The 288,358-nt window shown below is 38.6% G+C and overlaps 2 protein-coding genes across 5 annotated transcripts; both read left to right on the forward strand.

Annotated features, from left to right (window-relative positions):
• The first annotated feature begins 6,022 nt into the window (after positions 1–6,022).
• si:dkey-30e9.6 (uncharacterized protein LOC564083 homolog) lies at positions 6,023–24,790 on the forward strand. Of its 4 annotated transcripts, none has more exons than XM_028817160.2 (7): positions 6,030–6,273; positions 12,126–12,261; positions 12,374–12,835; positions 15,207–15,291; positions 15,490–15,629; positions 19,202–19,279; positions 24,442–24,790. In XM_028817160.2, the coding sequence occupies exons 3-7, from the start codon at positions 12,386–12,388 to the stop codon at positions 24,463–24,465; spliced, it is 777 nt and encodes a 258-aa protein (XP_028672993.1). In that variant the 5' UTR covers positions 6,030–6,273; positions 12,126–12,261; positions 12,374–12,385; the 3' UTR covers positions 24,466–24,790. The 4 variants fall into 4 exon arrangements, with proteins under 4 accessions (XP_028672992.1, XP_028672993.1, XP_051791681.1 ...); XM_051935721.1 differs by having other exon boundaries at positions 6,030–6,179; XM_028817159.2 differs by lacking the exon at positions 12,126–12,261 and having other exon boundaries at positions 6,023–6,179.
• A 52,598-nt stretch (positions 24,791–77,388) lies between these two features.
• Positions 77,389–208,586, forward strand: scin (scinderin). Its single transcript, XM_051935708.1, has 16 exons — positions 77,389–77,691; positions 99,251–99,405; positions 125,117–125,278; positions 137,468–137,617; positions 149,917–150,009; positions 150,711–150,843; positions 153,316–153,404; positions 156,325–156,540; positions 160,931–161,052; positions 170,719–170,809; positions 182,241–182,411; positions 187,763–187,940; positions 191,546–191,667; positions 192,803–192,880; positions 200,983–201,043; positions 203,774–208,586. Exons 1-16 carry the CDS (start codon positions 77,502–77,504, stop codon positions 203,944–203,946), a joined length of 2,184 nt encoding a protein of 727 aa, XP_051791668.1. The 5' UTR covers positions 77,389–77,501; the 3' UTR covers positions 203,947–208,586.
• Positions 208,587–288,358: the final 79,772 nt, after the last annotated feature.

Consider the following 288,358-nt stretch of genomic DNA (forward strand, 5'->3'; position numbering starts at 1 on the left):
TTGGTCGTGAACCGAAGCAATTTCCCCCCATAGGATTTTATGTAAATACAATTAATCCGTTCCAGACCATACAAACTGTATGTAAATATATATTTTTTTAAGTTTTTAAGTACAAATATAGTTAATTATACCATAGAATGCACAGCGTAATAGTAAACTAAAATGTACATTGAATAACACTGAGAAAACCTTGAACAACAGAGAAAACTAACACTGCAAGAGTTTGCGCTATAGCACTACGAACCGCTCGCTAAAAACACTTTTTCAATGAGTTTTAAGCACAGGGGAAAAAATGAACATTTGAAAAATCCGTAATTTAATAAACAACCATGAAAAGTAACATTGCAACAATGCACGCTACGAACCGATCGCTGTAAACAGAAGTGAAAACAAAAACAAGCCCAGTGCATTCTTTAACTGCCTTCTCTGCCTTATGCGTCCAGCCCCCTCTCTCTCGTTCGCTCTTTCTCTCGCGCGTGTGTGTGTCTGTGTGTCTCTCTCGCACGCCTGTGTGTGTGTGTCTCTCTCGCACGCCTGTGTGTGTGTATCTCTGTCGCGTGCCTGTGTGTGTATGTCTCTCTCGCTTGCCTCTGTGTGTGTGTGTCGCGCTCTCTCTCGCTCACGCTCTCTCTCTCTCGCTTGCTGCACAGGGAATGCACATGGAGAGACTGAACACGTGCGGAAATCATCGGTGCGCACAAACCGAAAGGGAAACTGGCTTGTTCGTATACCGAGTGTGTGGTCGTGAACAGATGCAAAAGTTTGGCGAACTTTTTGGTTGTAAACCAATTTGTACGTGTACTGAGACGTTCGTGAACCGAGGTTCCACTGTACATTGAAATTCTTATTAGCAAACATCTTCACTATTAAAATATGCAACCTCATATTATTTAATGGAGAGCACACTTCACTTTACCTGTTGTACTCGTCATTCCTGCTTCCATACCACTTTGCTGAAACGTTTTGTGAAACCACAGAGGAAAAACTCCATATATACTGTACAATAAATTTGGATTAGGTTAATTTAACTGTAAGTTTAGCAACAGTACTTAAAATAATGTTTAAAAAGTAAAAATACATTACAAATAACAATTATTTTGAGGTTCTTTGTTCTGAAATAGTAGTTGTATCTGAGTTTGAGGTCACCAAAGTTGTACTTCTATTAAGATGAAAAAGGTTCAGGCATTAAGTATGGTATGTAATGCATTAGTTCCACAGTCTAGGTATCTTCATTTTTAGACTTTCTAATGAAATTCAAAATGATAACTGTTCACACAAAAGAAGAAAACAAATTCCACAGTATACACACAAAAAAGAAAGATTTGTATTGATAATGTTTCAGTTTCAGGCCTCTAAATTTTTGTTATGTTTCTTAAAGTTACTGTATGACTGCATGATGTTACTATGCACTTTACTATAAATATTACTATATAGAGCCAAGTAAAGAACAAGAGAAACCGGCACTACACTATAAAGAGTGAAATCGTTCAGAATAGTTCAATGTAAGCTTGGATATATGCATGGCTGCTCCCTGGATTGGCCCATTGGTCATCTGTGGTTGTCTCCTCCCCAGTACTTATTGCAGCTTAAATAGGTCCATGTAAATAAAATAATTATTAGCTTTTGGGTTTGCAAAGATGTGTTCAGAACTACATGAAATTTTACAGGGACTGGTGGAGATGGTGGAACAGAATATGAAACACAATCTACCCATTTTTGAACTTCTTTAATTCGGGATGGACTATAGAGCAAGGTTTGTTACTGTAAGCTATGGGTTGGGTCGTGGGTTGCAGCCATTGGGTTGAAAGTTACTATTGTATTTGGTAGTAATGGGTTGCAGGTAATTTTCAAAGTGGGTTGCATTGAGTTGATTAATCAATTGACATTGCTTCGACAATCTTCCACAATAACCCCCCTCCTCTCTGACAATCATCCAATATTCTCCAAGGGGGAAAGAACCTCAAAGACACTAAATAGTGCAAGATTGGGTCAAGGCAAAAAAATTTATTAAACCCTGCTATAGAGGAATGTCATAACATGCAAGAACCAGGGAGCCCAACTATGACTATAATAATTAAAGCACAAAAAGACTCTCTATTTTATTCAATACCTTAAACAGGCTATTACCATAATCCAATTTCCAATCCTATACGGTATGATTTCTCCTTCTCCTCTCCAAGTGATATTTGCCCAGCAGAGGGGCAGAGTCCTCATTTAAAGCAGGGCTAAAAGTTTAAAATAAGAATAAAAGTAATGATCAAGGTATGCAGCCACCCAGAGTACATTTTGTCCCAGCAGACTATCTTCTGTTGCTCATCATTATACTGGCTTCCTGTCTGGGACAGGTACAGCTAACCACCCTGACCAGCCTATCATTCCATTCATACTCTCCTTTACACCAGACAAGGTGGTAGGTGGTCAAAGCCTAATCCAGCATCTTCACATGCAGGGCAGGGAATCCATCACAGGACACACACACAAATACTCACATACAGTTAGTTTACAGTCTCTCATTAGACCAAACTGTTTATCTCCTGCTTATAGGAGGAAAACCAAAGTATGCTGAAACAAATGAATGTAGACTGAGAGAATGAGAGCTAGCAAGGGCACTGAGATCTGAACTTAGATTTTGAGGAAATGTGATGTGCCAGTATTAAACATGCCACAAGAAACAGCTACTGCAGGAAAATTCACTCATGCTATTGAACCTGCTTTAGGCCATTATAAATTGTTCAGTTAGAAGAGCACCAGTTCTTATAGTCATGGCAGCAAATAGTATTTTGTTTAAAAGACTCCTAATACTGTTGTAGGACAGACTGGCATTGTCCATTTTGCCAGGCTGGAACCGAAATTCTGGCTTAGTGAACTGTTGCCAGATACTCTTATTGCCGGCTAAAAGTCTCAGTTCACCTGAATGGGCCTCCCTTTGGAATACAGTATCTGCAGTCTTATTTGATTGGATGATCGATACCAGACCATGTAACAGTCAGGGACATCTCTTTCTAAGGCACAAAACACTCAAGTTCTGAACAAAGGACCGTAAATCCATAATAGTGAAATTGATGGACAGAACTTTGCTCCAGTGTTCAACCAAGAGGATTGTCTAATGTGCATCCAAGAATCCAATGACAAGACCTCTGTTCCTCCTTATAAAAACCCTTGTAATAACACCCTAACTAACTGCTCTTCTCTCACTATGCTACAGCGTGACCTGACCATAATTAACAGTGCCCATAGCCAGAACCCATAGTTGATGACAGGTTGTGGCCTCAACAGAGATTGAAGCAATCCCTTTACTCCAGAGGGCAACTGTGATGGACTGAGAGGTTGGAATACTCGTCTGTGCTGGATTTAGAACAAGGTTCTCATTAGCCCAACCTTGCTTAGTTACAGCAAGGATATGAACAAGAGAGAGGGATGGACATATACCTCGTATTTGCCTTGCTAATGACAATCACTGACTGATTTCCAGCTGACCTAGCAGATGTAACTTTGTTAGCTTCTGAGGAGACTTTGTATAAAACCCTTGAAGAAAAAACTGCAGTACTGTCTGCAACTAGAGAGTGCAATCAAAGGTGAAGAAGGAGACATCCTGACCATCCTTTAAAAATACAAAAAAAAGAAAATGCTCTGAAAATCCTTTCACGTTTCTGCAGAAAGCCAAGAAGAAAAGGAACAAAGCAATTCAAACCATAAGTATACCTAAATTCCAAGAACTGTTAACTGCAATTTAATAGACAGGACAAAGCTCACTAATGTACTATGGTACTGATGTTACTGTGACTAAAGATAATAATCCTAGCTATTATGAATTTCTCATCCTAAATCCAGTAAGAAAGGGCAGAGTAGCACCCCACACATGCATGCATTCACACACACACACACCGAGAGAGAGACTTTGGTGTGATGGAGGTTAGTCCTAAGCCAGAGCAAAGGCTAGCTGCTGTGAGAAAACGAACACCACTAGCAGGCAATAAAAACTTCATAGTCACCCAGAGAACTTATAGATTTTAACTTCACAAACTGAAAAGGTAGGATGCATAAGTTGCGTTCCTATTCCTTTAAGAGAGAAAAGTTCTATCCAAGCCAAGAGATAGAATTGATAAATTATGTGCCTTTAACTATAGGAGAAAATAAGTTAAACTACGCTTTTGTATTTTTATGTTTTGTGTTGTTTATGTCTTTTGTCTATATATATCTAGATATTTGTGTCTGGATTATTTGTGAAAATAAGTCTTCGGCTGTGTTTCAAAACACAACAGTGAAGGTGTTAATGTAGCCGTTCCCCGATTTATGAAACTTGTACCTCTTCATATTCTGGTGTCCCTGCCGAAACATGAAACAGAACTCCTACAGTCCATTACCTTCATTAATTTGCCATCCTTGGGGTGGATGAGATGAAATTCATTTTCACTTTTCCTCCACTGTATATGAGTTATTTTGGGACTGGAAGGATACTATTGCCAGCTCAAGCCTTATTTTCTCTGCGAAGTGCAGCACAGATATATAGTATAGGTGACATTCTACTGGTGTAATGGTGTGTCACACAGCAGGGAACGTTTTATGGATGTAAGATCTTTTAAAAGTATGCAACCAATGTTGTAAATCATAGATATTTCAGTCACAAGCCTGACCAGATGAGCCATTGACCTTTTGTCTCTTCCTTAGGTGATCAAGTTATCAGCAAGACAGGAAACAGGGTTAAAACAGAATTTCACTGCAGTAAAGACCTGAATTAAACAGTGGGCGTATATTACATCTTGAATTTCTTCATGCCTGACTGCACACATTCCTGTAGCCTTGTCACCACAGAGATCAAAGACCACATCTCCAGAAAAAAAGGCAGCGTTGTACACTGTAAATATTTAAGCCTTTTTTCAAAGTCTTCTCCCAGTATCCTGCATTTCCCTGCACTTTCTCAGTAATGCCTGGGTGAGGTTTCATCCTTCACCTTGTAAAGCACTACACTGTTTGCTAGCGCAACTTTATAGCCACATTATATTCTTTAGAAATGCCTCTTCAAATTCTTCCTTTGAATGGCCCTTTGCTGTTATCACAGCTGTAGGGACTGTTGGCCTGCCAGTCAGGCTGCCACATAAGGCGCTCCATCTGTAAGCAACATCCTGAACATTCTTTCTTGGAGAGCCAACTAGATAAGTAGATTAAATGGGGTCAAAAGGCAGAATTACTAATAGGCAGGTAAATTAAGGTGCCAGTTGTTTTCTTTTTATCAAGAAGTAGTTAGAAACTGAGTAATCTTGTTTACCTCCTCAAAAAAGTCAAGTACAAGGTTGTATTTTTAATAGCTCCAGTTTAAAAATAACGGAGAAATTACTTTATTGGCTGTAAATACATGTGTACTGGTGTCTTAGGAAAAATTGCACCTGTTTGGTGGACTGGTGGTAGTGCAGACATATGCCATGGCATGTCTTAGGTGATGACCACTGGTATGGTGCCTAAATGGTATTTTCGAAAAGTTTTTCCACATTGAAAAAATTAAGTTGAATTATTTCATGGTTAATCCATCATTGTGCATTTGCACACACATTCACACAAACACATGTTAGGCAAATGCAGTCATTAGGTCAATGTTGACATGACGAAGAAGCCATAATATTAGGGGAAGTCTCACACATTGTTCGAATTTACAAACTCCTCATGTACATTAACCAGGTGGATAGGCAGTACTTCTAACCATTTTACTACCTTGTCACCTTTGAATGGTTTCCCCATTAAACAAAAATAGCTTAAATGGGTTTTGTAAAAAAAAAAAATCACAAAAATGTCCATATGCAGGTATTTCTAATTTAATTAATACTAGATCTGTACATTTGAATTTGTGAAAATGTTTCCACTCTTAAACTTGTTTTGGAAACCAGTTTTATTTCATTACCTTCCTTAACCTCAAAGCAACACAATGCTATGTGTGACTGGGGAAGTTTTTGTTCTCTGTTGCTAAGAAATCTGTGTTTTTCTGGACTGTCCTCTCTGTCTCATTCTTTCAGTGAATTTACAGGAGGCTTGTTCCTCGGCAACAATTTTTCTTGGCATGCTAGCACTTCATGGCTCTTGTTTACTTTGCAAACAGCTAAAGGCAAAGGGCTGCTCCTAATCTCATGGTGCTACGTATTAAAGAATAAATGTGTCAGCAACAATGTTCACAGCAGTAGCCATGTGAGGTAGGTGCATTTCCTACTTTTATTAAGAATACTTTAGCCATGGATTTGTTTCTTTCAAAGACAATTGGAAGCAAAAGCTGATTCTTACAGTACAGTAAGTGAATTATTACATTTGAGTTGCTTTGAATTATAAACTTTATTTAAGTAAATTTGAGTATTTAACACCTTTTCTTTTAAGATGTTTTACCTAATAGAGATGCTGACATGTCTTTATTTTGATATTTCATACATTTATCTCTAAAAATTATTAATAAAAAAGTTAGTATAAAAACTGTTTAATATATTTCCCTGTAACAAATGTTTAATCAAAGTAAACAGTTCATCAAGCCTGAACTGCATTAAACAGCTTGAAAAATGGATGGATGGTTAGATACGTGGGTAATTTTCATATATACAGGTACATTAAGATATCCATTGTAACTTTAATGAAGATCAGATAAACTTCCACAGAAACTATTATTGTCCCCTGAATGCTCTCGTACTTCATGCTTTAATATCTCAAATTCACTGTACTGTGATATCTTGATTTTAGATCTTTGTCTTCCCACTTTTCACAAAAGCTTAACATTATTGTACTAAGTTGCAGAATATTTAGCAGTTATTCATCCTTCCATTCATTCTCTCTGTATTTGCCTTGCTTGTTTCAAGAACTCCAGTTTTCCCCATGTCCAAAGGCATGCTGTACTTTTAGATTGATTGGTAACTCCAAACTTGACCTACTGTGGGTGAATTTCAGGTTGTGGCCTTTTTGGGCCAATGTTTTCCTAGTGCCCTGATGGAAGCTCCAGCTTTGGTTCCCCTAGTCAGAAAAATAAAGTATAGAGGGAAAGCATGAGTGCATTTAGTCAGAGAAAGAGTCTTATGATTTACCAATGTCAAAGTGATTCAATAAACAGTAAGTACTTACTTTACAATACCTGGACTTTCAAAATGAATTTGCAATTTTGCTGAACATGTTTATAGAGATCTGGGGTGCTGTTTTGAAGATGGTGACCAACTTATCCTAAATGTGGAATTCAGTAGGTGATGGTACATGTTCTTTGTTCTGAGATGCCAAAGGTGTTTCGGTAAAGAGGATGCTGTGCTTATGTATGTTGTGTGGCATAGTGGTTAGTACTGCAGGCTCACACTACCATTGTGCCACATTCAAATCACACTCCTGGTTATGGAGTTCACACATTGAACATTCCTCATTTTCTAAGTGGCTTTTTCTTTATGTTTTCCAGTTTTTCTCTTAGGTTTTAAAGGTTGATTGCCAATTGTTAATGAGTCAAGTATGAGTGTAGGTTATGTAATAGACTGGTGCCCGTTCCAGGGTTGCTTCCTGCCTTATATCTGATTTTGCCAGGATAGGCCGTGCCCCTTAAAACTGCAAATTTCCTGTATGAAGGCAGTAACAGATGGTGAACCTTATAATACTGGATACGTGTTACTTTAAACTACGTAATGGTTAGAAACTGAGCAGATATAAAAACAGAAAAGTTACTTTGGACATAGACTCATCCTAGCCAGTTATTACTGATACATTGAACCAATATTATCAGTTGTTATCAGTCTTATACAAATGAACCTGAAGGTACATACAGAGCCATTGAATCATTATCAGCAGTTTAATGAGTGATAATAATTATCACACACATTAAGAGCATGTTGGCCTTTGTGAACATATAAAAGAGATTAGCCCAGTCCCAGCTGTAACATTAAACACTTTTAAAAACATTGCATATTAAAGGAAAAGTTGCTTTGAAAAAATAGAATACTACGGGATTAATTTCTGTTTTGTACATGTGCGAGTAAGTCACAATGGTTCACTTTTAAGCTCTTCTGTCTGCTGTCAGTGACCTTAGTCTAACTTCAAATCACAGGGCTATTAATTGTTAAACATCTCTTGAAATCTTTCCTCAGACTTGGAGTATGCATGCTCTGCTGGTTTTTTACTTTGTTTTCTCCAGGTACCTCACATATTCCACACATATACTGTAGAGATTAGGTTGATTGGTGACTCCAAAGTGTTCTCCTTTGAGTGGGTGTACATTGATATGGACTGGCATCTAATCTAGCATTGGCTCCTGCCTTGTTTATAATGGTGCTGGGATTGGCTATCTGTTTTGAAATAAGTCGGTAAATAAAATTGTCAGGTGAACAAGTATTCATGCAATTGCACTCATTGTGGAAATCAAAACTCTCAATGCACTTAAAACTCAGTAAGGTCCCTGCATGTTTGCATGTTCTCCTCCTGTCTGTTTTGGTTTCCTCCTGGTACTCCAGTTTTCTCCCACAGTCCAAAGACATGCAGGTTAGGTGGACTGATGATGCCATATTGGCCTGGGTTGTTTGTGAGTTCATCCTGCCAGGGATTGTTCTCACCTTGCACCCTGGTAAGGTGGCCCCAGCAGCCCTGCAACCCGGGCTTGGTACCATAAGGCCCTGCATTGATATGAAATGTGAGTCTAAGTCCTGCTATTCTAGCATCATTAGGGCTGTAACCTACCTGAATCCTAAATGTCACAGATTTGGGGAACTGATCGTGCAAATCTAGAATCTAATGTTATACATCTCACAATAAAAACACCACAATTACTCATAGACATAAACTGTCAATATTCACATCTTTGTGGGAGACATTAATTCCAGCTAATCGACTGAAAAACTCCACCAATATTGAAAACAAATGCGGTTGCTTTAAATTTTGCTGGTCTCTGTCTTATTAATTTGGGTTTGTTAGTAACAACTGGCTTATTTTTCAGGTCAGAGCTACTACACTCTGAATCATGTTTGAGCTGAGAAATCAGACCATATTGTTTAAGCTCTTGTACGTTCCTTCACCAAGGCTGCTGGCAATAATAATAACACACAGAAATGTTAAGTGAGGTTTAGATACAGTAGATGAAAGTGAAAAATAGTATCTTCTATATCTGATGTGACATTATGCAACTTCTAGTAGTGAGGTATGTTAGATTAGCAGGCCACCACTCACTGATCGTGTTGCCAGACAGCCAATAGTATGCTGCCTGACAGAGTTGATGCTGTACAAAAGATTAATAGCTGTAGCAAGTTCAGCAGCAATCTTTGCCTTTTATTGTTTTCCACTCTGATTTAGTACATAAAACACAAGACATCAGATAGAGACACCTGTCTTTCTGCTTGTGATGTCGAAAACCTGTGCAATCGTTATTTCTCATTAATGTATATACATTCTACTTCCAGATGATTATCCATTGGTTGTCAGCTCTCATGCACATGTAGCCAACCACTCCAACTAAAGACAAAATCAAACCGGTTTGATTTTATCATAGTGGGTAACAAGGCTTGTCATATTAAGAGACTGGTTTCACAAGAGAATGCCACCAACGGCCTCAGTCTGCCTCCAACTGGCTACTATGATGTAAATGAAGGCTACAACTTAAAATCACTTGAATGTGACTTATTCATTAGGTTGCCCCATTGTGCGTATTTCAAAGACTGAATTTCATATTGAAATGTTGTATGAATGGTTAGGTTTGCTGAAGGTACAGCGTCTTCTGAATTCCATTAATGACTTGACTCAACTGGTCAAATGGTGGGGCCTAAATAACCTGGTTATAATGACACTAAATAAATAAGCTGCTGGTATATTTTAAATGAGCCAAAATCAGACCTTCATTTTTATAGGGAAGAGGTGGTGTAGACTTTTAATTTCTTAAATGTCACCATTTCCAGTGCTTAAAGATTTTTGGAGTGTCACAAGAATCAGTCACCTTTTTCCACAGCTCTGATACTGAAAGTGCTTTAACTTTCTCCATCACAATCTAGTAAGTCAGTATTTCTGCTAAAATCAAGAAACAAATACAGGGAGTGGATTGCATCACTTATAAAATCAAAGGCTTTTGATTCCCCCCATGGTTTCACTATAATTCTTCCTTAGATTGAAATGAAAACCCATAAAGATCTTATCTAGTCTTTCAAACCTCGCTCACCCTTTATTAACTCTGTCCATCTCTAATTTCTTTCAAGACAAGTCTACTTGGTTTCATAATGAAACCTAACCATAACTTTGTAACAAGTCTTAAATAACCATCTCATGTTTAGAGTCTTTTCCAGTGCACTGCTGAATGTGTTTAGGTAATTTAGAAATAATGATTGCATGTTGGCTTTTGAGCTATGATAATTTCTGTCGACATGAAGCTGTTTGTTTGTGTTGATACTTTTTTCTATGATCTTCTTTCACCAAATCAAATTTCTCAGAACTGGTGTTGTTATGCAATAAAATAATGATCTGTTTACATTCATTATAGCAATTTTAATAGGACTGGTGGATGATGAGGGTTGGCAGACTCAGCATTAACCTTTTCTGGTCAACTGCTCTGCTTTAGAAGCTAAAAATGCTTTTGCTGCTGTTATTAATTGCAGGGTCACAGAACATATTGGTAGTGAGCTTAACCAGCTAGTAATAAGACCTGTTGTGGTCTTTTCCAGCAAACAATGATACTTTTTGTATAACCATTGTGACAGATAGGGGGCGCTGTCATCCCCTTGAACCCTCAGACAACACGTTCTGACACCAGGTAAAATTCCAATATTTGAATTTATTATAATAACAGTGTGCACAAAGCACCTAGACTCCACAATACTCAATAAATCACTAATCAATACAACACAATTCCTAATCCTCCACTCCCAGCAGCTCAGTCACCCTTCCTCACAACTCGGCTCACTGCTGGGATCTCCCACAGTCCTTTTAAACTCCTTGACCCGGAAGTGCTTCTGTCCCTCAGTCCACATGACTTCCTAGCACTTCTGGGTCAGATCAAAACTCTTCTTTTCTTCAGCCCGGAAATACATCATTTCTTCCGCTCCCGTGTCTGGGAAGTACTTCCGGGCTATACGGAAAGTACCACTCCCTGTTCTTCCCTGCACCGTCCCCTGGTGGCTCCCACGGTATCCAGCAGGGCTGTGAATTAAAACTTCAAGGTCCATGATACCCTGCTGGAATTCGGGGCACCTCCATGTTGCAGGGAGGGCTCCATTTGGCGGCTTGGGGGTATTGGCCGGGATAAACTGCCGGCCATATATCACACCATATACTGTATAACTCACACTGTGGAAAACTTAGAGCTGACAGTCAGCCTTAAACGATGTGGGTAAACAACTGGAGTGGCCAGAGAAAAACTCTGTTAACCATGAGGAGAACATAAAAACTGGAATGCTGAATCCATGAGGTAGCAGTGCTAACTCATGTGTTGCAATTCTGCCCCTGAGTAATTTCTGTTCTTCCACTTCTAGTTTTAAATCTATCTAGCTTTTTTACTTTAGACACATGAATAATCTATCTATCTATCTATCTATCTATCTATCTATCTATCTATCTATCTATCTATCTATCTATCTATCTATCTATCTATCTATCTATCTATCTATCTATCTATCTATCTATCTATCTATCTATCTATCTATCTATCTATCTATCTATCTATCTATGGTGAAAGACCAGCCCAGACACAGACAGACACTGAGGCTCACGATGTCCAAAACATGCATCGTTTATTTACACAACTACACATAATACCGTGCACAATCCACAAAGTCAGTCCTTTGCGCTTCTCTTCAGCCGCCTCCACTCCTCTCTCGCAAGCTCCATCTTCTCCCTCCCGACTCCGGCTTCCCAATGGAGTGAGGTGGCTCCTCTTACTCAGGTCCTGGGAGTGTTCCAGGTGGTTCATCACTATTACCTGGAATCACTCCCATGTGCGCTGGAGGTCCTCTACAGGGCTCTGCAGCTCCCCCTGGCGGCCCCCACAGAACCCAACAGGGCTTCACCAAACTCCAGTTCCCAACATGCCCTGCAGGAATCTGTGGTACCACAGCCACCCAGGAGGGCTGCCCTCTAGTGTCCTGGGGAGGTATTGCCTCATCAATGCCTTTTCCCCTGGTCCTTAAACTAATTTGAATTTAACTTAATTTTAAAAGAGAAAATAACAACTGAAGCAGTCAAACAGAAAATCTGTATACAGCAGCTTATGTTACGTATATCTTCTTACCATAAGTCATCAGGACATTTACAAAAGTATGAATCCATAATAGCTAACTGGATTGAGTTCAAAATGTAGATATTAACATTGGTCAAATAATGGACATCTTTGTATGTGAGTTTAAGCAGCAAGAATTTACCTAAATTTATCATGAAAATAATTGGTTAATTTGTAATTTTATTTCAGAATTAAAGAACAATGGACAATATGGATAGCCTAACACATATGGATTCTAATAGACACCAGTCTTTTCGATTTGACAAAAAAGCAACATTTTCAGCACAGCAGACTTTAGCCTCTCTGCGGAGTAAACGCTTTGTCTTTCCTGCAGCCTCTTCCAGTGTTGACATATGGACAAGGAAAGCACCCGATTTTACTCCTAAACTGTACAGATCTTTAAGTTTCCCAATGAACCAAAAAAAAAGTAAAGGCATTTCACAGAGTCCTTTCAACCCAAAAGAAAGGCACAGCACTGTGGATGAGATCAACAGAACTCTACTACCTGACATAGTGGAGAAAAGGGAACTGCCTAAGTTTGTTTCAAGATATAAACCACCAGATCCGCATGAAGCCAGAGTAATATTTGTGAAGACGGGGAAAAATCCTACTGCAGTTTTCAAAGATCCCAAGCCACATGATTTTAGACAGGTTGGTTCTTAAAGGACTCTAAATAACAATTAATTTTGTTTTAGTTTGTTCATTCATTTTTTTTATTAGTGAGGCTGTTAATCAATGTATTTCTTTTTTTTTAACAAAGAAGTACCAATGGTGTTTAAAAGATTCTTATTAATATGTTACTTGCCACTTGTAGTTTGTACTGATGGCCAAATGAATTTTAAATTTAGTGTTTTTATGCAGAATGGAGGTAAAAAAACGTTTATGATATAATACAAGTCAGTGGTGACCTATCAAGTTTTATTTAATAAATTCATTTTGATGTGTTTTACTAATAGTATAGTGGCACAAGAGTTAGTGATGCTGCTTTACAGCACCAAAGTTCTGCATTCAATTCCCAACATTCTTTTTATCTACACGGAATTTACTTACTTGCCAGTGTTTGCCTAATTTTTCTCTCAATATCCTGATCTCTTTCAATATCCAACAGACATGCAAGTTAAGTTAACTGGCATCTTTAAATTAGCCTGACGGCAGACTGTTCTTGATTAACATTTCAAGAATTGCTCCCAGTGGATGAAAATACAAGAACCATATTATTACATAACCGCATTCGCTTTGCAGGCAATTTGTCAATTGTGAAATACAAAACTCAGTTGTTTTTTTGTTTTTTTTATATAAGCTATTTTCTTCGGGTAGAAAACAAAGAATATTGCTCCCTAAAGCATCACTCGTACTTCTGCCTTTATTTGTTTCTGCAGTGCATAATCAATGTAATCCTGTGAAAAAGTTATCCTCATGATATTTGTTCATATTAAAGTGTTTATTTATTTATTTATTTTTATATATTAAATGTGACATGATGCATATTTTCCACACTAAAACACACTAAAATGCACCTCATGCACATTACTGTGTTTTCTCCACAGGAAAACTAACTACACAAAAAGTCGCTGCAGCCAAATCCCCACCTCCCACAATTATTTCCTAATTGAGGATACACATACTTCCCCAGTTTTTTTTTTTTAATTAGAAATCTTTAAAATTTTTAAATACTGAATAACAAGCAGATGCATGTGGAATTAATGAATGAAAACACTTCCAGACAGGAATAAAATGCAGTTCTTCTGCTATCAATAGCACAAACTTCACTGAAAGCAAAACTTTTTGCTGCAAATAAAATTTCACAGAAAATTGTTTACCTCCACCCTAATATTCAACCTAGAGAAGACAAAGGACATAGATTTGAGTAAGTTTAATTGCCAAAGTAAAATTAGATTTTCAAATACATTTAATACAATTAAAGGGTCCAGAGCCTACCCTAGCAACACAGGGCACAAGGCAGAAACACCAAACATAGGATGCCAGCCTATTGCAGGGCACATACACATGGGCACTCACACTGGAGCCAGTTTAAAATCTCCAGTTAACCTGTGGGAGACAAACCAAAGGACTGGATGCTTGATCTGATAGGCACCAAAGCTAATCACAGTACATGCAAACTCTCTAACAGTTTATAATAACAAACTGTATGTAGTATTTGATAATACTATATAATTAATATTGCATATAATTCATATGTAGTATTGCATCTCAGGGGTGGATATGCTATGAAACTAATGAAGCCAAGCCTTGGAGGGTCCCCAGAATCAACTTTAATTTTCATCCCCCCATAAGTTGAAAACTATACAGCATAGGAAATTTTTAATCACAACAGTAATGTTGAAATGTGAAATAATCCAGTACAGCAATTTTAATCAAATCCTGAGATGCAGCAGTCAATATTTTTTATACATTTGTGGCTTTTGTGGAACAACTCCATTGATGAAAAGAGCATAACATTTCAAGCTTCAGGACCCCAGAAAATGTAAGTCCGCCACTATAGCACCTGCAGTATTTTGATAGAATAAAAAATGCCAAATTATTAATGCGGGCGGCACGGTGGCGCAGTGGGTAGCGCTGCTGCCTCGCAGTTGGGAGACCTGGGGACATGGGTTCGCTTCCCGGGTCCTCTCTGTGTGGAGTTTGCATGTTCTCCCCGTGTCTGCGTGGGTTTCCTCCGGGCGCTCCGGTTTCCTCCCACAGTCCAAAGACATGCAGGTTAGGTGGATTGGCGATTCTAAATTGGCCTTGGTGTGTGGATGTGTTTGTGTGTGTCCTGCGGTGGGTTGGCACCCTGCCTGGGATTGGTTCCTGCCTTGTGCCCTGTGTTGGCTGGGATTGGCTCCAGCAGACCCCCGTGACCCTGTGTTCGGATTCAGCGGGTTGGAAAATGGATGGAAATTATTAATGAAAACAACATTATTAAGCACTATACTCTGTATTTTTACTGAAAAAAAATGTTGTGATTTTGTCATTTTAAATTGCAACAAGCAGTATTTTATTATTGTAATTATTTTAACAGTATGAGGAAAACATCACTGAATTTGTAACAAGTTATGATCGAGATCCAAGAAATATAAATTTCAAATCCCGGCATCTTAATACAAGTAAGTTTGCATTTTATGTGATTAATGAAAACGTATTTTACTGACACAAAATGTTATACCGAAAGGTATGTGTGTGTGTCCCAAAAATGACCTGTGTAGTACTGTTTATCTGATTTGAAAAACTATTTTTTTACTCGTTACCAGATTAGTAAATCATTCTAAACAATGCTAGTTTAACAGTTTATATGTTTTTTTTAGTTCACCTGTCTCAGCAAGGTCAAGATATGGAACAAAAAAATACAAGAGGATTTATCACATATAAACCAGCAGAGCCTAAATGGGAGTCAAAACTGATTCTTCCTACGAGACCTTGGCCCCTTAAATCTGCTTCATATACAGTAAGTGTAACAGCTGCTTACCACCTAATGTGTGATTTATTTCCATTTGCACAACATTACCAGAAGTTGTGACATTATGGCACAGTGGCACATGCTGCTGACTCACAGCTCCTGCCCTAGTCACTGTCTGCCTTGTTTTTGTACTTTGTTCGAATGTTCAAGAGGATTTCGCTCCAGGTCCTACAGTTTTGTTCCACATTTCAAAGACATGCAGATTAGACTGATGGGAGATTTTAAATGGGCACTGAATGGGAGAGGTGTATGTCAGTGAGTGTGAGCAGAAACATTTGGCAGAACAGACTGGCATTTGTTCCAGCACTGATTTCTTGATGTACGTTGATAATTTGTATGTCTGTGACCCTGTGTTGGACTAAGTAGGCTCACAAAATGGATGGATTCATAGATGGCTAATTGTTTTCTGTTAAATAACTATCATAGCAGTATTAGCATCTAGCTGATTTCATTCATAACTCAAATAAGAGTTAAAATCTTAATAAATCTGAATAGAATTAGTATAAGATAGGCACTGCAAAAACACATGTCCAGAGCATTCTCTTGGTGGCTCCATCTCAGTTTTGATCTTTGACACCAAATAATACAGTATTTGAGTCAGAATAGTATATACAAATAAAATAAAAATAATTACACTTTAAAATTAATTTAACTGAAGCCTGTTAATGGAAGACAGGATGATGGCACAATGGACAGTGCTGCTGCTGCCTCACAGTTTCAAGAGACTGGGTTTGAATTCCAGCCTGAAGTTTGTACATTCTTTTTTATGTCTGTGTAGGTTCATTACCAAATATATGCATGTTGGGTTAAATTTGTCCAGTTTGAGAAACTGCTCATGTTTGTGTAGGAGTGCCTTTACTTTACACATTAGTGAAGATTTACCCATCCATTATCCAACCCGCTATATCCTAACACAGGGTCGCGAAGATCTGCTGGAGCCAATCCCAGCCAACACAGGATGCAAGGCAGGAACAAATGCCGGGCAGGGCACCAGCCCACCACAGGACACACACACACCCACACACTAAGCACACACCAGGGGCAATTTAGGATCGCCAAGATAGTGGGAGGAAACCGGAGCACCCGGAGGAAACCCACGCAGACACGGGAAGAACATGCAAAGTCCACGGAGGGGGGACCCGGGAAGCGAACGCAGGTCTCCTTACTGCGAGGCAGCAGCGCTACCACTGCACCACCATGCCGCCCTTAGTGAAGATTGCCTGCCTTCATTGTCTGTTACTATCATGTGATCTTTGAACCCAAACACAATCAGAAACACCCCTGTTCTTTCTATCAGCCTAGATGTAAGTGGATGAACTTTGTTAAATACTTGTCAAGCTTTAAAATATCAGAGGTAAAATCTGAAAATAAGTGTCAAATCTTTACTTTAACAAGTCCATTGATAAAATAAATGAGCTGGGAGATAAGTGCAATATCTTGTGAGTTAATTATTAAATTCATACTCTTCAGTTGGGACAGCCTACGCATGCCAGCCAACTTGAAATTAAATCTTTGAACTGTGAGAGTGTGCACCAATGTGGCAGGCCTATCTGTTAGTAAATTAAAATTCCAAAATGTAAAAATTAGAGATGTATTTATCAATAAACAGGCAGAGGTGATCAGTTAGACAAAAAAAAAAAAAAAAAAATTCAATGCTCCCATCTTACTTGTTTAATATCTGTGGTGACATGCTCACATGAATGACTCCCAATGTCCCCAAAAATTAATTTTCCCAAGACACGTTTTTCACTCTTATTAGCTGATTTCTTGACCAGTGTCTTAACCTACTCTAGGCTTAGCATGGTCCTAACTATGATCCAGCTTTAAACCACCCCACCCTTGATCTATATCAGGCCATCCCTGGAATCATACTCAGGTAGACGGAAACTATTCAAACTCCCAAGGCCACCAGGTCAGAGCAGTGCTGGATCCAGAGCAACATTGAGCTCACTTTTATTTAAATGAACAGTTGAATTTATGATTTTTTGGCCCAGCTACCCTCTTATAATAGACAGCTTGGTCACTACTGGCTTATTATTGCTTATTATTGTATATATTTTCATTTTCCAATATGACTTTCAAGATCATAACACACTGCAATCGTTTACTTAATTTTTTTCTTACATTTGGACCACTGGTAAAGAGTCCTGCTCAAGGTCACAGAGTGGGTCAGAAGGGTGAATTGAGTCAGGTACCTTGTGGTTCAAGGGCCAAGACTTTTGCCAGTATACTACACTGCCTAATAATGGCTTTTAAATGACCACCATTTTTATCCTTACCTGGGCACATTGGTGTATTGTCCTCTAGCTCAAGACTATCTATTCACCCTAGAATACTTTATTTGCATGGCCTCTCCATTCACAAATGTTGGCTTCTACCAATCAAATTTACCCAAACTATTACCCATATATTATGTATATAGTATATAATGAAAACTCATAGAGAGTCAGCTCTTTCCCAACTGCAAGATGAATGTCTTCTGAAGCTTCCATCCCCAGTTTTGAGGACCAGACTATGAATCTGAACCTGTTAATGATGTAATGGTGTCATTGGTAACAGACAGACATAAAGAACAGGACTTTCATATGCTTGATATCCTTTTTCCACTTGTGAAAGCAAATGCGTAAATGAATAGCTTTACTAATCAACAGCAACATATATTAATAAAAATGGTAAACCTTGTAGCGGTCAAAAACCACTATGATTCACCACGTTTATAGTAATGTGTTAGATACAGATTTTAATGTCACCCCCAAACTGCCTTCAGACCCCTTCCTATGGTGCTGATTGATTACATAAAATGATACCATTAAAAATAACCCAGAGAAACAGTGCAGAGAATCAAAATGTAATAAATCAACTATATATAAATCACACAAATTCAACAACAATATTCCAATTCCGTAACCGTACACCCCCTTTCCCAACACATACTGTATACAAATAACGTGAAAAGTCATGAACTCAAAATATCCCACATAGTTTTGTCTCTTCATTAAATAAAATATCCCACAATGTTTCCAAGTCTTCAGATGTGCTTGCTCATTCAGTCTTGATCATCTTAACCATCCCATCCACTTCCTTTGGTATACCGGGATGTCTTTGCGGTGGCCACCTTCAAACTATGCAGGGCTTCAGCACTCCACTGAGGCAATTGCTTTTCTGGCTTTGAATAGCTCATACCCATAACCTCCACCATAAAGCTTGGTCTCTATTTTCTCTCTTCTTTTCCTGCCTTTTCGTGCTCTTTTTTTTTAACAGTACATCCGGGTCCATTTCCATGGCACCTTCCCAGAAATCACTGCAACAGTCCCATACTTCACAAAGGTCCTCCCTATTGACGTATACCCAATACTCCCAACTTAGGTCTTACACTATTTTCTATATGTGCTCAGACAGAGACAGGGTTCACATTGGTAATAACACAATTGAGTGATAAAAGAAAAAATAGAAAATACATTTTTGAGGTAGTGCTACAACCTTTCTTTCATTTTAGAGAAGATAAAGACAAATCATTAAAAAATGTGAACTAATAATATATTTTAACGTGTTTTCTGTAGAGACACAGAAGAAGACGTGGTATCCACACAGCACTAATTGATCGTGTAGATGAAAAGCTAACCCGAATTTGGGAGATGGTAAGGTCATTCCATTTTTGCATTTTTTTTCTGATGAATAAGAAGAAAATGTAATGTATTAATTCGACAAACATAACAAAACAAATCCTTCACACTGTTCTCTTATATTAAAGAATTTGAAAATGGAAAATTCCACTAAACATTTGCTTTGATACAGTGATGCACAAGTTAGTGCTGTTCAAGTACCAGTCCAATCACTGTCTGTGCGGATTCCCAGCTCCAGACTCAAGACTGTGCAAATCTAACTTGATATGATATTCGAAGGACAGAATATAATTCAACTGATTTATGGAAACAGTAACAAAAGAGGTGACATGATTGATGAGTTTGAAATTATAAGAATGATTACTGTGAATGTGAGGTATTATTTTTAAAATTGTTCTTCAAAAAGAACATGGAGAAACAGATGGATGTTTGTTGTGAAAAGTATTCACTCAAACATTAGAAAGTTTTTCTTCACACTTGGCTAAGCTACCAAGAAATGCGGTAGATAGTAGTAATTTAGTGACCTTCAAAACTTGACTCTACTATTTTGGAAAATTTGGGGGAATGGGATTGACAAACTTTGTTGGGCTGAATGGCCTGCTCTCTTACAATTCATCTAATGGTCTCAAAGTAATTGTGCAGTGGCAGCTATTGTGGGTGGCAGAGGTACTAAGAATGTGAAAATATAATACATACATAAATATGTATACACATAAATATGGCTCAGACACAGGAAGCAGAGGGTGATGGTGCGAGGAACCCCATCAGATCTGGCCGATGTTAAGAGTGGTGTTCCACAGGGGTCAATGCTAGGGCAGCTGCTATTTTTAACATATATAAATGATTTAGATAGGAATATAAGTAACAAGCTGGTTAAATTTGCAGATGATACCAAGATACAGTAGGTGGATTAGCAGATAATTTGGAATCTGTTATATCATTACAGAAGGATTTGGATAGCATACAGGATTGGGCAGATTTGTGGCAGATGAAATTTAATGTCAGTAAATGTAAAGTATTACACATAGGAAGTAAAAATGTTAGGTTTGAATACACAATGGGCGGTCGGAAAATCGAGAGTACACCTTATGAGAAGGATTTAGGATTCATAGTGGACGCTAAGCTATCGACTTCCCGACAGTGTTCAGAAGCCATTAAGAAGGCTAACAGAATGTTAGGTTATATAGCACAATGTGTGGAGTACAAGTCCAAGGAGGTTATGCTCAACCTTTATAATGCACTGGTGAGGCCTCATCTTGAGTATTGTGTGCAGCTTTGGTCTCCAGGCTACAAAAAGGACATAGCAGCACTAGAAAAGGTCCAGAGAAGAGTGACTAGGCTGATTCCACGGCTACTGGTGTTGAATTATGAGGAAAGATTAAAAGAGCTGAGCCTATACAGTTTAAGCAAACGAAGATTAACAGGTGACATGATTGAAGTGTTTAAAATTATGAAGGGAATTAGTACAGTGGATTGAGACTGTTATTTTAAAATGAGTTCATCAAGAACACGGGGACACAGTTGGAAACTTGTTAAGGGTAAATTTCGCACAAACATTAGTAAGTTTTTCTTTACATAAAGAACGATAGACACTTGGAATAAGCTGCCAAGTAGTGTGGTAGACAGTAAGACGTTGGGGACTTTCAAAACTCAACTTGATGTTTTTTTGGAAGAAATAAGTGGATAGGACTGGCGAGCTTTGTTGGGCTGAATGGCCTGTTCTCGTCTAGAGTGTTCTAATGTTCTAATGTTCTAATAGATATGAGATAGTTCTCAGCACTAGATTAAAATTTTAACCATAAATCTGTTATCTCTGTAGAATACAGTATAGAGAAAAGCAGTAAACATGGTTGCTTGTGTTGCATATTAAGAACAGTTATACTGCATAAAATGTCTGTGATGGACACAATAACAGCAAAGCATCCTAAAGTGCATTTTAAAGGATTGAACAATATCAAAATATGTTGGATATGACATTAATCTACATTCGTTTAAGAATCTAACACAAAACCACTTCAGGTATTTCTCTTTAGCATTGCACATATCAAAAAGGGGTATAAAAGAGCCTTTCAATTACAGATCTTGGTACAGTTTGGAACAAAACCACAGCAGCATTGTTAAGGGTGGTGAAATTAGAAAACATCAAGAAGGAGGTTTTTGTTTTCTGCCTTTTTGAACCATATTTTTTATTATTTATAGTTAATGATATTTTTTCACATATTTACAAATAGCATCCAGTATTTATGCTGGTTTCTGTGGATGCCTCCCCAAGGCATAGCTGCATAAAGATCATGCATTAATTTGGTTACAAGTAAATGCCATGTTACTTAAGTGCAAAGAATGTCAAGAACTTCAGATTGGAACTTTATGTAAGAAATAATGGACTGACTCTCTGGTGAATGAATTCATGGTTTTGTTAGAAAATGAATTTCATGTTTAAGATTAAAGCAATCCTTTATTATGATTCTTTTTTTTTTGCCTGTTAAATTAAACCACACTGGTCTGAAGATTTTAGTTTCTGGTTTGCATATTCAGCCTCTACCACACTAAAAATAAAACAACAATTAGCTCTTTTTTATGACAGTCATTCTCTTTGAACACATCTGGAAAAGCATAAAAAGCAGAATTCTTGTTATTGCCAAATTTGGGAAACAGAGGAAATGTTTAAAAAGCAGGGAAGGATATCATCATGTGAGACTGAAAAGGGAATACTAAAAAAGGAGCAGTGAACTGAAAGCAGGATCTAATGAAGCAAAAGAAACTTGGTGGGACAGGAATTTACAATGGTACAGACAAAGAAGACTGGATAAACTTTACAAAGTAGGGAAACAGACCACAAGAAAATGACAAGTTAATACAAATGGTAACATACAAGAGATAGATAGATAGATAGATAGATAGATAGATAGATAGATAGATAGATAGATAGATAGATAGATAGATAGATAGATAGATAGATAGATAGATAGATAGATAGATAGATAGATAGATAGATAGATAGATAGATAGATAGATAGATAGATAGAAGTTTATTTGTCCCCATGGGGTATTTTTTTATCAAAGTTCTTTTAATAAATAAATACATAAAAGAAAAATAAAATAAGTAAATAGATAAACTTTATGAAAAGGAAGCAAGCCAGGCAGGCTTAAAGAAAGTTTACACAAATAGGACAAGAGTCCTGCTGTTTTTAAAAGGGGCATTGCTTTACCAATTGAAAGTATGAAGATAGCAGATGTAATAAGAAAAATAAAACAGAAATATAAAAACAGAATAGTAAATAATGTTACCATATTTTTCTACAATCTTTGAGAGGAGAGAATGGAGGCAGACGTCATGACATCAGTAACGGCACCAAATCCAAACAAATCATCTGTAGCTGACATTTCAGTTTTTAATATAATCAGCTGAATAACAAATACATTGAAAAATATCCTGAAAATTGTTCAGGGCAGGACTGAACACAAACCAGAGTTCTACATTTCCAAAAATCAGTTTTTAAATCTGAAAAGGAATTTGGAACAACTGAATCGACTGCTGTAAGGAGAATACCCCATGGAAGCAGCTTGAAATGTAATAAAGAAGTGTTGAAGACTGATTGCAGCTTTACAGAGAAGTCAGACAGCAACAGCAGAAATGGCTGATGTTGAAACAGAGGACACTGTGATTGGACGGAGTATAAAGCAGTGATACATTTCATAACCAGAACTTTTCAGTATCTACATAGAGTACTTGATTAAAGTAGACCTGACAGAATGCTTCTGATTTGGAGAAGAAACAGCAAAATAAGGCAGATTTGTAGTTAACAAGGCAGGGACAGGGTCAGAGGTTTTTGCCATTAAGTCAAATAAAGCAGCAAAATATTTTGGGGAGAAAACACACCCAATAAAATATTAATGTGATGAAGAAACTAAAAAGAGATGGCATATGATTAAATATTACTACGGACAGTTGAAAGCTATACAAGGGGGAAGACAGCTTTATTAAATGAGATAGAATTTCTCTACAGAAATCAGAATTAGAATGATCAAAATGCTTTCTGTAAGAAGAACCAGTAATTGGACCCTTATTAAATGTTGTAAAGCAAAGATGAATAATTAAGAGTGGCATATGTACTGTGGCAACATATGCATGCGAGTCATGGACAGAATGAAGCAAAGACTTCAATAACTGGAAGTATCTGAAGAATCGGTCTTGCAAAGAATGGAAATGTGAAAATAATCTGGATGGAAACAAAAGCAATTTAAGAGGAACTATGTCAGTATAAGAATAGTGTGAACTCATCAAGTCAGTCAGTCAGTCATTAAGAGAAAGAAAATCTTTTTTTGGCATATCCATCCATCCATCCATTTTCCAACCCGCTGAATCCGAACACAGGGTCACGGGGGTCTGATGAATAATGGAGAGAAGAGTGAAATGAAGGACAAGGTGACAGTTTTACAGTACTGTAGATGATAATCAAAAACAGTGGATTTACTGGCAGACATTAGCTGACGACACCGTGCAGAAGAGGATTGTGCCTTGGGCTTGTTATTTTGGGCAGAACACTTGTGGATGATTAATATTTTTCTCCCTCCTGATATGCGCTAGTTCAAAAATTGTTTTTTTTTCCTCTTATCTTTATCAACATATTTTGAGAATAACAACTCAATTTGAGCAAAAAATATTGAGCATATGAGTTCAAATTTGGTATATATAAAGTCAACATCTAAATATGCAAAGCTGATTCTGAATATATAAAATTAAATCAGATATAATGTGTATGTAGTAAATTTTTAATGTATACAGTCAATTTCTGAATAAGCAGAATGAAAAGACTCAGGCACGTTTCTAATAAACTCACTGGGCTCTTAAATAGGGAATTAAATATGTCAAAATATTATGCAAAATAATATGAAATGTATTGTTTAAATAATATGTTGTTCCTTTCTGTATACATGTACATATTGTCTTTGGAATTTAAATATAATTGTCTCTTATAAACCTTGGGTTTTACTTTACATATTTAATTATGACTTTAAAAATATAGAATTTGACGTAAGATAAACTGATTTTGACTTTTTATATACATGCTTAGTCTTTATATATTCAGACTCTGACTTTTGGCATGCCATGATTTTTATATATGCAGAATTTACATTTTTTACAGTTTTTAAAAATATAATCTTAATACTTTTAGGAAAAGCAGCAGCAGAACAAGTGAACAGTTCATCAACCAAGAGAGAAGAAAGGAGACCCACCATGTTAAGAAAACGACTTCCATATCTTCTGTTTCTATTGTTTGTGCATATTTTGGTTACTATTTGAATTGGCATCAGAAGTGCAGAGTAGAAGTAAAGAATATTTCACCTTTACATTGATGAAAATGTTGTATACTATTTAATAGTTCCTTCTTCAAAAACCCAATGAACTAATTGATCTTGTAAAGAGTATTAAATATACATTTAACATGTCCTGGAATGTTCCAAATGTTTACTCACAAATCTGATAAATATGTAAAATAATTAAACACCTTATATATAAACGTCTACACATGGAAGTGTGTGTGTCTGTCTGGCCCGGAAGTGAGAGGTGGAGTCGGGATAAGGGCTCCACCTCTGAGGATACACAAGTGAGGCCAGCAAGTCGGCCAAACGAAACCTTTGAAGAAAGAGTCACTCGCTTAGCCACTAATACAGAAGTGAGGCAAGCACATCAGCAAAACAGTATCCCTTTTACTTTTCCTCCTGCCGCTAATACACAAACGATGTGAGCGCGTTGGCAAAACAAAACCTCCTAGGAAAGAGATGCCCAGAATAGTTCCTTTCGATTACCTGATATTTCAATTTTTTTTCTGATGATTTCAGAAGTTTCTAGGACCCCATGCTTTTTACAGCATGGGCTTACACAGCTAGTTTAATATAAATATGTCTCATCTGGTAGCTACTCTTAAATGGATTAAATGACTTGAAAATTAATGTTAGGTGAACTAGTTTTACAGCTCAATGAAAAATGATAAATAACCACTTGAGGTACAGAATTAGCAAAAGACAGTGAAAAGGGGCAAATGGAGGGAACACAAATGGGGAAATAAAGGAAGGAAGGGAAGAGGTGGCTGATGAAGGAATGAAGAAATCAACATAAACTTTAACTAGCGAATGATTCAAGAAAATCCAGGACGGGATAAACGGAGTTGATATTTTTCAAAAACATTGGCCCTGTGCGGGTCTGAACTTGCAGAACTGGTTGTTTTAATGAAAGAGGTGGCTTGATGATGGGAATGCTTAGAAGTTGAGCAATAGGATGAAGATGCAGAATTGATTCAGACGTTCATCACAAGGAGAAATTGACTGCTGAGCACCGTGAATCTGGAGAGAAGACACAGATCACTGCCCATGGTGCATTAACTAAAAAAGAGGAATGTTTAAATTAGCTGGACTTGATGGTAACTGTCTGTCCGAGTCTGTAATCAATCCTCCATAGGTAACATACGTCTAAAAGTATAACTTTAGCACAATAACTTGAAGGACTGAGTGCATGCTTTACTATTGGAGAAATTTTTTAAAGGCTAGCATAAGACATTGAGCCTGCCAATACAGTAGAAAAGGCAGTGAGGAAATCCTCAGAGAATAGGCGCAGATTGTGAGTATGGAAAGGAAATGATGAGCTTACTTGACTAAATGCACTTGAATTAGTGAAGACATTTTTTTTGTAAAAATAGAGTAACATAAATTCAGTTTGGTTTGTCCTCTCAAAATTGAAAAAGATCTTTATTAATCAATGCTATTAAGAGAAGTGATAGGTATATTAAACCTCTTCAGGCAATCATCTCTAAAGCACACAATTTCATCTAATGCGTCTGCTAAATAAGTGTAATTGTTTCTACAGCTGTAATACGTGAATGGGATCATAAAATTTTGGCATTGAGACTGTAGTAGGCTTAGAACAACAGAATATATAAATGACAGCAGATATCCTTAAGAATGTTGAGAGCTATCATCATCAACACCAATAATTTATTAGCAAGGTTGGCTTAAGGCAACAAATACAGATACATCATCTTAGGGAAAATGCACACACATTTCATGCAAATGGAGAAATACATTTCCTGTAAAGTTTACCATTATATTAAATAATTTCCAAATGAGCTTCAAGACAGCTTTTTGAATGTTCTTCTGTCAATAAGACAAAAGAATGGAAAATATTAATCATTATTGCTTAGAACTGCTTAAAAACAACTATAGAAAGAAAGAAAGAAAGAAAGAAAGAAAGAAAGAAAGAAAGAAAGAAAGAAAGAAAGAAAGAAAGAAAGAAAGAAAGAAAGAAAGAAGTCATTAATTTGCAGTAAAGCAGCATTGCAACTGGGATGCTCCCTGCCCTTGACCCCAGCATGCTTTGACCCCAGCATGGGCATTTTGTAGTTCACAGCTGACTTCCCATTGATAGACAGTGAAATGCAGACACTCCAAACACAGTTCCTTACAGTGCAAAAACAAAATAGATCTTTAAGTGTCTTGAAATGTCCAGAGATGACCCATTCATGCACTTAATAGATCACACTCCCAATAGTATAGGCTCACACACAAAGTGAATAGAAAGTATCAAAATGCTTTTAAAAATCCAGACAGACATCCTGCTTTGAATTAACAAAAAAGAAAAAAAAAACAGAAAACCAGTCTTCTCACCCTCTCCACTTGAGCTATCGAATAAGAAGTAAAAATGATTTGGCTCACCCAGTGATTTGTGCCATGCCTCCATTCCCTCAGGGCAGCTGGAGGTCCAATTGCTAAGCACTGTCTGTTCTTTTTACTTCACAAAACTTCTGTATAAGTGATTTGCCTGCAACTGGTTCAACATCTTCATTATTTCTACTTATTCAATGGCCCAGTCGCAAAGCATTTTGTTGTTCTCAGGACCTACAGATAATTTGTCCATTATAATGAGGACTCAGTCTGTGAATCTATCCTCCCTGGCCTTTCTCCAGTTTGTTAAGCAGGTTAGATCCCAATATGTAAAATGCAGGAATATAGACCACCCACAAAAAATACTTCTCAAGCACAAAACTCAACTCTGAAAGACAAGAACATTCAGACTCCTCGGACTAACACTAACTCTACATTGTCGCCCTCAGGCATTAAATATCACCTACTGGAGAATGCATAACTCCTTCCAGTTGATCTCATTTGCCTTCTCCAGTTAACAGCATGCCAGTACACTAGCAGTACCACATGCTCCTCCCCGGTTACACTCACACAATATTATTATTAGTAATGCCGGTTGCCCTCTTCCAAGTACATACACACGTGATCCTGTGGATCAAGAACACAATATGAACATTTCCCATAATTCATTGTCTCCTGTGTGACATCACATTTGATTGCCACCTTTTAACTTGCAGGTGATGAGCCCACGTGGCAGCTCCATGTTTCTTTGGGCTAAGCTCACCTAGTCCATATGGTTTAAGGTATCAACAAGCAATCAGAACCCCACAAGCCTGGGTCCCAGTATTTCCATTCCAGATTTGCATAAAGCAAGAATGTGTTACCACTTTTACCCTCAACAGAAAAGAGAGAGAATTGGCTAATTATCCATTGTGGTGGACAGTCATCAGTTGTGCCCGACCGGGACGCCTGGAAAGAACAGGAGAGGAACTACACCTCCCCTGGACCACGAGAGAGCAGCAGCCCTGGTCTGTATTGGGGCCACAGGAACCGAGCATGGAAGCTCAACCCTATTGGGGCCCATGGCCTCCACAAGGAGGCACCCAGAGGACTGAGGAGCCCTGGATGTCAGCAAGGAATACCAGGGACACCCTGAGTGCTTCCGGGTACTCATGCGGCACTTCCACCACACCACGAAGTGCCGTCGGAAGGCCGTCACAGAGCACCTGGAGCACATCCGGGTGAATATAAAAGAAGCTGCCTCCCTCGAGCAGTCGAGTCTAGTCGGGAGGAAGAAAGCAATGCTCGGGAGGAGAGGTGGAATGGCAGAAGGAGAAGTCCGGAGAAGAGAGAAAAGGACTGCACTAAAGGTGTTTGGTGCAAGAGCACTGTGTTGTGTGCCAGACTGTGACAATTAAACTTGTGTGTTTTGGAACATTCGGTGTCTGTCTGTCTGTGTCCAGGGCTGGTTTACCACACCATCCATCCATTTTTCTTTAATTCAAATTATGTTCAGAAGGAGTTGGATTGAATTCAGACAGCTTCAGTTGAAAAACAGGAATTAACCCTAGACATGGTGCCAGTCCATTGCAGGGGGATACTCTCACCCAAGCTGGGAATTCCCATTTCGGTACAAAATTCCACAGAGATGTGTATTCATTTAATTCTTACCTCAGATTGGTCTGTTATGGATGATAGATAGATAGATAGATAGATAGATAGATAGATAGATAGATAGATAGATAGATAGATAGATAGATAGATAGATAGATAGATAGATAGATAGATAGATAGATAGATAGATAGATAGATAGATAGATAGATAGATAGATAGATAGATAGATAGATACTTTATTAATCCCAGGGGGAAATGGATGACTGTGACTTTGTGTGTGTGTGTATATACGTGTGTCCAGTGATGAACTGGCACTTTGTGTAGGGCTGATCCCCACCTTTTACATGTTTATGTTGAAATAGGATCTGGCTCCCTGTGAACTGGAACTGCATATTCGGGTTTGAACTTGCATGGATGGACCTGGACCGGAGCTTGCTACCACTGTTTTCTGCCTAATGTTTCCCTACCATGTTGGCTGCTATAGAAAGATGCACCTCAATATTGAACAGGTGCCCTACAAAGCAAAACTCTACTCTTTACATGTTTATGCTTTTAAAGACTACTTTGACTCTTTAAGAGTTAATTTTACATTGACAGTTTTGCTGTGTACCATGAAGAAGGTTTTTTCCCTGAAGCAACAGCTTACATAAATCTCCATTCTTTTTACTTTTTAATCTCAGTGGCCCCACCTTTGCAACCTGTAACACCTCTTCTGTCACTGGCACCAGGATCTTGCAGCTTTTTCTGTTGTTTCTTGTTCTTTTAAATATGCTTATGAAGACTGTTACATAAAGGAGCCCTAAGGCCTTGGTGTGTGTGTTTGTGTGTGTGTGTATGCATAAGCTATGAGCATTGGTATTAACCTATATTGTGAGTGCTATTCTGACAACCACAGGTAGTTACCATTGACTCCTCCATATTTTCCAATACAACCGTTAAATCTTTTTCTCTCTCTGGGCAAAGAGCTCATCACTTTGGCAGACCTGTTTGCCATTCTATTCCTGAGCATTCTGAAAGTGAAGTTTATTCAATTACTGCACTCTCGTATATAGAAAGTCTTCTGTCATCGTAAAAAATATTGGAGGCTTCTCCTATAGACCTTTTTGTATAGAATCTACATACCTAAATTATCAAAGGATGAGTCGCTCAGGTTTCCTTTCATGTAAAGCTTTTCACATGAGTGAACAACATGTTCTTTAGTTGGAATGTCAACTGCTTTGAAAGGGAGTCATTACTGTCATTTCATCTTCTCAACTGCTTTTCCTGTTGAGAGCGTTGCAGCAACAGCAGGCCAAGCCAGTCAGCCCAGACTTTCCTGTCCCCAGCTACAGATTCCAGCTGAGGAATTTCCAGGCATTCCCAAGCCAGCCAAGAGATATAGTCCCTCCAGCGTGTCCTGTGTTTGCTGCAGGGTCTCCACCCAGTGGGATGTGCCCAAAGCAGTTCTAGGGGTGAGCCACTCCGGGGGCATCCTTACAAAATGCCAAAACTACCTGAACTGGCTCCTCTTGATCCAAAGAAGCAGGGACTCTACTCTAAGGTCTGAATATTCACCATTAGATTGAATTCATTTACTGTAGGTGTCATATTCCTTCAAGGCTATGTCTTGTCAACACTCCTGTTTGTGCTTTGCATGGACAGGATATCAAGGCACAGCCAAGGATGTGTGTGTGTCCAGTTGGGAAGTCTAGGGGTATTGTCATTGGTTCATGCAGATGATGCTCTCCTCTTTGCCTCATTGGACTGTGACCTTTGCCACATACTTGAGGAACTGGCTGCCGAGTGTGAAGCAGCTGGGATGAGGAATAGCACCTCCAAGTCTGAGGTTATGGTTCTCTGTTGGAAAAGAGTGGATTGCTCTCTCCAGGTGGGGTGAGGGGGGATGTCTGCCCTTCATGAAGGAGACAAGTATTTCGGGATCTTGTACACAAGTGGAATGAAGAGGTGGCAGCTGTCCTGCAGGTGTTGTACCAGTCCACGGTGGTGAAGCGGGAGCACAGTCTAATGATAAAGCACTTGGTTACCTGTCTATCTACTTCCCTGTTCTCACCTATGGTCATGACCTGTGAGTAACGGCCGAAAGAATGCGATCGTGAGTACAAGTGGAAGAAGTGGGGTTTCTTTGCACGGTGGCTGGACTGGCACTCTGTGACAGAGTGAGAAGCTCAACGATTCAGTCATTACTGTCATTCCTTTGGACACTTGGGGGCCACGTGTTGTCTGTGACACCTTATTGCCATCTTGGTCCTGTCTAGGTGAACTACTTATTCAATGAACAGGTATGGTGGCTCAGACTGTGAATCCTACCACATTGTTGTCTTGGTCTAGTCAGTTTAATCTTTGAAGACTATTTCAGCCACTCCAGAAAAGTGTCCCAACCTGCTAAACAAGTTTCTTGAAATGCTTTTGGGGAACATTTTCAGGCTGTTTAAGTGGCCATATGAACTAGTTTGCAAAACCTGAATTCTGCTCAGAGTTACGAGTGTATTTTCTGATCTTCTGTTTCAAAGTTACTTTTTCTTCTCTGCAGATTCAATTGCCAATCCATGACTGTCATCTGTCTTGTTCCCCATTGCTTCTGTGGAGCCACTGCCAGTCAACCTGTCTGTGTCTACATACCAAACCCACTTTGAGGATTGGGAGACCACATTTTGTAAAAAGAAAAAAAAAAGCGGTACACCTTTGTTGGATTATTGGGTAAGTGGTTTCCCATTAAAATGATACAGGATGATTCATGCACTTAAAAGTTAGTTCCAGGGTGTGCTATATAACAAAGAAACACTAAAGGCTTTTTGGTAGTTGGAAAAGGTGCTTGTCCCTTCCTGAGTGCTGACAGTACACTCTTCATCCAAATTCACCGCATTCAAATGATATTAAAAATCTTTTTTTATACATTTTAATCAGTTGGACCACCTCTAAGTGTATTTTACCTTTTTACTTTCAGTTAAACTAAGGTGCTCTGATTAATAAGATAAAGACTGATGAATGAAGTGATCAAAGATGCAGACCATAGGTCTGTTGACTAAATTGTTTAAACATACCCTAAAGAGGCAAAGTCCTGACTATGTGGAGGCATAATAAAGCACTGATGAAGTAAATAAAGCCAAATTCTTTCAAATTGCATGCTTGAGGGTATCAGTGGAAATTAAAAGGAAGTGCATTAAGGACTAAAGCCATGAAGCACTTCTTTACTCAGTGAGTTTTGGGAATCTGAAACAAATTACCAAGTCATGTAGGAGAAGCAGAAACCTTGACAACGTTTAAGAAGTATCTGGAAGAGATACTGGGGCAACTTAGCTGTTACTGTATCTAAACAAGCTTGGTGGACTGAATGGTCTCCTCTTGTTTGTCAGATTTCTTATTTTCTTACGTTCTTATAAGCCAATTGAGAACTCAGAATTTGAGAAAACAAAGATATAATCAATAAATCCTTTCTGCTGATTAGGAGGCTGCATCGAATAAAACTGGCATCCACTGCAGCCCTCTCCGGGCTGATTTGAATAGCTACACTCTACGGTTGACATTTCCTGCTTTACAGGTTATGTTTACATATTCTGTGGGAAGATGTATAATATTATGATCACATTAAAAGTTTTATTCAACTGAGAGGATAAAGTTATGTTTCAAGAGATCACAGCTTTTCAAGTTTGTTTTTAGGACACCATTTTGTCGTTGAGTCTGACAAGGGAACTAAGGCTCAGATTAGTTCCTGCAGCACACCTTCATAAATTCTCTTCACCTCCCAACACTTACTTTGTCAATTTAATTCTTACCTGAGTGAAATTAAAGAGAAATAATATGGAAACTCAAATGGCTAAAAAGACTAATCTATTGTGGCAGACAACCGGAGAAGGTCCCCGACTAGGACACCCCTACGATGGAAGGACCCAGAGAGAGGACATATTGGGGACAACACCTCCCCCAGAACACTAGAGAGCGATCCCACCCCCCCTTGCCAAGCTTGCAGAGCCCTGGGCGACAGAACTTCCGCCACACTCAGAAGTGCTGCCGGAAGAAGATCCAGGGGCACCTGGAGTACTTCCGGGTGTCTATGCAGCACTTCCACCACAAGCAGGAGTGCTGCCGGAACCCAATCCGAGAGCATCTGGAGCACTTCTGGGTGCGATATAAAATAGGCCGCCTCACTCCATTCAGAAAGCCAGAGTCAGGAGGTGGAGGACAGAGCTTGCGAGAGAGGAGTAGAGGTGACAGAAGAAACGAGAGAAAAGGAAAAAGAAAGAGAAAGAAAGACGGGACTGAGTTTATTGTGGTTGATTTGTGTACTGTGTGCTGTGTAAAAGAAAAAGGAAAAAAAAAATAAAAAAGCGTGTGTGCTTCCACTTGTGTGGTCTGCCTGTCTGTGTTGGGGTTAACTTCCACACCATGTAAAGTAATACATTTTTATACAGTCATTTATTGTCTGAACTCGAGTTAAATGAGACCAGAGCCTGTCTCAGCAGTTTTTAACAAAAGGTTGGGACCAACCATGAACAAAGAATATTCACTGAATGGATGGACAGTATGAATGGATGAAGACATACGTGTTAATTACATATGTATACATTGCATACAAGCCAGTGGATGGGTGTGGCTGTCTGTCTGACAAGGGCACCACCATGTGGGCACTGGGCTGACGTATATTCCGCACAGAACCTCCACTGCAGTGGAGAGCCTCACAGACAAGCACGCTGTTAAGCAGCTTATCATGGCTGATGTGGATATCTTAGTAAAGAAACAATGAGCTAAGCAAAAAAAAAAAACTTCAATAGAAACTAAAGCATGACGACAGCTTAGTTAAGCTGTGAGCTTGACCCAACACAGTTTGAAACTGGGAATTTTCCTCTGACTAGGGTTCTTCTAAGCGCCCCTGATCACTGGCCACACCAGTGCCTGTATTTATCAAGCATCTTAGTAGAAGTACTCCTAGGACTCTAACCTAAACACTTCTGACTAGGATTAGAATTATCCTCCCCTGAGGCAGGATATAAAAAAGTAGTTTTGAAGCATCCCTACTCTCACTCCCAGCAAGGAATAAGAGTTCACGTTTGCGAATAAATGACATCACAATTTTACTCATGAAGGCATTTTGTAGTTTCCTTGGAAGTCATGATGATGTTTGTAGTTTTCCAATACTAATACTAAGTCTTTGCCACAAAGATAATGATGATAATAATATTACAAGGGACATGGTTACATTCAAAATAATAGGATTATGCCACTCTCATGAATTTACCCTAGAGTCCAGCATTGAACCTGGGACACTTCGCAACATCAAGAATAATACTGTAATGAGCACCGAGATGGAAAATCCGAAACACACACTGAATTCGAGTTCAGCCTGATAATGGGCATGTTTATTTAACCATAAATGATTCAGAAAAAGTCCATACTTCTGTAATTATCTTTGATATTCCTTATCAAAACAAGACTGGAGAGAAAGGAATTTTTGGAGTGATGTGTGTGGGTTTTCAAAGTGATTGTCCACCCTAATTTACTGAAAATTAAGTTCTGCGTGTTATCAGTTGAGATGACTTCCAGTTTCTTCAACATTGCTCTCTAAACACAAGAATTGCTTTAGTTGCACACTTTGATAATCTGCCGTAGCTTTTTTAAAATTTTAGTTGGTCAGACTACCAAAGCAGGCAATGAGGCTGAAAGTGATGACTGAAGAAAGACAAACATGAAGGTTATTGTCCACTTTAAATAGTCTTTGCTTACAGGGAAGAAATAAGTGCTGATTGCATTTAGATAATATGTTCGCTGTATTTGTATTCTAGTTAAGACTATTATCCTAGGGTATTTCCTAGTATTTATACTCAGTCACTATTTCTACCTCCTCCCTGAGAACAATGATGGGTGAACATACAGATTTCTATCTCTTAAAGTCTGTAACTGCCCCTAAGAGATGGACTGGCACCCTGACTGGGACAATTCATTTGCCCAGACGAGAGGCCGTAATGAAAAGACACTATATATGGAGGCATAACCCAACTGGGATGATTAATAGGAGAACTTGGGGTGATTGTCTATTCCTTGCCCATTGCAATAGATGGCAGTGCTCCTCTGGCATGGCCCCAATATGGACACCTGCAGGGATCCATGATCTTTGTAGTCATGAAGGACAACACTGTTGGCGTCATTGGGTGCGCTAGAGGGCACTGCAGGGAGAAGAACTCCTTGTTTTTGTGGGGCTTCTACGTGACCTGGAAGTACTTCTGCCATTCAGTGCTATGGCATGTACTCCCAGGCTCCAACATAAAAGAAAACCGAATAACTTCATGAAGATGAGATGGAATCCGCTGAAGAGGACACTTGCCTGGAGGAGTGTGCAGGGAGATGATTGAGTTTGTCTAAGAGATCATTATCTCTTTGAAGCAAGAACCTACGAAAGCTAATATTGTATAATAAAAGTCACTTTATTTATATCCATTACTGCATGGGTTCATTTGAGTTTGGAGTCTGTTGCTCTGGGCTGACCCTTTTGGTCACAAGTCAAATATCATTTTTTGGGTCTTTTTGACATTCAGAATAAGATATTTTTTATCTTATCATCTTACAGTTAAATTCAAGTTTTTGAAGGATTTGTTAAAAGATTATTTCTGTATACATACCTCGAAGCTCTGTGCAATCCGTTATATGGAAGTGGAAAAAAATAGAAATATGACAGTCAGTCCTCAAAGATTAGTCGTTGAATAAGAATAGCATCTGCCAGAAAGGCTATTGTAATGCCAACTGTCACCTCGACAGAGTTGCAGTAGTCAGTGACTGCAGTTAAAGGGGATATTCAGGGCAATGCATGAAAAGGCCTTTATGGAAGAGTGGCAAGAAACAGTCCTTGGCTGAAAAACTGTTTTTTCTCTTGTAAAGAATTGGCAAAATGTCACTTTCAATATTTGCAAAGATGTAGCAGAAGGTCTTGTGGTCTTATGTGGCTAAAATGGATCTTTTCGGCTGGACCCATTAGTGGTGCGTGTGGCATAAATGTGACACTGTACACCAGACAGGAAACTCCATTTCTATTGTAAAATGTGATGGTGACAACATTATGCTGTGGGGAGCAGATTGATGAAAAGATGATTGATGCACATTTTAGACAGATCTTGGAGGAAAACCAGCTCCCCTCTACCCAAAAGCTCGAAATGGTGAAGAGTTGCCTTTTTTTTAACTTTAATTGAATTTATTTGAAGCATGTAACATTCCGTACAATCAAATCAAACGTACAAAGCTTAAATTTAATTCAACTCCAATCCATGAGAAAGAGAGGAAGGCCAACAGCCAACTTTAAAAATTTTGGAGTTTGTCTTTTAACAGAACAATCATCCAAAACAGATTGGAAGAACAAAATGATTAGCATAAAATGAAAAAAACTGAGGATTCTTGAGTGATTTGGTGAGAATCCAGACCTTCACACCAGAAACAGAGTGACAGGACAGACAAAGCAAGCAATTGCCTGGGCTCCAAACTGGATGGCATCTGTTTACATAGGTACTCATTGCAGCAACTAGTCTATAGCAATTCACGTGGTAGAATAGTAATGACAAACTACAACAACACCAATGGAAACTCCCCTAATGGCGACCCCAATTTCTGCTGCGAGATTTTCAGTGTTTGTGGGGTTACTTTTACAGTAACGTTAAATGTAAAAATCATTAGCATTTACAGTACATATGTGTGAGCAAAAACGGGGTTAGACAATTTGGCTGTTTCTGATTTGGCTGCAGTCCCTCCAGATGGCACTGTGTATGACAAAAAAATCAGCAGCACCAGTTCAGCCACAGGGTGAGTACGCGAACAATGAGACGGGGGTCAAAATCTCAGCAGTCCTGAATGTTCCTATCACTGTGGCTCTTGTGAGAGAAGTCTCCCATCTTTAAAGGAGTTGCAATATTAATAGAGATCTACCACGTGCCACGAGAGGCTTTCAAGCCAGAGCTTCAACTTCTATAACATGCAGAGTTCAAAGGTACTTAGTGGCTGCATTTGCTACTCTGTGGGTTCAAACAGATCCTTTTGGCGGGGGCTATGCTTATACATTGTTTGGCATTTCAGTTTTTGAAAGTTGCCTTTTTTATTGGTTTAGAATGTACTTTCTGTTGTAGGCAGAACTGTGAAAAAAGAATGCTTAACTTATCATTAAAAATTCTCAATCATTTTATTAGGCTGTGACAATCATTTATGCAAAATGTTTTTCAAAGCACTTCTGTTCCAGATAATGTGAATTTCAGTTGTTTGGGAAGTTAATGGACATTTTGTCTCATAAGGAACCCATGAAGCTCTCACATGAAAAAAATAAGATGTGCAAAACACAACAAAAATCAAGATCTACCTTTCTCATATTTTGTCCTATTGTAGTTTGGCCTACACATTTTCCTTTGCTTTGTGAGAACAGCAGAATCTAATAGGAAGCAACATCTGTCGACTACACAGTCTGTTCCCCCTTACTGTAACATCTATGGCAGCAGGAAGTCTAGTTATGTCAAGTGGCCTTATTGCCATACCTTCCATACACATTATTTGCACCATACAGTGGCAAACAATAATTCCCCCCAGGGCTACAGTGACATATACATAATGTGATAAATTGTAATAATGTGACGGGACAGAGGCAATACACAGCAAAGATTATCACATTATCTTATGCTGCACCATTCAGGTGCAATCATGGACAGGAAACCATCTATTGCAGAACACACTCATAACACTCACAAGCAACCAGACTCTTATAGGGTCAGTTAAGGTTTTCCCAGTAAGCTTAAAATGAGCAAATAGGACCCATTTAATCCAATTATCACCTTGCATAAAATAGGATGTTGAATGAGTAAGCAGGAACATTGAAGAATAAATTCTAATTGAGAAAGCTGAAAGGAAAAGTTCAATAGTTCAAACATCTGGTCATGTTACAAAGAGGAAATGAATAATGAAAATGCAAGTGCATTGCGTGAAATATAGAACTCCAGGATTTTTAGCTGAGGATTTTATTACAGTTAACAGTCATACTGCATAAAAAAAGCATATCATAAGAGGGATGGTACCGTCTAAAATAGGTATGTCCTGTCCAGGGTTTTGAGGGTTGCATTGAAGCGTGACATGTGCTTTACCTTTCCAGTGAAGTTATCATTTGCTTTATTTATTTATTTATTTCAGGAAACTTTATTTTAATTTGAAGCTGGTTTACAATAATCACCTAATGCAGAGGGTTACACAGCCTGCAAGAGTTGTCTAGGGCAGGGGTTCCCAAACATTTTTAAATCAAGGCCCAACAACTTTGTTGTGCCACCTGGTGGACCCCCCCACTAATAAATTATAAACCTGATGTAGCAAAACCAGGGTATGACCTTGGATCTTGTTTTATGCTAACAGTGGTCCCACAGCATGATTTTGGACAATGGCAGAACTAATATGCTTAAGTATAGCAGACTATTAATTAATATGTGATAGCTCTAGGCTGGAGTACTCAACATTTTTCTTGGCAGGCAATCTCCAGGAATTGACATGTTTTTTAAGTTCAACAATATATAATATATATATATATATATATATATATATATATATATATATATATATATATATATATATATATATTTTAATTGCTGAGTACTGAACTACGTACAACTAAAGGTGATATACTTTATAAGCCCTCCCAACTGCCCCCTCAAGAATTTGAGTCTTAGCAAGGGATTATTGATAGTTTTTGTGTGGGTCTGTGTTTTGAAATTTTCCGAGTATATGTCAAATGCTTTTTTTAATTAATTATTTTAAGGTAAAAAGAGTATTGTGATTTGATATGGAATAAAAAAACCTTTCAATTCTTTACATTTACAAAGCTGCTCAGTTCTGTTTTTTCCTTCAGACTGCTCCTGTACATGTTTTTTAAGGAAGAATGAAGTTTTCTGAACATTGGAGACGCTGTCCAAAACAAACTCTTTCTGCTCTTGATTTATATCGATTAACATGAAATTAAATGTTATATATGATTATTTTATTATTAATAATTTTTAACAATCTTCTTTCTTCCTCGTTGTATATTCTTCTGCACTAATCTGCAAATTTCTAAAACTTCTGAAATGATAATACAGCCAAAACTGAAAAATATCGTAAAATGTTGACAGACAGGTCCAAGAGACAGAGGGGACTTTCTATTTATGTCAGGGTGAGGAAGACAGCACACGCCTGAGATGATACACTTGTTCACAAAAATCCATTGGTCTTGGCATGTTGTCTCATCCTTACCTTATCTACCATTCTGCAACATGCTGTACACATTCTCTCTTTTTCTAACTAATGCTTTTTATCTGCTTCTGTCTTATCCAAATAGTCGTTATCATCTCTACATGGTTTTATCTTTCTTATTTTCCTACATTGCCCTGCGGTGGGCTGGAGCCCTGCCCGGGGTATGTTTCCTGCCTTGTGCCCTGTGTTGGCTGGGACTGGCTCCAGCAGACAACCATGACCCTGTATTTAGGATATAGCGAGTTGGATAATGGATGGATGGATTTTCCTACATTTATATAGCAGCCCCAAGAATTCTTGAATCAACATACATCTCAAGCACTACAGCTAAAAGAGACTGGTATTTACACATCCTGGAAGGGCTTGTACAGATCATTCAGTGTTTCCCAGTATTCCAAGTCACCACATAAATCTGACAGAAAACACTGTCTTACCTTATCCAGTGCCACTGGTGAGCGGGAGAAGTTAGATCCTGCTCGCAGCACCATGATGTCAATGGTAAAATCAAGGAGCCATCCAGGATGGGGAAAGATGACTTTATTAACACACATGGAGTCATCTGCAGTACTTTGGTTACAATGTACTACTATTTACAAAATGGTTAAATAGTTGAGAGATGTTAACAGGTATGAGTCCAAACCAGAACTGATTTTGGTACCTAAAGATGGTAGCTTTATATGCCGTGACCAGAAGTGACATCATCAGTGGTGCTGGAACACTGTGGGATTTCCCGTGGATGGTCTGCAAGGGATTGAGAAAGAAAGTCAGTGCACCTCGCCACCCCGTGGTCTGGCGTGGAATTACAGTATTATCATTCAGGCCTTTTAGCTGTCTCCCAGTCGCATGTGTGTGACAGCAATTAAATACAAGAGTAGATTAGTGGGTATTTCTCATGTCCTTGCAAGTTACTAATAAACAGGACCCTGGAGTCAGGATATTTTCTTGTTCTCCTGCTTGTACCAACTCTTATCAGTTCTTAACCTTACACAGCTGAGAGACTAGGTCACCAGTCAAAAGGCTTTAATTAAAATGCTTTCTAAGAATGCTAAGTAAGTAAAAGCTAATAGTAAAATGGTTATAATAGTCAAATAGTAAAAATCATATTTGTTACTGCTTAAAGAAGTAGGAAAGGAGATGGAGCTTTTACCTCGGCTGCCACAGGCATGAACTGGTCCAGGCAGTGGGCACAAGATAGGAGAACAAGGTATTGCAAGAGAGACAGGAGCACTATGAGATGGAGCATTGGAATTGAAACATAGCCTAGAATGGAGAATCGGGTTCATCCATTGTGCAGCTATTGGTCCTTTCCAAAGCTCCCTTCCCTGCCACCCACTTTGTATTTCCTCATGTACCGCATTGGCTGAGAACTGCAGCACTAGTCTATAACTTCATTAATAACTTCATTAATCCCGCCTATTGCAGAAGTTATTTCCAGACCCATCAGTGAATATCTGTGATATAGAAAGACCATATAAATAAACATTTTTTTTATAGTTTAAGCCTTAAAATACACCCTCCACACACTTTAAAAACATGTAAACTTATTAAAACACATATGATATGTGGATGCTAAGGATATGAGTAACAATAATAATAATAATAATAATATAATTAATAATGTAGCGTACCGTCAATTCATTCAAACCGTAATGGTGAGCGACATCTGTGTAATGCTTTCCTTCCCTTCTTAGAAGACTTGGGAGCCATCGTAGGACTTAAAACAAAACAAAAAGTTCACAAAAAGTTTGCTCACAACAATCAGACCACAAGCAAGGTACGCGCTCTGATTTGCTGAGTCTCCTCTTTCAGCCAATAACGGGCCTTGTAAGAAATCATCTGGGTACTGTAACGCAAAACTCTTTGTCTACCATAATAACTGCTGAAAGCCGTATGCTTTGTTATGAATTGGCTGCAAAGTACACTACAGGTAGGATGTACTTATTGAATTTTTCCGCAATATAGCGGGGGCGCGATAGCTGAACCGCGATATAGCGGGGGATCATTGTACTTTCATGTAACAACTGCAGAAAAAAATCAGTAATGTTTATTTAACCCTTTAACCGCCAACTCCCTAAATATTCCCCAAGCCAGGCGAAATCTGAACAATTTTTGTTTTTTTACTTTTTTACATTTTTTTTACATTTTTTACATTTATTCAAGCAGTATTGACCACTAAATGTTGTGCAAGTTGCCAGTGTATACACGAAATCTATAAATGATAACCTGAATTCTCAGCTAAGCAAAACATCTTGATACCAAACCGTGCCCTTTTCAATGGTAGTTGATACTGTCGAAACTGTAAAGCGGCCCTTCCACGACAATAAACCTTTCATCAACTGCAACTGACGGTCCTGGCATGTAGGGCAACTGAAATGCTTCAAATAAATGATCAATCAAAGGGACGTAGCTTGAACAAGTGGTCGCGGTTTGGATCTTTCTTATCTGGCTCGTTTCTGTTGTCATTCAAATGAAAGAATTTCAGCAGCAAAGAGAATCGGTTACGTGTCATGACAGCTGCAAAAATAGGTGTTGCATACATAGGATCTGTAGACCAGTACATCTCAATATCTGGTTTTCTGATTATTCCCATCAACATCAAAATCCCAATGAATTTTTTTCATTTCGTTTTCATCAGTGTCAAACCAAGCACGAACACGGGAATGTGGAGGTAAATTGGGATTTTTCTCAATAAACTGTGCTGCATACAGATTTGTCTGATGAACAAAATGTCTAATCAAATCAGGTGACTCAAACAGCTCATAAACTGCTCAGCAGTGTAATTGTTTACATCAACAATAAAGCCACACGTTCCCTCAAACGAATGCAGAAAAGGTAGTTCACCACGGGCAGCAGCCCAGCTGAGATGCTGGGGATACACCCACTCATCGCCGTCATCAGATGCGTCTTCATTCACAATATCATGCAGCGCACGTTGCTGCTCATCACTGTCACTAAAATCTTCTTCAGAACTGCTACAATCATGATCAGAACTGTCCAAAATCGCCTGCAAAGCCTCACTTGAAGTCAGTTTACGTTTCGCCATATTCACAGCTGTTACATGCGAATCACGTCACATGACCGGCCAAAACAACCACAGACTTGTCGAAATACAACGTAGTAATAATACCCACGCCAAACCGTCAGTTATACTACTTGCCAGGCATTCATATAACCACAGGCAAATGTGCCGGATAATTCCGGCAGTATGGCGTTAGCATTAAAACAGCGGTGCCGGATATATCCGGCAGAGGGCGGTGAAGGGGTTAAAAACCAAGTGAGGCAAAAGGAAAAGAATAAAAAGAATCTTCAAAACTGTAATGGCTTTTTTTAAAGAATGTCAGCATGGTCAGGAGTACTAGAGCTCTATCCCTGGTCTTGCTTATTTATTTTATTTTTCGTCAAGCTCAATCATTTTGTACTTTTTATCATTTTGTCTTTTAATTGTGACAGTTTAGTTTTGTGTTTAGCACTCTTTATGTTGGTCTATAGCAGGCCTCAGGATGATTGCTAAAGCATTTGTTACCAATGGCTTTTGCTGTTTGGTCCTCTTTTGTGCTTTCCTCTCATCCCTGGTTTTGAGGATTTTGTTAGTGTTTAGACCAGTTTTTAAATTGAATATTAGTGTTTTGACTTTTGGCTGTTGTTCTCGGCTTTTCATTAGTTTAATGGACTTGTTTGAGTAATTTTGGATTATATTTTGGTTTGCTGTTTTTTTTTCAATTAATTCAATGAAGTAAAATTTAAGAATTAAAGATTTGTAATTTTGCACGAGTGGTTTGACAATTCCACTCCCTATGGATGTGATATTTAGGACTTAAGCCTTTTCGAAGAATTCAGGCCTTTTTGAGCCTGTTGGACCTCAATCACATCAGGCAGGACCTCGAGAGGTGCTTTCCTTGGGGTGGGGTGTAGGATACCATGTCTTGCAATTGCTAAAAATAGTTAAGAATAGAGCGATTTAGATTCTAGACTAAAAGGAAGACAATTCGACAATGGTATAATGTGTTTGATCTTTTAGAACAGAAATCTGTGTTAAAATAGTGGCAGGTAATCCAATGGAATTCCTTCAGAACACTAAATGTTTGCAGAGATTCTCTGAGATGAACAAGGTTGATGCTGACAGCTAATAAAATAAGCAATACAAAGTGCTACTAAGGCAAGACATGACCATTTTAAGACTGAGCTCAGTTTGATATTACAGAAACACCAGAGGCATTGAAATGTGTAGTTTTTTAAAGCCAAAAACTTAAGTTTCAGTACTTGAGTTGTGATGAATCGATGAGAGGGACTGAGGTCAAAAAAGAGAAAAGAGGTTAGAAAGGAGAGTAATGTGGTTGTACTTAGGGGTCAGGAAGGAGGGAAGCAAATTCACTAGAAAGAATAAAGTATAAAAATGCCCAGTGGGGCAGCAGGTTCTTTATTTTGTCATATTATTGTGAAACTTTGATGAAGCACACAATTATTTAAACTTCTCTTGGTTGCTTCATTGTATTTGCATTTTCTGCTTTTATCCCAGGTTTGCAATCAGTAGGAAGTCACTCTTTTCAGTTATTATGCAGATAACTGTAAGTACGGAGAACTGCTAAGGTAAGATCAGCACAACGTATAAGGACTGCTAGGGACAATACCGGCACAATGTCTCCATCACCCATACCAGGGGTCTGCAACCTTCACTATGAAAAGAGCCATTTTTCCCCCCCTTCCTCCAAAGAAAAATAGTCTGGAGCCGCAAAAACATAACACAGCTTATAAACTTTTAAAAGTTTTAATCTTTTTTTAGATTTTACATGTTACAACCACGGAATACAACAAACAGAAGTGCAGTGTGCATGTGTAGGCCTACTTTGAAATAAATTAAACTGAAACTATGCAGGCCTATTTGGGTCCTTCCTATACCTGTGTAAAATTAAAATAAAAACTAGCCCACTTTAATATAAATAAAACATTTAGCTGTAGCTTAGCAGCTTTAAAAAAGTAAACATTAAATTCCATTTCAGTGTGCTGAATCAACTGAAGCACCTGAACATACAAAAAAACCTACATCAGCTCCGGGTCCGAAATGAATGTGTTTTTTTTCTGAAAAATAATAGCATATTAAATGCTATTGTTCTCACCTGTTTAATGTGACTTCTGTTCCTGAAGTTCGCTGCTGATCATCTCTATGTCGGGGCTGTACGATGTGACTTTGACCTTCACACAGGACTGCAGGCTCTCATGTGTGAGGTGGGAGCGATATTTGGACTTTATGAAGTTCATGCTTGAGAAAACTTGCTCACTTAAGTATGTTGAGCCAAAGATGGACAGGACTCCAAATGCATATTTTTTCATGTTCATATACGTTTCGGGAATGGCACTCCATGTGTCGAAAACAAATTTGTCGGGTTTGGGGAGGTTTTCAATATCACTCCATTTGTGCTCTTTAGCGAGAGTAGCCTTCTGACGGGCGACTTCTTCAAGATCCGCTGTCAGGCATTTGAACTTGGACACCCATTAATCTTTATCTACTATGTCGTCCAGTTCAATTTCTAGATCGGGCTTACTTACTCACTCCTGTGAATGCGGATGTGTTCAGCAGGGATGGGTCGATGTCCAGGGGTGTGACAGGGAAGGAGAGAGTGTGTGTTTTTCCTTTCTGAACTCACTGAATCTTTCTCTAAATGCAGCTTGCATTTTCTGAACAATTTCCCGTTTGTTTTTAAAGTCGGAGAATAGATGCTCTGATATTTTTTATGAACGATTCTTTCATGTATTCTCTGTCTGTGAACGGCTTACCCCTCCTTACGATCTCTTGAGCTGCCACAAAACTAGCAGCTGTAGTTGACTGTGTAGAAGTGATCCACTTTTTGAAAGTATGTTTGCTCTGTTCAGCTTTCCGTTGCAGTTCCGAAATTGCTCTCTTTCGCTTATCTTCACTTGGGTATTTTGAATGCTGAGTGCTTGTTTCGAAAATGTCTTTCAACGTTACATTTTTTGTTGTTCGATAATTTATCGCCACATATTAAGCACACCGGTAAGCCAGCGTCGTTGGCGGTGAAGGCAAATGCTTCTGTCCACGCAGAATTAAACTCTCTAAATTAGATGTTAAAATGTATAACAGTAGTAGTCGTAAATAAACATATATATAAATACAACTTAAATTAAGAAATTGCCATTATTCATTTTCATGTTTTTTTTTTTTTTTGTCAAGGCCAAAGGGAGCCACTACAAGGAGGCTGAAGAGCCGCATGTGGCTCCAGAGCCGCGGGTTGCCGACCCCTGACCCATACTATGGCTATGTCTCACTAGAAAAAAGCCATGAACACTGTGACAGTCCAGTCACAGTGGATTAGTTATATTTTGTAATTTGCGACATTTTTGAAATTGTATATTTGCAAATGTTAACTTTGATGCCATCGTCAACCTAATTTTTATTTTACATCCTGGTTGGTTTGGTTTGGTCTTTTCAGACTCCTGAATCCTGTCCTGCCAAAAACAAATTGAGAGATTTTCTCCACCCTGGTCACAAGATGCATGTCTTTGTCTTGCCAGGTTCTTGTTGAGATTTGAGGTGTTTCTTGAAGATGTCCAAAGAATAAAGAACAACAAGAGTGAGACAACTTGTTTTATACCCCCAACTGAACCATGCAGGAAAATGCATGGTAAGGTGGAATGTTATACTGTATACACCATCCATCCATCCATCCATCCATCAACCTCCTGACACCACTTTTTCATTTCAGGGATGTCAGACAGCTGCAGGGCAAACTTTTGTACACACCCAACATTTGCTTATACAGTACTACTCCAAATTACAGTTGCCATTGAACCTACTCTAAATAGTACATTCTTGAACTGTGGAGGAAAGCCAAAATATCCTAAAAATAAACAATGTGAACAAACTACACACAACCTGTGATCGGTCTGGACATCAAAATCAGGTCTGTAGAGCTGTGCAAGAATGTTGTCCCACTTTATGCAATATATATATTGTGATGCCACCAGGGGGCGTACAGCCACCCTAACCCAGACACAGACAGGAAGGACACAAATTCAACTCAACACCCGTATTTATTTACAGCAAAAGTGCACAAATTACCAACACCGTCCATTCCCTTCCTTGCCACCAGTTCAACCGCCTTCAATCCTCCTCGGGCTTTGTCTTCTTCCCCCCGATTCTGGCCTCTGAATGTTGGGACTGGCCCCTTTTTATAGGGCACCTGGATTGATTCCAGGTGCCTAACAAGCTTCTTCTGGCCACACTTCAGGATGTGGAGGAAGCATGACCAAATAAGGCCCTGGAAAGGTCCATGCACCCCCTGGCAGCAGCCATGGGTTTCAACAGTGCTGAACACCCATGCTCATAGCCCATGGCCCAGGGGAGGAACTGTCCTGATAATACTCTCTCCCCCAATCCTTCCACGCACTGGGTGTCCTAGCCGCGTAAGGATTCCAGCCACCTGCTATATACTGTATATATAATATATATATATATATATATATATATATATATATATATATATATATATATATATATATATATATATATATATATGTGTGTGTGTATGTATATGAAGAGGTCTGACAGTATCCCTGTATCCTGTTATAAATTCATTGTTCTTCCAAACTGACTTTTTCCTTTCTATCCATTCATTTCCTGAACCTGCTTAATCCAATTCAGAGTCACAGGGAGCCAATGCCTTTCTCAGGCAGCGTTAGCCAAATGGTAGAAACTAGCCATGAATATTACTCCAATCTATTGTAGAGTAAATAGGAAAACACCCCTGCACCTTCTCAAACAGTCCCTGTTCAGAAAACGTCAGTCATCTTTAGTTTCATGTGTTTGGTTTTCAGGAGGAATTTGTTGTACAATCAGAAAACCTACATTAACTTGGGGTAAAGGTGTAACATCCACATAGACATTGGCCATGCTGGTAATCAAACTCAAGACTTTGGGGCTTACAAGTGACTCCTGTACTGAGTATTCTACATGCGGTCTTCATTAATGTGGAGGATGTACGTTCTTCCCATGTCAGCATGGGTTTTCCACCGCTCATCCAGGTTAGGGTAATTGGAGATTCCAAATTAGCCCTGTGCGAATGTGGGTGTGTTTCAGAATTGGATTAAGCAAGTTTGAAAATGTTATGTAATAAATTAGAAAAAAAAAAATCACACACACACATATATTTTGTGCCACAGGCTCACCTTCAGGGATTGTCTGAGGTGTGTACTTACCCCTGTAGGATGAGAAGGGGCTCTGTCGTTAATCATGTCCTCTCCTTTTCCTTCCACAGCACCAAGAAGACCCCCAGTGAGGGCAAATGACTCTGACCTTTCAGGACCCCGACCCAAACATTCCAAGCGGGGTGCAAGGAAGCATCATTAGTTGAGTTGAAGCTCCCTAACCAAACCCGGAGAAAGAGAGACAATCTTTATTGCTACCAACCACAGAGAGGCTATTATGTTATGTTTTCATTTCTTTTGGTTACTTTTGCCATTGTGCAACCTTTCTGTTCCTTAAAGTGACATTGAAGTAAATGAGGTTGGCCTAGTTGACACCCCAACATTTATTCTGTGGAGTTGTCATTCCATACACAACCAAAATATATAATGATTTTTCAACATTTGTATTAATTTTCCTGTAATTTTCAACATCATTTTCTTGTTAGTGTCTTTCATAATAACAAGCATTAAGTGTATAATTACAATTGCAAACATTAAGCTCAAATGTAGAAAAAAATAGCAACATTGTCTATGTGTTTTTCTTTTTTTAAATGTCATAGTTTCGGTTTAGTGTTAATGTATGGACATAATGACTTCTTATCTTATTTTTTGCTATATAAACATGTTTCAGGAGCAGCTATCTAGTATGATCTCAAAAATGAGCAACCTGGACTTAATACATTTTAGAAATTGATCATAATTTATTCTATATGTTGTTACAACTTACATTTTGAGGTTTCTAACGTTACAAACAAAACAATTCACATCATTTTAAGAGTCATTTTATTATAATCGTGCTATAAACATTTCAATGACATCAGGTTGCCTTTCGCATAACTTAGTTTAGCTAAGTGCAAATACTGAATGTTGAAGCCAAGAATCTAAATAATTCTTCATTATTTAGGTCAGAATTACAGACACATTTCCAAATTTGAATGAAATTTTATTCATTTTAAGCAATTGAACACATATTATATTCCTGATATTCAAATAAAATCATGTTCACATAAAATGTTTAATTCATAGGACTTACAGCTGCACTACTATCTGAATCTACTCGTGATATTCTTGCTGCTCAAGGCTCGATCACAAAACCCCAGGCTGTGGACTTCCTACTGTAGTTTACTGAATAGCCCCCACATTCGTGGGCACACTAGAGTGAATGTACTTAGTAGAAATCTACACTGACACAGGGAGAGGAACATCTTTGTCAAAGAGGGCAGGAACTAGGGGCAGAACTTTCCGCAGAACCTTCTTAGACTTCCATTCATCCATTTTCTAAACCTTCTTAATCCAAGTTTAGGGTTGGGAGAGGCTGGAGCCTACCTTGTCATCATCAGCTGGAAAGTAGGAATCAATCCTAGATAGGGTGCAAGGCCTAACTAGAGATCTGCCATTCTGCATAATACATCTTGAAAGCACAAAATATAAAGCATATGCATTAGTTTAACTGCTTGGTAATTATTAAATCTAATTGTTTTTTCATAAATTTAAATAATTGTTATTTTGATTATACATAAATTCTCAATACACAGGTGTATAAAACTGTTAAAATGAACCACACCACATATTTAATAAGGTAGATTTAAAGAACATCCATCACCCTATCTGCATAACTCAGTTGAAGATTTCAGGGACTGCACTTACAGAATATCACAATCACTTAAAACCATTGAAAACTTGCTTTACTAACATATATCTTTATGTCAGCTGATTTGTAACTAATTAAATCGGACATTTAACCCTTGTCAGAATTTATATGTATTTAAATGGTAATAAACCTGTCTTATCTTTCTGTTCAATTACAGAAGTAAAGACATTTTTAAAAGAGATGCTGACTATGACAAGTCTTGAAAGTGCAGGCTGAGTTACCAGTAGATGTGCAGATGGTATTCATTGAGAGCAACTCCATGACAAGTTAACAGCATTTCCTAGTCAAAAGAGCAGCTCCCTCCAACACCAGCAACCAAACTCGCAGAGAATAAGCCATCAAAAATGGAAATATCCATAGAAAAGAATCATCTAAAAATGAATCTGTTCTGCTGAAGGTGTCAGCCTCAAAACTAGATCTAAGGTAGGTAAACAAAGTGTGAGAACCCTGTTTTATAAGAGCAGCCTGCGAAACTAAAGTTGTGTTAGCATTCTTGGTTGCTATTAGCATTGGCTTCTAGATGTATTGTTTTACAGTTTTTTTTCAGTTAAATGCTTGGTAAGTACGTTCAAGGAACTTGATCCTCAAGGGGAAAAAAATAGCATTGTTTTCCTTCTGCACAGGATCAACTAGCCATTAATTGCTAACGCTGAAATGGGAAGGCATACATACGTTGTGACAAACTGCTGTGTTTAGAAATCGAATGAAATGAAAAAAGACACCCATTTAACAATTGCATGTGCGGTTTGTGTGATATATGCAAGTTTCATAAAACTGAGAAGACAATATGAACACAATCAACAGCAGTAACTTATAAGGTGATGTCTCTGTGTCAGGGTCGTTTCACTCAGTGAAGTGAAAAACACCACATTAATTTATAAAAATTTCATAGAAGTTCACAAAGTGGCTCCCAAACGACACATATTTGCTCCAAACTCTGGATCAGTGGTAGTTGGCCCCTAAAATTTTAAATGAAAGAGGATCAAAGTAATACACATAGTTGGATAAACTTCTGTATGTGCAAACAACAGAACCTTAATCTATCTGCAGTTACCATTTCAGCAGTGTCATAATTAGGTGCTCTAGCATCAATGGTGTCGCCTCAAACTGGATCAGCTGCCACTTCTGACATCATGACCCCAGGTTCACAAAAAGTCTCTCCATCTGAGGACTTGAGAAGTAAAGGGTGGAACCGAGAGCAATGTCACACTTGTCAGAGGAGAGAGGCTGAGGTGGGACAGCAAGGCTGAGAGAGAGCCTGCCTCTGTGCAATATGATATCCTCCTCATTGTAGTGGAAGTCAAGGGGCCTGCTTCCTCGACTGAGAAGGGGAATATCCTTTTAGCTTAGTTGGATGAGCTGCTGCTTCTGACTTGGAGGATACTGACTTAAGCAATGATGAGGCTGTCTTTTAGGAAATGGATCAGGAGAAGAGACTTAGATGAAAAAATTAAACCTTGAAACCCACAAATCAACCATAATTTACCAAACCCCTAAATAAAACTCAATAGTCTTAATAAGAAGGGAAGATCAAAAAAGGTCAATGGCCAGAGAATCAAAAATCCCACGGAAATGCATATAATCCTTTAGGTGTACAGTATTTGTCAGACTCAGTTACAGTGGAAGTGAAACAGCCAGCATTTATACCCTAACATCACAAATGGTGTACCACCAGATACTTCTGTGATTGCTGGATAAAATGGTGGCACTTGTGATAAACAACATGGAATTGCGGAAAGTTGCAAAAAAATTACAACTACATTTTATTTGCAAAAATGAACCCACAATTTTAAATACTCAAGTATCAAAACCATGATACAAAAAGTTTCCAAAAACATACCTGAAGGTTATAAAAAAAAGGTACAAATAATATGAACTATAAAATGGAGGCCCTGACTTTGTGGCTATCCTGTGTGTGAGGACGTGAACTGGAGAGGGGAAGATTAAAGGATGTGATGAAAAGAGTAAAACTTTCATGTAAAGAAGTCTTATTTAGAAATAAATAGAAGAGAAAAAGAGCACATCAATTGCGTCTCTGTAAGTAATCATGCAGACAATGAAAAAAACATGTTCTCAGTATTTATGTTACACTAAAAACAACCTCATGGCTTCATTATCTGCAGATGGTTCAAAATTCCATTAACACTGTAATTTACAGACAAAGCACCGACCAGCTCTTTGTCATGGACAACACCATTGCAGCTAAACACTCCAATATACATGTTTACTTCTATTGTGTAGTTCTTTCAGAAAATGTATATTTAAGAAATATAAACTACAATTAGCTACATAGACCCTCCACAAATATCAACTACTAATAATACATTAATCAATGAAAGTTTTACATCATTTGAGTTGGAATCTGGTGTCTATGAAAATCATTTCAGCCACCACAAACAGATGTAGGCAAAGTTTTTACCTACATTACCTTTGTAAAATGCTATAAAAAAAACATTTTATGTACTTTATTGATATACATAATTACATTCTGTTCTTGCTATTATTTTTGAATATGACTAATACTTAAAAATATTTCATAAACAAAAAGGTGGTAACTCTGTATTCAAAGAAGTAAATAAATAAAATTTAAAAATGACTACATTTTCAAAACATTTAAGTAATTCCCTGAATGTACTTAAATAGATAGATAGATAGATAGATAGATAGATAGATAGATAGATAGATAGATAGATAGATAGATAGATAGATAGATAGATAGATAGATAGATAGATAGATAGATAGATAGATACTTTATTAATCCCAAGGGGAAATTCACATACAGCAGCAGCATACTGATACAAAAAAAAAAAAACAATATTAAATTACAGAGTAATAAAAATGTAGGTAAAAACAGACAATAACTTTGAATAATGTTAACGTTTACCCCCCCGGGTGGAATTGAAGAGTCGCATAGTTTGGGGGAGGAACAATCTCCTCAGTCTGTCATAAATGTAAATGTTACACCATGTGCTCATGTCCTAACAGCTATAATCAAGATCTTAAAATTCACTCAAGTCAGACCTGTTCTAGCCAGCGGCATCAGGGAACAGGGACTGCATTTCCATATTTATCATCGTAAATTTTTGAAAAATGTTCTATAGAGGTTTCCACTTTGTATATTTCAACAGAAGTCATGCAACATGTTCTACATCAAGACATTGCCGATTAACACATTTGCTTACATTCACAGCTCCCTTTCTAACCTATGCAAATGAAGAAAGATACCAGCAGTCAGCACTACCCTGATAGCCTGCTTGCTTGTTAAATGACTGCTATGTGAGACACTATCTGCAAAATCTGCTTTTTTATCCTTCCTCACACCCCATACCTTACCACAGTTTTGATCTGCTGAAGCATGGGATGTTCTCCTAATACGGGGCTACTCACTTTTTAACATTCTTTATTGTCACTTTATCACCACTGTCAGGCAATTTTTGAAAGCAATAGAAATGGGCAGAAATCACCACCCAAGGCCCAGTTGGTATGGGCTTCACTAGTTGTTGCAAAATGCAACAAAGGTGCATGGGGGACTCTGGGAAAAATGTTCTCTGGCCAGAGGACACCAACATTTAGCTTTTTGCACACTAGACTAAACAACACTGTACATTATTTAAAAACACACCATCCCCACTGTGAAGCATGGTGGTGACAGTATCAAGCTGTCGGGCTGTGTTTCTGCAGCAGGACACGAAAGGCTTAAGAGGGTAAGATGAATGCTGCCAAATCCAGGGAAATCATTGTGGAAAACTTGATGCAGTCATGAAGAGACCTATGACTTGGAAGAAGATTTATTTTCCAAAAAGGCAATGACCTACAGCTACTCAGGATTGGCTTTAAAACAGTGGTAGACTGTAGGACTTTAGAGACTTTCAAAACTAGATTTGATGTTATTTTACAAGAATTAAGTGGATAGGACTGGTAAGCATTGTTAGGCTAAATGGCCTGTTCTCTTGTAGATTGTTCTAATGTTCTAAGAACGACAATGCTAATGGCCTAAAGTGGCAGAGTCAGAGTCCAGATCTCAATCCAATTGAGAATTTGTGGCTGAACTTGAAAAAGGCTGTTCACTCACGATCTTAGTGAAACATGAAAGAGGTTGAGCAGCTTTGTAGAGACGAATGGGGAAATCCACAGTGTGCAGATGTGCAAAGCTGATAGAGACCTGTGAACACATTCTCAAATCTGTCAAGGCTGCCAAAGGTGCGTCTAACTAAATACTGACCTGAAGGGGGTGAATACTTATATGATCAATTATTTTGTGTTTTATATTTGTAATTTATTTAGATCGCTTTACAAATATCTGTTTTCACTTTGACATAAAAATTTCCTTTTCATTTTCAATGTCAAAAAAGCCAAATAAAAACCACTGCGATTCAATGATGTATGCAATAAATAGTTAATTATTTCCAAGTGGCCACGTAAATAAACTGAAGATCTAAGATGAGTGTCACAACCATTATGAGAGTTAATTTAAACTGGAAGTAAATGTCTTGCATTTCTTGCAGACAAAAATGATATTCAAGAGTCATTCCTAATAGAAATGAAATCTGTCTTTAAACAGGAAATACCATATGTGAACAATGAATCATATAGACTGAAATCACTTGCAGTGGACTTTGATTTTTAGTCTCATCAGTGATTAAAGAACAAGGAAGTGAAATGGCCTGCTTAAGGCTACCAGTAAATGCTAGGATGAGGTGAAGTTTGAACTTGGAATTTTCATACTACTGTATGTGACATCAACCCAAATACATCTGGTGTAACAGAGAATTTGTTGATTTTTTTACCAAATCAGATGTGACCAGACTTTACCATTATTAAATTGGATTTATTATAGACACCTAAAGCTAAAGGCTTGTGATTAGTTTTAGCCATATGACAATATTACTTTCATAGGTCACTAAGGGATGGCATTGTACCTTGGGAAATTTAAATTTAAGAACTTTAGCCTAGGAGGCCTTATGCTGTTACTTCTAAACTGGAATTCATTGTAGGTTTTGATCTTTTGTAATAAATAGTCTTGATCATACAGTACTTTGCATATAGATGCATGAATAGGATAAAGAGAAACATGGGCTATTAGGCTACTTGAGGTAATCTAAATCCAAGAAAAGTATTGTAGTGGTGGCATGGGCCAATGTGGTGGCAACAGCAGCACCATTAGAGCAGTAAAAATCATAGTGATGGCCTGGCAGCCATTTGAGCGTTTACACCTGGCTTATGCCCAATGCTACTAGGATAATATTAATTTTCTCAAGATCTTATCTACTATTTAATAAAACACTGCTGTCTTTGTGTAGGTGTGTGTGTGTGACTGGTCCCTCTGAGTAATCTGATTGGTAAGTTTGGCTTTGGTCTAACTGGTCTGTTTCTCGTTAGTTGCTCAGTCAAACACAACCAAGAAAGGAAACATCAGACAAGAATGGTTGAGACAAACAAGGATACAGAGGAAAGGCATAGAAAGAATTCTTAGAGTTACCTTCAAAGACTAGAACTATTTGCAAGAACAGAATCGTGTTTTAACAGTAGGTAATGGGGGCCTGTCTTCCATTGGAGTTAATCAAAAAGTGAACATCGGGCAAGCAAATTGCCATGAAATGACCGAGTCTGAGAAGCAGGCTTAAGGGGAAGACTATCGAGATAGGATGTGCCAAGCAAGAGAGGTTGAGAGGTTGCTGAAATTACATGTAGGGCAAGAGAAATAAAATATTTTTCATTTATTCTATTACTTGTCTTTGACAAGTAATTTTGATTGTATTGATACAGTATATGTGTATTTAGACAGTAAATGGTTGAATGGATAGTATTAAATAGGACACAAACAAAGATAAACAGTTAGGGCGCCTCCATGGCGACCCTTTGTAACTGGATTAGCAAAACAAGAAAAAAGCACGCAGTTAATGCAAAGTAGTCTTTTCGGACTGGAGTTCTTAATAGGAACGGCCACAAGATGGCTGATTTCCATGTTATGAGTTCAAGTGGTAAGAGAGGGTCCTGCCAGATGATCATGGAAGTGAACGAACAAGCCGTGAAATGGCTGTCAATCTTCCATTCTGCAGAGGGAGGAGAAGAGAAGGCATTAGAACACAGCACCAACCCTTGGTCCGGCAGGTAATTACCATCACCAAAGCCGTTAAGCTGTAAAAATTGATGGATAAATAAGACAGAGTCCCATTTTTGCACACTCACACTTGTAGACAACCAAAAGCACTGCTTTGAGGCATTCTAAATGTATTTTATTTAAAGTTTATTCCTAAATAATATTAATTACCAGGAGAGTACTTCAGTCACATGTAATAAAAAGCATTTGTTCTATAAAAAAAAAAGTTTTCAAAAGCATGGATTGATCATCACAGTCCTAAGATAAGTAAGCATTTTTCAAGGGGTGTGTTGAAGTTTATCTTCAGTTCATATGGCATATTTTGTGAAAACTCCAACTACCATTCTACATTTTACATTATAATAGAATTAGTTATATCCTATTTGCTTTTACTAATACGGATAGTGTCTTTTTTTTTTACTGTTTATAGCTTTCCTATTTGTTTTACCCTGATGTTCATTTTCATAGTCAAGTAGTTTTCCTGTACCCTGTAGTGCTGGAGCTGGTGATCACGTAATCCATAGCCATTGCTTCACATGCTTTCACAAGTGCACAGGAGTGACAGTGCTGGCAGTGTTACTTGTGCTTTCTGGTGGAATTTTAATAAGTAGGGAATCTTACTTGAAAATAACTCTTCACAACATCTGCATTTGTAAAAGAAAGGATTCGATTGCTGCTTGTTACTCCGTTATCAAGCATTTGTAATATTACTATTATTTGTTTTGGCTGTGTTTTGTAATGCTGTTTTGTTGGCCAGTGGGTTATTGTTCATTGCTCACAGGAGCTAATTACCACAGGCGAATGCTCATCTCCATCCTTGATAGGACTGGTTAGGTGAACAGATTCTTGTGCTGTCGTTTATTAGGCATGGGCTACGTTCTTTTGTATTGATAGAGTCGAAAAGCGACTTGTTAGGGTATGACAGAATTGCTCATCTCTTGCACTCCCTGTTAAGTGTTTTTATTTGCTTGTTTCAAAACTACAATGTGATCTGAGCAAAGCATCATTAATCTGTCTATATTCTATTTGTACAATAATACTTGTAAATTCCAACTCTACTCTAAGAATCTAGGGAAGTTCTTCAGAATAGAAAATCTATTCATAAAAATAAAAATTTTGACAAGATAGCTGTACTACTGAGATAATTCTGCCCATAGGTAATACATGTGTCAGAATTTTAAAGGACCACATTACTTGTAATCTCTAAATCTGTTTTCCAGATTTCAACTATTGCTTTTACTGCTATATTGAATATATGAATGAATAAAGCATTATGCAAGTAAATAAAGGATAATTTGTTTGTGTTAAATGTAATTAATATATTTTTGACTTTTATCAATAGTGAACAAATTATGCTCTGAAATCCAAATGCTAATCCAACAAATGAGAAGGTATCAACCACGCAGTGTGTAGTCTGGATCCTGAAACAAACAATACATTAAGATTACAAGATTTGCCTATCGTGACAGTTTACATTCATAAGTACAAGTCAGTTGTATCTGACTGTAATGTGAATTCATCTGTTCTCCGAAATGGCACATGTGCACATTGACAAATTTGTGGATGAGTTATTTGCGTTACTAACATTGTCATATTTGTGAGACGACCCAAGGCATTAAAATCGACAAAATGAACATGCTAATAGCTAGAGTATGCATCACATTTTGCTCTGGATGATGGCAAAGAAGGTCGGCAGATGTACATGATTAGGTTGAGAAAGTGAAAAGAAGCCAGATGGCTAGCTTTTGCTGCTTTCACAGCTATTGCTGGCACTGCTGCGCCAAGAGATGAGGTGGGTAAAGAAAAGAGCTAGTAATGGCGGGACTGTGATTGTTGTCTACCTTTATTTTGCTGTGCTGCTTGTGCTGATGATGACAGTGATTAGCCCGTACAGATAGGTAAAAACACACATGAATTCCGATCTGACAATTCTCATTCATGTCTCATGGGCACGAATCAGATATGTATCAGATCTTGGACCATAAATGAAAGTAACTCAAATCTGATTTGAAAAGAGTGGATTTCTGTGACCACTTAGCCCTGAAAACAATAGATTTGTGTCATGTTAAGGAAAAAAATCTGATTTGAGTCACTTCAGCCTGGGAATGTGAACGTAGTTACATAAATAGTTATACAGATATTCTGAAGCCCACTTTCTATTTTGTTCTGGAATTTCCATGACAATTTAATTCTCATCTGTGAATACTCAGACTTGTTAAGAAAGTAATAAGTACAAACACCAACCTGGAAGATAAGACATTTACTTTCTCACTCATTTTTCTACCCTTCTCGAATTTATTTCAGGGCCAAAGCCACACTGGGAGTATTTTAGAAACAAATTTTAAATGGAATGTTAGTTCAACACATTAACACTCACATCTACTTAAATTCATACCGAACCAAGTTAGAGAAGCCAATCAACTCAATCTCCACATCTCCGGAAAATATTAGGTAAGCCATAACATAGGGAGAATGTACAATCTATGCACAGATGCTGTTCAAACAGAAGTTCATACCCAGACTCCTAGAACTGGTGACCTAAAAAATTAGATTATGTGTAGAAGGAGCCAAAATTAGGATCATGTGCAGCCCACTCTGTGACAGCAAAGCCTTCCACACAAGATGCTCTGGACATAATCCTATGGCACAATCAGTAAGTCCTAGAAGGAATATTCTTTTTATTTGGCCTTGGGAATTCCCCAGAAAGTAGCAGGATAATGCTGCTGAGTTAATCAAGTCTAATTTGATAAATTCAGTCAGCAACTACTGTAACTCTCAAAGAAGAAGTAATAGAAAATGAAACCAGTTCTGGCATAAGGGCAGTAAGTTATCACCAAGTCCAAGAAGGCAGTTCACAAGTGATAAGATTTACCTCCAAACCAATACTGTATTGCCAAAGTAATGACATATAAGAGATGCTACACCAGCATTTTATTACGCACTTTAGCAGGCAACACACCCTGTCTGTTCTATGACTGTCTGGCGTACAGTCATTACACAGCAAACACAGTGATCGACACAGGTACAACTGCAATATTTTGAAATTAATTATTCCATAAGAAAAGAAGTGTGAGGAAACAAATTAATTATGGTGGTCTATCATGAGGAGTTTGATAAAGCAGGCAAGACTCCTGGTCTACAAGTGTGGAGAATTGAAAATATGGAATTGGTGCCAGTACCAGAATATTTATATGGGGAGTTCTTTGTAGGAGATGCATATCTTGTGTTGTATACTGCCAAGAATAATATTTACTTCCTGCACTTCTGGCTGGGTATGTATTTGTACTGTATATTTTTAAGCTTATTTTCTTTAAATTAAGTTTATTACATTTTAGAAGCAAATTTAAACTTGAATGGATAAAACAATGATTTTCTTAATGCTGATGTTACCAATCATTGCAAATTTAAACATGACCTGTTTTTTTTTCAAATGATACATTCTGAGATTAATTAAAAGTGCTAATAGCAAAATGCCAACAGCATGTGCAACAGTTGCCTCTTTAAAACCAAAATACGGAAACTCAGAAATCATACTGTATGTGTAAAAAAAACTGTTTTTCTGATATATTGCATACTCTTTATGTAAGTATACAGTAGATATTTTATATGTATATACATAATCAGATAAAGCTGACTATCGAGAATGTTAAGATGGGCAGGACAAGTGTGACACATGGACGACTCAAGGACAGCAAGCAGAGGGGAAAGATGAATTTTGGCAAGCCAAGACAGAGGTGGAAAGATATGGTGACAGAGTAGCAAGAGGAAGAAGCCTGAAGGAAGTGGCACAGGATAGTGAGAAGTGGAGGAAGTTTTATAACAGGCAGGGATACAGTGTCAAACATGACAGAAGTGTGGCTGATTAACTAACTCTCTCTCTCTCTCTCGCTCTCTCTCTCTCTCTATATATATATATATGTATATATATATATATATATATATATATATATATATATATATATATATATATATATATATATATATATATATATATATATATATATATGTATATGCTGTACCTGTTCCGTATATAGAGTGTGAATGTTTTAAAAGCAAAAATATCAACAACATAAAGGTTTTGGGCACCAGGTGGTTGTCCCATTCATTAGTCTTTATGTTTCTCTGTGGCTATGAAGTCTACCAATTTGGGAATGACAGATAATGGGAACTGAAGTGCTTTCAACGCTGTTTAGTCTTCAAGTGACAGCTAAAGTTGGTTCTGCCAGGTTTTTAAGCTGTAATGGCAGGACTGCATGTTTTTGTTTATTTTTAAGCTTTTATTGTGTAAAATATGTTTTTTTAAGAATTAGAAACACAAATTAGAGGCAAGCTTCATGGTTCTTTTGGTGAAATATGTAAATTCTTAGGAAACTACAAACATCTTCCCTGGTGTATCCTTGAAATTCTTCCACTTGGACATATATACAGTATGACCCAATAGTTTATATGTATTCAGTCTGAAAATGTAAGTACACCTCTTTCTGTTCAATGGTTTTGCATAATAGAGCAATCAGGACATAACTCATAGTCATCAGGGGCCTCATGTATAAACGGTGCGTACGCACAGAAATGTTGCGTACGAACCTTTCCACGCTCAAATCGCGATGTATAAAACCTAAACTTGGCGTAAAGCCACGCACATTTCCACGGTAACTCATTCCTTGGCGTACGCAATTTATCCGCCCGGTTTTGCAGACTGGTGGCACCCAGCGTCAAAGCAGTGCTACTGTTTCTGTGTGGTTACCCTTTCTTAGATCCACATCCACGGCGGCGGCTTTATCAAATACACTGAAATTAACCGCATATCGTTCATAAATTTAATGCATCTGATTTTAATTAACCTGCTGCAATATAATGGGCCAGGGAATAGCCATAGTATTCCAAATACCACAACTGCTTTAGCGTTGTTACGCTCACTGCATCTTGTTCTTCTTTTTGCTGTTCCCGTTAAGTGTTGCCACTGCGGATCATCTTTTTCCATATTACTCTCACTGCACCACTCGGAGTATTTATATCACTGTATCTGAGTGTGAATCACAGCAGCAGATGATCGGAAAGAGAATTATCGGTATACAGTTTCAAGTACACACTACCTCAACCACGGCAAAAAGCGTCATACCCTTTCCTGTACGGACCTCGCGTTTCAGAAACAGTTTCATCCCAAGAACTATAAACACACTCAATCACCTCACTGTAAACTTGCACTACAGTTATAATATTGCACAACCTGCGCTACTTTATAAAGCGCGTATGATGACAGTATCATTTTTAAGATGAAATGCAGCAAAATATGTTGCTTATAGTATACAGATAAAACTTTAACTTCATTTAAATAATCTGTATTGCTAATAATTAAACATGTGAGGACACTGTGCCGCAGCGTATAGCTAGTTCAAGGATAGCTCCTGCCTCGCGCTGTATTCTTGCTGGTGCTGACGCGACACTGGAAGGATAGACGAATAGAATAATTAAACATGTACTACGAAGATATTTCAATGTTCCTTAAAAGTTTTGAAGAATCGGCGTTCTAAGCTTACAAATGGCTTAACGTCTATTACAGAGCTGATTGTGTGGCGATTGGAGAAAGAAAAGTATGGACAGGAATTGGAGGTTAGTACGTTTGAAAGAGACAGTACTTCTGTAATAAATTATTTCATCGAAGGTCACACATGGTGCAGCAAGCCTCTTGCGTGAGATATGAACAATCAATGCGCCACCGTGTTCCCATGTTTAATAACATGCTTTCATTCCTATCATCATGAAAATGATATCACGTATACATCTCAGTATTTTAATTATTCAGAGAGCTGTAATATCTCGAATGTAATGCATTCTGTGTCCTGTCGGAGAAAGAGAAAGAATGGAAGCACGTAGTGATTCGCACACATAGAGCACATAGAAGATCAAACACGGAGAAAAGCATTTAACGTGCTACTTGAGAAACTAGTAAAATAAACGATTTTAAGATGAAGTTTATGATGTTCTACTTTAATGGCAAAATAAACTACGTGATTAAAGTGGAAATTTCGAGATTAAAGTTGACATTTCGTGCTTTTTTCCCACTGTGTGCCTATGTTTTTTGTTTGTACCCTAATACGCTTTCATATGACACTCAGACGGTGGGCTACAACTCGCCTTTTCACAGCGACTTTGATATGTGATTTCTTTTTTATTTCGGGCACTGTGCGACTTTGTGAATTTGATCTTTCGAGTTTTTCCGACACTCTGTCACTCGATCAACTTTCTTTTGTTGTTTATATCACTGTTTAAACCAACAAATAGTATGTTTTTCCTTTGCCTCCACTTGGTATTCGCTGCAATTCTTATATTTTCCCCTGTGCTTTTCCCATTGTCTTTTCACAGAAGGCTATTTATATTGATTTGCATATTCAAAGAGGCGTAATTCTGGGAGGAGTTGGGGCGGGACAGAAGGCGCGTGCACGTGCGTTACTTTTCACGCAAATCGGGATATATGTAGTGGAAGAACGTGAAAGTATGCGTGCGCACAGATTCCTGCATCTGGATTTTTCTGTGCGTACGCACAATCCCGCTTTTGTGCTTACGCCATGTTATAGTGTGAGTTCTACGCACGGCGTTATACATGAGGCCCCTGGACTTTTCCTAGTCCTAAACTTAGATAAGTCTAACTTCCAATGACAAACAATGCATAACTTTGAAATTATTTATTCACCAGAAAATAAGCTATAGTATGTGTGAAAATGGTCTTTGCACAGATGAAACCAAAATTCAAACTTCTGTTCATGGAGCCCTATTTACCAACATACAGCATATAACCATAAAGATGGTTTCCCTGTAGGAAAATAGGGTGGGGAACATTTCATTTAGTTGTTTATGTTTTTCTTTTTATTTAAGGAACAAAATAAAATAACAAACCACAATTACAATCATATTAGAATAATACAGCAAGTACAAAAGTTTGTTCTGAAGACACTCCATGAAACTCAGCACTTAAATCCCACCTAAAGAAGAGAGCTGCATGACTACTGTACCTTGACTAAAATGACTCTTAATACAGAATACAACAGGAAATAAAGTTGAGCAGCAGCCTGGTATAGAGGTCTTCCACTAATGGTACATTTTTTGGAATTCTGTTTTAAGATGGCTGTGTGTTCTTTTCACCATGGTGAATATTATTTTGCTCTGACTACCTTTGTTTCAAACAGCACTACAGCATCTAAAGCCTCTTTCAAACATGCGTTACTAGCTGCTCCATATCATATACTATAATCTCTTCACAGCATTCATAAACTTTGATGTTCTCATCTAATCTGTATGTTATTCTATTCTATTCTATTCTATTCTTATTTCAACCTGGGAATTTCTGGGAATGGCAATAGCAGATCAAAATTTAATTAGAATGTCAAGAGTAACCATTAGATATTTGTGCAATTATAATAGTAGGTTGTGCCTTTTACATTTTGAGAAAAACCTCGCCAAGTCAAGGAGGGATAAAAGTGTTTTCTTGGAGTGTCTCTTTTCACATCAATGAGGATATTAAAATCAACTATCATGACATTTATAACTAGAGCCTACTAGTTCATGATTACTAAATTGAGCTGTCAATGAGCAGTATGACAAAAAAAGTATTTAATTTAGCAACCTAGGTTGATTTTTTTTAATATGAGCACCTGTAAGGGTATAAAATGATCTAGTATTTAAAAACTCTTTAATTGAAACTTAATAATTTCCCCATCAGAAAAGATAACCATTCACTGCCACCCTAACTTGGCACTACACTTATTCAAGAACTGGGCTGTATGAGGATTGACTAAATGAGTGTAATGATTCAGTTTAAGAGGGGAATTTAAGGTGGGTATTTGTCATCTGTGAATTTGAAAGAAATTCTTAATTACAAATATGGGCCAATTATAGATGTTAGTTAAAGCTAAAGATTATATGATGTATTTATTCAGATAGAGGTCTTTATAATTAAATTGAAAAGTACATAAGACAACAACCAATCATGAATATGTCATTCATTCGTAGACACAGAAAGTCGTTACACTCTCAAACACACTCAACACAATTCAGGGTCATGGAGGCTGGAGCCCATCCTAAATAGCAGTGTCTGCATGGCCAGAAACAGCCCTGAGCATGGTGCCAGTCCATGACTGAGCCATTAGACCATTTCATTAAAATGAACCCAACTTAAGCTATTAAAATGTCCCAGTGAAAGAAATGATCTTCCATCCAGAAAAAACACAAGCTTAAACTAAATATTACAATAACTGGAAAATTATAAGATAAGCTCAAATTTAAAAATGCCTGCTTAGACATGGGGTAACAGGGAATATAAAGAAATGTATTTACTAAATGTGAACTGAGATTCATTCATTTTTTCAAAACTTGATTTTCACATGTATTGTAGAAAATGGAAAACAGTCTTTAATGAAGGGCTTAAAAAGCAAATTTCGTATAACTGGTGCTGTTTTGAGAGAAAAGTTAAATAATGTAAGTTGTTCATATGAAGTATTGTATCTCCAAGCCATTGTACAGAACAATACTTGTGCCCAAACAAATCAGCACTTCTTGAGACAGCAGCTCTATGGCGTCATGTAGGCTCTGAATCTCTCTAAATTTAAAAATGGGTAGGAGCCCAAAGTCATCATTTTGGGTATTTAATAAATAGTATAGTGACTAAGATATAATAGGTCTTGAAAAAAAAAGTTTTTTTTAATAATTTTATTGATTTTATTAAAATCAAATAACATTCCATACAAAGAAGTTTTACAAAAAAAAAGGTTCACAACAAATCAACCCCCACCCCTGAAAAAGAGAGTTGGGCCAGCAGTGTAAAACTTTAAGCTAGTAAAAATAAGTCAGTCAGTCAGTCATTTTCCAACCCGCTATATCCTGACACCGGGTCACAGGCATCTGCTGGAGCCAATCCCTGCCAACACAGGACGCAAGGCAGGAACAAACCCCGGTCAGGGCGCCAGCCCACCGCAGAGTAAAAATAAGTAAATAGATAAATTAATAAATGAATAAAGATAAATGGAGTAAAAGATGGGAGAGAACCTGCTTCCTCAATTTAAATGCTTATTCTAAAATGGTATTGATTAGTTCCTGCTAGGTTTTGAAAACGTTTTGTACAGATCCTCTAAGTATGAAGTTGATTTTTTCCAGTTTCAAATAGTATAAAACATCAGTTACCCACTGACTTAGAATAGGAGAATTTGGATTCTTCCAGTTGAACAAGATAAGTCTACGTGCCAATAGTGTAGTAAAGGCAATTACAGTTTGTTGTTCCTTCTCCACTTTAAGCCCATCTGGAAGTACCCCAAACACAGATGTTAGTGGATTAGACAGGATTGTGACACCAAGGCTGCCTGAAAGGCATTTAAAGATTTTAGTCCAGAATGATGTTAATATGGTGTAGGCTCAGTGAGACCGGAACTAAATTGCAGTGTTCACAGGTTGGTTCTTGCCTGGAAACATTTTGGACAATTTTAAATGAGACAGATGTGCTTGATATATAATTTTGAGTTGAATAATTCTATGCTTTGCGAATATGGAGCGCAAGTGAATTCTGTGCACTGCTACTATCCACTCCTTTTCTGAGATTTTGAGTGAGAGATCCTTTTCACACTGTACTCTTGGATCTTTGAAAGGGAGGGACTGTTAACAGGTTTTATATATTATGGAGATGCTGTCTTGAGTCCTCAAGACAGATCAATATTTTTTCCGGCATAGAGGTAGGTGGGAGGTGAGGAAAATTGGGCAAGTTCTGTTTAACAAAGTTTCTAATTTGAATTTAGTGAAAGAAGTGTGTAGCTGGAAAGTTAAATTAGAATTTTATTGTTCTTATGATGCAAAGACGTTGTCTATGTACAGATCTCTAAGTGATTTAATCCCAAATGTTTTCCAGATATTAAAAACTGCATATGTTTGAGAGGGTGGAAAAAGGTGGTTCTCGTACTCCTCTAATTTAAAATACTTCCTACATTGGTTCCATATTCTGATTGAGTGAAGCACAATTGGGTTGTTAGTATATTGGCGATAACTTGTATTTATTGGGGTGCAAAGCAAGGAATATAAAGAAGCATTGCAGGATTTTATTTCTATTGTGGACCAAGCCTGTGTATGTTCATCTATTTGTGTCCTTGTTCATGTTTTTATAGCTTGTATATTTGCTGCCCAGTAATAAAATTGAAAGTTAGGTAGAGCCAGGGCGGCACGGTGGTGCAGTGGGTAGCGCTGCTGCCTCGCAGTTGGGAGATCTGGGGACCTGGGTTCGATTCCCGGGTCCTCCCTGCGTGGAGTTTGCATGTTCTCCCCGTGTCTGCGTGGGTTTCCTCCCACATTCCAAAGACATGCAGGTTACGTGGATTGGCGATTCTAAATTGGCCCTAGTGTGTGCTTGGTGTGTGGGTGTGTTTGTGTGTGTCCTGCGGTGGGTTGGCACCCTGCCCAGGATTGTTTCCTGCCTTGTGCCCTGTGTTGGCTGGGATTGGCTCCAGCAGACCCCCGTGACCCTGTGTTCGGATTCAGCGGGTTGGGAAATGGATGGATGGATGGATAGGTAGAGCCATCCTGCCTTCCGCCTTAGGTCTTTTTAGGGTCGCCCTTTGGATACATGGATGTTTTGAATTCCAAATAAATGAAGTTATGGTTGAATCTAATTTCTTACAAAAATCTAGTAATGTACATTGGAATGTTCTGAAATAAAAAAGGAAGCTTACGAAGGATATTCATCTTAACAATGTTAATTCTTCCAGCTAAAGTGAGATGAAGTGTTGACCATCTATGCAAGTATTGCTTAATTTTTTCCATACAAACGGCAAACTTTTGTTGATAAAGAGCTTTACGTTTACTCGTGATGTTTACCCCTTGCTATTTAAACTGATCTGTGATGATAAAAGGGAAGGTGTCCAATCTAATATTGTATGCTTGAGAATTCACTGGGAAGAGCACACTTTTATTCAAATTGATTCTGAGACCAGAAATCTTTTGAAACTCTATTAGTGCTGTTAGGACCAAAGGCACAGTATTTTGTGGATCTGATATATACAGTACCATATCATCTGCATATAGAGAAACTTTCTGTTCTCCTTCTCTGATAATCCCCTTTATTTCATAAGCATTTCGACAGTGAATTGCGAGTGGCTCAATGGCGATTGCAAAAAGCAGTGGCGACAAGGGGCATCCTTGTCTGCTACCACGTTCTAGTTTAAAGTATTCTGAATTAATGATGTTAATACAAACTGAAGCTTCTGGATTTGTATACAGTAGTTTGATTCATGCAGAAACCCAAATTTCTCCAATGTAGTGAAAAGGTAGTTCCAAATGCTTTTTCTGCATCCAACAATAATATCTCTGGGGTGTTTGACTTTGTGGATGAATATATTACATTAAACAGGCGTTGAAGATTGAAAGCTAAGTGTCTGCCTTTAATAAATCCAGTTTGGTCTTGTGATATTACCAAAGGCAGCACTTTCTCCATCCTTCTAGCTAGGACTTTGGAGAGTATCTTATCATTATTCAGACGTGAAATTGGTCTGTATGATGCACATTGTAATAAGTCCTTGTTTTGTTTAGGAAAGACAGTAATTAATGCTTGGCAAAAAGTTTGAGGTAGAATTTTATTTTCTCTAATGTCTGTAAATGTTGCTAATAGAAGGGGAACTAGCTGAGTTGAGAATTTCTTATAAAATTCAGCAGGGTAGCCATTGGGGCCTGCTGCTTTCCCACTCTGAAGTGAGCTAATAAGTAGTAATAGTAATTCTGATAGTGCCAAAGGTTTATCCAATTCCTCTGCACTAAGAGTATCTATTTGTGGTATCTGTAATGCATCCAGAAATGCATTAGATTGTGTCTTATCTTCTTTAAACTCAGTAGAATATAAGGATATATATTAGTCTCTAAAGTGTGCAATATATTTTTATGGTCAATGATTTTGTCACCGTTTGTGTTGGTGATTGCTGGGATTGCATTGCGAACTTCTTGCTTGTGGATTTGTTGAGCTAAGATCTTATTAGCTTTCTCTCCATGTTCATAATAAAGATGTCTTGATTTAAATATGAGCTGTTTAGTTTCTTTAGTCGTTAAGAGGTTGAGTTCTGAATGCAGAGCCTGCCTTTTCCTATGAAGTGCCACACTTGGACACCTGGCATGTTCTTCATCTATTCTAGTAATTTCGCTGATTAGCTCTGCACCTTCTTGGTTTCCAATTTATTTCTGTGGGAAAAATATGAGATAATCTGCCCTCTTTAGAAGGCCTTCAGGGTTTCCCAGATTATTCCTGCAGAAACCTCTGAGGGTGTATTTGTCTCAAAAAAAATATTGATTTGCTTGGATATAAATTCTGTACAGTTTGCATCTTCTAATAAAAGTGGATAAAGATGTCACCTGTGAAATAAGTATGTGCATAATGATTTTAGCTCCAAAATCAAAGGGGCATGGTCGGAAATAACAATAGCGGCATACTTACAAGATTTAATTGTAGGAAAGAAATTGTTATCTACAAAGAAATAATCAATTCTTGAGTAGCAATGATGCACTGGAGAGCAGAAGGAATATGCTCTTGAGTTTGGGTTTAGAAATCTCCAGTGGTCTAATAAGTTGTGGTCAGTTACAACCTCCTCTCCAATTATTTTACAGAAGAGTTCAGCTACGAATTTCACTGGGTTTGAACTTTCACGATTCTCTGGGAGACTTTCAATTCTAATATTATTCCTTCTGCGTCCGTCTTCTAGTGCAGCAAGTCTGTCTCTGAGTTTTTTGCATTTAGAATTTGCAGCCATTGCTTTTCCGTCAGCAGTAGATGCCAGATGTTCAGCAGTTTCAATTCGAGTCGTAAATGTTTGCTTAACATCTTCCAACTGAGCACCAAGTTGTTCTCAGTTTATTCTCAAACTTAGATGGGTTTTCCTGAATTTTTTCCTCAGTTTTTTCCAGCATACCTTTAAAGGCTGCCTCAAAGTGATTATATTCCCGTTTCTCCAGGTCTTTATTATCCTGCCACAGCTTCTGCTGCAGCTTCTCGTTTGTCTTCTCATTTGTCTTGAGCATACCATTTATTTATTTCTTCATACCTTTCTTTATATCTTTCTTGAGCTCCTTTATGTCTTGAGCGGTGCCCGTGGCCATTGCAGTGATCATTACCTTCAGTTCGGAAAGATCGTTTCGGCCTTCGTGCTCCACAGGTGAAGTGGCAAGCCCTGTTACAGCCGATGCTCCCGTCTCGCGAGAAGTAGATGAAAATGTGTAAGACAAGGCCATTTCCAGTTTCAATGGATCTTCTGGAATCGACAAGCTAACATAACCTGCGTGACTTGCACATTCACTCCCAGTTTCACTCTCGACTGGAGACGATGCAGCAGACCAAGGTCACGGGAAATTTGTGCTTTGGCCTGTCTGTTCCAGGTCAGTCCCTGTAAGGATGTACCTTTCAGTTGGGACTTGGACTTGATGCCTGTCTAGGCTTGGGTGTAGCTTTGGGTTTCTTTTCCGTTTCTTTCTGAGCAAAAACTGTAATAGAACCTCCTCGAGTTGGGTAAATAGAGGATACCTCGGGATGATAAAAAAATAAGAGAAAAATGAACACCGCTGCTAACTGAGTTCCGTTTCAGACATCCATCTCCTGTAACGGTCGAGACAAACTCCAAAAAAAATTTTTTTACTTGTGGGTTGGGAAGGCACCATCACAGGCATCTCCTCTATCTTGAGCCCTATAAGTAGTAAGAACATACTGGTGTCCCCTACACTTCCTCTGTATGTGTTACTGGGAGTATCTTTTCAGGACTCTCCATTATTTTGTGTACTTTTTACTTTCTTGATCCAATTTAAAATGTAAAAAAAATTAAAACACACCTTTTTTATTCAGCTATACAGTAATCCCTCACTTATCGCGGGAGATAGGTTCCAAGGCCGACCGCGATAACTGAATTTCCGCGAAGTAGGGGACACCATATTTATTTAATTATTTAACGTGTATTTGGACGTTTTTAAACCCTCCCTGTATTGTATACAACCCACCCTTTACTCTATTAATAACAAGGACAACTGCTAAGCAATATGAAATCGGTAGATAAGTTTACACTTGCTGTATAGCGAAGTACATGTAGCAGCTTGTAGGCGGTCATGACGTCGTCGACCTTGTTGCAAAGATTCCTAAAGCAGATTCCATCCAGACTACTGCCTTATCACGTCCACTTGCAACTCGTTTTGTGCCCTGGTTAAAGGACACTGCGGCCGTAGATCTTATATGCTTTTCCTCCTTTTTAAATAAAAAGAATCGTGGACTCATTGATGCTGTAATGGTGTAACTGTTCCCTTCCTTCAACATATCCAAAACGTTTACCTTTTCTGCAATCATTTGCATCTTCTGTTGGCGCTTGGACACGGCCCCTGAATCAGTAGCACGTTAATGCTGAATGAGTGAGATGAGACTTCCTGGTTAATGAAACACTCCGTCGCTGAGCCAATCAGCAGCACACAGGAACTTAACTGCGTGCTCTGATTGGGTAGCTTCTCAGCCATCTGCCAATAGCATCTCTTGCATGAAATCAACTGGGCAAACCAACTGAGATAGCAAGTACCAGAAGTAAAAAGACGCATTGTCCGCAGAAACCCGCGAAGCAGCGAAAAATCCGCGTTATATATTTAGATATGCTTACATATAAAACCCGCGAAGTCGTGAATCCGCGAAAAGTGAACCGCGAAGTAGCGAGGGATTACTGTAATCAGTTGAAACAAGTTAGTTTCTACAGTTGAAACCTATTGTATGCTTTGGTCACAGTTAACTAGAAATTAAGTTTCCCATCATTTCTAAGGTAGGCTAGAGAGAAAGGTGTCCAATACTGTTAGAAGGCAGTGAATGGTTGATTTTTTTGTAAAAACAGTAGCTTTGCTATGGAAATCAAGCATAATAACTGCATTTAAACATTTGGCCCAACTTGCACATGCTTTTTATTGTTTTGTCTGCTGTTTGGTGACATGGCTCCAGTCCATACTATACACTGGCTGAAATATGCTTAGGCTAAGAATTTGCCTTTGAGAATTTGCATTTCTGAACCAGTTGTTCAACATGCAAAAGACTCTTCTCATGCTGTAAATTTATTAAGGAAAAACAAAACTTTAAATTTTTTTGAAGGTTAAGTAAGTAAAAGTCATAAATGTACACTTGGTCATTTGAAATAGTTGTGAACTTAAGTGAAAATGTAACAGGTTTGCACTTCACATGCTTTGTGTTGGTTCATCTCGGGCCTAACAGGTAATGCTTGACCAGCCTCCACAAAGACAAATAAAAAGAATGTTAGCCTTCTGAGTGAGCCAAAGGAGAAAATATTTTGTCCTGGAAGTTAGGACCACCCTTCTTCATTACAGGATGGTGACATGACAAAACCATTTCTGAAAATCTTTGTTAGTGTTGTTAATTTGCCAGCTCTGATGAATAGCCAACCCACCTCTGGTACAAATGGGTTTTGCAATGTACAGTATATCACAATTAATTATGAGCTAAATAGTTTGTGTAAAATTTAATTCACAGTAAAAGAAAATAACAAAACATACTACATTTTGGTACAAATGTAAAATCACAGTTTTATCACATATATTTTCATCTTATTTGCAACCTTTATGTCTACCTTTTTGTCCATTGGCCTGGGTGGGTGGCAGCTGGCTAGACTCTGTAAAAACCCTGGCTTGAATCAGTTTACAGAGTTGGGGAAGCAAGCAGGTAGTGCATGAGGCAGATGAGAGCATGTGAAGTTCCATGTAATTAGCTTGAAGGAAGGACATAGAGGTTTCAATTATGGAATAACCCTTAGGAAGCAAAATTCCTTGCTTTCTACCCCCCAAAAATGTTTTACTTCCCCCTCAAAAAAATTATTTTAGTGAGTTTTGTGTTTCATACAATAGTAATTTAAGGGGAAATTTCACAAAACTTTAAGCAAAGTCCATCCCCTGACACACTAGCAATATGATATCAAAACAACCAGCCGTTATTGGAGGAAGTTAACAAGAAACCAAATCCGCTCAACAAAAAGTATTTTTTTTATTTTCTGAAGTTGTAATTACACTTCTTCAGTAGGGGTTGGTGATGTCCCTGTACTGCTTTTTTATTAGGTTCTTTTCTTCAATTTTACACTGCTGCTGCTTAATAATTTCATTTATTCTACACTGAGTGTTCACGTGATCACATACAGTACTACAGGTTTATTTCCATCTGAGTGATAGACAGCATTATACATGCATGTTACACATACATATTATTTAAAATGGTAGAGAGGCTCAAGTGAATTATGCGGAAATGTGAGAATGTGCAACTCCATGCAATGAAGTGATTTGAACATGCTACTTTAATGTGTGCAAGGGACACAACAATAGAAGTGTGCCAGGAAAGCAGCTTTGATGGAATTTTCATACATGAGTCCATTCTTCTATATGTAGGCGAGAGAGAGCTCAGCAATGTGCCATTAACAAATGTGACTGTAATTTATATCCATCCATCTATCCATCCATCCATTTTCTGCCATTTATTTGGGTCCAAGTTGCAAGGGCAGCAGTCTTAGCAAAGATGCCCAAGTGTCCCTCTTCCCAGTCACCTTCTCTAACTCCTCTGGGGGATACTGTGGCGTTCCCAGGACAGCTGAGAAATATAATCTCCCTAGAGTGTTGTGTGTCTGCTCCAAGGTCTCCTGTAGGTTGGACATGTCTGAAATACATCCCCAGGGAGGCATCCAGGAGGCATCCTAATCAGACGCTTGAACCACCTCAACTGTCAAGTTGAGGAGGAATGGTTCTTCTCTGAGCATCTCCCAAAAGTCTGTGTTCCTCAATCTACAGTATCTGTAAGGTTGAGCCCAGACAACTTGTAAAGAAAAGGAATTTTTTCCATTTGTATCCACAATCTATTTCTTTTGATCACTACCCACAGCTTGTAACCATAGGTGAGGGAAGGAACATAGATCAGCTGGTAAGTTGAGAGCCTTGCCTTTCAGTTCAGCTGTCTTTTCACCCCAACTGACCCTCTACCTGTTGATCTCCACTTGAGGCAACACCGCATCCCCGACCCAGAGAGAGCACTCTAATCTTTTTCAGCTAAGAACCATAACCTTGGACATAGGGGTGCTGATCCTCATCTGGCTGGAAACCACTCCAGCATGTGTCTAAGATCATAGCCTGATGAAGTCAAGAAAACCACATCATTGAAAAAAAGCAGAGATGTGATTCTGAGGTCACCAAACTAGACACACTCCACCCCTTGGCTGCAGCTAGAAATTCTGTCCATAAAAGAAATTTAACAGAATTGGTAAGAAAAGGCAGCCCAGGTGGAATCCCACACCCTCTGGGAGTGAGTCTGACTTACTGCTGGCAATGCAAACCAAGCTTTTGCTCCAATTATACTGGGATTGAAGAGCCCACAACAGCAGGCCTGATATCCCATACTCCCAAAGCACCCTCCACAGGACACCCCAAGAGATGCAGTCATATGACTTTCCCAAGTCCATTAAACAGATGTAGACTGGTTGGGCATACATCCATGAACCTGTGGGGGTAAAAAGTTGGTCCAGTGTTCTGTGACTGGGACAAAATCCCTATTGTCCCTACTGAATTGAAGGCTCCACCAACACCCAGATCCTCCATTCCAGAACCCTGGCATAGGCCTTCCCAGAGAGGCTGAGGAATATGATATTGCTAAAGTTGGAACACACCTTCTGGTTCCCTTTCGTAAATTGCACTTACTTGCACAAACTTGGTGTTTGTTATGGACAAACTCTGACTAGCACAAAAGTTCAATAATAAAGCACAACACAAACAAAGGTTCAGATCAGGTAGGCCATTCCTCTCAATCACAACTTCAGTGAATAGTCACCTTATCATGGTGGAGGGGTTTGTGTGTCCTAATGATCCCACAAGCTGTGTTGTCTGGGGAAATTTCCCCTTGTAGGGTTACCCAAAGCAAACTGATTCTAGGCAAGGGACCAGACTAAGTGAAATTCATATTGATCTGTATGGGAAGTCTTTTCAAAGACTCAGTAACCTTGCTTGAAAAAGAGAAACCAGGGCCATGTCCTGGAGCCAAGCTTGTAGGAGGAGTGTTTGTTTAAGGATGGTTTGTTTAATGTTAACATCATATTTTCGTCATTCTTGTTCCCTTTCAGGGCACCACCATTTTGTGTAGTGGTTGTCAAGTTGTATTTTCCCATTTGTACTTTGTGAGCATACAGTGCAATTTTCACCGATGTTCTTGAATATGTGACTCAAAATCCTGCTGGATTAGCGTTATTGACTCCTTGGAAGATTTTGAAGATGTATTTTATGACCCTAAGTAGGCATCATAATTCAGAGTTATCTGCATAGAATGTCAGAGTATTTACAATAATTAAATAGATGAGCAACAGAACTAAAGCATATGCAGTAAGTAAAAATAAGTGACTTTCTAAACACATTCTGTGTCATTTCTACCTCTAAGAACCCTACCAAGAGGAGCTACCATCCCAGACTGAAGCCACTAATGTCCTGTTCTCTAGCAGGCCATCACTAGGTAGTGCCTTCATTGATGTAAAGAAATCGGCTGCATTGAAACGTAAATGGCTCTTAACAAAATGTACATGTTTCTGTAATAAAAGCTATGTTATGTATTGCTATGCTAAACACTTTAAAATAACAACTTTAATAAAAAATAACAGTCTTACAACTGACATACCGGTCATTTAATTTGTAATTATTGTTGGAATACTTCTAAAGACATAAACTGTGAAAATTAAAAAAAAAGGCATGAAATATTTGTCTGGTAATAAATAAATTGCCTGGTTAAATTCATATAAATGTGTGTTCTTGTAAACATCTGTCAACATAACTGATGCTATCCAGATGATGGCAGTGCTGCATTAAATAAAGGCTTCTCAAGTTGTTTTATCCTTTACTATCAAGTTCTGTCATGAAATTGTAAGACCACTGTTTACAAATGAATATTAACAAATGTAAATGTTGCTTGAATCAAAGGAAAAACAGCAAAAAATGATCTCTTGATAATTAAAATTAAAATCATCTCTCTCATCTGACACCATTTTTTCATGAATATACATTTAATATATATGAAAATGTACATATCAAAATGGGCACTTTATCTTGTGTTGTAAAAACCAAGGTAAATGATGTCAAATGTATATTTACTGTACTACTATACTGTACTACCCTGTTAGTTGTAAAACAGGAGACAAGACAAGATAAAGAGTTGGGGCATCTTGAAGGCAAACCCCGTATAATTCATGAAAAAAATTAAACAAAAAGAGTTGTCAAATATATAATGGTCTTTTCAGACTGTAGTCAAAATCGAAACTGAGACTAAAATGGCAGCAATACCCCTTAAGAAAAAGCCAGAAAGGAAGGGGCGGGGCCAGGAAAATGTGACCTGGAGGTGGTGTCACTGGGCCTGGCAGTCATCTTATTGGTAGGGGAGAAAGGAGAAAAAGCGTTAGGCAACAGCGCCAAGATGAGATGAGCCATGGCGGGAGCACTTCAGCTCTATAGTGGAGGGACCAGAAGCGACGGAGTCAACTGCCCTGTGTGGGTGGTTTCACAAGATTGTGGGAAAAAAAGGATGGGACACCTCCTCATATCCCAGGATGGTAGTACTTAGCCCAGAAGGTGAATCTCAGATGGGCATATATATACCATATTTACTTGTGTACCACGCACCCTTGTGTAAGACACGCACCCTAATTTTTACAAAGAAAATCACGAAAAAAATTTTCCCCGTGTATGACGCACGTTGTGATTGTATAGGAAGAGTTTAGGGCACGTTTTCCGCGAAATGCCCTTCTGTTTTTGTTGCATGACGAAAGAGCGAGGGAGAAAGCGCGAGCGAACGAGTAAGAGAGACAGAGAGCGCGCACGAGTGAGCGAGAGAGAGAGAGAGCGCGAGCAAGCGCGAGAGACAGTGAGAAAGAGCATGAGCAAACGAGCAAGAGAGAGAGAGAGATCGCGCACGAGCGAAAGAGAGAGCGCACACGAGCAAAAGAGAGAGAGAGAGAGAGACAGTGCGCGCAAATGATCAAGAGAGAGAGAAAGCGTGAGCTAACAAGCAAGAGAGAAAGAGAGAAAGCGCAAGCTAACAAGCAAGAGAGAGAGCACGTGCAAGTGAACGAGAGAGAGAGCGAGTGAGAGAGCCCAAGCAGAAGTAAACATTCCAGAAAAAAATTTCCTTGTGTATGACGTGCACCTGATTTTCTAATGATAATTTTCGGGAAAAAATGTGCGCGTGGTACATGGGTAAATGCGGTATATATATGCGGTATATATATATGTCCTGCGGAGGGCTGGCGCCCTGCCCGAGGTTTGTTTCCTGTTTTGCGCCCTGTGTTGGCAGGGATTGGCTCCAGAGGACCCCCGTGACCCTGTGCTAGGATATTGCGGGTTGGACAATGATTGACTGACTGACTAATCTTCCATAAATTAGTGCACCGATGGGCAGAGACACGAGTTCCAACACAAGACACACTATTTATTTCTATGGGGAAATGCTTTTTTCTCGTCTCCCCAACAGCAACACAGTACAAAGACAGCACTAAAGCATAGTTCTCTTCTTCTTCTTCCTCTTCTCTTTCTCTCTTAATCCTTCCACCTCCACTCCTCCTGACAAGCTTTGCCCTCCTACTCCTGACTCTGGCTCGTCCCTGCTCTTCCACCCACATGGTGCTCAAGCACTTCTGGGTTAGGCAGAAACTCCATGCCATACGGCACCTCCATTTTTAAGGCATCCCCTGGTGGCACCCACGGTACCCAAGAGGACTGAGATAAAGGACTCCAAGTCCCATAGTGCCCTGTGGGAATCCGGGGCACCATTGCAATCCAGGGGAGCTGCCATCTAACATTATGGGGGAAGCAGTGCCCTAAAGAGGCTGCCTTCTCCCATCCTTCCATTTCTTGGGTGTTCCAGCCCTCTCTTACAATATATTTGATGACAGTTCAGTGCAATGGGCAAACATCCAAAGACTGTCCTCATGTACTGCACAAGAAGAAAAATGTAAAGGAGAATCAGCAGGTTGGTCATGATACCAAAAGGAAACTTGTGATACTTTTAGAATTAGCCTTCATCGTCATGGATTCTGTCCACAGGGAAAGTGCAAGATTCCAATTTGATAGGTGTGGCATTCCAACAATATCCCAGGTAGTCTGCCATTTAATAGGAAATGAAATCTGACTAGGTCCTGTGATGTGGGGCCTCTAGACAGCCACACTAATTACCGATATCATGACTAACCCTAGGCCTTCAGTGGAACTACAGAATTGGATATACTGTAAATGGTTAGTAGGAGAAAGTAAGTAGTACAATGGAGGAAAAGAACTGAATTTGTAGGAGGAAAGCAAGCTCCACACACAAGTTATGAAACACAGCCTGTGTGGTTTACACTATAGCCATACTAGGCCATTGGTATTTTGAAACATGCAAATGTATTTTTTCTAATGTTATCCACAAATTAATATAAAGGCCCCTTGATTTTTGGTCTCTGACATTTTAAAGTAAAAGCATCCTACAATAACATTACACCATCCGGTGTTGGTTCTTCTTCTGTGTTTGATGATAAACTGTAACTGCCAGGAAGATGCAGCGAAAGTATGGACTTCCATACGTAATAGTGTACCCAGCACTACCCAGGGCAGAAAAAATTGCAGATGTGGTCACTAAATAAATTCTTCAGGAGGAAAACTTTCACTGACTAAACCCACCGTGAGGAGCAACTTTGCAAACTTTGTGCCAAATCCCAACAACGTCGTCTACAGGGACTTCCTTAATAAAGTGCCACTGTGGTTACTAAATAAAGCTACCCAGGGAGGATTTTTTATACTGTACAAGTGGGTAATCAGGGCAAAATCTGGCAAAGACAGGTTCAACGGTATAGATTTGCATTTCAGACTAACAAACATACCCAAACACATTCAACTTTATATATTAAATACAAGAACAAATAGGAGAGCAAAAGTGTGGGGTAATAAAACTGATTTTCTCCTAATTTAGTGATTCACAAATATCTGCATGCCATAAGGTGAGTAAATCTCTGTTTATTCATGTTCTATCTGATTTACCCAGTTTAGTATCAATGGAGGCCAGTGCCTATCCTGGAAGCATAGACAGGAAACATTTCAGTCTGTGGTAGGGTACATAACATGCAAGACTGGCCATTTTTACAGGAGCTGGTTAACTCAACATGCATGTATTTGAGATGTGGGATGAAAACTGGAATATCTGAAGAAACACCCACTTAAATAAGGCAAGGTGCTGGAACTAACATGCTGGAGCTAACCATTGTACCACTCTGTGTCCTGTGGGTATGCATATTTAATAAAAATAGAAATAAAAATAATTAATTTAAGTACAGCTCAAAATGTAAAACAGAAGAAACACCACAAATGCTGACTGGCCGGTTTTATATACATTGCTAGTTTAAAGCAAACTTATTAATTTTTAATGTGATCCTGTCAGGCCAAAAGCATTACATTTTAAAACTCTTAAAAGCGCAAGTACAGCATTGATAGGCTGATTTAGAAAAGTTTGTGTAAATGTTCAAGACTAACCAGCTGTGCTAGGCTCCCCATGCAGCCTGTGCACTGTCAGAGGTACTGAGAAGCCGGAGAGATTGCAGCAGCAAATGAAAGTGCACTTTGACAGAGACACACCCTCTGAGCGTGAGGTGCAGCACAAGTCAATAAACTGGCCTCACTGTTTGTACCAAACTCAGACGTGTGCTGTGATCTGCACTGAGGCTCACTGGAACGACTTCATAAAGTCACTTCATTTCTTAGGACAAGAAGGAGTTGTATGCAGGAGGCATAATGGTGTATCATAAAGAATTTGACAAGGCAGGCAAGAACCCTGGCCTTCAGATCTGGAGAATTGAAAAAATGGAACTGGCACCTGTACCTGAAAGTTTACATGGAAATTTTTTTGTAGGAGATGCTTATGTTGTGTTACAGACAGTTAAGCAGAAGGACAATTATTTTTACAATCTGCACTTTTGGCTGGGTAAGTGACACTAGAATAAATTTTCACTTATTAAAAAAGATGATGTTAACTGAAGTAGCTTTACCAAGGATTCTGGAAGGTCATAGCTTACTTTTATAGCCTTAACTTAATATACTCATATATTACTTTTTAAATATGTAGAAGCTTCAAAAACTTAATTGATTACACTATACAGAAACATGCATCTGCATTAATATCTGCATATATACAGTATATACATTGTGTGTGTATGTGTATATATATATATGCATTATATACAGTACGCACACATACACACACACATAATTTATGCAGTGTGTGAATATATTTATTTCTATGTACGCACTGCAAGATTTATTTGTTATAGTACAGTTATTCTGTGTCTTGTTTAATATGTATAATGTATTTTTATTTTGTTACATCTTTTATTGACATTCAATATGTAAATTGAAATATACTATATAGGAATTATGTTTTATTTCATTAATTTATTTGATTGGTTTTACCCAAGTAGCTTACAATTCTACAAGACTTACATTACTACACCATAGTCTGAAAAAAATACTAAATAAATTCAAAACATTATGGATGAACATTTTTAAGTACAAATTTTTAAATATATCCGAATTATGAGGATATTAAGGTGCTTATTTGGCCTCCTTTTTCTCCCCAAAAGTTGAATTTATAGATAAACACTTGTATCAACATGAGCTTTTTTTACCATTTCTCTGCTCCTCCAAAGTTAACTGTGCTGTCCAAATGCTCCGTTCGCTTTTCTGAATAAGTCTTTCAGGTGTATTTTTAGCTTAATTTCTGCTACAGTACATGCCTTGCACCACAGGAATGCGTGTCTCCAAAAGAGAACTGGGTCTTACTGTTTCTTATATTTTCATTTATAATGTTTTATTTAAAATCAATCCAAAATTATGCTTAGGAATCTAGTAATTATAAAACATTAATGACTCCTTTTACTAGTACTAGTATGAGTATCATCTGTAGATGCTGAGAATCTCTTATGGTACTTAAGAGCAGAAAGATCTGACAGCTCTAAGAATATGTAATTATTTTATCTTGTAGTAACAGAACATGACATTCTCAGTCCTGCATAGTTTAGTTCAGGGTTCAGGGGAACTGGAGCCCTATGCATTAACAAGGCCAGAACCTGCCTTGGACAAAGCAGCAGTCATAGCAGGGCCCTCTGAGACACAAACACCTACCTACTCACACTCACACAGAAGCAATTTAGAATTCCTGTTAATTAAAGCAAGTGATTGAGGATTTGGGAAGAAAATAGGAGCAGCTGAAGGAAAACTTGGGCGGACATGAAGAGAATGTGCCTACTCTACAAAGACAATGATCAGGATTTGAGCCGAATATGTGGCATCTTCAGGCTGCAGTGTTGCCATGATATCAGTTATACTTCTAACTTTTATAAGCCACTTATCCAAAAGATGTGCAGGTTAGTTCAGGTGGGAATACTCAATGCAAATTGGCTTGGTGTAAACATAACCTGTGATAGACTGGTACAATTCTGGAGTGGCTTTCTGCCTTGAACTTGAAGCTATATGGACAGACTCTGGCTGCAGGTGATCTTGTAATGAACAAAGCAGGTTTAGAAAAGGTGTGAATGGAAAGATATTTCAGTATGACAGTACAGTTAGGGTGGCTGAACGCACGCTAAGGATAATCGGTCGGATCATCTGCTGGCTTTCTTCGCTGCATGTTTTGCTTGTCGTTGTTTTAAGAGCTGAGAGCACATGAAGCGTGTCTGCCAAAAGCAATCCAACAACTGCTAGGTTAGATGTCCGTGGATTTGTTTTAAATGATGTCTCACTGCCTTTTCTCACATGATGTTGTAAAAACAATACTTGTCCTTTATTTCTGGCCATGGGTGTGATTAAATCTCTTTCTCGCAGGATGTATAATGCTGCTCGCATTGTGAAGTGGGGTGCGGCTGAACGGATGCTAAGGAGATGCTATCGGGTCATCTGCTGTCTTTCTGTTGCTGCTGCTGCTGTCGTGCTGCCCGTTGGGGGGGTGGGGTTAGGGTGGCTGAACACATGCAAGGAAAAGCGGTCGGATCATCTGCTGGCTTTCTGCTGCTGGCAAGCTGCCTGTTTTGCTTGTCACTTGTCGTTGTTTTAAGAGCTGGGAGCAAGTTAAAGTGTCTCTCGCGGGACTTCAAATTGTCTTCTGAGAAGATCATGTCTTGTCTCCCTAGTCTCCTTCCCCAAGATTTTTTTTATAATATATATATATATATATGTATGTATATATATATATATATATATATATATATATATATATATATATATATATATATATATATATATATATATATATTTATATATATACAGTATATATACATATATATATAGTATAAATATGAGGAACATCCAAAAAGTTTCCACAATTTTATATTTTTGTTGAAAACAGTGAAGGCGGGAGCAGTAGTAATTGGGTAATAAAAAGTTGGTACAACGCTGGGAAGGTGACTATGTAGAAAAGTGATATAAATTGCTTTTGAAATTCTTAATAAATTGTGTTAAAAAAAGTCTCTCTTATATTGTATATATATATATATATATATATATATATATATATATATATATATATATTGTCACAAACTTGACTCCGAGACATAGAAAGGTTTGGGGCAGCCACCCGTAAAATTTGGTAATTTCTGCTGCTGGCTGCAAAATCTAAAAAATTATATACAGCACTGATGTGCACAAAACCAAGTCCAAAACTGAACTGAGGGAATAGGGAAAAGGTTCAGGCTTTTAAAGGGGAAGACAGAAAGTGAGATCATATGGGTTGGGCTCATGAAGGTCTCCAGTCATTGGTTCGAGCCCAGACATGACATCACAGGGGCCGGAGCCGGCAAGGTCTCCCGGAAGTGACGTCAAGTGAGCCAGGTGGAATCTCCCGTGCTTGGTCTACAGGAAAAGGAGAAAAAGAGTCAGTGCACTCTGCCACATTCCGGTATGACTCGGAACTGCCCTTACCCAAGTCCTTTAGTTGCCTCCCATTCGCACGTGTGTGACAATATATATATATATATATATATATATATATACTGTATATATATATATATATATATATATATATATATATATATATATATATATATATATATATACATGGAAGAAAAGGTCTGTGATACGGTTTGCATATTTGCAGCTGGAGATCCACAAAGGGAGAAAAAATGAATCACGTATCATAAAGTAGTTTTTATTCCTGAGCTTTCAACCCGAAGAGAGCTGGCCAAATCTTGGCTATCAAATGAGAACGCCATCAACAGACACTTGGACATAAATCCAGCATATGCAAACTTAAGAAGAACATGTTCATAATAAATAAACTGTACACCCAATACCCCCCCCATCACACTGACTTAGCCCCCCCCAAACCCCCCCCACCCCCCCCTCCACATAATGTCTTGCTATATATTGCCTTTGATTCTTGTAAGTCTAAGCATTATCCTCTGATGAGGACCCCTGGCAGGGGTTGAAAGCTCAGGAATAAAAACTACTTTATGATACGAGATTCATTTTTTCTCCCTTTGTGGATCTCCAGCTGCAAATATACGTATATATATATATATATATATATATATATATATATATATATATATATATATATAGGTTATATACAGTGCATCCGGAAAGTATTCACAGCGCATCAACTTTTCCACATTTTGTTATGTTACAGCCTTATTCTAAAATAGATTAAATTCATTTTTTTCCTCAGAATTCTGCACACAACACCCCATAATGACAACGTGAAAAAAGTTTACTTCAGGTTTTTGCAAATTTATTAAAAATAAAAAAACTGAGAAATCACATGTACATAAGTATTCACAGCCTTTGCTCAATACTTTGTCGATGCACCTTTGGCAGCAATTACAGCCTCAAGTCTTGTTGAATATCATGCCACCAGCTTGGCACACCTATCCTTGGCCAGTTTCGCCCATTCCTCTTTGCAGCACCTCTCAAGCTCCATCAGGTTGGATGGGAAACGTCGGTGCACAGCCATTTTAAGATCTCTCCAGAGATGTTCAATCAGATTCAAGTCTGGGCTCTGGCTGGGCCACTCAAGGACATTCACAGAGTTGTCCTAAAGCCACTCCTTTGATATCTTGGCTGTGTGCTTAGGGTCGTTGTCCTGCTGAAAGATGAACCGTTGCCCCAGTCTGAGGTCAAAAGCGCTCTGGAGCAGGTTTTCATCCTGGATGTCTCTGTACATTGCTGTAGTCATCTTTCCCTTTATCCTGACTAGTCTCCCAGTTCCTGCTGCTGGAAAACATCCCCACAGCATGATGCTGCCACCACCATGCTTCACTGTAGGGAAGGTGCCAGGTTTCCTCCAAACGTGACACCTGGCATTCACACCAAAGAGTTCAATCTTTGTCATATCGGACCAGAGAATTTTCTTTCTCATGGTCTGAGAGTCCTTCAGGTGCCTTTTGGCAAACTCCAGGCAGGCTGCCATGTGCCTTTTACTAAGGAGTGGCTTCCGTCTGGCCACTCTACCATACAGGCCTGATTGGTGGATTGCTGCAAAGATGGTTGTCCTTCTGGAAGGTTCTCCTCTCTCCACAGAGGACCTCTGGAGCTCTGACAGAGTGACCATCGGGTTCTTGGTCACCTCCCTGACTAAGGCCCTTCTCCCCCAGTCGCTCAGTTTAGATGGCCGGCCAGCTCTAGGAAGAGTCCTGGTGGTTTCGAACTTCTTCCACTTATGGATGATGGAGGCCACTGTGCTCATTGGGACCTTCAAAGCAGCAGAAATTTTTCTGTAACCTTCCCCAGATTTGTGCCTCAAGACAATCCTGTCTCGGAGGTCTACAGACAATTTCTTTGACTTCATGCTTGGTTTGTGCTCTGACATGAACTGTCAACTGTGGGACCTTATATAAACAGGTGTGTGCCTTTCCAAATCATGTCCAACCAACTGAATTTACCACAGGTGGACTCCAATTACGCTGCAGAAACATCTCAAATATGATCAGGGGAAACAGGATGCATCTGAGCTCAATTTCGAGCTTCATGGCAAAGGCTTTGAATACTTATGTACATGTGCTTTCTAGTTTTTTTATTTTAAATAAATTTGCAAAAATCTCAAGAAAACTTTTTTCACGTTGTCATTATGGGGTGTTGTGTGTAGAATTCTGAGGAAAAAAATGAATTTAATCCATTTTGGAATAAGGCTGTAACATAACAAAATGTGGAAAAAGTGATGCGCTGTGAAAACTTTCCGGATGCACTATACTGTATATATATATATATATATATATATATATATATATATATATATATATATATATATATATATATATATATATATATCTATAGGTTCTGACTAAGCTAGTCCCCAACTGCATTTTCTTTTGCCTTTTTAACAAATATAGACAGACAGACAGACAGACAGACAGACAGACAGACAGACAGATTATGATCTGAACACACACCAAAATGACTAAAAAGGAAAAAAATTAAAAAGAAAGAAAACTTATGACTTGGCAGTCACAGTGAGACATTATGCCGGCATATTGCTGTTGGTATGAAGGAGGCCCAGTAGTGTTTCTTGACACACTTCTACTGAAAGAGTCATTGGCTGAGAGTACCCAGTGTTAGTCTGTCTGAGACTAGTCTGAGAGAGGATGTGCAACATTGTTCATAATGGCACTCAGTTTTGTTTTCATTCTCCCTTTCCTACTATCTTCAGGGGGTCCAGAATGAGTCCCATAAGTGAGTCTGCCATTTTAATTATCTTGTTAATTTATTTGAAGTGGAACTGAGCCATTTTGGTTGAAAAATTAATTTACAATTTGTAGATTTATTTACTTCTTTTAACCCAGTTAACTTCAGCTATCTTGGTTAAGAGAGCAGTGGGTATAGACATTTTATGTGACCAAATATTTTTGGGAATTGCAAAAGTATTTGATGGAGAGCAGATAAAGCTGCATTCAGTGTGTTACTTTGCATCAGCCTTTACATACATGCAAGGCATGGGAAGAGTGGTGTGAGGTAATTCTGCCAAGCTCTTCCCTTAAAGTTCAGCATTAGAACATCTCATGAGTGTATAAAGTATAAAAGCTGTCCCTGTTTAATCTAAGTTAATCTAAGTTAATAGAAAGTCAAAACAAGCACACTATGACGCTGAATTGAACTGAAAAAGAACAACATGAAGAGCTGGTTTTAGGCTTTAAGGAGTTCTTTCTCAGTCAGTGTCACAAAATAGGAGCTTCATTCTGCGGTGCTCAGCGAGTGACGCCTTCTTCTGGAGACCCTCTGAAATGGGTGTCTTTTCGAAATGTAGAGGAAGTGGAAGAGGACATGATTAGTACCAGTTCCACCTCTCATCCTGCAGAGGTACTACATACCTTCACTGACGTGCAGGCACGACACCTTTCATTAGCAAATACAACTATTCAACTATTCAAAACCATAAAGTGCACTCGTACCAAACTTTGGGTGGTAGGATTGTATAATCACTGACTGTAATTGTACAATGTCTTTGTTTCAACAATTACTGAACCACACTACTGCAAGCTATTACATTGTTGCCTCTCATGTCTTTTGATTCCATTTTACTTTGTGCTGTTCTGATCGTGAGAAGTCCAGTATGTCAGAGGAGTGAGAGCAGAGTGAAGGGCACACTGTGATGGCTAGCAGTGTGCATATGAAACTATTCAATTCATTCATGGTTGATGTCAATTAGGTTCTGGTGAAAACCCAGCTTTTATGACTTGTTAGCATTTTATAAGCCATTTATCAGCAAGTTAAAAGAGCTGATTGCTGTCAAAATGAATGCTACCATTTAAAAAAAAATTCTAAGAAACATAATGAATGTACAGTATGTGTAGGTATCTGGACAAGTCAAAAAAGACAGGCAAACAGAGGGCTGAAATGAATTGTGGCTATGTGGTCCATTAATCTGAAAACTTAGTGCAGACTTTTCATTAAACACCATGCATAGAGGAAAACTTTCACACATATTTGGTTATTTTTTCTTTACTAATTTACAGTTTTTCATCATTTATGGTAATCTGTATTACAATTATAATCTCCAAAGGATGAATAAACACCTAAAAATCCGAAAACAGGAATGAACGCCATTTATAAAGCCAGCCCGGTACCACTTGGAAGACATGGGAGTGTCACCCCCTCAGATGAACTGGGCCACCCCTTTCAAATTTAGGCAAAAAGATTTTTAGATATGTTTGCTTGCTCAGCTTGCACCCTAACACATAGTTGTACTTTGTCAGTCGTCAGATAACTATGTAAACTACGAATCCATAATCACAATAGCGAAACCTGTACCAGCTTCACAATGACTCCATCTCCCACCCTGTTCTGTATTTAAATCTTACAAGAACTAAAAGAGGAGCTCTTGCAGTATTCAAACGATCTTTTTGCAGTAATTTCTCAATCGTCATGTACTGTTTGTGAGGTAAAGTGAATTGCTGGTGATTTTATTATCATTTTGAATCTGCATTGCTTGTTTGGTAAGTGAATTGACCTTCCTAATTTCAGTGGTTATAGTTAATCCACATATACTATGCCACATTTGTCTTGCAGTAACATCTATAAATACATTGTGTAGTACATCTATGAATCTATTAAGGAAGGTGAATGTTCAAAGAAGTGTCAAAGACACAACCATACCATGGTTTGTTTGAACATAGTTATTAATAAGAAATATCAATTAATTAAATAAAAAAAACTGACTGCCATATTTTAGAAGTGAGGTTTCTTGCTACATCTTGTTTATTGGGACTAACATGAAAGTGAAGTTTCACTTAGGGGGCTGCAGTGCCTGTTTTTCACTGAAATACCTGCACCCACCACCACCAGCACAGATTTCCCCTGGCGGTAGGCATGTTGTGAAGAATACCTTCTGGCTTAACACCACTGGCTTTTCTTTCTTAAACTTCAAATACACCACTAAATCCCTCCACACACTTAAACACTACTATTAGAAGGAAAAAGCAATGTGTCGTAAACCATGTCCATTTTGTTTTCAGAATCTCCTAGGTGACTGGGCCCGGCAATAAACAGAGAAAAAGTAAACCACCATTGGCCTAATTAACACACTTGCTGTCTACATGTGACATGGATATTGTCACCTGTTTGATTCAATTCAGGGTGATAAGGAGAGTCACTTATCCCACGGGCACCTAAAGCAGGACAGGAAGAAACCTTTCACAGATCCATCACTGCACACACTCATACTAACAATTTACAATTGCCAGTATCCCTAAAATGTCCCAAATAATGAGATTAATATTTGCTTTGTATGCCACCTAATGCTGACATGACTTGAGAAAATACGTTTTAATTTGTAAACCCTAGCAAAACAGTGCAGTAATGTTCATTTAAATTTGTGCTTGTTTAAGATACTGAGAAAACCTGTTAGTGATCTTTGTAATTTACATGCTGGTGTAATGTTCTTTTTAAACTTACAACACATATTAAGAGAAAGTGTAACTTTATAAAGTCCCCATTACATCTAACCTGTACAGTTTTTTAGATGAAAAACATACTACCATAAGGGAAGACCCACGCAGACTTAAGAAGAATGTGAAGATTTCACTGCTGTGGGGTAATAGTGCTAACCACAGTACCACCATTCCAACTGCTTATGAATTAGTAATTAAAAATAGCCATATAATGGCTCAGAGAGTTCCAACTCCCCAATTTATCTGATTCCCAAGGTTCACTTCATTTTATGCCCTGTTTTTAAGGATATACAAACAATGAAGACCTTCTTCCACAGATCTGCAGGTGTCACTCTTAAAATAAAAAAGACAGTTGGCAAGAGGTTTGTTAGTGTATTCATTATATTTAGACGGTCAATGCAGACTTGTACTAATTCACAATCACAACACAAATGAAGATGAACTACACACTGCTGGGTCTTATTACTTCCTTGTGTAATTGCAAATTATTTTACTTTTAGGAAGACACCTGAAGCAGGTATGCCATACGTGGTTGTTTCTTTAACGACATCTTTTCCTTGGCAGAAGGGGATACATTCTGGCTCCCCTTTAATTAGTCTACCTTAATAAAAGAATAAGTGTCTGAGTGTCTGTCAGTGTGTCCATCCAGTTGCTATTTCCAAAAGATGGTGCATCACAGACATTAGCACAATTTATATGACTTGCATACAACAGTGCATGGTGCACTGCAAACTTTAATGCTGAGGTCTGCATTGATCGCTTAGATTTGAACCTGTCTTAGATGGGTAGCACAGCTAGTAAGGAAAAATAGTTATTTTAAAAGAGGTGAAAGGAACCAATCTAAAACTGAATCATTTTTGAGTGTATTTTCTAGGGAAGTAACTGACTGTTTGCCATTTCACTGCTCTCTGTTAATAACTGAGTGTGAAAAATATGAATTGGTGTCTCGTCCAGAGCTGATCCTTGCATTGTGTTCTATTTTGCAAAGATAGTCTTCATCTCTCTGCAGCATTATGATGTAAAAGCTGGTTTTGAATAACAGATAGATGGCAATTAAAAAGGGCCTTTTGGTTAAAAGAAGAAAACTTGGAGTAGAACTTGAGTTTCTGCGATATGTAATATTTTAAAGAGATGGCAAAAGATCTATTTAACTTTAAGAAACATATTCTCTGATTCTCTTTTATTTTACACAACACTTATAACCGGTGCATTGGTGATCCTAAGTGCTTGGTGTATGGGTGTGTGCCCTGCGGTGGGCTGGCTCCCTGCCTGGGATTTGTTTCTCCCTTGCGCCCTGTGCTGGCTGGGATTGGCTCCAGCAGACCCCCATGACCCTGTGTTCAGATTCAGCGGGTTAGAAAATGACTGACTGACTGACTGACTTATAACCCTTACTTGCCTTGCCTTTATTTAGAGAAATTAAAAAGAAACAAAAACAACAAAGCAATCATTTAGTTGTAAAGAAATAACTAACTTTAATATCCATACAAACTATGTGGTTTAGAATGACACTGATCAACAGTAAGGAAGTAAGTTTACAGCAGAAATGTAAAGAGTAACATAATTGAGCTGTCTGCGCAGTCCCAGCCAAAGCTGCATCAGTTAACGCTGGGGGTGACTCTGAGAAATCTGAAGAAACAGGCAGAAGAACCCACTGACTTGTGTTCGTGGACTTCTCTCTCTGCCTGTGTTAACAATAGCCTAATATTCTACCATTTGAAGGTGGGTCAGGAGAGGATGCATGGTCCATACAGGGTCTTCTTACTGGAAAAAAGCATGTGAGAGACCACTTTTTTAATAGAAAAAAAAAATAATTCAAGCAGATTATAGCAAACACCAAGAGGGAAGGACCCTAGCACACAATGAATAAAAGTTCATCCTAATAACGGGCTTGTTAAACAAACAACAATAAACGCTCTATAGTCCTAATGAGACTCATTGCTTTCCTTTCCCATTGTTATGGGCCTTGGAAACACCCCGAAAAAACAAATGTGACCTGGAAGCAAGATGTGGCTATCCTCATGGTGTTCCCCTGCAATGTGAACATTGTTTCTATCATGACATCAGCAGTCTCCATCATTTTCTGTTATCCACCATCTCTCATATGTTAGAATAAATACTCTATAAAAGAAGAAGTGTCTTGAGTCACCGCTACACATAAACTTGAAGATGGATGTCCTCTGTTACACCAGACTAGTGGAGCCCCGCATTGTGAACAGCTGAGTTCTCTATGGAAAAACTGATTAATCTTAGCAGAACAGTTAGGCTCATTTATATAACATATTCAAATATATTTTAATTTACACCAGTCAGTGAAGAAATAAAAGGTATGATCTTTTGAATATCCTTATGGTTTAATACTATCTAAAAGTTCCAAAAACAGTTAAAAAGATTAAAAGTTCATAGGGTAAAACTTTTTATATGCAAATTATTATCAGAAAACAAAATAGAACTTTAAAATGTCATATGATTCCATCTATAATTTGATATACTGGTACAATTGAACTTAGGATGACCTAATTAAACAGACAGGCACAGTTTTAACATTTTGAAGCACTCTTACAATTCATATACAAAATATCTCCCTTATTCACTCTTCAGCCTCACCAAGACAAGCATTAACACCTGAGTGGGACTTCTCTTTATTTATTTCCTATGAAAGTTTCCACTCTTTTTCTTGAACTTTCTCAAGGCTTGTCAAGAGAAGTGATTCTCGCCCCCAACACTTGCTGGAGGTACTACTGCCACTCAAGCATCTAATTCGAGCATCAAAGCACAACTGCCTTTCCGCCCTTCCAGTGAAAAGTTCTCTGCTGGCCATTATCATATTTTTTTTCAAACACAGTGATGAGCTCTAAGTAATTTATAAAACCATATCTTTAAAAAGTGTTTTCAGCAGACGCCCCTCACCCTTTTGATCTTCAGACTTCGGGAGGGGTTTGGTCCATAGGATTAATTAGTGGGTCCTACACACAGGAATCAAGGCATTTCTCATGTTGATCTCGGCATCTTCCCTGGTGTCTTTGCATCTGGTGATGGAAATACTCAGGCTAGTCAAGCTAAACAAACATTGGTTAAGAAAGGAGACAGCAAGAAAAAGCATGCTTCAGAATTAGGACAAGCTGCTTTAAAACAGTGTTTAATGGGATTAGCCCCTGATCCAGTTTGTATTCTTTGCTAACTTAAAGGACCCAGTTCCTTTTTTATATTAGAACATTAGAAGCATTAGAGTAATCTTGACCAGAACAGGCCATTCAACCAACAAAGCCCACCAGTCCTAGCCACTTAATTCTTCTAAAATAACATCAAGTCGAGCCCCTAAAGTTCTACTGTGTAGCACACCATGCTTAGAAACTAATTCCATGTGTCTGTGGTTCTCTGGGTGAAGAAAATATTCTGAATTTTTATGTGAAATTTACCCTTAACAAGTTTCCAACTGTGTCCTGGTGTTCTTGATGAAATTATTTTAAAATAACAGTCTTGATCCACTGTACTAATTCCTTTCATAATTTTAAACACTTCATTCATGTCACCTCTTAATCTTCTTTTGCTTAAACGGAAAAGGCTCAGCTCTTTTAATCTTTCTTCATAATTCATCCCACACAGTCCTGGAATCAGCCTAGTCGCTCTTCTCTGGTCTTTTTCTAGAGCTGCTATGTCTCCAGATGTGGCCTCACCAGTGCGATATAAAGCTTTAGAATAACATCATTGGACTTGTACTCTACACATTGTACTATATAACCTCACATTATAAATGGCTTCTGAACACTCTCTGTCAGTTGATAGTGACAAGTCCACTACGACTTCCCATAAAGGTGTACCCTCAACCCTCAGGTCTCCCATTGTGTATTCAAACCTAACATTTAAACTTCCTACATGTAATACTTTACATTTATTTACATTAAATTTCCAATTCCCTTTTGGTCATTTTAGATGTCTTGTTCTCTCCAGCTTCTTTTACTACTTGATTTTACATCACACTCCTTTTCATTCTCTCATAAGAATAGCTTCTAAGAGCCTCCTGGCATCTGGAAAAGGTAAGACCAATGTCTGGAGGAACCTGTCTAAAAACTTATTTGTTTGTGAACTTTCAGTAGCTAATATTAATTTCTCTTCTCCATCCACTATGTATATCATCTTTAGAAAAAACAGTTGCACAAAATCACTTGTTTTGTTGTAATCGGTATGCGTAGGGCATGAGGCTAGCTCGTTTTTTTCCAGCTAAAGTGGTGTTCTGGTGCTGGTGGGATGAGGACAATGGGGATTTTATTCTCTTTTTGATATTCTTATCTTGCTGTCCCACTTTTATCTTAAAAATAATATAAAAAAATAATTTACAGAAAGAATAGAATGAAGACGAGCTACAAAACCTCAAGCAAGATCTAACGTGCTGTATAAGCATAAAAAGAGAAGGGTATTTGGGATTGAACTGAAGTAAGTGGTCAGAATAGCCTGAGTTTTGTCTAAATGGGCACAGATGATGTATCATTGAGTAACAGGAATTCAATAGATCCCACTGATAAAAAACACAAAACACAAAAATGAAAGGGAGCATTCCATGCAAAAGAAAGGTGGAGAATGATATGGGTACCCACACAGAAGGACTGGGCAGAAGAGATCAGAAAGCCACACACACAACATCTCAGAGGAGCCTCCTACATTGCACACACAAATTATATTAAAGAGTGCAATATGGGTTGGGGTTGATGTGTTTCGAACCTAGTTTTGTTAAACTTGACTTGCTTGTATGGACTGTTATTTGATTTTAATAAAATAATAAAAAGCAAAATGGCAGTTCTGCCACCAATGGTGTGCATCTACCAAGTAAAGGAGGGAACAATCCACAGCTTTAGAAAAGTGAACTTGAAATGAAAAGGGCAACAATGCAACACACCATAGCTGACAGATACCCTGAGTGGAGGGAACATGATGGAGACTGCTGATGCACATAAAGAGTAGAACCGACATCTGACAGTAAGCGTAAACATGATCTCATCACAGGAAGAAAGTAGCGTGACAAAGTAACTGTTATAGATGCCAGAAAAAACAAAATGTTACAAGAACCTCTAAAGATCCAGAGGGTCTTAAAAAGCAGGCACTGTTGTCCAAAGCATATGATGGTAAGCCACTGGCAGTATGTAGAATCACTATAACGAGGGAGTCATGGCAGGCCTATCGTACAACAAAGGCACCTCCTAAAAGGCACATGATGACTCACCACAATCTTTGGAGCCAGACCACAGCCTGATACATAATGCCCTCCAGGAGATTTTAACAGCAGAGAAGCTAACTGAACGTCTAGATTGGAAAGAAGGAGGATTCACCATGGATTCTTATAAGTTATAATGTTCGAGTATCTAGGTGACATTAGCTTCCAGATACTGCTTGGTGTGAAGGATGCAATGGAGGGTGTTATGCTGTAATGGAATGCTACAGGCAACCAGAATAAAAATCTCATTCTTTGTTCAAGGGAATAATAAAGTATAACCAACTAAATCAGCCTTCTACATCCTTCAAATGTTCACAATAGGTGCATGCACAATATCCATATATGCATGGTGACCATTTGGTGGAGATTTTTCTCTAATTGATTCATTACAAATTGTTCACCCAGGGCCACCAGTAATTACCATCTGACCCTGGAGTGACTTTATTAATATTCTGTTTAGCAAGAGGGATGATTTTACTAAAGAGCTGCATTTGTAGCCCTATACACCCAAACTGCAACTGAAAGGTCATTGTAAGGTCAATTTCAAACATTTTTATATAGATCAGTATCAAGGATAACAGATGATTCAATCTGTTAGAATTGTGCAGTGGCACAAAAACTCTGCACTTCAGTTCATGTTGTATTGCACTGAAGAACACAGTGTGTATAAAAAGTATTCACCTCCTTGGAAGTTTCACGATTTATTGTTATACAAGTTTGAATCTTTTTTGATTTTGGTCATCAGAGAAAGACTCTTTAATGTCAAAGTAAAAACAGGTTTCTGCAAAGTGATCTAAATTAATTACAAATATAAAACACACAATATGGGGTGATTTTGCTGAAGATGTTATGAGCTTTGACCAAGTGGTCCAACACAAGTTCACTTTGACCAAATGAACTGCTCTAATATTAGAGTTGTTTTACAAGCATATTTGCTGTGTATAAGCTACCAATTTACTATTCTTAGAAATATTACATTGTATAGCATTTGAATTTTAAATGTGTAAACAATCTCTACACTTGTATTATATATAGTAAAAACCACATGAACTTTGAAAAAACTAAGAGCGACTATTTGATAGACTTCACTAGTCAAGGCCTTTCTCTTTTCCTGAGCAGTTTAGGCAAGTCGATTCTACTGTAGCCACTGTCATTATCATTGCCATCTCATCATGCCAGACTCCTAGGTTCAAATCCCAGCTGGGGCACTACCTGTGTGGAATTTGCGCATTCCTCCTCATCTGCATAGATATGTAGTCAGCTAATTATGTTGTCAAAGAAATATGCTTACCAGTGACTTCAAATTGCCCCCACACAAGTCGTGCCCTGCTATGCAATGGAGTGACACTCCTTCTTGGCTTCCTGTACACAATTCTGACAGGGTAGATTTCAGTGTCTGAAGTGGAATAAACAAGTCAGATGGATGGTTCTGTCTGACATATTTCATCAGAAGGGTATGGTAAAGAAAGGGGCAAAGAAAATGCTCAAGTCTATCAGTTGCAGTACTGTCATGTGATGCATAGCACACGTGTCTGTGTGTGTATCCACCGGGAATAACCTTTTAAAACACTATTTTAGATCACTGGTTTTATGCAGCTGTTAGTATTAGTGATAGAACTTATTCCATTATGTTTCTACTGTATTGTTAATATATAAATTGAGAGAACGAGGGCCATATGGCTTTTATAATAAAAACATTAATGAAAGAAAATACTGTATAAAAGAATATAAAACAATAGGATGATTGCATTCTCCATTAGCAATTCAAGGTGATTAAGGCTGATTAGAAAAACAATTTCTTGGTAATTCTTTAGAGCCAGTACAACTAGACAACTAGATCTCACTAGATTTAAAAAGGAAAAGATTAAAAGCTTCAAACAGGATTGTGTCTTTTCTGCTTTTAAAGTAACCAAATGGCAATGGAGTCAGAGTAGACACCAGTGTCGTCTAGATGAGGAGAGTTGAAACCTGTTGCTTTGAGGGTCACAAAGACAAAAATGTTGCTTGCATATATGTTTGTAACAACTGTTCAAAATATAGCATTCTGGGTGACACTTTAGTCTTCATCTTAATGGAAGAGTTTAATACTCATGTGACAAATAATGCATGATCTGGATTTGAGCAGGGAATTCTTCTTGAATTTCTTAAGAAGTCATGCATTGCCCTTATTTGGAAAAACACCATTTTGAAAGCAAGTTTGCTCATAAAGTTACTTGGTACAAGTTTGTTGATTGACTTTGCAGTTGTAAGATCTCATCTGTGGTACGACATTCCATACATGTGCTTAAGCAGAGGTCCAAGTCTTTGGTAAAATACACCTAGGCGGTAACAGAACCTTTAGAACGCTTCGCAGATGTCACTAATGGGTTGAGTTCAACTCTTGACTGCTGGAAGAGCTTCCAATATATCTTAGGCAAAGTTGGGGATATAGAGTTTCAATAGTTTGGATGGAAACCCCCTGTTACAACAGGTGGTGTTTCCAGATGTCACTGTCAGGTGTCAATGGGCCAGGAGGACAGCAACAGTGGGGAAAAGTGAAGGCACTGCTTTGCTGGGCACTTGAAGATGCCATTGATTTTGACTTTTGACTGGCCTTGAAAGTGTTCTCAGAAACATGACAACTGAAGAGACTATGGATCAGGCATTTTTTTTTAAAAAAAAGGCTGTGGAAGTATTTTATGAACTCTTGAACTTAGTGGATAAGTTATCCTTAGTGAAGGCAGATTCCAAATATGTCTAGTTTGGTTATGATCATTTCTGTCACCGTAGTGGGTAAAGGACTCTACAATTTCAAGGCTCCTCTCCTTTCTCAACATGCTTAATCTCCTCCATCATCACATACAGTACTGTGCAAAAGTTTTAGGCAGGTGTGAAAAAATGCTGTAAACAAAGAATGTTTTCAGAAATATAAATAATGATTGTTTATTGTTATCAATTTACAAAATTCAAAGTGAGCGAACAAAAGAAAAATCTAAATCAAATCAGTATTTGGTGTTACTACCTTTTGCCTTCAAACCAGCATCAATTCTTATAGGTACACTTGCACAAAGTCAGGGATTTTGTAGGATTCTAGTCAGGTGTATGATCAACCAATTATACCAAACAGGTGCTAATGACCATCAATGTCACACGTAGGTTGAAACACAGTCATTAACTGAAACAGAAACAGCTGTGTAGGAGGCTTAAAACTGGGTGAGGAACAGCCAAACTCTACTACCAAGGTGAGGTTGTGGAAGACAGTTTCATGTCATGGCAAGATTGAGCACAGCAACAAGACACAAGGTAGCTACACTGCATCAGCAAGGTCTCTCCCAGGCAAAGATGTCAAAGCAGACTGGGGTTTCAAGATGTGCTGTTCATGCTCTTTTGAAGAAGAACAAAGAAACGGGCAACGTTGAAGATCATAGACGCAGTGGTCGGCCAAGGAAACTTTGTGCAGCAGATGACAGACACATCAAGCTTATTACCCTTCGAAATCGGAAGATGTCCAGCAGTGCCACCAGCTAAGAACTGGCAGAAACCAGTGGGACCCAGGTACACCCATCTACTGTCTGGAGAAGTCTGGCTAGAAGTGGTCTTCATGGAAGAGTTGCAGCCAAAAAGCCATACCTCCGACATGGAAACGAGGCCAAGCAACTCAAGTATGCATGAAAACATAGGAACTGGGGTGCAGAAAAATGGCAGCTGGTGGTCTGGACTGATGGGTCAAAATGTGAAATATTTGGCTGTAGCAGAAGGCAGTTTGTTCGTCGAAGGGCTGGAGAGCAGTACAATAATGAGTGTCTGCAGGTAACAGTGAAGCATGGTGGAGGTTCCTTGAATGTTTGGGACTGCATTTCTGCAAATGGAGTTGGAGATTTGGTCAGGATTAATGGTGTTCTGAATGCTGAGAAATACAGGCAGATACTTATCCATCATGCAATACCATCAGGGAGGCGTATGATTGGCCCCATATTTATTCTGTAGCAGGACAACGACCCCAAACATACAGCCAAATTCATTAAGAACTATCTTCAGCGTAAAGAAGAACAGGAAGGCTTAGAAGGCTGGCTTCCTTCAACATCTGCAATAAGATGCTGCAGATGTTCTATCAAACAGTTGTGGCGAGCGCCCTCTTCTACGCAGTGGTGTGCTGGGGAGGCAGCATTAAGAGGAAAGACGCCTCACGCCTGGACAAACTGGTGAGGAAGGCAGGCTCTATTGTTGGCATGGAGCTGGACAGTTTAACATCTGTGGCAGAGCGAAGGGCGCTCAGCAGGCTCCTATCAATTATGGAGAATCCACTGCATCCACTAAATAATGTCATCTCCAGACAGAAGAGCAGCTTCAGCGACAGACTGCTGTCACTGTCCTGCTCCACAGACAGATTGAGGAGATCGTTCCTCCCCCAAACTATGCGACTCTTTAATTCCACCCGGGGGGGTAAACGTTGATATTTAACATTATACATAGTTACTGTCTGTTTTTTCACCTGTATTATTATCATTCTTTAATTTAATATTATTTATTGTATCAGTATGCTGCTGCTGAAGAATGTGAATTTCCCATTGGGATTAATAAAGTATCTATCTATCTATCTATCTATCTATCTATCTATCTATCTATCTATCTATCTATCTATCTATCTATCTATCTATCTATCTATCTATCTATCTATCTATCTATCTATCTATCTATCTATCTATCTAAGAAGTCCTGGAAGTGATGGTATGGCCCCCACAGAGCTCTGATCTCAACATCATCGAGTGTGTATGGGTTTACATGAAGAGACAGAAGGATGTGAGGAAACCTACATCCACAGAAAATCTGTGGTTAGTTCTCTAAGATGTTTGGAACAACCTACCAGCCGAGTTCCTTCAAAAACTGTGTGCAAGTGTACCTAGAAGACTTGATGCTGTTTTGAAGGCAAAGGGTGGTCACACCAAATATTGATTTGATTTAGATTTTTCTTTTGTTCATTCACTGCATTTTGTTGATTGATGAAAATAAATGATTAACACTTCCATTTTTGAAAGCATTCTTTGTTTACACCATTTTTTCACACCTGCCTAAAACTTTTGCACAGTACTGTACAGTATATCCGTTCGAACAATATGCCACAGAGAGCTTTTCGTTTTCCCATGTCCGAATGCATTCCTACATTTAATCTTTTTTTAAATCATTCATACGTAGCATTGAACTTGATGTCATTTTTCCACCACACAAACCTTGATTGTTTGTTAATACAAATACTAAAATAATGTATCTGACTAATGTGAGTGAATAGCTTGGCATGAAGGAGACAAGATTTTCTTCACATCCTGCCCTTGTTTTCAGTATTTATGCTTTGAAGCTTTTGTTGCAGGCATGCCAAAATTAAATTGCTGATGACAAAGAACTAGCAGACTTTTATTCAGTTCAAGGTCCAATAAAAACAACAACACTGTGCAGTCTTGTCCAAGAGCTATAATTACACAGTATTGTGTATCTAGTGAAAAATATTGATATTCAATAAAAGAAGGTTCTGCTTTTTTCTAAACAGCAATTGTTATCTAGAATTAGACAGATCTACTTGATCTTGATTAGCTGAACATCATAAGCATTAAAATTCAGCAGCAGTAAAGCAAAAAAACATAAATATAAAATTTTAAGCAACACATTTTAATTTCTATTTGAGTATCCTACCAAAGAAAAACTGCATTCAATTAAAAAGGTGGCATGAAAAAGGACATATACTCAATACACTTGTAGCAAACCCCACATTTTGGGTGATGAGATTGCAATCTGATTTGTTTAAAGCTTGAATCGCCACTAAAGTGGGAGCAGATGAAGTTAGGCCTGCACCAAAACCCTATGGCATGTTCTCCTCCTCCACTCATTTATAAAGGCAACTATGCCAGAAAATGCCAAAATAGTAATCTATTACAAAAACACTAAAGTACAATGTAATCCAGCTATTTATAGACATCCATCCATCCATTTTCCAAACCGCTGAATCCGAACACAGGGTCACAGGGGTCTGCTGGAGCCAATCCCAGCCAACACAGGGCACAAGGCAGGAAACAATCCTGGGCAGGGTGCCAACCCACCACAGGACACACACAAACACACCCACACACCAAGCACACTGTGGGAGGAAACTGGAGCGCCCGGAGGAAACCCACGCAGACACGGGGAGAACATGCAAACTCCATGCAGGGAGGACCCGGGAATCGAACCCAGGTCCCCAGATCTCCCAACTGCGAGGCAGCAGCGCTACCCACTGCGCCACCGTGCCGCCCCTATTTATAGACATTACAAACAAAAAGATGTATGTACACAGAAACTCCCCTTTGCTCACCACATAATCTATGCACAAACAACAAAGTAATGATTGTAAATGATGCCATGTGAATCCAAATGTGAAATGAACTGTATTTTTCAAGTCTTAGAGTGTGTTACAGGATGGGTGCCAGTGCTACTGAATTATTTTAATGTACTCCCTTTTTTAATTTTATTACTAAAGATTTTATCACGTAAAGGACATTGCAGTCCAATTAGGTACATCACATCATAATTCATTCCAGTGCCTACCAAGAGTTTTATTTACTCAGACATTTTCCAAGTTCACTAAACAGTATATATAACACCATGTAATGGTTACTCAATGGAATCTTAGTTTCAAACTGTAATAGAGAATAGGCCAATTGTCAGTCTACACTTAAATGCTGAAATAAAGGGATCCTCCTCCACAAATACCAAGGTATCTTTGTAAAAGCTTGGCTTGCCACAAAAATAGTTGCTCGACCACTGAGTGTGATAGAATGAAGCTTTAGGAATGGAAACCCCAAGATCAGTATTTGTGGTATTGGGACAAAGGCAGTGAAATGCTTTCTAGGGTGCATAATTGAGTAGAAGGGTCTTAAAGATTGTTTTGAAGGAAAAAGAAAGCCAAAGAAGTTTAGACATTTGAGGAATATACAGAAAGTATGTATTGTAGATGTGTTGTAGTTTTACTAATCTCTCACACACTTCGGTACCTGAAGACCAGAATGATCATTTCTGATAATTTTGTGTAAGAAAGTACATTTGGAAGATAAATTTAACTTCTCTGAGTTTGCACAATCTTCTCATGTCTGCATGAGTATTTTCTGAGGAATTCTGAACTACACACATAATGACTGGTGACTCTCAGTTTGCCCCAAACTGTTGAATGTGTGTGAGTGCATGATGCCCCATGATGGACTAATGCCACATCCCAGGCTAATTCCGGCCTTATGCACTGTGTTACCAAGGTAGGAACTGGCTCCCTGCAATCATGAACTGAAAATGTCAGTTCAAAAATTGGATGGGGTAGCAAGATGTTTATTATGGGACATGCAGCAATTAGTTCTAGAAACATGGCCTTAATGTCTCTTCTCTGAGAAGTATTTTAGATTGACTGGTGTCTTTAAATTACTCAGTGTGAGTGAGTGCAAAAGTGTACCATGTGACTAAATGGAATCCCTCTGAGGATGGTCACAGTATAGGCTCTGACTTTGCCACACAGCACTAGAAAAAGTGCATTCAGGAAATAGTTGAATGAATAATTAAAAATGGTTGACCACTAAAATGACTACAAAATTACAGCAGTGTATTTAATGTCTATTCCTGTGATCCATTAAAGAGATGCTTTCAAGAATTTAGCAGGCTACCTTCATCCTGATCATGAAAAAGGCAAATTAATACATTTTAATAAACAAATTCTATGGGGTAGTTAAAAGAAACCGCCTCACAAATTATGTGTGAGTGCTGCATAAGTTCTTTAAACTTTACCAAAGTGATTGTAAGTTTTACTTGCTAGAGGTTCTAATAATTCCTTTAATGTTTACTGCTTCTTTGTGCTTTAACATGTTCATGATTAACAGTAATTGTTTAATATATCAAACTCTACATTTTGTTTTCAGGTAAGGAATGCACTCAAGATGAGAGTACATCTGCTGCAATATTCACCGTGCAAATGGATGATTACTTAGGAGGAAAACCTGTGCAATACAGAGAGCTTCAGGGATATGAATCAACAACTTTTACTTCTTATTTCAAAGGAGGAATTAAATATAAGGTATATTATTAAATGGCTACATATTTTCCCAGTCTTATATTTTTTCTCAAATCTTCCATTTTAAGAATTGATTTCCAAAAGTACATCTTCGGGGTGAATTTTGTGGCATGGGGACACTTTTCAGCCATGATAAGCAAGTAGGATTACCTAGGAGTGAAAATAGACCCCTTTGAATTCCCCTTCTGATACCGAAGTCAGTGAAATACAGTATAAGAATACATTAAATAGAATTAAAATTAACAATAACCTATAGTGGAACTAAAAGTCATTGAAATACCTTTTAAAATCTAAAATGCAGATTAAAATAATAGTCTATTGTTGCAATCATAATCTATGATTGATCTTCAGTTACTGTGTATATACTAGCACTATTTGATTTTTTTATATTAAATTTCCTTTACATGTATGACATACAGATTTCTGTGCTAGCTATGGATTGATTGTTATGACAACCATGTTTGAAGACAATACTCATAGGTTAACCTGGTAAATGTATCATAGCTCAAAAATTCAGTTCTTACTTTGTAATCATGCAATCAGATCTGAGATCATATGTTCTGGACCTGTAGGTAAGGAGGAGTGCCAACTACCAGCCAGCGGGATTGTCCTGGAAATAATTGACTAATGCTTATCTTTACGATATGTTCAGCTGTCAATTCCAGAAGAGCTTCTTCCATATATTCATAGTGGTCATTGGCATAGTGTCTGAATGGAGGCTGTTGAAGACCTCTTTAGTTAAGGCTGCTGAAATGATCTGTGACTGAAAAGTGGTTGGTGTCTGGCCTGATAGCAACACTAGGTGATGAATTTTGGGGAATTTTAAAAGAAATACAAGTTTCACAGTCAAAAGATGCATTAATTGTATAAAATTCATAGTGATTTATCCACAGCCCCATTGTCCTGCAGGAGCTTGGCCTAACGTAACTGTGATGTACCTTTGTCCAGAAGATGACACTGATGACAATAAAGCAACTTATCACAATCCACGTGAAGACTCATTCTTTTCTGACAGATGTTGTAAACTTGTGAAGTTTACCTTTTTGTAAGGTCATTTTTTGCAAGAACAGGTCACTAGGAAGAGCAAGGCTGCCCACTGAAATTGCTGTTCGAATGACTGGCACTTTTCACTAAGTTAGCTGTTTTGTCCTTTGTCTTATACTGGTTGCAAATTTGTAGTACTCATTGGGTTTTGTCACACCTGGTAGATATTGTTCTAATTGTAGCAATCCTAGTCCACTAGCTTCTGCCAGTCAGGCTAGTCAGGCCCAAATTTCTTCCTGGGCTTCCTCTGCAAAATCTCAAAACATGGACTACATTCCTGCTAATATGCATACTGAAATCTCATCAAACTCTTCTCTGGAAGAGCATTGGCTGGATTGGTGTCTCTAATCATCAAACCTGATGTTTTGAACTACAGTATGTGCCCAAATTGGCTTAGAGCACCTGTAGTGCTGAACGTTTGGGTAGGACATCTTTTTGTCCATGGTCATAGTTGTGACTTGCTGAGAGATCTTTTGGTTTAAAATTTAAAGCCCCTCCACTTAATGCAACGTATAATCTGTCCAATTATGACTTGACGACAATGATAAAGGTTGTCCTCAAATGATGATACTGCTAAGAGCTGACAAGAACATTTTGAAGGATTTCTCAAGAGAGTGGACACAACATATTTAGAGAAGATAATGCATCTGGTGCAAGCAGGTCCTTTATTGCTTGCTTGCTGAGCAAAGTATGTTGAAACTGGCAGAATGGTGTGGTACTCCACATTACAATAGGGAGACACGAAAGTATTTTCCCAATACTGAGAGACAGCACTCCTGGAACTTCCTGGGAAAACCTAATGTGACATACTGAATCCAGCCAATGGTCGATCTGTATATACTCAAGGTGTATTATGCTCTGGTAAATTTTGTCCTCACTTGCTTATATGAGAGTTTGCAGGAGTTTGCTAATACCATCTACAAATGTTTTGTGGACTTGTTGAAGACTTATAACTGGACCTTATTGAAAATTGTAACTTTTTTCAGATTCTGAGACAATTGCTGATTACTATTGGATTTCTCTATTAATAGAATAAGAGTTGTTCACTCCTTGAAAGGCTGGTTTGTTCCTTCTAGAAGATGTCCCAAGTGAGGGACCATGGTAGAAAAAGAGCAATTATCATGAGACTGAGATAAAGTAAAACCTAGATGCAGAGGTGACAATACTGATGGCGTTGTATTGGATGGTGGTAGTAAATTAGGAGTTAACACTTGTCACAGAGCTCTCAATTACTACTTAGGTTATGTCCACTTACTCAAATTTTGTCAGTAAGTGTGGGTAATGATTTAAAGATTGAGGTTTAGGGGACCAGGAATTTGAAATGAGGCTCCTTCCCAAAGCCACTACTCTCTCTCATGGTGAAGAGTTCAAGTATCCCCAAAGATCTTGGGTCCCTCCCTCAACAGGTATACATGCCATGACACATTGGAGGGTGGAGCAGGAACAAGCTCAAGACTCTATGGCATGATTATATCATTTGGTGATTGAGTGTAAAATAAATCTTTGGCACTGCATGGAGCTATTTTAACAGTAAACACTAAAAAGTATTGATTAAATTAAAAACAAATGGACTCTCACTTCTTTTAAGGACTGTGTGATATGACATTCAGTATCTACTCTGCTTGACAAAAAAACAGATGTCATGAAATGGAGTATCATGCCTGGATGAGGCCTCTAAAACAGTCACCAAACGAAGGCCAGGAGCTTCACTGGCCAACCAAGTAGAGGCTCACCCAGTCCAGCTTACTCCCAACTACAATAGTAGTCTGCGGCCTGACTAAGCCTGATAATGCTGAAACAGTTCTGTAAGGAAGAATGGTCCAAAAGTCCTCCTGAAAATTGTGCAGGTATGAATTGTTGCCACTGGAAGCACTTGTTTGATGTTATTGCTGCCAAGGCAGGCTTGACCAGTTATTAAAGAGTTTGCTTACATGTTCCACAGCACACTGTGAATATGTAATGGCTGTGTTTGATAAAGGCATGAAAAATTATACTTGTGTTATTAGTGTAAGCATGTTGTGGTTGTATATATTTGTGATTTAGTAAAGATCAGATCACACTTTATATCAAGTTAATGGTGAAAACATACTTTCTTGCCAGTATAATTTACTACAATTTAGTCTTTTATATATTCCATTAACATATATTTTTCATTGTAATATCATTATATTCTTAGTAAAGTGTCTTATGATATTATTCGTAATGAAAGATTCCAAACAAAATAAAAAAACACGAGTATCTGTTTCTTAAGCCCTAAAAAGATATGAATTATTTTTATTTGATTGTAGGAAAACTATAAAATGTATGTTTTGGAGCCAAATCAACTGTATTGGTCGTATTTTTAATGAACTATAACATAGCTTACTATACAAGCAGTGAAGTACTACAGAGGTTAGAACTGTTGCCTGACATTTCCAGACACCAGGGTTCAAAGTTTGACTTTAGTAACTCCTTGTGTGGAAATTTCAATGTTCCTGTTTCTGTGTAGGGTTTGGGCAGGATGCTGCTATTTAATGGTTTTTACTAGACTATTTGAAATATAACAAAGTAATGCCAATATCTGGTCTGAAGAACAGTCTTGCACCTTATAAATGTTAAATTTAAGGATGAGAGTACACTGCTGACAAAACATCATTATGCTATATCAACAGACTACAGGAAGATATGGAACTTTTGATAAGAATAATTTGTAAAACTGATGTAACATGAGGAAATGTTTGACTTGTCGTTGTTATTATATTTCCATATCTGTTTTGAAAGTATTTGAGATCTCTGTGATTCACAAAAATAATACAGTCTTCCCTAATTTGAATCAGTAGCTTTAACTATCTGATGTCAAATATCAAATATATAAAGTTAAACTCAGAGATAAGATTAATGTTTGGGTTTCCAGATGAGTCAATCGCTGTTTATTGCTGAGACAAAAAGAAGTTGTTGAAGATGGTGTCTGCTGCACTTTGATAAGTAGAACGGAGCCCTGCTTTCATGAATTCGCTAGACAATGAATGGTGGATAAAGGGGCCGTTTTACACTGTGTGTGTAGTAGGAGTGGCAGAATTTGGAGAGGTGAGTGAAGTCTGGATAGGGTCACAATTTTTCATTTGGATTAGCCACTTCTGAACAGCAGACGAAAGAGGCTGGCATATGATATTCCTTGTTTTACCCACAACTCCCTCTTCTGCTCCTTTTACTTTATCCCCTGCACATGAATACTTTGTAATTTGGAGTGTGGACAATCTTCCTCTGTCTCTGTGGGTTTTTCCCCTGGGTACTCTGTTTTTCCTTTTACATGCCAAATGTGTATCTTGGGTTTATGAAAATATATAAACTGCTTTAGTGACTATGAGTGGACTGCCACTCCATCTTGGTTTCATTCCCACCTTGCATCTGATGGTACTGATAGCAACAGTTCACCATAGTCCTGAAGTGGTTTACAGAAATAATAGCAGTAGTAACATAACAAATTACATTGCATACAATAAGTCTGCCCACTAAGCATGTAGTTATTTTCTTTTATAAATACTTTGCAAGAAAGAATGATCAGCAGCTTCAAATGACATTCAGTATATCTAACTAGTAAATAAGAGTTAGGGTTGGTATAGCCCAAAAACATTAGCGTATACTGAAAGCATAGCCTCTTATATATTGATAAGTTATCATTATAACCAATTTCAATTAAACTAATAACGCATATACCGTATATTGGTACTCAGTTTATTGAACATGTATTTAATAACCAATGCCAAGGAACATTAGAACATTAGAAAACTCTAGATGAGAACAGGCCATTCAGATCAACAAAGCTTGCCAAAAGCTCCCTTTTCCTGAAAGAAAGGCTCCAAACCAGTCCACAGTTCTGACTGTCACAATTGCTTTTTTCATTTCCCATACATCTTAATGAATATGCCATTTAACATCCTGCTGGTATGGAAATATATATTGTAGAACAGTGTTTCTCAACTGCAAAAGAGATTTGGGGGGGCTGCCACCGACCAGTTGGTCATGAGTTGTTATTGTTTATAATGGTAGTGTATCACAAAATGGGTCACTGGTGGTTCACAAGTGGGTTGTGAGTTGGTCAATGCTCTGACGATTGCTCTCAGTTCATTAATTGAAACCAGCGCATCCTTAGTGGGTCACAAAAACAAATGAAAAAAGGTGGGTCATGAACCCGAAAGGATGAGAAGCACTACTGTAGAACACAGCTGTCCAAACAGCAAATACAGAATATTCCTTTGTGGCTGGCATCTCACTGATTTATGTGTTTCCAACTTCAGATAACTTCAGTTAATTGCAAAGGTATTCTGAAAGGTCCTTGCAGAGAGGTTGTAATTGTGTTGTGGAAACAGTGCATTCATTATTCCTACTATATATGTAATCATGATTATAGTCTGTAGCCCAAAGTGCAACTATTTCTCTCTTAGTTTTGAATCGTTTACCACAACCGTCAATTGGACTAACTTTGAGAATGGATTGGTATGGTATGATATGATAGACTCCTTGCATTGGTAAGTCAGGATTGATACATAGCAGACTCATAGTATCTCTTAATTCTTCTATGCATGGAAAATAAACTAGAGTCAAACTTTACATGCAATTTGAAGTTTCATAGCTAACTTTTCATTAAATGTCATCAAATAAATATCTGAGTTAAAATTAGTTTATTAAAACTGAATATTTGAATTGATGTTTCATCATGATGTTTTTATGTACACAATTTTAAGGAAGTAGTTGTTACCTCATAAAGTAATCATTTAATTCCATCCAACAGTGAATGCAAACAAAAGTTACCTGATTTTCATGGCAAGCCCTTAAAATAAATTTACTGCCATACATCTTTCACTTCAGTTTATTAGATATACAGGACATTAGTCTTTTTTTTCTGAATTGGCATAAGAAGGCTCTAAATATTCTTTATCCTTAAGGAGTTGATGCTTTATTCCACTGACGCATTAACTACTAGACTGTATGAGTAAATGTTCAGCACAGTTGGCTTAACTTTGGCCTCAAAGCGTTCACACTTCCTCATTATACCATTGTGCTAACCCATCTAATTTTCAGAGTGTCAGTAGATGTGAGCTTCATTCAAAATTCTTTTTCATTATTTGCTGTGTCTGCTCAGCTTCTTTCACATTTTGTGGTTACACATAGACATGACTTCAATGTGCAACTCTAGCTAAATCATCGTGAAAGTTATATTTATCACATTCCCTTAGAAAGGTTCAGAGACAATACACAGTAACTATAAAGGAATGCCTACTCTACCAAGGAAGCCATGCCTCTCATTTTAAATACTTTGTACTGCGGGAGCTCTAAGCTGGTAACATTTCTCAGGGGATCTTGTTAATGAAACAATGGTGTCCAGCATTTTTCAGGTGCTCCATTCTTTCATTAGTTTAATTTTTATTCATTTTCCTTATATAAACACACCTTTAGTTTTTATAACATTTACCTAGCTTATCACTGGGTGTGATTGGAAAACATAGTTACTCAAGCAAACACAGTAGTTGAAAATATCTCATTGTAAAATATTAAATGCTTCTTTTTAACTATACGTATCTTTTAAAGTTTTGACTGAAATGATTTGCTCGGGCAGGACTGTCCCAAAAAGTGTTATGTAATTAATTATTTATTGAGTAGCAATTTGTAGAGATTATGGGCTTGCAATTCTTTGTAAACTACAGTACATTCAGTGGTTGCTAGGCAAGCTACAAGCCATTAAGAGGTAACAAAAGTTTTTATTAGCTTAAGAATCTTGGTGAAAGGTAAGTATTTATTTGCTGGATCATACAAATATATATTGTATCATTTTTATAGTTTTAAATGAAAACACATCTTTTCATTTCTGGTTATTTTAGTGTGAGCTTTAAGAGCTTGACCATAAACAATGTTTGCAATTTTAGAAAAAGTCAAAAACATTAATTGAAAAAATGATGGTATGGCACAGATGGCAAAGATGAAACTGTGTGCTCAACCTAAATTAAACTGACTGCACAGAAGAACAAGCACAAGCAATGAAGCGTGCAACATACAGTTTGAGTTCCTGAATTGGTAGTCCAATACATTATGTGCATTTTTCAAGTGATTCAGTCTAGTATAACTCCACTATCTCTGTAAAGAAAGCAGAGTTTGAATATCAGACTGTACTCGTGAAACACATTTCCAGCATAAAAAAGGTAGTCCTCAGCAGGAAGATGCAGAATAAAGTACTTTCTCACAGTGCCATGTGTGTACGCCCCCCAGATCATTACAGTGATGTCAGAAGTGGGATAGAACCCCCAGAACAGAGAACTCAGTTAGCACTAATGCTGGTGGACCCCTTGACCAAACTTACAACTGCTCACTTCAGACTGGGCAGTTTGGTTGTCTCAAACACCTTGAGTGTCCAAGCAGATAGAGTTCATGTTACCATCATGGATGATAGTTCTGAGAGAAGGGCAGAGTATCGACCTTGGGTCTGGACCTGAGACAGACACGCTCCATGGGATGGAGATGAGATGGAGATGTCTGGCTATATAAATTTGCCCGTGAACTGAGAGAAAGCACTGTATTTGGCGTCCTCCTGCTGCTAAGGACTATTGAACTTTGTGGGTTGTTGCCGGTGAGCTTTTGAGGTGGTCCTGGGCTTGAATCAGGTCATAAATAGTGGGGCAATCAGGTTTCCTCTGACCGCTGGTGAGCTAAGTGGATATGTGTCTGTGTGGGCCAAGGGGACAAAGCTACTGGGAATGCTTGGTAGCCTGATAGAGGCATCGCTAAAGAAGCCAAATGTCCTTCTTAGGGCCAAACTAATGAGCTGGCATAGGGTGCTTGGAATTCATTTTGTCTGTCTCTCACATCCTCTGGGTCATTACAATACATTTATTTACTATATATACAGTATACATATATTGTCTCAAGAATGACAAAAAGTCATTATAAAGGTTTGGGGCAGCCACCCATATAATATATCCTGGCTGCAAAAATTTATTTTTCAAGAGATGTTTACAAGACAGAGCACAGAACAGAACTGATTATATGAAGTCAAGATGGTGGCTTTAAAGGCCAGGGTAGGAAATTACATCATCCGGGCCGAAAGGGGAAGTGACGTCGTCAGAGGTAGGACCAGAACAGGAAGTGGCATCATCAGCGGTGCCGGAACCCTGTGGGATTTCCCGAGAATGGTCTGCAAGGGATCGAGAAAGACAATTAGTGCATCTTGCCACCCCCTGGTCAGATGTGGAATTGCCATTATTCAGGCCCTTTAGTTGACTCCTACTCGCACGTGTGTGACAATATATATATATATGTATATGTATATATAGTAGTGTATAATATAGTATATAGTATATAAATTTATATATTTTATAAATATATACTGTATAATTGATTTAAAAATCTAGTGTCTGATTTTTCATTTTGATTTTATTAATCCTGGGGGGAAATTGTCTTTTCACATGACATTCTGAGGCCAAAAAACTGTTTTATTTAATGACCCTTTTAGGAGACAGGAAATGGGGTCTCACAGGCATGACCACCATATCCACAAGCCAAAACTATCATAATTTGGATCAGTAAATATGAAATCTTTTCGAACAGTAAAACAAGGAAACAACACACACATTTTCATAGCTCAGGGCTTATAAATAACTTTTTTTTAAATTAAAACTAAGTATGTTGTGTGTGCGGACATGACTAGTGGTCATAGATGATAACACTAGGAAGGTGAAAATTATAGATAATATTATGATTACAATACAATACTGTGGTGTTAAGTGACAGCAAGAATATATATACCATCTTTACATATCAATAAGGCATTTTTTAGGATCTAACTGATGCATTGTGTGGCTCTGTTTCCTGCAGATTATACAAAGCCATGATGATGTAATTCATATACCTCTTAGAAAGAATTAGAATAAGGTGAAGAAATGGTGCACTATTATCAATAGTTACAACCTTAAGCAATCCTCAGAAGCGAAACAGGCTGCAGAGGACGTATGCAGTAGCTGCCTATTGCTAACCCCAGTAGACACAATTTTGGGTTATATATCGACTACAATCAAAAGCCTTTGTGCTGTGGAATGTCACACTGCTACATTTTGAATAAACGCACTTGGCTCTCAATATAACCTAAGCACAGTAAAACTCTGGGGATAATATTATAAACAATGTGCATTTTTAAAGTAGGTTGGAGCAGAATTAAATACAAAGGGCATGGGTGTGTGATGGAAAACAATAATGATGCTTTTCTTGTGTGAGTAAAGGGGCACTAAAATAGGTCAAATGTAGAAAACTGCAGAGCCATCCAAGGCAGCAATGAGCAATTTTCCTAAAGGCAAGGGATTTTTATTGAGCACCATAGCATCATTGACTGTTTTATTGACAACTCAGAGATCACACAGATGCACAGGCCGCCAATTTCATTTTTTCAACTATCCTATTTGAAACCTACACTTGGCAAAATGCTTCAATCCATTAAAAATAAATCCTCTGATGTACTACACATGAGCTGGAAAAGGTCTTGTGCTCAAAAATGACATTAAGGCCAGTGTACTTATCATTGTGGGAATATCTTACTGTGTTTGAGTCTCACATCTCTTTGTTCTTTTTTTCAGCATGGAATTAAAAATTAATCTTCTTTTTCTTTTGTAGATAGCTCTGTTCTAATTTTTTATAATGCCCATGTTAACCATATTATCTATGAATGAATGAATGACATTAATCCAGTGCTATGTAGTTATAAAAATTTAGATGATGTTAGCTGTACTTGGTTGTTTCTTCCTTTGTCCCGTGCCTCTGACATTTAGATTAGTTTTTTTTTTTTTTTTTTTGTTCAGATTTATGCTCTGAGACAATGGTGGGCCACATGAAGCAGAAATAGGGAGATAGGCTAAGGCTAAGCTTGTTCACCTGTTACATGCCTCCATTACGACATTAACTACAAATTAAATGGGAAATGGCTTTTATAATATTTCCACTGATTTTGTCCCTCAGCTGAAACATAAAGATATATTTTCAACTGGAACAGAATGTTTCTTGTAAGTCTGTTTGCCAAATCAAAAATGAAATTTTGGGTGCTCTTTAATTGTGATGAGCAAACACTGCAGAGTTTGCTTTGCCATGAGTTTGACAAAATCACAGAAATGTTCAAAAACTTTGCCAAACTCCACTAAATGTATTGAAGTCATTTTGGTGAGAAAAACTGAACTGGTTTTGAAAGGCCTATGATGGTGCAATGGTGTTTTATGTTTTCCTGAGGGCTAGGTATGTGTCAGCCAGTTATGTTGGACTTATTATTGTGGCCAAAAATATGATCTGAGCTGTGAGGCAGCAGTGCTAACCATTGTGCAACAGTGTCTCAATCATCAAAAAATGCAAACAAAACAATAACCACAAACAAGATGATGTACAACAGATGGCCAGAAACTAGTAATAAGTAAAAAATATACAGTATTCTGTATGTATATATACTAATAAAAGGCAAAGCCCTCACTCACTGACTCACTCATTACTAATTCTCCAACTTCCCGTGTAGGTAGAAGGCTGAAATTTGGCAGGCTCATTCCTTACAGCTTACTTACAAAAGTAAGTAAATTCTATGCGTAATGGTCATAACGGTTGTCAAAGTCTGCCATGTTAAACTTTCTTATTTATGGCCCCATCTTCACGAAATTTGGTAGGCGGCTTCCCTGCGCTAACCGAAACCGATGTACGTACTTATTTCGGTGGTGTGACGCCACTGTCGGCTGCCATATTGAACTTTCCAACGGTCTTTGTTACTTGCACGGCCATATCAGGCTCACTCTTGATATCCGGAGGAACATTGTGTCTTATGTATTGAATGACTGGGACAGGTTCAAGGTGTGGACTGATGACGGTACAGGAGATAATTATACTACACAGCAGCACTATAAGAGTGAAATGCTTAAGCCCTTCACCTATGGTTCTGCATGTGAGTTGATGGCTGCCGCTGAATTGTTCGGTTGTCGCTTTCAAGTGTACCGAAATGGCCAAATATTTTACACCTTTGGACAACCGCCAATGCCTCTTAAACATCTTAGATTCACAGGTGATGATTTGAGTAGTGGACACTTTGAAGTTTATGAATATTTAAACTCTCAAAAGCTGGATGCGAAGTTATCGATAACACCCATTTCAATTCAAATGCCTCCAATTTCCAGTAAAGCTCTGCTTTGCAATGACAAAAAATAAGTCTCAGGGACAGACCCTACAAAAGGTTGGCATTGATTTGAGGCAAGATTGCTTTTCACATGGCCAACTATACCTTGCATGCTCAAGAGTGAGCTCAGCGCACAGCTTGGTCATATTACAACCGGAGGGCCAAACTGACAATGTGGTATACAAAGAGATCCTTAACAAATAATTATTGGTATATTTTCCCGCAGTTTCAAAAGGTTTACTTTTCTTCTTAATAAAAATTTTAAAGCAGTACTTCGCTGCTGCGAAGCGCGGGTATTTTGCTAGTATATATATATGGTTGAAAATAGTTTACTGTCAAATAATGCAAAGAGTACACAACACATGTTTCGCCCTAATTCTTGGCTCATCAGGCATACACACTCAGTGCACCCCCCTCTCGGGGAATCGAACCTCAGACGTCAGCGCTAGAGACAAAGCCTCTAAAGATGCGCCACAGTGTGTGGTTCGTTCATTTGACAGCATGTAGATCAGGTACAAAGTAACCACCCATACAAGCAGATTGTGATTCAGGCTACGGATGCCATGAATATATATATATATATATATATATATATATATATATATATATATATATATAAAAACTTGGAAGAAATCTTGGAAGGAGACGTGACTTGATTTTCTCGGAGAGACACTTATACGTCCCGCGAGAAACAGATTTAATCATGCCCGGGGCCAGAAAAAAAGGACAAAGAGTAGATGACAAAATAGAACATCGTAAAGAGTTCAGAAAGTACACATGCAGAGCAGGTTAGACATAATGGAAGTATGAAAATTCGAAAGTCTCAAAAAAAGGATAGGAAAGATCATATTAGTGCAAACAAACGGAAATTATTACTCAGTGAAATAACGGAACAGTGAAAAGAGATTGAATATATTGTTCGGATTTAAACTTTAAGTCAGAGACTTGTAAATCGTCTAATTCGTGTTGCCATCAGGGAAAAAAAAAGTAGTGTTTCTTTCCAATGAAAAGGGGTATCCATGAGAATGAAAAAATTCCAAAAACATTGGCGTGGTACACATGCAGAGCAGGTTAGAGATAATGTAAGTACGAAAATTCGAAAGTCTCAAAAAAAGGATAGTAAAGATTGCATTAGCACAAACAAACAGAAATTATTACTCGGTGAAATAACGGAACAGCGAAAATAGATTGAATATATTGTTCGGATTTAAACTTTAAGTTGGAGACTTGTAAATCGTCTAATTCATGTTGCCAGCAAGAATTAAACGTTTCCAAAAACGTTGGCATGGTATGAAGTTTCGTGAGATGGAGACTTTTAACTTGAGATTCTTTCAAGTCATGCCCTACTTACAACTGTTTTCAAACAAGACCACGGTCATCTAACCACAGTCATGTGAATGCTTTTGGCAGACACACTACATTCTAGATGACACGTCAATGACAAAGCGAAGAAGAAAGAGCATGGACAAACGTTTGAAAAAGTCATTTTACTTATTAGACAGAAAGAAACGATATTCACTCACAGGCAGTTATACATTGCGTTGTCACGATGCAAGTCCAAACACGGAATCAAAATTCAGTGCGATCTTGAAGAAAAGATAATTCCAAATATTGTTTTTACTAAAGTTTTAAAGTAAAAGTGAAAATAATGCATATGTAACAATTCCCATGAAAATAACAATCTCTTTAAATTGTGTATCTGGTAAACCAAACCTGGGGGTGGGCGAGTGAAGCGATCAGGGGGCGGAGCCCCCTAGTATATATATATATCATTTTACTTACAGAGTTACAGTCTTGGGGAACACTAGCCATGCAACGAAGCGGAGGCTTGTTCCATTGTTTGTCCCAACATCAGATGTTGCCCAAATGTTTTTTATGTTACTGATTTCTATGCAGATGGTTTTCACTTTTTTTTCTTCCATGAAGAAGACAGAAATACATTGTAAACAGTAATAAATCTTTCGCTATTATTATTTCTCTCTTTTAATCACATGCAGGGTGGAATAAAGTGGTTATGGAGGAAAAAACAATTAATTGCAACAATGAAGTTGCTAAATTAATGGTATATAATAATCATTACATTATCAAACAGTCCTAATTCCAGCTCCATTGTGTTTGTACTGTGGTAGTTTCTTTGGACACATAACCTGTTGCAATGATGTTGTTATACATTCAAAAAGAATAATTCTCACCAGAGTAATTTATTCCATAGTAGTGAAACATGTGGATCTACAGTCCTAAAACAAAATATAAATGAAAACCAAATTGAAGATAAGGAGTTGTTGATACTTATGTTTTCTAGGTAGTTATTGCTTTCAGTAAGTCAGTCAGTCATTGTCCATTCTGCTATAACCTAACACAGGGTCATGGGGGGTCTGCTGGAGCCAATCTCAGCCAACACAGGGTGCAAGGCAGGAAACAAACCCTGGGCAGGGCGCCAGCCCACCACAGAAAAGTCATAATGTATTTTATTACTTCTGTTGGCTCATTTAGAGCAAGCAGAACTAATACATTCTTGACATAATTACCAGCTTGTCTTCTTATTCTTTCTCGTTCTTAGTCACTTTATCGTCTTCTGTGAATTGCTTGATGTTCAGCAGATGCCACTGCTCTTCTTTTTCTTTCTGCCATTATGGCAATTATTACTGGGTTTCTTAATCATTTTGCTGTAAACACACAACCAAAGGTCACTTTGCCATCATTTATGGCCACTAGACTGCCACTACCTACATTTTTATATTCAGGATCCATTTTTACTTTCTTGTGTGCTTCAGCATCTTGTTTTTTTATTCTTTCTTAATCTTCATCACTAAATCGCCTTTTGCAATGTACTTGATGCTCAGATGATGTCACTACTGTTCTTTTTCTTTTTCTTTTTGCCATCATTGTGGTTATCACTTGGTTCATAACTCACTTTGCTATAAACAATCAACCATAGTTCATGACCATAAGGTAAATGCAACTTAACTTTTTTTGAACTTCCAGAATAGATCAGGTCATAAGATTTCAATTATAACCAATAACAAGGTTCTAGCCCCATTAGTTGGTGAGTAATCACATGACAGTCAGACAGGTATTGTGAAAAAATTAACCTGAGCTGCATTAAGTTCCTTAAAAATAACTAGATCTGTTACAATCTCATTAAAATATTACAAGTTTAACCTCAAATTTGCCTGTTTTAACCAAATGGCCCATTTATCTATTATTTGAAGCCAACTTTTCCATCATAGTGTTACAGGGAGATATAGACTATCTTCATAAAACAGAGTACGAGGACCAGCCCTGGACAGGACACCCAATCATATTTTTAACACCGTGTCATTAACAGAGAACAGTTAAATGATACACAATGAGTGACCTCCCTAGAAAATAAACTCAAGTGCAGTGATTCTGTGTTAGATCGGTTCCATCCACATGTTTTAAAATAACTTTTTTTCTATTACTATCTGTGCTACCCATCTAAGACAGGCTGAAATCTAAGTAATCAATGCAGACCTCAGCATTAATGTTTACAGTGTACCATTCAATGTATATGTCTCTGTTATATTGCATTTGGCTTGGGATTATAAAAGTAGTGCTAATGTTGGTGATGCGCCGTCTTTTGGAATGACCAGGGTATAGCACCCAGACACACAGACATTTATCCTTTTATTAAGGTTGATGTACCATATACATTATTATTATTCAAATATCCATCACTTTTGTTTAATGTGATCAGTGCACTGATCATGAATCCTTTAGACTTCTTTCTTGAAATGGGAAAGACCTGGAACCAGGCTAGTGGCCTTTATCACTTTCTGCTGCTGGTGGAAAACAGGAATTAGTGGAACATTCAAAATTAGAAGATTTGTGCTATGCAGGCTCCTGGTATTGTTATGAGAATAATTTACTTCTAATGAGTTCTTAAATAAAAGCTTTTTTAAAAAAATTCTGCATCCAAAGATTTGTTAGAAACAAACTAATAAGTTTAAAAAAATGGACATCTGATAAACAAATCTTACAAATTAACATTGCCAATGAAACATTGCTTCAACTTGCACAGCCTTAGCCAGATAATTGCTCTATTGAAATGCTGCAAAGTAGCAAAGATAAGCTGCATGTCTGATCAGTTTTAGACAAACATATCAAACCAGGTGTACAGTTCAGTATCTCAACTCTCATCTTTCACTGAGGGATTCTGAAAGTAATCCAGGTGACACAGTAAACCACAGATTGACAAAGTCTTCTTTTGATCAGTTAAAAATGTATTTTTATAAAATAGCGAACCATCAAAAAATATTAAAAAAACAAAAAGAAAACTGTATTAATATAATGCTTATAAGGAAGCTGGGCATCATGGTGGCAGGAGGTACCATTCAGATTATGGTTGGGGAGTTTGCAGATGCCAGAAATATGATGCTACTTATTGATGGACATGCGTGGTACTAGCACAGAAAGAACAGATATGTAGAAAATATTTTTTTCAGTTGCTTGTATGGTCTCAATTTGACCATCAAGACATCACACGGTGGTTAGTGCTGAGTTGCTTTGTCAGATGATGAAGATATCAGAAGGTACTGAATCACAACAATCTAATGTCAGTTGAGATAGACCAGACAGCAGCATCCTGACACGCATGCACATCAGAGGGTCACCCTCCGAGTTCCTTCCAGATATGTGATACACCCTGGGCCAAGAGGGAGTGCAGCCGATAACTGTCTTATCTTCTTCTTCCTCCACAATGCAGAAAAAACACCCAATGAGGGCAACTGACTCCACCCCTCCCAGTCTCTGGGCCATAAAAGTGCAACTGTCTGGAAGGAGGCGCCACTTCTTCCACAAGCAATCAGAACAAAGGAGCTCCACTCTTATCTAACGACAGATGAAGTAGTTGTGACTGAGATAGCCTCTTAGCATATTTTGCACATAGCAGTATTTTGTGTTTCATTCATACGCCATCCAACATTATTGTTTTGTTTTGTTTGGGTAAATGGGAATGGCTGGGTTGGTACCCCAAAATTTATCCATGTATCAGCTTGTCATTTCCTTGGATGACCACAATCCCATTGTTTGATTTTTGTGATGTGAGATGTGCATGAACTTGGTAATGAAATGCTATGATTTAATTATCTGTTAAAATACCTTTCTTTGAGTAGTGTAGTACTTTAGTTCCCATTGTAAAACAGCAAGCAAACTAGGATTCTTTTTCTCAAGTAAAATGAGAAGAGCTAGCAGTGACAAAGGGATAGTGTATTCCATCAAAGGATGACGTCAATTCAGACATTTCTCATTTTGAGGTTCTAATTCAGTTTAAAGAAAAGATGTCTTGTTGTGGCTGCACTAGCATTGTTTTTTGGCTGGGGTGTAATGTTGTGGTTTACTTAATAATATGGTGCAATGCTAGATTTAAAACTGTTTCCATTAAATGTTTTTTTCAACACAATTAAAATATCATTTATTAGTTTTTCCAGCATAAATTAAATTATTTCCTGATTATTTCATCATCAATCATTGTGTTTTTCATAAAATGCCAAATTGTACTTTTTCTCATTTAATATTTCAGCATGAATTATTGGACCTATCCTAGGATTGTGACCCTGGGGGCTTATTATGCATCAGTGTTACATACAGCAATGTTGTCTAGTGATATAGCCTCCTGATAGATGTACCAGGTCAGGTTGGGGAGCATGCAATTGGTACAGTGTGTTGCTGCACCCACCTCATGACAAAACAGCTTGGGATCCTGGTTGGCAATCTCTCAGGCTGATACACAATCCAGTTCCATCCCCAGAAATGACCATCTATCTTCCACAGCCAGGTGTTATGTGGACATCCCCTTGTCCTGGTCTTGGCCTTCAACAATGAGGGTCCTGTGAGCCAGATCACCCTCGAGGATTTGTGCCACACGGTTGTAGTGCTATAACTGACGCTTTCTCACAATGCCTCATTCGGGACTCCATGAGCAATTGCTCTTTCGACACAAAGTTAAACCAGCAGTTTCCAATTATTCTCCAAAGAGACACAGTATCGAAGGAGTCCAGTCTTTGTCTCAGGTCACTGCATAGGGTCCATGTCTCACGGCCATACAGTAAAACAGGAAGCATAAGGACTCTAAAGACTTGAATCTTCGTCCTTTTGCATAGATATCGGGAGCTCTACACTCCTCTTTCTACCGACCTCATGACTCTCCATACTATGCCAATTCGTCTACTGACTTCATAGAAAGAGTCACCAGAGACAAGAATGTCACTGCCTAGTTAAGTAAACCTCTCGACAAGGTCGACACTCTCTCCACAGAGAGACACACACTGCCGATGGCTGTGCCCAAGGGGTCATTAAAAGCCTGAATCTTGGTTTTTATCCAGGACACTCGCAAGCCCAGACACTCAGACCGATCACATGGGTAATTCTGGAAATATGTTAAGGAGTGTGATTGGCAGGAACAGCCTGCCTGAAGTGGGCTGAAGTTGTGAATTGATAATGAATTTCTGTGCTAGACATAACACTTTAAGAAACTTGTAAATCCTTTGGATACACTGTCCACAGAGGAGGCAGTGCCAGAAGTATTGGTTAGGGATTTGGTCCTTATCTGTGGCCACATTACTGATTGAGATCCAAATGGAAATGTTGAAATCACTGGATATGTGAATGGAGACAGCCTAGTGTCTGTCTGACTTGGGTTGTGCTTACCATACTTAAAAAGAGAACAAGAGGGTGTGTTCCAATTTCAGAGGGCTCACCTTCAAACCTAAGGTAATAGGCCTCTCCTGGAAAAGAGTGGCTTGTTCCTTGCAGAAAAGGGGAGAGCAGCTGTCCCAAGTGCAGGATTTCAAGTACTTCTGGGTCTTGTTCACCAGTGAGTATAGAGGTGATAATGACATGGACTAACACATTGGTGCAGGTTTAGCAGACATTGTACTGGGCCATGGTGATGAAATGGGAGTTAAACCCACATATAAAGCTGTTCATTTACCAGAGAGTCCACATCCTCACCTATGGTGACAAGCTCTACATATGATATTGTAGTACAAACGCTCAAAATTAGGTTCTTGAACAAGGTTGCTGGGCCAACACATAATGAAGAAACACAAGGTCCTCGGAGTAGAACTACTACTTTTCCAGATTGAGAGGAGGCAGTTGATGTGTTTTGGGTATGTAGTTAGGATGTCCCCTGGGAGGAGTACAAAGCAGGACTCACTTGGAGAAGACTGAGGGGTAAAATTAATCATTTTAATTTTCCTTGTAGGATCTAGGTATTCCCCAAAAAAGTTCTGGGGGAAGTTGTTGTGGGCAGGGGCTTCTTCTCAGTGGATAGTTACTGCTGCCCACTCTAAGAAAAGAGAAAAGAAAATGATGATGATGGTGATGAATTATTGCAGATAGTATTTTATGTTGAAATATTAAATATTAGCTAAAAAGGTAACGATATTAAAGACATTACTTGGCAGGACAAAAATTTATCTTATGCTGCTGCAAATACAGGGCTAATATCAAGATGTTTTTATCAAGGATGTATGTAAAATAGATGTCTAGATACAAAATACAGTATGTGTGCTCCATTCTTGTGCAGTTTATTTTTAAGTACATTTAATTTTACTAAGAAACATTTGAATTTGAGAACACATTCTGACTCACATCAGATCTTCCTTGCCAGACTGTATTAGAATAATAATTTGCATGTTGTGAATTGTTTATTTAATTCTTAAAGCTGTATTTAATTTGGCTGTTTTAAGTAATAATATTTGTACTTTATTATTTGTATTTCCTTATTTACTAACCAAGCCTAAATGTATTGTATTATATTTCTGTTTAATTTAGTTCTTTGAACAATGTATATTGACAGACCAGGAACACGGACTCTGTCAATCTTCAGAAACAATTTTTAAATGGCTGTGAAATATATATTGTATCCAGTGTTGAAGGAACAATAATTTAATTCCTAGTATGTTTAGCATTGCTATATTTGCACCAATTGGCAGTGAGGTATGGGAAATGATCTGAAAAGGGGACATTCATTAGGGATTTCTAGTCTTTTGACAATTACTTTTGAGTGCTAGTCCTTCCTGAATATTTAATCACGAAACACTTTGCTTAAAATGGCATTATGGTACAGTATATTGATTGATAAATATAATTATTTTAAAAGGTTTAACATTTAATGTGTTCAATTGTTTAAATATGTTTTGGTAATAGCTAACTGTGACAATGTGCAAAATATGAGGCAGTTACAGTGCTCTGTCAGAAATGAGCATGGACTTTTTCGAATAAATTTCAGTTCTACATCTTCAAAAATATTGATAAGGTAATAGAATTTACGTGCTTTGTTTTGTGGAATTTGAATGATATTAAATTCTTGTGTACTCCTTGTTCACCTCTGACTGTGTGACCGGGCACAGCTCCAAAGGCATCATTAAATTTGCTGATGACACCGCCATCATAGATGGCTTACAGAGAAGAGGTCTACCTGCTGACTTAGTAAGCTCGGCTTGTTGGTGACATTTTTTTCTTAATCAGAGTTAATATGTTAGGGATTCTAAACTATACAAAGGATGATAAATGAAATTCCTCTGGGATTTACTTCAACTCTAGGAAGAAGTCAGCCAGACCAAAAATCTGCATGAAAATTCTAAGATAGAAATGGTTAAAGATCTGTTTTATGCTGTATTTTGTAGTACACTCTTAAAAATAATGGTTCTAAATTGGCATTTTATGGTTCTTTGCTGGGTTATGTGATTCCTTGTAGAACTACTGCTTGACAAGCCACTATGTCATTCTGGGAAGGGTTCTTTGCATATAAAGTTGGTTTATTGTGCTTTGAGAAACTTCCTAATAAGTAGAAAAATAAAAAATGAAATTTTTAATGTATGGTACAACTAGCTAGTATGACACTAACAGAATAAGAAAACCAGGATTGGCTGTGTTACATGCATATGCTCCAAGAGTCCTTTTAAAATCATGAGCCATTGTTATTTCACAGATCTGTTATTACTCTACTAATCTATTCATGGTTATTTACTGTATGGAGCCAGTTATGGATCGAAATAAATAAAGGTTCTTTCTAGAACCTTCATGTGGATGGGACTTTTGGAAACCAATAATGGTTCCCCTATGGCATCGTTCAGAAGAACCACTCTAGCACTTTTGTTTTTAAGCATGTAAGTAGTGTAGTCATGACATAGACTGCAGGTAGACGAGGCTGCTACAGGACAAGAGTTGAACCCATAACAGCCCTAAGTTATAAAGTATAATACGTTTGTATTCTCTTTGGGCAGTATGGCTTGGATGAATAAAACTTCAAGTGTACTAAACAAGTTATTTTTTCCAACCTTATCTATTAACAATCTCAGATCCATCCTGACAATTCACTCACCTTTACTCTCCTCACTCGTTTTTTTTTTATTACCAATCAATAACCGCTTGTTATAATTTTTGCCTGTTTTATCTCAGAGTTAACTCTTAAAATAATTGGCAATTTAAGTGACGATAAGTGATTGTATCCCAAGATAGAAGGATGCTTCCTTCCTTGCATCTAAGGCTTTTCTGAAAGACTTCAACCTCTGGTGTATTTGGATAAGTGATTTCAGAAGTGGGAGTTAGGACATCATTTACAACTTTGTAAGTATTTAGACAAATATAAAAATCTGCAAGGTCAGAGAAAGGATTCTCTAAACGAAGCAAAAGACAGTATTAAAACAGGAACTTAGCAGAGCACTGATAAAGATCACCAGATAATATGTTAATAGAAACAACACCCTGAGTGTTTAAAAGAATGTCTTTTGCTTTAGACAAGGGTATGGTAGAGAAAAGACCCAAAATCGAAAGAATATTAAGAAAATCTAGAAACAGATGCAATGCATATTTGACTGTAGATATAAATATGCTCTTTTTGTTTTGTGTTCAGCATTTTGCAATAAAGCAAGTGTTCTATGTCAAGGGTGATCAACGTCAGTTATGGAGGGCCGCAGTGGCTGCAGGTTTTTGTTCCAACCCAGTTGCTTCATTAGAAAACAATCCTTGCCAATAGTAGATGTTAATTAATTTCATGGCTTATTAGTGTTTTACTTCTGCAATGTCAGGTCATTTTTATTTCATAGATATTTTATTCCTTTTAATGATGTCAACCAAATGATTTGAAGCATAAAACAGATGAGTAATTTTCAGTTCTTCACTTTCTCTTCAGTTGAATTATTTTATTAAACCAAATATTGCACAAAGCATACACCTAGGTGTAAATGAAGACAAGTTAGACGGAGAACTGCCGGTTACTTTGACATTTAAATCTGATTCTTAAAAAAGAGCAATTAAAAAAAGTAAATGGAGCTGTTTATGACTAAAATAAGTAATTAAGGCTTCAAAATCTTAACAAGTGAGACAGCTAAAATAAAGGAGAAAAATGTCACTTGAGCAATAAGTGCTTCATCAGCAATAAATGACTTCTCATGAAGCGGTTGGATTGGAACAAAAACCTGCAGCCACTGCGGCCCTCCAGGACTAACACTGCTCAGCCCTGATTTAAAGGGTCTGAGTCTTAAATAGTAAATCAAATAAATGAATTTAACTAGCAGAAAAAACTGGGCACTGATTAAGAAAATGGTTAGAATGAGAATCTGTAGCCACTGTGGCCTTCCAGGATTGGAGCTGGGCGCTCCTGCTTTGTATTGAGACTTGTGCGTCATATGTTAAAAATGTCTCATCCCAGGACAAAGCAGCCTTTCATATCAGTGATCCTGTGATATTGACAGAAGTAGAAAACATAATACTGTATGTTTGAAGGAGCAAAGTTAAAGCATAAGCATACTTGCACTTGTTTTTTCTGTCCTGTAAGATATGACATCACCAAAATGCAAAGAATTTACATAACAGAAAAGTCATATTCTTAAACGTATTCACAGAACTGAGTCTGCTGTGTTTTAGAATACTGATATAGTATCAGAAATGAATGTCTAATTCTGCAGATACAAAAAAAGGAAAGTGCCTTTTTGCTTCAGAAAAACATGAACACACATGTGCTTACATTCACTGATTCTCTTCCACTTTATATGTTATGATAATGTATCAATTGCAAAGAATACTTTGTAAAGTAGGCTACAAACAGAATGTTTTTGTAAATTATGTCATATATCGAACAGCACTGTAGCACAGCTCCAGAGTCTTAAGCCCAAAGCCTGGCTCAGGCAATATTTGTGAGACATTTCTATTTTTTCTCTATGTTCATATGCATGTCTTCTGGGTACTCCAGCTTCATCACTCATCCCAAATACATTCAAGATAAATAGATTCACAAGACTGCCACATGATGGACTTTCTTTACATCCTTCCCATGATAAAAATGGCTACCAACCCCCCCTTAACTTTCAAATGTAAAGTATTTAGCAGATTCAGAGAATGAATGAACGTCACATTAATAGGAGAAGTCACTTGGGCAAAACAGAAACAAATAAAAAAGCAACAGAAATATGAATCCAGCAGATATCCATCAATCCTGTTATAAATTTATTGTAACTGCTTAATCCTGAAGTCATGGGAGGTAACAACCTATTCCTGCAGCAACAGATGCAAGGCATGAAGCAAGTCTGGGTGGCGTGCCATTCATTCAGGGGGCACATTCAAACACAGATGGCCAACTTAGAATAGCCTTTTATCTAAACACTCACATCTTCTTCTTCTTCTTTTTCTTTCGGCTGCTCCCATTAGGGGTTGCCACAGCGAATCATCTTCTTCCATATCTTTCTGTCCTCTGCATCTTGTTCTGTTACACCCATCACCTGCATCTCCTCTCTCACCACATCCATAAATCTTCTCTTAGGCCTTCCTCTTCTCCTCTTCCCTGGCAGCTCTATCCTTAGCATCCTTCTCCCAATATACCCAGCATCTCTCCTCTGCACATGTCCAAACCAACGCAATCTCGCCTCTCTGACTTTGTCTCCCAACCGTCCAACTTCAGCTGACCCTCTAAAGTACTCATTTCTAATCCTATCCATCCTCGTCACACCCAGTGCAAATCTTAGCATCTTTAACTCTACTACCTCCAGCTCTGTCTCCTGCTTTCTGGTCAGTGCCATCGTCTCCTACCCATATAACAAAGCTGGTCTCACTACTGTCCTGTAGACTTTCCCTTTCACACTTGCTGATACCCATCTGTCACACATCACTCCTGACACTCTTCTCCACCCATTCCACCCTGCCTGCACTCTCTTTTTCACCTCTCTTCCACAATCCCCATTACTCTGTACTGTTGATGCCAAGTATTTAAACTCATCCACCTTCACCAATTCTACTCCCTGCATCTTCACCATTCCTCTGACCTCCCTCTCATTCACACACATGTATTCTGTCTTGTTCCTACTGACCTTCATTCCTCTCTTCTCTAGAGCATATCTCCACTTCTTCAGGGTCTCCTCGACCTGCTCCCTACTATCGCTACAGATCACAATGTCATCAGCAAACATCATAGTCCATGGGGACTCCTGTCTAATCTCGTCTGTCAACCTGTCCATCACCATTGCAAATAAGAATGGGCTCAGAGCCGATCCCTGATGTAATCCCACCTCCAACTTGAATGCATCCACCAGTCCGACCGCAGACCTCACCACTGTCATACTTCCTTTGTACATATCCTGTACAACTCTTACATACTTCTCTGCCACTCCCAACTTCCTCATACAATACCACAGCTCCTCTCGAGGCACCCTGTCATATGCTTTCTCCAGGTCCACAAAGACGCAATGCAACTCATTCTGGCCTTCTCTAAACTTTTCCATCAACACCATCAGAGCATCTGTGGTGCTCTTTCTTGGCATGAAATCATACTGCTGCTCACTAATCATCACCTCCCTTCTTAACCTAGCTTCCACTACTCTCTCCCATAACTTCAAGCTGTGGCTCATCAATTTTATTCCCCAATAGTTACTACAGTCCTGCACATCCCCCTTATTCTTAAATATTGGTACCAGTACACGTCTTCTCCACTCCTCAGGAATCCTCTCACTTTCCAAGATTCCATTAAAGAATCTGGTTAAAAACTCCATTGCCATCTCTCCTATACACTTCCATGCTTCCATAGGTATGCCATCTGGACCAACGGCCTTTCCATTTTTCATCCTCTTCATAGCTATCATTTCTTCCTCCTTGCTAATCCGTTGCACTTCCTGATTCACTATCTCTACATCATCCAACCTCTTCTTTCTCTCGTTCTCTTCATTCATCAGCCTCTCAAAGTATTCCTTCCATCTGCTCAACACACTCTTCTCGCTTGTGAGTACATTTCCATCTTTATCCTTTATCACCCTAACCTGCTGCACATCTTTCCCAGCTCGGTTCCTCTGTCTAGTCAGTCGGTACAGGTCCTTTTCTCCCTCCTCAGTGTCCAACCAAGTAAATTAATTTGAGCTTGTGTGTTACTTTGTAGTATCAAGATGAACAGTGTCTTGTTATTGTGAGTGTATAGTTACAGTTATTTATTTTTACATAATGCTTAATGCTGTGCCTTCCAGGTCTTTTTTTGACCCAATTCTGGTACCCCTTTTTAGGTGCCCTAGATGTTAGGGTTTTCACCCCTAACCTACTTTATATTGATAGACCATTTTAACCTGTAGTAGTGACACTCCTTAAGAACAGATGATATTTAGGATATTTTCTGTGGATGTATAGTACAAATGGAAACTGATAGCAACTATTAAATGTAGTGGATTGCTGAATGAATGCACCCATCTGCTCAGTTTAATGGCTTAGGTATTGGAGATCTGTTGGTTAAATTGTAACTAATGCCATCTGTCAGATGCAGGTGACCATACTTATAAAAATAAAAGAAACACTTTTTTTTTGTAATGAAAATGTGTATATACCTTTTTTTTTATAAAAAGATAAGCTTATGATTTTCATTATTTACAGTGTCACTATAAAGTGTATGAAGGAAGTGGGAGGATGCAATCAGTTGAGTCACAAAGTACACATTTTGAAATGAATCAGCTAGACCATGAGAAAATGTTATAGTCATTTAAATACAAATTTCAAAATTCACCTCATGATCTTTGTTCATGTGTTAACAAAAGTCATATGGGCAAATGAGGTAGGAAAGAGGAAGTATTTTCTTCCCATAACAGAAATTAAGAGTCTGGACTAGACTGTCAAGTCAGGATGCTGAGACAAATCCATACCATCTTTTAAGAAACAACAGATCACTGGACAGCTGAGCTCTAACCTAACTCCATATGAGGAAGAAGGAGAAGATGGTTTCCTGGTTACATTTATTTAGTTATTTATCTTAATTTACATTACTTTATTATCTTTTGCCTTACCAACATCACTTGCATGATTCAATTTAGTGCAGTGTGTATAAATAAACGGCAATACAAATATACAGTATAAGGTCAACGCTAATAATTGTTCCCCTACAACCCACAAACAAATAACTAAACATAACTACATTTTGACACATTCACCAAATTATACTAAGCAATTCAGAAAAGAGAACTAATGTTTCCCTATTATAAATTTCCTTATGTTTTTATGTTATTTATTTTATTTTAGGCTGGTGGTGTTGCTTCAGGGTTTCAACATGTTGTTACCAATGATCTATCAGCTGAAAGGCTATTACATATTAAAGGAAGAAGAGTGGTCAGAGCATCAGAAGTTCCTCTCAGTTGGTCAAGTTTCAACAAAGGAGACTGTTTCATCGTTGATCTCGGAGCCGTAAGTATAGGACTGACAATTAATTAATAATACGGTTTATTCAAATGATACAGAGATGATAGGCAGCACCCTGGAGGTTATTGGAAGAAGTGTTACTTGATGATGATGATCATGATGATGTAAAATTAAAGAGTCTCAGCCATCTTTGAATTGTAGAAGTGGGCAAATTGCTGATCTGAAATGGAGAAAGTTCCAAGGAGGTTAGGTTGAAGAAGGATGTCTTCCAGTGAGCAAATGTACAAATACCCCTTGTAGACCAAATAGTAAAAACAATTGTTGTGTCACCTACAGTTTGTTTAATCCTGAGTTGCTAAGGAGTAGGGTGTGGAAATGCCATCTCAGAAGCAACCCCAATAATTTCTCAACATGACATCATGTCAGAAGGACATAGAAAATAAGGGGGCCTCTTTTGGGGGTAAATTTTTGATTCTGTTACTCAGAGATTGGAGTAAACATAGAGGGTGAGAACAGATACAGTTGTGTTCCATTTGTAGCCAGGAAAGGAGATTTGAAGGAGAGATGATCCAGTGCCAAAGTGAACAGAGGGTATAGAGCCAATGATACAATTCAAAATCTGGAAGGGAGACGTCCCCCCAATCCAACTAACAATAAGACAAATTTAATACTGAGCCAACTCTTGCTGTTTTACTAATCTAGCAAAACAAATGCACAAATGATTGCCAAGTTGTAAGCAGCAAAATCTTCATATTTTTAAAGGTTAAATTAAGTAGGAAAGTAGTTCCATATAGAGAGAATAGTAAAAATATACACCCATCAATCTCCAAATCACACAACCTAATCTAGGGCAGTGGGGGCTAGTGCTTACCCCCGTAACATCTAAGAGCCAAGCCTGCACAGGGCAACAGTCCATGTAAAGTCTCCACTTAATCTACATACATGTCTTTGGGATGTGAAAAGAAAAGCAGGAAACCTGAAGAAAATCTGAAATGATGCAGTGTTGGTGCTTTATGCCTCCAGGAGAATGGGTTCATATCCGAGGCACTCACTTTATTTTTCATATATCTGTACACGTGGCAATACTACTACTACTAGTAATACTTTTTGTATTGCACTTTTATGTCCTTTCAGTGCCTGCATGGGGTTTCTATCATATTACCGCAATTTTATGTTTCCTTCACCCCAAACATTTTGGTTTCTAAACTCTACATTGTAATTGTAGGAATATTTGTGATTGTGATTGGCCGGCAGGCCTAGCTCATACCTTGTAGCCAATGCTTCATGTTATACTACACTTGAATTACATCCATCCATCCATCCATTATCCAACCCGCTGAATCCGAACACAGGGTCACGGGGGTCTGCTGGAGCCAATCCCAGCCAACACAGGGCACAAGGCAGGAACCAATCCCGGGCAGGGTGCCAACCCACCGCAGGACACACACAAACACACCCACACACCAAGCACACACTAGGGCCAATTTAGAATCGCCAATCCACCTAACCTGCACGTCTTTGGACTGTGGGAGGAAACCGGAGCGCCCAGAGGAAACCCACGCAGACACGGGGAGAACATGCAAACTCCACGCAGGGAGGACCCGGGAAGCGAACCCAGGTCCCCAGGTCTCCCAACTGCGAGGCAGCAGCACTACCCACTGCGCCACCTTGCCGCCCACTTGAATTACATGGGATTAAAATTTCTGGGACTATAATAATTTGTTATTTCAAACTTAACTCTGAGTATTTTAATCAAACTTAATTGATATTTATCTGAATGTGAATCAAAAAAGTTCACTCATTTTGCCTCAAGGGACATGGACCACCCCACAATCCAGCAAACTCTTTTGAAATTCTTTCTATATTTGTTCGTACTTCACACAGTCCTTTCTCTACTCATAAGCATTTCTTCCATATACATCTTTTCTTAAACCATAAACAAGGCCGTCTACTAAATAACTGAAATGGATGTGTCTGTTAGAGAGCCACAATGGCAAGTCATGTTATAGTAATATACTATGGTGCATGTGGTATTTCACAGGAAACACAAAGCTAAAAATGTAACACCTAAATAGAGAAGTGAAACAGAATGTATTTTACAATTTGGCAAATATGTACTTATTTTATTTTATTATTTTTTTATTTAGTGATAAAATGTTTATTGAAATAAAATGCTGAAGGTAAAGAAAAGCATGCATTTGTAAAACCATTCTGGCAAAAGTTAAGAATAATAAATGAGTCAAAGACCATCCAGGCACCCAACACCCAACATCAAAGAGCCTTTGCTGGAAATAAAAGAGGAAAAAAGTAAATAGGTGTTAGAGGAGAAATGCATGAGACTGGAAGACAAAGTTAAATGGGAGAATAGAGCACAGAAAACTGGCCACTGCAGACTTGAGGGAAAACATAGGCAGGAGGGCATTCCCAGAACATGCTGCATGCAGAAAACTCCCAGGATCCTTCAGTGGGCAGAAATGACTGCAAGGGTTCTCAGCCCAGGCCCATGGCACAAGATATGTGGAGAGTAAGAGATAAGCAATAGACTTATTTGAATTAAACTTGTTGATAATTTGAATTTTTGAAGGACAGAGGGGTCATTTTTAAAACAGGATTTAATGATAAGGGTGAATGTAAGGGTGAAATATGCTGCCAGGCTGAGAGTATTGATAGGGGCTTTTAAATAGCCTTACAGAGAATTTCATGCAGAGTTTCAATAGGCTTTATAGTGGGAGTGAGAACTAAAAAAAACTTTAAGCAAAGGATAAGGATTTTTTTAAATAAAAAAATTATATTAGAGCCATACATACTGTTGGTGTAATCTGTAATTTTGGATTACTATAAAATGCACCACATTCTAAAAGATACTTAGATGAAAGTATCTGAAATCAGCCTCCTGTATTCCATTTTACCACGTGTACATTTGCTTGTTGCTTTTCACTAACAGTAGTTTAAGAGCAATAAAATTATGTACTTGTTTTAAACAACCAGTTAAGTGATCAATTCTACATGGATGTGTTATATTACAGCTCTTTAAAATACATTATCACCTCTTTCAAGTGTGGAAAAAGCTTTCAGAGTGCTTGTAGTTAAAACTACACTTAAACAAGATCATTTACCAACAGCCCCGGGGTCATTTTGAATAATCAGCTTACACTTAAAACACCTATTTTATTTTGTTAAAGCATGGCAAGTTGTGAACCTTAAATTGCCATAGATATTTTAGGTAATGGACATTAAATATAACCTTATGTTTAAAGGTGGCACGGAATCTTTTTCTGATGTATGTGGTATATATGTTGAGTAGAAATATAAAACAGAAATCAATAAATCTCTGAATGAACACTGAGGTAAAATGAATATATGAATGCTCAATAGTAATTCACAAAGCAACATAAAAAACTGTAAAATAAGCAAACTATAACAATTGTCTTTAGAAGAAAGTTTAAGCCTCTTTCAGTTTGAATTTAATTTCTATTTGTAAAACACTCTTATCCACAGGTTTGGTTACGCCAGAGCAAACAAAGTCATTCAGTCATTTCTTAACCCACTTTCTCCTGAACAGGGTCATGGGGGTCTGCTTGAGCCTCTCCCAGCTAGCATAGGGCGCAAGGCAGGGAATAAACCCTGGACAGTGTGCCAAGTCCTTCACAGGGTACACACATTCCCACCCACACACCAAGCACAGACTAATGCCAATTTAGAAGCACCAATTAATCTAACCTGCATGTCTTCAGACTGTGGGAGGAAACTGGAGCAGCCAGAAGAAACCCGTGTTTGGCTACAGTTCAATGATATACTGTGTATGTGTTGTTTTACTTAATGTAAGGCTACACTTATCTATTAAAGATGAAGGAGTTCCTTTGCATCCTCTGTTGTGTTATTTAATGTAGATACTGTAGTTGTAGCATTCTCTTTTTAATATTATGGTACCCATGACATTATTATTATTATTATTATTATTAAAATAACATTACATTGTTTAAAAGTCATTGCTTGCACAACAAACTAAATGTAGTGAAAATGAGTATAGTGTTATTAGCCTAAATTTCTCTTCTATAAAAGTAATAGTGATATAAGGTTGCATGAATTTATTATATCTTTTGTTCACTATTAATAATATTAATGCTTTCATGAAATAAACAATTTAATACTTTTCATAATACATTTATATCCATAAATACATGAGTGATTACACAAAGCTGCAATTAATTAATTCATTTTCTAAATCCACCTACTCCAACTCTGGATCATCCTGTGCCAGCCATCCCAACTGCATCAAGTACACAAAAAAGTATTTTTTTTACAGCAAACTTTATTATCGTGTAATGGAAAATACTGTATATATAACCATTTTGTTTTTGTAATCTTTTTTATCTTCATTATGGTTAACAAATTTAGCTGTGATTGCAAGTAATGTGAAAAGCACCTACTGTGGTTGTCTGTCTATCTGTTTACATTTACATTTAATTTGCTTGTCTGGCTATTTCCATGAAATGACTCTGCTCCCAGTGGAGCAAATTTGTTGAAATTTGGCAAAAGTCTGTTTGGACTATGTTTTTAACTAACACATGCACATTATTACTACTGTAATTTTTGAAAATTAAATATGTAATAAACTAAAATGTGACAACTGACTCTTTGATGAAGTAACTAATAAGTTAAACTCTCCAACTTTCAATTTAGTTAATTAGGTCCCAGAATGCACTGGAATGTTACACCAAGCATACATTTTCTAACTTGTTACTTTTTCAGACGCACACTAACACAGCCCTTTACTTACTTAATCTCTTTTAGGACAACTTTTGCATTTAACTGTTTTACAGATATTTGATCAACTCTAGTGACTCTGCTTGCTGCTTTAATCATGCACTATCATTTGAGAACACACATGTCATTCTAAAGGACATAATGTTCTACAATACAGATACAAAGAACAGTTGTAGAATACAGATGTAAATATTGAAATGATTCTGATTACATGAAAATAGACTAAATTGAATTTCTTAACAAACATTTTATATGAACATCAACCAGAATTCCTAATATTATAGGATGTGACTTGATCAAATAATTCTTTATTTATTTTACTAGGTGGAGCAATTCACTTTTCTTGTAATACCTTTAATCACCTATTTTGTTTTATTTACGTTTCTTCTTCTTCTTTCAGCTGCGCCACAGCGGATCATCTTCTTCCATATCTTTCTATCCTCTGCATCTTGTTCTGCTACACCCATCACCTGCATGTCCTCTCTCACCACATCCATAAACCTTTGTTTAGGCCTTCCTCTGCTCCTCTTCCCTGGCAGCTCTATCCTTAACATCCTTCTCCCAATATACCCAGCCTCTCTCCTCTGCACATGTCCAAACCAACGCAATCTCTCATCTCTGAGTTTGTCTCCCAACCGTCCGACTTGAGCTGACCCTCTAATGTCCTCATTTCTAATCCTGTCCATCCTCATCACACCCAATGCAAATATTAGCATCTTTAAATCTGCCACCTCCAGCTCTGTTTCCTGCTTTCTGGTCAGTGCCACCGCCTGTAACCCATATAACAAATTTACATAAAGAAAATGATCAGAACATTTCATAAAATTTCATAGATAGATAGATGGAACTATATTCATCCTGAGGGGAATATTTAGCTTTTTAATGAAGCTTATTATGTAATCTCAGTTTTGTTTTCATTGTCTTCTTGAGAGTATGTCCCATAACTGAGCCTGCCCTTTTAATTGACTTATTAAATAGGTGGTCTTCTATTAAAGTGATGTTACCAGCCCAGCACACCACAGCTTAAAAAAGTATTCCTTTGATAAATCCCCCAGTTTTTTTTTACGTGCTAAAATTTAAACTAAAACCCCCAGTTGAAAGATACTGTATCATGCCCTATATCTGAAAGATAGGATCTATCAACAAAATAGCAGCACCATATTGCAGCACCATATAGCATGAGAGTGTGTTCCAAGAACATACTGTAACTTAGCTAACTGAAAAAAAAAAATCAGCCAAAAATTACAACACAAGCATTGAGGAGGCATAAAAAGCATGATGCTGAGTTCCTTATTTGCTGAAGCAACCAAAGACTAGCTTGTCAAAAAAGAGGTAATTATGTAGGCGTTATGGGTGCTGGATCAGGTGTTAAGTAAGTAACCAGTTCTTCACATGGTATATTCACACACTAATTCATACTTGGCAAGTGTAAAGTTGTCCATTAATCTTGAAATGTTGGAGGAAAATGAGAGTACTGGCAGAGAAATCCATTCAGTCATTGGAGAATGTAAAAATGCTTAGGCCAGGATTATTAGTCAAGACCCTGGAGCTGTGAAATGTTACCATTGTATCACTGGGTTGCTCATTATTTCTTAGGTCTGTCTTAAAATGGCTAAAAGTTGATAAACATTTAATAATCAATGACGGATCTCATGTTACCTTAATGCAGAATGTAAACATATCAACAGTGTTTATGATTAAGTCAAGTTAATGTATCTAGATTGCTCTCCCTATCCAATGCTCTGGTTTCCTTCCATATATTAAAGATTTTCAGGTTATGATGACTGATCACTCTATATTGACCTTATATGAGTAATGTTCCCTTTAATGGACTAATACTCTATCCTGTGAGCGGCTGTTGTTGAAATGTGCTCAATAAAGTTCTTGAAAGAAACCTTTGAACTTGTTAAAGCTTGTCGAAAAGGTGTCGAAAGTCAACATATTCAAAACTAAGGTCTCTATTGAAATAGTATCAGGAGAGATGCGGGAGAAAAGAAATAGAGTCTCAGGCTAAAATGCATCATAAGACTGAGAAAACAAAAACAGCATTTATTTGTATAGCACATTTTCATATAAATGATGTAGCTCAAAGTGCTTTGCAAGATCAAGAAAGAAAAAATATAAAAGGCAATATTAATTAACAAAGAATAAATTAAAAAAAAAAAAAATCTGCCGGGGTTCCAAGGCTATCAGACCACCCAGCCCACGTTAGGCATTCTACCTAACATGAATGATCTCAATCAGTCCTCATGTTTTTCAGGCTTCATGTGAAAGAATTAGACACTGATGGTCATGAGGACCTCTGGCCTTCAATCCAACAATGTAGGGACATCACGGTGCTTTGATCAGGTGGTGGTGGTGCAGATCGCCACTACAGAAAACCAGAAAAAGAAGAGCATAGATAGTAGGGTTTAGTATGGATTTTGGAGCCATGAAAAATGATAATTAAATGCATATACAGAACACCAGGGTTACACTAAAATGAAGCTATGAGAAAGCCATGTTAAAGTTATGGGTTTTTAGCAGTTTTTTAAAGTGCTCTACTGGATTAGCCTGGCAAATTTCTATCGGTAAACTATTCCAGATTTTAGGTGCATAACAGCAGAAGGCTGCCTCACCACTTCTTTTAAGTTTAGCTCTTGGAATTATAGGCAGGCACTCATTTAAAGGTCTAAGGTTACGATTTGAAGTGTAAGGTGAAAGACATTCTGAAATATAGGATGGAGCGAGATTATTTAAGGCTTTGTCAACCATAAGCAGTATTTTAAAGTCAATTCTAAATGGCACAGGTAACCAATGTAGTGACATTAAAACTGGTGAGATGTGCTCGGATTTTCAGGGCATGTGATGTGTGATCAGCGACAATGACTACCAGAATTCATTGCAGACTTTATGGCAAAATATTACATAACTCAGCAAGGCATCCCGGTAAGAATGGTAAGAAAACAGACCTCAATCAAAAAGGTGAAAGGAACAGTTTGTGAAACTCCTGAGCCCAACAAATATACCCAACAAAAATAACACATTTTGGTTCATATGATTAGTTAATTTCGGTTGAAGTCTTGGTGGTGGTTGTAAAATGCCACAGTAGCACGAGTTCATCACTGAAGGAGAAAAAGCAGAAAACTCTCTAGAAACACTCTAGATCTTCCTCTCCCCCTCCTTTGTCGGTCAATAGCCCTGTGTTCAGTTCAAAAAGAAAATCCCATGAGGCCTTAGTTTCCAGTTTATGATGTGTGGTGATTTTTCCAGAAGCATATATTTAACGTTATTTTTTTTAGAAAAAGCACGTATCCAAAGGGCGACCCTACAAAGACCTCAGGCAGAAGGTGGCATTTCTTTACCTAATCTTCAGTTTTATTACTGGGCAGCAAACATACAAGCCATAAAAACCTGGACACAAATAAATGAACATACACAGGCTTGGTCCGCAATAGAAGTAAAATCCTGTAGTACTTCTTTATACTCCCTGCTCTGCTCTCCAATAAATGCAAGTTATCGCAAATATACTAATAACCCAATTGTGCTTTACTCACTCAGAATATGGAACCAACTTAGAAAGCATTTTAAGATGGAAAATCTTTTATCTGTGGCACCTCTGCAAGAGAACCACCTCTTTCAACCCTCACAAACATATCTAGTTTTTAATACCTGGAAAAGTTTTGGGATTAAAATGCTCGGAGATCTTTATATAGACAACATATTTGCATCTTTTGAACAATTACACTCAAAATTCAACCTCCCAGCTACACAATTCTTTCACTATCTTCAAATTAGAAATTTTGTTAAACAGAAATTGCCCGATTTCCCCCACCTCACACCCTCCACAATGCTGGAAAAAATACTGCTCAATTTCGAGGAATTAAAACACCATTTCCGCATTATATAAAATCCTATTAGAGTCCCTACCTTTCAAAGATCCAAGAGGACATTGGGAAGAAGATCTCTTAATCAATATATCAGAAAAGGAGTGGAAGGTAGCAATGCAGAGAATTCACTCGAGCTCCATATGCGCAAAGCATAGAATTATTCAACTAAAAATTATATATCGAGCCCATCTGTCTCGCTTAAAACTGTCCAAAATGTTTCCAGGGCAAGATCCAACCTGTGAACGCTGCAACCAAGCTCCTGCCTCACTGGGTCACATGTTCTGGGCTGGCACCAAACTAACATCATTTTGGACCAAAATTTTGAAGTGCCTTTCAGACAGCCTTGGTATCACAATCCCTCCTAACCCATTAACAGCTGTGTTTGGTGTTCTTCCAGACGGACTTGAAGTGGGGAAGGACAAGCAAACTGTGATTGCATTCACTACACTTTTGGCACGCAGACTTATTCTGTTAAATTGGAAGAATCCTAACTCTCCTCTGATAAGTCAGTGGGAAACCGATGTTTTATATTATTTGAAATTGGAAAAAATCTAATTCTCAGTTAGAGGATCTGTACAAATTTTTTTCAAAACCTGGCAGGATCTAATCAATATTATTTTAGAATAAGAGAAATAACTATTACCGCATTTAATTCCCTTCTCCATCTCTTATTTACATGTATATTTATTTCTCCCTTTCTTTTATTTATTGTTGCCTTATTAAAAAGACCTAAGCAATTCTCCTATGGCTTAGCTCTCCTTCTCAGGGGTGGGGTTTGATTTGTCTTCAGTTTTGTTTGGTTATAAATTGATCTATTTGTATGGAATGATTACAATAAAAATTAATAAACAGAAAAAAAAGCATGTGTTGTGCACATTGTGAAAAGACAAAAAACAAAGAAGTTTTGGTTGATCCACCCAATATATTATCACAACCCTGATAATCAAAACAAGTAATCAACAAAGACTTAGTCAAAATGTGACTGATTTGGGTGAGTGGAGGTCTTGGCTTTGTACACGCTTGGCAGGAAGAGGCAAGATATGGGCAAAAGTGAGGTTGGCAGAAGGGCATGGTGCCGAAAGTAGGTGAAACTTTACTTGGTGTTCCCTTCTGGAGGTCTGCAGAAGAAGGAGAAAAGGCATTAGTGTGATTCAACAACCCCTGACTCTATAGCTCATGCTCAGTTAAGCCCTTAGACTGCCTCCCATGAGTGCATTGTACAGCATTGGCCACCATATATCATAAACTTTTTTCTTTCTGTTCTACATGAAAACATGACATAAGCAAAATTTTCTTGTCCGCTACAACAAATTAAATAGGATAAATAACCTAAAAAATAGGTGATGTAGAGGAAGAGGTAGTGCACTCCTACAAGTACTTGGTGGTTCACATCAATGACAGATTGGACTGGTCTTGGAACACAGAGAAACTATATTAAAAAGGGAAGAGCAGACTCATTTTTCTTAGGAGATTACACTTCTTTAAATGTGGGTGGTGGCGTCCTTCTCATATTCTACCACTCTGTGATGGCCATCCGATTTTCTACACTGTGGTGTGCTGGGCTGGTAACATCACTTTAGGAGAGGCTCACTGAATGGTGAAGGAGAGAACTAAAACAAAACTGAGTGTCATTATGAACAATGCTGGCCATCCTCTCTGTGACACACTAACACTAAGGACTTTCAGCCAATGAATTATTCAGCGGAAGTATATATGGCGTTCCTTTATACCAATGGCAATATGCCTTCATAAGTCAGAAGTTATTCTATCTATCTATCTATCTATCTATCTATCTATCTATCTATCTATCTATCTATCTATCTATCTATCTATCTATCTATCTATCTATCTATAAATTTGAAAAGAATAAACAAGGACATTTTTCTCCAGCACCTCGTGCTGTTTTACCTATTCAGAAGTTGCATAATGGGCAAAAAGTTGTAGCGGGCCTCATAGGGGTTTTTATTTGTGCGTATGTATGTCCTTTTGAGTGATTGTTAAATGTGAATAACAACAATGGTCGTGCCAATTCTTGTTTGTAAATTAGGGTCTATGCCTTTAAACAGGTTTGCACTGATGAAGAGGGTCTTGTGGGATTTGTAGTTTGTGATTTGCATGCACTGTACCAATAAAACTGGAAGAGAAGGATGTGGTGGAACATTTTGATTGTACCATTTTCCAATTGACTCCATCGTCAGCAGCTCCTAAACCTTTTATTAACTGGGCAGCATTGATAGTGGAGAAGGATGGTGCTTGGCCACCAGATTTAAGGACAGTGGTGGGTTCTTTTTGCTTCCATTCCAGTCCACCGATGATCTTTGAGAAGAATCACACCTCCAAAGTTTATTCTTCTGGACTCTGGTGGTAGGACTATATTCACTATCCAAATTCCAGGAAGCAATTTATTAAAAGGGAGTGTTCCACACATCTTTCCATCCTTTAAACATTGTTTATGTTTCCAGTACCACTTCCATCATCTACAGTAAAGACTTTTTCCAGTACTGTCATTTGGAGGGTATGGGGGTTTGTTTGTGGTATTTGTTTAGTACTTTTGAGATTATTTTTCTTTACCGTGTTTGTAAGTAGTTATTATGGCAAACAAGGAATATTTATATATTTGTCTGTTGGATGTGTTTAATCTATATGAACATTTTCCTGGGGTGTTGTTAATATTCAGATGGGTGGGTGGAAATACAGCAGGACTTAGGTGCTGGCCTGATGCTATCCTCGACTCATTTTAAAAGCATAGCAGTTTCTTTGCTACTTAAATCTGGTGGTAGCCTCCGTGCTTGCTAGACGTTGGGGGTGCTACAAAGTAATTTCAGAATGAAACAGTTTAAGGTAAGTGATTTTATAATATCAGCAACTCTGTTCTCTACATGACAGCCAATAAATATTTAATCAAATTAGGCGATGGCGTGATGCTTCTAGCTGCTGATAAGGTCCATGAAATGAATCAGCTCTTCTTAGCATGCACTCACTGCCAATTACCTTTTTTAAAAAAAGCTTTTCTGTCCCTAAGGACTGGTCTTCTTCCTTGATCAATAATATTCAGTTAGACATACAGTATATTTCAGTTAAATAAATCATGCACTCAAGATTACTTTAAAAATACTGTGAATAATTATTGTGGTTGCAAAATCACCTAAAAATGTTCAAAACAAATCTCTGAATTCATACCTGAGTAATTCTGGCATGACTTTTCATATCTCTTCTCTGTGGTATATTTAGAACAGTAGGGCCGTAGTGTAAAAAACATAAAGAGACTTTAAAGGAAATATTATAAATCTAGAAATATTTAAGGAATCAAATTACAAGCACACTATTCCCAGGAAAATGTGAAAAGAAAACTATGGAATATGATACTTAAAACTAGAAACATAAGAACAAGGACAGCTATATTTCCAGAGCAGTTTTAAAAGCAGCCATTTTATCGTGACCTTTGTTCAACCTTCCTATTGGATATGTGTAAACAGGGAAAAAATTTTGAAAATGACTTATATGTTTTTTCATACATTTTATGTTTTATGTGTTTATTTCCCAGATTTGTATATTTTAATATTTAATACTAAACTCATCCCAACTGTGTTCCTTGCAGACAATTTACCAGTGGTGTGGCTCAAACTGCAACAAGTATGAACGTCTCAAAGCTGCTCAGGTCGGAGTTGGCATTCGTGACAATGAGAGAAATGGAAGAGCTCAGCTAGTCGTCGTAGAAGATGGAAGTGAACCACAACACATGATCAAGGTAAACCAGGGATATGCAGTTTTAGGCTGTTGCCAGGTGCCGCCAGCAGATGCTGCCACTTGCAGTAACAAAATATGCAGTTTGACTGATTAATTTGCTAACATGTAACAAGTCAAAGCTGAATGAGTTTGTGGCCTAGCAGAGCAATCAAATACTTGAAGTATCAGGATAAGTCACAATAAATTGTTAGCTAATTTAATTATTTTTTTGCTCTGCCTGTAGTTGATTTTTTTTTGTTTAGAACTGTGTATAATGGAGTATAATGGACAGTTTAGCAATTGCTTTCACTTATCGAAGAACAATGAATTTTTGATTTTGCCACTAATTTCTTCAGGAGAATATCAGTGAGTAACTCAGTGAGGAGTGAGGGTAAGGTACCAGGACATCTGTGTAATGCCTCACTGGGACTGTAACTGACATGTCAGACATTTTCTTTCTGTTTAGTTTTCTTTCTTTTTAGTCATTCTTGTGTGCATTTGAAAGGGGCTGTTACCATTGTCAGTCATATTATACAGTATAAGTGGTTTGTTGTTTGTCATCATATAATAATATTTATTAATATATGTAATGAGCTCTGTAATAAGACAAATTTCTCTGATCTATCTATCTATCTATTTGGATTTGGCTTCAGATCAGTTGGAACAGATTTTATAAAACTGTTTTGGTGGATAATTTACAACTTATGAAATAAGTTTACATAATTTAAGTAATTATATTACTGTAGTATATTTGTTCTGTATATACAGTGTATATTTATACAGTGTATATCTTGAAAGTTATATTAAAAAGAATAAAAACTGTTATTGGTAAATTTAATTGAACAATTAAGACCAAAAACAAATTACACAAGAACCTTACGGGTAGAAATTAGCAGTTGATTTAGAAATTATTGAAACAAGACCTAGCATTTCTAAAGGTCCCCAGGGTTGAATTTGTTTTTATCTACAAATTCAAAATCTATAACAGTACACCGGAAACCCCAAACACCACAAATGCAGCTCCCATTAGGCCTCTGAATAGCTAGGTAGGATTGGCATTAGCTGCAAACATTAATCAACACACATCCGGCAAGAAACAACCACAAATAGGGAGACCACAAAGTGACTAAAATGCAGATTCCCACAAAAGCATGCATTTTAAACCAAAATAAGTGTTTAAGATGTGTTTGCTTAAACACAAGTATATCACTTATCTATGAGTGTGACCAAGTCTACCAGTATAAGATAGATAGATAGATAGATAGATAGATAGATAGATAGATAGATAGATAGATAGATAGATAGATAGATAGATAGATAGATAGATAGATAGATAGATAGATAGTTGCCCGGACACCATCAGTCAAAGACCACATCTTTATAAAACACGCACGTTTATTTTCCATTAATAAACAATTTTCCACCACAACACACAATGCACTCAGCAATAATCACCACTATTACAGTCCTTTGCCGCCTCTACTCCTCCAGGGAGCTTCGTCCTTCTCCCACTCCCGACTCTGGCTCACTGACTGCAAGGAGGCGGCCCCTTTTATTCCCACCCGGATGTGCTCCAGGTGGCTGATGATGTCCATCCGGCAGAACTTCCTGGTGTGGCGGAAGTGCTGCCCTTTGAACCGGAAGCACTCCGGGCGTCCCTGGCCGATCCCTCCGCCATCTTGCCAAGTGTGGCGGAAGTAATCACATCCAGGTCTCCTGAGGCTTAAAGCGCCCCCTGGCGGTGGCCACGGTTCCCAATGGGTCAAATCCTCTTTGTCCCTTTCCCGTGGTCCTCTTTTTATCCAGGGCGGCAACCCCCTTGTGCCCCGGAAGCTATTAATGTCTCTTTCCGGTCCCTCCTGGCATCCCGGCCAGGTAATGACTGCAGTCGTCTGTGACGATAGATAGATAGATAGATAGATAGATAGATAGATAGATAGATAGATAGATAGATAGATAGATAGATAGATAGATAGATAGATAGATAGATAGATAGATAGATAGATAGATAGATAGATAGATAGATAGAATTGTACTTGTCCCCAGGTATAAATTTTGCTTTTGTGCAGAAGGCCTTTAAAGAAATAAACATATAAATAGGTAGATAAGTAAGTAAGTAAATAAAACATATACACACACACTTTGGTCTGAACACACACCAGAATTACTATAAAGCAAGAAAATGAAAAAGAAAAACTCTGACTTGGCAGTCCCAGTCACAGTGAAGCATTATGCAAGTGCTGTTGATATAAAGGAGCCCCATGGCATTTCATTCAGTTTCAAACCCATTAAAGTGGACCTCCAAGTACTTCTAGGAGTGGACCACCTTTGCATCCACTCCTTGAATAGTGGCATGGTATAGAGGCTCTTTGGTGTTGAATGAATTTAAATATTCAAAAACCAGTTTCTTGGTTTTGCCAATGTTAAGATGCAGACAATTCTCTTTGCACCAAGAAACAATCTTTTCTATCTGACTACCGATACTCTCTCTCATCCCCTTTATCAAAACACACCATAAATGCAGAATCATCTGAGAATTTTGCAAGTGATGCAACCTGGTGTGATATTTATAGTCGGAGGTGTACAGAGTGAAGAGAAAAGGAGACAGGACTGTTCCTTGTTGTACTCCAGTGCTGCTCACATCTGTATCAGAAACATAGTCCTTGAGTCTCACAAACTGCAGTCTGCCTGGCCAGACAGTTCATTATCCAGGGCGCCATAGGCTCATCCACCTGCATAGGTCTGAGTTTATCCCTCAACAGGGATGGCTGGATGGTACTGAAGGCACTGAAGAAATAAAAAATAATAATTCACACAGTGCTGCCAGCTTTGTCCAGGTGACAGTAAACCTTGTGGAGCAGATAGATAATTGTATCCTTCACTTCAGTCTTTGTCTGACAGGTAAACTGCAGTGGGTCCAGGTGGTCTACCACAAGAGGTCTCATATAGTCCAGGACCAGCCTGTCAAAGGTGTTCATGACGTGAGACGGATGTGCCACTGGTCTGTAGTCATTAGGTGAAGAGGCGTCAGCCTTTTTTGGAACAGGAACAATGCAGGATGTTTTCCACAGCAGAAACTCTTTCTGGAGCCTTAGAGATAGACTGAACAGGTGACAGAGGACATCACAAAGTAGATAAGCACAGGCCTTAAGAAGTTGAGGACTGACTCCATCTGGTCCCACAGCTTTTCCTGTGTGTAGCTTCCTTACTTGTCTCCTAACTTGGTCTTCAGTTATTGACAGTCCACACTGATGGACAGAGGTGGATTTGTCACTGGCCATTCCAATTGACATGGTAGAGTTTTACACTATTTTTACTTTCTGTTTTGAATACATTTTGAGAGATATAATATATCTGTTTACATGAATTTTTCAGTTTTGTAAAAGTAAAGTGACTTACTTAGGATCATGCAGTGCGCCAATATTTATGACTGAACTGACAATCATAAGGTTTAAAGCATCATTTAGCCAAAAGACCATACTAATGGACATCCAGATGTGTAACAGCAGGACTTCAAGATAGTACTGCAATAACTGTGGGACTCCTATCAGTGCAGCCTTTTAAAAGTGAAAAAATTGCATTATAGTAACATACAGTATCCTTTACATGGATCCACTGTGCGGATTTAAAAATGTGGCTAAAGCTACATTTGTGCATGTAGATTAAAAAGTGAGAGATAAATAAATTTCCATTGAATTTTAAATTACACTACAGTAGAAATTGAAAGCTTTTAACATACTACAACAAAGCACACAAAATGAGAGAGTGTGTGAGAGTGGAAAATGGAACAAGGTAAATTTCCATTGAATTTCAAATTATACCACAGTGGAAACTGAAAGCTTTTGACATGCTATGTTTTACACAAAATTCCTCCTGACAGGAGTGTTTGAAACCACTTTCTGACTAATACTCTTAACCAGCTACTTTACAGGAAGCTAAAGAGGAAAGACTCAAAGTAACTTTTTAAAGATTTAAAGATTTTAAAAAATATACTTTTATCTGTTCATTACCATATCTACTTAATTCACTATGAGTTTACATAGAACAGAGTCTATAAAAGCAATACTGTATCTTGTAATCCTGCCAGCCTATTACAAGGAAGATTTTTAAAATAGAAGAACAACAATAGCAACAACATTTATTTATATAGCACATTTTCATACAAAAAAGTATTTTTTAGAAGCACTAATGTTGTGGAAATGAGGGCCCTTACATGCAAACAAATTCCCTAATCCTATAGAGAATTTATTAGTAGTACTGAAAGAAAAAAATGAATTGTATCTGAAACTCTTGACATCTGTTTATTTAGTGGTGCAAAGCAGATAACTAGAAAATTGCAAATGTAAATCTTATCCATAAAAGCGGAAGTGGATCCCAGTATACATAACAGGAGAATGGTGAGCCTAAGGTAAGGCTAGCAGTAATTGGTTTTACAATGCAAAGTCACACAATGGTTAGTTATCTGGGTAAACTGCATCTGGTCCTGCAAGCGATCTTCCAACTTGTAGGGAAATCTTAGAGGTTGGTGGCAGGATGGCACTCTAGCCACTGTAAAAAAAAAAAAAAACCACGCAGCTCTGAGATGACAGACAGGACTCCTTTCTGTTCTACTTTCTGAAGAAGCTCTGTTACAGCTACCCATATGAAGGCTGCTCACATTATGAAAGTGATGGAGGGAAAACCAACCAAACAATCTTTGCTTCCATTTGGGAGATGGGCGTCATCCCAACTGACAGGAGAACGGGAGTTATTGTCCCTATCTGGAAAAGGAAGAGTGATCTCCTGGATTGCGGCAGCTACAGGGAGATAACAGTGCTCTCGGTTCTGGGTAAGGTCCTTTCTAGGGTCATCCTCAATAGGATCCGTGATCACTTTCTCACCTACCAGTGACTGGAGCAGTCTGGTTTTATGACTAAGAAGTTTACCAATGACCGCATCCTGGCATTGAGGGTTAACATGGATCATAAACACAAATATCGGCAGAGTTTCTTTGCACCCTTTGTTGATTTTGGTAAAGCATTCGACTCAGCTGATCTAACTGCCCTGTGGAACATCCTGTGACTTTGCGGGATCCCCTCAAAGTTACTGGATATCATGGCTGGCCTTTACACTGGTACTGTGAGTGCTGTGCAGAGTGGAGGCGGAACCTCTGCATTTTTCCCAGTTGATTCTGGGGTTTGTCAGGGGTGTGTTCTTGCTCCTGCTCTGTTCAATGCTTGTATGGACTGGGTGTTGGGTAGGGTCATGTGGTCCAGCGGCTGTGGGGCATCTGTTGGTGAAGAAAGATTCATGGATCTTGACCTTGCTGACGATGCTGTGATCTTTGCTGAGTCAATGAAGGCTCTGATTGGGGTTTTTGAAAGACTGAGCGAGAAGTCTGAGTGTCTGGGGTTGTGAGTGTCCTGGATAAAAACCAACATCCAGGCCTTTAATGACCACTTGGGTGCAGCCATCAGTGGTGTGTTTGTCAGTGGAGAGAGTGTCGACCTTGTCGAGATTTACCTCGGCAGTGACATTCATGTCTCAGGTGACTCTTCCTATGAAGTCAGTAGATGGATTAGGAGAGCATGGGGGGTCATGAGGTCACTGGAAAGTGGTGTGTGGCGCTCCCAGTATCTTTGTAAAAAGGACAAAGGTCCAAGTCTTTAGAGTCCTGGTGCTTCCTGCTTTGCTATATGGTTGCAAGACATGGTCTCTATCCAATACTGAGATGAAGACTGGACTCCTTTAGTAATGTGTCTCTTCGGAGAATCCTTGGGTACCTCTAGTTTGACTTTGTGTCGAATGAGTGGTTGCTTATGTACTCCTGAATGAGGCACATTACCTGCATTTTGAGGAAGTGTTATTTACGGCCATGTGGTTTATTCCCTGAGGGTGATCCAGCTTGCAGGATTCTCATTGCTGAGGACCCGAGCGGCTGGACCAAGCTAAGGGGACACCCAAGTAACACCTGGCTGTGGCAGATAGAGGGTAATTTCCGGAAGGTGGGACTGGACTTTATGTCTGCCTTGGGGGTTTGCCAACCAGGATCCCAAGCTGTTTCATCATGTGGTGGGTGTGGCAACACGCTGTTTCAGTGCATGCTCCCCAACCTTACTTGACCTGACCTGTTAGTACTGCTGATTCATAGATTCAGTGCCTTTGGTTCCTTAGCGCTCAGTTGTTGCCCATGTTGAGTTGTGCATTTGCTTCATGTCTGCATGAGTTTTCCTCCTACAACCACCAAAGACATGCATGTTAGATTTGTTGATGGCTCTAAATTGGCCTCATGTAGGTGTGAGTGCATATGTGTGTGTGTTTGTAAGTGAGTCCTGTAATGGACTAGGCCCCTGTCCATGGCTTTTATTTGCCCTACACCCAGTGCTGCTGGGATAGATCTTACTGAAGAGGTTTGAGAATGTTATGTTTTATAAACAGTGTATGAATTAAACAGTACTGATCACATTCCATTCCATTGTAATCATTTGTCCTGCAATTTCTCACCATTGTTCCTGGTGGGGATCATTGAGGTAGCATACCTTTGTAACTGTACAACAACACACTTACAGTGATTAAATTAATTAATCATGTGAGACTAGTGACTAGCGTGCCTCCAGAAGGATCCTGAATTGGATCGTCTTATGGAGTTATGGAAAATGATCACATATGATGTTACCACTGACCCCATGTGACCAGGGGCCTCATGTATAACGCCGTGCGTAAAACTCACACTATAACATGGCGTAAGCACAAAAGCGGGATTGTGCGTATGCACAGAAAAATCCAGATGCAGGAATCTGTGCGCACGCAAAATTTCACGTTCTTCCACTACATGAATCCCGATCAGCGTGAAAAGTAACGCACGTGCACGCGCATTCTGTCCCGCCCCAACTCCTCCCAGAATTATGCCTCTTTGAATATGCAAATCAATATAAATAGCCTTCTGTGAAAAGACAATGGGAAAAGCACAGGAGAAAATATAATAATTTCAGCGAATACCAAGTGGAGGCAAAGGAAAAACGTACTATTTGTTGGTTTAAACAGTGGTATAAGCAACAAAAGAAAGTTGATCGAGTGACAGAGTGTCGGAAAAACTCGAAAGATCAAATTCACAAAGTCGCACAGTGCCCGAAATAAAAAAGAAATCACAAATCAAAGTCGCCGTGAAAAGGCAAGTCGTAGCGTATTAGGGTACAAACAAAAAACATAGGCACACAGTGGGAAAAAAGCACGAAATGTCAACTTTAATCTCGAAATTTACACTTTAATCACGTAGTTTATTTTGCCATTAAAGTAGAACATCATAAACTTCATCTTAAAATCGTTTATTTTACTAGTTTCTCAAGTAGCATGTTAAATGCTTTGTTCTGTGTTTTATCTTTTATGTGCTCTGTGTGTGAATCACTACGTGCTTCCGTTCTTTCTCTTTCTCCGACAGGACACAGAATGCATTACATTCGAGATATTACAGCTCTCTGAATAATTAAAATATTGAGATGTATACGTGATATCATTTTCATGATGATAGGAATGAAAGCATGTTATTAAACATGGGAACACGGTGGCGCAGTGATTGTTCATATCTCACGCAAGAGGCTTGCTGCGCCATGTGCGACCTTCGATGAAATAATTTATTACAGAAATACTGTCTCTTTCAAACGTACTAACCTCCAGTTCCTGTCCATACTTTTCTTTCTCCAATAGCCACACAATCAGCTCTGAAATAGACGTTAAGCCATTTGTAAGCTTAGAACGCCGATTCTTCAAAACTTTTAAGGAACATTGAAATATCTTCGTAGTACATGTTTAATTATTCTATTCGTCTATCCTTCCAGTGTCGCGTCAGCACCAGCAAGAATACAGCGCAAGGCAGGAGCTATCCTTGAACTAGCTATACGCTGCGGCACCGTGTCCTCACATGTTTATTTATTAACAATACAGATTATTTAAATGAAGTTAAAGTTTTATCTGTATACTATAAGCAACATATTTTGCTGCATTTCATCTTAAAAATGATATTGTCATCATACGCGCTTTATAAAGTAGCGCAGGTTGTGCAATATTATAACTGTAGTGTAAGTTTACAGTGAGGTGATTGTACTTATAAGTACAAACAGTTCTACAAGGAGCAATTGATGGACTGATTGAGTGCGTTTATAGTTATTGGGATGAAACTGTTTCTGAAACGCAAGGTCCGTACAGGAAAGGCTTTGACGCTTTTTGCCATGGTTGAGGTAGTGTGTAGGCTACTTGAAACTATATACCGATAATTCTCTTTCTGATCATCTGCTGCTGTAATTCACACTCAGATACAGTGATATAAATACTCCGAGTGGTGCAGTGAGAGTAATATGGAAAAAGATGATCCGCAGTGGCAACCCTTAACGGGAACAGCAAAAAGAAGAACAAGATGCAGTGAGCGTAACAACGCTAAAGCAGTTATGGTATTTGGAATACTATGGCTATTCCCTGGCCCATTATATTGCTACAGGTTAATTACGATCAGATGCATTACACTAATAAACAATATGCAGTTAATTTCAGTGTACAGTATTTATAAAGCCGCGTCAGGAATGTGGAGCTAAGAAAGAAAGAATGAGCACACAGGAACAGCAGTTTGACAATTCTGTGGACCATTATATTGTTACAGGTTAATTACAATCAGATGCATTAAATTTATGAACGATATGCGGTTAATTTCAGTGTATTTGATAAAGCCGCCGCCGTGGATGTGGATCTAAGAAAGGGTGATCACACAGGAACAGTAGCACTGCTTTGACGCTGGGTGCCGCCAGTCTGCAAAACCGAGTGGAGAAATTGCGTACGCCAAGGTATGAGTTACCGTGGAAATGTGTGTGGCTTTACGCCAAGTTTAGGTTTTATACATCGCGATTTGAGCATGGAAAGGTTCGTACGCAACATTTCTGTGCGTACGCACCGTTTATACATGAGGCCCCAGGTGAGTTGGTGCTGACTATGTGAATCTACAGGCAGGCAGTACATAAGGAAGATGAGAGATTGTAGGGACACATGGAAGGAACCATGGAAAATTGGGGCAGTGAAGGAGACAGTGGCTATGGAATAACCTAGGGAGCAATATTCCTCCCCCCCCTCCTTTTCAAAAACACTGTGTGTTTTACATTTCACAACAGCGAAGCATGTTAGATGAGTTTTACGGGTGATTGTGTGAAACTGTGTATGAAGGAAAACTCTGTTGTTTCTCTTGTCAGTATTTATAACCTTTTTTCTTCGTTTTCACTCTGCTGATGTGAAAAACTTTCCAAAAATGAATGTTGCACTACAGTAACCATTATTCATAAATCTAAGGCGTGAGAACAGTTACAGGAGTTTACAGGGCATCCTTGAGTTTTCAGCAGAGTGCATGTGAAGACTGGATATGGATTAGGTTATATTATAATCTGATTCAATAACATTTCATGTAATAGTATTTACTCCACATCCTTTTACATTAAAAAGTATGTAAGTAAAAGTATATATAAGCTTACCCAATAAAGTGTTTGAAGGATCAATTATAAAACTGCTGGTTTTCATAACCGGTGCAGGTGCAGATTCCATCAAACCCTGTAAAATGTAAAAATGACAAAAATCATAAGATAGAAAACGAGTTAACAAAAATAATTTAGGAGAAATTACTCACTTCACTCTATATGGAAGTCATCCATCCATCCATACATTTTCCAACCCGCTGAATCCGAACACAGGGTCACGGGGGTCTGCTGGAGCCAATCCCAGCCAACACAGGGCACAAGGCAGGAACCAATCCCGGGCAGGGTGCCAACCCACCGCAGGACACACACAAACACACCCACACACCAAGCACACACTAGGGCCAATTTAGAATCGCCAATCCACCTAACCTGCATGTCTTTGGACTGTGGGAGGAAACCGGAGCACCCGGAGGAAACCCACGCAGACACGGGGAGAACATGCAAACTCCACGCAGGGAGGACCCGGGAAGCGAACCCAGGTATGGAAGTCATGTTTGAAACAATTCAAAAAGTAAACAAGTAAACCTGTGAAAAAGGGATGCATGTTCAAAAGGGAAACCAGAAGTCCACTTTTATTTGGATGTAACTTTACAATTGTGTGACTGACATGAATAATCTCCCATCTTTTATTAATTTGCTCTGTAATGTTCTTGTTTGTTTTATAAATCACTTTATGATAGTGCTCACCACAAAGGTAATAAAATATAAAAATAGTAAATGGATTCTATATGCTGAAAAACCTCGGTAGCCTTGCAGGAGGCTTAGTAAAGCGTAAATATATTAGATTTAAATGTTAATTCACTCATTATTGCAGTGAAGTAATTTGAGTACTTGTCTACTGTATTAAAAAAAACCTTTTGTGGAATAATAAACAGTGAAAAGGAATTAATGACATAATGATACTTAATAAAAGAGGCTGCTTAAAGTATATTGGGTAAGTGTTTAGGTTAAGCTTGTATTTTGTTTTTACTGTAAGCACACTATCCTTTTCCTTTAGAACTCTTTGTGTTTGTTATTTAAGCTCTAGGCATATGTTAGTCATAAATAAATAAATAGACTGCTAAAGTATTATTGTCAAAAGTGTTATGGCCTGTTTTTTTAATACAGTGAACATTTGTGCTGCTGGAATTGTGAATGCATATGTAAAAATGTTGGCTAAGCGGAACAATAGTAGAATATGTTAAAATAATTTGCTTTTGTGTTTGTGTGCTTGAGAAGTAGCAATGGGCTGCAGTGTTGGTAGATATTACCTGAGTGTAGTTCTGACAATAAGAACATATGTATTATTTATTCATTTTACAATTTGTTTTGTTTTCAAGCCATTAATTCTCTGCACCCAGTTTTTCTTGATCTGGTTCACACAGGGGGCTTGGCATGGTGGCATATGGTTTATCACTGGTTGCATTTCTTACCCATTTTCAAACTGCCTGGAGCTTGAACCATCTGATTTGCCTACACAGGTTACACAAGTAAAAAAAAAAAAAGACACGTGCAGATTATTTTGAATGACAATTCCTAATGAGTCATTTTTCATTAGTGTATCCAGTGAGGAACTAGTGCCCCGTCCATAGATAGTTACAACTGCTGGGACTGCCACCAGCATGCAGTAGTATAACCATCTGTTAGAATCAGGGGTGTAGCACAGAATTCTGGGTCCTATACATAAGCAGTCTCTGTGGGCCCCTTCCTCTCAGTCGATGTCTTTCATTCCTGGCTTTGAGGGCTCCCACCACCCAGTAAGGCCCTAGATAATGATTACCCTTTTTCCCTCCAACTATGACGCCCACAATTAGAATTAATTAGTTTGGAATAGAAATGGAGAGCGCTACTTCAAAAGTGAAATAAAAGAATGCAAATAAAACAAAGCAAAGCTGTTTTCTGTACTGTTAATAAGTGTGTCAGCATCATTAATAATTCCATCTCATTAGAGTGTTGCTGTTTAACATGCAGTATATTCACTGTCTCCCACAGTCTCATGACAAGATGTAAGTATGGCTATGAAAGCCCCTGGGAAAGAGCAGTGAAAAGGAGATGAAAAACTCACTCTTAAATAAACATTTATACCTAATATTGTAATACAATATCTACTATATTTATTAACACTCAATTGTACACCCTAATTATTTAATCAGATGTACCCCAAACCCATGTTGGTGGTATCAGGTGCCACCTATTAAACATTTGACTTGTACTGGATATCAGGACACTATGGGATATATTCTTAAAAATGCACAGTACACACTCCTTCATACCAGGCTGATGTAAAAATCACCACATAAACTGAAATGTAGTATTTATCTTTGAGAATTAGGAGGACTCTGCATTACTCAGAGAAATCATCTACCCATCCATTTTCCTAGCCTGCTCAAAGCAGAGTTTAAAGGATGTTCTCTGGAACATATTATTATTATATGTGCTATTTTTTATTAGATTGTATTTTGTTCTTTTAAATTAAAAAGAAAAATAAATCATTTTATCAATATTACTGTAATGTAAGGAGAAGTTTATACATTTAGGCATTAGAATTTACATTATATAATGAGTCAGCTGATCAAATTGATGATTGATGATGATTGACACTGAATTTTCTATTTCAAAGAGTTCAATGTTAAAAAAGCCAAGAATGATTGAAGCACATAACCATGAAGAAAGGAGCCTTTTGGGGTAGTTGCTATACATTCCCAGTCCTGAATGTGTCATACAGAGCGCAGCATGTACCACACACAGTTCTGAGGCTATATAATATAACAAGCCATATTTTTAATAATAAGAACATATTGCATTGTTTTAGCTATGAAATGCAATAACTCTTTCATATTGACATCCTTTTTAGGTCTTGGGAAGAAAGCCAGAACTACCCAAAGGAGATGACAACGATGATGAAGTAGCAGACATTTCCAACAGAAAACTGGCAAAGCTGTATATGGTAAGCTTACTTTTTTCCTCTCTTGTGTATTTCACTTGGATTTGTTGGTTCAAGCAGATGTACGTAAGAAGCATTGCCTGCTAAATTTCAGATTGCTCTTAATAAGTTTATGTACCACTCTGTTCACAAAATGAGATGAAAGTACCTTTCTATAAATTTAAAAGACTTTTCTCTCTGTCTACTATTTCAAAATGACATTTCTGCCTTTTCATTAGATCAGCTTATAGTTTTTTAGACTCTCTGTGGTGTAGGTTTTTAATTCTACTTTTATTCTATCATGAATCAACAGCCTCTTTTATGAAGCTCTTTTTGACCACAGCTGCTGTATGTAGTTGTCTTTTATCCACGTGTTTTGCAAAATATATTAAAATGTGTACAGCTTTAAACAAAGTAAACTGCAATATAGAAAAATGTTTTATGCATTTAGCTGAAACTACACAAGAAATTTCTTGAATATTAAAATAAAAAATTCAATAGAATTCTTTATGGGTAACTTAGTAAAGGTAGTGTGCCGTTTATGTTTTTCTTGGCCTTCCTCATTAAAAAAGGAAGTTACAATACTAGAAGGCTTTCACACAGCTTCAGTTGTGGTTCAACTACCTGAACTTTTTTGGGTTTCCTATTTAAAAAAAAAGACAAAAGGTATTTTTAAAGGAGGCTAAAATAATTTCATTTTAAATAATTGCATACTTTTATTGCAGGTGACAGACTCTAGTGGGTCCATGCAGGTGTCTATGGTAGCAGATGAAAATCCGTTCCCACAAAAGCTACTGCTCTCTGAGGAATGCTTTATATTGGACCATGGAACCAACAAAATTATATACGTCTGGAAAGGTGCTGACACTCTATTTCATTCTTAACATGCCTACAAAAAAATTCACTGGAACTGTAGATTAAGATATTGGTTTTTGAAAGTTGTCAAAAACGTCCTATGCACGGAAAGCTGTTTCTGTAGACCTTTATAATTTAATTGTTGTTAAATTAAAATTTGATTTAAAACATATGCAAATACACATTAGTGAAAACCAGTAAAACATCAATACATATAAAAAACACCCAGCCCTCAGGCCCAAGCAGCAGAGCTTCATCACAAAGGAGAGAAGGCACAGCTGCAGACATGATGTGGACATCAAGTCAAGGCGCACATCCAAGCAAGGCTGAACAACATGTACATAGCATTGTCATTTAGAAATATCTGAGCCTGTCACATGATTCATTTAAGGAGCAGATGGTTCAAAAACCATAAGGCAATAGAAAGAGGATTTCAAGAAATAATTAAATAGATAATGAGGAGATGTCTAGCTTAAAGCTATGACTAATTTTGCAGCAATTGTGCCCAAAAAGAACAATCTCTGTTGGAAAGAGAGGGAGCAGAATGATTCAAGAGGATAAAAGGTTGAGGAGGAAAGGGAATAGTATAGGACTGAAGAAACAAACTGCAAAGCAGCTAGTCAAAAGATTGAAATGTTAGAACATATTTTAAAATGTACCAGGGGATTTAGAATTACAATGAAAACAAAGGGGATCATTAGAAAGGCCTATAGCAAATCATTTATGGGTGGTGAAATACATGCAATGCGTGAATTAGATATTTTAGAAGCAAAACTGATGTTCTCAAAAATCAGGTCCCAATCAACAATAAATAGACCTTTTCTGTTCCTGACTGATTAAATGGGTTTGGAGGGAGCCTTGCATTAAAAGGCGTAAGTAACAGAGACAGGTTTTGTAATAAGAAAAAGTTAAAAGAGGGTGAGAGGAGAGTGTAGTAAACAAAGAGACACCACAAGACCTTATAACAGACCAGAGATGAAGAAAGAGAAAAAAGAGGATGCTGAAATAGAAAATGTGGACCTGATTAAATGAAATGTCCTGAACCCTGACCCATAAAAAATGTCTTCCAGTATAACAGTGAAATACTTGTATTTCTGAAGATAATTTACATATAATACATCATTAAGCACCAATTAACAGGAACAAATGGCTCATTTGTAGGGGCAAAATAAAGAAAGACGGCACCTTTAGATTGCTAGGCTAGGGTGAAAATTGCATTTCTTAGGAAGCATTAACAAGATGATCACTTATGATTCCAATCCCCATGGGATCACACTCTTTAAACTCTGTAGGAAATTCTGAATTTGATTGCTAGAACTGAAGTTTCAGCTAACAGTTTACCTTTTATTCAAGAAGATTCAAGCTTATCCGAGATCGGGTCGCAGGGGCAGCAGATTAAGCAGAGATGCACAGACTTCCCTCTCCCCGGCCACTTCTTCTAGCTCTTCCGGGGGAATCCCGAGGCATTCCCAGGCCAGCCGGGAGACATAGTCCCTCCAGCGTGTCCTGGATCGTCCTGGGCCTCCTCCCGATTAGACGTGATCCTGATCAGATGCCCGAGCCACCTCATCATCACTTCAATCATGTCACCTCTTAATCTTCTTTTGCTTAAACTGTATAGGCTCAGCTCATTTAATCTTTCCTCATAATTCAACCCCTGTAGCCCTCAAATCAGCCTAGTCGCTCTTCTCTGGACCTTACCTAGTGCCGCTATGTCCTTTTTGTAACCTGGAGACCAAAACTGCACACAGTACTCAAGATGAGGCCTCACCAGTGCATTATAAAGGTTGAGCATAACCTCCTTGGACATGTACTCCACACATCGCGTTATATAACCTAACATTCTGTTAGCCTTCTTAATGACTTCTGAACACTGTCTGGCAGTCAATAATGTAGAGTCTACTATGACTCCTAAATCATTCTCATAAGGTGTACTCTCAAGTTTCCGACCGGCCATTGTGTATTCAAATTCAGTAAATTGGCTAATAGTACAGGGAATGAAGAATGGATTATAAGAAGCGCCTTACCTATCTTGCGATGCACTATGTGGAAGGAATAATAGGGCAGAAGCACTGCGAGCGATGGGAAGGTTGGGGCAAATGCAACATAGGAGATGCCATAATTTATGTCCTTTTCAAATGTATTTTCCCTGCATGTTACTCTTTTTCTGTAGATTGAATTAATTCATTCTCACCTGGTCCTTTTGTGTCAGCCATTCTTTATGGCATCACTGAGCAAAATACCCGGCACAGTGAATCTTAACAACATCAAGTTAATTATTCCACAATTGAAAGAAGCCTGTTAGCATCAATTCTGTTATATTTGAGTCCAATCAGATACTGTGTTGGTTATAATTAATAAGGTTGAAAAATGGTGGGAAGGATTCATTTTTGCTTGTACATATATTTTCTAGGGAAATGTTTTTTTACATTTTCTCATTTTCTTTTATAAAATGGCATGACTTTTTTCATTTAGGTAAAAATGCTAATCCTAATGAGAGAAAGACAGCAATGGCAACTGCAGAAGGTTTTATTAAGCAGATGGGCTATCCTCCAAACACACAGGTGAGTTATGGTTTGTAAAAGGTGTTTTATTTCATAATCACTCACTAGCTTTGTTAAGAATACTAAAGACTGACTCATGCTGTATTGCACATCATTGCTTTATATAATACTAGCTGATTACCCAGTGGCTTCGCTCACTGAGTGCAAGGAAAAAAAACTAAAATGTAGTATTTATAAAATAAGTTTGTTAATTACCAATGTTATTTTTGAACAAATAAAGAGCATTTACAATAACATAGAAATTATATAAATATTAATGATTAAGTAGTAAATCATTTTGATAAAAGAATCTGAAGAAGATATAAGAAGCGTATAAATTATTAAACAGTCAAACATTAACATTTAAGAAGTAAAGATACATTGAGTACTACTGCAGTGGTTTCGGGCAAACTACCTGCTTGACAACCTTGCACTATGTGCCTGTGATTTAAGAGAAAAATTATTCTGAGAAATGTGGACGCTGCCTTTCCGTGCTTAACGGGCAAAAGGTCCAAACAATTCCCAAGTCCAATACTTAACATGAAGAGGTCGGTACACCTTTTTAGATGTAAACCCTCCGTCTTATTAAAAGACTTCATCACAAAAGCAACCTTGAATGTTGCGGGGTTTTAGTGACCCGAATTCATCTTAAAGGACAGTAAGTAGCCGTGCACCGCAATTTACCAAGAGAGTCCCGCTTCGATAGTCCCGACTACACTTATTCGCAAAGATTTCCACTATCCCAGGAGCCGACAGGGCACTTGAAGTGTGACAAACAGTGCGAGAAGAGAGGACGCTGCCCGAAACTGCAAAGCTGTTGACCCAGAAGAAAAGCCAGACATTCCGTGCTTCCCAGTGTCCACTTTGTTCTTATGACCCCTTGCCGCTGAAGGCGGTCTCATCTTCACATTGTTTACAGCTCGGCGCAGTTAAAAAGTAGAAAGACGCAAAGCTGTTTTGTTCATCTCTTCTACTATAAAGTACTGCGAATTAAAAAAAAGTTACAATGTGGCAGTTTTCTCTGTGAGAACGCGCCTGGTGGCAGACAGCTCAGCACTGGAGTCCAGAGAGGAGGGCTGGGAGAAGGCGCACTTGTATGGGATAGATCGGTGTGTTTGTGTTTACCACTTTTACGTAATTTCCATATTGCGTGGTCATACGTCATTTCCGTTTCAAACGCGAAAAGAATTTTATATATGTATTATCATATATACTGTACATTTATTAATTTATTTAGTTTTTAATTGATTGGCCATATTATTTGTCTGTATCCTTATTTTTTATGTTTCTGCTGCTGTATGCATGTGAATTTCCCCTTGGCATTAATAAAGTTTATCTAATCTAATCTAATAACAACTGTATATCTTCATATACAGAAGTATGTAAAAGATTAACCTGAAGGCATTACTGTTTCACTGTGCTTAGATTGTGTTTTGTTTTCATGCAGAGATGTCTCTGGAGATTTTTTGCCTTTCTTGTGTTCATGTGGGCTGTCTTTGGTGAACAGTTTTTGAAAACACAGCTAGGAATTATGCCATATCATATTCTTGTTTTTTTCACACTGAATTTTATTCAGATTCATCTCTTCCTGGTAACGCCTGAGAGTAAATATTGTGGTTACTGGTGGGTCGCAGAGGTTGCTTTCTCACAGTTGTTAAACATTAATCAATCAGTTCTTTTGACTTTTTTAAAATTTTGTATACAGAAATGGTACTGGACCATAGAGGAATACTAAAATATATTGAAACTACTCAAAAACTTTAATTTGTAATTAAGTACACCATTTGGGCCAGTATTATCCATTCATCCATCCATCCATCCATCCATCCATTATCCAACCCGCTACATCCTAACACAGGGTCACGGTATTATATGAAATGAAAAATCAAGTGTCCTGTATAGCATAGAATAGTGCAAAAAGTACCAGAAAGAACACTGGGCACCCCAGTAATGCCTACATGTGTGCCCAGTGACTGACTGCTGCCTTATTTATAGTTAATTGCTTACAGGGCAGATCTCCACCCACTTGTGGCACTTTACAAATTGAATATAAAATATAAATGGATTTTTTTAGTAACTTACATTTGATGTACAAAAAATTGTTTCTAGTGAATATGCTCTATATATAATGCATCAGAGTTGATCAAAAAGTATTAATTCCAAACTCACCATGGCGTGCCTGAAATGTATGCATATACCCTTAAATGAAAGTCTGCAATGTGCACTTGAATCAGGTCTGAATTGTAATTTTAAACTGTGGAGCTGAGGGATAAATCAAGGAAAAAAATGTTTCTTTATTCCAAATATTATGGAGGACACTGTCAACAAAAAAGAAAGTTTTTTTTAAGAAGTTTTTAAAGATTTTCATAAAGTTTATAAAAAACAGTCTTGTAATGTGCCTTTATTACTTGATAATGAATTTGTGGTGGTTTTCTGATTTTTGCATTTAGACATCACATAATTATATGCATTTCATATTTGAATGACTTTTAACTCTGAAGCTTTCAAGAAACATATTCATTAACACAGCTACTACTACTACTACTTCACATGTTGTTAGGCATGCCATAAGATTTTCATACATTTTCTTTCAAATTCATTACTCATTGATTTTTAATTAGGGAGATAAAACAATAACCATCTACTCTTGTTTGGTCATATTCCATGGATCACCCATTCCTGCGTTGACATCTCCCTATGTGGAGTTTCCTCTTCCCACTGATTTTTCAGTTTTCAGATGCTGCTATTTACTTTGTGATGCTAAATTGTGCTTGAGGGTGTCTTATGAAGGACTGATATCTTGTCCAGAGTTGATTTTCTGCTTTCTATCTGATGAACCTTCACAGCCTTGTAGTGGATAAAGCATGCTTAGAAAATGAACAGATGACTGGATGGATAATAGTTATAGACATGATAAAAAATGAAATGTTTTATACAACAGGTTCAAGTGCTTCCGGAAGGCGGAGAAACCCCAACCTTTAAGCAATTCTTCATGGACTGGAGAGATATTGACCAAAGTGAGGGGTTTGGAAAAGTTTATGTCACTGAGAGGATCGCAAAAATCAAACAGGTCCAGTTTGATGCCTCCAAACTTCACGAATCTCGTTACATGGCTGCACAATACAACATGGTTGACAATGGCACAGGAAAAACAGAGGTACTGTAGCATACTTTAATCTATTTAATCTATTTGGGCAAACATTGTAGGCTAATGATAGGCATATCCTTCATTTTAAATTATGTTCATTTTCCTGTGCAGAATTAGCTTTCAACTGTTTTTTTTGCTTTGCAATCTAATTTTACTGAGTACAACAAAATACAAGTGGTAAAAAGATATATTATTTTAAAATAAGATTTTAATTTTAAAAATACAGCAGAGTTTCTGCTTCAACGTATTTACCTTATTTGGTTGAGACTCACATTTGTTCTTTTTACAGGCTGAATTTTTGCATACATATTTGGTAGATTTCATGGCTTCTAAGACCTGGCCTCCATGACACCATGAACAAAAGTCTTAATACATTTTAATATTTCACTGTCAATATGGTTTTGTAATAATTATGCTGCAGATTTGAAGAAGATACAGAAACATCACAGTGCTGACCTGTGATTTTTGATTCATCAAGTAACAAATTCAATGATCTTAATTATATATGAAAACCTTCAATATATTCTGTCATATTTAATTTTTTATGAAAGCATGCAGTAAAACCAGATTCAGACAAGTGGAAGGATGCTAATTACTGTAATTATTAACTTTCTAGTTATAATAAGTGTTCTCCTGTGGAAAGCTTTTTATCCTTATTGCCAATATGAGACCACTTCCTAAAATATAATATTCTGATAATTACAAGAACTGTAGGAATGTAGAGAAAAGCCAAGCAAAATGACACCTTTTATTGGCTAACTAAAAAGATTACAATATGCAAGCTTTCGAGGCAACTCAGGCCCCTTCTTCAGGCAAGATGTAATGTAGGAAGAAATCTTTGAGTAGAAGTACAATTTTACAATGCTCATTAATAACGAAAAATTAACATAGTATATGTTTCAGCAAAAATATTTTGAATGTAAGAGGAGCTTTAAACGTTTCGGGGTTACAATTGAAGCTATCAAATTCAGCATTATAGCAAGAAAATACCTGAGGCCATATATTGAAAGAATTATGTAAAAACAATGAGTCTGGATGATCTGCACATTAGCACCATATTGAACAGCAGACTTTTCAGGGGTTTTACTCTCTTTAAAAAAGGGGGCAGTTTTATAGTAAATATCAAGCAAGGCGTTGACTCTTAGAAACTTGTCTTCTGATTCTCTTGTGCCAGAGTTTTCTTCAGTTTCCAAATTCCTTTTGATGGTGTAGGAAACTGTACTCACTGAAACATTGGCTAACTTTGCATTTTCTCTAAAGGAAAGACCTACATATTTAAGCATATTTAAGCATTCTAATGGTCTCTGTCAGTCTTCCTTAGTTAATTGCCTTTTTCTCGCTATTATAGCCATATACAGTGCAATATTGTCCAAATAATGCTGAGGGTGTAGCAGCACAGTCTGTTCCATCACTGCTATTATGCACACAAAAGATTTGTTACATTTTCAGAAAATGTTGGAACACCTATAGCAACTGTTTGCATCAACTTTCAAGGCTTAATTCACTTCTATTGCTGCAGAAAACCTGTAAGCTGTTGCTTGTTCTCCGGAAAAGGCCTAAGTTTATAAATTTGAAATATATATATTTTTTTTATTTTTCAATTTTTGGTAAGCTAAACTCTTTTTTTTAAACCTCTGTCCATTTACTGTTTTCATCTGTACCATTTCGGGATATTCACAGGACTTAACTGCTTAAACTTCAATAAAAAATGGAAGATTGTGGGTGTTCTAAAATGTTTGACTGGTAGTGCATATCAAATACAAGAAATGTACCACTGGCGATCAAGGTGGTGAAATAAAATTTTTGTTTCACTTCCTTTTATTGTTTATGAAGTTTGTTATGGCAATAAACATAAATTATATGAATGTTTAGCTTCTAGAAGTTCCTCTTGGTTGGCAGCCCTTTCATTTTTTATTACTTAATGACTAACTAGCTGCGCTACCCGTATGGTTGAAATCTAAGTAATCGATGTAGACCTCACCATTAACATTTGCTGTGCACCATGCAATACATATATCTCCTTTATATGCCATTTTCTTATGGTATCATAAAGGCAGTGTTAAAGTTTGTGATGTGCCATCTTTTGGAATGACAGAGACATAGCAACAGGGCAGACACACAGACACTTATCCTTTTAATAAGGTGGATTAAAATAATGCCATTCATACATAGTGACAAAAGCCAGAGGGACTCCCAACAGTTATCATTCTTTGTCTGATGAGGTTAGTCACAATTTGCATTTAATAAATAAATAAGGTGAACTTTATAAAAACACAGTCTCTATAAAACAGAGCACTTTTCAATTACATACTGTATGAGATTGGCAAATTCTTTTGCCAATGACATAAGCATTATATTTATAAAATCTATAAAGTGGCTGTGAACAAAATCATTTCCACAGCAAAAAGGTATAAAGCTACCATGGAAATAAGTACAGAACGGGGATAACTGTAATCAGTAAACTCAGTGATGTTGCTAACATGTGGCATTCCATGTTTCCTTCTAACACCTCAGTATTAAACAATTTCTTTAATTTGTAACACTAAACAACCTACAATTAACTTCCATCTCATTGCTCATTTTGCTTCTGATGTGGAGTTTCTTTAATCACCCTTGCAACAAGGAAAGAGAAATATGCACCAGTCCATCAATCCAACAACTTCCATATTACTTGAAGGACTGCAGCAATTCTGAATCAAGAGAAGCCAGTCCAGGCAGTTTAGGCATCGGATGAGGGTGACCGCTGAGAGCCTTCTGTGTGAAATTTAGCAGGAAGGCATAGAGCTGATATAGGTCATACAGTAGGGGTTATGGCTCAGAGCTGGCCTGTGAAATTCCTTAGGAAGAGGAAGGAAATGAGGAAAGAGATGTTTTGTGTGCCCAGTTTAGCTAGGGGATGCTGGGTCAAACTTACCACAACTGGAAAGTGGCTTCAGGAAATGGATAGGTGAAGGATCTGAGACATTAAGACAAAGAGAAGACCCTGCCAAAAATGAAATGGGTCAAGATTCCTATGAAATAAAATGAACAAATAACATAATGGTGAATGTTTTATATTTGATATATATAAAAGTAAAGTGCAACATCCCTTTATTTTTTCATGGGGGAACAGCTTCTCCCTACTCCCCACCTTTACAGCACAGTTTTCCAGTACACAAGATACTAAAGCACACTGCTCACAGTCCTTTTTCTCTCTTCTCTCTTTGCCCTTTTCTAGCTGCCTCTCCTCCTCCAGTAAGCTTCGTCCTCTTCCACCCAAGCATGGCTCCCAGAGTAGTGGCTACTGACTCCTTTTATAAGGAAGAGATCCAGGTGCTCGTTGACTTCTGGGTGTGGCGGAAGCGCTGCAACCCAGAGCTCTAACAATGTCCAAGTGCCTCTGGCAGTGGCCAAATGGCCCCAGCAGGGTGGAGCGTCCAAGCTTCAAACCCATGACCCTACAACAAGCCAGGGGGGCAGCCCTCTATTGTTCTGGGGAAGATGATGCACTGAAGACAGTCTCTCTCCTGGTCCTTCCATTAAAGGAGATCCAGCCTTCTGTCACAATATACTGTATATATTGCATTCATTGCATATTGAAGATAATAAAATGTATCTTAGTTTTCAATGTTTGGCCTGAAATACTGTGATGAGGTGTGAGGCTGGTAAAAAGGTGTCAAGGAGAAAAAAAGCACAGTAAGGCAGGGCATGATGCAGTTAGGAGAATTTAAGAGAAGAACCCACACTGGTGAAGGTGGGAAGGTAGGTTAGATACCAGTGTGGACAAATACCAGACAGGGGGCCCTATGCCCTGTAGATGCATGGCATACAGAAAGTGTACGAAGTTCCTGGAGAAGGTGGAAAGAACTGATAAAACTATGAGAGGCTGAGACAGCATTAGTGTGAGTGAAATTCTATTTAAAGAATTTGAAGAAACATAGAAACAGGGTGGGCGGCACGGTGGCACAGTGGTAGCGCTGTTGTCTAGCAGTTAGGGGACCTGGGTTCGCTTCCTGGGTCCTCCCTGTGTGGAGTTTGCATGTTCTCCCCGTGTCTGCGTGCATTTCCTCTGGGTGCTCCAGTTTCCTCCCACAGTCCAAAGACATGCAGGTTAGATGCTTTGGCGATCCTAAATTGTCCCTAGTGTGTGCGCGCCCTGTGTTGGCTGGGATTGGCTCCAGCAGACCCCTGTGACCCTGTAGTTAGGACATAGTGGGCTGGGTAATGGATGGATGAAAGGATAGAAACAGGGCTAACAGGTAAACACTAGGGTATCATGTGGTAAAAAAATAACAGAAATAAGAAAAATAAATACAGTTTCATTAAATTGAATTCATATCTAAACAGAAAATGTTGCACTATAATGTTTCTTATATTGTAATATAATCAAATTGTTGTACTCTGTACTTCCCTATTCCAGATATGGCGTGTTGAAAGCAACGGCAGAGTCCCAGTTGATCCAGCCACCTATGGACAGTTCTACGGTGGAGACTGCTACATAATTCTATACACCTATAACTGCGGTCAGATTATTTACACATGGTCTGTACTTTGAATTTCATTTAATCTCATAAACGTATAAGAAGAACAGAGAATAAATTATACTGTATACAATATATGTATTTACGCATTGTTTTCTAATAGTTTCAGGGGCACTGCCTTCAAACCTAGGCTCATTTGCTCTGTGTCTGGAGTGTGCATGTGCTCTTCTTCCAGTTTTTCTACCAATCAAATAGTGTCGCATAAGTGACCCTAATGTTACTACTAGGAAACAAGGCTACAACTTCCTCTAATAGCTTGTGGTGTTTCAGCACACCCGAGCATTCAGTAGCCTTTAAAATACAGGGCTTATCATGCTACCCGTCATGTTAGCCACACCCTTAAAGGGGCAGCACCTGATACCACAATTGACTATGTACTTTCTAGTAACCAGAAAATCTAGCAACTTCTTATCAACCATCCTTTAGCATTCTGAGGGAACATTGCAACAAAAGGAGATCACTCAGGCTACCAGTTTTACTGTATGACCTGTAAGGCACCTTTGGTGAAAAACATCTATGAGATATGTAATATTAACATCAACTAATTCAAAAAATTGTGTATATTGATTAAAATATCAATTTTCAGAAGTTATATTGCAGGTTTAGCTTCCACATTTGTACACCAGACTTGAAAATAACACGCTATCTACAGCATCCATATTCTGACTATAAATTCCTATTTGCACATAGAGGCACAAAGGCACATTAAAGAAATCTGTAGCCTTAAGGAATAAATTGACAAGGCAACCATGCTCATATTTAATCAATCAAAAACAAACTGGCCTAGAAATCCTTAGTCACTCCTAAACACCCAGTCATGGGTTACATACAGTATGGTCTTTTTTGATAGCTACATGCTAATGGTACTCAATCAAAAGTATTCTCCAGATGTACTTCAATTACCTTTTTATAACACATGTGACTGATGTACTTTGATTTTTCCCACTTTGATACTCAGTGAGATGGTCTTAATTCTACTCTACTTCTACAAGCATCTGTCCTTTTCCCTGCCTCACTAAAAAGATTTGAAGAAAATTTTCCATTCATCCACAGATAATATAAACAAAGAAGGAAGGTTTATTAACAAAAAATATTATATAGTTAGGATCACAAATACCAAAGAACAACAAAACAGAAGAGGACAAAACCCTATGCCCATTCTGGGCCTCTTGGAACATAAAAATGGTTCCTGGACTGCCCACGTACTTGTGAAAATGTACCTTATCTCAGGCCTCCTCCTGCTCATACTTTCTTTTTTTTTTTTTTTAATATTTTTATTTTATTAATTTTCATTGTAATCATTCCATACAAACAGATCAATTTATAACCCAACAAATTTGAAGACAAATCAAACCCCACCCCTGAGAAGGAGAGCTTAGCTAAAGGAAAATTGCTTTAAGCTTTTTAATAAGGCAACATTAGACAAAAGAAGGGGAGAAGTAAATATCTATATAAATAAGAGATGGAGAAGGGAGTTAAATGCAATAATAGTTAATTCTCTTATTCTAAAATAATATTGATTAAATCCTGCCATGTTTTGAAAAAATTTTGTACAGATCCTCTAACTGAAAATTTGATTTTTTCCAATTTCAAGTAATATAAAACATCGGTTTCCCACTGACTTATAAGAGGAGAATTAGGATTCTTCCAATTTAACAAAATAAGTCTGCGTGTCAAGAGTGTAGTGAATGCAATCACCGTTTGCTTGTCCTTCTCCAATTCCAGTCCATCTGGAAGGACACCAAACACAGCTGTTAGTGGGTTAGGAGGGATTGTGATACTAAGGCTGTCTGAGAGGCACTTAAAAATTTTTGTCCAAAATGATGTTAGTTTGGTGCAGGCCCAGAACATGTGACCCAGTGAGGCAGGAGCTTGGTTGCAGAGCTCGCAGGTTGGATCCTGGCCTGGAAACATTTTGGACAGTTTTAAGCGAGACAGATGAGCTCGATATATAATTTTTAGTTGAATAATTCTATGCTTTGCGCATATAGAACTCGAGTGAATTCTCTGCTTTGCTACCTTCCACTCCTTTTCTGATATATTGATTAAGAGATCTTCTTCCTAATGTCCTCTTGGATCTTTGAAAGGTAGGGACTCTAATAAGATTTTATATATTGCGGAAATAGTGTTTGTTTCCTTGGAATTGAGCAGTATTTTTTCCAGCATTGTGGAGGGTGCAAGGTGGGGGAAATCGGGCAATTTCTGTTTAACAAAATTTCTAATTTGAAAATAGTAAAAGAAATGTGTAGCTGGGAGGTTAAATTTTGAACGTAATTGTTCAAAAGATGTAAATATGTTGTCTATATAAAGATCTCTGAGCATTTTAATCCCAAAACTTTTCCAGGTATTAAAAACTGGATATACTTGCGAAGGTTGAAAGAGGTGGTTCTCTTGCAGAGGTGCCACTGATAAAAGATTTTCCATCTTAAAATGCTTCCTAATTTGGTTCCATATTCTGAGTGAGTAAAGCACAATTGTGTTATTAGTATATTTGCGATAACTTTCATTTATTGGAGAGCAGAGCAGGGAATATAAAGAAGTACTACAGGATTTTACTTCTATTGCGGACCAAGCCTGTGTATGTTCATTTATTTGTGTCCAGGTTTTTATGGCTTGTATGTTTGCTGCCCAGTAATAAAACTGAAAATTAGGTAAAGCCATGCCACCTTCTGCCTGAGGTCTGTGTAGGGTCGCTCTTCGGATACGTGGGTGTTTTGAGTTCCAAATGAATGAGGTTATTATTGAATCTAACTGTTTAAAAAACGATTTATTGATATATATTGATATGTTTTGAAATAAAAAGAGAAGTTTAGGAAGGATATTCATCTTAACAATGTTAATTCTTCTGGCTAGAGTGAGATGAAGAGTTGACCATCTATGCAAGTCTTGCTTAATTTTTTCCATACAGACGCCAAAATTTTGTTGATAAAGAGCTTTATGTTTACTTGTGATATTTACCCCTAGGTATTTAAACTGATCTGCTATGGTAAAAGGTAGGGTGTCTAATCTAATATTATATGCTTGTGAATTCACTGGAAAGAGTATACTTTTATTCAGATTAATTCTAAGACCAGATATCTTTTGAAATTCTGTTAGTGCTGTTAAAACAACAGGGACAGTGTTTTCTGGGTCCGATATATATAAGACCATATCATCTGCATATAGAGAAATTTTCTGTTCCAGTCCTTCTCTGACAATCCCCTTTATCTGATAAGAATTTCGGCAGTGAACCGCCAGTGGTTCAATAGCGATTGCAAACAACAGTGGCGACAAGGGACATCCTTGTCTGGTACCACGTTCTAGTTTAAAGTAGTCTGAGCAAATGTTATTAATACAAACTGAAGCTTCTGGACTGGTATACAGTAGTTTGATCCAAGCACAAATATTCGGGCCAAACCCAAATTTCTCCAATGCAGTGAAAAGGTAATTCCATTCGATCATGTCAAATGCCTTTTCTGCGTCTAATGATAGTAATATCTCTGGGGTGTTTGATTTTGCTGGTGAATATATAACATTAAACAAGCGTCGGAGATTTGAAGATAGATGTCGGCCTTTAATAAATCCAGTTTGATCTTGTGATATTACCGAGGGCAGCACTTTCTCCATCCTTCTAGCTAGGATTTTTGAGAGTATCTTAACATCATTATTCAGGAGTGAAATTGGTCTATATGATGCACATTGTAACAAGTCCTTATTTTGTTTAGGAAAGACGGTGATTAATGCTTGTCGAAATGTTTGAGGTAGTATTTGGTGGTCTTTAGCTTCTGTAAATGTTGCCAATAAGAGTGGAGCTAGCTGAGTGGAGAATTTCTTATAAAACTCTACGGGGTAACCATCAGGGCCTGATGATTTCCCGCTTTGTAGTGACTTTATAGCGTCTAGTAATTCTGTTAGCGTTAGAGGTTTATCCAGTTCCTCAGCACTTAAAGCATCTATTTGTGGTATTTGTGAATTATCCAGAAATGCATTAGATTGCGTGTTGTCTTCTTTGGGCTCAGTGGAATATAAAGACTTATAGTAATCTCTAAATGTGTGCATTATTTTATTATGGTCGATGATTTCTTCTCCATTCTTGTTGGTGATTACTGGTTTTGCATTGTGAACTTCTTGTTTATGAATTTGTTGAGCTAAAAGCTTATTAGCTTTTTCTCCGTGTTCATAGTAATGCTGTCTAGACTTATAAATAAGTTGTTCAGTTTCTTTAGTTGTTAAGATGTTAAGTTCTGTATGCAGGGCCTGCCTTTTCCTGTGAAGAGCTTCACTTGGACGCCTGGCTTGTTCTTCATCTATTCTAGTAATTTCATTTCTTAGCTCTGACACTTTCTTGGTTTCTAATTTATTTCTATGGGAAAGATATGAAATAATCTGGCCTCTTAAGAAGGCCTTTAGAGTTTCCCAGAGTGTTCCTGCAGAAACCTCTGTGGAGGTGTTTGTCTCTAGGAAGAAGCTGATTTGTTTGGATATAAATTCTGTGCAGTTCTCGTCTGCCAATAAAAGAGGGTTAAGACGCCATCTGCGAGGTGAGTGTGAGGGGCTTAATGATTTTAGCTCCAAGACTAGAGGGGCATGGTCAGAGATAACAATTGTGTCATATTTGCATGATTTAATTGTAGGCAGGAAATTATTATCTATAAAAAAATAATCAATTCTTGAGTAGCTATAATGCACTGGTGAGTAGAACGAATATGTTCTTGAGTTTGGGTTAAGAAACCTCCAGGGGTCTGATAAGTTGTGATCATTTAAAAACTGTGTAATTATCTTTGCAGTATTAGATGTCGTCCCCCCTGTCACAGGAGTCCTATCTAAGAGTGGATTTAAAACACAATTAAAGTCCCCAGCCATTATAATTTTATGAGTGTTCACATTGGGAATGGATGCAAATAGATTTTGCATGAATTCCTTATCATCAACATTGGGTGCATAAACATTTATCAAAATCATTTTACTGTTATATAAGTTGCCCATGACCATCACATATCTCCCTTCAGGGTCCGACACTACATCTGATGCTACAAATGGAACTGTTCTATGTATGAGAATTCCCACCCCTCTAGTTTTCTTTATAAAGCTAGAATGGAACATTTGGCCATTCCAGTCTTTTTGTAATCTGAACTGATCCTTGGTTAGTAAGTGGGTCTCCTGTAGAAATACTATTTTAGCGTTTAAGCCTGTTAGGTGAGAGCATACTTTCTTTCTCTTTAATTCGTGATTCAGGCCTTTAACATTCCAGCTCACAAAGTTAACTGTCCCATCATGGAGACATTGATTCTGAGTTTTTAATGTCATTTATAGTTTTAATTGGTAATATGGCAGTTTTAATCTTAGTTTCGAGATTCCCCATGAGTTATTGCATTTTAGCCTATTGTTGCATTGATATTTATAATTATAAGAATTACAAGAATAGATTAGATATAACCTGCTCTCCTTCTCTCCCCCCTTTATCCCCCCCACCCCCCCCCATTTTGCCTCCCCACATGAGGCTAGATCCCACTTCGCGATGTTCCAGTCCTCTAACATACGAAGAGACAGAGCACGTCCAAAACAAAACAAAGCCCACCCTGCAGCGGCGTTACAGAATTAAAACAGAGATATCTTTTGCAGTTAAATTCTTAATACTATCTGCCGAAAATGTTCTCATTAACAATATTTAAGCTTGAAATAATCTTCAGCGCTTTTAAGTTAAGATATTAAGATTAAAAAAAAAAAAAAAAAAAAGGAAAAAAAAAACAACCCTGGGAATGATTTTAAGAACTAGTCTAGGATAAACCTGGTAATTCCTACTGTAATAGTATAATGGTAATTGTATAAATAGTAGAACAAGCAATAAACCAAGGGTATGAAGTTAAACAGTCTACTTTAAGGTATAGTAAAATAAAAAAAATAAAATAAAAATAAAATAAAACGAATCCTACTTTAATCACTTCCACATTTTCACACTCATGTCTATAACTGTATAACTCTGATTAAAACATAAACATATAACATATAAAGTCCAGATAAAAAAAAAAAAAAAAAAAAAAAAGAAAATAAGGGATGTATAATTATAATACCAGTCTCTTTAAACATGGATCCAGAGATCAGATCATAGGTCCTTCCCGTGCCTTGATAGAATACGGCTCTTTATTAACTTTCAAAAAAGTGTCGGAAACAGCTTCTTTAGTTCTTTTTCAGCTTCTTCTTTGCTGAAGAAAATATAATGTCGATCTTGAACTTCCACTTTCAGTTTGGCAGGATACAAGAGGCTGTATTTGATATCGGCTTTCCGTAGCATCCTTTTAATGTCGATGTAGGATCTACGTTTTGCAGCTGTTGATGGTGAGAAGTCGGGAAAAATACGAATAAGATTATTTTCGAATATAATCTCTTGCTTGTGTCTGAGAAGTGCCATCACATCAAGCTTACATCTTAGTCGCTCGAAGCGGACAATAAAAGACCTAGGTTTAAAGGCGCTTGGTATCTTTGTGCGATAAGCCGTGGCTATCTCAATGTCGAGTTTAAAGTCATCTCCAATTATTTTAGACAGTAATTCTACTGCAAATTTCACTGGGCTTGAGCTTTCTCGTTTCTCAGGTATACCCTCAATTCTTATATTATTTCTTCTGCACCCATCCTCCAGGGCTGCAAGTCTGTCTCCAAGTTTTTTGCATTCCGAGTTCGCAGCTGTGGCTTTTTCATCGGTGTTAGATGCCAGTTGTTCCGCTGTTTCCACTCGAGCCGTGAGTCCCTGCTTAACGTCTTCCAGCTGATCTGAAACGTCATTAATATGATCATCAAGCCTTTTCAGTTTGGAATTAGTTTCTTCAATGTGTTCCACTAATTTCTCCAACATAGCTTTAAAGTTCACGTCAAAACGTTTAAATAAACGCGTTTCCTTATCTTTGTTATCCTTCTTGAGCTCAATGGCCACTTTCTTAAGATCATTTGTGTTATCTTTCTTAAGCTCCTTCATGGCCGTAACCATGGCAGTGGACTGTGTAGCGATCATCTCTTTCTGTGTAGCGATCATCTCTTTCAGTTCGGACAGTTCGCTTCGGCTTTCGTGCTCCGCAAGTGAAAATGCAGCTCCTGTTACAGGCTCGCGATGAGTAGATGAGAGCACGTCCTGCAGAGCCCTTTCTAGTCTCGAATGATCCTCAGAAATCGGCGATCCATCGCGACCTATATCACTTGCGCCTTCGCTCCCATTTTCACTCTCGACTGCTCATACTTTCTATTCTTTTTTTTTTTCTCAAGGTCCCCCACCTCTATAGCCAGTCACGTGCTTGCCTTCAACATTCCTCCAAGCTCAGATAGATAGATAGATAGATAGATAGATAGATAGATAGATAGATAGATAGATAGATAGATAGATAGATAGATAGATAGATAGATAGATAGATAGATAGATAGATAGATAGATAGATAGATAGATAGATAGATAGATAGATAGATAGATAGATAGATAGATAGTGTGGTAAGCCAGCAGCAGCAGCATAATGATAAAAACAATATTAATTAAAGAGTGATAAAAATGCAGTGCAAGTTAAAAAATGCAAGGTGGAGAGTGCGAGGCAGGCATAACAGTCAATAACTTTGTATAATGTTAACGTTTACCCCCCATGGAATTGAAGAGTCGCATAGTGTGGGGGAGGAACGATCTCCTCAGTCTGTCAGTGGAGCAGGACAGTGACAGCAGTCTGTCGCTGAAGCTGCTCTTCTGTCTGGAGATGACACTGTTTAGTGGATGCAGTGGATTCTCCATAATTGACAGGAGCCTGCTCAGTGCCCATCGCTCTGCCACTGATGTCAAACTATCCAGCTCCATGCCTACAATAGAGCTTGCCTTCCTCACCAGTTTGCCCAGGCGTGAGGTGTCCCTCTTCTTAATGCTGCCTCCCCAGCACACCACCGTGTTGAAGAGGGCGCTCGCCACAACCGTCTGATAGAACATCTGCAGCATCTTATTGCAGATGTTGAGGGATGCCAGCCTTCTAAGGAAGTATAGTCAGCTCTGTCCTCTCTTGCACAGCGCATCAGTATTGGCAGTCCAGTCCAGTTTATCATCTAGCTGCACACCCAGGTATTTATTGGTCTGTACCCTCTGCACACAGTCACCTCTGATAATCACAGGGTCCGTGAGGGGACTGGGCCTCCTAAAATCCACCTCCAGCTCTTTGGTTTTTCTGATGATTTTGCTCAACACTTCTCTATAGAAAAACCAGATGAGACTTCCATGGAACTACTTCCATGAGCACCCCTGTGAAGACTTCTGGAGTCAGGACAAGCTACTAAAACACTTGTTACCATTCTCCTTGAGCTCCAAGAACAGCATCAAGGATTCCTGCTGTCCTTAGCCCTAGCTTCTAACGTAAGGGACAGTCATCCTCCAGGTCACCTGTCCATTATATTGGGTAACAAAGAGCCAAAATGGGTCTCTCTGCTGCCATCTGTCTACCAGAGAGACCCCTACTGTATTACCAAGAGTTCCCCACTGTCCAACCACCAAATAATTATGCCTAACTTGGAACTCCTTTAATGAGACAAACTGTACAACCCATACTGATGATGCCCTAGTACTACATGCTTTATTATATGTATTGTATTCTCCACCAGGGTGTTTTATGGCCCAATTCTTTAGCCATACTTAACATAATTGCTTGCATCTCTGGTCCCAGCTGATTGCCCCTTCATAACATCAGTACCTCTTAAAGGCATATACATCAGGTTTATATAGCTACGTCATGATTGCTTACCCTGCCCCAAATTACTTTTCAGTCAAATAAAGATTATTCTTATATCTGTTAATTCTGATTCTTGTCATAGTCTTGTGTGGGACAATACTCATAGATTGTGCCATCTAAAACATTTCATTATAAAACCAATCAATGAGACATCTAGGGGACTCTCAAAAGAGTCGCACAGAAAACAATTTTTTATTAACAAGGAAAGTCACACATCTTGGCATTCCTCATTGCAAACTGATTATAAAAATACAACCCTGAAAGAATTAAATAGCCGGACTCTCCTTGGACTCGAAGTAGTGAACTGCTGAGATTATTACAGTTAGAGTTTAAAGTAAAACTTATGTTCTCTTTAATCCAAACATTCAGTGAAAGAAACAGTACCAATTTAGAGAATTAAACTGTTTCTATTTTTCTGCCATATCATTTTCTCTGGCAGGGTGACTTAATATCATTACATACTATGAAATGAAATACCTTAATTCCTTAATGTTTAGGACAAGGACACATTTTTCCTTGATTTAGCTCTCTGCTCCATAATTTAAAATTACAAATCAAACAATTCAGACATTATTAAAGAGTACATTGCCGACTTTCATTTAAGGGTATTTTCATATGTTTCAGTCACACCATGTACAAATGATATCAAAACATTATGGAGGACAGTGTATGTTTCCTGCAGTGGGCTGGCGCCCTTCCCGGGATTTGTTCCTGCCTTGTGCCCTGTGCTGGCTGGGATTGGCTCCAGCTGACCCCCGTGACCCTTTGTTAGGATATAGCGGGTTGGATAATGACTGACTAACTGACTGTATGTTGCCAGAGATGTGTTGCACATTACTTAATGCTACAGCTCTGTTCCAGATTAATTAGTTTCAGATACTTAACAAAACGATTTTAACTAAGACTGCAAAAATCTAAATTAACTGATCCCTGACATTTCATTTCAGGCAAGGCTCAAATGCAAGCAGAGATGAACTGACTGCATCAGCCTTTCTGACTGTTCAGCTCGATCGCTCGCTTGGTGGACTAGCAGTTCAGGTAATATGATGATCTGTGCTTCTTTTCATTCAATTCAGCTTAAGTGTATTTATCTTTTTAATGTTATCATCCTTTAATAAGGTATGAAGTAGTTCTTGTAATATTTTGGAACACTGTCTTCATTGAACTATGCATTTCGCTGTACACTGAGCATTTGTCAATTACAACTAAAAATCATTTAAGAATCTGCCATTGACATATTAAAACACATAAATACACATAAAACATGTTTTATATCAAGAGGCATTTCTTTTTAATAAGAGAAATTGTTTTTCCTTCATCTTTCAATCTCTAAAATAACCAATTCTTTCCATTAGATGTGAGAGGTTTTGTGGTGTTATGAAATTCTTTAACTCTGCTCTTGTTTCTTTAGATGCATTTCCTCTGAACTGATAGGCTTTTCAACAGCTTGTCATGCATCAGCCATTTTGTGGTTCTATCAGTGATCTTTGTAAATGTCTCTGAACTCCACTGTCAGATGATGTTGTGTCAGCAGTTATCTCTGAATCTTAAATAAAATCCCTGAGATCTCTGTTTATTATACAAAAGAGCATTTCAGAGTATATGTTTTAAGAGCATCCTTTCAAAAAAGTTGTTTGGTTACACTTTCATTGCAAAACAGCAGCCTTTTATAAATGTTTCCTAATTCAACAAAAAAGGTTCCATCAGTCTGTTAATTTTTTTTATAAAACCCTCATTAAAAATTCACTATAGAAAAGACAACCCATCCATCATCTCAGACTGCTACAGTATGTTATGTTTATTTGTTACCTACCTGTTCTTTAATTTTTCAACTTGAGATTTAAAATGAATCAAATATTTCAGGACTTTGATTTAGATGTTATGTTGGTTTTGTGAATAATCAGATCAACAAAGTTACACAGTTTAGCAATACCACCTCATAACGGTTCAAACCACATTCCACTTCTGGCTGGTGCACCTAATGTAAAGTTTGCAGTTCTCTATATTTAAACTTGGTTTCCTCAATAAACTTCATTTTTCCACTACTGACCAAATACATGCTCTATCTGGGCTCAGTACAAGTACAAGTTAGTGGGAAAGTAGGCCCTGCCAATAACAGGAGACTCATCCAGAGTTTGTTCCTGCCAGACCTGGCTCCAGTGGTCCATGACATCATATACAGGATAATTTAAGTATAGGAAATTGATAGATTAATAAATGTAATTGCATTTATTTGTAAAGCTGACATGATTTTACAGATTCTTTTTACAGGTTTGCTTAATTTATGGAAGTGCTTTGTGGGACAAAGAATACATCTGTTCAATATTAAAGCATAAATAAGTAAGAACCCATCTATCAATGAACAAACTATTGTGGGACAGGAGTCTATTCTGAAATAACTGGGCATCAGGCAGGAACACATCCTGGACGTGGTTGTAGTCCACCATAAGACATGCTGACACTTAAAGACAGTCAGACTAAAACAAATGTTTTTAGGATATCAGAGGAAAACCAGCAAAATCAACACAAACATGGGGTGTACAAGCAAGCCTCACACAGACAGTGACTGGTCTGAGAGTCAGATATAGGGCTCTGGAGCTGTGGAGCAGTAGCATTAATGGCTCTGTTACTCCAGGAAACTACAACTAAAGAGCAGAAATTTACAAAAAGGGCTACAATAATTATATAGGTTTAGTTGTCTTCTAAAAGTTGACTGTTCTGCGTAATTCGTCTATTAGTTCCAGGCATCACTTTCCAAATCCTGTGTATTATTTTTCAGACAATTGTACATCATTGAATGATATGAATGCTGCACTTAAGAAAACGTTTATTTTGGCAACCTAATCATCTTGATTCATTCACTGTGTGCAAGCAAGAAATTCCTGTTAGGTGTGATTACTTAAACAATGGCTGCTATGTCATGTCTTATTGGTGTATGCACATAATGCAAGAATTATATAGCACTTACTTTCTCTTACTCAGTTTATTGGGAAGGATAGATAGATAGATAGATAGATAGATAGATAGATAGATAGATAGATAGATAGATAGATAGATAGATAGATAGATAGATAGATAGATAGATAGATAGATAGATAGATAGATAGATAGATAGATAGATAGATAGATAGATAGATAGATAGATAGATAGATAGATAGATAGATAGATAGATAGATAGAGTACACAATAGGACTACTCAATTACATTCTGGAAGGCCACAGAGGCAGAAACTTTGTTTCCAAATGCAAAGAGAATTGTCTGCATCTTAACATCAGCAAAACCAAGAAACTTGTTATTGACTTTTTCCACACCAAAGAGCCTCTATATCTAGTTGCTATTCAAGAATTGGGTGAAGAGGTGGTCCACTTACACAAGTACTAGGTGGTACTGCATGTTTTCGCTTTAAACAATTACTAAATTAGGACCCTTTTTTTTTTACTACTAAAGCAATATGTTTTTTGGGCTTAGTTTTAGTTAAGTCATTTGTTATGAATCAGAATCCTTAATATCTTTGAGAGACTGGTCTTGGACTATATGAGTCCTCTTCTGGTAGACCACCTGAACCATCTGAGTTTGCCCATTGGACAAATATTCTCTTCTGGACAAAGCTAGCAGCACTGTGAGGATTATGGTTTTTGATTTCTCCAGTGCCTTAAATACATTCCAGCCATCCCTGTTAAGGGGTAAACTCAGAGATATGCAGGTGAGTGAGCCTATGGTGTCCTGGATAATCGACTATCTGTCAGGCAGTTTGTGAGACTCAGGAAAAGTCCTATCTACTTTTCTCTTCTTTTCATTTGTACACATCAGACTATAAATATAATATCACGTCATGTCAGTTGCAGAAATTTTCATCTGATTCAGCACTTAAGGGGTGTTTTGTAAAGGGGTTGACACAGAGTATAGGAGTCAGGTGGAGAACTTGGTTTTTTGGTGCAAGGAGAATTGTGTGCATCTTAACATCAGCAAAACCAAGGAACAGGTTATTGACTTTTGCCGCACCAAAGAGCGTCTATGGCCACTCACCATTCAAGGAGCGGATGTAGAGGTGTCCACTCCTACAAGTACTTGTGGGTCCACATTAATAACAGATTTGACTGGTCTCGAAATACAGAGGAACTATGTAAGAAAGAGCAGAGCAGGCTCTTCTACTTTAGAAGACTGCATTCCTTTAATGTGGGAAGTGACAGCCATCACATCTTCTATAACTTTGTGATGGCCAGTGCAGTTTTCTACACTGTGGTGTGCTGGGCTAGTAACATCACTTCAAGAGAGGCCCAGTGAATCAACAAGCTAATTAAAAGGGCAAGCTAAGTTATAGGATCCACTCTGGACCCCCTGGAGGTAGTAGCAAAGGAGAGAACTAAAACAAAACTGAGTGCCATTATGAACAATGCTGCTCTGACACACTAACACTGAGTAATCAGCAGAACTGTGTCAAGAAATGTAACTGGGGCTCCTTTATACCAATACCAGTTAAGCCTTCATAATGCTTTACTGGGACCGTGGCAGCCAAGTCAAAGGTTTTATCTCTTTTTAATTTTCTTCTTTGTTCAGATCAAAGCATGTGTATATTCATTTATTTATCTATTTATGTATTTATGGAGCTTCTGTAAAAAGCCCAGCTTCTCTCTGTGGACAATACAGTTCTATCTATCTATCTATCTATCTATCTATCTATCTATCTATCTATCTATCTATCTATCTATCTATCTATCTATCTATCTATCTATCTATCTATCTATCTATCTATCTAATTGCCTATTTTAGTTTTCAACAGCTGTATTTAGGATTTCATTGTTGCCCATTTTCTTAACCAGTCATCTGTTAATAATGAGGTGCAAATAAAAGAGGAACAACCAGCTAAAGTGCTCCCAATTAAACCTGTGTATATGCATCATTACATTTCTGTGTTAATACAATGCTTTGAAATAAATGAGAAAGAATCGAAAAACCAAGAGATGCAGATCTGTTCTGGACCACAAAATATGTGGATGATGTCAGAAAAAAAAATCTACAATGTGATACAGATTTGTCTTGGAAGAATGAATGCACTAACAAGCCATATAATTAAATACCAATTTTCATTAATCTGCTAGGCTTGGCTTCTAATTATGAAACTGGTTGGTATGAAAACCTGCAGTCACTACAGAGCTCCAGGACCGTAGTTGAGGACCCCTGCCATACAGTCTCTTATAAAGCAGTGAAAATTCTTCATAATTATTATAAAACTCTAATGTTTAAAACTCATGAATTATAAATTTACAGTATAATATCTGCAAACTCTGCATCAGAAACAATGGAGTATTCTGTATGTCAAAGTGCACTTCCTGATAAACACAAGCAAGTCACACTGCTGACATGCGGCCACAAAGTGAAGGGGGGAAAAAGAGATGACTCAAATGATGCATGACAAGTGTGTGGGAAGATTAAACAGTGATAATAATAGAGCAAAGAGCTTATTTGCTTATTAAACATTTGTACTGTCTCCCTCTAGATAGTTGTATTCCAGATAAAAATGTGGATTGCTCCACTAAGTGAACACACTAAGCTTCAGTTTTTGTTCCAAAACTAATACAATAAACTGGAAAGTCAATAATGTCTCGTGACTTATACTTTTGAAAGCTGATCACTGAAGCAGGCTTAACTGTTACCTGATTGGATGAATTAATTATTCAGTCCATTTGGAGGCTCAGTTGTGAACCACACAATATTCATTCCATCCACTGGTCTCCTCTGTTGCAATATGTCATAATTATTTAGGAGTTTAGTTATTGGGAACGGACACCTGAAAGGTAATTGCTTTAATCCTAAAGTTATATGAGGCATAAAAAGTACTTTGGCTTCTTTCTCTTAAATCATATAGCTTACCTACAGTAAATACTGCAGCAACTAATGTTCAAAATACAGTTGACTTGACTTGTGGGTTTATTTGTGAATGTGATGAAAGTAGCTGAAAAGTGAGGACATTTTCTGAGGTAGGTTGATAAGAGGAAATAAGGGGAAGTCCAGATAATAGAGTTAGAATTTAATTAGGAAGAGAGAGAGAAGGTGAAACACAAAATTATTAAAATCTGGTATTGTACAAATGAAAGCATCAGAGAATCATCTCCCTCACTGCTTCAAGTTACAGTACAGTAACCTTCTGACAATTAGATGCTTTATATGCTCTTCAGACTTCTTTTTAATTCTCGGTAATAGGGTTGATTTGTAAGCTTGTCCTCTCCATCTATAAACAGCATTTATCACTCATTTAAAAATGTTGTTACTACATAAGAAATTAATTACATAATAAACTGACAATTAAAAATATATAAACTGAGAAACTGTGATGTCCAGCATTGGCTCCTATTTTAAGCCAAATTGTGTGTGTGTGTGGATGTTTTTTATTTTTTTTAATGGATACCCAAAATTTCTGTCCATATCCAAAAAATATATGTGTTTCATTAATTAATGTAGCACAATTCTTAAACCTGCCTAGTTCAGTTCAGTATTATGGAAGGCAAAGTTTTTCTTGATAACACTGGGCGCTAGACCCCTAACCAGCTGTGGACAGGACATCAGCGCATCCCTGAGTCCTGTTACGTCAGTCACCAACTGTGAACTGGCAGTGCATGACTATTTCATGAAGTTGGCTGGTCCCAATTATCCTAGCCCCAGGCCCCATGACTGAATTACATGGCTTTAGTAATTGAGGCATGTAGAGTTTTCTGTAAAAACAAAAATGCTATCAGCAAAAATATTCAGATCAGTTTTTCAATTCTTTTGCCTCCTCATCCTTTAAGAGGGAAAATTCAAAGTGTGAGTAGGTCTTTTTCTATGTCACATTGCATCATTTACAGGATTATATGACAAAACGTGTTCTGAAGTGCTCAGACTTTCAAAGATATGATGTGGGGTCTTCATAGAAGGGTATTTCAAAGAATTATCTGAAACTGACAGTGTTTATGGAGACTTTTTTTCAATACTTCTCAGCAATGCTGCCAGTTGGCTCAGGAAAACAAAAATACAACTGTGTAAAAATGACAGCTAAGTTGTTTTCAGTACATATTGTTGAGTTAGGATATGTAGTAATTTTAGCTCAATTTTGTTCTTGGCAGGCCTCAATAACACACCATTCTGTAAAAATTTTGTTATTTCTCCAAAGTTCTTTACAGATAATTACGCAGTTTATTTCAAAAGTGGCAATGAGCATCATGTGTAACCTATTACAGTAATGTCTGTTATACAGTATGTGTTAGTAAAACAAAATGCCACAAAAATAAATACTATGTAAGTCATAAATAGACAAAGTCTTCACATTTTTCGCATTTTATGTACTTGTAAAAAATAATTTTTGGGACCAGACTACAGGTATGCTTCTGAGCTCAATTTGCAACCCACTGTAAAACTTCACAATTTAATTGCCTGTTAAATGAAAGGAACATATCTGTTAGTGCAAAGATAAGCAGAGAGAAGAAAGATTTAATGATTAAAAATATCTATCACTTCTCATTAGTCAGACAACCACAACCTCTGCTTCTTAGGCAATAGTCTAGAAATGAGCAAGGGATTTGAGAGGAAGTGGTCAACTTTTTATGAACATAATAGGAAAAAGGTGCAGCAGTTAGCAGTTCCCACATTTTCCTATGTTTGTACTGTATGGGCTTTCGCCAAGTGCTCAGGTTTTCTCCCAAATCGTGTATACATGCCTATTAGGATGATCAGTAACACTAAATTCAAATGTTCTGTGATGGACATCCCATTCAGGGTTGGCATCTTGCTTGCATGCAGAGTTGTTAGACTACTTTGAGTGTCTTTTAACCTTGTCTGACTATTGCAGTTATTCACAGTGCATGTAATTAGATCTTTATGCAAAATCTAATATTAATTAAAATGGACCTCAAGGAAACAAGTAACACAAAATGTGATGCTTATTTCATTAACATACAAAATAAGATTATTCAATATTCACTTTCATAATTAAAAAGTGATCCTTCAGCTATTGCTCACTCATTTGAAGTTCTCTACACGAACGTTTACTGCAGACCTACTTTACCTTAATGCTATTTTTTGTTTTTTGGGATTGTGTCACAAAATCCTAATGAGAAATTATTGAAATTTTCATTAGGCCGATTCGAAAATCTGCAGATTCTTATCTTTGACTGTTCTCATGAAAGACCTATGTGTTTCTGATTTTTTGTCTTGCTACATAGCCTAACTACATTTCATCTCCATTTCCTGGAAAGAAGGCCTGATATTCTTTTAAAGAATAATTTGAATTTATGGATTCTTCAGTGATCAAAAGCCATCTAGGTCCCAAGGCAGTAAATCATCCCCAAAACTAGCACCATCACTGTTTTTTACCTTTTGTGCAAGAATGTATTGATTCTGTGATTTACTTTGTTTTTTTTTTTGTGTAAATGTCACATACTAATGATGTCATAATCACATTTGATTATGATTGCTATGGTGCCACATGTCACAAGGAGGTGTGGCTGCATGTGGGTGTGTGTAACAGGCATCATGGGGCATGATCATAAGGTTTGGGCAGCAATCTTGTTTATGACTGAGCAAGGTGCTTTATCATTGTCTGAACTTTGCTTACAAAGGAAGGACCTTCTGTTGGCTTGAAAAAACTTGTTTCTTTTGTAATTTACCTTTTAAGGCTTTTTGGCCTGATTTTGACCCTGATTTTCAAGCTTCTTTAGTCCTTCTGTTTGAATCCTCATCTATAATAATAAAAGGCAAAGCCCTCACTGACTGACTCACTCACTCACTGACTGACTCACTCATCACTAATTCTCCAACTTCCCGTGTAGGTGGAAGGCTGAAATTTGGCAGGCTCATTCCTTACAGCTTACTTACAAAAGTTAGGCAGGTTTCATTTCGAAATTCAAAGCGTAATGGTCATAACTGGAACATATTTTTTGTCCATACACTGTAATGGAGGAGGCGGAGTCACGTATCGCGTCATCACGCCTCCTACGTAATCACGTGAACTAAAAACAAGGAAGACGCGGGAACGAAGGTAAATGACGTTAATTTTTTACTGTCTTTTAATACTGTGTAAGCATACATATTAACACATGTGCAATTAAACGTGTGCATTTACGGGGTGATTTCTCAGGCTTAAAAGCTCACCTTTTATCAAACGCGGGAAGAAAGGTAACTGACGTTGTTCCCTGTCTTTTAATACTGTGTAACCATACATATTAACACATGTCCAATTAAACGTGTGCATTTACGGGGTGATTTCTCAGGCTTAAAAGCTCGCCTTTTACTAAAAAGGTAAATGCAAAACTATTTTCAATCAGTTTATTGAAACGCTCCCGTTAAGGATTGCAATAACATATTCGCGAGATAAAAGAACGAAGTAGGGGGAAATGGAGGAACAGCCGCAAACAGCGAAGAGCAAAAAATTAATTAAACAATTGAGAACGGAGCGAGTTAAGCATACAAGCATGTTCATAAGGGAAACAAAGCAGGGTGTAAAACGTAACTTTCAATTAAGTTTATAGAAACACTCCCGCTGCGGATTGCAATAACATATTCGCGAGATAAAAGTTTAATGACAAGACACGAGGTATAAACGAACCACACGCCGTGGCGCAACGTTAGGGGCAACAGTTTCAACCATTCTATGATCTGCTTCTCGCAACTGAAAGACGGCACATGGCGGATGTTAGCCGACTTGCTGACCGCAACGTTAGGGGCTTCAACTATGGCGCTGACACAACATCTCAGTGCCAACACTTTGCAGACTGTACTTAAAAGACACGCCCTCCTCACTGGACAGTTGAAAACACCAATCAATCTAACGATGACATCAAGTATTACCCAATCCAAAGTAGGAAAGGAGGCATCTTCATAAAATGCGTGTGGGATAATTTGCATGAGACGCTGCTTTAAAAAAAAAATGATACAAAACATACGGGATAAATCCCGTCCAGTATTCATTCAAAACGGGACGCACAATTTCTATCTCAAACCCGGCACGATTCCGTATTTTAAAGGACGGGTGGCAACCCTACAGTGCCAGGTAACCACCCATACAATCAGATTGTGATTCAGACTAGGAATGCAATGAATGTAATTACCCCGATCTACATACAAGGCGAAAGTCTTGCAACATTCAAAGATGATGGTTTGGGATAAGTACACCATACAACATAAAAGAGCTTATGAAGCCTTGAACCGAAAAAAGCAAGATCTCAGAGATCGTAAAAAAAAAAAAAGGAGGTAATTTTGTTTTACTTGCTGTAGATTTTAGTCAAACATTACCAGTTATTCCACGAGGGAGACCAGCAGATGAACTCAACGCGTGTTTAAAATCCATGCTTCTCCCACGCTCGGTTATATGTCGCGTGTTCTCGGGTAGGTGCACCAAAACATTTATACATTTAAGCATGTAATGGGCAAACAAAAAATGAGGTATACCCGAAGGCACTGCAGTAGTACTTCATGTAACTTTACTTCTTAAATGTTAATGTTTTACTGTTTAATAATTTATACGCTTCTTATATATTGTTCAAATTCTTTTATCAAAATAACACTGACAGCGCAATGCACGATAACATGGAGTGAATACACCATACGCATCCGCCCACGGCTGCCCTGGTGTGCGCAGATAGGAGTTGATTCTAAAATAAAATAAACATAAAAACACTAATACAATCATCACCCATAAAGCGGATAGCAGACGTGACGTATTATATGTGTACCACATTTCAAGTCAATAGGTGAAACGGTTTGCAAGCTACTGGTGATTTAAAATCCTGGACAGACCAACGAAAAGCCACGGTAGCAAATTATAGAAGAAGATTTTACTGTTTAATAATTTATATTTATATGAAATGTGCTTCTTATATATTACTTCATATTCTCATATGATAATGATGTTCATGTTGTTTATATTGATTTCTATGTTATTGTAAGTGCATCTATGTGTGTATATGTATGTATGTATGTATGTATGTATGTGTATATATATATATATATATATATATATATATATATATATATATATATATATATATAAAAAATATATGTGTATATGTATATATAATATATCTGTATATGTGTGTATATGTGTGTGTATATGTGTATATGTATATATATATATATGCCAGCAACACTCATAACAATGACAACACAATTACATTGACAATCATGTTACGTTATTTTTAAAATGTTTCCTTTACTTTTTCATAACCTCTTTAACACACTACTTCTCCGCTGCGAAGCGCGGGTATTTTGCTAGTTTTAAATATTAGTATACTGATCCCTGCACTCTCCAAACCACATTTCCAGAATTACCTCTGAGAAATATGTTTGTAACTCTTTCAAGAGAAGACATAAATATTTTATCATTTTATAGTTTCTCTTTTTATATTTGCCTTTTGTAGTCTGTGTTGTCCTTGTATGTTGCACCAATACTATCAAGACAAATTCCTAATTCACATGAGTGTACTTGGCCAATTAAGTGAATTCTGATCCTGATGTTAAAGTTTGGCTGTATAGAGAAGCTAATTATTTGACCTTTATACCTCTGTGTCACAAGCTCTCGCCTTTGAATAAACATTTTGGTTTTCATTTTATCAGCTTGAGTAAATCCACATCACATCACATCACATACCCACATTTGTTTTCAGGTTTCGTATGTCCAGTACTTTCAAGCTACACAGAGTTGGATTGATAAACAGGTGGTTGGTGGTGATGCTGAAAAATGGCATGAAAAGAGTTGCTCATCCTCTTCTGACACACGGACCAATTAGTAAACTAACGGCAGTCACCATTAACACCATTTTTATATCTGCTACATGTAACAAAATATAAGCTTTAACAAAATTGAAGAAACACCCACTACTACCTATGGCTGCTGTACACCTTGTTTTAGCAGATTTTCCTTTTTGTAACTTAATATTTTCTATTGTTATAATTGTGAAATGTAAATAGCAATAAAAAGTTTGTAATTAAATGATGATGGCAGGCTATGAAGAAGCTTTGTTTCCTATAAGTAATTAAATAAAATAAATTAAGAAAATATGATTAAGCTGTGCTGACAATAATAAAGTTTTTGCTTTTTTAAACTTTTGACATTTTTTGAAGGTGTAATAGTGTCAATAATGGATATTGTTAGAAGCACAGTAACTTGATTCGATTTTAGTACATTTTATGTTATTTGAAAAATTAGCACTAAAATTTATCAAAAGATCAATAAATGGATGCAAAAATTGTTTGGTGTGCTAATACTGAACTTTGCTTTTAAGTTTAATTTGTATTATAGTGTAACTTTGAACTTCTGTCAGCCATTTATATCTGTATAGTTCTTCCCACAATATGTCCACACGCAATTACTCTTTTAATGTTTTATCTTTTTTTGGTCATAAGTGCCCGAGCATTGTGACATATATCCACAAAACCAACAATAAAATGCCATTTGCGCTGCAAATATGCCCTCAATAATATGCTGTTTTCCTTGTTTAGGTCAGAGTATCTCAAGGCAAGGAGCCACCTCACTTATTAAGCTTATTCAAAGAAAAGCCTTTGATAGTTTTTAAAAATGGAACATCAAGAAAGTTTGGTGAAGTCCCTGCTCCTCAAACACGTCTCTTTCAAGTGCGCAGAAACCTGGCGTCCATTACTCGAATTTCAGAGGTGAGTTTGTGCAATCCAAAACAAATGCATCGTTACTGAAATGACTACAGAGAAACAAAAGTTTAAAACAGATTTCCGTGTAATGAAATGTCTTAGTATTCAAAGAAGAATTAGGCTAAAACGTTCTTTCTATTTTTATAAAAATCTTTTCACATGGCTAGTTTTATTTCCAATATTGCATAATAGAAAATATTCCTACCATTGGTTTATCAAGAACAGGACAAAGTTAAATGTGTTGAGTCTTTTAAAATGTAACTGTATATTTAACTTGTACTATTACTTTGAATTTGTTGGTACTGCAGCACATAAGTTAGCACAGTTGCCTCACAGTCTAGGGAGTTCACTTACTATCCTTAAGCTCTATCCTTAATATCCTTCTCCCAATATACTCAGCATCTCTCCTCTGCACATGTCCAAACCAACACAATCTTGCCTCCCTGACTTTGTCCCCCAACCATCCAACTTGAGCTGACCCTCTAATGTACTAATTTCTAATCCTATCCATCTTCGTCACACCCAGTGCAAATCTTAGCATCTTTAAACTGCTACCTCCAGCTCTGTCTCCTGTTTTCTGGTCAGTGCCACCGTCTCCAACCCATATAACATTGCTGGTCTCACTACCATCCTGTAAACCTTCCCTTTCACTCTTGTCACAACTTACTCCTGTCACTCTTCTCCACCCATTTCACCCTGCCTGCACTCTCTCCTTCACCTCTCTTCCACAATCCCCATTACTCTGTACTGTTGATCCCAAGTATTTAAACTCATCCACCTTTGCCAACTCTACTACTTACATCCTCACCATTCTACTGACCTCCCTCTCATTTACACACATGTATTCTGTCCTGTTCCTACTGATCTTCATTCCTCTCCTCTGGTTCTATTCAATAAGGGCGCGCACAAAAAGGCGACCTTCAAAAGGGCAACCTCAATTGGGCGCGGAGAATAAAAGCACACATAAATAAAAGCGATCTTCAAAGGGGCGACCTCAATTGAGCGCCGAATAAAGGCGCGCGTAAATAAAGGCGAGCTTCAAAAGGACGACCTTCGGAGCGAATTAAATTAATTGTCCTTGATTATGCTAATAGACCACATCTCGAATATCTACGTGGCATTGCACATAATCTACAGCTTCAAGTGTAACTTGCTTTCACTTTTTTATACATTCAGTCATTGCCTTAATCTAATTTTCTGTAATTTTGAAAACAAGGAAATATAGAGAGCTTTAGAAATAGTTCGTTAGAAGTAGTTCGTTAGAAGTTCATGCATTAATTAATTGGATGTTTTAATATTCTTGCTTTCACCTTTTTATACTTTCAATCATTGCCTTTATCTAATAAATTTTCTGTAATTTTGTTGCGTTTCCCTTTATTCGCTGCGCCCAATTGACGTCACCCTTTTGAAGCACTCCTTTATTTATGCGCGCATTTATTCGGCGCTCAATAATTGAGGTTGTCCTTTTGAAGCTCGCCTTTATTTACGCGCGCCTTTATTCGGCACTCAATTGAGGTCGCCCCTTTGAAGATCGCTTTTATTTATGTGCTCTTTTATTCTCCGCGCCCAATTGAGGTCGCCCTTTTGAAGGTCGCCTTTTTGTGCGCGCCCTTATTGACGGATACCCTCTCCTCTCCAGAGCATATCTCCACCTCTCCAGCGTCTCCTTAACCTGCTCCCTACTATTGCTACAGATCACAATGTCATCAGTAAACATCATAGTCCATGGGGACTCCTGTCTAATCTCGTCTGTCTACCTGTCCATCACCACTGCAAATAAGAAAGGGCTCAGAGCCGATCCCTGATGTAATCCCACCTCCACCTTTAATGCATCTGTCACTCCTACCGCAGACCTTACCACTGTTACACTTCCCTTGTACATATCCTGTACAACTCTTATGTACTTCTCTGCCACTCCAGACTTCTTTATACAATACCACAGCTGTCATATGCTTTCTCCAGGTCCACAAAGACACAATGTAACCCCTTCTGGCCTTCTCTATACTTCTCCATCAACATCCTCAGAGCAAATAATGCATCTGTGGTGCTCTATCTTGGCATGAAACCATACTGCTGCTCACTAATCATCACCTCACTTCTTAACCTAGCTTCCACTACTCTTTCCCATAAATTCGTGCTGTGGCTCATCAATTTTATCCCCCTGTAATTATTACAGTCCTGCACATCCCCCTTATTCTTAAATATTGGCACCAGTACACTTCTTCTTCACTCCTCAGGCATCCTCTCACTTTCCAAGATTGCATTAAACAATCTAGTTAAAAACTCCACTGCCATCTCTCCTAAACACAACCATCCATGCTTCCACAGGTATGTCATCTGGACCAACGGCCCTTCCATTTTTCATCCTCTTCATAGCTGTCCTTACTTCCTCCTTGCTAATCCGTTGCACTTCCTGATCCACTATCTCCATATCATCCAACTGTGACAATGTGGGTTCTGCTCCATGCTCCCATCCAACTTCTGGGAGCTCTCGAACCCAACACCATCGGTAATGTCACCGATGAGCTGGACAGTGAGGCACAACAATGAAGCAAGGGGATAGTGCAAAAAGTGCAAAGTGCTTTTATTAAAAACAACACAACCAAAACAGTGTTGAAATAAATAAGTGCAGTGTCTCTCAAAGGTCATTAAATAAATAATCCAATAAAAACGAGTGAACTGGAGGAGGTTAAAAACACAATAGAAAAATAAATCCTTTAAAACAACGAGGTTTAAAACAATAGCTGGAGGAAGTCTTTTTAAAACTAAAGCTAGGTGTGTTCTTCTACTAGCGGCTCCCCTGCTTCTCCCATTCGGGCCCCACAACAGGGGAATCGCTCAACCAGCAAATGCAGCTCCCTTCACTACTGCTCCGGTAGCCCTCTGATCCCCGGCTGCATCGGGCTCCAGTCGGACTGAGACTTGGGTTCCTTCCCCAGCAGCCAGGGTGCTCAAGCTGGGGCTCAACACACCCAAAGCCTCCACGACTCCGCTTCCTCCAGCGTCCAGTTGACTCCACAACTGGTCACTCCAGCTCCTCCAAACTGCTCAGCTGGAGCGACCGCTTCAATCTGCCCCCTCCGAAAGTCGGCCAAACACTCCTCCGGGGCTCTCCTACTAGCTCCATTACCGTCCAACCTGCTCTCGCTCTCACATACTGGCTTTCTCCTTCCTGCCGCTTTCTTCCCCATTCTCTCTCTTTTCTCCTTTCCTTTCATCCGCCTTGCGCTTCTATTAAATATTCCGGGGACGTAGATCAGGTGTGGCAATCAGCAGCTCCCGGCAACAATTACGGATGCGGACGACTCCTCACCTCTGCACTTAAGCGAGGAACATCCGCATCACGAATCACCCGGGAACCACTCCGGCCACACTACCACGCCTCCTCTCTAAGCTGTGAGAGCAGTGATTATTTATTTAAAAAGTGGCCTTTAATCTGAGCTGTGGACCCGCTATACCACACCCACCTCTTCTCTCTCTCGTTCTCTTCATTTATCAGCCTCTCAAAGTACTCTTTCCATCTACTCAACACACTCTTCTTGCTTGTGAGTACGTTTCCGTCTTTATCCTTTATCACCCTAACCTGCTGCACATCTGTCCCAGCTCAGTCCCTCTGTCTAACCAATCAGTACAGGTCTTTTTCTCCCTCCTTAGTGTCCAACCTTTCATGCAACTCATCATACGCCTTTTCTTTAGCCTTCGCCACCTCTCTCTTCACCTTGCGCCTTATCTCCTTGTACTCTTGTCTACTTTCTGCATCTCTCTGACTATCCCACTTCTTCCTTGCCATCCTCTTCATCTGTATACTCTCCTGTACTTCCTCATTACACCACCAGGTTTCATTTTCTTGCTTCCTCTGTCCAGATGTGATGCTAAGCACCCTTCTTGCTGTCACCCTTACTACATCTGCTGTAGTTTCCCAGCTGTCTGCTAACTCTTCACTGCCACCCAGTGCCTGTCTCACCTCCTCCCTAAACTCAACCTTGCAGTCTTCCTTTTCAAATTCCACCATTTGATCCTTGGCTCTGCCCTCACTCTCTTCCTCTTCTTGATCTCCAATGCCATCCTACAGATCACCATCCTATGCAGCTTAACTACACTTTCCCTTGCCACCACTTTGCAGTCTTCAATCTCCTTTAGATTGACTCTTCTGCATAGGATGTAATCTACCTGTGTGCATCTTCCTCCAGTCTTGTACGTAACTCTATGTTCCTCCCTCTTCTTAAAATACATATTCACCATGGCCATTTCAATCCTTTTGGCAAAATCCACTATCATCTGACCTTCTTCATTCCTCTCCTTGACACCATACCTACCCATCATCTCCTCGTCTCCTCTGTTCCCTTCACCAACATGTCCATTGAAATCCGCTCCAATCACCACTTTCTGTCCCTTGGGTACACTGTTCATCACTTCATCAAACTCACTCCAAAAATCTTCTTTCTCCTCCATCGCACACCCAACTTACAGGGCATATGCACTAACAACATTCATCATCACACCTCCAGTTTCCATCTTCATAATCATTACTCTGTCTGACAATCTTTTCACCTCCAAAACACTCTTGACATACTGTTCCTTCAGAATAACCCCTACCCCATTTCTCCTCCCATCCACACCATGATAGAACAATTTAAATCCACCTCCGATCAACCTGGCCTTACTCCCCTTCCATTTAGTTTCTTGCACGCACAATATATCAACCTTCCTTCTCTCCATCATATCTGCTAACTCTCTCCCCTTACCAGTCATACTGCCAACATTCAAAGTACCTACCCCCAGTTCCACTCTCTTTACCTTCCTCCTCTTCTCCTCCTGCCTCTGGACACGTCTCCCACCTCTTCTTCTCCTTCTTCCAATCCAGTATGGAAATTTCTATTGTTGTCCACATATTGATTTGGAAAAATTTTACACCGGATGCCCTTCCTGATATAACCCTCTCCATTTATCCGGACTTGGGACCGGCACAAAGAAACACACTGCTTTGTGCATCCCCTGTGGCTGGGTTACTCAAAGAAATAATCAAACAAATAATTTAGGAAAAGGTTTCTAGTTTCAATTATAGTTTTGTTTCAACTTTGTCTTTGGTTTTGTTGAACATTCTAAAACTTTTGCTAATGCCAACAACTACTCATTTGTTTTGTCCCAAAACAAAAGACCATTATGATCTAATAGGATTCTTGTAATATCCTGTTCAAACATTAGAGGTTCTTTATTAAACACTTTTTCATGCTACAGCAATACTACTGTTACCTCATCAATCAACAATTGTTTCTTGTCTGATATTTGATTAAATGTTTTAATTTTACATTTTTTTTTCCCTTTTTTAACTGTAGTAATCTTTGTTTGGCTTCCAGGTCGATGTGGATGCAATGTCTCTGAACTCAAATGATGCTTTTCTCATGAAACTTCCTAAAAATAAATCTTATATTTGGGTGGGGAAAGGAGCCAGTGCAGAAGAAGAAAAGGGAGCAATCTACATTAATGAGGTTCTACAGTGCAAAGCCGACAGGATTTTGGAAGGAGATGAACCAGGTGGGTTTATGGAAAAATAAAAATATGCAAATAAATAAATGTATTGTTAAATGTGACAATAAAAAATAAAGGATATGTTAGCATAAATAATTATATGTGTCATGAACTATGCTTTTGTTGCTTATTTCTTCATATATTTACTTATTCATTTATTAATTTTTGTTACGACACACAACTCACCATTTTCACCCATTAGAGCTGAGAGATGGCTCTAGCAAGTATTGCATTTTAATTGGTGAGTTATTGGTAGAGTTCACATAAATCTTTGGACAGACACACATCTTAGATGCAGACTCCTGAGAGGTTGATGAATTCAGGGCTTTTTGAATTAAAGTAGCTGCTTTGTGCAATAGTTCTAGCCGATATTTTTTTGCATTTGTATCTGCCACAGACATACACAGTCATGACTTTGGGCATGCGCTTTGCTTGTCCCGGGAATCATTCCTAGGCATGTGGAAAGTTGTGACTGCCCTATCCTCTTGCAATTTTGCCAGGTGACAATGACAGTTCACGTTTCAGGCCGTATTTCATGTTGCATGCGGTATCACTGAAATAAATAAATGAAGTAATAATTAAATAAATTCATAAAGATATAAGTTAAAAAACATCTTTTATAACACATTTGTTTATTATCACATATCCTTGTAGTTTTATTTATTGTCACATTTTAAAATACATTTATTTATTTGTATATTTGTTTATTTATTCACTCAATTTTAAAATTGAATCAATCTGAAATTTTCCTCCACAACATACATCTTTATCCCCCATTTAATTTAATTCATTGCAATAAGGGTCAGATCCTATCCCATTAGTGCAGGAACTGAAGGTTATGTGTCAGAGCACATTTACCCATATATGCACACATGCACACACACACAAACAAATGCACACTCAAGCCATCAATCAACTTAAGAAACATATTTTTGGAGTTTTTGTGAGCAATAATGGAGCATCCTGAGAGGAAACACTTGGAGAATGTGCAAACTGCTCACAGACACTGCTACATATGGGATCTGAAAACAAGACTCGCTTTGGGGCTAGAAACGCAGCACTGGCCTCTGTACTGCCTCAAAATAATGGGCATATTGATCAGTCAATCACTCTTTATTTTATAATTGTGTAGTTCATAGTGAGCAACATAACAAGCAGTACAGGTAATATAAAATGCATTTAAAATTTTGATTGTCAAAACAATCCCAAATCTTCTTTTAAATAGCAGCTATTAGATAAAAAATGTACTATGTGGCATATCACAGCAAAATTGGCAGTGATAACATAACCCTTAAAAGTGTTTTAAGTGGTAATTTAATACTGCCAAATTTATAGTATACGAGCTGTCCCCCATGGCTCCGCCCACATAGTAGTGAAACAGGACAAACTTTAAAACACATGGTGAGATGTAGACCGACTCAAACAGGGGCTGGCAAGTGAGTGAGGAGAGCCCTACCCCCCTCCCCTTGGCCCACAGCCAATCTCTCAGATTCACACAAATAAATCGGTACTGCAAGCGAACTATGATACTTGAAGAAGTCGCAAAATCAACCAGAATGTTCAAACAAATGATAGAAAAAAACCCAATCTAAATCTGTTAAGTAGTTCTCTCGTGAAAAGTGGACATACAGACAGACAGACACTGGATTTTTTATATATCCATATATATATATACAGTATATATCTATTATATTGTGAACAGGGGGGCTGAACGCACCCCTAGAAGACATGGATGTTCTTCCAAAACCCCTTCTTAAACGCTGATACAATGGGAATAAATACAGTTTATCTCCTCTTTGCTCCCTTACTTGCTGGACTGGTGCTGCTGCTCTGTCGCGTGATATGCTTCGCATACTTAAAAGCCTGAAGAGCACCTGTCCTTTTTGGCTCTTTGCTTTGTCACTCTCTCCTCCTCCATACATTCTCTGCTCCTGTTGGGGGTCCCGCTCCTGACGCCCACCCCTATGATGAGGACGATGTTTTTGCATTCTTTTAACTGAGAGACGGAACTGTCACTTCTGTCTTCACATGGATTTCGTTTTACTTTTGAAAGAGACATATGTTCCTTTGAATTGTTTGAATAAAGTTCCTGTCTCTACAATCTCCTGTGTTTCTGTGCAAATCTGTGACCCAAGCGTGACAATATAAAAAAAATCCTCTCTCAGCTCTTATAAATTTTAACGTTTTCCTCACTTTAAGTTCCCAATTAAAGAAGATGTATTATGTCCAAATCTTATTGAAGAATTTCATCATGAAGGGTTATCAACAGAAAATATGAGCACACAGGCAATCCTAGCACTGAGAAACGATGAAGTCAAACAAATTAACGCTAAAAATGATGATTGGTTACACAGCAAATTGGCAAATTGGTTAAATGCGTATGAATAGACTATGCTGAAACAGTTGCTGGTGATCGTGCGGAAGATGAAAACATCAACTTACAATATCCTGAAGAATATCTACAACTGTTTACACCGTCTGGTCTTCCACCACATGAACATAATGGGCGGAGTGGTGGCTCTGAGGCTAAGGATCTGCGCTGGCATCCCGAAGGTTGCCGGTTCGAATCCCCGTCAGTGCCAAAAGAGATCCTACTCTGCTGGGCCCTTGAGCAAGGCCCTTAACCTGTAATTGCTCCAGGGGGCGCTGTACAATGGCTGACCCTGTGCTCTGACCCCAAGGGGTATGCGAAAAAAAAACCAAAAAACTAACAAACACTGTTGTAAGTCGCTCTGGATAAGAGCGTCTGCTAAATGATGTAAATGTAAATGTAAATTCCTGTAGAAAGAAGGATGTATCCAAGAAAGGTAATTTAGTACATCTTCCAAAGATAACATTACACAACAAAGGAGATCTTGATATGCCATTTGTATTAAAATGTTAACAGTTTTCTGTTAGAATAGCTTTTGCAGACAACTGAAAAATCTCAGAGCCAAACATTTGAAAAAGTCATTTTATTTAATAGAGAAAAAGAAACAAAATTCAATCACGGGCAGTTATACGTTGCGTTGACACGATGAAAGTCCAAACACAGAATCAAAATTCAATGCAGTATTGATGAAAATTTAATTCAAAAAATTGTTTTTACTGAAGTTTTATAGTAAAAGTGTAAGTTTAAAAAGTTTTCCCGTGTTAATTTCAAAGCCAAACAGAACAAAATCATAATACACAATGAATAACTGTAACGCAACATGAAACATAATTTACTTTCAATTATTACGTTTTACTCTTTTTTAATATGGTTAATTACTTGTTGTAATGTAAAATAGTTCTATTATGCATATGTAACAATTCCCATGAAAATAAAAATCTGTTTAAATTATACAACCGCATCCCCATACGCGAGCGACAGAATCGCAAACAGGCTAGTGCGTAGTGCAGGTAAGGGGGTTGGCAAAGCCCCCTAGTTTTTAAATATAGATATAGAAGAGTAACATACAGAGGTCTCTGGAGGAGAAAGAATATTCCATTGTCTTAGTGGTGAAATCGGCGGGTTCCAAGTTGAGCACAATATAAATCTGAAAAAAAAGGGATGAGCCATATCTCAGACCCAAAACGATACTCAACTACAGAAGTGTTACAATGTCTCCTACTTGTGTTTTGTTTTGCAGATGAATTTTGGAAGGCCCTGGGGGGGAAAAAAGAGTACCAAACCTCTCCTTTGTTAGAAAACAAAATAATGGACCATCCTCCACGTTTGTATGCATGTTCCAATAAGACTGGTAAATTTATTGTAAGTATTCGTCATAATTGTTATTTTCTGAAATTTTTGCATTTCAATTGCAAAAATTGAGCCCTAGTTTTTCATAAGAATTGATTGATAGTTTTTATTGATGAAACATCATAAAATCTCAGATGTCTGGCAGTTTGGCACAAGTAAAAGAGTAAAGAAAAGTACACTGAAGTGCTAGAATTTTTACAGTTTTGGAGATGGTTTTCATATTTGATAGGATGCCAGTGTAATGGAGTCATTCAAGTTATGTGTTTAATCCGTGTCAGGATTCTGGTAGCACCAAAATAGGACAAAACACAGTGCAATCCACAAGATATCAGGATAAACCTGCTTACTAATATTAAATCCACTATATACAATAAGCAGGGAAATTAACAAAAAAGCAAATCTAGTAAACATGTAGATAATGCACATACCAAAACCTTTAATAAGAGTAAACCAATCTTTCATAAGGAAAAACAATTGCATACAAGGTCCCAATGGATAACTACTAATAAAATACAATGGGAGGTCATGTACCAGTAGAATAAGAACACACTTTATTCCAATAAATTGATAAGAAGTCACCTTCTATCAAGGTTTCCACATAGAATTACTACAAAAGAAAAGAAAATGAAACATTGAAGAAATACCAAAAGTTTAAATGTAATCACCATCAAAATAAAAATCGAGGCAATGAAAGAAAAGGAAAACAAAGCGTCTAGGAAGTATTACAAAAATGAATGTACAAAATTATGCAAGGACACTTAGTGAACCAATTAATCCTTAGTTTATGCCAGGGATACCGTATGGATGAAGTTTCATTGGATTTTTGACTCATCGGTATAATATAACATGTTGACCGGTGCATTTTGAGATAAGACAGCATAGTTATTTTAAAGATTAAAAGGAAATGAAACATATTAAAAACAATTCATAAATTGGGGAAGTAAAGTAACAAAAGAAAGTTTAGACAGCTATTATATAAAGTCAGGTGCCCATTATAATTAGGTCCATCTTTTAACCAAGTGATCAAAAAGGGGGCTGTGTAAACAAAAATCAAAAAGAAATAACAACCAGGTGTAAGAGAATTAATTGTTTAATTGTTTTTATTTTATACTTTATTTATTTACTTTATTTATTTTATACTTTTTAGATTGAAGAGATTCCAGGAGAATTCACACAAGATGACTTAGCAGAGGATGATGTAATGTTGTTGGATGCATGGGATCAGGTACTATAAAGTAATTTTTATATACTGTGTGGCAAGCGGCTGGGGGCAGTACCCAGCCAGGACGCCAGGAAGGACCGGAAGAGGGATTACGCCTCCTCCGGACCATGAGGGGGCAGCCGGCCTGGTTAGTATGGGGACCACGGGAACAGAGCATGGAAGCTCAACCCTATAGGGGCCCATGGTCACCGCCAGGGGGCGCCCGGATGCCTAAAGAGCCCTAGACATTAGCACTTCCGCCACACCCAGAGGTGCTGGCAGAAGGAATACCAGGGATACCCGGAGTGCTTCCGGGTGCTTACCCGGCACTTCCACCAAACCAGGAAGTGCCGGCGGAAGTTCATCAGGAGGCACCTGGAGCACATCCAGGTGAGCATAAAAGGGGCCGCCTCCCTCCATTTGATAGCTGGAGTTAGGTGGAAGAGGACAGAGCTCAGTGGAGAGGAGTGGAGGCGGTCGGAAGAGAGGCATTGCTAAAGAGGCCAGGAGTGAGGGTGATTGGTGCAGGGGCACTGGGTTGTGTGCATCATTGTAAATAGTGTAATATATGAATAAACGTGTGTTGGTGCTTGAACCATCGATGTCTGCCTGTCTGTGTCCGGGCTGCTTACCACAACTGGAAATGTGTCACTGCACTGCATCAGTGGTCCTCTCCCTGATCCACTTCAGTTTGCATATAGGGCAAATCGTTCAGTGGAGGATGCATTTAATTTATGCTTCTGCTATATTCTTCAACACCTGGACTTGCCTAACACATATGTGAGGGTCTTGTTTGTGGATTTCTGTTCAGCCTTCAATACCATTGTTCCGGAGTTGCTTCAGAGTAAACAGATCCAGTTAGGTGTACCCTATAGTGTCTGCCAGTGGATTATGAGTTTCTTGACAGGTAGGAAGTAGTATGTGAGATTGGGCCCTTATATGTCAGATTCAATGTCAACTAGCATAGGTTCCCCCCCGCCCCAAACCCCCCCCCCAACCAAGGCTGTGTTCTTTCAGCCCTCCTGTTTTCACTTTATACAAATGACTGTAGATCCACGGACAAATATGTAAAAATCCTAAACTTTGCAGATGACACAACCGCAGTGGGTCTCATTTCCAATAATGATGTGTCTTCTTATCAAAGAGAGGTGGGAAATGAGGATTGATTTCCGTCAACAAATCACCAGTTGTCCACATTTGCAAATTAATGGACATGATGTGTTGATGGTTCAGTCGTTTAAATTCTGGAGACTACTTTCACTGATACAAATGGGACAAGCACATCACCACCATCCTCAAGAAAGCCAGGCAGAGATTATTCTTCCTTCACCAGCATAAAAAGCTTGGCATATCAAGGCGTATATTGTTAAATTATTACTCAGCCATCATTGAAAGTATTGTGACTTCCTCCATCACTGTTTGGTTTTCTTCTGCCTCCTCTCTTTCTAAGACTTGGTTGCAGGAGGTGATTTGTTCAGCTGTGAAAGTCATTGGCTGTTATCTCCCAACATTAAAAGATCTGTTCATCGCAAGAGCAAAAAAGAGAGCAGGAAAGATTGCAGCTGACTCCAACCACCCCAGCACCACCTGTTCATTAAACTGTCATTATAGAGGAGGTACAGGTCTATTGTGACTTGAACTAAATCCTGTCTCTGCATTCTCTTTCCTCAAATTATTCAGATCCTAAATAAACTTAAATAGGGTTACTTCTAACTGTTTTTACAATATATAACTGGTAACTGTGCTGTTTGTCTATTCGTAAATACTTCATACTTGCTCAGCTTGCAGTATTTGATATCTATATTATTCTGTATAGTTTTCAATCTATTTGAGTTAAGTTTTGAAGTCTGTAAATGTGTTGTTCAAGAAACTGTTGTATTTGTATAGTGGTTTCCATAGCATCTGGTTAATAGTGGGTTGAAATTGTATTGTCTTGAGTTGGTTATGTCTTATGTTCCATGTTTGGCACCTAACCAAAGTCAATTCTGGTATGATTCACATGCTAGCAATAAAGCAATTCTGATTCTACTATGGGAAGCAAGCAGACAATTTTTTTGTGAAATAAGGCAAGCATTTTGCAAAAAAACATTATAAGATAAGCATAATAAGATTCCATACTATGTGTCTTGTTTTTATTTACTATAAAAGACAATAATAAAATGAGTGTTCTAGTGTGCTGTGTAGTGAATTTCAATATTTACAAAAGGTGCATCATCTAGATGGGACTTGCTATGCCAGCTGACCGCATTTAAGCAGGATATGGAGACAAAAGTAGCTTTTAATTGCATCCAAGAGTTATTCGATGCCTTCCTGGTTTGCATTCCAGCTTTCTTTCTCAGGAAACACAATTTACATATTTGTTCATTAACTTGGAAATGTCTTCCTCTTAATTCAAACTATTTTCTTCCTTCAGCATACCTTCCGTATTCTAAAGAGCACTGAATGTGCTTCATTTATCTAGTTAAACATAGTTAACAAAGTAAAAGTTGAAAAAGAAAATGAATACCTTTCTATGGTTTAAGCAAATGGTTGACAAAATTACTGGATCAAAATAACATTTAAAAGAAAGTTTTGAAGGAATACTAACATGTCTAAGACACTCTTTAAAGTGATTTCAGTTAATTGTGCTTCATGTTTATCTTATGAAATGATCTCTGGCACCAATGTATGTCTTTTCAAACACTAATTCAGACATTAAGTTCAAGCTCCCCATATATTTGTATTTGGTCTGTAGCTAACAGCTTTCATGAAGAAAGAGAGAAACTGAAGACAGAATAGGAACAAAACACAACCTACCTCCTGTCTGCCCCACCAACTTTACTAAAAACAGATGCTACTTCCTCTCAGATGGGTTGCATTTCCTGCCTATCTACCTTAAGTCACTGCTGAACTCCCATGCTTACAGTATATAAAAGGAACAAAGAAAATAACAGCAATACAAAAAAGGCTGTATTGCCACTAGGCTTTCCTTTTCTATTAATGTCTTGTGGGTTGATTTCCATCATCAGATGTTCTCATGTACTGCGTTTCTGTTTAAGGTCTCTTTCAACAGACTCTAATCTATTGCTTTAGCCCAACTCCTGATCCCAGACACACTTAACTTCTGTCAGGATACCATTAAATACAAGAATCACCTCCAGGAATTGGCAGCTAAAAACAATGTGTCACAAAATGATCCCATCCTCTAGTAGTCTTCAGGTATTCCTAAGAGGTTTTTAAAGAGTAGCGTCATCAAAACAACTTCTGGCCTAACTTCTTTTGTTCAAGGGCAGTAGGGCCCACCAATCCCATGTTGGATTAACCTGCCGCCATCTATCAGCTTGGAAGAGTTATGTTTGCTTCTGGCTAGTTCTTTGGTACATCTCAATCATTCTGGCCTGTATAGTTCTATAAACCTTTAACTGAATTAGTCTTCCCATAATGACATGTAGAGGTGCTATTGCATATATCTCCTTTAGGCCATTGCTGAACCTGTACTCTGTCTTGTGTCAACCTGCTACCCCTTGCACTTCTGTCAATCTCATGTTACCATGTTTGGCATAGACATATTGTTATGTATACTATTTCATTTTATACCCACTTTTTTTTTTGGGTGGGTCAGATAGGCAAAATAACCAGTGAGGCTGTGATGTGCTCTTGTCTTCCTCGGACCCCTTCCAGAATTGCTTACACAACACTAATTCCGGATGTTAAATATATACATATATATATATATATATATATATATATATATATATATATATATATATATATATATATATATATGTATATATATATATATATATATATATATGCTAGTCATTTAGCCCGTTACAATAATGGGCGCTAGAACAGTAGTGCATAAATATTAGTAGGAACAGTCTATATTAAATGGCAAGGGACTTTGACCTCATTCTTTTTGTTGGTCGTATTTTTCTTTCTTTCAGCCTTTCTTTTGTTGATGTTTACTTGCTGAGCTGACCGTTCTTCGTGGGCTGCCGCCGTGCATTGTGTGTCTTTAATTTTCTGTGACAGTAATACTGTCTTGTACGTCCGCTGTCCGCTGGCTTGTACGTCCGTAATATACTTTTAATTTTCTCTGGCGGTAATACAGGCGTGCGCGTCGGTAATATGCCTTTAATCTCCACTCACAGTAACACTGGCTTGTATGTGGCTGTAATATGCATCACTGTATTGTGTACCTTTAATTTCCTCTCGCAGTAATACTGGTTTGTATTTCCGTAAAACGCCTCTAACTTTCTCTGACAGTAATATTGCGCATGCATGCTTCACCAGAAGACACACACATACGGACACCTGGACGCACACAGGGATTTTATTAAAGAGGATATAATTTGGTCAGCTAACCATCAAGCTTCATAGACATAATGATCTTCTATTGTTTGTTAAACTTATATTCTTTTATTCTTAGATTTGTATTCATGTGTCGTGCTTAAGCATCTGAGCACAATATATCCAATATTTATGATTGATTGAAAGCAGATATCAAGGCTAGAATTATAAACTGAATAAAGAATTTTAGACCATAATGACACCTTGAAGTGCATCTGTGAAGGTGTTTACTCAATTATGCCAGTTGAGGATTCTCAAAATGTCTCAGCTGGAACATAGAAAAGATTTGCTCCACCTGTTTTTTTAATTCCATCCTTTTTGTATTGTTCTGTTGGCACAGTGGATTGTAAGCTATTGTAAGGACCAGGGGATGTGCACATTTTTTGAGAAATGGAGCAAAAAAGTTTTCTAGAATAACAATGCTTTTATCAAAAGCAAAACCCATAGGGCTAAACTGTAAGTGAAGTCAAAACAAGAATTGCCATGAGTTGTTGCAAACATTATATATCATCAAAACCAAACTTCTAAGACTAGGAACCGATCTGAGAAGTGGGAATTTATGAGTCGTTAATCAGAATACCTAATGCTATGAGGTCAAGAGTAACACTGTTCAAGATTTAAATCCAGAAGTGTTACAATGAGTTTTAAAATTTTTATAGTGAATCCTTCATGACACCGCACACATTGCCTCCTGGGAGGCATTACATTGCAATACTGCAGTGAATCTGAGCATCATGCTAACAAAATGGTGAGACTCTAAAATGGGGTGTAGTGCACTTAAAATTAAATAACAGAAATGTAAAAATCTTTCTCAATCTAAAGAATTAATCTGAAACAAACATATGGTCATGTTCCTTGAAAGAAGGATTTAAGAATATTCACAACAAATGAACAGAAAAAATGTATTTAAGACAAAAAAAATTTCAGTGACATGGTCGAGGGTTATACATTTTTAACATCCACAGTTTATACTGTACATGAGTATTCATTGATATTTTAGGTACAGAGAAAGTTTGTTGCTAATTAATCGAACATAAGTGATGGCCGCTGTACTATTGCCTCCCCCAACACAGAATCAGGATTGTATTATGGTGGAAGTTCCACTTTTCCGCTAATTTGCTTCACCTACGCTATGTAGTTGTAGTTAACTATATCTAACCTTTGAAATAGGATCTCAGAAAAGAAGTGGAACTCAGCCATTTCATATATGGAAAACACAGTATGCACTAAGCATTCCATAATTCAACTAAAAATCTTTCTTCGATCTCATTTATCTCATTAAAATTTGTTTAAAATGTACCAAGGGCAAGATCCAGCCTGTGAGTGTTGCCATCTAGTTATAGCATAACTAGACAATATGTTTAGAAAATGCAATAAATTAACATAGTTTTGGACAAAAATCTTTATATACTTCTCAGATAGCCTTGGTGTCACAATCTCTCCTAATCCATTAACGGTGGTGTTTGGTGTAATCCCGGATGGAATTAAAGTGCGTAGGGAAAATCCATTGAGTATGCTATTCCTCACTACAAGCATGCAGACTTGTCTTGCTAAACTGGAAGAATTCTAACCCACCTTCTATAATGCAGGGTCTAGAAGATGTTCTTTATTATCTTAAATTAGAAAACATCAAATTCTCTGTCAGAGAAAAAATGTTTTGAACACATGGCAAAAATTCATTAATATTATTATTTTAGAATTATGCTGTGGCTACAATTGACTTTCATATGCTATTAATTGTTCTGTTATATTTAACAAATTAAATGGATGGATTTCTACTTGTGTTTTTGTTCTTTTTCTCTTTTTCTTGGGTCAGGGTTGAATCTTGTTTTGCTTTTTTGGTTTTATATTTCTAATTTCCTTTTGTTTTCTCTGTATTGATTTCAAGGTAAATATTTGTATCTGTTATGTTATTATTATTTTTGATTGAGTGGTATGATATTTTAATGTTCTGCTTTTCAAAAGTAAAATACAAATTTCTAGCAAAAAAAACCAAACAAACAAAAAAACTGGTGTGTATATGTATACTATGTATATCTGCTTTATGTGGACAGCTGCTTTAGGCAAACTGAGACTTCAATGTAACTGCTTATACCACCCCACATGAACAACATACCCCCTTAACCCCTGTGGTGATATGGCAAGAGCCCACACTTAACAATGTACCTTGTCCTGACTAAACAATATACAGTTGCTATTGCAATAAATCAAAATTAATAAAACACTGTAAAACCAATAGTAGAAAAAACAGGAAATGACTTTAAAAGGATGCTTTCTTTAAGGATGTAGATGATAAGAAAGATGAATCCCTTCAAGTTTGGGTGCATAGTTTCTTAAAGAATTTGTACAGTCTGCAGTAGTCTTGCATCTGTCAGTCTCGGAGAGAATACAGACATCTTGTCTGGGTGATGGTGCTGATCTTCTTTTCTCTCTGTTTTTCTTTTACCCTGTGTAGCATACAACCCAAATGTAAAGGTCTCTTTCTCCACGTGGAGTTCACAATGATTACACAAACTGCTATCATGTTGGCATTACAAAATTGTGTTCTTTTCCCAGGCTGATATCTGTGCTAATCATAATAACCCCAGAATAATACAAAGGTTGTTTTCTGGACATTCCTAGCAGTCTGTGACTCTAAAAGAATGAAGTAAAAAATACAAATTTCAAATCAATAAGGATAAAGTGTTAAAATCAAAAACCTAGCAATTTGTACTGCTACCGTTTAAAAGATGAAAAGTATCAAATAAAGATTTCAGCAGGTGAAAGTGTAGCTTCTGTGAGCACTTTCACAGTTCAAATATGGATTGTTATGAACATTTGCAGTCTTTGTAGCAACTTGTTAATTTGTATTTGAGAAGTAAAATTCACAGTTCAGACTTGAATTGTTTTCATTATTTGAAGTCAAAGTTACTCTGTTAAAGTTTTCATTTCAGATAGATAGATAGATAGATAGATAGATAGATAGATAGATAGATAGATAGATAGATAGATAGATAGATAGATAGATAGATAGATAGATAGATAGATAGATAGATAGATAGATAGATAGATAGATAGATAGATAGATAGATAGATAGATAGATAGATAGATAGATAGATAGAAATGTATTTGTCCACAGGGGGACATTTGGCAATATATGGTTTAATTCATAACTCAGTATCATGAGTTTGAACATTTATTTAAAACAGTTTTCAGCATGGCTTGTTTCCATCACCATTGCGAGGACCTCTCCAGTAACCACCACGTGCTAAAATTCTCTGTTGGGCTCAATCACCTCTTAACACTGCACACAATGACAATATCAGGTTATGCTCAATTTACTGCTTCATGGTGATACTTTATTTAAAATATTCTCTTGATAGCCTTTGTAGACACTGCCCAATCTGTTATCCAATTAGTCTGCAATATACAAGTACATTAATATTTTAAAGTCCGTCAATAGTACTAGGGTGAATTATGAATGTATTTTCTTGCCTGAAGAAGGGGTCTGAGTTGCCTCGAAAGCTTGCATATTGTAATCTTTTTAGTTAGCCAATAAAAGGTGTCATTTTGCTTGACTTTCACTAAAGTCCGTCAAGGAAGCCAAAACGAGTGACATGAAAATTAAACTCGTGATTTATCATCAAATGCATTAACTTGAGCTAGAAGCAACAACACATTTTTCCATTGCTTTGAAATAAAATACATTTAGAAAGCCAAGTATACATCAAGACCAAAAATATGTATGTATTTGATGTCTATGAAATGTTTGATCTATTACAAGTGTCATCCTAACCAGTTTATTTTTCTGAAGGTATTTGTGTGGATCGGCAAAGAAGCAAATGATGTTGAGAAAACAGAGTCTGTCAAATCAGGTATGTGACCACATCTTTACATAATTTACTCAAAACTTGTTGCATTTTTTAAAATTCTGAATTAAATATGATTCCCCACTGTGCCAAGTGTCAGTAAACATATCAAATTACATATGTAAATTTCAGATACAAATGAATTATGAGACATTTTAATTACATGCAGGAACTGTGAGCTAGTCTTAAATTATAAACTATTTTTATTTTTCTGCTGACAATCTTAGTGGGCACAATCACTAAGTGAAAATCAAGTAAAATTACAATATACATCAAGCAAAGCAGTGAACACTACTCTGGTATTAAAGAGATTTCAAATGGAGTTTGGTTAAAGTGAGGATGGATAATGGCTGCCTGATCTCATTACTTTCATAGTAAATTTTATTGACAAATATTAGCACAGAAAACTATGGATACATTGACTAGATCGACTAAGGGTAACACTAATCACTTTGTCCTGAATATTCTTACAAAAAAGCTGACCAAATTTTCATAGTCGCAAAACAGGACATAAGTCATTAATTAAGTGAGTGTAGTAGACGTAACTTAATTTGAAGCATGTGGTGCGGCCCCCCTTTAAGTTTTGTCTGTGTTGTTAAAAATGTATGTTACATCAAAAAGCTTTAATTAAATGACCGGGTGATTAAAAACAGGACATTTTGTTAAATTCTAGGGAGAAATGCATAAAGTGGGATAAATCAAAATTGGACTGTCCCAAAAACAACGGGTCATCTGGTCATACTATTTCAAAAGGTTCAGACTAAATCAAAAGAAGAGCATAACAGAAAGGAAATGCATTTATGAAACACCTCAAAAAGCAAGATGTCCACAAAATAGATAGGATATATATGAAAAAGGCCAAAGGTCAGAAAACCAAGAAGTTACAGATATACTTAACAAGGCCAAAGTCAAAGATGAAAAAGAAACACCAAAAAAGTTTCAGAAGCCCAGAACTAGGAAGATAGAGAGCCCTAACTAGAGATGTTTTAACACAACACTATCATGAAAGATCATTTTTAAAATATCCCAAACCTAGGTTGCCAGTAGCTGCACATCACCATCCTAAATAGGTGAAGTGCCATAATCCAGTATATCACACAACCTGTAATGGGCATAGGAATTGTAAACAAATGGGCTGCAGCCATGAGAGAAACATCCAACAGCAATGAACCTGAGATTCATACCCAGCTTTCTGAATCTGTATAGTATGAACATAATCCACTTTGCTAGGAAGAAAAATAGAAGTATTAGAAGCTAATTTGATCAATTCAACTGGTAACTTCGACATAGAAAACTATGAATACATTTTAGTATAAGTTTTTTGTATTTGTAAGATATTTTGATGGCATAATTAATGTTATATATATATATATATATATATATATAGAGAGAGAGAGAGAGAGAGAGAGAGACAAATTATAAATACATATGTGAAAAAATTACATACAAATTTAATTTAATTCATTTGGAAATTAAAGGCCCAAAGTTGCAGGAGCATGTGGGCATGGGACAACCTAACATTTAATATAATTACTGCATCACAATTGTGTATACTTTGATGCCAAGGAAGGTAGCGGAAAGTAATGAAACCTGCTTGGTTAGATATGGAAAGGAAATCCTCCTTAAACTCTTCTCTATATGCTTTGCTATGTGTTTGTACGTTTTCTAATTATTGTCAGTTTACCAGTAATCCGATGGTTTGTTCAAAATGTGGGACTTATAAAAGAGACAGTTTAAGACCAAGTTGCTACTATTAGTTGCTCCCATGCACAATAACTACATATTCCAGCCATGCTTAACCTATATTGTTTAATTCATGGAATTTATTTAGTATCTGGACCTCTAGAGACCTCTGTGTTAATAATACTTATGTATCCTTTATTTAAAATTTCCTTTAGATACAGAAGTATTAAAAAATATTGTGAAATATAGAAGTAATTTTCCTGCCAGCAGCCATACCACATGCACTTCAGAACAGGTAATCCACCCAAAGATCATAAAATTTGGGCCCAGCCAGAACTTGGACAGGAGAACAATCAGGAAACTTTGGGTTGCTGCTGGAAGAAGTGTTGGTGAGGACAGCAGGGGGTACTTACCCTCTGGTCTGTGTATGGATCCCAATGCCCCACTGTAGTGATGGGGACACTGTGCTATAAAAATTGCCACTGACCTTTCCGATGAGACATAAAATCAAGGCCCTGACTCTCTGTGGTCGTAAAAGATCCCTTGGTATCTTTCAAAAAGAATAAGGTGTACCCCAATGTCCTGGCTAAATTCAGAATCAGAATCATAAAGTGCCCATCACAACCTCATCCATTCTGCCCCCCCAACCCCCACTAATCATCCCCTGTCCCTTACTGGCTAACTATCTCTCTCACTCCTTCACAACTTAATAGCTAATGTGTGGTGAGCTTATAAATATAATTTAATTAATTATATTATTGTCAATATTGGTGGTTCTCATGGGAAATAAACAGCACATCTTTAAAAATTTTAAAACTAGGAAGATGAAGAGGAACAACTATGTATGTAACACAGAAGACCAGGAAAAGATAAATTTACTTTAAGTACTTTACCTAAAGAGGTGAGAGGTGAAAAAGAAAAACAGTTTATTTTTGAGCTTTTTTATATGTGCAGTTGGTTGGCTGTGCTTTTTGTAAACTTTGAACACCTTCTTCTACTTGAAATAGCAGTGCTTGTTTATTATAACATAATATTACTTGTTATTCATTTCAGCAAAACGCTATATTGAGACAGATCCATCAGGCAGAGATAATGGGACACCGATCGTCATTGTGAAACAAGGCCATGAGCCATGCACTTTCACTGGCTGGTTTTTAGCATGGGACCCCACTAGATGGAACAGTGATCCTGTTGCCCAGGCCTTGTCTGCTATGAAAGTGGCATAAGATTTGGGAAACTGGAGCTAACAAAGAAACATGAAGTTTCACTTCCCAAAGCTCCAAGACACTTCACTTAAAGTAAACATATCGCATTGAGTAAAACATTTATTTTGTGCCTTACTAATATATCTGCTTTAGCTACATTTTTTGTGAACGGCCAAATAAAAGTTAATATATGGATGTGAATTTGGAAAAATATTCAGTGAGACAGTTGCTCAGGGGTTGCAAGTTCTATAAATATTTGATTAGACGATTATTGTGAGTAATTAACACATAAAATTTGAATAAATGTTTCGTTGCAAACACCAGTAAGTTTTATTACTTAACAATAAGGATATTTCCCAAGTATTCTTAGATGATTGTTTAACAGAAGTTAATATAAAATATATTGTATAGTCCATTAAAGATGCATACCTAATCTAATATATAAATGTATTTTATTAAGGGTACAAGAAACATTTAGACAACAACATGTCATTACCTATGTACAACTCAATGATTACTGGTTTTGTGAAATGTTCAAAATTAACATTAGGTTTGAGTTTCTTTTAAGGTGCCAATTTCAAGTACTTTTACATGTACATGTATATACAACTATCTGTATGAACAAATGTTTCTTGTGCCCTTGAAGAACGTATTTTAAATTGACAGATGGCAACAACTCTGTAAATGTTTTAATTTCTTATGTATAAAAGGTTTACATTTATTTGCATTAAGCTTCATTAACCATGTAGCCTTCCACACCTGTAGTGATTAGTCAATAGTTTTCAGCTAATCTACCTAAACAAGTGTAAATTGCAAATTTAACCAACATCAGTTTTATTTAAACAATTTCTATAAATTAAAAGCAGTAGCAGTTCTGGACTAATCTATGAGGCAAGCCATAACTAACATTATCTAATTCAGGAAGAGATACAGCTGAAAATAGCAGTTGCATGGTGTATTTTATGCAAAACGTCTGAAAATATAATTCAGATTCATTAAAAAATATATTTTTTGAAAGATAATGTACACTTCATTGCTTTCAATGGTGACATTGTGTTGTTATCACTGCTGTCCTTCAGCTCCAGTCAAGTTCATTTGTGTGCCTTTGTAGATTTTTACTGTCTATTCTGCTTTCCTCCGATGTTTCCCAAATTAATACATTGTAAAGTAGGACACAAACAATGATGAAGAGTTAGGGCATCACCTTGGTGACCCCCATAGAACTGAATGAGAAAAAACAAAGAAAACATGCAGAAAATGCAGAGTAGTCTTTTCAGACCCGAGTTCTACTTAGCAACTGAATCAAGTCGGCCGATTTCCAGGTTATGAGTTCAAGTGGCAGGAAGGGGAGGGTCAGGTGGATGAACACGGAAGTGACATCAGAGGAGGAGTGGCTGCCAGCCTTCCATTCTGCAGAGAGAGAAGAGAAGGCATTAGTATACAGCACCAACCCCTGTTCCTGCAGGTACTTACCATTACCAAAGCCCTTAAGCTCTCCCTCATGTGCACCACATTTTAGGTTAATTACAAACACTGAATTGGCCCTAGATGTGGGAGTGAGTATGTCTTGCCAAATGCATCTGGGATGTTCTATCACTTCCTTTGATAATGAAACAGAAGATGTAGGGGTATTGTTTTAAAGTGTTTTCATTCTTTCTACATAAAGCATATTAAATTAAGATCTCTGGTGTATAAAGTAATGCTAACTGCCCTGGATAACTGTTAATATATTTTGCCTTTCATAGTCGTTTACATTAATTTACATGTGAGAAGCTGATCTACAGTTACTGATTCCATTATTCATTTTTGTGCAGGATATTTTTTTTGTGTGTAAGTTGTTTTAACCTCCATCCCCTGAACTTCAGGGTCTCAAGGAGATGAAATACATCCTGGTAACATCAGGCGCAAGATAGTAACCAACCTGTTCTGGGTTTTCAGGGAGATGATGCCTATCGTGCAGGTCAGGTCAGGTCAGGTTAGGGAGCATGCACTGGTACAGCGTGTTGCTGCACCCATCTATCTTGCATCATGAAATAATTGACAAGAAACAGCCCGCAAGAAGGCACCAGACTTTCAGTGAGCACAGTCAGGCATACATCTTTACTCCAATTTAGGGTCACCAGTTAACATCTCTGGGATGTGAGAGGAAGACCATATTTCCTTGACAAAAGCAGAAATTGAGGCAACATGAAACACCACGCAGACAGTGAACCCAGATTACTTGGGTGGTGTGCCAACTGCCCCAAAATATTGAACAACCATGCCACGCTTGTTTTTTAATCATGAGTTTGAATAAAAGCTAAATAATTTCTTTCACTGTAAGTCGCAACTCAGTAGTTTATTGCCATGTGCCAGTGTCATCATGTGGATACATGTCACACTCTGCCCTGAGTAAACCTTAAAGGCTATGTCACATTACATGACTTTTCCAGTGATTTTCAGTCATAGCCTTCTTTTACATAATCTTAGGAAGTTGGAGGCTCCCATGACAGCCAGTCATCTAGTCAAATAAACCTGGCAAATAAGTCCAACCAGTCTGGGACTCACTCCAATAACATCTAACAGGTTTAATTTTGTCTTTAGTTGTAGGGCAGGGTTTTGTGTGCATGACAGCTGGCAACTAATCAGTGCTCATCTGGAAGCACAATGCAGCAAATTCAGCAACAATGAATAAGGAACACGAGTGTTTTGGTCCTCCCAAGCAGAAGAGAAACTTGTCTGTCTGATGTATTGTGTTTTATGTACCACAACAAAATGGAAAAACGAAAAAAAGGGACTCGCTGTAGCTCTTAACTCACTGAACAGCACCAGCTCCATCAGTCGGAGGGGGTGGTGAGTACAACTGTGCTAGAAGTGCTTTTCAGTCATCTAAATTGACATGGTTTGGTGACGAGATCAGCAGCTATAATCTGACATACCGAACAACTAAAAGTCGTGCAATGTGACATCAGCCTAACAAGCATGTAGCCCCCACTTCAGCAGAGTGCCTATATATGCTGACTGAACTTACAGAATCCTCAAAGCCTGTTCGTGAATCTACCTGATAATCTCCTTTCTTGCTTCCTACTTAAGATAAAATTTTAACAGACCCCTGTTTCATAAGAAAATACTCAATATTCGTTTACCTGCCACACATTCAGTTTCACACTTTTCTATTAACTTTTACACTTCTCTGTGTTTCTCCCTTCACACATGTGAGATTACATCTTGCCTAAAGAAGGGCTCTGAGTTTCCTCGAAAGCTTGCATATTGTAATCTTTATAATTAGCCAATTAAAGGTGTCATTTTACTTAATTTGTCACTGGGCTAACACAGTACAACACCCTAGCACTCCCTTCACACATGGGATACTGGTTACTATTATAAGTAAAATTGGTATTAATAAAACTTGTACAAAGGCTCCAACTCTTTTGCTTGTCTGTTACACACTAACTAAACATTCATCACTTGTCCTCCAAACATTACAAATGAAGCAAAGATGTTATAGAGAGACACAAAAACATAATGTTAACATGTGTTGTGGAGAAGAGGAATGAATGCAGTTTCAAAATTTTGGGTCCACCAACCCCCTTTTAAATGAAATGAAAATAAATTTAAAGTTACTAAGTAAAATAACAGCCACTGCTGCTAACAATTTACAAGTCACTCTTTAAACTGGTGAGAATTTTGGTCATCTCATTCCCTCTTGCACCTGGGTCAAATGAAGACACTGCTGCTTTTATAACTGTAGGCCTCTGAGACAAAATGGGTGGGGCTTTGGAGGGATACATGGGCGTGGTCAGGGATGCATGGGTGTGGTCAGGCATCATCTGACTGCTTTTCTTCAGGGCTGTAGACGGAAAGACAAGGTTGTTAACAACAGCGCCTCCACTAGTCCCAGGGTGGTAGCGCTTACTTTGTCAGAACTCCTAATCACATGTGCATCACATAGGATATCAATCCACAAATATATATTATCATGGCATAACATTCTTAAATCCTCTTTATTCCATTCAGAGCCACAGAAGGTTTTAGCCTATTTCAGCATTACTTGGCACAAGGCAAGAAATATCCCTGGACAGGATGCCATTGCATTGCTTAGCCTGGTCATGCACACAACCAAGAAGGGGCCAATTTAGAGTCACCAATTTACTAAGTAGGCATGTCCACACATGGAAGAGAATGTGCAAACTCCACACAGACAAGGTCATGGTGCAGGGATCAAACCCAGGGTATGTAATGGCAGCACTATACTACTCTATTATTTTTTTGGTATAAACTAATACCCACTAGTTTAGTCACCATTCCAAACTTATGTTGCATGCTTTCTTTCACTGGGAAAAGCTATTAGGTTTTAACAAAATGTTATAAAGCCGTCAGCAACTCACCTTAATACTATAATAATTAAAGGCACTTTTTTACTGCTTTATCAAATTATAGTGACTATAATGACACATTACTTTAAGATATGTAAGATGTAATAAGTAACCAATTATCTTCACGGCCTACCTGACATTTTTAAAAACTCTTATTTTTTGTCATTATTATAGTTTTAGTATTAAGATATAAATTGTATATTTCATTTATCATCTTTGAGAATTTATGTATACATTTTCTATGCCTTGCTTTGTTTGAAAAAATATGAACCTGAGGGTATATAATAAAATCTCCCCACAGAATTATTTTGAAGTCTGTCATTATTAATCAACTGAATGAAAGAGTGAGACAAAACAAGAAGCTGCAAGAAACTGATGTCGACTCAGCGTGAGGAAACTGAATCACTGATTATAGTCATGGGAAAGCTTACAAGATTACGAAATACTTATGGTGGCATGTGATCATTCTTCTTCAAAATCATGATGCCACGCCAATTACGGATCCCTGGAAACAAGGAGATAGCACCAATCAATAAAGCAACAGAAAAATAAATGTTAAGTAATATACAGTACAGTGCAAAAATGCATTTATAGTAGTTGGTTGACGCATCTGATAGTAATCTTTAATGGATGCCTTTTACAATATTTTACAGTATATAACAATTTGGTGAATGTGTTGCATTGCCTGTGAGCACATGTATGAAATTATGAGCTTTCAGAAATACTCCTTATGCACAGAACAATGTTGCTTTTCTAAAATTTAAGCAATGTGACTGTAATAAATTAAACTATGCATATGACTTTTGGAAATACATTGACGCTAAAACACTTAAAAGAAGCTGACCTAAAATCTGCATAAATGACGGGTCAAATTAGAACATTTGAAAAATTGTGGCGAGAACAAGAAATTCAGCCCATCTTCCTGGTCCATTCTATTCTTCTAGATTGTCCAAGATAGATAGATAGATAGATAGATAGATAGATAGATAGATAGATAGATAGATAGATAGATAGATAGATAGATAGATAGATAGATAGATAGATAGATAGATAGATAGATAGATAGATACTTTATTAATCCCAAGGGGAAATTCACATACTCCAGCAGCAGCATACTGATAAAGACAATATTAAATTAAAGAGTGATAACAATGCAGGTATACAGACAGACAATATCTTTGTATAATGTTAACATTTACCCCCTGGGTGGAATTGAAGAGTCACATAGTGTGGGGGAGGAACGATCTCCTCAGTCTGTCAGTGGAGCAGGACAGTGACAGCAGTCTGTCGCTGAAACTGCTCCTCTGTCCGGAGATGATACTGTTTAGTGGATGCAGTGGATTCTCCATGATTGGCAGGAGCCTGCTCAGTGCCCTTCGCTCTGCCACAGGTGTCAAACTGTCCAGCTCCATGCCTACAATAGAGCCTGCCTTCCTCACCAGTTTGTCCAGGTGTAAGGTGTCCCTCTTCTTTATGCTGCCTCCCCAGCACACCACCGCATAGAAGAGGGCGCTCGCCACAACCGTCTGGTAGAACATCTGCAGCATCTTATTGCAGATGTTGAGGGACACCAGCCTTCTAAGGAAGTATAGTCGGCTCTGTCCTTTCTTACACAGAGCATCAGTATTGGCAGTCCAGTCCAGTTTATCATCCAGCTGCAGTCCCAGGTATTTATAGGTCTGCACCCTCTGCACACATTCACCTCTGATGATCACAGGGTCCATGAGGGGCCTGGGCCTCCTAAAATCCACCACCAGCTCCTTGGTTTTGCTGGTGTTCAGTTGTAGGTGGTTTGAGTCACACCATTTAACAAAGTCCTTGATTAGGTTCCTGTACTCCTCCTCCTGCCCACTCCTGATGCAGCCCACGACAGCAGTGTCGTCAGCGAACTTTTGCACGTGGCAGGACTCCAAGTTGTATTGGAAGTCCGATGTATATAGGCTGAACAGGACCGGAGAAAGTACAGTCCCCTGCGGCGCTTCTGTGTTGCTGACCACAATGTCAGACCTGCAGTTCCCGAGGCGCACATACTGAGGTCTCTCTTTAAGATAGTCCACGATCCATGCTACCAGGTATGAATCTACTCCCATCTCTGTCAGCTTGACCCTAAGGAGCAGAGGTTCGATGGTGTTGAAGGTGCTAGAGAAGTCGAGAAACATCATTCTTACAGCACCACTGCCTCTGTCCAAGTGGGAGAGGGATCGGTGTAGCATATAGATGATGGCATCCTCCGCTCCCACCTTTTCCTGGTATGCGAACTGCAGAGGGTCGAGAGTGTGGTGGACTTGTGGCCTCAGGTGGTGAAGCAGCAGCCACTCCATGGTCTTATCACATGTGACATCAGAGCGACAGGCCAGAAGTCATTCAGCTCACTAGGATGTGATACCTTTGGGACTGGGGTGATGCAAGATGTTTTCCAAAGCCTTGGGACTCTCCCCTGTTCCAGGCTCAGGTTGAAGATGCACTGTAGAGGACTCCCCAGCTTCAGCGCACAGGCCTTCAGCAGTTGGGGCGATACTCCATCTGGACCCGCTGCTTTGCTGGCACAAAGACTCCTCAGCTCTCTGCTTACCTGGGCTACTGTAAGTCAAGATTTGAAGTTCTCTTAAGTGCTGCTCTCCACCACACTACTTCATAATTTATTTAGTTTACCTCTGGTTCTTTGTGTGAAGAAAAACTTCCTAACATTTGTGTGAAATCTACCCTTAACAAGCTTCCAGCCGTTGCCCTGTGTTCCTGTTGCAGAATTTATTTCAAAGTAACAACTGGGATCTGCTCTACTAATTCCTTGCAGAACTTTCACCACTATGCTCCATCTTAATCTCTGTTTCCTTCAATAACAGAATAATAGCCAGTTAGTCTGAATTCATATCTTTCAAAGAAAGTTTTATGAAAAATTTTGAAATCAGCCAAATCATTATTGGGAAAAGAATGCTAAGGATAGAGCTGCTAGTCAAGAGGAAAAGAGGAAAGCTTAAGAGAAGGTTTATGGATGTGGTGAGTGAGGACATGCAGGTGATGGGTGTGACAGAGCAAGATGCAGAGGACAAGATATGGAAGAAGATGATCCATTGTGGCAACCCCTAACGGGAGCAGCTAAAAGAAGAAGAAAAAGATTCTTTAGGAATGAAACAGGTCTTATGTCTTTAAAGATGAACAAAGCTCTTTGTGATGTTAACTAAACTACATTTAGTTTAATACGTGCTGAAAGAAACAAATCAATAAAACTAAAAGTAGGTAAAAAAGCAGTAATGAATGGGTGTTTACAGTTTTTTTTGTTTTTGTTCCGAAGACTTAATTTTTTTCTATAGAGGTTCATGATGGTAAAACGCTGGGTTTGTCAGTTCAGACCACCCAATCCCATGAAACTGCCTGCATTGTCTTCTGCTGCATCACCTACAAGGGGATACCACAGTATGTGGCATCTTCATCAGATGTCTAAACCAATTCACGAAGCTCCTTTTGTTCCAGACAAGCCGCAGTTCTACTTCAAGGTCTTTCCATACTGGTAAACTCCTCATTCTTCTAGACCAGGGGTCCTCAATCACAGTCCTGGAGGGCCACAGTGTCTGCAGGTTTTTGCTCCAACCCAATTGCTTAATAAGAAGCACTTATTGCTCAAGCAACACTTCTGTTTCACTTTAGTTGTCTCGCTCGTTAAGATTTTGAACCCTTATTGCTTATTTTAGTCTTAAACAGCAATATTCTTGGTTTTTAATTGCTCCTAATTAGCAATAACATGCAAATGACAAAAGAGACCAGCATTTCTCCATTTAGCTTGTTACCATTTACACCTGTGTGTAATCATGCACTATTGTGTTAAATTAAATACTTGGAAGGAAATTGAAGAGGAAAAAGTGAAGGACTGAGAATTACTCATCCATTTTAGCCTTCAAATCATTTGGATGATATCCTTAGAAAGGGAAAGAAAATCCAGGATATAAGAATTACCTGACATAGCAGAGTTAAAGCTCTAAGAAGCCATGACATTAAATTATTGGCAAGAATTGCTTTCTAATTAAGCATCCAGGTTAGAACAAAAACCTGCAGCCACTGCGGCCCTCCAGGACTGTGATTGAGGACCCCTGTTCTAGACAAACTGAGCTTCAAACCTTGGAGAAGAACCAGAGTTTGCTAGTTTTATAACCAACATCTTATTCTTTTGATCACTAATCAGAACTTGTGACCATATGTAATGATAATAATGTAACAACTAAATACTGTTTGTCAGCCAAGAAAAAGTAAGCTTTGGAATATTAATTAGCCATCTTATCCAGCTAAGTTAAATTGGTTCAGTGGGGAGTTGCCTCTTGACTTGTGAGGGCAAACTTTAAAATTTGAAACAGTAAGCTTTCTCTTTGTCTCTCAGCCTTTCACCATGCACACTGTGAACCAGTAAGGACTTCAGATTTCAAAGGAGCTGCCTCATCTCAGTGAGTCGTAGGGTGGAATTCCATTCGCTCTGCTTATAGGACAGCTTCTAAGAGTCATGTGTGTAGCAGTAGACTGTCTCTCTCCAAAACTCCTGCTTCTACACTTGCCTGGAGTGTTACTAATTATTAACCAGCGTTTTTAATCCAGTAGTGAAGGAAATGTTTACCAGAGAGGCTGAGAAGTGTGGTGCCTCAGTAAAAGAACACCATCCCAGTTGCCAACCCCAAAGCAGTTTTCCTTTTCCACACAATGTATAAGAGGCATATTAACCAAGCTATAGTGCAATATTCATACAACAATCCAGTGTTTCTGATAGAATCTCTTCCATTACTGCAGCCTTTGCTTTGTAGAGCTTTTAAACTGTTGTTGCAGTGACTCAGAAATGGACCCAGATGTTTCCTGCGTGAGTTCCACCACTCCATTATCCCTAAGGTAAAGTCAATATTTCCTCACACTTGATAAGAACAACCTGATTGACATCTCATCTACCCCAACCAGAGTTTTCAAATCTTCTATCCACACTAATTATAGACTGCATGAATATAAACCTCCATGGTCACTGCTAAGGCTGTGTTCCTTCTTTCCTGCTGATATCTCTCAATTTCAATAACAGATTCTCCTTTTAGCATGACATGGATAACTTCTTTCTGTAACTTGATGGCATTCACTCTTGATATTACAATGGGATATACAAGAGGATATTACAATATAATTTACTTCACAATATACTGTCAATCTTGGTTCACAAAGTTGCACTAGACATAGGAAGGTAAGGCCAGGTTTCCAAGGAACAATAACTTTTTTGCCGATCAGACAGAAACCGTCTCATACTTTATTAAAAAAAAGAGGTTATCTTCATCAGATTACACTGGCGAACATCCTGTTTTAACTCACTTCTTCAGTTTAAAAGAACACAAAGTCTTCTTCGTCAAGCAGGTTCAGTGGCTTGGAAGCAGCGGCTGGGGCAGACACACTCTGGAAGAGAGAGAACAGAAAAGCAAGCAATTTAGCTGGTCAGGGATTGGTCTTTTAAATGTTCTTAACATCGTGTGAGAAAGACGTTACACGGTAAGGCTGCAAACCTGGAGCTGATCACGCAGAGGACTAGTTAAGAGTATGTTATTTCACATTATTTAAGAGGGTTTTTTTGATGGTAAGATGTGTTTCTTTGCCATTGGTTTCCTGTTTAACAGAGAGCCAGCTAACAGAGTATCAGTGTGCAGTTGTCGGCATAATGTGATAGGAATATGCAGTAAAGGAGCTACCAAACTGTCTCTGAGCAACTGCCGCTGAGTCAGTGACAACATGAATCAGTGGTGACACCGGTCACAATACACCTGTTTCCGTGCAGCGACTGGGGTGGAAATCAGGCTAAAATTTCTTATAAAGGTTGCATTTTTAAAGCAAATGACTGATTATGCAACTACTGTTTTTTCTTTCAAAACTCTAGAGTTTCCTAACTTTGTATATTACAATACACTTTTGCAGGCACAAAGCATAAAGCAATCTTGGATGGGACACCAGTCATTACAGGACATTCTCACACACATAAACATGGCAGGTAAATTTAGAGGTTCCAATCAACATGATATTCACCTGTTTGGAATGTAGGAGGAAAGTGGAGAACCCAAAAATGTGAGTCCATCACCTGTATAAACAGAGAAAGAACATGCAAGCTCCACTTCTGGGCAGTGCTTGAATTCAGAACCCTGGAGCTTTGAGATAGCAATGCTGACTACCACACCATCATGTCACTTGCCAATAAAAATGTACTAACTGTGTTTATAAGAAGTACTACTGAACACATTGAAATCACTTCAGTTTTTCATTGTCTGGCACCTTCTGACTAACCGTTATGAGAAAACCCCAGATATGATATCCTACCTAACTCATCTTGATGTCTATTAATGCAAGACTGCTTTTTAGAGTTCCCCCCTAATTTTGGCCTCCTAGACCCGAATCCCCCGCCCCCTCCCCACAACACACACACACACACACTTATAGACCATTTTTGTAAAGTATTTTGTTCAGGAAATTGCACCCTTACCACAAAGAGAAAAACAATATATGTCTTCCACAAAAATGAACATTTGTTCATTGCACATCAACCAACCCCAGGTGAACGAGCAGTCGAAGTTACTCCATTTCAGAAAACTTATAAAAAATGGGAATTGGTAATAAAGACACGTGGAGCGTCATTTTATGGTATTTCGAGGTTGCTGTTCATGAATATGATCACACTTTTAATTTTTAATTACAAATGTTATTTCTGATTTTTGATCCTTTAACTAGGGATCTTGCACTTTATGGACCTCAATCAAAGGGTGAAAATCACAAATTTCTGTTACAATCATGAATGTTGCTGTGTTTGTCGTGTGTTTCTGAATAGTTTAAATGCATCTACTGGATAGGCATTCCAGCTCAATTATTACTCTCCATACATAAAAAGTGAGTGAATCAGATTTTATCAAAGAGCTCACCTTCTTCAAGCCACATTCAGTGAAAGACTTAATATCATTGGACAGCTGAGTTTCAGCCTATTCTAATGATATATATTTGTCCCTGATTGGTCATTCATATAACATATTACAGCTGTGTGCAAAAGGCAGGAAACAAACTGCTTCTCCAACAGCTCATTTATTGTAACATTACTCACAAAGTTTGAGTCAGCTTCTGATCACAGTTGTGACTCATTGTGAATTACATGTGTAGCAGTGCTACTGGGCAATAAAAACTTCAACTCCCAGCAGTCCTGGCAGGTGATCTAATTGGATGCCTGCTAAGGGTGCAGGGGCTGCTGAGAACAAGAAGGCCAGCGCGAGTTTTGTAGGGAGCCCGGTTATACAGAGAAGACAAGCTGTGTTGTGTCGGGAGTTACTCGTCTGTTTTTTCATCCTGTTCATTGCTTTTGGATCATTGTTCTTGTCCTGGATTATCCCCTGTTTGTGTGTATGGACTGTCTGGTGCCTGCCTGCTGCATGAGGACTGAAGAAGATTGTTCGTCGACCTTCGGAGAAGGAGTGCTCCTGATCCCATCATTCTTCATTATCAGGATATACCAGGGGTAGGCAACGTCGGTCCTGGTGAGCCACAGTATGTGCAGGTTTTTGTTTCAACCCAGTTCCTTAACGAGAACTCAATTATTGCTGATGAAGCACATATTGCTTAAGTGACATTTTGATGCTTCATTTTAGTGGTCTCGTTTGTTAAGGTTCTCCAACCTTAATTGCTTATTTCAATCTTAAACTGCTGCATTCAGTGTTTTAATTGCTCCTTATTAGCAATAAGATGTAAAAGACAAAGCAGCCAGCAGTTCTCCAGCTAACTTTTTTCTAATTACATCTGTGTGTGTTCATCATGTACGGTTTGATTTAATAAAACACTTAATAGAAAAATGTGACAGACTGAAAATGATCTGTTTTAGGCTTCATATCATTTGGATGATATCCTTGGAAAGGAAAAAAATCTACGATATAAGAGCCTTACATTGCACAGACTAACAAGCCATAAAATTAAATAAGGTCTGAGATTGGCAATGATTGGTTTCTAATTAAGCAATTGGGTTGGAATGAAAACCTGTAGCCACTGCGGCTCACCAGGACCGACGTTGCCTACTCCTGGGATATACCAGTAGGACTGTTCTTTACATTTACTTACACGAGCTGATTTCTGTATCATTCAATCTCCATTTCACTACATCTGTTGCTGTTTCCTATGGACTTTGTTATGGACTTGATTGTGTGTGAGTTTTTGTTACTTGTTAGTTGTTTCTGAGTTCATGCTTATTGTATATTCACCAGAAAGGGAACTGGGATAGGATTTTTTGGTTCGTGTAGTTAAATTTCCTTTATTATTGTTTAATACATTTGTGAATTTCTGTTTTAATTCAGGTTGTTTTATGTATCTGTGAGGGAGTGTGTGTGAGTCGGGCCAGTGCTGGATGTGTTCCTGGGACCCCCACTGAAAAAATAAATAAATCACCATTATCAGGCAGTGTGAATCTTAGCTGGGTTTTAGACCGCTATACATGTATGATGAAGGACGTGATGCTACGCTTCCTTGTAAGTACTGCTTTTAATATAGCAGCGTGCATTTTTACAGTTCAGGTGTGAGGAGTTCAATTAACATACCAGGACACTGTCTGCTGCATGTTCTTCCCATATTAGTTTTCTGAGCAGTGCACTTCTAGTTTCAGTTTAGAGCTCAGAGTGTGCTGATACCTCATGAAGCCCAAGTTGGATAAGAGATGGGTTGCCCGCCAGTGTTTAGAGAGATACTGTGAAACAATGGTTTAAGGGAGTGCCATTGCGGAATGGGGACAAGGTGCTGTTCTACCTTGTACCAAACACGCAGAACACAGTTTATAAGATGATTATATTCATCTACCCCTTTTTTGTTTTAAACCTGATAAATGGTAACTGCTTTAAGAGAATGAGGAGAGACAAGGTTTGTTTCTATAAGCAGCCAGGAGGGTGTGAAAGTGGAGGGTTTAACCATAGGAAAATTGGACATAGGACAAATGCCCAATGGTATAAGTTCAGAATCAGGAAATGAAATACCACCATGTGAACTGGCTCAAAACAAAGTAGCGAATTTGATAGCAGGTCTTTTGCCACTCCATAAAAAAAGAGATAAAGGCTTATCTGACCTGGTACCAAAAAGAGGAAAATGGGGGAAAGGGAGCATTAAACTAATAAAATTTAAATGAGGAGCAATATTCATTTTAATGATTGTCAAATTGGACTGAAGGGAGAGAGTGAGGTTACTCCAGGACAGCATTAACTGTTTTACCTCATTAAACAAGATGTGTTGCAATAATAATCCAAGAATACTGCAAAAACAAGCCACCTCAGCATAACATTTTGGATAACAAGCCACATACAAATAGGAGCTGAATATTCATTGGTTTAACTTATTCCTTAAAAGTTTGTAGGGGTAATAAATGCAATTTTTGTCATTAAACTTCAAGTTGTACAATAAGACAATATGCACCATAGCAGTTCCCAGTCTGTGGAGTAAAATGGTTACATTTACCCTGGATGACTATACAGAACATCACAGTTAACTGTACTCTCTCTGCTTGTGGCAGCCATACCCTAAAGGTGCAGCTGCTGTATCATTTATTTGCTCTAGATGGCAGTGATGTTGCATGCAGCTGATGGAGTACAACCTCTCCACTGTAATCCATTAAGAGACAACTTTCCAAATACACATACAGTGATAGCCAATCTGACTGTAGCCAAAGTTAATAAAACAAGAAACCAAACACATTTTGTGTCTTTTTGTGGCAGCACAGCCTCCCTTAAGTTAAGATCTCTGACACCATTTTTGTCATTTATCTGCAAATAACAGAAGTGACATTCTATTTAATGTATTGAGTCTAAGTTTCTAAAATGCATTCTTCATCTAACATTTCAACTATAGGTGAAGTCCAGAAAGGACAAGAAAATCTTTCTTTCATTATGATTTTAAGACATCTCATTGTTAATATAATGTATCACAACTGTATTTTATTTTGCCTTCTCTTTATATTCCTCACTTAATAATAAGATTTATACATAGAAACATGTTCAAAAGAACAAGAATACATTTAAACAATACTGCTTTGACTTACTGTGCAGTTGCTAGAGATGGCAAATTTTGCTCAGCTTTCTCCACTTAAATCATTTAAGTTTTCACCCACCTAAAATTGTGCCTTTACACCACTCTGTTTCTGCTCAGTGGGACTCTTGCTGAGGTTAGGCTTTGTAGATGCCCCAGAGAACAAATGGATGTTCCGCCCAAGACAGAGATGGATCCCTTACTTGGCTGGGATGCCATAACGGAAGGATGGACTAAGTGTGGGAAATATCCAGTCGCGACGCCTTATGATTCCCATCCTAAGTGGGATGCCCGAAGGTTACAGGAAGCAGTAAGAGAGGACAGCAGGGAGCAGTACATCTCCCACTGCACTAGGTGGCAGTGTTCCTCATATAGAGTCCCAGTTTGGACATCCACATGGCTGTATGGGAGTTGGAGTCCAGAAGTGAAGTCGTGTATGGGTCCCTGGGGGGTGATAGAGGGTGCAGCCGGGGAAGGACCTCCTTGACTTTCTTATGACCCAGAAGTATTTCCAAACGGCCATGTCACATCACCAGAAGTGCTCCTGGGTCCAGCATAAAAGGAGCCCGCTGCAACACATGGACAAGTCAGAGTAGGGAAGCAGTGGGCAACACTCATTGAAGGAGAGAAGGAAAGAGAGAAGAAAAGGAAAGAGAACTTAAAAGTCTGTATATTGCCTGTAATTTTAATTGTACTGAGCTGAGTGGATTAAAAGTCCTTTAGTGCAGAACCAGAGTTGTGTTGGGTCGTGTGTGTCTAGGGTTTGGTTCCCCCTACTGTTCACAACTTATAATGACAATTAGAAACATCACATGTTGAAGGTTTGCCTTGATTAATGTCTCAGGCTGAAGAGGTTTAAATACAGGAAGTTTCAAAAACTAAGGCACCCAATATCTTAGGCTGTTTATTATTTAAATTACAAGTTAATGGAGACTGAAAAATAAGACACACTGAGAGTATTTGCCAGTGTATTGTATGAAACATATAAAGAAAAATGATCAAAACCATCCCTCTAGTTTAGGAGGTATCTGGAACATGCAGTTTCTGTTATTAGAAAAAGGTTCCCAGCAGCCTCACTTTTTCAGCATCTCCTTTTTACCATTCTCCTTTTCAGTTGGGTGTTATTTTCTCTTTACCTGATACATCACCTATGGTCTTAGTTGTCCACATGATTTGGGAGGATTGGGGTTAGCGCAAGATTGTAGTTTGCTTAACCTTTCCTCCCTAACATGACTTTATGCCTGACCCGAACTTCTTGTTTAAAAAAGCAGGCAGATAATCAATGAAGTCTTAGATGTAACTGTTCATCATTACAGAGATGAGGGCTTTAATAGTTCTCATTTTCGTGCTCCTGTAACAACCATAAGGATGGAGTTTCCAAAATTAACCCCCAAACAGGTGTCATATGCAACTCTTGGACCACTCATTTATTTCTAAGTAACTGTCTAAATTACCTAATTAAAGATTTTTCTCTGTCTAATATGGAACATTTAAAAGCACTTTGAGCTACATTATTTGTATGAAAATGTGCTATATAAATAAATGTTGTTGTTGTTGTTATAAAAAAAATGTATGATGCGTTAATACACTATGGGAATTTTTGGAGTTACCATTCTTGATGTTGCACCTTCACCTTGCTCGTACTCATACACATTTCTGGGTGGTGTTTTGGAAAAAGGCAAAGGTGTCGTTGCTTTGCTGTGCAATAAAATCTACTAAAAATGAAATGTGTTTTTTTTGGTAATGTGGCCAGACCTTTTACAAAAGGAAAAAGCCAGGGTTTATAAATAAGGGTTTATTAATAAGCCACGCATTAAGAGAAGTGTATCATGTACTGTAAGGGGGAAATGGCCTAACAACCTTACAAGCACTTCCAAACCTTCCAAGTCCTTTTTCAGCATTACACTGGCCTCCATTTTCTCTCTGTCCAGTCAACCCTTCTCTTCATTCTGCTCTCAGCATCAGACTTACCTGTGCAATGACTAGGAGTCTCTTTAGGGGCTGACATGAGATCAGCCTGAAGTGTACTAAAATATTGAGGCCATTATTTTAGTCCAACAGCCCTAGGATTGTTTGCAGACAGGCTAGCCAGTGAGAACTATAGCTCCCAGGCAACCTTGTAAGAGTCTGTAGTACATCAGCATATAATAGCCGCTGACACTGATAATCCAGGAGGAATGATTTTGTATTGAAGTGTATCCACTAGCAATTCTCGCTTATAACCTTATCCTCTCCCAGGAATGCATTAATCAGTCTCTTCAATCGGGTTTTAACATCCAAATCAGGCAATACCCCAGTGTCTTCACGGAAGGGATGCCAAACACATCACAATTCCCAGTGCTACCATATTCATTTTAACTGTGCAAATATAAAGTACAAGAAACACATTCAGTGGGTATTGGATTGTTCCAGATAAGTCATTACCGCCAAATTACATGTGTTTATAATTAATTTTTTGTAAAATGTCTTTATTGAAATGAGATGACAGGTCAACGTTGCATCAACTTACAACTCATCACTTTCATGTATCAAGGTGATCTCCAATTTATCTAACTTGAACCTACCACTTGGAAAGACGTTCATATGAAATTTCCCACTGGGAAGCTTCCATCCATCCATCCATAATCCAACCCGCTATATATCCTACCTACAGGGTCACGGGGGTCTGCTGGAGTCAATCCCAGCCAACACAGGGCGCAAGGCAGGAAACAAACCCTGGGCAGAGCGCCAGCCCACCGCAGACTGGGAAGCTTGAATTCTCCATATTTTTCTTAGCATATGAACTCAGCAGTATATTTATTTGTAAAGTTTCTGTATCCAAAAATATAATGTTGTTACATGATTAGAGGGCACTTTTTTCTTAACAGAATTTGGATGGAAGTTCAAAGCTCTCTTTAAAAATGCAGCATAGTAAATACAGATGAGTAGTTAAGTATGTTGTTAACCAGTAATTTTTTGAAGGAAAAAAAAAGAGTTTAAAAACAAAGGAAATTTAACAAACCAGTGGAGAACATCTCACAAATCTGGTGGACTAATTGCTATGGCATCCAAATGTCTCACCAAGAGTACTTTACATGAAGTGTGCACTTGAAGAGGATGGTATATTGTGTCACACACGTGCGAATAGGAGGCAGCTAAAGGGCTTGTGTAATAATAATTCCACATTAGACCAGGGGTCGGCGGGGTATGCTGACTGTCTCTTTCAGTTCCTTGCAGACCTTTCCTGGGAAATCCCACCTGCTTTCCAGAGCCTCAGATGATGTCACTTCCACTGCCTGTGCCTCTGATAATGACACTTCCGGTTCTGCGCCGTCGATGATGTCACTTCCGGTTCCATTGTCGCCGATGACATTATTTCCGGCTCTGGTGTCGTCACTTCCTGTACTGCCTAATAAAGACGCCATCTTTGCTACCATACCTTCAGTTCTGTTTTGGACTCGGATTTGTGAACATCTCTGTTCTAATTTAAGTCTATTTTGTAGCCTTGGAACAATATATGGGTGGCTGCCCCAAACCTTCATGATGTCTTTGACTCATTTGTGTGACAATTGGAAGGACCGGGGGAGCAGATGTGCACAGGTCACTCTCTCTCCCGGAGTGCTAGATGGCAGCCTCCCTGGGTTGCAGCGGCACCTCAAATTCATGCAAGGCTTCATGGGAGTTCACTGCAGCCCTGTAGGGTTCTGTGGATGCAGCCGGGGGGGGAGCTGTGGGGGTTGCAGAGCCCTGCTACATTGGACTTTCACCACACTGGGGAGTGATTCTAGATTTGGCTAATGAGTTACCTGGAGCACTCCCAGGTAACAGTATAAAAGGAGCCACCTCACTTCACTTGGAAAGCCGGAGACGGGAGGAAGAGAACAAAGCTTGCCACAGGAGAAGTGAAGGTGGAAGGAGAGAGGAAGAGAGAGAGAGAGAGAGAGAGAGAGAGAGAGAGAGAGAGAGACAAGGAAGAAGAGAAAAGAAAAAGAAAGTCCTGAGCACTCTATATTATACTGTGCTGTTTGTGGGAATGGGTTGGGGAAGCATTCCCACTGTAGTAAATAAAACATGTGCGGTGTAACACTTGTTTCTTGTGACTGGTGTGTTTGGGTGTTAGGGATGGCTGGAGCACCCTTTTGGTCACAATGGATAAATACTTAATGGTCAAAACAGCAATAAGAAAGTAAGAAGATTGTATTGTTTATTCATTCATCATGTTTAGTGCCATGAGTTAGTAAGGGTGTGATTCATTAGAGAGTTTATACTTCCATCTTACACAGAACACATTGTACCCTACCACACTGATTAGATATGTACTATATTTCTTCACCAGGGACGTTTCTTTCACATCCTAAGTACTGACACTACATAACAAAATTGCAAGTACTAAATAGAACCTGATTAATGGTTTAAGAATACACATGGAAAGAACAGACCCATATATAAACTTAATGTGTTATTTTAACCCTAGAGATTTTACTGTATACAATCATGTCCTGATCAAATGTTAAAAGTAGTTTTTGATTGAGGATTTTAGGTGAAACTTAAATACACCTAGCAGCAATATCTGCTTCAGCTCCATCAGTGGGAAGAATGTTTCAAACAGCCATTTCCCAATGAGTGAAAAACTGTCCTCTGGATCCATCTTCAATGAATAATTGCCTCTTTCCCACTGTGTGTAGGTTTCAACCAGGAAAACTTGTGTGGGATCCACTTGATAAATGTCTTGAAGCAATTTGAAAGACCTGAATACAATCTCTATACACTATTTTTTTGAAGCTGAGAAAGCACGCATTTAATTCAGTGTGGAAGTGCTTTTCACTTGCTGCCCACAGCACAGCACAGTACAAAGCAGCAAGCAGAATAAATACACACTGCTTTCTTCTCTTCACTCCTCTCGCCAGCCTCCACTCCTCCCTCATGCTTCGACCTCTTCCTCCCGACTCTGGCTCTCTTTATGGAATGAGGTGGCTCATTTTATAGAGCACCTGGAATTGCCCCAGGTGTCCCATGATCTTCTTCCAGGTGTAGTTACAGGTGTGGCAGCAGTGCTGCTTAGGAAGACTCAACCATTCCTCTTGCTGCCCTCTGTTGTCCCGGGGGAGCTATTGCCCTGTGCAAGATCCTTTCCCCAGTCCTTCCCTTACCAAGGCGACCCAGCCGAGCAACAGTCCCGGCTGTCCACCACAATATATATATATATGTATATATATATATATATATATATATATATATATATATCCTGTGGATTCAGAAAGTATTCGGACTCCTTCAATTTTTCACATTTTGCTATGTTGTAACGTTGTGCTAACATCATTTGATCGTATTTCCCCCCAAATCAAGCAACATTGAAATACCCCAGAATAACAATGCAAAAACAGGATTCTAGAATTTTGAGGATATTTGTTAAAAATAAAATCACGGAATATCACATTGACTCAAGTATTTAGAGCTTTAACTCAGTACTTAGTTGAAGCACCTTTGGCAGGCAATACAGCCTGAAGTCTTCTTGGGTCTGATACAACATGCTTCACACACCTGATTTTGGGGCTTTCCTGCTATTCTTTTTTCATACTCTGTTAGGTTGGAGGGAGACTATTGGTGTACAGCTATGTTCAGGTCTCTCCAGAGATGTTTTATTGGGCTGAAGTTTGAGCTCTGGCTGGGCAGCTGAAGGACATTCCCAGAGTTGTCCCAATCCGCTCCTGTATTGCATTTCTTTTGTGCTTAGGGTCATTGTTTTGTTGGACAGTGAAGCTTTAGTCCAGTATATAGGTTAACAGCATTCAGGAGCAGATTTTCATTAAGGATATTTCTGTATTTTGCTCTCTTTAGCCACCATCAAGCTTCACTTTTGGAATGATATTGCACAGGTGATGAGCAGTTCCTGGTTTCATCCAGATGTGACTTCCAGGTGTCTTTTATTGAGAAGAGACTTCTGTCTGGCCACTCCATCATACAGCCCAGATCAGTGGAGTGTTGCAGTGATGGCTGCCCTTCTGAAAGTTTCTCCCATCACCACATAGGTTCTCTGGAGCACATCAGGTTCTTGGTCACCTTTCTTACCAAGGCCTTTCTCCCATGATTGCTCAGGTTGACCAAGTGGCCAACACTAGGAAGAGTCATGGTTGATCCAAAAGTCTTCTGTTTAGGAATTATGAAAGCAACTGTGCTCTTGGGAACCATCAATGCTGCAGGAATGTTTTTGCTGTATTCCCCAGATCATGATTAGGTTTTTGCTCTGATACACATTATTAACTGTGAGACCTTCTATAGACAGTTGTGTTGCATTCTTAATCATCTCCAATCAGCTGAATTAACCTCAGGTGGACTTCAAACAAGGTGCAGAACACATTTCAGTAATGCTCAATAGAATGGGATGCATCTGAGCCAAATTTCAAGTATTATAGGTGGTCTAAATACTTGTGTCATTGTGCTAGTTCAGATTTTTATGTTTAATAAATTTAGACAAAATTGTAAATTCCTGCTTTTACCTTGATATTCTGAGTATTGAATGTTACTAGAAGTCAGGAATACTAAGGTGTTGTACCGTGTTAGCCATTATGAATGTAGAGAAAAGCCAAGCAAAATGACACCCTAATCTTTTTAGTTAGCCAATAAAAGGTGTCATTTTGCTTGGCTTTTCTCTAGAAGTCAGGAAAAATGAATTGAAATGATTTAAGCACAACAAAAAGTTGAAAAAGGTGAAGGGGGTATATTTATTTATATATATACTGTACATATATATATATATATATATATATATATATATATATATATATATATATATATATATATATATACATAAGTAAAAAATAAGTGTACAGAATGCAAAACACCCTGTAACTAAGCCCAGATATTTATTTTTGTTAACCTTTTTTTCTTTTGAGCAATCACAGCCAACTTTATAAGATCACTTCAATGCCTAGACTGCCATCTAGTGGCCAAAGGTAGAACATCGGTATTCACTCCAAAAATATAACCTTTTCTTCTTTTCTTTGTTTTTGGTGTCATTCTTACTAAAGTGTTTAACTGTTACAGAACTACAGTAAGTTAAAGTAATCATGTAGATTTTCATTGTAATTTGTTCACTTTGTAGGGTTCAGATGCTCACTGATTTAGCTAAACTGCTAGAGCCTAAATGCTCATTCAGCTGTTCCACTTGATAAGTATCACTGATCGTAGGCACATCTTCTGACAACAGGAACATTTGTGATACATTTTATCATCCATTATCTACAATATATACTTGTACCCTCCATTTGCATTGAATCTTTTATGAAGGGTTGGTTAAGTTTCTACATCCTGCAGTTTTGTTTGTCATATCCAAAGATTCTTTTTAGATTGCCAGTCTAGTAACCACTGTATGAAGTTAGCATGTTCTGCCCAAGTCTGCATGGATGTTCCTCTCATACTTTAATGTTCAGGTAGATTAAAGCATGACTGTAAATATACCTAGCATAAGTGAGTCCCACCTCCTACCTTCCACCTGATACTACCTTAACATGCTAAAACTATCTACAATCATGTAAAGGAAAATGTGAAATCCAAAAATGGATGAATGAAATAGATTTTTGTCCCTGCTCCCCACCAAGATGGGACTGACTGTCATGCAGCCCCACATTCTAAAGCCAGTCGCTTGATCAATGCAAAGTGTATTCTGCTCTCTTTTGTTTGGGATTTACAAAAACATTAAAGGAAAACATCTCAAAGCTTAAATGCCTCATTTGAAAATAAAACAAGCTGAAATATAGGTAATATATGCATTTGAAACTATCGGTCTGTAAAAGTGCTCAGACAAAGTTAAAATACAGAACCGGTGTTTAGGTAAGGGACTGCTACTTACAGTACGTTTGACCTGTATTTGTGGCAACTGTTGCTTTATAAAATAAACAAGATCCACTTGACTTTTTTTTTTTAGACATGAAGAAAATTAAGTTCAGGTTTGGTCAATTTGTTTCAGAGAATAGATTCAGTTTGACAATCATTAGCAAAGCACTAATGCTGCAATGGAGAACATTTAACATATGGTAAATGCTTAAAAGACCCAAAATGAAAATAATTGATATCTCTTTGTTGTTTGGATATTGGTTATATTTTATAATTGTTTTAATTCCTCATCATGCACAAATGTATATGAAACAACTGTGTGCACACTAAGGGGTGGGATGGTGATGCGATGGTAGTGCTGCTACCTCACAGTAAGGAGACCTGGGATAATGGAAGTTTGCATGTTCCCCCTGTGTCTGTGTGGGTTTACTCCGGTTTCCTCCCACAGTCCAAAGACATGACAGTTAGGTGGATTGGTGACACTAAATTGGCCTTAGTGTGTGGATGGGATGTTGGTGTGTTCACCCTGTGATGGACTGGCACCCTTTCCGAGGTTTGTTTCTGCCTTGTGCCCTGTGCTAGCTGGGATAGGCACCAGCCCACCCCACAACCCTGTTTATGACTAAGCAGGTTAGAAAATGACTGACAGAAATGTATAAATGTGTACAGATTATAATACTTCAGTTCTCCAACCAGTTTTCCAAAAAATTAGGCTGATTTTCAAAGGAAAACAGTAAAATCCTTATCACCAAGTCTTGTGTTTTGGTGGTTTTCAAAATATAACCAAACTGTAGTTAAAATGAATTTTATTCTTTTTTTTTAGCCTGCCAGCCATTTTATCAATTACATTGTAGTGACAGAGCACTTCAGTTTCTGTACTGCCATCTAGTGACAAAAATCAGAACAACAAAAACATTCAGTGCAGTACACTGTTACTGAAAAACTGCCAATGTGCTTAGTGACGTATTTATGTAAGATTGTTGAAGAGATTGTGCATCAAAGTTACATTTTAAAGCCAAAACGTGAAAACATTAAAAGATAAATAAAATCGGTGCTAGCTTCCGTTCTCAGGAGAAATTTTGAGGAAAAAGTGTTCTTTAAAAAATAAACCAATGCTCTTATCGTGTATTTATTCAGTAAATTGTATTGTTATATCAAGTTGTCTCATTTCCTTTTAGTGTTGCTTCAGAATTGTTTTCAGTCACATCACAATCACACCTAAAACTGAATTTCAGTCCTCATCATACCTACTCTTTATCTCATTCCTGCGATGTCAACTTCTTAAAAGTCACAGCTTATGGATTATTTTACTTGTCACTGTCACTTATAATACTTGAAAAGAATATCCTTTAAGTGTGCCTCCATTTTAATAAATGTATACCATCAGAGTTGTGCACACTTCAGCCTTTAATCACCTCCCAAATCCTTTAGAGCTACTCTAGATTAGTAATTAATATGCAGGTCGGCTTGCCAGCACACCACAGTCTACTCACATTTGACTCAAAAGTCTTTACGTACACAGTGCAGGTACTGGTCAGGATGACAAAATGCAGGTCAGGTTCAGTGCAGCACAGATAAGCGAGCAAAAATAGCTTGCAGCTAAAATTACAAAGCTACTGAAGCACTGCAGTCTATTCAATTAACTAAGCCTATTTGTCTTCATCACTCTTAGTTCTCATTAATTTTTTACTCATGGGTGATTTGCAAAAATGTCCCACCTCGTGAATATTGGCAGCTAGGGTGGGCTTTTTCAGCTGCAAACTTAAATGGGAAAAAAGGAAGCATGAATAAAAGGACAAAAGGATTCGAAAATATTATACATAGATTTTTTTGGAAAAGCATAATAAATCTTTCTGTCTTTCACCAAAAATAACTATCACAAGGGATCTCAAAAATCATTTGTTTTACTGGTTCCAGATCAACAAAAGTAGAAATTACTTTCAAAACGAAAGGATAATGATGAGACCACAAATAAAAGTCAAGTCTTCTACCAGGCAAACCTGCATAAATAATTTTTGTACATGAAACGAATGAATACAAACCCAAAAATGTTTAATTGGGATGCCAGGTTGGGGTAGTGAATATTATGGAATAACCACGGTTACATTTCTGGCTCAAGCTTCTTTCCTTTAAATTCAGTGCTTTTATTTTCCGTTTCATTATGATTTTGTAAAGTGTTTATTTATTATATCTCTATTTTGGTTTTAATATATTGTTTCTTTGTGTATATTGCTTAATGAATTCTATATTGTCCTATGTTAATATATACATTACTTGTTACAGTGTAAGCCTTGTGGACTCCAAGTTGAGCCTAAGGAGGCAGGACCCCCTGATGCCACAGCTTAGATAAGATTACTGGCACTTGGACATTAATTTAAGCTTTTGTTTCTGACCTCATGTTTTTATCTCTTTTACTTTTTGATTTTTTTGGCTGTTGTTTTTTTATTTTACGTTGCTCTTGTATTACAGACTTAGTTTTGTTTATTTAAAGTTTAGTCAGTCAGTCATTTTCCAACCCGCTATATCCTAACATAGCGTCACAGGGGTCTGCTTGAGCCAATCCCAGCCAACACAGGGCGCAAGGCAGGAACAAATCCCCGGGCAGGGCGCCACACACCTACACACCAAGCACACACTAGGGACAATTTAGGATCACCAATACCCCTAACCAGCATGTCTTTGGACTGTGGGAGGAAACCAGAGTACCCAGAGGAAACCCACGCAGACACGAGGAGAACATGCAAACTCCACGCAGGGAGGACCCAGGAAGTGAACCCAGGTCTCTTTACTGCAAGGCAGCAGCGCTACCCACTGTGCCACCGTGCTGCCCTATTTAAAGTTTACTTTTTTGGTAAACACTTTTTGATTAACGATGCTTCTTGTTTTGAAAGTCTTTAATTACAAAAAAGAAAGAAATTATGTTTTTGACATTTGGGGTTTTAATGTTGCCTTTTGGTGATTTTTTAAGTCTGGCCTATTCTGACCTGTACAGGTTGTGAAGCCTTCTTCTCCAGTTTTGGACCAGTCTGATTTGAGCAGATGGGGCCTACACTATGTGTTCAGAGCTGTGTGGGAGTACAGGTCTGACATTTCTAAATTTTGAAAACTGGGCAACAGTGAACAGTGAAGGGGTAGTACTTGACAGGAGTAGGGCTTTAAGTAGAGAGTGATTTTAACTATCTTATACCAAAAGCACTGCCTCCCTTATTTGAAATAACTACCTAACCTCAAAACTCTAGTCTTTTTCACCTAAAAAATCTCAGAAAATATTTATCATTAACAGAGGAACAACCAGTAAATTCCAGAAACAGCATATAAAAATGGCTACAGTTACTCCATGCCTTGTATGTAGTAACATTGTAATATTAAATAGTTGTATTTTGCCAAGAGAGTGGCCACATGTTAAATGCAGATTACCACTTACAATATAGGATTTGACCATTCTTTTTCATCCATCAGATATGGATAATAATAATAATAATAATACATTTTATTCAATAGGTGCCTTTCTTAACACTCAAGGTCACCTTACAATAAAATTAAACAACATTAGTAAAATAAAAACAAGAGAATGGTAAATCAAAAAGCAATAATTAGCAAACAAACAAAGATAACAGGCAGTAACAGTGCAAAATTCACAATTGGTATGCCAGTTTGAAAAGATAAGTTTTGAGGGCAGTTTTAACTCTTTCAGGGCTGATGTCGACTTTTGTCCAAAGGAGGAGTTGACGATGATGGTAATCAACTGTAAACTGTGACAAAACCAACCGTTATCTTGGAATCTCGTTGCTAGAAAGAAAGTTAGATTCATTGGTTTGACCGAGATTCCCTGAGCTCACATGAGTAGCAAGGCACACACAACGGCAAAAATAGCACTGAAATCTGGCAAGAGATCAAAGCGAATACGTAAAGCAAAATGCTCCGTGGACAACGTCTTGCCTATCATTTCTGAACTGGACTATGAGTTGTTGGACTCAGATTTTGATACAAGTGATCGAAAATGAATGTTAGGTTCCAGCTTCAGCTGATCGGTTACTGACAATGTTCACCAGGGAGGACTGCCACTTAAAAATGACAAGAGGTAGAATCTGGATTGTAACGCACTGCGACCGTGACCGCCGCCGTTGCTATCCCAGCCATGTGAAGACAGCCTGGCAGCAAGTCTGCCGCTCATTCTTGGCAAACTGGCAGCCGCAGCATGCAGCAACAGACGTTTTATGTTGATTTCTGTGTGAAAGCATCATTTTTTGGAAAAAATATTCAGCCCTCAAAGAGTTAAAATGTGTTATTGAATTGAGCTGATGAATATGAGAGGGAAGAGAATTCCAGAGTTGAGGAGCACTATGAGAGAGGCTCGAGCTCCCATAGAACTGAGTTTGATGTGCGGTACAGAAAGTAGAGCTGCAGGTGAGGATCTGAGTGATTGAGAGGAGTGTAAGTCTGGAGGAGATCAGTGAGGTAGGGGGGAACAAGACTGTGGAGAGCTTTAAATGTTAAGAGCAGTATTTTGTATTGTATTCTGTAGTTAACAGGGAGCCAGTGAAGTTGAGAGAGAATAGGTGTAATATGTTCAGTGGATTTAGAACAGATTATTATTCTGGCAGCAGAATTTTGAACAAGTTGTAAGCGATGGCTAACTTTTTGTCCAATGCCAGATAGAATAGCATTACAGTAATTTATACGTTAGGTGACTAGGGCATTAACCAATACTTCAGTACTGTGTTGCATAAGAACAGGACGAAGTCTTGAAATGTTTCGGAGATGGAAAAAGGCAGTCTGAGAAATATTACTTATATGGGAGGAAAAAGAGAGAGTAATGTCAAGAATAACGCCCAGGCACTTAACTTGGGAAGAGATGTTTGTGTTAATATTGTTAATTAAAATAGAAGAATGGTTAACCTTAGCAAGTGGAGATTTAGAGACAATGAGGAGAACCCCAGTTTTATTGCTGTATAGTTGGAGAAAATTGTGAGTCATCCATGTCTTTATGTCTTGGAGACATGCCATAAGAGTATCTGGAGAGAAAACAGAAGTGGATTTAGTGGATAGATATAGCTGTGTGTCATCAGCATAACAATGAAACTTAATACCATGGTGCTGGAAGATATTACCTATTGGGAAGATATAAATGAGAAAAAGAAGTGGCCCCAAAACAGAACCCTGTGGAACTCCCTGAGTAACGATTGCGTTCTCAGATTTAAAGCCCTTTATTTGAATAAATTGCTTCTTATCAGTGAGGTAGGAAGAAAACCACTGGAGGACAAGGCCACAGACTCCAAAACTAGTTAGATGTTTCAAAAGTATCTGATGGGATATGGTGTCAAATTCAGAGCTGAGGTCGAGAAGCATAAGAACTGATAAAAGTCACATGTCAGCTGCCCGGAGATGATCATTTGTGATTTTGACCAGGGCAGTTTCTGTGCTGTGTTTAGGGAGAAACCCAGATTGAAACTGTTCAAAAAGGTTATTTTTTGAAAGATGGGACTGGAGTTGGAAGGCAACTATCTTTTCGAGAACTTTAGATATAAATGGAACATTTGAAATAGGCCGATAATTGTTAAGGATATTTGGGTCTAAACCAGGTTTCTTCAGAATTGGGGTAATTGAGGCTGTTTTTAGTGAGAGGGGGGGCTGTGCCTGTAGTAAGGGAAGAGTTAATTATAATAGTTATCATGGGAGAAATATGTGACAGACAAGACTTAACAAAGCTTGTAGGTATTGGATCTAATTGGCATGTAGAAAAATTAGATTTTGTTTTAAGCTCTGAAATATTATTTTCAGCTAGTAAGCTGAAATCTGAGAATCGGGTGGTTCGTAGGGGAATATGGGTGATAGTGGAGAGTATGTCATTTTCTGCAGAAATAGAGGAAGCAAGTTGCTGGTGGATTTTTTCAATTTTTGAGTTGAAGAAATCCAAAAAAGTGCAGCAGTATTTAAAAGACAGGTTATGGTGAGTGGTACTTTCTTGTGGTGTAATTAGCCTTTTCATTGTAGAAAAAAGAGCTCTAGTATTTTTCCCTCCTGCATTGATAATGTTAGAATAGTATACAGTTTTGGCAGCAGAGAGAGTATTTTTGTATTTTAACATGTGATTTGAGTACATTTCCTTGTGTACAACAAGACCCGTCTTTTTAGCTAGGCGCTCCAACTGTCGGCCCATGGCTTTGAGCTGACGGAGTTCAGATGTAAACCAAGGAGCAGTGCGAATAAATGAAACAGTCCGTGTTTTTAAGGGAGCTAGTGTATTAAAGGCAGAGGACAGAGCAGCATTGTAACGGTCCAATAATTCTGATGGCATGGTAGCGGAAGGAGAAACAGGCTGGGATTGCAATAAATCTGTAAGGGTCTCTGGGTTTACAAACTTGACATTACAAAATGAAATTACACGCTGAACCTTTGATTTACGGAGAGGTAAGCTAACATCAAATGTGATCATTTTGTGATCTGAGATAGGTAATTCAGTAGGAATAAGATTGTGAGGTGTGATACCAGAGCAGTAAACCAAGTCTAAAACATGACCCTTGTTATGAGTCGAAAAGTTGACATATCGAATTAAATTAAAACAGTCAAGGATTTCATTAAAATCATTTGTCAGTGCCTCATTTGGCATGTCAACGTGGATGTTAAAATCACCCATGAGGATGACATTAGTAGACATTGCACACAAAGTTGTTAAAACAGTAAAAAGTTCACCAATAAAAACACTTGATAGTTTAGGGGGTCTATATAAAACAGCAATTATAGTAGGTGAAGTTCCGCAGAGTTTGCCAGCTAACCGTTCAAAGGATGAATACGCTGGAAGAGGTATCGGTGATAATTTTAAGTCTTTACAGTGTATTATTGCGAGACCGCCTCCCCTCCCCGAAGAACGGGATTTGGAGATGCAGACAAACTCTGGAGGGAATGCTTGATTTAGATGGAAATAATCCCCCGGTTGCTGCCAAGTCTCCGTAAGACATAAACAGGCCATCTTAGTGTCTATGATAACATCACCAATCAGCAGAGCATTGTTAGTGATAGATCGAGTATTAAATAATCCAAACTTCAAAGCGTCTATGGACGTATATTCCGGCGATTTTACCAAAGGAATCAACACGTTATGATTATCACATCGCTCAAAAGTACGTGGATAAATGCGTCCTTCAGACCAAAGTGAAGGAATAGACCTGCTGCTACTCCTGCTGAGGCAAAAACGATGACGAGAGCCCCGGTGAACGTACTTTGGTCATCAGAGAATGCCGCAGTGCAGCAGGATATCAGCAGGCAATTCATAGTTTGTTCTAAGTCGATACAATTTATCAGGTGAATGTGATGTGGGCTTGTGCATGTCAATTTGAATGTCCCTTAAACTGGAATTGATACCGAACACATACTGACCTCCTCCTCACAGTGGAGATCAATCAACTGTCCTGGGTAGTGTATGCTACACTGTAGTGGATGATCTGGAGGTCCAGCTGAGGAGGGTGGGCAGGAGGATGGCTTAGCAGTTCTGTTGAGTGCTGCCCATGGTGTGTGTCTGAGTGAATGTGTTTATGCAGGCGAGGTGGCTGGCATGCGGGCGCACATGCACAGAAGTCTTCATTTAATAATGTTGTAAGAGCCAATCTTAGAAAGTTAAAGTTTTGAGTTAAACTTATATTAAAGTTTGCTTAATTTGAATAGAATATAATTTCTTCCATAGTCATAGAGAATGGTATAGTCTTTTCCCCCTATAAGTTAGTAAGAGATAGAATCTTCTTGCTATAACTGAGAAACAGTGTGATAATAGATCTAGTTGTGTTTAGAACAGGTCCCAGTAAACAGGGATTTGAAAGACCCATTTTCTACTTAGAAATGGGATAAGCATACAGTTTTCTGACCGCTTTGAAATGGTTCGGAAACATTTTGAAATGGTTCAGAAATGATAAGTGATTAGTAATGATTTAAGATGTAACAAGATTAAGCTTAGAACTGAACTGTTCTTATTATAAATTTTTCATTTTTGCTATTTTAATTTTCATTTTTTTTGTGTGAACTGTTTTATTTTGAAACCTAACTAATCACTTAAAAATGAAGATATTTTGTCTGTGGAATCATTTCTGCGCGTCAGGTCTTTGTTGAATCCTATTTTTCAAGTTGGAGCTGCTGAACTTTGGTAACCTTGGGAAAACGCAGCTACAAATGTCATAAAGTATACAAGTATAAATGAGACACTGTTGTCAATATGTTCGTGTTTTGGAAGACCAGCCCCCGGAAACAAACAGACAGACACCAGATGTTCAAAAACACACACGTTTATTACACTTCTGGTAATACATACTACCACACAATGCCCAAAAGCAAATCCTCAATCCCTTCTTTCTCTTCTCTTCTCTTTCTTTTGCCCTCACCCCTCTCCTCGCAAGCTCTGTCCACCTCCTTCCGACATCGGCTTGTAGCGGGGCCACATAGTTAGTGTTAAATGTCAGTTCTGAGTGCGTCTCGTTTCATTGTCCCGTTTACTGTTTGTATGTGTATCAGTTAATGCCGTCCCCCGATGATGGAAGGAGACCACAGCCACAAACCTGGAAAACACCTGTTTACAATTAATCAATCACAGCCGTCACAGGACTATTTAAGCCAGCAGGAGGAGAAGGAAAGGAAAGAGAAGAGAGAGGAGAGAAGGAGATTTTTTTTCACATTCACGACCACGAGACAACTGTACCTGTTATTTTCTATATCGCGCATATCTATCCAGTTTGTTTTTCCATCTGCCGGACTTGCTTCAAGGACCTCACCACGAGAGACCCCGGGGTCGGACTTAATCATCCACCACACACCGAGGATTCATGGTGAGGCTGCTCCATTTTTTTCCGGGGAGAATCAAACGTCTCAATTTCACTAATTCAGTCAACCGCTTTAAGGACTTAAGTTTCTTTATTACCGGACTCAAGTTCACAAGCATTCAGTTTATCAGTCATTGTTGTTATTCATGTTGTGTATTTATATGTTACAGGGACAAGGGAGGGTTTTTGTTGTATTTATATTTGGGGTGTTATAGTTATATTTGGTGGTGTCTTGTTGTTGCTGGGGTGGAGGAATATTTATATTTATATGTTTCTATTTTTTGCATGTCTTGTTTCACTTAATACATATAATCCGTTTAAATTTTACATCCTGTTTTTGTACTTATCTTTTCACCGTCGATTGTGGGGGAAAAGTTTAATTGGTTAGAAGTACGGCTTGATAGTTAGATTATTTCTCAGTCAATTATCCAGGCCACTGGTCTTGGAAGTGTAGCTGCCGGCTGGGTAAAGGGGTCGGCCGTTACAGGCTTGTCTACTGGAGTGAGGCGTCCCCTTTTACAATGCCCCGGATGTGCTCCAGATGTTCCATGACGATCTTCCGGCAGCACTTTCTAGTGTGGCGGAAGTGCTGCCCTTGCACCCGGAAGCACTCCAGGTGTACTTAGTTCCTGTTCCGGCAGCACTTCCTGTTGTGGCAGAAGTGCTGCAATCCAAGGCTCTGTAGCCATTTTCTGGGTGCCCCATGGCGGTGGCCATGGGCTCCAACAGAGTTGAGTTTTCAAGCTCTGCTCCTGTAGCCCCCTGGTGAACCAGGGTGGCTGTCCTCTCATGGGAGGTATTGTCTCTCTCCCAGTTCTTCCAGGCGTCCTGGCTGGGTAGGGTCCACAGCCATCCGCCACAGTGTGAAATAGCAAATGGTATAAGAGTGGGCAGTATGTATATTGAAGGGGGTCACAGAAATCAAAAGGTGTTGAATTTCTTTGAGTACAGAGAGAAAAAGACCATGCTCTCATTTTGAAGGCTAAAGAGAGTGTGAAAATACTTGGAAAGACTGAATTTTTTTCTGTTTTTGTCACAGATCTGTACATATTATTTTTCCAAACAGATTATTTTTATTGTAGTGCAATAAAGCAGTTTTTTGCACAAACCCACTGGTATTTCTGGACTCTGATAAGGATTCACTGGTACTTGGTGCTGGCTACTAGACATCTTGGTCCTGCCTGTCCTAAGTGGAAGGTCACAGGTCTTCATAAGGTAATTTAGTAGAAGACATGCAGACTGCTAGAGGGAGCAAGGAGACCTTCCATACTATATGTGAATTGGTTGCTTCTAGATACTTAGCCAGTGAACCTGAATTATGGAGGTAAGTTATGGCAAAGACATAATTGTTGGGAGGAAGAAACACCAGAGGATTACCAGAGGGGCATGGGAGGAGATCGGGACAGAGATGTGCTTATTGTAGTGTTGAGATAAACAGATCGGGAAATTAACCCACTTCGAACTGCCCAGTTAGGTATTTGGGTTTCTTCTAACTTCTTATGATTATTGTTTCTTTTAATAATAATTTTAGCTGCCACCTTTTTTTCCTTACTTACCAGTGTTGCACTTTATAATGTACTCCCTCTATTTTTATGCACTTTTTATCTTTCATTCTGTTTTTTGGAGAGGGTACCTGTCCTTTAGCTTCTTTATTAAATATCTTCTAAAAAGGGAATGAAGCTGTTAGGCTCAAATATTGGATATTAAAACCAAATCAAGGTTAATTCCGTTAATAATTTACAAACTTTTACTTTTAGCAGTATTTAATAACCTTCTATCTGACTTTTTAATGCATTCACGATGGGTGATTTAATGCTTATATCATATGGGAAATGACACCTTCAGCAAACATTTTATATTCTAGTTTGAATCTGTTTGGGCAACAGTGAAATGTCCATCTTGTAATATGCTAGATTTAATTATCTCTCTTTGCATTAGCATACAAAATGTAATTATCTTCACTGTTAACAAACCATTTTAAATCATTATTTACAGTAATTACTTTTGACTAATTCCTGCCCTCCCCAATAAATAAGCAGACAAGAAATAAAAAATCCAGCCTGTTAATAATAACAGATCCTCAAAATTAATTAATATTCTTACAACATAAAACTTTACAATCATCATATTGCAGATTATCAGCAGATAACCACAGATTGTCTTTAAAAACAGGCTATAAATAAAGCAGCTTAGAAACAACATAAGTTAAAGTGAAAGGAAGTTCCATTTTGTCTAATGATATTATAAGGTCTAATAAGAGAGTGCTGAAAACAAGAACACTAATGAGAAAAAACAAAACTGCATATTCAAAAATCACAATCATTGATAAAGTCAAAGTGTGAAAAATTAGTAGAGTGGTGGGCAAAATGCTTTTGTGAAGGCCGGTAGCACATTGCTTGACTGAGACACTGCCTCACAGCTACAGGAGACGAGGTTTAAATACCAGGCTGGTCACTGTCTGTGTGAAGATTGTGTGTTATCTCTGTGTCCATGTGAGTACAAAAATGCTTCCTCCCACATCCCAATGACATGCGTGGTAAGCTGATTAGTGACTCTAAGCTGACACTGCATGAGTGTGTGTGCATCTGTGTGGCCTTTGTAAGAATGGAGTACAATCTAGTGGCGGTTTCTAGTTTTTCTTCCAAAAATTCCATCCCCCATCATCATGAAATAGATAAGCAGGTATAGAAAATGGATAAATATGTATATACAGTGTAAAGTTTATAGTATTGGTTATACAAGTAAGCAAGGGAACAGAAGGCTGGAGGGAATTCTAAAGGACAGGGCTGGGGCTTAGCAATGCTCATGGGAACAGAGGGAAACGCCCATACATCAAACCAGCCTTATCTGTAGCAGCAGTACTTAAAATAATATTGTCATAAGTTCAGAGTATAGTGAAATTCTTACTTGTATATCTGACCAACATGCATCAACACTACCACTCTCCTACATAATATCCATGAACAACATGCAGTAAAGGATATAACTGTATTAAATTACCTACAGGAAACTAAGGAAGAATAACTTCTTCTTGGAGGGGATAAAAGAAACAGTAATGTTGCTCTGATAGTGCCAAAAGCTAAGAAGCTGCCTGGGAGAAGTGGCACTTTAAGGTCAGTGGAAGACTTGGGTGCTCAGAGACACCAGAAGCTGCTGGTATCTTTGCTGTAATTATAGGGCTGCCCTTGACACAGAAACCTTTGGACTTTGAGACTAGTAGGGAGGTTGCAGGTTCAGATTATTTCTTTGACTCATAGTAGGAACTTTTCTGGAGTTTTTTTTTTTCTCAGCTTTTCCAGGAACTGGGAGCAAAACTGAAGAAGTAGCATGAAAACATCAGTAAGGAGTATATCAAGTGTCCTGATGTGTGTTTTCTAATAAATTAACAATGTTGTGTATTTCAATACATTATTGTCTATCACAAAACTGGACATACATCTAAGTAATAATTTCACTGGTGTCTGTACTTATGATAATACTATTACTACTACTACTATGACTGCTAAAGGCTATGAGGGGCCAAACAGGCCAAAAATCATATATTTTTGTACGTAAAGTATTGGTTTACGCATGAACATTATTGGTTTATGGATGATTACTATCGGTTTGCGTGCATACTTAATTGGTTTGCGTGCGAACAATACTGGTTTCATTCATATGAACCATATTGGTTCGTGTCCGTATATTATCGGTTTGTGCGTGAACTATATCCGTTTGTATATGCATAGCACTGGTTTGCATATGAACTATATTGAATTGAACTTTATTACTGGTTCACGTGCGTTTGCTATCGGTTTGTGAGGGAATTGCATTGGTTTGCGTGCGTATGCAATCGGTTTGCGTATCAACTATATTGGTTTGTGTTCGTATACTACTGGTTTGCTTACGTATAGCACTGGTTTTTCATATGCAATATACTGGTTTCACGTGGGTAATATATCGGTTTCGCATATGAACGCTATTGGTTTTGTGTATGCACTACATTGAGTCCTTGTCAGTCTTCTACCGGTTTTATGTGTGCGTACTATGTCGGCTTTGTGAAAGTAACATGCTGGATTTATGTGTGCACTATATCGGTTTTGCGTATGAAACATACTGGTTTGCGAACGCACACTATCGGAATGTTGTGTATGAACTATATCGGTTCTGCGTGCGAACTATATTGGTTGTTCACGTGATCTTCAGTGGAAATGGGCGGGGCAAGAAACAGGAACTCAGGGGCCGGTAGTGTCATGGAGCGTGTAGAGAAGCTGACAGGAGACGGATCTGGGTTTACTTTAAACAGCGGCGTATTTTTTTCCACACGATAGGTTTGGGAAAGGACTTGGTGGTAATTATTACTATTTAATAGAATCAGCCATTGAGTGTGTAATGAACACAAAGCTGAAGTTAAGTACGTATTTGGTCGTCTTTTTATTCGCTTCCAGCTACATGCTCGCTTGCAACCTGCGACTGTACTTTTTCACACAGCTTTTGCAAACTAGTTACTTATTCTAAAGGCAAAATATTCTACATTTACGACTGACGCCTTTATCCAGTATAACATTTAGTTACTACTGGTTACATTTCTGATGCCCAGCGATCCCGCACCGTGCCGCCTAGACAGGTGAAGTGACATGTTCATGGTCACACAGTGTCACTATCAGGACTTGAACCGACAAATGTAGGGTTTAGAGGACAAAGCCCTAACCACAATGCCCCACTGCTTGCACATCTGCAACGTGCATATTATTTGACATGATATGATCGTGAACATTCTTTGAAAAGCTAGATGTTCCATATTTAGGACCAGTATATGTGAGTTACATCATATTGGGCCACCTTACCTTTCACAGTTTTGTGACAAGGCATATGCTTTTTTTAAGATGCAGCCGAGTTTTGCCCTGCCAGGTACGAGTACCTGCGTATTTCCACTCCACTATCTGATAAATAGGATTTACAGTGCTATCATGGGCACTGTAAAGTGTTAAATCACGTTCAGCCACTTTAATTTTCACAGTTTTGTGACAAGGCATATGCTTTTTTTAAGATGCAGCCGAGTTTTGCCCTGCCAGGTACGAGTACCTGCGTATTTCCACTCCACTATCTGATAAATAGGATTTACAGTGCTATCATGGGCACTGTAAAGTGTTAAATCACGTTCAGCCACTTTAATTTTCACAGTTTTGTGACAAGACAGATTCCTTTGTTAAATTAAAGTTGTGTTTAACATTTTTGACCTGTGCAGAACCAAAATGTGGAATATTTATTTTTTCAAATAATTGATCAGTTTGTAATGATTCTGATTAATGTACACGCTGTAGAATATTTTGCAATGCTGTTAGAATAAGAAGCTGGTGTGCAAAAGCTGTATGAATAAGTAGCTGACTGCAAGCATATACTGGATGTAGCTAGGATTGAATAAAAAGCCAGCAGAATATGCACCTCACGTCAGCCCCGTGAATATTTCAGAATTACGGGAAAATACTGTTAAAAATAATAACCACCAAGCCCTTTCAGAAACAAACAGTGACATGCAAAAGTATTCATTCACTTTAAAAGTCATCCTAATTTTCTGTATGACAAAAGATTTTTCCACGTTTATTTATTCATTCTTTTTAATGTGAACTCTTGTGCTGTAACAATACATTTCTAAATAAACCATTTTCTGCAGATATTTAACTGAAGAAGAAAAACTCCAAAGTTGATGTTTGCATTAAGTATTCAAGCCCAACACATTCATACTTTGTCAAGAACCCTTTTGCTGCCGTAACAGCTTTCGTTCTTTTGTAAGTAGGCCCCAGTTCTGCACACTGCTCAGGAGTGATTCTGCCCCTTTCTTCTTGGCAGGATTTCTAGAGACCCTCTATGTTGGTGAGATGGCACCTCTGAACAGCAGTTTTCAAACAGTGCCACAGATTCTCAACAGGGTTAAGCTTAGGGCTTTGACTTGGCCACTTCAAAACATTCACCTTTCTGTTTTTGAGCTATCCCAGTGTCACATTGTCCTAATGCTTAAGGTCATTATCATGTTGAAAGATGAAGCTTCTCCTGAGCTTTCATAGCAGACTGGAACAAGTTCTCTTGCAAAATTGTGCAGTATATGTGTCCATCCATTGTCCCTTCAACTCTGACAAGATTCTCAGACCCAGCACATGAAAAACATCCCCATAGCATCCCCATGAGACTGCCACCACCATATTCCACTGTAGGAATGTTGTTTCTTGAGGCCTGGGCAATGTTAGTGTTACACTTCACATACCTCTTGCGTCTGTCCAAAAACTTCTATTTTGGTCTCATATGACCATAAAACCTTCTCCCACATTTTAACTGGGTCTTTTTAATGCTTTGTGGCAAACGCCATACATTGTTTTATGTGGACCTTCTTAAGGAATGGCTTCTTTCATGCTACCCTCCCATAGAAGCCTGTTTTATGGAGAACTCTTGAAATTGTGGACCCCTGCACCTTTACTCCAGCTAAAGATCGTCGCAGACATCTGAGAGTGACAGTTGGATTTCTAGTCGCCTCTCTCACCAGTTGATGTCTCACTCTGATGTTGAGTTTTGAGGGACAGCCTGTTCTAGTCAGAGTCTGTGTACTTTGATGAACCTTCCACTTTCTGGTGATGAATGCAACAGCGCGCAATGGGACATTCAAACTCTTTTGATATTTTTATAGTCATTCCCAGTCTTGTGCATTTCAATAACTTTGTTTCTCACATCAGTAGAATGCTTCTTTGTTTTCATTTTTGCAGTGACTGTCCACCAAAGATTACGGCCCTTACAAAGGGGGCTGTTTATATCCAGAGAGACAGAAAGGACTCACAAGTAGCACCTCATCATGTTTAATTATGACTGTTAAACGACTGTCACCTTTGTAATTAATTTGTCATTGGTGTAATGATGGAGCTTCCAAAGCACAGAGGTTTAAATACCTATGCAAACATTAACTTTGGAGTTTTTCTTCTTCAGTTAAACGTCTACAGAAAATGGTTTATTTTGTCTTTGGAAATGTTTTGTCACAGCATAAGAAAAATACTGAATGAATAAATGTGTATACATCTTTTGTCTTGCAGAAAATTATGACTTTCAAGGGGATTGAATACTTTTGTATGCCACTTAATGTTTGTGAAAGGGCTTGGTGATGATTAACGTTTAACATTTGAAATGATCACGGGACTTAAGTTAGGTACACATTCAGGTGGCTTTTTATTCACTCCTAGCTACACATATGCTTGTAGTCAGCTACTTATTCACAAACCAGCTTCTTCTTCAATGTTAAGTGCATGGTAAAATATTATACAGCGTGTACATTAATCTGCAAACTGATACATTATTTGAAAGAATAAATATCCCAGATTTAGCTCTTGAACGGGTTGAAAATGTTACACTCAACTTTAACAAAGGAATCTGTCCTGGACAAGATTATATTATGTCAAATAATATACACATTGCAGATGTGCACGCATTGGGGCATTGTGGTAAGGGCTTTGCCCTCTAAATCCTACATTTCTCGGTTAAAGTCCTGATAGTGACACTGTGTGACCATGAGCATGTCACTTCACCTGAACAGGCGGCACGGTGCAGGATAGCTGGGCATAAGAAATGTAACCAGTAGTAACTAAATGTTATACTGGATAAAGGCGTCAGTCGTAAATGTAGAATATTTTGCCTTTAGAATAAGTAACTAGCTTGCAAAAGCTGTGTGAAAAAGCACAGTCGCGGGTTGCAAGCGAGCATGTAGCTGGAAGCGAATAAAAAGATGACCAAATACGTACTTAACTTCAGCTTTGTGTTCATTACACACTCAATGGCAGATTCTATTAAATAGTAATAATTACCACCAAGTCCTTTCCCAAACCTATTGTGTGGAAAAAAATACTGCACTGTTTAAAGTAAACCCAGATCTGTCTCCTGTCAGCTTCTCTACACGCTCCATGACACTACCGGCCCCTGAGTTCCTGTTTCTTGCCCCGCCCATTTTCACTGAAGATCACGTGAACAACCAATATAGTTCGTGCGCGGAACCGATATAGTTCATACACAGAGTTGCAATAGTGTTCGTTCACAAACCAGTATGTTTCGTACGAGAAACCGACATGGAACACACATACAACCAATAGAGTTCAAGCGCAAAACCGATATGTTACCCACATGAAACCAGTATAAGACGTGCATGAAACCAATATAGTGCATACACAAAATCATCGTTAGACCGGCACAGAACGCAAGCCAATATAGTTCATACGCAAACCGATAACATACAACCGAAAACCAATGCAGTTCACTCACAAACCAATAACAAACGTACTGGAACCACTGATATACACACGCGAATCAATATAGTTCATATGCAAACCAGTGCTATGCATATACAAACGGATATAGTTCACGCACAAACCGATAATATACGGACACGAACCAATATAGTTCATATGATAGAAACCAGTATTATACGCACGCAAACCAATTAAGTATGCACGCAAACCGATAGTAAATATTCATAAACCAATAGTGTTGATACGTAAACCAATAGATTACACACAGAAATATATGATTTATGGCCTGTTTGGCCCCTCATAAAAGGCTGATCCTTGAGTGTGGAGTTGGGAGGAATACGGTGACAAGTGCTGAAATGGAACGACAAACAGAGTCTAGAGCTGACGGAGGGCTTTCAGACATTGGGGAAGAACAGGGTATGTGTACTTAGGTACTTTAAGGTAGACATGTGTACTAGTTACCCTTCCTGGCAGATACAATTCATATAAGCACATAGGCAGGGATTGCTTTCTGATCCATTTATTTAGTTAGTTATTTTTTATATATCTCTCCTTTTTATCCCTTCCTTTTCTTTATTACTATATATTTTGGCTACCATAGCTTTATACTGGAGTGACACTGCTAAAAGAGCTCCTCCAATCATCCACTATATATTGTGAAAGATGCCCAGACACAGACAGACTCAACACCAGATGGCCACAACACACACGTTTTATTTTCATTTCCAGCACAATAAACTCAGTCCTTATCTTTTCCTTTTCTGTCTTTTCTTCACAGCCTCCACTTCTCTCCTGCAAGCTCCATCCTCTTCCACCCAACTCCGGCTCCCTGAATGGAGTGAGGTGGCCCCTTTTATAATGCACCTGGATGTGCTCCAGGTGTTCCCTGATTATCTCCCTGCAGCACTTTCTGGTGTGGTGGAAGTGCTGTGGTCCAAGGCTCCTTAGTCCTTTGGGCACCCCCTGGTGGTGGCCACAGATCCCCACAGGGTTGAGCCTTCCAGTTCCGTGGCTCCCACACAATCCAGGATGGCTGCCCTCTTGCGACCTGGGGAAGGAATTGCGCCACTCCCGGTCCCCTGCTTCTCCTGGCCTCCCGGTGGGGCAAGGTCTCCTGCCATCCATCACAATATATATACATACATACATTATATATACATGTAAGCATATCTATATAAAGAGAAAGTGGGGGGAAGAGACAGAATGGAGCTTTCCATTTTGTTTTAAAGGTATTCTATGTGTAGATATAGATATATTTTGAGCCATTCTACATGGCAATGCACTGTATAAAGATAATTTAAAAGGAATTGTTTATCTGTAGACCAGGGTTAGAAGAGTGTTATAAAATTATGATTATTGAAATAAGTGGTTAAGAGAGAAAGACATCTGCAAAACAAAGAAGTGCTAAAAATAAGGCACCTTAGAGACACATACAAGCACTTAAACTGCTAGATAGCTTTATGTTCTATGTGGATGTCTAAGAATAAACACATAATTAAAAAATAAAGAAAAGTTACATTTAAAAATTGCCCTCACCATTGCATTTGCTAGGGACTTACATGCAAAGGCAGCGACACAGTGTGTTCAGTGTGGCTGTTGCAGCTTTATACAGCAATGGAAGAAAATCAAGCTGCTATTGACATTCTGACACAGTGATTTCATCCTGGATAAATCTTTTTACATTACATGGCATTCCCTGCATATTGAGTATGTATATTTAAAGACATCAGTTGAAAAGTGATGGCTGTGGTAACATGTACTAAATCTAGTCTACTAAAGACACTTCGATGAAACAGAAGTGCTGCTCATGTAAAATAGACTTAGGATGTGAAGGCTGAGCAGATTTATAGACAAGTTATACACATATGGTAACTAGGTTTGCAGCAGATAGCAAACTGAACCTTTTAGGTGTTTTTAATTAATATTTTAATATTTTGAAAACAAAAATCTACTAAAGAATTAGTTTCTTTGTTTTTGACATTGTAAAAGGAGGCTAAGTAAGACCTGTGACAGAAACTGTAACAGTGTTTCCCAGTACATGACAGGAATTGGGCTGCAGGATGCCTAGGTGGAACATACACTGGCAGCACTTTCAGTACCAGTGACTGTCATTAGGGCTCAGCATATCATAATACTGTATATGAAGTTTCATTGAGAGACCCATGAAAGTTCAGGGCAGTGGGGGGAATGTTGGGTGGTGTGTGTGAAGTTCACCATAGAATTAGATTGATTATATAAATGTGAGTCTCTCTGCTCCCCAGTATAATGGGTAAGTGTATAGGGTAGCGTTTCCAAACCAATGAAATGGCATTGCAGGTGTTCTCTGCATGAAGCTCCCCATTCTCTGACAATCGTGCTCAATTCACCCCTTTGTGGGTTTTGAACACACTTACATGGGAGAAACTGGGCTGCAACACCGTAAAGGTTGAGAAACACTGTCCTAGGGGGTTGCAAGAACTTAAAATGGAAGGTTGGGATCCAGGGATGTAGGGGCATTTGCAGAGGACATTCTGTCAGGGTGACCCCAGGATCTGCCTTGTTCTTTTTGATTTCAGTAAGGGTAGCTGGCTTGTCCTCAGATAAACTTCCAAACAGGAATTTAAAAGACTATCCTGACCACAAATGAACTTAAAGATGGGTGAAGAGTGGAGAAGAGTTCAACATGGGAGGAGGAAGAGAGATCCAAAAAGGAAGAAAGGAAGGAAGACTAAACAGCTGAACATGACAGAGGTTTTTATTGTTTTCTCTTATTATATCAGAGCCATGTATTTCTTCCTTTTTGCTATAATAAATCCTTTCTTCCTTTTATACTTTTAGTTTTCCACCATTGTTTGGGTTCAAGGGACAGTGAGAATCCTGCTTCATGCTACAACATGTTTCTGACTTCTTATTTTTCCAAAAATATTTGATACAGAGACCCATATATAATTTAATAATATGAAAAACTTTGTTTGTTTACAAAATGAAGTACCTGTTTGAACTTTGCCTAAAGAAAAATGCAAGTTATTTATTTAATACTCAACAATAGAGCAATATTCAGTTTTTAGTGTGGTGAACTAATACTATTTTTGTTTGGATGGTTAAATAAACAATAGTGTGATTGTTATTGCTGCTACCAAATTGCTGTAGACACCTGGGTTCAATTCCCACTGTTTGGATGTTACACATTCTCACTGTGAAGGTTTATGTTATCTCAAAAAAGTGTCCATTAGGTTGGTTGCCAAATCTAAACTAAGCTGTTATGAGTAAGTGTGGGCAGTGATGTCATTCGGGGGAAACTCCTGTGGCTTTAGCCCCTGAATTCAGACGTCCAACTCCTGATGTTTGAGTATCAATCCCCCAACTCGTCCAATGGACTTAGGCTTCCAGCCCCTCATCTTTGAGAGACCAGTGAGTGTACCATGTAACTGACTGACTGAGACTCCCCGCAACAGCTCTGGTTGTCCCTGTCCCTAACTTTTCTAGTGTCATTAAGAGGTTAGATCCCTGAATTGGAAAATATGGGTTCAGAAAATGGATGGATATATGAAATAAAGCTTAAATAAACTACATAATTTGATTATGTACCATATCCAGGGCTGCATGGTTTTAAATGCGTAGAAGCAGTGGGGGTAAATTATTTTTTATCTCTGCATCAGAAGCTGATAAGGCTCATCTATGAATAAATGTAATTACTGACTTACTTAAGTATAACCACTAGGCTTGCTGTCTGCTTTGTTCATGACAGTGCACTTTTCTTCTAATTCTTTAAAAAGTATTTCTTACTTAGGTGTCCATGTGGGTTTTCTCGAGGTACTCAGACATTCCTCCAGAATACAGATAATGTTCTTTCTCTAAATTGACCCAGAATGAATGAGTTTAAGTGTGTTCATTAAAGTGCCAAGGTGATCTCTTATCACACAATCTTAAAACTGTATTACAGAATTCAGTAAAAGGGATGGTGGCATATATGTCTTTGCAAAGAGGGTCACCTCTGCTGGAGGCCTTACCTTACAGCCATATCAGCAGGATTAAACATATACTTTAAGTGTTAAATTAGTACTTACATGTCTGTATATGGAAATGTTTCCATACTGTATAGAAACATTCCCATATACAGTCATTTAAGTGCTATTTTCAAATGTCAACACTGGAAATTTTGCTTTGATTTTCTTTCCTGTTAAAAGAAAGTGTGCACCCCCAACCATTGCGCTGCTAATTTGTGAAATAATTTAGCTTGAAAAAAACGCGGGGACAACAGTGAGCGTCTTTAGAGATTCTTAAGATTATTCTGAATGCAAACATCAGTGAGGCCCCCATTACCACATGCTCAGTGCTTACTGACTGAATGTTTATTTTACCTTTACTCTGCCAACTGGATAATCCCTGATGCTGGAAGTTTAAATTAAACTGTTGTTTATGGGGGGGGGGGGTTGATTTAATTTCATCCTTCTTCTTTTTATATTTCCACAGCCCTCTGGCCTGATGGAGGAAATAAAGCAGTTCTCATACCTCTGTCTATTTATTGTCTTACAAAATGATCAGTTTCTGCTAAATGATGCAAACAAGCATAACTGGAAATATAGAAGTTTATGCACGTATCTTTTTATACTAGCAAGAATACCTGGTGCAGGCTGGAATGGGATAAAGTGCAGGTGTAGTCACTAAATAAATTTCTCTAAATAAATAAAACATAGCCTTACAGTTATCCCATCTACAAACAGAGAATTTGGCCGAGGTTCAGTGGTGTGGATTTGCATATCTGACAAATACACCTTCAGCTATATATATTAACTAGCTGTCTCCCGTGGCTCCGCCCACATAGTAGTGAAGCAGGACAAACTTTAAAAATCAATTAAAAAAAATGTAATTCTGGCCAAGCGGAAGGTAGGTACGCTCCAACGTCAAATAATGGCACTCTATCTCATTGTGTTCAGCATTCCCCGCATGGGGAGAAAAGCATGTGGCCATGATATTGCTGGCAATCAGCAGCTACCCTCTAAAACACACGTAGCTCTGATCTGTCTCTCAATCAAAACATCAAACATTACTCCTTAACAATCTCTAGATGATAATGTTTGCTGAACAAACAGGTATCGCTAGCTAAGCGGAGGCAAGGTACGCTCCAACATGTGGTGAGAGGTAAACCGACTCGAACAGAGGCTGGCGTGTGAGTGAGGAGGGTCTCCCCCCCCCCCCCCCCCCCCCCCCCCCCCCCCCCCCCCCGTCCTGCAGCCTCTCTCTCGAATTTGCGCAAATAAATCGGTACCACAAGCGAACTATGATACTTAGCACGATGACAGATCTAAATCTCTTAAGTAGTTCTCTCATGAAAAGTGGACAGACATACGGACAGACGTTGGATTTTATATAGAGAGAGATAAAAAGTAGTCACTTGTGTCTCACGATGGAATGACCGACAGATGTTTGCTAACATAGACTCACTCCACTTACCACTTAAGTAATTCTCTCGTGAAAAGTGGACAGACAGACAGAGAGACAGACAGACATTGGATATAGAACTTAAAATAGATATAGGGGTGCCCAGTGCTGCCTGGAGTGAAATAAAGGTGCGGTCACTAAATACATTTCCCAGGGGTCAAAGTTTGGCCCCAAAGCAAAATCTGGAGAATTAGCGTTGCATACCCATACCAAGTCTCAAAAAAATTCCAAGTGGAAGAACTCGTGGCACTTCCCTAAGGAAGCATAGTTAGGGTCACTACATAAAGTTCCCAAGGGGAACATTTTTGGAATGAAAAATAACTTAGAACCTTTCTCTGTACAAATTGGGAATCTGTGCAGAATTTAGTGGAGATAGGATCAACAGTATGGATTTGCATACTAGACAAAAAACACTTACTTATTTATGTATTACTAGCTGCATTACCCAGCTTTGCCTGGTATTGGGCCTCAGGTTATAGTGCAGTCGGTTAATTAGATGTATCAAAAGTACTGTTCTGTATACAATATTTGTATTTTTTTTTTTACCAGGGGCTAACATTATTACTTCACTTAAACTGCTTACTATGAAAGAGATTGCAGCTTAACTTTGTGTTAAAGGTATTTGTCATGTCATGTCATGTCTAACTCACTTAATCCATACCAGGGTTGTGGAGTGGGAGGGGCATAGGGTTTGGGTGCTGGAGCCTATCCCACCTAGCATGTGGTGCAACCCAGGAACCAGCCCCAGACAGAGCCCCAGTCCATTACAGTGCAAACATGCATACACCCACACACCAAACACACAATTTATTGTTGCCAATTCATCTAACTTGAATGTATTTGGACAGTGGAGGAAACTGGAGCACCTTGAGGAAAACCACCCAGACATGGGGAAAAAATGCAAACTCTGTTCAGGGAGGACCCAGGAGGTGAACCCAAGACTCCTCATTATGAGGCAGCAGTTCTACCATATCATATTAAAGGACATCACCAAATTGGGGTATTCAGTTTCAGTGTTACAAAGATGATTAAACGTTGATGTATTCAGATCTAAAAGCTTAAAAATCTTGACTCTCCATTAGCACCAAAGCCTAAAATTATTACTGCCTCAGTATATACTGTCACACACATGCGATTGGGAGACAGCTGAAGGGCCTAAATGATAGTAATTCCATGCCAGACCAGGGGGCGGTGGGGTGTGCTGACTGTCTTTCTTAATCTCTTGCAGACCATCCATGGGAAATCCCACAGGGTACCAGCACCATTGATGACGTCACTTCCGTTTCCGGCACCAATGACGATGTCACTTCCGGCAGGGAGGGGGAAAACATCACTTCCGGCGCCAATGATGATGGCACTTCCGGCCCCAATGACATCACTTCCGGTTCCGGCCCCCACTGACGTCATTTCCTTTACTGGCCTTTAAAGCCACCATCTTATCTCAATAACATCAGTTTTGTTTTGGACTCAAATCTGTGAACACCTCTTTTCAAATTAACTCACTTTGCAGCAGTGGAACAATATACGGGTGGCTGCCCGCAAACCTTCATGATGTCTGTGACTCATTCATGTGACAATACTTAACAGAGTATGAATAAATGTGTACCAACAAAAAAAAAAAAAAACAAAAGTTACTAAGTACTTTTACTCACTCAAAACTACTGTCCTGTTCTCTCCTTATCACATTCTCATAATAACAGCCTCTCCATCAGCTATAGACAAAATTGAACTGCATTCTGTTCAATTATCATTTGGCTCCATCAGTTAATTTGCAGTGTGTGTGTGGTTTTTTTTCTTTATTTTCTCTTTATTTTTAACTTGATAAAACACTTATTGTTGATTGGTATTGTGAACTTAATGACAATATGTAGGTGGAAAACACTGTTGCCGTTTTCAAGAACGCAAGGCTATGCACTAATAAAAATAAAATGTCGGTTTATCTCAGATTTATTGTCACATATGGTGGACACAGTAAAATGAAGTGCATGTATGGTTAAGTCCATGAGGCCACCCCTGTTCCAGCTGCGAGAATCTCGCTTCATAGATTATCTATATATATAATTCACTAAGCCGCTGACAAGTAGCCACCCATGGAAAGCACGCACCGACAAGTAGCCACCCATGGAAAGCACGCAAGATAGCCACACCCACCGTATATAATTCACTAAGCCGCCGACAAGTAGCCACCCATGGAAAGCATGCAAGACAGCCACGCCCACCAACTCTAAGACCATTGGATACGATGACAACTCGCAGAGCCACGCCCACCAACTCGGACGCAGCAACTCACAACACCGGGCGTCATTCACGTTCGTCTCTGCTAGACTCCACATGCACCTCTGAGCCACGTTGACTTTTCATTAGTCAACCTCAGTGGAACCTCGGTTCACACAGAGGCAGCACAAGAGAGAGCCGCGCACACACACAGGCAGCGCCAGAGAGAGACAGAGGCACACAGGCAGCACAAGAGAAAGAGCCGCGCACACACACAGGCAGCACCAGAGAGAGACAGAGGCACACACACAGGCAGCGCGAGAGAGAGGGGACTGGACTCATAAGGTAGGAAGGCAGTTAAAGAATGCACTGGGCTTGATTTTGTTTTCACTTCTGTTTACAGCGATCGGTTCGTAGTGTGCATTGTTGCAATGTTACTTTTCTTGGTGGTTTATTAAATTACGGATTTTTTCAAATGTTCATTTTTTCCCTGTGCTTAAAACTCATTAAAAAAAGTGTTTTTAGCCAGCGGTTGGTAGCGCTATAGCGCAAACTATTGCAGTGTTAGTTTTCTCTGTTGTTCAAGGTTTTCTCAGTGTTATTCAATGTTTTTACATTTAAAATACTATTACGCTGTGCATTCTATGGTTTAATTAACTATATTTGTGCTTAAAAACTTAAAATATATATTTACATACAGTTCGTACAGTCTGGAACTGATTAATTGTATTTACATACAATCCTATGGGAGAAATTGCTTCGGTTCACGACCAAATCGGTTTACGACCAAAGTTTTGGAACGAATTATGGTCGTGAACCAAGGTTCCACTGTATTCTTTTCGGTTATGACGCACGACCGCGTCCACCATTGCAAACTGTTTTACATGCCATGGTCTTAGAGTTGGTGGGCGGGTCTCCGTGAGTTTCTCTTGTGAGCGGGCACATGACCAGGCGGTGTATATGCTTCAAGAACGAGGGTGGACGCGGCAGGACTATCTAAGAAGAGGCATGTTTGTCACGGATGTGAATCGCTGTATGCGGCGTGTAAAACAGTTTGTTTGTCGCGGATGTGAATCGCTGTATGCAGCGTGTAAAACAGTTTCCGAGGGGTATCCCATGGTCTTAGAGTTGGTGGGCGGGTCTCTGTCAGTTGCTCTTGCGACCGGGCACATGACCAGGCAGTGTGTATGCTTTGAGTGCGAGGGTGGACGCGACAGGACCATCTAAGAAAAATCATGTCGCAGATGTGAATCGCTGTATGCAGAGTGTAAAACAGTTTGTTTGTCGCAGATGTGAATCGCTGTATGCGGCGTGTAGAACAGTTTGCGAGGGGTATCCCATGGTCTTACAGTTGGTGGGCGGGTCTCTGTTAGTTGCTCTTGCGAGCGGGCACATGACCAGGCAGTGTGTATGCTTCAAGAGCGAGGGTGGATGCGCCAGCACCATTTAAGAAGAATCATATTTGTCGCGGATGTGAATTGCTGTATGCAGCGTGTAAAACAATTTGTTTGTCGCGGATGTGAATTGCTGTATGCAGCGTGTAAAACAGTTTGCGAGGGGTATTCCATGGTCTTAGCAGTGTTTATACTTCGATGTGAATCGCTGTTTGCAGCGTGTAAAACGCTGTATTGTATGTTGCCCTCTCCAGAGTTACATCTTTTCATTCAGCTACAGTCGTATCCTCAAAACCAACCCCATTTGGACAACTGTGTCTTTCAGGAAGTGTTCACCCATCAATATATAATTATGCGGCGTATGCTACGCCGCGGGTTGGCTAGTATCCAATAAAACTTCACAATAGGTAATGATAAGCAAAACAGATGAGTTACCTTTTGAATACATTACATTTCGCATTCAAGTTTGCCATGGCGAAACATACTAAAAACAGGTATTTGGGTTTTGGAGTTTTTAATTTTTGTGTGGGGGGTGTACTGTAGAAAGAAAGTAAAACAGCTCTTTAAGGGTTTGGCAACATGGCATACACTGGTTTTTTCTCAGAAAAGGGTCCAGATTAAAATAAATGGGGGGAAAGTGCTTTCTGTAAATGCAACATGTCAATCCAAGATAAGACAAAAAGACATACTCTGAGATAAATGCTGTAATCTAGTGAGACAATGAAGTTTTTATCCAAATGTAGGCAAGAAAAAAAAAACCCTGCAGCTGCTGCATTTGATGACATGCCACATTTGTCAATGCTCTTATTTAAACTTTGTGAGAGTTGTGGAACAGCGCAGTGGCTGATTTGTAGTCAGCACGTTGGCATTTTCCACAAGGTTGCAGAAAAAAAAGATGAAAAGAGGGTGGGTAATATATATTAAATATATTCTTACTGAATCAGTTGCCTGAAATTGACCACACTCACAGTGCCTGGCAAGCACTTAAGGTTTATAACGCTTGCTGAACGTGTCTTTTCTGAGCTTCACCAGACTTTGCTGCTTTCACTTCGCTTCTGTAGACGGCCTTCATTTGCATAAACAACACACCCCATTTCTTTGTGTGATCGCAGGTGAAAAGGGGACACGCTGTGTTAGAATGTCCTACTCACCATAGCATTTTTAGCAACAAATTAAAACAAACACAGATATTGACTAATTTTCTATTTCTACAACATCACCAAATTTCAATTAAACCTGTCAAGACAGTTTTAAAATTTTGGGGTTCATAGTTTTCTATTGTGGAGGGGGGGAGTTGAGTTGAGTTCTTAGTGGATACCTACTGCCATAGATATACTATCCTGCCAAATTTCAGCTTTTTAGCTAAACTGGGTTTAGTTTGCTATGTATAGGACTGTTCTTAAAAGTGCTGCTCTCTTATATAGTGGTTACTGCTCTTGAGCATGATGAAATAAAAGAACATAAGTAATGTTAAATACAAGTAGATAAGCCATCACTCTAGCCACAGCAAAAATAAAAACTTGTTAAACTTTAAATTAGTTCTGCTTTTCTACAACATTGAAGATTTGGTTGAGTTAGGGCCTTAAGGATTTGTTTTAGTGCATCTCTTAACCACTTATTGCTACGTAACACAAAGAAGCCTTTATTAAGATCTTGTTATACAGCAGTAGCTCATTAATAAGCCCTCTACTTAGCATTAACTTGCATTTTTGTGATCTGATCTTGTGTAAGCGAATAGCACTTTCTATATGAAAACAACAACCACATATGCTGAAGCTGATTTGAATTTTGCAAGACACTGGAGATGCTTTTTAATGGCAGATATAAAAGAAATCCAGCTAAATTATATCCAATTCAATCCATTAACAAAACGCATGTTAATGCCAGGTGTAAAGCAAACCACAGCTGCACTTAGCTCAATTCTAAGGCGTTCTTTAACATTTTTATTTTCAATTAATCTCTGCTTTTATATAGTGTGTTCTACTGTACATACTTTTAAAAGACAATTTATAAAGCACTCAAGAACAGAAAATGAAGCAAGACAGAAAAATATGGGAAGAGATGTGAAATTGCACAGGTTTGCACCAAAATCCTCCCATAAGAATAAAAAACTATATCTTATAGATTTACGTGTGCTAAATCCATTTGTGAAACTGGAATTTAACTACCACCAACTGTTTCTACAAGACGTCAGATTCAGTAAAGAGCACTGTTTTGAAATTAAAAGTTGATTTTTAAAAAAAATAAGTTATTTTGCTTTATGTCATATTCATGCTCAGAATATTATTTAAATTATATTTTGTACTGAAAAATGGCAGTCTTCCTCGTTCTTAACTTTAGTTGAATTAGAAACAACCCAAAATCAAATATTTGCTACATATTTTTTGATCTCAATCAGAATTTGTTTCTGTTTTATTATTCCTTCGGAATAGCCAGGAATTTTTATTTAGAAGGATAACAAGATGCATTTTTATTGCTCAGAAGACAGAAAGTTGTTTTTGAAATAGTTTTTACAGAAATATGTGAGGTCGGGTTGATCCACCCATTGTATTGACTAGGTAACTGGTAAACAAATAGTAAATAATAAAAGAATGCACATCATGCCTTTATTAAACACAAAAAAATGCCACAATTTTCTTGGGAATACAAAGGTAGAAATGAAATAGTTGGGGGGGGGGGGGGGGGGGGAGCTTCTCTCTTCCTACCTAGCACACTCTCATTTGGATTTTTTTCTCCAAGAACATGGGAATGGTCTCTGTTGAACACAGGAAGAGGTTCTACCAGGACACTGCTCAATGGAAAGATGTTTTAGTGGTAAGTGGAGTGAGTCTATGCTAGCAGACATCTGTCGGTCATTCCATCGTGAGACACAAGTGACTACTTTTTATCTCTCTATATATAAAATAGATGTCTGTCCACTTTTCATGAGAGAACTACTTAACGGATTTAAATTGTGTTTTTTACTATAATTTGCTTGAACATTCCGGGTGATTTTGCGACTTTTCTGATTGCGCTAAGAATCATAGTTCGTTTGCAGGAGCAATTTATTTCTGCTAATCCGAGAGAGAGGCTGCAGGCCGAGGGGCGGGGGAAGCGTGACATCAGGAGTGGAGACGCAGATGGGGCCCTCCTCACTCATGTGTCAGCCTCTGTTTGAATTGCTGTACCTCTGGCCACATGTTGGAGCATACCTTGCATCCATTTAGCTAGCGATACCTGTTTTGTTTATTGATTTTTAAAGTTTCTTCTGTTTCACTACTATGCTGGCGGAGCTGCGGGGGATGGCTAATAAGTTATAAGTATGTTTAAAACAATTATATGTGTAATTTATAATTTTCTAAATGTAAATAATTAACTTAAAAATATATTTCATATATTTTTAAAATAAATTTTATTTCATTTTAAACCTTGATTTCTCAATAGCTGGATGAGACAGAGCAATTCTGTTGCCAGATTTGGATTCAACATAATCAGGTCTATAATAAGAACAGCTAAAATTTTCAAAAGAACAAAAAATAATTACTGGCAGCACAACTCACAATGGGCAAAACCTACTATGTAATAAAAGGTCTGTATGTCCAGTCCCTTGGAGCAATCTGATTGGTCAGTTTGTCTTTGGTGATGCAATGAGAGAGGAAGCACAAGTGTGAGATGCACAAGGAGGAGTAAAGGCACACACTGAGAGAGTTCCTTTTAAAGACGGAAAGTGTAAAACTAGACAGGAGGCAAGAAAGGCACTTTGGAAATAATGACAGAGCCTAAGAAGCAGTCTTTACGGGTACTTGTTTGAGAAAGGCAGCACTGGTTAAGAGAGAGGTTCAGACACATATGTATACAGAGGAAAGGCACTGAAAGCACACATACATCGAGAGACTGCAAATATTTTAAAATTTTTATTAATACATAAACATTTTAATATGGTTCAAATAAGTGATGGAGACAACAGAGCCAAGTTGTTGCACTGAACTTTCAGGGTGTACCATGGCTCTGAGACTAACCTCTTAAAAATTGGCAGTTTCTTTTTTGGAAGGTTTTTATTCATGCCACTTTATTAATCAAAAGCCAGTTATTGCTATGGAATATAACATTTTTGCCTTGGCTTAATTTTCATTTGCTCAACTTAGAACCTTTAAATGTTTCTTTTACTCTTAAACAGCTGAAATCAAAGTCTTAAATTGCTTCAGTTATTCTTAAAAATGCTACCATTTTACAATGAGATGCAAATAAGATGTGATCCAAAAGCCATCTTGGTGAAATGTGTGCCTCTATGTGCTTTCATAATCATCTATTTCAATAAACATTTACAAAGAAATAAAAGACTTACAAGAATTAAGCAGATCTTGGTCACAAAATGTCCTGATGATGTTCTCAGAAAAGTAAAATCTACTTTAGATTCTACATTCTTTACTAGAAATGGACAACTTGGCAGAATGAGAACAGTAAGAAAGTCATATAACCTCTTAAACTTTTCTGAGGACTTAAATAAGAAAAACAATTATCACACTGGTACCCAAAAGGATAATTACCATAATGATAGCAGAGCCATACATAGACAAATAATAATGGCCATATAATAAAAAATGATAAACATTTTTGTTTCCATTCAAGTATACAAGGTGTGATCATTTAATTCCCACAATGGCCCTGTAGTGTTGCCTATGTGTTGATGCATGCCTATGCATTACTGAAAATGTTTCAACTAATGCAAGTCTAAATGCCAGACCAGTAGTGTCATTTGTTGAGTAAGCAGTTTTGAAAGCTATATTAGCAGTAGAAGTCTGTGTTTAAGTTTTGATGTAAAAATTAGTATTAAAAATTTTGAGTAGCACATTAACATCAAATTGTGGATGAAGATTGGTAAAAGTGGTACTGAAGTGTTGGTTTAATCAGCATAACAGCTTCAAGGAGGGGCGAAAAGATGTGAATGACAACACCAGCAGTGGACCACCTGTCATGACAATGCCCCAAGCCATGATGTATTCAGTGTTCGCAACTTCCCGGCTAAGTAATCAATTACCAAATTGGATCATCCACCCTTTTCACCTGATTTAGTCCCCAGTGATTTCTGACTCTTCAAAAAAAAAAAGCAATGCCATGGAAAGATGAAGACTTTCAGACATTTCCAACATCCAGCGTAATGTGACAAAGTAAATCAAGGATATTGCAGAAACAGAGTGCCAGGCATGTTTCCAGCAATGGCGAAGTTGTCCATCTAAATACATAACTGCAGAAGGAGATTACTTCTAAGGCGACAGTAGCCTGTAGTACACAGATACAAAAACATTTTTTTCTATAGGACCATTCTGGGAATTAAATTGTCATGTCTTGTATTTCTCACATTAATATTACTAAAATAGAAATGTGTAGAGCAGACATATTGTTAATAAAACAATAATATCATTCAAAACATGTAATAGATTCTTGAGTATGTCACTGTCAATATACAGTAAATGCTCAGTGTAAACTTTATTAAGGTGTAGGAAAATCCATTTTTCTTTTTAACATGGTTGGTAAGAAGATATAATATTTTTTTGAAAATAAAGTATGACATTACTCAGTCTCCTACCTGACTCATGGTTCTAGATGAAGAATAAATAATGAATTAATGCAGCTTATTTTCCTTGTCTTAAATAATGCAATTCTTTAAAAACAACATTTTTCAAATGAGCTCCAGTATTAACAATACAGTCTTCTATATGAGTTTGTAAATTGTTTAGTATATACTGGATTTGATTTAATAATTCAATAAACATGAAAAAAACTGAGCTAAATTATACTTGTACTGTATTTTATACGTGTGATGAATAAATCTTAATGAATTAGACAAACATTCCAGTCTGAAATGTAAAATGTTGTGCTCAGTACCAAATGTCCTAATGAGGCACTGACCAGTTGTCTGTTGCCACCTGAAACTGTATTTAGCATACCACATTACCACACCAGTACTGTACCCTCACCCTATTGACTTACCACTGACAGCACTGCTAAAATCACCACATCTTGAGCCTTACTCACTACTTTTCATTTTGACATTTCAAACTAACGCCATGGTGCCTTCTCCTCACAAACTTATCTGTCTCCCCCTCTATCATTCATGTCTTTACTTGTCAGTCACCTTGGAATGTGTGGAGGTGGTGATGCTGCAGGGAAATAAAATCTCTCTGTGATGGGTGAACAGCATTGTTCATAGGATATGCATTGGATTGTATATAACCACAATGAATAGAAATCTATATATAGGGGGGCATATTACTTTTGAACTAGGCAAACTAAGATAATTTTTCTACACAATCATGTAGCCACCCACCACAAATCTGTTCGAGACCCAATTGGGCTCGAGATCCACATTTTACAAAATACTGAACTAATTAATATGTTTCATCAAAAGCAAGAATTGTCTTTAAATTAAGAAACTGGTTGGAGTCATGCGCAGAATACACTCGAGCTCCATATGTGGAAAGCATTTAGTCATTTAACTTAAAATTTTTTATCAGTCGCATTTATCTTGTTTAAAATTGTCCAAAATGTTTCCAGGGCAAGATTCAACTTGTCAACGTTGCAATTGAGCTCCAGCATCACTGGGCCACATGTTTTGGGCGTGTATCAAATTAACAACATTTTGGACAAAAATCGTTGCATGCCCATCAGACAGCCTTGGTGTCACAATCCCTCCTAATCCATTAATAGCTGTGTTTGGTGTACTCCCAGATGGCCTTAAAGTGGAGAAGGACAAACAATCTGTAATTTCCTTTACTTCACTACTAGCACTACTACTACTTATCTTGTTCAACTGGAAGAATCCCACCCCACCACTCTTAAGTCAGTTTGCAACCGATGTTCTATGCTACTTGAAATTGGAAAAAATCAAATTCTGACTCAGAGGATCTGTTTGAGACTTTTTAAAAATATGGCAGGATCTAATCAATAACATTTTAGAATAAGCTTCCATTTCAGGGAAAAGGATACTCTTCTTTTCTTGCTCCTTTTATAGAGTAGGTTTGGTTGCTGGCTCTCCTCTCTTTCTCTAGGGTGGGGGTCAAATTTTGCTTTGATTTGTTAAATTTGACTTGACTGTATGGAATATTATTTGTTTCTAATTAAAATCAATAACAATCTAAAAAATAAGAAATTGTTTGGAGTGAAACCCTGCAGCCATTGCAGGATGGATTGTTCACAGGACTCCGCTGTTTTCTTCACATACTGAAGATGATCACGTTAGGTTGACAGAATGACGCCAAATTCAAGTGGAAATTCAACTGGTTGAGAGTACGTGAGAGTCTGTATTTGTGCATGAATATGCATAGTAATGGATTGGAGGCCCATCCATGTTAGTTGCTTTGCTCCTGAAGTTACCAATAGATGTGCAGGCCTCATGGATCATGTATTATAATAAAAGCGTTCAGGAAAAAATAAAACAGGATGGCTTATTGAGTGATAGAGGAGGAGTAGAAGGAATTAGTATATAAAAAAAGGAATCCTACTTACGAATAGTATAGTTGACTAAGCTCCTTTAATACAAGTCTAAATTAACTGCCTTTACAATCCTTTGTGTAAATCAAGTATTTTAGGATTGTTACAGCATACACTAAAAACCTAAAGTGTTACCTTTGTTTCTTAGTGCTTTATAAAGAATGAGTTAGATAGCAATTTATTATACGTTATTTATAATAACAGACCCAACAGCATGGGATGAGGTAGGTTTGCGGCAGAGCACAGTGCAATGCAATGGCAAGCCTAACTTTAGTGGACAGTATTTTTCAGTGCTGCATTTCTCGAAATTGCTCTGTTGCTTTTATCATTCAGCTCAGTTTCTATACCTGATAGTCTATTCTAATATTGTTTGCTCTCTAAAATGCTGCGTGATGGTGCATTTTGTTAATGGCACGGAATGAAATAAAACTGATTGATTGATGACCATAGCAGGCAGGTGATTTCACTCAGCAAGTGTATTTTATAGATTGTTTTCTAGCAACCTAAAATGACAGCAGGGTTTCTTAGCAATAGACTCAATGACCTAGGAGCAACTTCAAATAGGCAGAAACATGCCATGCTGCATGAATGACGTGTATAGCCCTTATGTCACAAATAAGCCTTTTAATGGCACAATATAACTTGCATGTTCGATTAGCACAGTTTGACAGGCTCAGTGTTATTAACTAAAACGGCAGTACTGAAAGCTCCAATAATGCCCAGAAGGGAGGTGTTATGGTGCATAGAAGGTTACTTGTAATTGCTTTTGCAGCAAACAAGATAAATTTAATTAAAATTATATAATGTTAGATGCAATGGCTTGGGAGGACAAACTGGTGTATAACATTTAGAATGCAAATAATGTCTGTAGAGTGAAGGGTACATCACTTTTTTTTAAAATACTTTGGTATTAATTGCCAAACATAAAATAAGAGGTGGGTTCATTACAACAAAATCTTCTTCTTCTTTTTTCGGCTGCTCCCGTTAGGGGTTGCCACAGCGGATCATCTTCTTCCATATCTTTCTATCCTCTGCATCTTGTTCTGTTACACCCATCACCTGCATGTTCTCTCACTCCACATCCATAAACCTTCTCTTAGGCCTTCCTCTTTTCCTCTTCCCTGGCAGCTCTATCCTTAGCATCCTTCTCCCAATATACCCAGCATCTCTTCTCTGCACATGTCCAAACCAACGCAATCTCGCCTCTTTGACTTTGTCTCCCAACCGTCCAACTTGAGCTGGCCTCTTATGTACTCATTTCTAATCCTATCCATCCTCATCACACTTCATTACATCAAAATATTAAGAAAAAATCATTACAATGTATAAACTGCTGAAAAGTCACACTTACGGTACTACATCTTATTCAGATGAGACACTTCTCCTATCTATCTTACTAAACCACAGTTAATATATGCACGGCGGACCAATGGCGGACGCACCAAGGCGCATGCGCACTGCGACCTTGGCGCCCGCCCCAGAGTCCAGAGTCAAACGCAGCGGCTTTCCAAAATGCGGCGGCTTCCCAGAGTCAGTAGGTGGCGCCCGAACAACACAACTTCTGAGCGCCCAAACAACACAACCTGTACAGTCAGATGCAGCGGCTTCCCAAAACGCAGCAGACTCCCAGAGTCAGTAGGTGGCGCCCAAACAACACAACCTGTAAACGCCCAAACAACACCACCTGTAAACTAGACTTGCTCTAGTCCACTGTGCCAGTAATGTAGATTACATAACGGTCATTCAGTTTGGCGCCCACCCCAGAGTCCAGAGACAAACACAGCGGCGTCCCAAAACGCGGCGGCACCCGCCCCAGAGTCAAACGCGGCGGCTTCCCAGAGTCAGTAGGTGGCGCCCAAATAACACAACGTAATGCGCCGTGGTGCCCGCCCCAGAGTCAAATGCAGCGGCTTCCCAAAACGCAGCGGCTTCCCAGAGTCAGTAGGTGGCGCCCAAACAACACAACCTGTGAGCTACACTTGCTCTAATCCACTGTGCCAGTAATATAGATCACATAACGGTCACAGACTCTAACCCAGCGGCTTCCCAGACTCAGTGGCTGGCACACAAACACCACAACCTGTAAACTACACTTGTTGTGCTCTACTCTGCCAGCAGTCGGTGTCAGCAAAGGCAACAGAATCACGTCTCCACAAAACGAAACCGCTTTAGTACAGATATGCTTATGTAATTAAATGACATTTCCCCAGACGCACCCACCCTCCATGATATGTCATCCATCCAGATATCGGACAGAACAGAAACTGATTGCCATTCTTGGATTTCCGATTCGCTAGCGAATCACGGGCTTACTTTACCCATCTAAAGAGCAAAATAAGAAAACCTTTAATATGAAGTAATCACTCATTGATACTGGGAAATCCAAAATGGTTTAGCATATTCAATTATTTAAGGACAGCACTTATAAAATACATGCCATATTATGAAATACTTTGAAATTTCTTCTCATAAAGTGCATTACTTTTTTCATAATTTAAGTAAAATAGAACATCACTTTCCTATTGTGTTATGGTATGTTTGGGCATGTGGCATACCAACAGTGTATTGTAATTTATAAACTTAATGTCCTAGTTAAGTAGAAGATTGGGGATTAGTGCGATTTCAAGAATGCCTGATAAATAATCAAAGATTTTATTTCAATAGTGTGTAAGCAAGGAACATCCTTGAAACGTGTCAACATAATGAGAAACCAACAGCCAAGGAAGAGATTAACTTTGACACTATCATATAAAACATAAATATCAGCTTTGGAACATAAGTGGTGGGCGTGAAATATGCATCACATAATCTTTAATATGTCATAATGCATCAGTCATGTTTGAATGACTAGGCGATATTAGTCAGAAGTGATTAAAAACAAAAAATACAATATCTAAAGAGGCCAATTACTTGCAGTGAATGATTTCTTCATAAAATAAAATATACAGATATAGTGACAACACGAGGATAAAAAAAGAAAAAAACAAAATCCAATTCACATTTAGAGGATCTGTACAAAATTTTTTCAAAACCTGGCAGGATCTAATCAATAACATTTTAGAATAAGCATTTAAATTGAGGAAGCAGTTTCTCTCCCATCTTTTACTCCATTCATCTTTATTCATTTATTAATTTATCTATTTGCTTATTTTTACTAGCTTAAAGTTTTACTCTGCTGTCCTAGCTCTCTTTCTCAGGGGTGGGGGTTGATTTGTTTTGGGTTATTTGTATGGAATGTTATTTGATTTTAATGAAATCGATAAAATTAAAAAAAGAAAAAAACAACATTCTCACACAATATTGTAAATGATAACCTGCGATACTTTGAGTGCCAAAGGATATGTTGTGTTGCTGGACTCTTTTTGAGGTGACATAATAAGTCACGGAAAGGGCATCTGCCTGATGGAAATTGTTTAGTTCTTTCCCTAATAAAAAATGACAAAGTGTCATCCAATGTCAGCTTTCATCCTGCAGATTTATTATAGATGAACTAATCTTGTCAGGAAGTGTCAAGCATCACAAAGCTTATGTTGAGGCGTCTCAGTATTTGTATGTAACTACAGTAAAAATGCAGGAAATTTAGGTGTGTTTTAAATCAAATGCATAGACAGAAAATTTGAGGCATATGAGAAATACACTGAGATGCGAATTACAGATAGACAGCTATATATTGTTCCCAAAGGAAATGTGCAGTGTTAGAGCAGACAATGCACAAAAGCTGCACTGGTATAAAAACAAGATGAAACAGTCAGATAATCTAATCAAAAAAATAATTGTTAAATCTATTTAAAATTTCAGAAAAATGGATTCTAACCAAAGGATCTGCTATAACATCTAAAGGCTGCAGGCGAAAGAGAGGTGTAATAGTCCTCCCTGGAGTAAGATAGTAAAATTAAACTTGCTGTGATGGAGCTCTGCAGGCTGATCAGGGTGTGATGCATTGGGTGTAACTGTTTCAGATGGTGAGTAGCTTTGCCATAATCCGTCAGTCAACTATTGCTCCCTGAAAGTGCAGGCTAGTCTCTAAAATAGACATGGCCTTCCTGATTAACTTGTTAAATCTGCTGGTGTCAGCTGTTCTGTCCTAATATATCACTGTGTAAAAGAGCACACTTCCAACCACAATTAGAACTAACCTATAATTAGCTGAGACCTAATTAAATTAGGGTAATGAATAATGAAGCTGATGGAAAATGCAATAGCGGTCTAAAGGACAACACATCTTATGGTTTATTTTCCCTTTTTTTCTGTTAGACTCATCAGGAATGTCCCATATTCCATTTAAAGCATGTGTGAAAGCTGAGCAATATGATACATCCAAGATTTCAAATATTTGAAAATGCTTTGTAGGACAATCTACCCACGGATACTGTAGGTCATTCAAGAATGTTTGATTCTGGCACTAATGTGGCTGCTCCTGAAAGCTTTCGCCTGGTAGAGATGACACCACACTCCGACTGATGTCTGAACAGTATTTATTTGCTCTCTCTCTCTTTTACAGCTCTCATTGCTCTCTCTCTCTTTTACAGCTCTCAAACACCATGAAAAACTAAAATAAAATAAACCTAGTCAATCCATCCATCCATCCATCCTCTTCCGCTTATCCGAGATCGGGTCGCGGGGGCAGCAGCTTGAGCAGAGATGCCCAGACTTCCCTCTCCCCAGCCACTTCTTCTAGCTCTTCCGGGAGAATCCCGAGGCGTTCCCAGGCCAGCCAGGAGACATAGTCCCTCCAGCGTGTCCTGGGTCTTCCCAGGGGCCTCCTCCCGGTTAGACGTGCCCGGAACACCTCACCAGGGAGGCGTCCAGGAGGTATCCTGGTCAGATGCCCGAGCCACCTCATCTGACTCCTCTCGATGCGGAGAAGCAGTGACTCTACTCTGAGCCCCTCCCGGATGACTGTGCTTCTCACCCTATCTTTAAGGGAAAGCCCAGACACCCTGCGGAGGAAACTCATTTCAGCCTGCTTGTATTCGCGATCTCGTTCTTTCGGTCACTACCCATAACTCATGACCATAGGTGAGGGTAGGAGCGTAGATCGACTGGTAAATTGAGAGCTTTGCCTTACGGCTCAGCTCCTTTTTCATCACGACAGACCAATGCAGAGCCCTCATCACTGTGGACGCTTCACCGATCCGCCTGTCGATCTCACGCTCCATTCTTCCCTCACTCGTGAACAAGATTCTAAGATACTTGAACTCCTCCACTTGGGGCAGGATCTTGCACCCAATCCTGAGAGGGCACTCCACCCTTTTCCGGCTGAGGACCATGGTTTTGGATTTGGAGGTGCTGATTCCCATCCCAACCGCTTCACACTCAGCTGCAAACCGATCCAGAGAGAGCTGAAGATCACGGCCTGATGAAGCAAACAGGACAACATTATCTGCAAAAAGCAGTGACCCAATCCTGAGTCCACCAAACTGGACCCCCTCAACACCCAGGCTGTGCCTAGAAATTCTGTCCATAAAAGTTATGAATAGAATCGGTGACAAAGGGCAGCCTTGGCGGAGTCCAACTCTCACTGGAAACAGGTTCGACTTACTGCAATGCGGACAAAGCTCTGACACCGGTTGTACAGGGACCGAACAGCCCTTATCAGGGTGTCCGGTACCCCATACTCTCGGAGTACACCCCACAGGATTCCCCAAGGGACACGGTTGAATGCCTTTTCCAAGTCCACAAAACACATGTAGACTGGTTGGGCAAACTCCCATGCAACCTCCAGGACCCTGCTAAGGGTGTAGAGTTGGTCCACTGTTCCACGACCAGGACGAAAACCACACTGTTCCTCCTGAATCCGAGGTTCGACTATCCGACGGACCCTCCTCTCTAGGATCCCCGAATAGACTTTTCCAGGGAGGCTGAGGAGTGTGATCCCTCTGTAGTTGGAGCACACCCTCCGGTCCCCCTTCTTAAAGAGGGGGACCACCACCCCGGTCTGCCAATCCAGAGGCACTGTCCCTGATGTCCATGCGATGTAGCAGAGGCATGTCAACCAAGACAGTCCTACAACATCCAGAGCCTTGAGGAACTCCGGACGTATCTCATCCACCCCCGGGGCCCTGCCACCAAGGAGTTTTTTGACCACCTCGGTGACCTCAGTCCCTGAGATGGGGAAGCCCGCCTCCGAGTCCCCAGGCTCTGCTTCCTCATTGGAAGGCATGTTAATGGGATTGAGGAGGTCTTCAAAGTACTCCCCCCACCGACCCACAATGTCCCAAGTCGAGGTCAGCAGCGCACCATCCCCACCATATACAGTGTTGACACTGCACTGCTTCCCCGTCCTGAGACGTCGAATGGTAGACCAGAATCTCCTTGAAGCCGTCCGAAAGTCGTTCTTTGTGGTCTCCCCAAACTCCTCCCACGCCCGAGTTTTTGCCTCAGCAACCACCGAAGCCGCATCCCGCTTGGCCTGCCGGTACCTATTAGCTGCCTCCAGAGTCCCACAGGACAAAAGGGTCCTGTACGACTCCTTCTTCAACTTGACGGCATCCCTCACCGCCGGTGTCCACCAACGGGTTCGGGGATTGCCACCACGACAGGCACCAACCCCCTTACGGCCACAGCTCCGGTCAGCCGCCTCAACAATAGAGGCACGGAACATGGCCCATTCGGACTCAATGTCCCCCACCTCCCTCGGGACGTGGTAGAAGTTCTGCCGGAGGTGGGAGTTGAAACTACTTCTGACAGGGGACTCTGCCAGACGTTCCCAGCAGACCATCACAATATGTTTGGGCCTACCAGGCCTGACCGGCATCCTCCTCCACCATCGAAGCCTACTCACCACCAGGTGGTGATCAGTTGACAGCTCCGCCCCTCTCTTCACCCGAGTGTCCAAGACATGTGGCCGCAAGTCCGACGACACGACCACAAAGTCGATCATCGAACTGAGGCCTAGGGTGTCCTGGTGCCAGGTGCACATATGAACACCCCTATGCTTGAACATGGTGTTCGTTATGGACAATCTGTGACGAGCACAGAAGTCCAATAACAAAACACTGCTCAGGTTCAAATTGGGGGGCCATTCCTCCCAATCACCCCCTTCCAGGTCTCATTGTCATTGCCCACATGAGCATTGAAGTCCCCCAGCAGAACGAGGGAGTCCCCAGAAGGTATGCCCTCTAGCACCCTCTCCAGGGACTCCAAAAAGGGTGGGTACTCCAGACTGCTGTTGGCGCATACGCGCAAACAACAGTTAGGACCCGTCCCCCCACCCGAAGGCGGAGGGAGGCTACCCTCTCGTCCACCAGGGTAAACCCCAATGTACAGGCTCCAAGTCGGGGGGCAATAAGTATGCCCACACACGCTCACCGCCTCTCATCGGGGGCAACTCCAGAGTGGTAGAGAGTCCAGCTCCTCTCAAGGAGATTGGTTCCTTAGTCCAAGCTGTGCGTCAAGGTGAGCCTGACTATATCTAGCCGGAACCTCTCGACCTCGCGCACAAGCTCAGGCTCCTTCCCCTTCAGAGAGGTGACATTCCACATCCCAAGAGCCAGCTTCTGTAGCTGAGGATCGGACCGCCAAGGTCCCCGCCTTCGGCCACCATCCAACTCACACTGCACCCGACCTCCTTGGCCCCTCCCATAGGTGGTGAGCCCATGGGAAGAAAGCTAGTCAATTAAACAATAAACAGGTTACACAGGTGTATTCTTCTTCTTCTTTCGGCTGCTTCCATTAGGGGTTGCCACAATGGATCATCTTCTTCCATGTCTTTCTGTCTTCTGCAACTTGCTCTGTTACACTCACCACTTGCATGTCCTCTCTCACCACATTAATAAACCTCCTCTTAGGACTTCCTCTTTCCCTCTTACCTGGCAGCTTCATCCGTAGCATCCTTTTCCCAATATATGCAGCATCTCTCCTCTGCACATGTCCAAACCAACGCAATCTGGCCACTCTGACTTTGTTTCCAAACTGTTCAACCTAAGCTGACCCTCTAATGTACTCATTTCCAATCCTATCCATCCTCGTCACACCCAACGCAAAACTTAACATCTTTAACTCTGCCACCTCCAGCTCTCTCTCCTGTTTTCTGGTCAGTGCCACATCTTTAACTCTGCCACCTCCAGCTCTCTCTCCTGTTTTCTGGTCAGTGCCACCGTCTCCAACCCATCTAACCGTCCTGTAGACCTTCCCTTGCACTCTCGCTGATACCCATCTGTCACAAATCACTCCTGACACTCTCCTCCACCCACTTCACCCTCCCTGTTCTTTCTTTTTCACTTCTCTTCCACACTCCCCGTTACTTTGTACTGTTGATCCCAGGTATTTAAACTCATCCACCTTTGCCAACTCTACTCCCTGCATCCTCACCATTCCGCTGACCTCCCTCTCATTCACACACATGTATTCTGTCTTGTTCCTACTAACCTTCATTCCTCTCCTCTTCAGAGCAAACCTCAACCTCTCCAGAGTCTCCTCAACCTGCTCCCTACTCCTACTACAGTTCACAACGTCATCAGCAAACACCATAGTCCATGGGGACTCCTGTCTAATCCCGCCTGTCACTGTCACTGTCATATAATATAATATAATAGACACCTTTTGCCTTTGTTGCTACCTTGCCTTTTATCTCTACTTTAAAAACTCCCCTAATGAAACAAACAGTGAACATCTATGTCAACTGCATATGTATTACTCCAGGTGGTTCCAGTCTGCTATCCATTACAAAGAATGCAGATTGTCAATACTAAGCATAGGATTAAAAGCTCCTCATCAAGAAAATTCTCTGTAGATTTTGACCATAGAAACCATTTGCAGAATAAAAACCATCAGAATCTGAAAAGAACCACATCCAAATTGTATCAAACTGTGATGACAGAAACAGTGTTTTTTCTAAATGCAATTAAAATGTCAACTATCACTGAAGTTGAACAGTTGCATCAAAAGCCTTCAAGTACATGCTTGCCTCAATAGTTTCTTGCAAAGTCTCAAAAAACAGGAAATCTCAGGGTGTTCAGTCCCTATTTACTTTTTATTGCACATACTGAAATGTTGCCCTTACATCTTTACCTCCCTTATCAGAAATGCTTCTTCTTTCGGCTGCTCCTATTAGGGGTTGCCACAGCAGATCATCTTCTTCCATATTTTCCTGTCCTCTACATCTTGTTCTGTCACACCCATCACCTGCATGTCCTCTCTCCACATCCATAAACCTTCTCTTGGGCCTTCCTCTTGCCTGGCAGCTCTATTTTTAGCATCCTTTTCCCAATATACTCAGCATCTCTCCTCTGCACATGTCCAAACCAATGCAATCTCACCTCTCTGACTTTGTCCCCCAACCGTCCAACTTGAGCTGACCCTCTAATGTACTCATTTCTAATCCTGTCCATCCTCGTCACACCCAGTGCAAATCTTAGCATCTTTAACTCTGCTACCTCCAGCTCTGTCTCCTGTTTTCTGGTCAGTGCCACTGTCTCCAACCCATATAACATAGCTGGTCTCACTACCGTCTTGTAGACCTTCCCTTTCACTCTTGCTTTCACAAATTACTCCTGACACTCTTCTCCACCCATTCCACCCTGCCTGCACTCTCTTCTTCACCTCACTTCCACAATCCCCATTACTCTGTACTGTTGATCCCAAGTATTTAAACTCATCCACCTTCGCCAGCTCCACTCCTTGCATCCTCACCATTCCTCTGACCTCCCTCTCATTTACACACATGTATTCTGTCTTGTTCCTACTGACCTTCATTCCTCTCCTCTCTAGAGCATATCTCCACCTCTCCAGGGTCTCCTCAACCTGCTCCCTACTACTGCTACAGATCACAATGTCATCAGCAAACATCATAGTCCACGGGGACTCTTGACTAATCTCGTCTGTCAACCTGTCTATCACCATTGCAAATAAGAAAGGGCTCAGAGCCGATCCCTGATGTAATCCCACCTCCACCTTGAATGCATTGGTCACTCCTATCACAGACCTCACCACTGTCACACTTCCCTCGTATTTATACTGTACAACTCTTACATACTTCTCTGCCACTCCCGACTTCCTCACAATACAATACAATACAATACAATTTATTTTAGTATAGCCCAAAATCACACAAGAAGTGCCACAATTATCTTTAACCGGCCCTGCCTTTTGACAGCCCCCAGCCTTGACTCTCTAAGAAGACAAGGAAAAACTCCAAAAAAAACCCTTGTAGGAAAAAAATGGAAGAAACCTTTGGAAAGGCAGATCAAAGAGAGACCCTTTCCATGTAGGTTGGGCGTGCAGTGGGTGTCAAAAAAGGGGGTAAATACAATACAATACACAGAACAGAACACAAGTAATCATCAATACAATATAATAGTGCAATAGAAATATTACAAGTACAAAGAAGAATTCAGCAGTAGATGGTATCACATAATAGGATTTGGATTTGTTCAAATTTGTCCATAATTTGGTAAATTATGAATGAACTTTACATGGACATTTTGAGGATTTGCTCTTTTTACTCTCTGCTACTGTATATACTTTTTATGTATTAAACAAGTTTTCATGATCTTTCATCCATCCATTTTCCAAACCTGCTTATCCAGAGCAGGGTTGCAGGAAACCTGGAGCTAGTCTCAGCAAGCATCAGGCATAAAGCTGGAACAATCCAAGGACAATGTTCCAGGCCATCACAGGATAAACACACACACATATCAAGGACCTATTTAGCACTGGGAAAATATGTAAACTCCAAGCAGAGAGTACCTGGGACTTGAACCGCAATCTCTTTGTTAAGAGGGAGCAGCACTACTACATTGCCCTTGATATTCATTACATGCATCACAATTCCTGTATTGATATGAAATGTGATATGTGTTACTGATCCATGTCACAGATATAAGGAGATGGTGTCAAGATCTGATTTTGACTATTGTATTATGGGATTTCTGATAGCTGATGCTGCCTGAAATTTTGGACTTGTCTTTATGGAGACAATTAACTAGGCATTCATCTGAGAGATGTTTTGTGGTTTGTTCCTGATGGTAACAGTATAAGTTTCGTCTTCCCCTTAAAATGTCATCATAAAAAAAATCTAAAATATTTAAAGGAGCAGATATTAACTGACTGCGGTGGGTTGGCACCCTGCCCGGGATTGGTTCCTGCCTTGAGCCCTGTGTTGGCTGGGATTGGCTCCAGCAGACCCCCGTGACCCTGTGTTCGGATTCAGCGGGTTGGAAAATGGATGGATGGATGGATATTAACTGATTCATACATGAACTAGGTAGATTAAATACAAGTTCTGTGATTTATAAGTTAAATAAAAAAATCTTCAAAGTGACATCAACACACTATTAGAGAAACAATCTTGTGTTCTGTTTTTCTGTAAATGTTATTTCACCAGAAAAGTACAAAATTTTCGTAAAAAGCATTGAACCCCTCAAAGAATTTTTATCAAAATGATTAAAAACAAAACAAACTTCTGTGAAAGAGACAAGAGTTTACATAAATTTTCACTTAGCATTTCAGGCAAAGAAATAAAAGCACATGAGGTATTCTGTGGACAGGAATGGGGTACCTCTGGTTTTCTACAAGTGGTGCTCTGTGTTTAATGATCACATAGGCATTTCAAATATTTTATTGTGCCATAGTTTACTCTTAATCCCATATATTGTTTCTGTATCCTTACCAGCAATCAATAGTAATTGGTAGTGTCACTAAGAAAATAAAGAAATTAATTTAATTTAGCACCATAAAATGCTGGTTAAGAACATTCATTTATTTTAAAATTGGTGGATTTGAAAACATGAAAATGTCTACTTGAGTGGCAAAAAAAAAAGCATTTTTTACTTTATTCATTACAAAAACTTCTTGATAGTATGTGTAGGATTCACAGTAATCCTTGCAGTTAATCAAGTCTGATAAACTACATTTTGTTTTATCAACTTGCCCGTGACACTCTTATTTGCTGAGACAGAATCGCAGCTTTTGGCTGACAGAGAACATTTCAATAATATTTGTACATTCTCTCGGCCTTCAGTTATCCTCCCACATCCCACAGACAGGAATGTTCCATTAATCGTCCAGTATGAGTCACTACAGGGTACCAATTGAGCATATGAGTATGCCCTAAGATGGACTAACACCCAGTGCCAGGATTGTTTTATCCTTTCACTTGATGCTGACAACAGCCTACATAACCCTGAACTAGATTAGGCAAGTTTGATTATTTGTGGTACTGTATGTGCAATATATTACTATAAACATACTGATTATTTACTGGAAGTATGGTGGTGCAGTTAGTATCTCACAGATATGGTGTCCTGGGTTCAAATCCTATGACCACTTATTGTCTGTGTGTCATTCACATGTCCTCATTAGGTTTGTTTGAGTTTGTTTCTGGGTATTGTAGTTTTCATCCCACATCTCTAAGCACATGCAGGTTAGATTGTCTGCTGGTTCCAAACTGGTCTGTGTGTGTGTGTGTGTGTATGTGTGAGCGTGTGTGTGAATGAGCCCCAAGATGGACTGACTGTCTGTGAAGTCAGGATGAGTCCTTGCTCCTCATGTCTCTCAACTGGATTTAGTGAGTGATTATTTATGGACTGTACGATATGAACATTTACTATGTAGACAGAATAATCAGATGAACACTTTGAACTTTTAATTGCAACTTAACTACTATAAACACACAAAGTTAAATTTTTTGAAGATTCAAAGCTACTCTGTTTTTAGGTTTTCAAGAAGGTGCCACACCACTTCATTATCACACTTCACTAAAAGCATTCCTGAGTGACATTCTACTTAAGTGATGGATTGTTCATAAATGTCACAAAATATATCTTTTCACATCTTTGGGCTGTAAAAAAAAAAATCCTTAAAAGCAGTTCTCCTGAAATATGGTGTTTCTTGCTAATAAGGACAATGAGTCCATGATCAAGAAAAACTGCTGAAGAAAATTTCAAGCTCCTAACTGCTAAAAATTCTTTTTATTGCAAGAAGCAATTGAAGACATACAAGAGCAGGATTTTCAGAGATAAGCAATCCCAGAGGAGTCATATAAATTGAAACAGACGGCCCATTATCAGTGAAAGCTCATTAACATAACATCACCCTTGCAGTACCTAATTTAACAAAATAAATCAAAATGAAACCCTGGCATCAGTGATGTAAAACTTTTACAGCCAGAAGATTGGGTCACAAACTCACATACTTAACTTTATTCTGGTTTAGAAACTTCATTTGTAATTGATAAGTACAACAAAGGCTGCTTATTTTTTTTACAAAATTCTTACTGATAAATAGAAAGCATAACATTTTTCCAAAGACGTTGAGGTTTATGATGTACCTACAAAACAGCAATTGTTCCTATTCTGTATTTTGTTTCTTTAGTTGTGCCGACATACTCTAGATACATTATAAACAAAACTAATATTCCATCCATTCATTTTCTAACCTGCTTGTCCAGTTCAGGGTAGTGGGGAAGCGATGCCTATCGCAACAGCACAGATTGAAACCTCAGACAGGGCGCTAGTTTTTGCAGGGCACACTCATGCACATCTACACACTCTGGGACAGTTTAGATTTCCAAATTAACCTAACACGCACAACATTAATTCAGTCAATCTGGCTTTATTGTTTTTTTTTAATACAGTATATAAATTTAACAATTTAACTTTATATTCAGTAGATTACCTACTTGAGAAACTGAGGTATAAAACTGCATTTCAGAGTTTGAGAACTCACCCAATTGCATATGGTAAAGGACAGAGGCTAAGTAAAGATCTCTTTATTGATATTCTTTCATGTAGCAATCACGTGACTGTCTTCTTTTGAAAAGACGGCAAACACTGCCATCAAACCTGCCATCCCCTCTCATATTATCTGAGGTGAGGCTGTTGAGGTGATGGAACCTAATGTACATGATTAGAACAATAGAACAATTTTGAAGAGAACGGACCACTTAGCCCAAACAAACTCAACAATCCCCATTCACCTAGTTTCTCCAAAATGACATTCATTCAAGTATTGAAGGCTCTCAAAGTCCTACCGTCTTACTGTGGTACTTGATAGCCAATTCCATATGCCTATAGCGCCTCGTCTGAAGAATATGTTTCTAATGCTTGTGCAAAAGTTCCCCTTGGCAGTTTTCACTCAATGTCCCCACGTTCTTGTAGAAACAAACTAGGCTTAAAGTAACCCCTGGGATCCACTGAGCTAATTCCCTTCATAATTCACTTCAATCATGTCCACAGTTAATCACTGCTTGCTTAAACTGAAAAGGTTAAACTTATTCAGTCTTTCCTCATAGTTCATACCCTACAATCCTGCAGTTCAATGGTGCACTCAAATCACTATTTTTTTTTAACTGAACCCATTGATCGATCCCTTGACAGCAGAGCTTTCAAATTTTCTAAACCTGATGTATTATCACTGAGGATCATTAATGTCCTAACAGCAGTAGTTGCAGGTTAGATCTGCAGATCAGACTTTCAGTCTCAGCATAATGCTCGCTCCTTCCCCACCTCCTAAAAGCTGGATTCCATACCACACATTAAAACATTTATAAGTAAGCCCTGCCGTCATTTCAGAAGCAATAGAAAGACATCAGTTCTTATGGAAGCTGGAGTCTAGCACCGCAGCATTGGATGAAAAGCAGGAACCAGTTTTGGATGGTATGCCAGTTTATTCACATAAAGTTACATTTATTCATGTAAGAGTTCACTGAGAGCCACCAATTAATATACGGGATGTGAGCAGAAACGTGGAACACCCACGTAGATATGGGGAGAATGTACAAATCCCACATAGATTGTGCTTGGGCTGGAATTCAAACTAGGGAGTCTGGAGCTAATCACTGCACCACTATGGTGTCCTAAATTGCGTTTGTGATTTAGAAATGGTCAGCTACACACAGTACAGCCAATCTTAATACCTGTCTTGCTAGTCTTTTGCATCTCATTCTACTTATTCATTTAATCTTTATTTTAAACAGCATCATAACACAAAGCAAACAAGGGTGCTTTTTTTTTTATAAAAGTAAGAAAATAAAGCACAGAATAAGAGAAGTTTGAATTAAAGAAGCTTTGAAGAATTCACGAAATAAACATGATACTGGATAGACAGTATGAACTGAAAGAGAATCAGTACTAAACATACAGAAGATTCATTTAAAGACTTGAATTAAAATTGATTCAATGGCGAGTTTAAACGTGGTTCTTTGGTCTCAATTTTGTCAGAAAAACATACAGAGCCTCATGAGGAATTCCAGAGTTTTGAAAGATGACCTGAATGGTCACTGAAAGTTATGTAACAAGTCTTTTGAAACAGTGAACAGGCCAGTATTGGGAGACTCCAGGCGTCTGGCAGGTTGGAATGGTGCAATCAATGATAAGTAATCTGGGGTATTGGACTGAGTCAGTCAGTAGTGGAGTTTGAAAATAATATATCATGCAAGAAGCCAGCAGAGGTTGCAAGTTTAGAGGTAATGGGTTTTTTATGTCTGACATATAACAGAATTCTTGCAGTTTTCAGCTTATTGTTTTCTGTTCAAACTTTAAACAAGAACAACATCCATCCATATATCCATTCATTCATCTTCTTAACCAGCTTATCCATCGCAGGGTTGCAGGGCAGCTGGGCAGCTGGAGCATATCCTCCATTAAATATACAGTAGATTCATAAAGTATCCAGACCCCTACACTGTTTACATATTTTATTGGGTTGTAGATTTCATTTTAAATTGATACATTTGCCATTTGTGCTCATCAATCTACACTCAATAACCTGTAATGACAAAGTGAAAACATGTTTTCAGAGAGGTTTTGAAATTTATTAAAAATCAAAAACTGAATTTTATCATTTTTATCAGGATTCTGACCCTTTGGCAGCAATTAGAGCTTTGAGTATTCTTGGCTAAGTCTCTACAAGCTTTACACACCTGGATTTAGACAATTTAATCCTATTCTTCCTGGCAGATAATCCCTTGCTCAGTTAGGTTGGAAGGTAAACTGCCATCATCAGGTCTGTCCACAAATGTTCCATAGGGTTTAAGTCTGGGCTTTGACTGGGCCACTCAGGGACAGTCGATGACTTTTTCCGAAGCCACTCCAGCATAGTCATGGCTATAAGCTTCAGGTCCTTGTCATGCTGAAAGGAGAACCATCACCCACCCCAGTCTGAGCGTGCGTGCACTCTGAAGCAGGTTTATTCAAGGACCTCTTTGTATTTGGCTGCATTTATTCTTCTGTCAATTCTGACCAGTTTACTCGTCCCTGATGCTGAAAAGCACCCCCATAGTACGATGCTGCTACCAGCATGTTTCACCGTGGGGATGGTATTAGGCAGATGATGAGCAGTGCCTGATTTCACCCTGACATAGTGCTCGGAGTTCTGCCAAAAAAGTGCAAATTTTGTTTTATCAGAACAGAGAAACCTTTTCCTTATGCTTTCAGAGTCCTTTAAACTGTCATATACATTATGTTTTACTCAATAGTGGCTTCCATTTACCATAAATGCCTGATTGATGGAGTGCTGCTGATATTGTTCTTCTTCTGTCAAGTACTCATATCTGACCACAGGACTTCTGCAGCTCTGTTAGCATGACCATTAGTTTCTAAGCTATCTGACCAAGGCCCTTCTTGCCCGGTTATTCAGTTTGGCTAGACACCCAAATCTAAGAAGAGTTCTGGTGGTTCCAAACATTTTCCACTTCACAGTGATTGAGGCCCCTGTGCTTCTTGGAACACGCAGAGCTTTAGAAATGGTTTTATACCCTTGCCCTGATCTATGCCTCACCACACCTTGATCACAGAGGCCTACAAAGAGCATCTTGGACTTCATGGTTTAGTTTTTGTCCTGACATGCAGTGTGAATTGTGGGACCTTATATATACAGGTACAGTATGTGCCAATCTAAGCTATGTCCAATCAATTCAGTTTGCTACAAGTGAACTTCAATCAAGTTGTACACACATCTCAAGGATATTTAAAGCAAACATGATGCATCTGACCACAATTTGGAGTGCCACAGCAAAGAGTCTGAATACTTATACAGAATAACAGATTTCAGTTTTTGATTTTTAATAAATGTGCCAACCTTTCTGAAAACATGTTTTCATGCTATCATTATGGGATATACTGATGGGCAAAAAATGGCAAATGTATTCCTTTAAAATTAAATCTGCAACACTAGAAAGAATGCAGAAAGTGAAGGGGTCTGAGTACTTCTGAATTCACTGTATTGTAAACTAATCCAATCAAGAATTGATTAACGTGATGTACACGAAGAGAAGAAAAAGTCAAACTTTTATCGTGATCTCTAGGGGCTTGAAGTTGTATTTACAGCTACAGATATGTGATCTTCAAAACAGAAAATGCTGTCAAGCTTGACTCCATGGCTGGTTAACCAATGATTTTTGTACCAAGTTGGATATCCCACAGGAAGCTGTGAGGTTTTGTTTGTGTTCTGCTGTAACGCTTTTGCAGATATCACAGTGTACTGAATTAATTGAGTCGACATTTAATATGCATGCAGGAGTGATCATCATGTGGAGCAGAGTTTCAACAACATTCTAGTGGAACACGAGGTCACCCTGCTCAACTAAAGCACCCCGGTTGCAACATATAGATATTGAATAAAACTGAACCATACACGAAAATGTGGGGAAATCCAAATAAGAGATTTTTTTTCTACCAAAGACAACTGACAGCATGTGACTGGAGATGTACAAACTAGTTTAAGAAAGACCCATTAAAGTAAGTCCAGAATAGTTATTTCATCATTTTAATGAGTATTTAAGGTAATAAAATTGACAAGGTGGCAGAAAGCCCGACAAGCAAAATTATATACAGTGGTGTGAAAAACTATTTGCCCCCTTCCTGATTTCTTATTTTTTTGCATGTTTGTCACACAAAATGTTTCTGATCATCAAACACATGTAACCATTAGTCAAATATAACACAAGTAAACACAAAATGCAGTTTGTAAATGGTGGTTTTTATTATTTAGGGAGAAAAAAAAATCCAAACCTACATGGCCCTGTGTGAAAAAGTAATTGCCCCCTGAACCGAATAACTGGTTGGGCCACCCTTAGCAGCAATAACTGCAATCAAGCGTTTGCGATAACTTGCAATGAGTCTTTTACAGCGCTCTGGAGGAATTTTGGCCCACTCATCTTTGCAAAATTGTTGTAATTCAGCTTTATTTGAGGGTTTTCTAGCATGAACCGCCTTTTTAAGGTCATGCCATAGCATCTCAATTGGATTCAGGTCAGGACTTTGACTAGGCCACTCCAAAGTCTTCATTTTGTTTTTCTTCAGCCATTCAGAGGTGGATTTGCTGGTGTGTTTTGGGTCATTGTCCTGTTGCAGCACCCAAGATCGCTTCAGCTTGAGTTGACGAATAGATGGCCGGACATTCTCCTTCAGGATTTTTTGGTAGACAGTAGAATTCATGGTTCCATCTATCACAGCAAGCCTTCCAGGTCCTGAAGCAGCAAAACAACCCCAGACCATCACACTACCACCACCATATTTTACTGTTGGTATGATGTTCTTTTTCTGAAATGCTGTGTTCCTTTTACGCCAGATGTAACGGGACATTTGCCTTCCAAAAAGTTCAACTTTTGTCTCATCAGTCCACAAGGTATTTTCCCAAAAGTCTTAGCAATCATTGAGATGTTTCTTAGCAAAATTGAGACGAGCCCTAATGTTCTTTTTGCTTAACAGTGGTTTGCGTCTTGGAAATCTGCCATGCAGGCCGTTTTTGCCCAGTCTCTTTCTTATGGTGGAGTCATGAACACTGACCTTAATTGAGGCAAGTGAGGCCTGCAGTTCTTTAGACGTTGTCCTGGGGTCTTTTGTGACCTCTCGGATGAGTCGTCTCTGCGCTCTTGGGGTAATTTTGGTCGGCCGGCCACTCCTGGGAAGGTTCACCACTGTTCCATGTTTTTGCCATTTGTGGATAATGGCTCTCACTGTGGTTTGCTGGAGTCCCAAAGCTTTAGAAATGGCTTTATAACCTTTACCAGACTGATAGATCTCAATTACTTCTGTTCTCATTTGTTCCTGAATTTCTTTGGATCTTGGCATGATGTCTAGCTTTTGAGGTGCTTTTGGTCTACTTCTCTGTGTCAGGCAGTTCCTATTTAAGTGATTTCTTGATTGAAACAGGTGTGGCAGTAATCAGGCCTGGGGGTGGCTACGGAAATTGAACTCAGGTGTGATACACCACAGTTAGGTTATTTTTTAACAAGGGGGCAATTACGTTTTCACACAGGGCCATGTAGGTTTGGATTTTTTTTCTCCCTAAATAATAAACACCATCATTGAAAAACTGCATTTTGTGTTTACTTGTGTTATATTTGACTAATGGTTAAATGTGTTTGATGATCAGAAACATTTTGTGTGACAAACATGCAAAAGAATAAGAAATCAGGAAGGGGGCAAATAGTTTTTCACACCACTGTAGGTGCATCCAGTGTGAGATATGGCCAGCCATTCATCCTGGCCAACGCCCCCAGGCCGCCAGAAGGAGCCCTCCTTGCAGCAGGGAGATGCCCCGAATTCCAGCAGGGAATTATGGACAGTGGGCTTTTAATGCACAGCCCTTCTGGATACCATTGGGGCCGCCAGGAGCCGCTGAAGGGAGGCCCAGGGATTGTTATTTGCCTTATAACCCGGAAGTGCGTCTTAGTCACAGCGACAGACGGAATGACGTACTCCTGGGATGAAAAAGAAGAGTTTTTGATCTGACCCAGAAGTGATAGAAAGTCACATGGACTGAGGGACAGAAACACTTCTGGGTCATGGACTATAAAGGATTGTGGGAAATCCTAGACAGACGAGCTGAGCTGGGTGGAAGGGTGGCAACGTGTCTGGGAGAGTGGAGGATTGATTTATTGTATTATTGTGATTGTTTATGAGTATTGTGGAGAGGAGGGTGCTTTGTGCACATTGTTACTATAAATAAAATAACATTTGGACTTTTATCTGGTGTCTGACGTGTGGTCTGAGGGTTCAAGGGAGCGAGAGCGCTCTATCTGTCACACCAGTAACAAGAATAAGGTCCTGACAATGCCTAAAATAGCTAAGTGCTGCAGTGAGACCGAAATTCAGACTACAAAGATTCAAACTAATGGTTGTTTGTTAAGCACCTAGTTACTTAAGCATAAACTATGCCTTCTAGGGTGTTAGGGTTGAATTCTTCAGAACCAAATCAGACTTTACAGATGAGATTATAAACATTTTTGCACGTTAGAATGCAAACCAAGAGATTAATTATGTGTGATGAACAAACTAACATAAGTAAGAAGTAACATCTCAGAATAACAATAAGATGGCTGAGTAAAACATCAAAGGTAGATAGTGTGACCAGAAAGGGACATGACAGCACCTCTCACACCCAGAACACAACCTCAGAGACACAGTCCTGGGTTCCAACACATACTTTTACTTTAAAATGTAACATTAACAGGCTTCATCATGCACAGCACAGCAAAGGAAACCCTTTCTTTTCTTTCTCCTGAACTTTTTTCAGGAGAGTGTTGTCCAACTTCTCTCCTGACTCTAACTCCCTAATGAAGATGAGGTGGCTTCTTTCATGACAAACTGTGGAGTACTTCTGGTGACACCAGTGTTGGAAGCACTTCCAAGTCAAGTGGAAGCCACCAAAGGTAGAGACATCACTCTCCTGTTGCTCCCCCTGGTAGCAACCAAATACACCAAAAGGGCTGACCATTTGGATTACAACTCCCAGCATGCCTTGAAGGTGTACCAATGGGGGCTCTGCCAGAGGAATGCTCCGACCCAGTGAATCTGGGAAATATATAACTCTGGGAAGAAGACATGCTTTGTCCTTCTGTCATGGCCTCCTGACAGTGTTATTGGTTGGTATCTCCAACCAATCCAGCCAGAATGCCCATCTGTCCATTTTCTCTTATTACAGCATCCTAGGCAAGGAATTGCCCTCCATTCAAGTTGGGACACCAGTCCAACTATTACGGTACTCACAACAGTTAGTCTGGAACAAAGGAGAAGGTTGTGGACAGCAGGCACATAAACAAGTTAAAAAGTATCCAGGACTGAGTGAGAAACAGGTGCAATATAAAAATGGACGAGAATGAGAAGAAGGGAAGTAGAAAGTATTGTTCTTACCTTAAAAAGAATGACACAAAACCACGGCAAGTAAAAGTCTTTTGCGTTTTTTCTAGGGTAAAGGATCTCATTAGTATTCTTGTGAAAGACACTAGGACTGTCTTGCCCCTTGGGGATCACCGGAGACAGAGGTACGTACTGCTAGTATCAGCAAGAACTTGTCCTTAGTAACCAAGGTGAAAAGACCAGATTTCCGTATGTAAAGAAAGACTAGACCATTTACATTCTAGTCAGCCAATACAGGTCTTGATCTTTCATAGGTTTGTCAGTGTTAAAGGTGATATGGACAATTCCTTGGAAGCTGGATCATTGATATTAGTGAGAATGGATTTCTAGACTCAGACAACAGATAATAAAGAGGAGGCAAAATAGAGAAGAAAATATGTCTCTGGAAAAGCTTGTTATGTAATAAAGTGCACATGTGAGGGAGAGAGATTACCATCTAGGTCACTTGCGACTTTTCCCTACTGAAAATACTGTGAAACATCAGTCCATTTTCAAACCTACCTTTGAATCAGCTCAAGATCATCAGGGGGCCTATCTGGGCACAAGAAAGTAGCCAACCATGAAGGGGACACTGTCCTATATATTTCATGACACACTCCCACACACTTGATCAATTTAAGTTTTAAAATAAAATGACATGACTTTGGAGTGTACAAGAAAAGCCTGGATCATAATGAGAGGAATCAATGCATATATAAAGGATAACATACACACTTCACACAGATTGTGACCCGGCCAGGATTTCTGGAGTTGCCTCTGATGTCAAACCTAATACTTAAACATTAACAACAGTGTTCTTTGGTAATTTAGAATCAGCCAATAATCATATGAACTTTTAACAAATTGGGTAGCTCCAATAAATACAGTACATACTATTACTTATGTTTTCAAACACAAAATCTCATACATGATTAATCCAGTTAATGGTTTCAGAGGGACCAAAGCCTATCCCTGCAGCACTGGAAACAAGGCAGCAAAAACACTGGACAAGGCATCAGTCCTTTGCAAGTGATGTAGTACATACAGGCACATTCAAACACATTCACATTCACTCATACTAAAGCCAAGTCAAAGTCACTAATTAATCTAACCAGCACAGACACAGGGAGAATAGGCAAACTCCACAAAGAAAGCAATGAATACTGAAATTTTGATGTAGTAGTACTAACCATTCTGCTTCCACTCATTACTACACATTCATTCAAATAATTAGTGCAAACAAAAGCAAAGAAATAAACATTTGCTATTCAAATAATAATACTCTGTACAGGTTTTAGCAGTATTTACTTTGTAGCAAAACAAGCTACACTAAAACAAAAGGGGAATAAAACAAGGAATTTACATTTATTTTATACTTTTTACAGAACAATAATACTTAATATGTTTTAAAAGTCACATTATATTTTGAGACATTGGGTGTCTTTTAACTGAGTTAGTTTTAAAAAGTACAGCTCTGTATCGACCGGATAGCAGTGACAACCAGTCAGTGACGATGAAAGAATGAAAACTGACGTTACACACCAAATACGCTTTTCAGGAGGTAAGGGAGGAGGTCAAAGAGACGACCTCATTTAAGCTAGACGTTGCACAGACAATCCTATCCTGCAGTCACCCAACACCACCCACCCCTTTCTCGTAGCACCCCGCCCTGCCATTTCAAAGGTGCCAGACATTTGACACAATGGAATGCAGCCATGCTGTGAACTGAAGTAAATGTATTGCAAAAAATCACAGTGGCATCCTGAGAAAGAGCAATTTTATAAAATGTAAAAGCAGGAGAAAAAAATTTACTTTTACTAGTATGAAAAAAGTGCAATATGGGATACAGCTTTATGTATAAATCTCTTCCATTACAGCTGTACAATTCAAAGTACATAGCTCATAACATAACCTATTACTGAATGAAACTCAAATAACTGACATATACATTATTTGGTGCTACTGTGTAGCACATTCAGTGCTGATCCATAGCTCATTTTGTGGAGGTCTCTACAACTAAACTATCCTATAACATTAGATTATCTGTCTTAAATATGTAAGACATAAAAAAAAAAATTATTAAGCAAATAATTTAAAATACTTAAATAACCAAATATTTCATTGCATATACATACTAGGATGTATTCTACGTATTCTATGCAATAATGTATATAGATCATAGCATGCAGCACGTCATACCGTAGCTATAGCCTGAAGGTTAGGGATTGTATATGTCTAGGTCTCTCTCATGGTGTCTGTATGTGACTCTCTTACCATCTTTGTCATTAAATTCATGCTAAGGCCAGCCATTTCTAAATTCAACACTAAAAACTGATATTCTTAGGATGAACATAAGTTCCTCTGCTTTATTCTTTTTCTTTTGATGTGTTGGCTGGTTCATTCCTCTATAGTTTTTATCCTGACTTTGGGTTATTTTTAAAAGATCTGAAAAGATGAGCTCAATGGAGAAGTAACAAAGGAAAAGCAATATATTTATGATTCACTGAAATAGACTCTAGCTCCAAGTGACACACTGCTGAAGAAACAAAGTTTAGGAAATGGATGGATGAATACAACTCTAACAAAGCTGTTAAATAATTTGCCCATTTAAGTCTTCACGTCTTTTTTGTTACAGTTAGAATGTACAGCTTAAAATGATAAATAAATAACATCTAATAAAACATTATTAGCTTTAACAATCCTGTTACTTTATTTTTCATTGTAATTACTAACTACAACATTTCTAAATGGGCAACATGGTGCAGTGCAGCCTCACAGCTTCAGGCATCCTTGTTAGGTTAGGTTAGGTTAGGTCAATTTAATTATTTTTATTTGGTCCTTGTTAGGTCCCATGACCAATCACTGCATTTTATAAAATTTAATTCCTTTTATTTGGAAATAACACATTATAATAGAACACAACTAAATTGAAAAAGTTTAAATAACATAGCATATACTGTACAAGAGTATGCAGAGGACAGAAAGATATGGATGAAGATGATCCGCTGTGGCAACCCCTAACGGGAGCAGCCGAAAGAAGAAGAGGCATATACAAGAGTATGCTTTATAATCAATCCCTGAACCTCAGGATTCAAATTTTCTGGTCCAGCCACTGTCTTTAAGCAAATTGTCCATTTTCTCTGAGCACTAAAGTTTTCATTCACTGATGTCCCTAAGTTAGCATAGTTAGTCTGACTGCAGCTGTGGGCCTAGGCATCTCCTCTGATGGACCGGCATGCAAATCCAGGTTTGACATTGCCATGTTCCTGTATTAAAAATTCAATGATTTCTATATGTCCAAAATTAGTTCTCTTTTCTATTAAAAAAATGTGATATTTTTCAAGTGGGCAGCCTAACACTGCACTGAGTGGTGTTGCTACCTCACCACACAAATACCTAAACTGAATAGTGATTTAATTTACTTCAAGATAATTTAAAGCTTTGAGAAAAACATTCACATTCAGAGTAGGAAATGTTTGATATATTTTACAGATTGTTCTACAGTGGTCAGAAAAAATAGTTAAATTACCTCTGGTTCAGCCATTTTGTTAAGGATTGTGTTGTTAACTAATATATGCTACATTGCTCAGATTATACCTAAGCAAATTGATTTATATACTGATATTCTCTTGAAGATGTGACTAGTATAATGTAAAATTTATTGTTCACTCAATACATTAAAGCATTCATACATGTGTTGAGTCTGAAAAAAGAAGCCCTCCAAACACCATTCTTCACAGTTGGATTTTTTTGACCAAACATAATATTTATTTTATATGTCAAAACAGTGTTTCTTTTTTCTAATTTGTCAACAGCATTCTGAATCAGCCAGGTGACATCAGGCAAACTGAAGGGGGGGGGGGGGGGGGGGGGGTGCTATGTTGGTTTTTTGCTGTCCTCCATTGAATTGCATTCTTGCTTGGTATTTTCTTTACAATAAACACATTAACACTAATATTTGCTAAATCAATTGAGGACTGCTGATATATAACCCTAGAGGTTCTTTGTGACCTCCTGGAATAATACCTTTCATGCTCTTGGAGTAATTTTAATTAGGCAGCCCCTACAGGAAACAGCAGCAGTGGCACTGAATTTTCTTCATTGGGTCAGTACAATGCTGGCAGTCCATTGCTAAAGACCACAGACTTAATGGTCTTGTAACTTTTTCCTGGCTCATAAGCATTGACTACTTCTTTTGTGATGTCTTCAGAAACCTCTTCTGATGATATGATGATTCAGTTTTTCACACCTGTGTAATAAAGGAGAGACTCTGAAGGCATCAATGAAAATGTGTTTCTATAAGGAATGGCCACCAGGGAAGGCTATTTTTTTTCAATCAATTTATATATTGCAACATTCTTTTAATTTTGTGTTGCTTAATATTTTGAGGAAAAAATGTCATTAGGTAGATAAGAAAACAGTCTAACTGTAGCCATTATTTTTGCAGCAACACAAGCAGTGACAAAATATTTACTGATCACTTTTTTCTTTCCTGATTTTGGTGATGCATGCAGCAGACCAGCTACATCAGTGACTGTTTTTTGTTTTGTTTTACTTGATAGCCTTTTTGGTGTATTAAACAACTCTTGTATTAAGCAACTCTGTCCACATTGGGGTTTTTTGTGTACAGTATATATAGCAACCGCAACTGCATCTTTCATGTGTGCATATTTAGCCACAAATTCTTCTAAATGATTTTGTTTGATATTGTCTGTATATCTACTACAGCGCTTACGTTTTCCTGTTTTATTAATATAGTTCTGTGATAATTCAGTCACATGAAATAAGCAAGAGAATATATTTAATTGCGACCACCTTACCGTGGTGGAGGGGTTTGCGTGTCCCAGTGATCCTAGGAGCTCTGTTGTCCGGGGCTTTATGCCCCTGGTAGGGCCACTCAAGGCAAACTGGTCCTAGGTGAGGGATGAGACAAAGAGCGGTTATACAAACCTCCTATGACGAATAAAAAATTTGGACGGCGTTTTCCCTCGCCCGGACGCTGGTCACCGGGGCCCCACTTTGGAGCCAGGCCTGGAGGTGGGGCTCGATGGCGAGCGCCTGGTGGCCGGGCTTGCACCCATGGGGCTCAGCCGGGCACAGCCCGAAGAGGCAACGTGGGTCCCCCTTCCCATGGGCTCACCACCTATGGGAGGGGCCAAGGAGGTCGGGTGCAGTGTGAGTTGGGTGGTGGCCAAAGGCGGGGACCTTGGCGGTCCGATCCTCGGCTACAGAAGCTGGCTCTTGGGACGTGGAATGTCACCTCTCTGAAGGGGAAGGAGCCTGAGCTTGTGCGTGAGATTGAGAGGTTCCGGCTAGATATAGTTGGGCTCACCTCGACGCACGGCTTGGACTCTGGAACCAGTCTCCTTGAGAGGGGCTGGACTCTCTACCACTCTGGAGTTGCCCCCGGTGAGAGACGCCGAGCGGGTGTGGGTATACTTATTGCCCCCCGACTTGGAGCCTGTTCATTGGGGTTTACCCCGGTAGACGAGAGGGTAGCCTCCCTCCGCCTTCGGGTGGGGGGACGGGTCCTAACTGTTGTTTGTGCGTATGTGCCGAACAGCAGTTCGGAGTACCCACCCTTTTTGGAGTCCCTGGAGGGTGTGCTAGAGGGCATACCATCTGGGGACTCCCTCGTACTGCTGGGAGACTTCAATGCTCACGTGGGCAATGACAGTGAGACATGGAAGGGCGTAATTGGGAGGAATGGCCCCCCCGATCTGAACCCGAGTGGTGTTTTGTTATTGGACTTCTGTGCTCGTCACGGATTGTCCATAACGAACACCATGTTCAAGCATAGGGGTGTTCATATGTGCACTTGGCACCAGGACACCCTAGGCCTCAGTTCGATGATCGACTTTGTGGTCGTGTCGTTGGACTTGCGGCCACATCTCTTGGACACTCGGGTGAAGAGAGGGGCGGAGCTGTCAACTGATCACCACCTGGTGGTGAGTTGGCTTCGATGGTGGGGGAGGATGCCGGTCAGGCCTGCTAGGCCCAAACGTGTTGTGAGGGTCTGCTGGGAACGTCTGGCAGAGCCCCCTGTCAGAAGTAGCTTCAACTCCCACCTCCGGCAAAACTTTGACCATGTCCCGAGGGAGGTGGGGGACATTGAGTCCGAATGGGCCATGTTCCGTGCCTCTATTGTTGAGGCGGCTGACCGGAGCTGTGGCCGTAAGGTGGTCTGTGCCTGTCGTGGCGGCAATCCCCGAACCCGTTGGTGGACGTCGGCGGTGAGGGATGCCATCAAGCTGAAGAAGGAGTCCTACCGGTCCCTTTTGTCCTGTGGGACTCTGGAGGCAGCTGATAGGTACCGGCAGGCCAAGCGGAATGTGGCTTCGGTGGTTGCTGAGGCAAAAACTCGGGCATGGGAGGAGTTTGGGGAGGCCATGGAGAACGACTTTCGGACGGCTTCGAGGAGATTCTGGTCCACCGTCCGGTGTCTCAGGAGGGGGAAGCAGTGCAGTGTCAACACTGTATATGGTGTAGATGGTGCGCTGCTGACCTCGACTCGGGACGTTGTGGGTCGGTGGGGGGAGTACTTCGAAGACCTCCTCAATCCCAATAACATGCCTTCCAATGAGGAAGCAGAGCCTGGGGACTCGGAGGTGGGCTCCCCCATCTCTGGGACTGAGGTCACCGAGGTGGTCAAAAAACTCCTTGGTAGCAGGGCCCCAGGGGTGGATGAGATACGCCCGGAGTTCCTCAAGGCTCTGGATGTTATAGGGCTGTCTTGGTTGACACGTCTCTACAACATCGCATGGACATCAGGGACAGTGCCTCTGGATTGGCAGACCGGGGTGGTGGTCCCCCTCTTTAAGAAGGGGGACAGGAGGGTGTGTTCCAACTACAGAGGGATCACACTCCTCAGCCTCCCTGGAAAAGTCTATTCGGGGGTTCTGGAGAGGAGGGTCCGTCGGTTAGTCGAACCTCGGATTCAGGAGGAACAGTGTGGTTTTCGTCCTGGTCGCAGAACAGTGGACCAGCTCTACACCCTTAGCAGAGTCCTGGAGGGTGCATGGGAGTTCGCCCAACCAGTCTACATGTGTTTTGTGGACTTGGAAAAGGCGTTCGACCGTGTTCCTCGGGGAATCCTGTGGGGGGTGCTCCGGGAGTATGGAGTACCGGACCCCCTGACAAGGGCGGTTCGGTCCCTGTACAACCGGTGTCAGAGCTTGGTCTGCATTGCCGGCAGTAAGTCGAACCCGTTTCCAGTGAGAGTTGGACTCCGCCAGGGCTGCCCTTTGTCACCGATTCTGTTCATAACTTTTATAGACAGAATTTCTAGGCGCAGCCAGGGTGTTGAGGGGGTCCGGTTTGGTGGACTCAGGATTGGGTCACTGCTTTTTGCAGATGATGTTGTCCTGTTTGCTTCATCAGGCCATGATCTTCAGCTCTCTCTGGATCGGTTCGCAGCTGAGTGTGAAGCGGCTGGGATGGGAATCAGCACCTCCAAATCCGAGACCATGGTCCTCAGCCGGAAAAGGGTGGAGTGCCCTCTCAGGGTTGGGAGCGAGATCCTGCCTCAAGTGGAGGTCTTGTCTTGTTGGGGTCTTGTTCACGAGTGAGGGAAGAATTGAGCGTGAGATCGACAGGCGGATCGGTGCG

This window comes from Erpetoichthys calabaricus, chromosome 13, assembly GCF_900747795.2.
Source record: "Erpetoichthys calabaricus chromosome 13, fErpCal1.3, whole genome shotgun sequence".
NCBI classification, from domain to species: Eukaryota; Metazoa; Chordata; class Cladistia; order Polypteriformes; family Polypteridae; genus Erpetoichthys; species Erpetoichthys calabaricus.

Bases quoted from the DNA above. Each gene is read 5' to 3' on its own strand.
- scin (XM_051935708.1), top strand. From the start codon at position 77,502: ATGGTGTATCATAAAGAATTTGACAAGGCAGGCAAGAACCCTGGCCTT. The intron at 77,692-99,250 runs GTAAGTGACACT...TTTTGTTTTCAG, and splicing joins CAATCTGCACTTTTGGCTGG to GTAAGGAATGCACTCAAGAT. The intron at 201,044-203,773 runs GTATGTGACCAC...TATTCATTTCAG, and splicing joins AACAGAGTCTGTCAAATCAG to CAAAACGCTATATTGAGACA.
- si:dkey-30e9.6 (XM_028817159.2), top strand. From the start codon at position 12,386: ATGGACAATATGGATAGCCTAACACATATGGATTCTAATAGACACCAG. The intron at 12,836-15,206 runs GTTGGTTCTTAA...TTATTTTAACAG, and splicing joins AGCCACATGATTTTAGACAG to TATGAGGAAAACATCACTGA. The intron at 19,280-24,441 runs GTAAGGTCATTC...TAATACTTTTAG, and splicing joins TAACCCGAATTTGGGAGATG to GAAAAGCAGCAGCAGAACAA.